The following is a 257,072-nucleotide window of genomic DNA, read 5'->3' as shown; positions in this document are numbered from 1 at the left end:
TTGGAAGCCCATTTTCCCCAATTCTTAAAATAACCAGCTGCCAAATTCAGATTGATTTTAGGAGTTTTCCAAAACTCTGCATAGGGTTAAATTTTAAGACAATGGTTTTAAGACCATAGAAATTTCCTGCCCAAATGAGGTATTTAAGATCAACAGCAAACAACAACAACTTGCATTTATATAGCGCCCCTCACGAAGGGTAGCATCACAGAGCAACATTTTTACGGGAGTACGTAGATGACTGTTTTTCTTCCTCAATAGCTAAAAGAACATTACTTTCCATTTTAGTTCTCTGTATATTTGGGAACAGGTGACATAGGTACAGCAAGCGAGGGGTCTTTGTATTGATGATAAACATATGACAGTTATTGATGGTTCTTAAGTGAAGTCTTTGTTTGATGTCTGGTTCTCTAATCTATTTGAGTGCAGATTACTTTATGTTTTTATCAGTGGGCTCTGAGTTCTGAGCTGCAATGGCACTTAATGCATTCAAGTTCACAATCAACAAAAGAGGCCGTAACTTAACAAGAAGCATTTTTCCACTCCTTGTCTTGAGCTGTGACATCTTGTTCACAATGCGCGGAAAGAAATGTGGATTTTGGTGCACGTACTCTTTGCAAAATGATTTCCTTTGTTGAGTGACAAATTCCATTAAATCTGCCCTCTTACGCCCTAAGAATTTATGTGAAGAAAATATATGGGTGTGAGTCTGTAATCCAGACACAAAGGTCGGGAAGTGTATGAAACCATAAAATAGAATATTGAGTGAGGTCTGTTGTATATATTGCGTTACTCTGAGTATCAGGGTACTGTAATCGAATCCAACAGTACAGAGTTTCTTTAGCGATATCTGTAATCAGTCAGCATTAAGCATATCTTAACATTGGAGATTTAAACTTTCTGGTTAATATCAACTTGGGCCGGAAGCTGAAGGCTTTTTTTAAAAAAAAATTGTACATTCAAACTGCCCTGACAGCTTAGTTGATGAAACCACTGCACAGTGTCAAACTGAGCCAGACAAACCATTCAGGGCTCAGGTTCCATTCGTGGTGATACTGACACTAAGTTGAGTTTATACCAGAGGTAATAAGAATAATATAGTTGGTGTCAGTGCTCCTGGGCTAGACAAATGAAAGTCAGATTGGGATCCTGGTCCTCATCACTATCCTTGCTGGAAAAGCATGCATGTGTGAATCTTTAGTGGAGACAGGATTGGTCTCGGCTGCGATTGAGTTCAATTCCAGATGTGGGATTTGACTCAGAGGCAAGAACGTTACTCTGACGGGCAATTTCATATGTGTCAACAATTTTTAGACACGTAATATTTGTACTGCTGCAACATCTCTCGGTTATCAAAATTCAACACGATTTCCCAGTAAATGTGAGGCAGGACTGTCACAGTTATTACTCTGGAAGCGCAAATATTGTGCAGTCATGACTTTCATCAGCGGGAGTCGGTGTCTGCACCGACAGCACAGAAATAGAACCCAACCTCGGTAAAAAACATTCCATTAAATTAAAAGCATACATATTAAAATAAGTTACACATTTTCCAAAGTTCCTTCAAGGGTGTAATTTAATCTCAAGCTTCGGGTGACAGTCACAAATGGCTCTCGTGATTTATGGTCTCACCTAAACCTCTCAGTGAGATTACTGGCTAGTAATCACTTCCTTTTATCAATTACTCTGTGCACTCTGCATACAGTCATTGTGCTGTCTGTGTGTATGAGGATTTGAACCCCACCTCCCACCTCTCCCCCGCACAGCATATTCAATTACTCAAAGCCCATTAACAATTACAGTGGTTCAATGAGTAAAGACACATCGCATACCCAAACACGGGTATACACACGCGTGCAGACACGCATGTAAACACATACACGCACATGAATGCTCACACACGCACACTCTTTCTGAATGCTGTTTGTTTTTCTTTGCACTTATATAGTGACTTTCTTGTAGGATGAACATCTCAAGGCACTTTTCAAAGATGATATGAAAACTGAACAGGATATGCAGGAGTAGGCGTTTTTGATTGTTGACCAAAAGGGAGAGATTTTTAAGAGGGCTTTGAGGATGGGGAGAAGACATGAAGACATGAGATGAACGGATGTTGGGAAGGGTTTCGCAGAACAGAGGCACAATGGCTGAAGACTCGCCCACTGGTGGTGGACTCAAAGCGCTACATGTAGTAGGTTACTTTGGAGGGTAGCCACCAGGCAAACACAAACGGTTAATCTGCCCAGCCTTGGCAACATCTAAATGAGTTTCGCTTAGCAATGGAGGAAATACAGATGGAGACACAGGAGGAAGACAGGATGGGGAAAAAAATGTGGGTTGGACTAATAGCATATGAGCTAACGATGTTCAAGTACAGTGAGTACCCTTAATTATGTAATTATCCAATTAACTAATGACATAATTCAACGTATAATTAACACGCTTGAAACCCATGTTTTTTAGCCCACATTTTAGATCCGCCAAGGTGAACATATGAAACAACTAAAAAAGTAAGAGAAGGCAGCTGTTGGTTGAATGTGTGTGAGGCATAACATTCTGAATATTAATAATTTGTGAGCATTTCTCCATTAATTCCAGGTTATAACATTGTTAGTTACTTAGCAAGCAATCATAGGGCTGACTAGCATTATACACATCTGCACACAATTTTTTTTTGGTGTGTCTCGTCTTATTAAATATAATAGATTTCCTGTATTATATATGCAACCTTGCTTGCATAGAATCACATGAGAGCTGTCAGCCATGATTTGTTAGAATAAGCTTCCCACACTGATGCATTTGTCTTTTCTAATGTATTAATGTGTATGAAGAATGATACATACAAATTATATGCCATGTCAGTACTGGTTTAAATAGGACCTAACAAAACACCTACTGCTGACATCACCCATTTGAATGTCTTTGTTTTAAGGAACAGAGGCCTCAAGACGTTCTGAAAAATATAAGTGTGCAGGATTTTGGAAAATTCTTCACTTTAGTCTTAATTTGAAGTCCTGTAGCTCAGTGGTTAGAGCACTCGCCTCTCTGGGTTTGATTCCTGGCAGGGTGAAAGTTTGGGCAAGTTTCCTTACTCTACACGCCTGATAATAATCCCTCAAGAAAACAAAACAATAAATTAGTAACTCAATCCATGACTGTTTGTGGGACACTGCTGTGCGCAATTGGCTGCCGTGTTTCACCCACAAATATACAGTCAATTCACTTTACAGTATATTCTGTGAAGTGCTTTGAGACATCTAGAAGGCATGAAAAGTGCTCTATCAAGTGCAAGGATTATTATTATTAATAATTTGGTTGTAATTCTGCCTTAATCATTTTTAGAATTGTGGAACAACATCTTACATATTGAGACTCAATTTAAGAATTGTTCTATCTGAATTCACTGCTAGCTCCTAATTTCCATTCATTTTTGAACTCCTGCTCAGTGGGACCCACTTTATTAATTCCTTTCATAATGATGAACTTCCTTCAGCAATATGCCCGACTTGTCTTGATCACAGTCTTGTTCTGTGTTTTACTGATAATAGGTTCCAATTCTGGGTCATCGTGAATTGAATTGTAAATCACAAATCTGGCAGAATTTGACCCTGAAACTCAGCTTGGACCCCAATCTTCTGCCAGGCCTAAGGAGCCTACTTTGGCCTTTAGCTGCTCTGTACAGCCTAAATTTAGTGCTGTTCCGAGGGTAATAATCCCATCAAAAATAAAATACAAATAAATAGACTAAATAATGTAGTCACTCAATCACTCAATCCACGACTGTTTGCAGGACACTGCTATGCACAATTGGCTGCTGTGCTTCACCCACAAAATATACAGTCAATTCACTTTACAGCATATTATGTGAAGCGCTTTGAGACATCTCAAAGACTTGTTAAGGTGCTATATCAAATGCAAGTACTATTATTATTATTCTCCTGCCAACAAGATCTACCCCCAGAGCAGAGATCCCATGTTTTATCAGGAATTCTGATGAGATTTCATATTAAGGAATTCTGTTAAGAAATACCAGAAATTAGACCTCACCGTCCCACAGCCCAATAAGCCATGAATAGAGCAGCAAGTCTGCAGATGGGGAACAGTGAGTCTTTAACTATATCCTTGATTGTAGCAGAATTCGCTCCATCCCCTGGGTTAGTGAAGAAATAGTTTGGGAATTCTTGAAGAATTGTCTCAATAGATAAAATGTATGCAGAATTTTTTTTATAGAATCCTTTTAATTAGAACTCGGAGATGATGAAATATTTATAATAAGCTTCTCACAATAATCCACAACTTTTCTGCAGTTCTTGGCCAATGTTTCCAAAGCAGATTTCACTTCCCCTTCCCCCTCCAGCATTCACCGCTTATAAAGCTATCATCTAATGCTAAACTCACTGAACAATGCTGGGATCTAATCAAAGCTAATCAGATTGTGTTCTTTCTCAACCAATTTACTTGCTTTCGAAGGCTGTAATTTTGTAATTTGTTTTTGCACCACTGAGTCCCAGTGTGACATCTCCCATCTGAACACGTACCCTCCTTGCAACATAATTGTGTCCTGACCCACTGCATCTGAGTGCAAATTATTTTCCTCCTTTAATTTCCTCTTTCCGCCATGCAAGTCATCTGTCAAAACAGTTTTAAATGCCAATACGCATAATCCTTTTGTGTGAAATTCATTTTATGTTATGAATAATTTAGCTTCGGGAGTGTTCTTGTTCTAAGACGTTTGTGGATAATTCACTGCCTTTTGTAGGCGATCAGTGCCAGTGTTTGAAATGAACTATAATTAAATCTGAGATGTGCAATATTGTTTTACATACACATCTGGGTTTGTTGATAATGCCCCAAGATACTAAGAGTAAATTTACTCAAAGGCAATGAAAATAAGAATGGAATACAATCAACTAGTCTATTAAAGTGAGGAAGTTGGCAGCCTAGGGCATTAGACTTTTGACCGCTAGTACCTGGGCTTGAATCCAGACTGATGGGCTGAATGTCTCAGTAGTCTATTGGTTGTAAGGGTTTTGTCGGACTTAAGTTTGGGGCATTTCAAGCCAGTTCTTAAATGACACTGACTGAAAAACTGCCCTTAATTACAAATCTCATTGGGATTCGAGTTGAGAAAATGCTACATTTATGCAGTCAGGGGTATCCTTTCATTGGAAGCAAAGGAGTGGAGCAAATTTTACTGTGTCTAGTCTTTGCAGTGGTGGATTCAGACAGTGTAGAGGAAGCTATTCTCTATATCTAGCTGACTGTTGAGTGCAGGGAAGGTGCAGTCTTCAACATTTCAGAATACCAAACCAACTCAACTTGTGATGTTTTGTGCAGGACGTAAGGGGGAGAAACTCCCATCGCATTTCAAATCTACCATCTACCTGAACATGCAGACAGGCCCTCCAACAACATAGCTCTCTCCTACCACAGGACTGCAGTGTCAGCTTAGGATCTCAAGCGCCAGATGTGGAGTTTGAACTTCTGACCCAAAAGTGAATGTAAGTGCTACCAATCGAGCCGAGCTGACACTTTAAACGATCCTGAGTGCTTTGGGTCCCTCTTCCTCCATCCCCCCATCTCGGAGTGTGGGAAGGGGCTATCAATGAATCAGTGGAGAGTGAGGTCAGTGCAAACTGTATTGACTTAATCCTGACTTGTACTACAATGGTTCGCTGCCAATGTACAACACAAATGGAGAGACATCTGGAATATATGGGCAACAGCAGGCAATACTGAGGTCAGTTGTGATGTCTCGATGTGCAGAGTAATGAGGCAATGATTGACAGCCACAGGGCGGAGAAGGATAAAGCTGATAAATGAAAAGCCATCACCTTTATATTTCATCCCGGGAAACTTTCACTTCAATATTGCCCAAACTGAAAGGATCAAAAGACTGGTTGTATCATAGCTGGGGATATGCGCTCAATTACTGCCATTATTAAAACAAGAGTAAGTGAATGTTTTATTCATTTTTTAAAAATAAAACCTGAAATAATAAAAAACATGAACTGTTGGCCTCAAGCCATTAAGTGCAGGGAGGAGAAATTCCACTTGGGTCCAGCCTCACCCTCCCGCTGACCCCCCACCTCCACCTCCCCCCTCACACCCCTTTGGCTGCAGAAGGTTATTTTTTGGTGCTGCTAAAGAAAAGAGCCGGTTGAGTGATATAAGAGTTAGCAACACATTTTAGATGGAGTGTTTTCTAAATTCTCAAGGGTTCAGTGCTCAAGCTGAACATAGTAGGTTTGAAGCCTGGAAATTGTGATAGTGCTGAACCTTGGCAAATTACAATGCCAAGTTCATACTTAAGGCTCCCTGAACGTAGAGTTCTAGTAACTCATTATTTCTGTGAAAAGTAAAATACATCTCTTTCCTTTGCAACTTTTCCCAATTTTATTGGAACCACATTGATTCTTTAAACTTTCCTCTTTTGTGCTCCCAAGCTTCCTTTGTGTTGTCCTAAGCAACCTTTCTCCTCTGTGTTTTGTGAAGCGAAATTCCATTGCACAGCTTCCATTATAAGCTTGTACATTCCCAGGTTCAGAAAGTAATGTTTAGGCAAAGTGTGGGGGGTAGGGGGGGAAGGATTCAAACTCTGTTGTATGTCAAAGTGGCCTTCAGCCACTCTGCCCCCACCTCTGGAACTCTATCCCGCAGTCCTGCTACCTCGCCCCTTCCCTTGACTCCTTCAAGATCCATCTCAAGACCGTCTTTTCGACTGTGCCTTCGATCCCTCCTGCCCTCCACACTGCCCGATCCTAACCCTAGCTGGGGTCCGAAACACTGACTGACGGTCCAAAGCCTTGGGACATCCTCCTGACACGAAAGGCGCTATACAAATATAATTTTGTTATTGTTGTTGTTGAGTGTAGGAGGAAGGGAAGATTGAAGGAGGTGAAGAATGCAGTCTTGAGGTTCTGGGAAGACTGAGTTCCAGGAGAAGTCGTGAGACAAGTTTTCACCCACACATCATCCAATCATCACGAGACTTCACTGTCTCCGTCACCAAATAGATTAGCACCAAAGTCCTCACCCTCATTTATAAATCCCTTCACACTCTAGACCTAACACTTCCCATCTCTGTGATCTATTTCACTCTACCGCTCACCCCTTCTTCTCAGCTAACTGAGGCCATTGGTGGCTGAGCCTTTGGCTACAATTTCCCTAACATTTGAAACGCTTTTACTACCCCTCTGAATCCCTCCTCTCCCTCACCCAGGAGCTCTTCCCGTGAACAGTCAATGATCCTAAGGGATGAACATGAATTATCAGCGAGGATAGAATATCGTAATTACACTTTTATGTGTTTCTAAGGAGTATCATTTAAGGAGCAACAAGCACTTTAAAAGGCAACTTCATTACACTTCAATTTTCTCTCCAGATGCATGTTTAATATTTATAGGAATACTGAGAGAATTGCAAATGCATTAACAGACTATAAAACATATCCCTGGCATTGATTTACATGCATTTGATATCAACACACAGTTACTGACATGACATTGCTCGGGTTTAAAGGGACTCCATTAAGATCAGAGGAAAACACCTGATGGCGGTCGTATAACTGCAGCTAGTTTAAATGATCATTAGACTCGGTGCTTCCATTAAGGGGTCTGATCAGAGTCATACCGATTTACAGGGACAGAGTGCTCCCAAAGAGATATTTGTAGAGTGAAATTGAATGAATGGGAAAGAATGAATCATTTTGGTTTGCAAGCCAAGAATTCCTGAACATCTCCCAAGCACCCCGAGGCTACAGCTTATTAGTGTGTAAGGCTGATTCTCCACAATTTGTTTTGCACCTCAATGGGAAACGCTTAAGAGGACGACAGGAAGCAATGTGTGCCAGCAAAAGTAATTTATTCAGAAAAATGCTGTTAGAATTCAGCAGCACTATATGTGCTCTGCCCGACATCTATCTTAGTGAATTATGGGATGTTGAAATTGTCCGCTGAGATTAACTATTAACAGATTAGTATCTGCTAAAGTCAAATAAGGCTATTTATCTGATGCTTAACGGTGTGCTGTGTGGATAGACTACAAAATGATGCACTTAAATTCAAATTATAAATGGCAAACAGTCTAACTTGCTGTTTATTTTTGTGGCTTGCAGACACTTTATAAAGTCATAAGAAAGCAATGACCTTCGGCCAGTTCACAAGGCCACAGCATGTCCATCGGTTGGTGGAGATCCCCTGGACAGAGCAGAGCAGTCAGGATGGACTAGCATCTCACTCCACCAGAGTCAAAATGTACCTCATTTATCTCACAAAAGTAGTTACAATGAGTCAGTCAGTTACATTGAGAGAGGTTGGAATAGAGGAAGTGGAAATTGTCATATTGGTATATTAAGGGTGTTGTTCCAAGAATGGGGATGGGTGCCATTTGGGAAAGACTAGAAGAAAGCCTTATACTCTATCTACTCCGCTAAGTATCTGACCCGGGAGCATGGCATGGGATAAAGTAGAAGGTTTTTACATACAAAACTTAAGTGTACTGTACGGAACCTGGGAGTGCTAAATGCCAATGCTAGATTAATTGACATTCAGCACTCACAGGTCACATACAGTACACTTAAAATATGGTGTAAAAGATCCCTCTACTCTTCTATTTCCCAGCACTAAAATCTCTCACCTTAATAAGTACAAAATTCTTAAGGATTACATGCCAATTATTCCTGAAATCTCTCCAGCCCCTTGGTATAAAAACTGTGCACTTTCACTCACATTAATGCGGTCTCCTGCTGATCTGAGTTGAAAGTAGTGGGAGGCACTAATAATAATTGGATATTGATGGAACACATTTGCATAGGTTATTGTTAAATGCACTGGAAAAAAAACGGCAAGCATAGCTAATGAATGCTAATGGAGGAGTCTAAACCAAATGGAATTTTTATGACAGCGTATAATTCACCGTCTTTAAAAGTGAAGGAGGGTCTGCAGTGGAGCTGGGGGCGGGAGGGGGAAGAGGAAACAGCGAGATCTCAAGTTTTCATATTCTTAGGCTCACGACCATTGTATGTCTGAAAATGTAAGATTTCAAGAATTTTGGAAAGATTCTTGAACCTGCATCTTATTTTGGAAACCATTTTCCTGCATATCCAGTTAGAAATTGTGGAAATTTGGCTTCCACATTAAAATTAGGGAATTTCCAAAAATCTGCAAAATCTTAATTTTTAAGAGACCATGTGAAATGGAAGCTTTTCGATTGGCAGATCTGTGTTGCACTTGAATTTCCCCTTCGAGGAATTGAGGCTGGAAAATATACACAGCATTCGAGTTACAAAGGCAAAACAAGCCATTAAAGTGCTGATCACTCAAAAAGCAGGCGAGTTCTACTTAATACAGTCGCTTCCAGCAAGGACTTGGTGCTAGATATGACTTTGGGGAGCTCATGTGATAAGGTTCAGTTTAGTCCAACACACATGGTTAAGGACAATTATATGCATGAAAAAGTCAGCTTGGAGAATGCGGTCACTTTTTTTAAAAAGCTATTTATCTTTTGTTTCCCAAATGCAATATTCAAAACAGCGAGGGAGGAGAGGCTCTTTACTCAGACTAGAAGCTTGTGAAGTCAGCAAATAATAGCCACCAATTATAAAACTAGCTTCAAAATTTAAGACCGTATTTAAGAATTTTCCAAATGCTGCACACTCTGACATGCTAAGAAAATATAGTAAATCCAGACCAAGGTGAAATTTTTACCCTCAGCTCTCTTACAATAATAATAATCCTTGCATTTGTTATAGCGCCTTATCACGTCTTTGAGACGTCTCAAAGCACTTCACAGAATTACTGTAAAGTAATTTGACTGTATATTTTATGGGCGAAAAGCGGCAGTCAATTACGCACAGCAGCGTCCCACAAACAGTCGTGGATTGAGTGACCAAATCATTTTCTTAAATTCATATTGAAGGAATTATTACCCCCGGAAATGCGATCCACCAATCGTCTAACAACCAAATTCCTACTTACTGCTAGATAAACAGAGGCATGTGGAGTAAGGAAACTTGCCCCACATTTCATCCTGCTGGGAATCGAACCCAGGCCCTCTCACTTCCGAGGCGAGCGCTCTAATCACTAAACTACAAGACTTATAAGGCCCTCTCTGAGTGAGTTTGCTAATTTAGTAATAAAGGACACCAGGAGAAACTCCCTTTTTTTTCGAACAATGCCATGGGCTTTCTTACAAGCTAAAGTTTGTTGCATTTTACCTCAGGTCACAGAGGTGAAAGGTTGGTGCCAAACCCTCTGTGCCTCCTAGACAATGTTTAGTTGCATGTAATGGAGAACATGCACCCTTGTTCAGGTATCACATTGCAAATTAAATTGAATGTATTGTGCTCAGCTGAAGTTGTATCAACCCCAAAAGGAAGAACATGAACCAGTGCTGCTTTTCATTGTGTTTTTACTGTATTTTATATTTTAAAAGGCCAGCATGTGGTTTTATTTAGAATTTCTGGAAGTTATTAACAGCATTATAAATCAGAACCAAAATACTGACAAAGTGATAATGTGGGGAGAGAAGTTTACGGTGTTTCTTAACAGGATCCCTTATTATTAAAAAATCCAGAGTCGCACAAATGGGGTCCTTTCACCCCCCAACCAGACATATGTCACTCTGAGCTACACAACTACGATCTGTTCCCATTTTAATCAAATCAAGTCAAATCCCACTTATGCAACAACAGGATAAAATTAGTAGTGTTTCTTAACCTGTTTCTTGTTCCTTAGATGAAGGTGGCACAAAGCAATGGTTCAAAAGCAGCCAGGAGATAAACGACTAATTTAACCAAACGATTGTTGGCCAGGGCACCATGAGAATCTCCCTTTACATTTCGAATATTGCCATGGATCTTTAACATCCACCTGAATAGACAGACGGGACCTCAGTTTAACACCTAATTTGAAGGTAGCACCTCCAACATGGCAACTCCCCCCATCCCCAGAACTGCATTGGAGTATCAGCTGTGTGATTTCAAGTCCTGACATGGGGCTTGAACCCACAACCTTCTGACTCAGAGGTGAAGCGTTACGACTGTGCCAGGCTGACACAGGCTTTTGGGACATGATTCATGCCCATTTTTTTCTCTTTCCACCTTGGGACACGAGATTAATGCCAGCAAGGTGGGACTCTTGTATTCTTGGGAGAAGAGTTATCAGAGGGAAGGAACATTATAGGTGTATGCAAGTGAACATAGGTTCAGAGTTACAATGGCCAATTTTAGGACAGACAGCTAGAAGGTTTTTTTCAAATCAGGAACTGGAACAAGTTGTCATGAGCGGTGGTTGATGCCAGGACACTAAAGTCAATTAAAAATCAGGGGAGTGGCTTATCTTCTGTTCTTATAGTTTGATCAGTTCTGCAAAGTCTTTCTTGAATCGCTTCACCATTGTGAAAGATTTGGCCCAAGAAGATTGTGGGTGGAACTATTGCCTCGGTGAGGGTTTTGAGATCTGTGACAAAGCTCTCTCAACCTTTTTGGTTACAACAATGAAATTATTAGAGTCTGGCATAGAATCAGACTGCTTTACAATCACTGGGACAACTCTGACCTCGAGAGTGCTCTCGATCACCACTTCATTCCAAAGGAACACAGGAACCTAAAAACAAGGTCTGGTCGCAATTATGTTCAGGAAGAAATGGAACAAGATAATTTTAAATAGCGGCAGCTACAAGTATCCTAACCCGTTTTCCATTTCAAAGGCACCGTATTTATAACAACACAAATCAAGGGTCAAATCCAGGGGAGAAGTAATTGAGTAGAAGGCAAAAAAAGGAATTATTTTTGTATCAAAGCCTTGAAAACCATTGGCTGATGTAGCCGGGTGACAGCTGGCTATAGAATAGTTATAGGAATAGGAATTCAATAGATGCAGCGAAACTTACAGACACACTGTATCTTTCAGTGACAGTCATTAATTGGCGAGCAAGTTCTCTGCATAAAGAAGTGCAACAGGGTAGTTGTAAACCATGCATAAACTGTGACAGATGAATACTATTCTGTCTGACAGTACATGCGTTTCTGTGCAAGAGATAACGTTTTCCTCCCCAAAGCAATGCCAGAATTGCGCTGATCTGTCAGGCTCTTATTCAACTCATTATTTCCTATGTTGGATACAGAAAAGAGTCCTTGTTAATCTCAAAAAGTGACCACATTGTGTTGGAGAGGAGACCAGCATTGCAAGGCATAAACAAACCTGTATCAATTGTGATCTAGTTTTAAACAAGGCTTAGACACTGGCTTTCATCTCATCCAGGGGAGGGAAGATGGAACAAATGGAACATCAAAATGTCTCAAAGCACTTCAAGTGTAGTGATGGTTTGTCAAACATGCAGCTATTTTGTACACAGCAAAGTCACAAACAACTGTAATAATAAGTCTTTGCATTTGAATTAATAATAACAGTCTTCAAATTAATTTTTTCATTTGAAAGTTGGCAACTAAGACAATTCAGCATTCCCCCAGCATTGCGCTGGTATGTCAGCCTAGAATGTGAGCTCAAACTCCTAAAGTGGAGCTTGAACCAGCAACCTTCTGACTCAAAGGAAACCGTGCTACTAACTAAGCTTGGCTATCACCCCATGAAGAGAATGTCCGTTTATCTTCTAGAGGATAATTGGCCAGGACACTGGAAGAAACTCCCATCCTTTGGGATCTTTAATATCCATCTGAACAAGCAAACAGGAGCTTGGTTTAACATATCATCCAAAGAATAACAATGCAGCATTCCCCAGCACTGCACTGGAATACCAGTCTGAACTATGATCTGATATCCTGATGTGGGGCTTAAACCCTCAACCTTGACTCAGAGGTACTTAGTTACAACATCCCACATCAATTTCAAAATGTGATCATATTGTGTTGGAGAGACCAGTAATAGCTGAGTAACACTCCCTCTATCCTGCCCAAACAATGGTCTCAGTCTCAACCTCAGGAAAATGTGCCACACTTGGTTGTAGGGGTGTTCTTCTGTGGTTGAGGCTGATACCCACTGTTTGGACAGAATAGAGGTAGCTTTGGCCTGTATCTAACTCATGCTGTTATTGAACTGGGTGCTTGAAGCTGACTTCTTGAAATAGGCGAGTTTTCAATTTCCCCTCACCATTATCAGTATAGTTCACAAATAAGGCTGAAAGTAGAGAGTAAGTAAAAGTATCAAAACATTCCCTCAGAAGAACATGCATTTCAGAGCTGATTCTCCAGTGTCCTACAGGTCTTACATAACAGTGGGATTAGTGAGCTCCAAGCGCTCAGAGTACAATGGCTCTTTGCTGCCAGTCAATCCTAATCTATGTATCTATGTTTGGCTTCCTCTACAGCCGCATTAATACTGCCTGAAGGCAGTTTCTATATAATGTATTTTTATCCAAAAGGAATAAATTGTAGAAAAGAGCAAGAACGGTCACAATGTGGCAGTGGAATTGTATCAAGCGTGCTCAAATGTTTAGGGTATTCAGGGATGGATGAATGAGATGATTTGGGCAATTGCTTTTCTTATTGTACCTTGCATTAGTGGAATTGTGTTGGTACTATGCCAGGGAAGCTTCACTGGGTCTCTGCTTATACCAATGACCTCGGGCCACACTGGGGTCTAAATTACAAGATTGGCACGGGATTTATAAATAGCAAATACTGCAGATAACCTGATGTGTCCGAGGATGTTACAGCACAGAAAGAGGCCATTTGGCCCATGATCACAGCCCAATCATCTTGGTTCATTGGCACGACTTGGAAGGCTAGACCAGTCACTGGGGGTAGGGATTCTTCCCACTCAGTTCCCATTAACCCTGCAAACCAAAGCCCAAATGGGTAGGGTGGTCCTAACTGGACAAGCAGCATAAAGCTGCCTAAACAGTACTTTTAATGGCAAGCTATGCAGTTTAGACTCCAGCAATACCCCAATTGGCACGCTGGGGTCCCCAAGCCTTGGTTCTTGCCAACCTGTACCTAATACTGTCCGGAATAAGGTTAGCAGGATGTGTCCTTCCAGGGAGAGTGCGCATTCCATTCAATGTTTAGGTGGGCTGCATGGAACTCTGTTTGGTTTGGATACTCTTTAGTATGGTGATAGGTTTCCGCATGTGCCAGACACCCAGCTGGCCAAAACATAACCACAGCCCTGAGACCCGACAGAAGATTGGTCGCTGAGTAGATTTCCACATTCCCTATTTGTTATTTTGTTGGACTGTGGCCAATGCTTTAATCCTATTTACTCTCCATATTTTAAAACATGAACAGAACATGACTGAACTATTAAAATTCCCAATTTGTGACGAGGTTCTGGAACAAGTCGACGGCAATAATATAGAAAGCAATTGTTACAGTCACAGACTGTAAAGTTACAGTCACAGTCACAGACCTGCAAAGGGATGGAATTGTTTCAGTTCAATGACTTCTTGTCTGTTTCTGATATATTTGCATCTTCAATTAGGGTAGAAAACTTCAAGATGAAAAATGGTCAGGAATGATTTAAATTAAATGGAGAGGAAAGTGGAATTGATTTCAGACTCCGAGTGTATTGATTGCTGGGATGAATAATGAGTTGTGGATTTCAGTCGCATGGTTGCATCAACATTGTAAATGCACAGCATGAGCCTGAAGACAGGAGTCTGTGCGATTTACATTGCTCGGCAGAAAAATAATTAATCCAGAGTAAAAACTTAACAGACAACGTATTGCCCTTCCTCCCCTAAAGGCAATAGTTTGTTACTATAGGTGCTGGGTGCTCTCTGGTATTCCATCTGAATGGTCATTCATCGAATGGTGAACTTGGACACACTGTTGTGCAAAACTGAACCGTTCACATGGCATCCACATACATGTGCACGCTTTCTAGCAGGCTTACAGGATAGTGACCTGGAGAGCTAACCCGAGCTGATTATTGCTCTCTTTCGTTCCTTGGGGTGATGGGAGGGGGGAGATCACGCATCATCTGAGACATCGAGGAACCCAAAAGAGAATCTTTTATACACGGAGCCTGAATTACCAGAATGGGCTACACTGAAGTGAGTCAGTGTCTGAGTACAAGATGAGTGGCTATATAATAGACTTCAGCTCCAAACTCAATTTATTTTGAACAATAGCATTTTACACTCACAATAAGAGACATTTCAGGAGTCGTACAGTATAATATAAACAGTACTACTACAGCCGACTAGATCCACTCACCACTGCACAACTGAGCATTACATAGGTGTGAGCACAAGAACCTCATTGGATATATCTTCTGCCAGCATCTGTAGCCAGTTATATTAATGCACTAGTATCAAACCCTTCGGTTCAATGCTGAACTCTGCATTCAATCGCACCTGTTTTCTTTAGTATGGAAGCAAAACCTCGCAGCTAATGTGCATCAATAACATTGCACAAACTACAACGAGAAGAGATTCCTTTTCATTGGAAATTTTGGTGTGGATTTTGATCATAAAGCAGAGAATATAGACCAGGAAAAATAAAGTTGTGATAACCGATCTTTCCAGTGGATCTATGGATAGATTAGGATTTAGAAAAGATAGAACTAAATGGATTGCATTGTTTAAGTATGCATGCTTTGTACAGACGGCAAATCTGGACGCTTGCATAAAATTACTCCTGTTAATGTACATTGCACCAAAATGAAAGAAATTGGTACTGAAACAAACTGTACACTGACACTATGCAGAAGCTGAAATGTTTATACAGAACATATTTACAGGTTGGTGTGGTTAACTGTGAGCCGTTCACAGCATGAAATATTTTTAGAAAATTGACTGTTGCTTTGAAACATTTCAAAGCACTTTACTGAGTGAATAACTTTCAAGTGACATACATGTCTACCTGAACCATGGAAAAAGATAAATGGGAACGTCTCATCTGAAGGACAGCACCGACTCTGACATTGCTACACTTCTCCGCTACTACACTGGAGTGTCAGTAAAGCACTGATTCTATCATCAAGGGACTGAGTCACTTTCAGCGCTCTGAGGCACTACCCCACATGAATGGCGCTCTATGAATGCAAGTTGTAGTAGTGTTCGTTTACTAGGTTGCATCTGTCTCCAGAGTTGGCTTAGATTAAGTAGTTCATGCATAAAGTCTCTCTCTTCCTCCCTTCCGATCCCATCCTCTTGCCTCCCCAATCCATAAATTCCAAGAGTGTGTCAATATATTCTGTCCAACTGATCTGACCGTCAAATTCTCTGCTTCACACGCACACTGATGCATATAATAATAATAATAATAATAATCCTATTTGGTACCAGCCCCAATATTTGGTACCAGCCCCAGTCTCCACACAGATGGCTAATGTGTTCTTACCAGAGTCCTAGGCAAAACGCCAGCCACTGCCTGTAGTAAATAAAGAGCACAACAGTGAAAATATTTCTGACATGTTATTTCAGCCATAGACATTGGGGAATGGTCCCATTTCAACGCCCAGAAATTCTGCCTGATTATTCTTTTTGTAATATTTTGAAGCGTGCAGAATTTTGCAACTTCTCAAATTCAATCTTGATATTAGAAATAGGCGATTTGGTCCAACTAGTCCATGCCAGTGTTTATACTCCATGCATACCCCTCCTGATCCCCTTCCCTCCACCCTTCTATTCCCTTCTCCCTCCTGTGTGCTTCGAGTTTCCTCTTGATGCTAATCGTAATTTGGGATCTAATTTTCTGTAGTACTTAAAACGGCCTAGATAAAAGTTACAAAGAAAATTGAAAGTTTAAATGTTCAACCACTAAAATCTTAATAATGGAATAAACACGGTGTTAAGTGAGAGATGTTTATTATATGGGGGATTGGAGGAGGTGAAATGTTTACTACAATGACAATCTTTTCTTTGGAGACTTCTGGCAGAAACACCGCAGAACAAATATCTCCTGGTAAAGGAATAAGGAACAAAATGTGGGCTATATTAGTTGCCTCTCAGCTCAGTGGGTTCTATCAGCTTGTTTCTCACGAGCGCTGGTTGGGATGGAACTGGAGACAAGCTGTGGCTGCACTGTCACCCAGTGGTCACAATGAGAGATGCAGGGGACAGTGGGCTGGTTAGGGGTGGAAGCGTGGAAAATTCATCCGACAGCATGCAAGGGGTAAAGTGTGAGGTTGGTGGGTGGGAGAAACATGACAGAGTAATTCTTTCTTTAAGAAACTTGCTAATAGTTGATACATTGGTTATGAAAAAGAAGCAGATCTCAACAGCGTTCACTACCGGCATCTTTCTGGAGCTTGGCAGAACTTACAACAACCAACTTGCATTAATGTAGCACTCTTCACATAGGGCAACATTCAGAGAAGTTTACAAAGATGAGGTCAGTTGTTCAGCGAGAGAGACAGAAGGGGAGAGGGGCGGCGGGGTGGGGAGGGGGGGGAGAGGTGACCAGAGGCGCAGTCAGAGAGGAGTTGGGTTTCATGGCAGGACCTAAAGGCAGATAGAGAAGGCGAGGCAACCTGGATTTATACAGTGACCTTCATGGGGGTAGGGTCTCGCAGACAGAGGCGTCAAGACAGGAAGTTCTGGAGGTCAGGGCCACAGTATCTGAAGACTCGATTACTGATGGTGGTGGGAAGGGCAAAATAGTTGACCAGGACACCGGGAGAAACTCCCTTCTCTTTTCAAATAGTGTCATAGGATCTTTAACGTTCACCTGAACTGACAGATGTGACATTCGTTTAATGTCTCATCTGAAGGAAGGCAACTCAGATATTGCAGCCCACTCCCAGCACCGAACTGGATTGTCAGCCAAGACTATGAGCTCATGATCAATTGGAAGAGTAAATAAGGAGGTTAGAAGACTTTTTCTCGCAGAGGATTTTTTGTGTCATTACAACTGAGTTATTAGAGCTCAAACTCTTACTTTGTGATACAAGCAAAGGAACTGGATTAAAATCAATTGCAGACAATCAATACACAAGGGCGTGGGGAAGAGTAGGGAACTGGGATTGGAGGAGATAGCTGGAGGGAGCATAGGCTAGATGGGCTGAATGGCTGCTTCATGTGCTGTCATTCTTTTGATTCTTTCAATGGTTTGTACAAGGATTTTAGAGTATCAATAACTGACTGCAGCCTCCAGGTGGCTTTTCCCCAGACATACACTAGCTGCGTTAGCTCCTGTATTTAATGTGCCTTTACCATTTTTTTCCACATGATGGCACTAAAATCTAGAGTTCACAGCTTGGTATAATGTACACACAACATCAGTCCCAAATCACAAACTCTCTTTTCAATTGTATTTTTACAAGACACATCAGGCTTTGGAATTTAAGAGAAGGGAGTGTCTCCCAGTCTCCTGGCCAGAAATCCCCTGAATAAAGTTGGTCATTGACTCCATGGTCGTTTGTATGACATTGCTTTGCATAAATTTGCTGTCAAGTTTGCACAAAAAACGCATAGTCACTGCACTTTACAGTATATCCTCCCTACGTGAAAGGCGCTATATCAAATGTAAGGATTGTTATTATTAACTTGCATCTTCTTCAATTTGTTACAGATTTGTAATGCGGTTTAATACATTTGTAACACGGTGCAATGCGTTTACAATGCAGTTGTTACAATTTATTTGCAATGTGGTGCAATGCCAGGATCAGCATCGGACTATTTGATTTAATTCTAACCATTCTGCAAAGGGTGGAATTAGCTCGGGCTCATAATTTACATCCTGCTGCATAAAAACAAATGGTGGGGGAGGAATGTGATGAATTGAGCCTTCACATTTAGAAAATTGGAAATGAACTGTGGCAGCAGAAGCAGTGAGGCCTGTCTGATTGCGCCTGAGCCAGTGACAAGGTGAAAAATAGAGGCAAACGCCGGTTTATGTACCACGGTGACAGGTTTGACCCACAAAGTTTTTCACCAAACAGCATTTCCACTGCTGATTTTACTTTGGCAGCTGCCAATCTCCAATCCTAATCAGATGATGCTCTCTGCCCCATGTTGGCAGAATTCAGGTTTCTTGTATCAAATGCTAACGATAAAATATGTCCATATTATTTTCTTCTTGAATCAACTGCAAATTCTCGGTTCATATAAAGTGCCAGTGATTGTTGCAATAACTATACATTCGTTCTCCTTCTGACAATGAAGCCAAGACTCAACACACCATCTCCTCCTCCAACTTGTTAATTTGCAGCAACTCAAACTCTGGGATTGCCAACCTCATTCTCCCTTTCCTCCTACAATCTGCAAATTTTTACAGTTCAATCTAATGCATTGCCTAAAAACCATTTCTCTCCTACTCTTTTCAAGTTCAATGCTGTCCTATACTTGTGAACTTATCCCCTCAGCTGGATTTCTCAATCAAACCTTGATCAACAATGGTCAACCCTTCATCCTTCACCATAGCTTGGGGGCTCCCCAAAGGTCTATTGCAAAAGAAACACCAACCCACTAGTGGAGTCTTATGTTACAATGTTTCTCAACAGGATTCCTTAGCAAAGATTCTGACTTGTGCAAAAAGGGAGTTTTTCCAGTAACCAGATGTACACTACACCAATCAATAGGAACTCTGCTCCAACACTATCTCCCTCTGGGGCAGAAGTCCCCAGGGTCAATTGCAACTCCAGTTAAGAAACACGGCAGATTAGACCCAGAATNAAAAATAGTCCCGTAATTTTCAGGTACCTCGAATAGGGGGAAAGAACATCCCAGCACTAACATCCCACAACCCAACAACAACAACTTGCACTTATATAGCGCCGTCCATGCAGGCTAATGTCTCAGAGCACTTAACAGTGGCGGAGCCTGACTCTGAGCCGGCGAGAGGGGGTAGATGGCGATAAGCACGGTCGTAGAGGAGCATAAACTTCACCCGAGCCCAAAAAAATGTGATGTATGGCATTTGAATATATTCCCTCTATAAAATGTGCAGACGTGTTTATTCAGTCACAAGATGCAGCACTTTTGTAGGAGCACGTACAGTATGAGATGCAGGAGCAGCAAATCACTGCCCTGTGCATCCATTTCATTATTGTATAAAGGATCCCTTGTCTCTTCGCTGTAATTTACAGGAGCAGGCTAAGGCTAGAGGCACTGTTTCTTTCTTCATTTATCAGGGAGTGTTTTATTTTCTGATAGTGGTTCCCTCAAACTGTATTGTTTACAGCAGGGCATACGCTGAACTGGGGCCAGATAGATTTGACCATATTTCCTGTTATTTCCTCAGACTTGTGCTAATTTGCGCTCTCAGAAACAAAACTTGATCAAACTTTAGCTATATATATATTTCAATGTAAAACTTCACCAAAAGTTGACTAGAATAATCTCCGCATTATGTATGCGTGTGACTTTGATGGTGAGCAAGACTGCAAGGACAAATGCGGATATTACTATGTTCATTTCATCACGAAACAAAATTGAGTATGTGTCTTTAGCAGTGTGCAGAGCTCCAGGCGATGAACACCTGCTCCACAGATGATGGTAATAGCTTAATATGCTGCAATAAAAGTGGTTAGTATTCTGCTGAAGTGCAGTACCCTAAATTACCAGTGGAAATGAGCAGGAACTAATCTTCTCTGCTGCCAATAGTATCAGACTACAGACTGTTTACAAAGAAGCTTTGCCAACTCAGTGTAACAGGCATGTCACCTCTTAAATCAGCTTACCACCACTCTTGCCTTTGGGTTAGGAGCTTATGGGTTCAAGCCCCATGTCACAACCTGGACTCACATTCCAAGCAGGACAGTACTGGGGAGCTGTCTGTGATGATGTAATGTTTGCCACCATCTCAAATGGGTGTTACTGATCATGTGATACTATTTGAAAAAAGGAGAGAGTTTTGCTGGCAGTCCTGTCCAACAATCCGCCAGATAAATTAGTCATTTGCTTCACAGATCCCTGTAGGAACCTGTGCAGCTTAAATAATTGGACCTCACATGAAACCTGTGTAATTAATGCAAATACAACGCATGTCTGCAATCTCTCCTATTAATAATACAATTTACATTGATACAGCAGATAGAGCAGGAGACATGAAGCAGCCCAATACTTGCAGGGCGAAGAGTTTGACTATGGGGGCGGGACTGGGGGTGTACAGGGAAACTTAGTTGATACTGCAGTTTTGGCTATAATGTGGGCACATTGTGGACCCACAGTGTACAGAGGTACTCCACACATCTAGCGCTGAGTGGCTGACGTCTTGCACGTGGCAGCACTGAACCAAAATATCAACCTGGATTGTGGGCTCCAAACGCCAGTGACTCTAAAGGTAGAATTTAAGGATAGAACAATGCTAAGGATTTGGCTGAAACACCTCAGGAAGGTTTTGTACCTTCTGAATTCTGCATTAAACCATTAAAAAGTTTTGGACACATAGATTTATCAAGTGTCTAATGAAATTGAGAAGGATTTTATTTACATAACTCATAATTGTGTGAGCTGTCTAGTTTATGTGATACCACAGCAGGCGTTCTTGGGTTAAAAGCTGCTCTCTAATCCGTGCTATAATGCACGGCTGCTCTGCATTGTAATGACAAGAACAGACCATGTTCTCCCCCTTGGTTCTCTCCGCTGTTAATTGATGGGATTTATTGGACACTGATGTTTGTACACAGCGAGTCACTCTCATCGAGTCCCCTCAGGAACAGCTGGGGAAGATAAACATTTTTTTTAAACTACTTCTTCCTGCTCCGCCAATGCTATAGCAGAAAAAAGAGAGCATGAGTGAAACAAAAGAGGTAGGGAGAAAAAGAGAAAGTGAAAGACAGAAAAGGGGAGAGAAAAAGAGCGATAAGTTAAAAGACAAAAGAGAAAAATGCTCAAAAGGCACATGGCAGAGTTTATAAAGTTAATATCCTGATAATAATAATAATCCTCGCATTTGATATAGTGCCTTATCACGTCTTTGAGGCGTCTCTTAGCTCTTCTTGTCGGAAACTGAGGTTAAAGCACAAAACATCAAAGTACTTAAGAGGAAACTTGTTGCATACTTGAAGAGGGAAAAGGAAGGAAATGGAGAGGTATTGGAGAGGGGAAAAGGGTGACCATATTTTATAAACCAAATCCTGGAACACACATATAAAAAATGTACTCATCACAATTCCTGATGATGGCAGTGCCAGAGGAACTTATTGGATTAATGGCTGCATTTCTCTGATGAGTGTATGAATTGTGTTGTTCTTGCTCAGTTTGTTGCTGAACTCAAGACAGGGCAAATTTGGCCAGGGACACAATACCTCATCTAGGGACTGTCCCTGGAAATTGGGGAAGTATGGTCACCCTAGGTAGGAAGAATGGAGGCTCATCTGGAGAAAAAACACCAGCACAGACTAGTTGGGCAGAATGACTTGTTTCTGTGCTGTATGATTCTCTGTAATTTTATGCACACAGTGCATACCCATGAGGAGCTTTGAGATGTTTTGAGCTACAGTGGATGCAAGGTTTATTACATGCATTGATATAAAATGAAACAGTCAAGGTCGGTAAGAAGTATGCAGGGATGATCGATCACTGGTGAAATGTACAAATTCAGACCTTGTTGCATTGCTGAGGACTTTGCACCCCTGAAAAGCTGAAAAACATTCTTTGCTCCTACTAATTGTCCATGTTCTAAATTTTGCCAGGAATATCGCAGTCTCAGCCTCAACAAACTTTTACTTTCTAAACTACACAGTGTGCATCTGAGAACACAAAGTATGCAACATGAAGAGACCATTTGATAGATCATACTGGTTCCTTCCACACATACCCATCATGGACTCCACCTACCCACTCTACATCTTGTTTGTGTTTGAAGGGGGTAACTGAGTTATCAACAACTGCTTAGTTGAGAGTTGGTTCCACTGACCGAATCCTCTGTTGGGAATATGGAAGAATTTCTTCAAACATCAAAGTATTGCGGTTCGATCAGCACAACACAGAGAAAGTTGCACCAATATCGACCTCCACATAGAAAGATTGAGAAAAGAAACACACACATGAGCTCCAATTTACGTTTTAATTTATAATTGGTGAGGGAGGTGGGCGAGGATTAAACCTGTTTTAGGATTGTTGCCGAAAAGAGACATGCTAGTATATTCTGAAGCTTTGCACATCAGCAATCCATCTGATTTCTGCTGAAATGCTTACAATTTTAAGCTGATCGCAAGACAATATCTTAAATTAACATTGAATATATGGCTTCATACAGGCACTTAATCACAAGCACTGGGAAGCAGTTATCAGGCATGTGATTATGTGGGACACTGAATTACAGAGGTTGATAAATGCATGAGTCTGTTTTGAAAATGTTAAAATTTGATAGAAAAAAAATCAATCGATCAATCAATCAAAGCCCCAGAAATATTCACAAAAGTGTCAGTATATCACAGCTTTCAGCTACTAAACCTCCCTTTCCCTGGAACTCCCACCCACATTCCTGTCATCTTGCAACTCTATCCCAGTCCTCAAATCTTCTTTTGATTACTTTTTCTCTCCAAATATTTATCCAATTTATTTTTAAACATGCAAGGTCTCAACCTCGATAGCCATTTGCAGCAAAGCTCTAATAATCCCCTGCACAAAGATTCCCCCACCCACTACATTAACGCTCTCCATTAAAATCCTGATCTTATGCCCTTATTACTGATTAGCCAACCAGTTAGAACAATCTGTCACTATTTATCCTCTCAAAACGTTTCAGAATATTGAGGGCCTGTATTATGGCATCAGTAATGCAGTGTCTGAAACAAAGAATGCAGATGTCCAGAGTTTAGCGAGGCTCCGGATTGCTTTAGTTGAATTATAAATAATTACAAGAAGAAAATGGCTTAGAGCCCGACAATGTTCTGGTTTGCTCGTCTGTGCAGATTCTCTTCCTCAATAGATGTTTTTTCCTCCTCCTCTAAACAGAACGCTTGTTTTTCTACAAATGTCATAGTCCCAGGCTTTAACAATTATACTATCTAAACAGACTAAATACACTTTATGAAAATTGGAGCTTTTTTTTAATATGGTGCTAGAGGACATTAAGACAGGAAAGAATAGAGAGTTTTAATGTACTGAATAGGCCTGACAGGGGAGGGCGGCAAAAACTATTTCCTTTGGTTGAGGAAATAGAGACAAGAGCAAACAGCCTCATGATTGTTGGCAGAAAAATTAGGGGAGTGAGTAGAATTTTTTTTCATTCATTGGGTTGGTGGAGTTTGAAATTCATTACCACAAGTGGCTATTGAGGGCAGATCAATGGAATCATTCAAAAGATAAATGGATATACGCACCAAGACAGCATTAGTGGATATGGGGAAAGATGGAAAATGGGATTAATAATAAAAAAGGCAATTTCGGAAACCAGGAAGATGTGATAGACTGAATAAGCTCATTCTGTACAGGAAATTGATAGGTTTCTAAAATGTCTTTTTTGTTATGAAAATCAAAACTTGCTTTTTTTAACCTAATGAAAAAATGACCTTCAGCACAAAATCCCTTGCCATTGCTTGCCTACCCTCTGCCTTTACTGTTACATGGGCCTCACCCAAACATTCTGCTGCACACCACTTCACTTAGCTGATTTAATAAAAGCCAATCCCTTTCTGAAACCCTTGAGGGCTCGGGTAAAACCTGGAGCCAAAGTCATTACATCACTAGTTCATTTCTATCATTGGTGAACCAATTCGATGAAGTTTTCTCGAAAACTGTATCAGTCAGTGAGCTGTGGCTGTCTGTTTGTTAGTCAGTGCGAATTCACCATTGATTTAGTATTTAGCAGTTCAATAACAAATTGGACGTGTTAACGTACCTCTTTAGCAGCAAAAAGCATAATTGAACTCCATCAAATATAATCAGTAGGCAGAGCACTCTGCCTCTGAGACTGTCAATTTGAAGAGATTTGTGAGCTATAGTGCCATTACTATAGTTATTCCCTAGTGGATGCTTCAAGATCCCTTCATCCCTTTAATTATTAACTAGATAGAGGTGGATCATTAGTTCTGTTTCCAAGACTTAAGAGAGCCTTTCAGTTCAGTCCCTGGGCTCCATACAGCTGAGATAATGCTCTGAGTCAAGCTACACTGCACTCCAATGATGAACGCTTAGAATCTGTGCAGAAAAATTACATTCTCAGAGACTAAATGTCAAACAAGATGGACAATCCAGAAGCAACTATTTTATGTGTAATTTATACTTGAAATTTATCGCAACCCAACCCTCTCCTGCTGAAAGGTGGATGTTGAATGAGGACAGGATTGGGTTTGGCTATGATGTCCCCTCACTGCACTCGCTCCCATGGTTAAATAGCCTGCGACGCTCACCAGCTCTGCTCATAAATGAACAATGCTCACACTGGTGAGGTGGCAGAGGCCTTTAGGATACTACTGAAGGGGAACAGGAGCCAAGAGAAGAGGAGGGCAAGGAAATGGTAAAAAAAAAACACAGGTTTCTCCCATTTTCCAACACTGATTCTACGTAAAAGGCCTTGTTCAGTGTTCAATACAACAATAAAATTATATTTCTTTAGCGCCTTTCACTTCAGGAGGACATCCCAAGGCGCTGGACGGACAGAATTTCGGACCCGAGTTGGGGGACATCAGTTTTTGGATAACACTTTTAGGCCTTTTTGACAAATCCTAGTGAGTTCTATCCATCCAGAGGGATTTTGCAAATGGAATGGAATGCAAAAGTAGATGGCCTTAATGAAATCTATTCACATCAACCTTAAGCAACAAAACTGCAAAGTGATCATTTCAAAAATTCAAGGCGGAAAGTAATATTACTTGAGTTTTCACAGAAATTTTGAAGGAATTAATGTACTTGACGACTCTCTACAGTGCTCTTTTGAAAGAATGATAGAATGAGACATAAAATACATCATTGCAATATTAAAAAAAATCTGCCATGTCTGTTGACAATGTCTAAATTCATTACATTTCTGATATATCCATTAGCTATGGGTTTGATTGTGTGAGGATATACCCCATGTTGCTTCTCTCAGGCTATTCCTATAATGGATCTGAAGACAAGTCTTCCCCGAGTTTCATATTAATGGCACATTAGCAAATAATGATCTTAGCATAAGCATAATTTGATGGAATTGTATATCCAAGCATTAGCAGCATAAATATATCATTTGAAATACTGTATTTCAGCATGCGTTTAGCTCATTTGATAGCATTCCTACCTCTGCAGGGATTATAGATTCAATCTTTTGCTGATTATCCAGGCTCATTATCAATCTTCTCGATGTGCTGCAGATCAGGATGAACCTGTTTGCTGTGTAATCATTCAAAGCCTAGATCAGTGGGATGAAAAATGTCACAAGTTCATTACCATGAAGTAACAACCCAATCCAATACCTGTAATCCCGCTAATTCCTGCTTGCTACTTTCGACCTACAGGGAGGTCAGGTTTGCTGTCAGAAATGTAATGAGATTTACATGCATGACTATTGAATAGCCCCAGGGTATGTATGGCCTTTTGTAAGCCCTGATGGTTCCCTAAATCTTATTAGCGGCCATAAGCCTCCAGCTAACCTTTCCATACCTTGAAGTTTATTTCTGAATTTACAGTGCTGACAGCCAGCCTGATGGTGGTCCCTTATTTTGTTACCCATTATCCTGGTGATATATTGCTGGAAGAAAAAGTTATTTCAGGATCATAATGCAACATGTTTGCTGTGTAATCATTCAAAGTCTAAATCAGTGGGGTGAAAATGTGGCATTTCATGACTGATTTAATGTGATAATTGTCTGCACCCTAATATTTCTTCACTGTGTCCACTGTAAATTAAAACTGGGGGCTGTTTGATTTAGGGGTGGGAGGAAGGAGAAAGCGTTGAACACTGAGAGTTTGGGCACAGGATTGATTGTAATAGAGACCAGACTTATGATGAGGCACTGGTGCAATAGAGGAGATGTGATCTGGTGTTGCTGCAGGCAGAAATATATTGTTTGTGCAGAGCAGAACAGAGGGAGCTTTAATTTGCATCTCAATGTCCCATGCTTGACGTGCCATCAATTGATGATTTCACTATGCATTTGAAACAGGGAAGTATCTTGTTGAGCATAACATTCAGGAGAGGATAAAGGGAGACAGAGCAAATGCGCGACAAGATTCGTATCTTCATACATCTTGGACTTATATAAGCAATTTTAACATAAGTGGAATATCTCAAACAAACAAAGATGGGGATCTCTGGGGGTAGGAGGACAAGTAGTAGGCTTAATAACATAAGATACAGTATATAGTTTGGGACGTGACATGTGCATGCGATTGCAAGGATGGTGGAAAGCTAACAGAATGGTCTTCTTTCATCTTTAGCTTTTTTATAGAGTTCTGAGCTCAGTGGTTACCTCACTCGGCTCGCAAGTGAGAGACCTGGGTTTGATTCCTGGCAGGGCGAAAAGTTGGGCAAGTTTCCTTACTCCGCACACCTCTGTTTACCTAGTATTAAGGAACCTGATGGTTAGTTGATTGGCAGATCACTTTTCCGGGGGTAATAATTCCTTCCAAAAAAAATTATAATAATAAATTGGTTATTCAATCCACAAATGTTTGAGGAACGCTGCTATGCACAACTGGCTGCCGCGTTTCGCCCACAAATATACAGTCAATTCACTTTACAGTCTATTCTGTGAAGCGCTTTGAGAAGTCTAGAAGACATGAAAAGCGCTATGTCAAATGCAAGGATTATTATTATTATTATGTAGTCCCAAGAAAATAATGTTGTCAGACTGGAATCTGTAAAACTCTGCTTGTCAGTTCACTCCAGGAGACTAATGTCTTCATCAGCAAGTGAACACACCTGCTTATCATAACACTAATAATAACCATAGAACAAATCAACAACAAATTACATTTGTTTACAGCCTTTCAACTCGGGAGGGCATCCCAAGGCATTGGATAATAGTGCTCCGATTGACTATCAGTGCCAGCACCTGGTGTTGAAACTGTATTTCGGGTACAGCAGCTTTCTGAGAATTGCACGTTTCTGTACAGACCAAACTCTCTTAATGGAAGACTGACATTTCATTCACATCAAATGCCACAATCAATTGCTTTAACATTAGCAAAAAATTATTTGTTCAGATAGAAATGGGAATCCAATAAAAGATTAAAATAGCTCAATAGTGAGCTTTCTTCTGGAGAGATAAAAAGAACAGCGCAGCCTCAGGAGAAAATATCACTTGAGGACACCATAGCTGTTCTGTTGCGATAGGCACCACATACCATAGGTTTGCTCTTTTGAACTGAATTATTGGCTGCCGCGTTTTGCCCATAAAACATAGTCAATCCACTTTACTGCATATCCTGTGAAGCACTTTGAGATGTCTTGACAATATGATAAGGCGCTACATCAAATGCAAATGCAATTATCTCTGCTATAACTTTAAAATGTTTTCATGCGAATTGAATTAACAAACTTCACAAGCATCAACCTTTCCTAGGATTTCACCACTGTAGAACCTCCTTCAGTCTTCCCTTCATTCTGCAGCATAGTATTGGCACAACAGAATAACTCAGAACATCTTCCTCCCTGCATTATGTTTCCCCAAAATAGGTTCTATTTGCTGTTTATTGAGCAAAACAACCCAGATATCAAACAACCACCTCATTTCTCCTTGAACTTTAGGAGTGCAAGTTTTTTTATTGTTAAAGAGACATTGAAGGCTTTTTTGAGAACAATTTTAACTGTAGATTAAATCATATTACAGTTTGGAATTGTACAAGATTTCTTCTTAGTAAAGTAAATTTGGCTGCTTCAGATAAATAGTAGAATTATGTCATTCTGTTATTCGGGATGTATATCTTGACTTCAGAGTAGTGGATGATTGAAAAGACTGAAAGGAGGGGAGAATCCAAATATTGGTTGGTAAAAGTGCAATTCTAGAACTTTAATTCTGGCTAAACCCTGGGTGGATGGAGTGTAATTCTATAAATCCTAGTATAGGAGCATCAATGGAAATGTGCGCCTTCAATATGCTTGCATATACACTACCTGAAACTAAAAGCAGCAGCAGGCAGGTTCATCCTTTGGGCAAATTTAAGATTATTCAGAAAATGTTTGATAGGCTTTGAGGTGATAATTGCACTGCGCGACTTGGTAACAGAAACCTTTCAAGATTAATTAGAGATTTCATCCTGAACCCACGAACTGCAGATAAGCAAGTCTATCTACTGAGCATAAAAAATGTTCCTGTTGAAATTTAATTAACCACATTGATCGCAGAAACTGGAGGCAGATGGAGCCAGCGTGAGGACTGTGCTGAATCCCAGCCCCTGGTATTAATCAGCAATACAGTCAGAGGCTCCAACAGTAAAGGAATTAAATTGACTGTGAATTTCATTTCTGGATCCTCACTGCATTTTATTGATCTGGTTTTTGAAAACAGCTTACTATAAAAAACACCGTGGAGCATCAGGATATTTTCTTTAAACCCAAATCCCATCTGTATGTTTTTCAGGTCGATGTGAAAGATTCCGATTCATAAAGAAAAGGGAGTTTCTTGCAGTATCCCAACCAACAACCCTCCAAACAAATCGGTCATGTATCTCATAACTCTTTGTCGGACATTTGCGGAATGCAAAAGACAGTCAATACAGTAGGCAGTAAATTACCTGTGATGAACTTTGAGATGATTTGAGAAATTCGAATTTAAGGATTGCCCATCTTCGGAGAAGAGATTGTTGAAGATTGCGGCATACCTACATTTTAATCAAAATGTTGTGGAAGCAAAAGGAAAAGATTTCTACTGGTTGTAGAACAATGAGGCCCATTTGATTCAAGTGCTCCGGGTTGCTGCTCCGTGTGAAGGACGCTATATATATATATATATTTACACACATAAGTTGCTGTTGTTGTTGTACATGTGTGTGCTGCAGCTGGGGGAGGAGAGGTTAGGATCAGCCCTGTACACTCGCGTGTTCTGCTGACACTCACTGCCCCTGTAGATGCTCACACATGAACAATGGTCAATTAGGTGGGGTATCAGAAGCCAACCAGAACCTGTGGATCCACATCCCAATAAGACGAGACCAAACCAGGAGCAGGGAGGCAGAAAATTAGAACAAAATAATTGAACACCCTAAATTTTATGGAAGTAAAGACAATACAGTTCAAGTTCTTCAGTCTTCTCCCAGAACTGCCATTGAAGATGCCAAAAATAAAACTGCTGCTTGTGATCATTCTGATTCCATTATATATATAATTATTTTAATTTGTATATTTTTTGTGCATTTCGATCGCAAAATATAGTCAATTCACTTTACAGTTTATTCTGTAAAGCGCTTTGAGACGTCTCAACTACGTGAGAAGGTGCTGTATCAAATGCCAGCATTATCATTAGTACCTTGTTTTACACTAGAATTTCTCAAAGCCTCCCTCCTATAAAGTGTGGACACAATTCCTTTGGAAAATATGTCAGCGAAGGAAATAATTTATTCCATCTTTCTGGATTCAGTAAGTTCTTATCAATATGGTTTCCCCCCCGCTTAGGTTCAATAAACAAAGGAGTTACGATTGACTTGTCAAAATATGAACCACTGTATGAATAATCATTGACTTATTGTTAAAATTATATGAAGCAATGTGGGGTTTTGGAAGGATTTGTTAAGATGGATGTGATAGATTAATATGCTAAACACTCTACCATACCCGGAAATAGAAAATATTTTATGCAGCAAAAATAGATTTGCGTTCCCATCGTGGAACAATGATGCCCATGTGGCTCTCCTAGCATGTTTCACTTCCAGTATTCTGGAAAGATGTTTAGCCCCAGAGGAATTCAGCTACAGAATGAAATTATCGAAAGATGTCTAACATCAGGTAGAAATCATTGCTGAGCAGCATGACACAGAAGTACATTCACTGAGGGTTCGCAAATTCAGTTACAATGATACAATTTGAGCAGAAAGGGAACAAATGAGCTGTAAGTGGTCTGAATAAGGTTACGAATGGTCGACCTTCAGAATGAAACGTCTAAAACTAAAAACTAATTTAAAAAAAGGAACCAGGTTGTTAAGGATGTTTCTGAAATGATAGCCCAGAACTAAGAAACACAGTAAATGCCTGCAATATTAATTTCCTTCAGTGGGCGGTATAAACAACAACACAATAAAATTACGTGTATAGCGCCTTTCTGGTCAGGAGGACGTCCCAAGGCGCTGGACAGTCAGTGTTTTGGATCCAAGCTGGGGGTCGGGATTGGGGAGGGTGGAGGGCAGAGGGGGAAGCTGGATGTTCGAAAGCACGGTCGAAGAGGAGGATCTTGAGATGGATCTTGAAGGAGGCAAGGGAGGGAGCGAGGTGGCGGGATTGCGGAATGGAGTTCCAGAGGGTGGAGGTGGAGTAGCAGAAGGCCTGCCCGCCAATGGTGGGGTGGGCGAGATGGGGGACGTGAAGCAGGCTGGAGCCCGCTGAGCGGAGGGAGCGAGCAGGATAGTAGGGGGTTAGGAGGTCGCAGAGGTAGGGAGAAGCAAGACCATAATAATAATAATAATCCTTGCATTTGATATAGCGCTTTTTACGTCGGGAGGACGTCCCAAAGCGCTTCACAGAACACACTGTAAAGTGAATTGACTGTAGATTTCTAGGCGAACGCGGTAGCCAATTGCGCACAGCAATGTCCCACAAACAGTTGTGGATTGAAAATGACCAATTTATTATTATTTTGTTTTTTTGGAGGGATTATTATTAGGATGGGGTTGATAAGATCACGGAGCCTAGTGCGGGAGAGGACGTGGGCTGCTATGGAGGGCATGAGTTCTGGATGATCTGCAGCCTATGGAGGTAGGAGTTGGGGAGGCCGACAAGCAGGAGTTTGCATAGTCAAGTCTCGATGTTATGAAAGAATGTATGAAGGTTTCGTTGGCCTGTGGTGTGAGACAATGGCAGAGCCGGGCGATGTTGCAGAGGGGGGGAAGGCAAAGTGGGTCATGGCCTGGATGTGGGGTAGAAAGGATAGTTGAGGGTCAAACAATACGCCAAGGTTCTGGACTGGCTTAGTAAGGTGGAATGTGCAACCATGGATGATGATGCTGTCAGCACCTGAGGTGTGGAGGTGCTGATAGGAACCAATCAGGAGAGCCTCGGTCTTATTGACATTCAACTGAAGAAAGTTAGTACAGCAACTTTATACAACTTGAAAGAAAGTATAGCAATAAAGACCCAGATTACAGACTATTGCTAGTTGTGAACTGCCAATACTTGTATAGTTTTCACTTGTGAGCTCATGCTGTCAAAGTCAGTACATTTCCAATCTATAAAATGTTTTTCAAACTGTGGTCTCACTTGAGCCATTATTTGAATCCCACGCTTACCAGTTCTCCCTTACTTTCTGAGCCAAATAGAGCTCTGGCAATAAAATTATTTATACCTCATTATTTTGTTACTAAGAAACACAATTGTTTCCCGCCTAGTGGAGCTAGTTCAGCATGTCTCTCAACAGAATTTAGATTCTGTGGAGAGTCCCAAAACGCGCCAATATGGAAAGTGAGCTCAGTTTTCTTGAACAGCCAATGCCAATAATACTAATGAAGAATTTTATTACAATACAAAGCCAAGTTACTGCATCGCTATTCACTGGTCAGAAAGCAGTAACCTTCACTATCGATGAAAGTCAATCCTAGCTTTCAAACCATTAGTTCAAAATAAATGTAATACAGATGTGTCTAGCTAACCACAAATTGTCATAATTGTTTTATTATTGAACATCTCTCGACAGTCTTAGTATTTTCTTTTGGTAATTTTTTTACAATATTACTTCTCATGTAAATAATTTTTTTTAACTTATCTTGGCTGTCGGTATTCTCACCCAATATGTGGACAACCACAATGACCTCACACAACAATAATAATAATAATGGTAATAATACTTGCATGGCAATACAATGGACGGCAAGTTCTGATGGCATGGTCGTTGATGTAAATTTCAGCATCATCTTAGCCTCAGTTGAGATCACTCTCAACTCTGGGTAAGAAGGTGGTGGGCTCAAGCCTCATGTTGCGAATGATATCCAGGCTGACACTCTCTATCGCCAATACTGGAGGCGTGTTTATTTGGTTGCTGTGTTTGTTTACAAATACACAAGTAATACACTCGATAACAATTATCTGTGAAACACTTTGATGTTATATGCGATTTATATAAAATCCCAGGATTATTATTAATAGATGACCCAGTTCCATTGCCTTTAAGAAAATATTATTCTGGAAGTAAGATTAAGCAGAGCCAATACCATGGTGAGGTTAACTATCAATAACAATGCAAATTCAATCTCAACTAAATGAATAGAAAACATTGAGAAATGAAAGAGATAAGATACATTCTACTACATTTTGGAAATACACCTCTAGCTTTGAATTATTGCAGCTCTGAACAAACTACTACAATTTATAATTTACAACATCATAAATTTCCTATTCTTTCCTAACCCCATCATTTTAAAATCTCAGGGTAAAATAAATGCCACTCATTACAGAGGCACACTATAACTATGAGGGATTACTCTGGCACTTCTAATAGGATATAGGCTGACTATAAAACTAATAGACTAAGTTTCATTTAACTGAAGTGTTATGTACCTTTCTGGCCAGATTCCTGTTTCCTGACAATCTCAAGGTAATACTCTCATTCCAGAAAATACAATCCCCATTAAAATGAGATCCTCACTCAACACTTTGGATCTCTTGAAATCACTGAATGGAGAACGTCCACTACAACTTATAGGCTTATGTGATACATAGCAACTGAGCAGGGTTGAATTTCATGGGCTTGAGATGAATCACATATCTAATTAAGCACAGTATACAGTCACATCTGATTGAGTCATATTATATATCTTTAATACACAATCTTGTATTCCAATTAATTCTCTACAAACACCTCAACACTGGAAGTCTTCAGCTTCTTCCCTTCGGCCTTCACTTCCTCCTAACATGTTACAAGTGGTAAAATTCCAAGCTTGGTCTTGCCAAACCAATACTTTACAAAAAATGTACAGCATGGAAACAAGCCACTCACCCAACCAATCCATGCTGTGGACCTCTGACTTTTACGTATTTATGGTGTCATTTTTCAGATATTCATTTTATCCTCAGCAGTACCTGAACTATGAACCCTCACCCTTCACTTTGGCTCTCAATTCTGTTTTGTTTTGGAAAAAAACACCCACCCAGCAAGATTTTTGATCAAGAAAAAATTTCAAGCAAGAATCAGACTTGTATTTGATGGGAGTGATTAATTTAAGTACAACCCAATTGTTTTAGTGCAATTCTACAAGTTGGTGCTGGTTAGTTGATTGTTTGTTACTACAGTCTTTGCAATGAGGGTATTCATATCCACAAATTTCTGCTGAAATCATGTACAGATTTTCAATCCCACTTAAACTCTAATGTAGTCATGGCATTTCTCCAATGATCTACCTTCTACAATTGTTTTTCTGCCCTGTTGTCACTGTATTTTTTCAAAGCAGCATTTTTAATAGACTAGTTGGGTAAGGATTAACAACATTATGAATCCAGTACTAACAACCTTTCACATAAATTTTGTGTTGCTGAATGTACAACTAGCAAAGTATTCCTCAAACTGATTTGCAAGTGCCATCCCAAGTATTCAGATTATAAGACTGTATGTTTTCTGTACCTTGTTTTCGTAATTGTCTGTAGGAAATGAACCATTTTAAGGGCTTGACTGTGGTAATTTCACTCAGCCCAAAACAAGGTTCACGTGTCCCTTAATGGACATGTAGCCAATACATTAGACTGTATTAGTTCATTGCTATTGCTGACGCCAAGTGCAACAATTCATTTAAAAGTCCAATTTGGTCCATTAGCACTTACCAAATGCGATCGCTTCTCTTGTTAATGCCATGAATTTCCCATTGACAGGTTTCCGAGTGCTGCAGACAGTCATTTGAAAAGGCAGAGAAAAACAGAATTTAAAAGAAACACAAGGCAACAACAAATTACATTTGTATAGTGCCTTTCAACAAGGGAAACTGAGAGAGAAGAACAAGAGGGAGAGGAAAAGAAAGAAAATGAACTTGCACTTTTGGTGCTTCTCAATGTTAAAATGTCTCAAAGTAATTTTTGTCAAGTGTAGTGACAAGGCTTTGTAGGCAAATGCAACAGCCAATTTGTGCACAGCAGAGTCCCGCAAACATCGATGAGGTGAATGATCAACTCATCCTGACGATTGTTGGCCAGGACATGGGGAGAAACTCCCTTCTCTTTTCCAATAGTGTCAAAGGATCTTTAACATCCACCCGAGGACAGGCAAACAGGACTTTAGTTTCAGCCTAGAGCTAAAGTTAAGAAGTTAGAGAGTTAATAGCAGATCCTATTAAAAGATGCTGCAAACAGGAATTGTCAAGTCTGTTGTCCATATGCCTGGAATTGGTGCTGTATATTGCTTTTGACAGGATCTTGCAAATGTAATTATTGCAATAATAATGGGCTCATAGAGCTCCAGAAACAGCTTGTCTTTGCTTCACATAAAGTATAATTATTTTCTACAAATGCGTATATTGTATGTAAAATGTAGCAAAGACTTGGTCTCACATCATTGTGAAAATAATATTTAGTCAGGTCAGTGCATGACGATTTGAAATTGACAATATGTATATAGAAATGGTTTGGGTAGGAAATTAATTTTGTGAATATCATAAAAAAAACATATTTTGATAAGGTTACGGTTAACATACTTAGTATGCATTTAGGCAAGAGAAGACCAATGGTCTATCTAGCTAGCTAGTCAACTTCTCCAAAAGAGCCTTTGACACATCTAGCTCATTATACAACCCTGAATTCCTTTATATTTGTAGCAACTTGTCTAGTTCCTTTTTGATACTCTTTATAGTTTTTTTTCCCACCACCTGTGCTGGTAGTGTTTCATTAATTATCAAAAATAAATTGTCTTGCAATTGTTAAAAGTCAGATCAACTAAGATGTGATCCATTATGTCCTTTGTACAGTTAAAACCCATCCAGGTTATGGTATCCTCAAATTTAGTCACTGCACTGGATCACTGATGTGATAAGTGCTATAAAATTGTATCTTATTTTTGGTGTGAGGCTCTCCTCCAATAGAACTTTGGCTGCGTCAATGATCCACCTTCATCCATCCATATATCGAGCAAAGGCTTCGGTATTAGGCATTAGAACTACAGGCTTCACCATGTCAATAGGAAGCACAACAGAAGGGCAAGATGTTCTCATTGATTATTTTGTACCTCAATCACATTGGATACAATCTTTCTGTTCATCAGTTTATCATCTATAATGTAATAATGGATTTGCGGGAAAGCTTCTTTTCTGCTTATTACTCCACTGATTCTTAATGAAATCTGCACTTGTACAAGGAGATTGAAGTTACAATCCCACAGCCTGCAGGTTAGTACAGCACAAAAATACAACACTTCAAAACAGGTTCCACGTAATAAATATGAATGTTAAAGATCCCATGGCACTGTTCAAAAAGAGAAGGGAGTTTGTCCCGGTGTCCTGGCCAGCAAATACCCAAATAGAAATGGCTGTTTGTTGTGAGTAACTGGCTGCAGCGAAATGCAGAGTCAATCAGCTTTACAGTGTTCCTGTGAAGAGCTTTGGGTGTCTTGACGGCGTGAAAGGCGCTATATCAAATGCAAGAACTATTATTGTTCTCACTACTCATGCTACCCGGCATCCTGTTGGAGGGGCTTACATGGGAATGATGGCCTGCATCTCGTGAGTTTGCAGTGGGCCTGACCTGGCCATGTGTCCAGGCCACAGGCTTCCTTTGTTCATTTTGGGCCTTCACCCATGGCTACAGACACTGTTCTCGTCTCACGGAAAGAAAGAGCTCAATCAATCCTCTGTTCTGCGTGGCTTAGTACTACACTTTGCACACAACACAATTGGGAAATAATCAAAACTTTTCCTAAACAAAAAGTATTATGTGGCATGGCTCTATGAGTAATCTGAGAGATAAGAAGAATTGTACTGTGCTGTGCTCATTTATACAGAGTCATCATTCTATTGCAGCAAAATGTATTAATTGGCAACAAAGGCAATGGCATACAAGATTAGACCAGTTTAACATGACCAGCAGCCAATGATACAATTGTACAATGAACAGATGCTGCAGGAATTCATTCATTTGTAAAGAAACAAAGAGCACAATCTAATGAGAGTGCTACAGGCTGGGGTCTTTCTAATTACTGGTGAAACTTGAAGACATTTCAGCTCCAGCTCACACCATTAATAAATGTCAACACCCTGTCTTCAAGACAATGGCTCAAAACAGAAAGTAAACTTTCAGCATTACCATAAATAGCAGTAAAAGTAAGGTGAGAATTGATTGGGAAAACAGAGTAACATAATGTGGGTCCTCTGCACAACAGCATTGTTGGTGCTGATTGTGCAATCTCGCTGCTTGGGTTGAAAGGTAAATACAGGAAGCTTAGAGCTTCAAAAGTGCATTTGCTGTCTTGCATTAAACATATTGATCAGCAAAGTGTCAGCACAAAAAAACTCTACTTATATATGCATATATGTGTATATATATGTACAGCGCCTTGGGACGTCCTCCCGATGTGAAAGGCGCTCTATAAATGGAATCTTGCTGTTGTTGTATGTTTATAGAAAAATAAATAAAAATTCAGAAGATTATCAAAATACTGTTCCATTCTAAAATCCTACAAGCCTTTACCAATGTGTTTGATATTACTTAATTGCTGTTTCTATTTGCATCAATCTTTTTGGGAAGGAAGTTTTTATTCCATTTCGCTTTCCAGTTTGTGTTTTCTCATGGAATTAAAAAAATGATCCATCCAATTAAATAATTTATACACAGCTACAATACACAATTAGTTCAGTGGCTGATGACAGGAAACTTAAATCCAATAACAATTCCACTGATAATTGAGAGGTGACATGTGTCTTCAGATTGTTTAATGTTCATGAACATATGGTACATTAGTTAAGATATATAGATATATACTATTATTATATATATAGAGAAACTACTGCTTAACACCACAGATCAGACTTTGGGTCCTTTCTCATGGACAATTATCAATTACTGAGCAACAATGGGGTCTAGTTTGCAGTTTTTTAAAAAAAAACAGATTTCTTAATGTGAAATCTAACAGGAATGCTCCTCCAGAAAAATGTATGTGTCAGTAATTATGTTGTTTCAGGTCAGCATAACAGCATAACATATTAGATCTCATTACTTGGATACTTTATTAAGAAATACCCCAATGAGTTTATTCTGTTTACAATTAATGCAATGAATTCAATGCTGTGGGCCTTGTTATTGTACTGCAGTTTTGCAAATTTGACCCTGCATGCTTTAGACATTTGCAAAACTAACCAAACAGAGCAGACAAGTGCTTAGCCACTGCAATACAAGTACACATACAGTGCACAAAGTGTAACCCCATTTATTCTGCTCTGATTACTCTGGGTAGTGAATTTAGACTCACCGTTGTTCTGCTCTATTCAGCTAGTTTCACAAATTTGGCTCCAAAAGAAGACACCTGGGATAGCCAGGCTACTCCACAGTAATCCAAAACCGGTGTGGATCAACATAAATCTTGGAGATGAGCCAGAGCCCTGACTTAGGGTGGTCCCAGTGGGGCAAGTACCATGCTGTATAGCTGCAATTTATTTTTCTCCTTACAAACGAATGTAATGCAATTATATATTTTGTATTCATGATGTAATGTTATTTCCAATTTAAAATTGCATTAGTTGTTTCTAAAGGCACAGGACTAACTCTCAAAATCTACTGCACAGAAAATAAGCTTCCAACGTGATCTGTCCATAAAGAACAGAATGTAATATCCCTCTCTCCCATGAGATCTTCAAGAATTATGAAGGCGTATCGTATGGTAAATAGTAATATATCATTTTTACGGATAAATTAATATGAGAGGCACGCATTTATGTAAATCAAAAATAATTCAAGGAAGGATCGAAAAAATATTTACACAAGGGCAGTAGAAATGTAAAATCCAGTGGAAATGTAAAATGCACTTTGGGAGTTTTTGGAGAAGATTTTAATTGTAGGTTAATGCATTTACACTTCTTATAGTTTCAAAATTAGGAAATGAATTCATACTAAACGTGTTGATACATAATTGCACTTGCAAACATGCATAATATTTATATCTGCAAACACACATACATATAGATGCCCCACCCCCCACAAGCACAGTATGTCTTTTTTTTAAAAAAATGCATATCTACCCCCCTCACTTAAGTACAAAATACACATCTTACTAATACCGAGTATTGGGGTGCAATGACTTGAATTACTTTGTTAACCTCGAGAAGTCTTGTTAAAGTTTTAATGTGGGTTACGTATGTGAGTTAGTAGCCTAAGAGTTTTTGGCCAAAGGATGGGGTTTTGAGATGGCTCAGCCTTGGGGAGCAGATCCATTAAGAATTTCATGTCTGCACTGAGTGGATGTATACACATTTCCTGGATGTAAATGAATACCTGACCGCAGTGTGTTTGGGGGGTGGGGATGGGGGGGGGGATGTGTGTGGGGGTTTGGACAACACATGAAACAAAGTCAGTCAAGTGACGCGTTTCTCATTCACTTTCTTCTGAGGTCCATCAATTCAGGACCAAGGAGAGCAGCTTCAACCATCCCCACCTCAAGGCTTTCATCTCCTACCCCTCCTTCCATCCTACCAATTCCTTTCATTTACACCACCCCCACCCCCACCCCCACCCCAACCCACTCCCCCCAACTCAGTTTAGACCATCCATTTCGATATCGTTAAGGACTTTATTGGTTCCCACATAAAACCCTCATGAAACCTCCTGCAAAGGACGACTCCGGGAAAAGATCCGCAACAGAGATGGATGTGGTGCTGCTCTTGTGCTTCCTCACAATTATTAAAAGTAAGTGCATCTTTCTTTATCTTTTTTTTTGGTGGGGGGGGGGGGTTATTTACAGTCGGGTTTACGGTCGCGCTGTTATTTCCAACCGACCTCTCTGCTGCTGCAACTGCGCGACTCCGACTCGCACTGAAAGGCTTGTGATGGGGTTTTTAACCCTCAGTCCAGTACAGTACAGGGTTCTATTGTAAAAAAATCTCTCTCTCTCTCTCGCTGTCTCTATCTCTCTGTGTCTGTCTGTCTGTCTGTCTGCCTGTCTGTGTCTGTCTGTCTCTTCCCCTCGTTCTCTGATCGGTCGTGAGCCGAAGCTTGAAGACAGACAGACAACAGACAGAGAGACAGACAGACAGACAGACAGACAGACAGACAGACAGACAGACAGACAGACAGACAGACAGACAGACAGACAGACAGACACACAGAGAGAGAGAGACAGACAGACACACACACACACACAGAGAGACAGACAGACACACACACTGAGAGACAGGCAGACACAGAGAGAGAGAGAGAGAGAGAGAGAGAGAGAGACAGACACACAGAGAGAGAGAGAGACAGACAGACAGACACAGAGAGAGAGAGACAGACAGACAGACACAGAGAGAGAGAGAGAGAAATAGGGAATTAGGAGATGTCACATTGCAACAACACAGAAAGCGGCATTTTGAAAACACGAGTTAAAAGGAAAGACTTTCATTTCTTTACGATCTTCGTTGATGACGATCGTGGACTGTGTTAAATCCACACCGAGAACTGGAGGCTTCGCTCAAACGCATTGGAGTCCAACATCGAACCGACTTACTCTGATGTCTCAAAAATTCGATGTCATTCCAACTATTCCATTTCATTACGATCCGATGCCACGATCCCCAAACAGTCCACAGTCACAGTAAAGTAAATCACAACAATGTGGAGTTAGAATCCAACTAACTGGTCCCAGAGACTTTCTGTGACTGTATTTCTCAGCTACTTGATGGATAAACCCTGAACAGTGACCGTGGTGGTGGGAGGGGGTAGGGATTTAAGAAAAAATAATAACCAAAGGAACTTGCATCCTGCCTTCAGAATTAAGTGATACAGTAAGAAGAAGCAGGCAAGGGGCTACTGTGTTGATTGACCCCCCCAAGGTAATAATAATAATAATCCTTGCATTTGATATAGCGCTTTTCACATCAGGAGGATGTCCCAAAGCACTTCACAGAACACACTGTAAAGTGAATTGACTGTATATTTATGGGCGAACGTGGCAGCCAATTGCGCACAGCAATGTCCCACAAACAGTCGTAGATTGAAAATGACCAATTTATTATTGTTTTTGGAGGGATTATTATTAGGCGTGTGGAGTAAGGAAACTTGCCCAAGGTTTCGCCCTCTGCCTGGAATTGAACTCAGGTCTCTCACTTGCAAAGCGAGTGCTCTAACCTCTGAGCTACAGGACTCCACAGTCCTGTACACAGGCAGACATGGAGAAATACACTGAAGTACTCTTGGAGGAGTCACAAATTACTCATGACCTCAGTGCATGTTCTAGTCAACTTGAGAGAGAGATGCGCCAGCACAGGAAAAAGGGTTGTGATCCGTCTTTCCCACGTGCAATTGACGAGAGATAGGACACCATCGGGAAAAGTTGCAGGATAACTAGGAATATTAGTTATTGGCAACTTAATACCGTTTACATTTAGGAATGCTCACAAAACAATTGCCTCTCCCACCCCCATCCCACCACTCCACATGATGGTTTGGAGTTTATCCAGAAAGTAGCTGAGAAATACAGACATAGAAGGTCTCTGGGCCAGTAACTAGATTCTAACTCCAAATCCATTGTTTTGTCATTTACTTTAGTCCAAAAACAATCGATTACTTATAGCAGGTAGTATCAGTGTCTGTTATTTATTGCACCCAAGATAACTTCTGAAATAAAAAAAATTATTTGAGAAAATCTTTCGCATTTAAAGACATCTGCAGTTTGTACATTAAAAACTTAGGGGAGCTAAATTAATTATTTCGAAAGTAATTTACGATGGTAGTCCCTGCATTTTAGTGTAGCTGTACAGTCAGTGTTTTATGTATACGGGAGACAGACTCAATCTGAGATACAGCTATGTTTAGAAAAGTGGGTGGATATCAAACGATTTCCTTTGCTGGTTCTATGGAGCGTTTGTCCAAACGAGGTGGAGTCAAATGGAAACCCTAAGGGTGTTGAGTATAGCTGTGTAAAATTGATGTGTATATTGCCGCATATACATGAGTTTTCTCCTCCTTCATACTTCGATCCCTGAGGTGATATACCATGATATATAATAATAATAATCCTTACATTTGATATAGCATCTTATCATGTCGTTGAGATGTCTCAAAGCGCTTCACAGAATATACTGTAAAGTGAATTGACACTGTGCCAATTTCATTCACACAGCATTAATCTGAATTGCAAAGGATACTTTAACACTCATTATTGTTTATTTTAATCTGGGATTTTTTTGGGGGGATCATAATAGGATTCCTGACCTTTTTACTAATTCCTTCATCTCAAAATTGAGGGACGTGGCTCCTCCCTCCATCTCACAATCTCTCTCTCATGGGATTTGGTTTACTGAGCAGCCTGGCAAGGAGATGGCACCTGGTATCGTCCGCGAAGCTTCTGTTTTTCCTTCTGAGGGTTTAGGAGCCAAAATAAATACCCTTCCATTGTTATAGTGTCTTATAACATGAAATAGTTTCACAGGTAATTATTGTCAAGTACATTGATTATATTTCTCGGCAAAGGAGCTGTTGTTTGTACTAATAAGGTCCAACAAAACAACCATCAATTAATCAGGCGGGATGTTGTCCTGGATCCTGGAAGAAACTACTTTCTTTTTCACAATTAATCTTAATTTTAGCAATTTTATGAAGGATAGTACCTACAACAATGCAATGTGCTGCAATGGAGTGCTGTGTCACTGCACAGTGTCCCACAGTGTCACTGTGAGATCAAGTCCTGGCCTGGGGCAAAAGTACTACTACCAGCAAATTTTCTGGTCTGAAGTAAGGTTTCCTGTTTTACAGGTGGTGGTGGTGCAGAAACTGAGGAGAAACTAATGAAGTATCTCCTAAACGAAGAGAGATACAATAGGTTAATTCGACCAGCCATCAATAACTCAGAGATTGTGAAAATAGTGCTTCAGGTCTCCCTGGCACAGCTTATCAATGTGGTGAGTATTCTGCCCCCTACAAACCAGGGATGCCTCCCACTCTTCGAGGACATTTAGTAAAACCTAGGTAAAAGATGGGTAGGACTGAACTTCAAAGAGGATGCAGGACCCATGAATGGATAAAAGGTGTACGAAAAGAGATTATTGTTAGCATATAGTGACACATTTATCCATGAAAGGTAGACATCAGAAATGTCATTCAATGGATATGTAAGAAAGATGTTGTGGGGGATCTGGAGGCCACTGAAATGGGGGAGGATGGGATGCGAAACCATTACATTTGTGTTATATAGTGATGGAATAGATAGATGGGTCCAAAACACTGACTGTCCAGCGCCTTGGGATGTCCTTCTGACATGTAAGGCGCTATACAAATGTCATTTTGTTGTTCTTGAATATTCTGAGAAACATTTGAGAATCAGAGAAGATCTCTTGAAGGTGAAATTGGTCCAGAAGTATCCATGACATGGTTGATACTGTCTGTGATAGGAATGGGCTTGATTGACTAAAATACCTTTTCTAATTTGGTGCTTCCTTGGAATCAAGACTTTATGACCTGGAAAACAAAACAAAAACAAAACAACTTGCACCCTTCATGGTATCCATAACTAAATGACATGTTGGAATGAATTAGGCATCAAGTGGGTTCAGTTTGTCTTCTCTCCTCCCACACATTCTTAACTGTTTATGTTCTTTTCTTAGAATGAACGTGAACAAATCATGACAACAAATGTCTGGCTGAAGCAGGTCAGTATATCCATAACTCTTAACCCATTTGAGAATCGGGAAAACATCCGGGATTGTCTGCTTTTGATGTTGAAAATGGATAGTCTCTACTTTGCATCTATTTTATGCCAGGAATGGTTCGATTACCGGTTGTCCTGGGACCCTGCTGACTATGACGGAATTTGCAAAGTAAGGGTACATTCCAAACTCATTTGGCTCCCTGATGTTGTGCTTTACAACAAGTAAGTTCGATGGCCATAGTCATTTGACAATCTCTCTTTCTCTCTCTCTTGTATACAGTAAACCTCACATAAGTCGTATCAGTCGTTTCCATACATTTAATAATAATAAATGTAGCATTTTAATATAACGCTTTATCACGTCTTCTAGACGTCTCAAAGCGCTTCATAGAATATACTGTTAAGTGAATTGACTGTATATCTGTGGGCAAAACACAGGAGCTCATTGTGCATAGCAGTGTCCCACAAACAGTCGCTACTAATATGATTTATGCAACGTATGAGTTATGTCAAATGTGCATAGAATGTAAATTCTTGAATGGGACTTGGGCCAACGTAGGACTTAAGCAATTATACAGATCAAACGTATGTGAGTTTTACTGTATAATGTTTTACTTTATCAAAAATGCCAAATAATGCAGCTTCTCTACCCTCAAAACAACTGTCATTCCCAAACTCAGAACTGAGCTCACTCTTGCTTTGAAAACACAAGGGGTCCAATTTGGACGAATTTCTCAACAGGATTCTTGAACCATTCTAAATAAAAAAACAGTGCCAGGCAAACGGGGACTCCTTTCAATAAGCAGAAGCTGGGTCACATCAAACCAAAAAATACAGTCAATTCACTTTACAGTATATCCTGTGAAGCGCTTTGAGACACCTCAACAAAGTGATAAGGTGCTATATCAAATGCAAAGATTATTATTATAATAACTCCACTCCAACATTATTTACTCAATGTCAGTAGAGTTCTCATGGGCCCAATGAATCTTAAGAGGATTGCTTGTTGAGTAGTAGCACAAATTAGACCCAGTGATACCCATTGACAGAAACTTCTACATACCCCAAAATCTAAGTCATTTTTGCACCTTTATATTGAAGCTGATACATTTTAGACATCAGTTGACTTACACCTCACATTGCCAACTGTATTCCCAGCTGCTGCCTCCACTGAGTTCAATTAACTCAGGACAAATTAGAATGCAAAGCCAGAGCTTCACAATATCTATGGCACAGATATTCACTCACTGCATACACTCACTGAACCATCAGAGGATTGATAGTACTTTCAACTGGTTTGTATTTGTTCAATCCCCTCTTCAATCTATTCAATATTGTATGTCATGTTGTTCTTAAGTCTTCCGGCTTTTAGTTTGCTTTATTTTTGTAATAATTCATCTCTCTTTCTAATTCCTTAAGTGAATTTAAAATATGTATCGCATCCTGTCTAATACACCCCGAAACTCTGGAACACTCTGCCTCTATTCCTCTGCCTTGACACCTCCTTCCCCATCTTCATGTCGCACCTGAAGACCTTCCTGCTCAACTAGTAACCTCCCACTGGTTCGGGGTCATGTTCCACCACTGTTACCCATTGTCAATCGCTCTGGGACAATACCCTGTGTGAGGGTCACTATATAAATGCAAATTGTTTATATGTTGCTTTAACTCACTTATACAGCCTCCTTCCCATCACTTGCATGCATCCTCCTTCCCTTGTGTTTCTGTCTCTCCTTTATCATTCCCTCTTTGATGGCGGCCCATCTCTCTCTAGTGCCGATGGGACATACGAGGTCTCTGTGTACACCAATGTCATCATCACCTACAATGGGAGCATTTACTGGCTGCCCCCGGCCATCTACAAGAGCTCCTGCAAGATTGAAGTCAAGCACTTCCCGTTCGACCAGCAAAACTGCACTTTAAAATTTAGATCCTGGACTTATGACTACACGGAAATTGACCTGGTGCTGAAAACTGACACAGCAAGTATCGATGATTTCACTCCGAGTGGAGAGTGGGACATCATCTCACTTCCAGGACGAAGGAACGTGAATCCATTTGATGCAACGTATGTGGATGTGACGTATGACTTTATCATTAAAAGAAAACCTCTCTTTTATACCATCAACCTCCTGATCCCTTGCATGCTCATCACATTGTTGGCTGTTCTAGTCTTTTACCTCCCATCCGACTGCGGTGAGAAGATAACTCTGTGTATTTCAGTCCTGCTCGCCCTGACTGTGTTCCTGCTGTTGATCGCTAAGATTGTCCCTCCCACCTCTTTTGATGTCCCGCTGATAGGCAAATACCTCATGTTTGCTATGGTCCTGGTGACATTTTCCATTGTCACCAGCGTTGGTGTGCTAAACGTTCATCATCGATCTCCCAGTACTCATGATATGCCGCCGTGGGTGAAGACTGTATTCTTGGAGAAGCTGCCTGCCCTCTTATTCATAAAGAGACCCCAGACCAGTTCTTTGGAGCAAAGGTTGCACCAGAGTCAAAACAGCAGTGCTGCTGTGAGCCTCGAAGACAGATACAATACTCTCTTTGTGAACCCAGCTTCCACCAGAAACTGCGACCTGAGTGTTCTAGACTCGCCCGAGGGGTTTGCCTGTCACCGAGACTTGAGGCTGAGGAACTCAATGAAATATTCGCCAGAGGTGCAGCAGGCAATCGATGGTGTGAAATTCATAGCGGATAACATGAAGAACGAGGATGAGAATGAAAGCGTAAGTGAGAGTTCGTCATTAAAATAATAAGGCCATGATGTGGGCTAGGCTTGGACACAATGCTCTCTCTAACCTATGATTTGAGGTAGTGTTTATTTTCAGTAGTTTGTGTATTACCTCTCTCTCTCTCACACACATCTAAGTGCACTTGTTACCTGTACTAGTAGGTATCTCCATTAAGGCTGATTCTTAGAAGGTTCACAGGTTACCTACACACCAAGTCTCACTGATGAGTCTGACGGCATCAAAGACGACTTGAATCAAAGCAGATGTACCCAGTATTGTGAGATGCATCTTCGCTGGACAAATCTTTTCTAGACAAATTGCTAGTTCACTCACAGAAAGACACAGATCACCTCCTCATTCTCCCCACAGAATTATGTTTAAAGATAGCACCCATTTCACTTGAAGGGTAAGAGTTGAATCCGGAATCTAGGGTTTCAGATCTAGTGCTCAGCACCTGTAGTATCAGGATGTCAAACCACAAGGAAGTATTTTTCATTTCATGGCTATTTGTGGTTAAGAATTGGGCCAACAGAAATTAACACAAGTGGAGAAATTAAAGCTAGCAGGAGAGGCTAGCACTAACAAACACACCACCGGTTGAGCATTACAATTCCACATGGATGCAGCCAAGGACATATGGAAGTAGTTTGATACAGAAGCCTGCTTTTCATTAAAAAAACAATGTGGTGTTTTTTTTTTTCAGGTGACTGAAGATTGGAAGTACGTAGCCATGGTGGTGGATCGCTTGTTTCTCTGGATCTTTGTGGTCGTTTGCGTTGTGGGGACAATTGGACTGTTTCTGCAACCAATTGTTTACAATCACCCCTATCCTTGACATGTCTCAGCCTTGGCAACAAGAACTTTCACAGCCTTTCATTTGTTCAGAAACTTTTTACCGCATTCTTTTGCACAAGAAACATGAACTCTTTGCTTCATAGTTTCTTGGAGTCTCCAAAAAGCTTTCTCTATATCAAGAGTCATTATATAAGATATACCATAGCGTACATAAATTTGTCTTAATAATCAATTTATGTTAAACAAATAGAGTTTCAGTGTAATAAAAAAAGTGACTTTTTTCAATTTTTGTGACAGTTGGAATGCTCTAAATAAACTGTTAAATGACAAACTTTGTTCAAGTATATCTATCAAAAAGTCTACACTTTATGTACATAAAGACCCAGAAAGACCTCTTCAATTGCACAATGTCCTTACCTGTTTAAGCAACAGGAACTTTATGAAAATAAATCCTCCTCTTTTCAATTCTCTACGGAAGGTGTTGCTTCATCCTGGGGTAGAGTTCCACTTGTGTTTGTTGCTTTCTGGTGCCTCATCCCCCAAGTGACTATTCTTTATTTAGCACTCAGGAGGCTGTGTCTATGAAATCACCTAATCCTAACCTCACCGGATATCGATGTGCACACAGAAATAAAATAGTACACATATTTACATTATAGCCCCTATAACCCTGAAACATCTCAAAGAAGACTGACCACCAATCAAGAGGGAACTGGACAAGTCTGGTTGTCATCAATTAGTGATGTCATGTCAACACCTGAATGCTATTTCTCACTTGCAGACAATAGAGTCTAACTATCCAGTGACTGTTATACCCAAACAATGCTCTCCTTCATAGAATCATAAAATTCTACAGCACAGAACAACAACAACAATAAAATTGCATTTGTAGAGCGCCTTTCACGTCGGGAGGACATCCCAAGGCACTGGACAATCAGTGTTTCGGACCCAGGCTAGGGGTTAGGATTGGGGAAGGTAGAGGGCATGGGGTGTAAGGAGGGTGATCAAATGTACAGTCGAAGAGGAGGGTCTTGAGATGGGTCTTGAAGGAGGCAAGGAGGGGGCGAGGCGGATGGATTGCAGAATGAAGTTCCAGAGGGTTGGGGCAGAATGGCTGAAGGCTGGTGGGGCAAGCGAGGCGGGGGACGTGAAGCAGGCAGGAGCCCGCTGAGTGAAGGCAACATGCAGGTTGAGCAAGGCCATGGAGGGCTTTGAAATTGAGGACCAGGTCCTTGAACTGTATTCTCTGTGTGATAGGAAGCCAATGGAATCAGGCGAGGATGGGATGGCAGAAGGAGCCCATACGACCCATTGGGTCTGTGCCAGGTCTTTGAAAGAGCTACCAACTAGTCCCATTCCCCTGCTCCTACCACACAGCCCTGCAATTCCTTTCTTTTCAAGTATGGAATAAAGGGTTTGTGGATGAGGGCGAGAATGGGGTTTAAGTGGCATTGAAAGTGAGGTGAACGTGGAGGCAAGCAATGTGGTGGAGTGAAGAAAAGCATCAGTCAGAGATTGGATGTGGGGGAGAAAGGAGCTGAGGAGCAAACTGAATGCCAAGGTTGTTCACTGAGCATAGTTTTGGATGTCATGTGCATACATGCAGGAGTTAAACCTGTATCTCCAGATGACTTCGCCAAGAGGGAGCATGCAGACGAGGACGAGGGGCGGTGGGGGGCGAGGGCAGAAGCTGCTCAGGACAATCCTCCGTCCCCTCCTACACCCTTAAAAGTTCGATAGCTTTAGCTTTATCTTAAGAGAGATGAATTTATCTTAAAACAATTATAGGCCACCATCAATGCTAGCACGTGACACTCGTTGCACCACCGTCCATCTCAATTTCACTGGTTGAGCATTCAAAATAAATTGCTTCTCCCAGAAATCTGCAGCCCTGGCAACTGCCTAGTTTGCCTGTACAGTAACCAAAGCTGCTCCTGTCTCCAGGACTGTGAGACTAAAACACAATCTCACCTTTATATTCAGTGTACACTATTAGATGCTCCCTCACTAAAAACAAACCGAAATATATATTGGTTCAAAATTCTGCCCAGAATGTACATCACATATTTTTTAAAAAAACTCTCTAATAGGTGAAGACACAAGGCCACGGCATTGGCTTTTAAATATTGAATCATTTCTCTTGTTTACAAACCTACTCAAAGCAAAATACTACTAATATTAATCCTTGCATTTGATATAGTGCGATATCAGGCTGTTCAGACATCTCAACCCGCTTCACAGAACATACTATAAAGTGAGTTGACTGTATAATTTGCGGGAGAGAACTGACTGTCAACATTAAATCATTGAAATAGCGGATCATGTTTTTATGACCTGCGATGGTTTGACCTGAATGAATAAGTGGACGCTTAATTACAGTGCAGTATGAGGCAGTCAGACTGCAGTAAAGCAGGTCGAGGTGTGAACAGTGATGGCGATGGAAACGTTACACCACATGCAATTAAACACTGGGAGTTCATGAAGATGTATTAAAGGTTAAGCATGGGACGATGAGCTAAGCTGTCTCAGCCTCAGACCAGCGGCTAAGGGCAGGGGATCGTCCCACTCAGAAGACATCTAAACCCCTGAGTTTACAGCAAATCATCATTCAATTGTTTTGCAGATTTAACGACCATTTAGTCAGGGATACCGGTCAATGGGCACACATGAGGGGCTCCCAGCGTTTTGTTTTTCAATTTACAATAATATATTTAATGTTAGTACAAGGAGTGTTCGAGTGTTTTTAAAGGATATTATAAACTGTGAGATTACTCTTTCGGGCGGTGCTTGGTTTAATGAGATCTCCTGTCTGGTTGAAACCTATGCGACATAGATATACAATACTATACCTTAGTACAGTACAAATAGACATGTTCTGTGACACAAGTCTTACTGAGACACACTTTCAAATACAGTCATAGCTATTTGAGATTCTATGGAAACTGTACTTCGACCTAAAAATAAAATAAATGCAGTATGAATACGTTTCTGTCAAAGAGGGAAAAGGAGGATTGCTTTAAACTGGATCCCCGTTTAGGTGTATATTTAAGAATAAGTTTAGTAACAGGATCGCATTAAACGTACAAGTGTCTAACAGTGGATTTACGAGGAAGAAATAAATTCCAGTTGTAATATTTACAGAGGAGCGCTTTCTCGCTTTACGTATTTCCATCCTCCAACAACTCGCCTCGACAAGACAGAAATGATATGCATTGCCTTTCCTAAACCTGGAAATGTTCCATCCTGGTGGCAGTTAATCCCCTTTCCTCCTTCTGCTCCTCACTCCGGGTCCTCAGCTGCTCACTAACGTGTCGGATGCTGACTGGTACCTCCCCACTGATCCTGGGTTTGATGCCTCGTCCGTCTGCGAATTGTGCCACAGCGGATTCTAGGCATTCTCACCACAGACGTACGCAAAAGAAGCATTTGACCATCTTTCCGGTTTCTGAGGTACTAATTGCATGAGCAATCATTTTTTTTTCGGATTTCTGTGCGTCTGTGTTTATGTGTGAGACGCAATGGGAAGTGAAGACGGTTATGTGTATGTAAGTGTGAGTGAGTGAGTGAGTGAGTGTATGTGTGTGTTGGGGGTGGGTTCTGTCTGGTCTGTGAGGGGCTCGGTCCTTGTTGTTGTTGTTGTTGTTTTAATGCTCTGTTGGTACAGTAACATTCTGTGATTCTATGATTCTATGATAAGTATTCCCATTGCTCAGCTCTGCCTCGCCGCCCTGCGATTCCTGTTCCCTTCCCTCAAGGTGCAACCGAGGAGCTCAATGAAGAACGTATCCCAGCCTCTGCTCCTGTCCTCTACTCTTTTCCTGTTGCTTATCGGAGGTGAGAAACTTTATACTGAAAAGCATTGTTTGCTGTACATTACTTGAGCCGAGTCTCGTTTTCCATTCCTCAGGTACATCCCCTCTTATGTATGTGCGCTCTGAATCCCATCGGGTACAAACCTAACCCTAGAATACATTGCCATTTGCAAGGAGGGAGGGTGGGGTGGTGGGGGGGGAGTTGTATTTTTATCCTGTGCTATTATTCAACCCAACAATATGAAGTAACTCTCTATCTGCTTGCTACACTGTATCATCTATTTGTTTTTCGTGCCAGACAATTTATACCTGGATCACCCTTTCCTCACATGGCATTGTAGATAAAAGACAATTAACATTGATACAGTGCCTTTCACGTTCGGAGGATGTCTCAAAGTGCTTCAAGGTGCTGGACGGGCACCCGAACTGAGGGTGGGAAACCAGCCATCTATTGTGGAGGTCATGGCGCATTCTATTGAGGATGCCACACAAATCATTGAGAGTCTCACACATGTATGTATGTTGGCCCACAAAATATACAGTCAATTCACTTTACAGTGTATTCTGTGACGTGCTCTTGAAGACATGATAAGGCGCTATATAAAATAGAAAGATAGGTGTCTCCCGCTGAGAGAGTTCACACTCCTCACTAGACAAATAATGCTCATAATCCTTGGGTTTCCAGATAAGTTAGATGGAGGGGGTGAGGGGGCAGGACAGAATGGTCCAGTGAGGGGTATCACTAGGATTTAACCAGCAATTGAGTGACCTTTTTGGTCAGCCGGATGTCTGACATATGCGGAAACCTATCACCACACTTAAGAGTATCCAAACCAAACTGAGAATTCCATGCATTCCCACCTACACATGGAAAACCCAGAGATAGATTATGGGAATGGCATGTGCACTCTCTCCCTAGAGGGTGTCATTCTGCTTACCTCATTCCAGCAAGTATTAGGGACAGGTTGGCAAGAGCCAAGGCTTGGGGAATGTTTGTTGGGGTACTGCTGAAGTCTAACCAGCTAAAACCGCATAGGCTGTCATTGAGAACATTGCCTGGTAAGCTATCCATACAAAGCATTGGGAAATGTCACCCCGTGTATTTCTGACCTGTACAATCATTACCTTTATTCCTTGTTCAGATCTTGATATATATATATAGGGTATCGCACGTGAATGCCAATGCTTAAAATTGTAGCATTATGGCTAGGAAATTCACTTTGTTGTGTTTTTTCTCCTTTCCAAAAGGGGTTGTGACATCAGAGGCCGAGCAAAGATTACTCACAAAACTCTTTGAGAACTACAGTCGATATACCCGGCCAGTGGAGAATGTGTCTGAAGCTGTCACCGTTTATTTTGAGGTGTCCATGTCTCAGCTGGTTAAAGTGGTAAAATAGCTCATCACCTTTACTCACTGTACTCACTCCACTTTCTGTCTGTGCTGTGCTGACTGTCTGCTCACTCCTTCAATTTCCAGGATGAAGTCAATCAGATCATGGAAACCAACCTGTGGTTAAAACATGTGAGTTTCAAGCGTTATGAAAGCGAGCAATGATCAGCTGGGTAAATAAATAGCCCCCACTGCTTCTGCAGTTGGTGCTAAAGAGCACATTGACAAGTATTGAAATATTAATGTTTGGAATGAGCTCCATTTGAAAGAGCTAACATCTAGTGACAAGACAAGAGTCACATCCTAAACACCAGCAGGAGGGGAGAGGGCAGTTTGCAGAAAGTTTACTTCAATAACCGGGAGAGGGAGACTTAACAGACTGAAATCCACACAATGAAAACGATAAAAAAAAGAGCAATATGCCAGAAAAAGCAAGCAAATATGCAAAGGCGATTTATCAATTTATCTTCCTGAAATTCACTCCCTTTTTCCAGTAAAAGAGTATCTGATCCTAATGAAAATGTAATAAATCCCTTCATATTTCAGAAGTGTAAACTCCTGGGACACGTTGGGGGTGTCATTTATGACCCAAATCGAGTGATACTCTGTTTGCAGACCCACTGGAACCTGTGCTTCTGTTCAGAGTGAGCTGTAGAAAATTGATTACGTTTTTAAACTGGGATTCATATCTACAAATCTGTATCTGCGGACCCCTTGTGCACATTGTGGAAAAGCTCACCCTATAGGGTTGCATGTTGTTGTTACATACCTTAACCTTTACCTGGTGGGAAACCTTTTTAAAGGTCCAAGATGACTTTGTGCAAGAGTATCAAAAACTTGACGGTTTTTTACCAGAGTCCAAGGTGACGTGGATTGAATGGAACATGCCAAGTTAATACAGTACATCCAATATTTCTGGGAGACATCCCTTCCACCAGTTTGTACAGTATCTGTAGGATCCACTACAGCCTATTACATGCCATTCAATGACCACACATACCTCCCCCGCCCACCTCCACACCTCTATTTTCCTCATCGTGTCTCTCAGAGCTCCCTCGCTTGCAAGTGCAAGTCCCGAGTTCCTATTCATTTGGTCTCAATTTCGACCCTTCTTCCATTTGTTTCAACATCTTCCTCACAACTAATCATAATCGTACCTCCTCAACGTGGTCTCATCTCCTCCACCCATCTCTCCATGTATCTTGGTCAATCTCGCTTCAGCTTTAATGGCTCAACAAAAAAAACACACACACACACAGGGTGCAGTAGTCCACTCTGTTTGATTCACGCATGTTTTAAAGAAAAAGAACCACTGGCGAGAGAGAATTTGGAAAAGCAATGTGTTGACAGTTTGTACTGGTTGCTCTGCGATCTCAGGGAGGTTTGCATTTGCTTGCTGGCTCCGTGCAGTGGCACAGTCTAACCTTTTCAATCGTTGTGTTTCTTTTCAGATCTGGGACGATTACAAATTGAGATGGGATCCAGCTGAATTCGGAGGCGTCGAGTCCATCAGAGTCCCCTGTGGAAAAATCTGGAAACCAGACATCGTCTTGTACAACAAGTAAGAGATAGACGTTCAACTAACTGAACATCCATTCCGAGTAGTTGGTGTCCTTAAGGCCATTGGGGGAAGAGGGTGAAATTGTACTGGTCGTTAATAATGGCTTATAGTGAGGGAAATCCTAATTTCTGACCTCTCTCAATAAGGAGGGGATCCCATCAAAACCACAAACTGCCAAGGTCGGTAAAGTGGAATTTCACGCAGGTGTTAATGTTGCCACCATTTGGCTAAACTGTCTCAGTACATATCGGAGATGCGTAATCCAAGCAAAGCTAAATGATAGGAGGGGCGACTGGCTCTGAGATGAAACGAGTCTTGCACTGTAAAGATGATTATGATGTGGTGTTTGGAGTCGTTTTGTATTCACTTGAGGATGAGTTGTTCTTTGGTAATTTAAGTTGGTCCGGCAATGTTCCATCATATTAGAGTGCCTCGCGATAAATTGTGTGCGTTTTGCTATTCGATGTATCTATTACATGCCTGAAAGCGACTGCAGGAAATTCTTCCAGTTGAAGCATGATGAAATTTATGGCGGCATCAATTCAAATAAAAATCGATATATTTTTCAGTGGAAGTGGCGCATTTAATCAGATTGACTGTGCACCAGTTTATATGATTTAAACAAATACTCTAAGTCTTTCATATTGATTTTGCTTTCTTCCCTGGGGCTCAGTGGGGGCTGTGGAGTTGAGCAAACTTGTGGTTTCTGCATAATTTGTTTTCTTATATGTTTTGGATTCATAGTAAGAAATATCGAAGTAACAGATTTATATAATTAAGAGGTTCCGGAGCTTTAATGTGCGGTTGAGTCGTGATGTATAAATAAGAGGAGATAATCGTTTGAAATTGGTCTGTACACATTTAAACAAACTGGTTGTCTCGGTTGTATAAAGGGACGGGGACCTTATGGGTGGGAAGAAATATCAGAGGGAAAATGAGAGATCTTATGAGGGGGGAAGAGTTGTGATTTGGAGGGTGAGATGTCACGGAGAGGGTGGTGGGTGGGGGAGACCGCATTGAGAGTCACTACACTGAATAAGGTTGCTTTCTGAGCCGTGTACATTCAAGGCGCTGCTGTTGATTTTGCTTACTCTGGGATTGTGTTCCAGTGCAGTTGGTGATTTTCAGGTGGAAGACAAGACGAGAGCTCTGCTCAAGTTTAACGGCACAGTGACCTGGAAACCGCCGGCTATATTCAAAAGCTCCTGCAGGATGGATGTCACCTATTTCCCATTTGACTATCAGAATTGCAGCATTAAGTTTGGCTCCTGGACCTATGACAAAGCCAAAATTGACCTCGCCCTGATCGGATCCACCATCAACCTGGACAACCTGTGGGAAAACGGCGAGTGGGTCATCATGGATGCGTCAGGATTCAAGCATGACATTAAGTACAACTGCTGCGAAGAAGTCTACGCAGACATCACCTACTCGCTCTATATCAGGCGGTTGCCTCTGTTCTACACCGTCAACATGATCATCCCTTGTCTGTTGATCTCCTTTCTGACAGTCTTGGTTTTCTACCTTCCGTCTGATTGCGGGGAGAAGGTAACTCTTTGCATCTCGGTCTTACTGTCTCTCACTGTCTTTCTTCTTGTTATCACGGAAATTATACCTTCCACCTCACTCGTCATCCCTCTGATTGGGGAGTACCTTCTGTTCACGATGATCTTTATAATCCTATCTATTGTTATCACAGTGTTTGTGCTCAACGTGCATTATAGGACACCCAAAACCCACACCATGCCATCGTGGGTAAGGACAATCTTTGTAGAATTGCTGCCGAGAGTAATGTTCATGGTCAGGCCCACCAAGGACTGGGAGGCCGAGAAACCTCAACAAATCAGGTACCCTGACTGCACAGAGCTCTTCAACCTCAACAGCCTCAGCTCCAGCTCAGAAGCAAAGTGCTCCAAAGTGAGTTCCCTCGGCCAGGATTCCCGATGCAATTGTTACAGGCGCCACATGGCGAGGAACCCAGATGCTGGAGGCAGTGTGATCTCCGCTTGCAGTCCAGATTTCTTGGACTCCCTTCTCGCCATCTCGGTCTGCCCTGAAATCCAGCAAACCATCGAGAACGTCAAGTACGTGGCCGAGAACATCAAGCTGCAGAACCAATGCAACGAGGTGAGGAAGCTATTTTGTTTGCAAGGTTAGCAAGTCAATGCATAAAACAGCGAGAATGTTTACTAATAGATTGAAGGCTGAGCAACAACCTTATGTAATCACATACAATGTCCACTGTACTGAGACTGTGTCCTTGATCGAACTGCTTTATTCGGATCCACTATGATGGATCCGAGGAGAGCTGGCATCTAATTATGTCCCTTCTACTCATTATATCACATGCTGAGTGAATGCATTAATGTGCAATCGTAATTTGATCCAATGCAACATGTGGGACTCTAGTTCAGGACCAGCCGAGACAACATCGCAGCCATCAACTTGGTTCAAGATAATGCATCAGGGTAATAGAAAAAAAAAATCGTTATTGACTTCGTAGAAGATTAAAACTCCAGGATTGATTTTCACCGTTGCAAAGACCAGATTCCAAATAAGCCAATCTAGTAATCTATTTTAATTGTGCAATGGCAAGTGTTTCCATAATTGAAGAGGCGGTTCGATTTATAAACTACAATACATCCTGCCCATCAAACCTATTCTGGTGTTTGATACTCCACTGGAACTATTTACTCTAATCCCAATTACCTGCACCCTTTTATATTCATCCTCTTCAAATATTTATTAATTCCCATTTTATGTATTAATGTTCTTACTTTAATAATACTTCCTTGTGGCAAAGTGTTCCAGATTTAATAATAATCTTTTTTAACAACCCTCCGAGTGAAAATGTTCCTTTTAACTCTTCCCCCTTTAACTCTTCAGTGACACACCGAGTTTTGCCCAAGTTAAATAAAAAAAATAGGGTTGTTCCTGCTAATGCAGGCAGTAAAGAGTAAACGCTTAATTAAAGTAACAGATTTGATAGGTCATATTATCTTTCTTCTATTTTACGGTGCATTCCCATTCTTTTTATTGCATTTTTTCACACTTCTACATATGCGGATCACGAATATTTAGGAATGTAGCTGCTTCCTGATGCCAGTAATTCAAATGCTTTGCTAAAGCGTCCTCTAGTGGGTGGATAATTATTGTGCACTTTCAGCTCCGTATCTCAAGATTTTATATATACTGTATTTTGGATGATCGGTTTTCTTGAATTCAAAAGTTTTTACGCAATGTCGTATAATTTTTTGAAGCAACTTACATTTTGAAACAACATATTGTTATAGCATATCCTCCTGAAAAGTGGCTCATCGGGTTACTAAAAGGAATTTAATTTGGCCACAAACCAACTGGTCAGTTTACTATTTCAACTCCATCTGTGTCTCTGGTGCCAGAATCACTTGCTTCAGATCTAGGTTTGAGTCAGCAAAAATGACTATCAATAATGTAAAACATGAGTTGTATGGATAGCTGGAGAGTTACAAGATCTACTAGTCCTGATGGAAAATGTTACCTTGCTGTTTATGTTGCAAAGTGCAAATTATAATAATAATCCTTGCATTTGATATAGCGCCTTATCACCTCGTTGATATGTCTCAATGCGCTTCACAGAATATACTGTAAAGTGAATTGACTGTATATTTTGTTGGCAAAATTTAATAGAATGTTGCACAGAATTCAGGTAACTAACAGCGAAGTAGGAGGTCAGATTCAGCCAGGCCATCTGAAAGCCCAGCTCCATCCCTTCGCTGATTTGCTGCATATATGCGATTTCACGTGGGACATACCTGATCACAGGCAGGTTGTGAGGAGACCCATGCATTTTTCATGGAAACAATGACAGGGTTGACTCAGTTGGTAGCACTCTTGCCTCTGGATTAAAAGTTTGTGGGTGTAAGCCTCATGTCAGGACTTTGAGCTCATTTGTTGCTGGAGGCAACCTCTTTGGGTCAGACTGTTAACCAAGATCATATTTCCCTGTTCAGATTGACATTAACATCCCTTGACACAATTTGAGTAAAGGGAGTTTTCACTGGTGACTGAGCTACCAATCCACCAAGTCACTTGGTGATTCACCTTAAATGCTGTTCTTGGGATATTTACTGTCTGCAAATTGACAGTTGTGCTTGTCAATAAATGCATAGCAAATGCTCTTTAATACAATTCTACGTGAAGCACTTTGAACCATTTTGATGTTATGGCTGCTGTATCAAATGCAAGGGCTGAGCACATGTCTGGACAGAATCTGCTAGTGGATTACCCCTTCAAATCCTCCAGGGTATAAGTAGAAGTTGTAAACGAAGGGCAGCAAAATAACTGGAATAAATGGTACATTAAAAAAATGAATACAAACCAAAATGATCTTGCTCTAATCTTTCTATCATGCTGCTTGTTTCAGGTTGAGGATGATTGGAAGTACGTTGCCATGGTAATCGATAGGATTTGCCTCTGGCTCTTCATCCTGGTGTGCGTTTCGGGCACTGTAGGTTTGTTCCTGCAGCCACTGATGCTGGGAGCTGAAAATACGATTGCTGAGACCAGCGGAGGCTGATATGAACACAGGACCACCCCCCCACCATCATTCACCCCCGCGTGCGCACACATACATAACCAGGAGTAAAGTAGGTGGGAAAATGTAGCTTCAATTGTTAGGAAGAGACCTGTAACAAAACGTGCTTCTATATACATTTATATAGCACCCTTCACTTAGGATAATGTGTTGGGAGCATTCTGCAGTGGCTGGATTGTGAATACATACACAGCGTAAACAATATATTGCAATTATTTGCCAGTACAAAATGGAAGAAAATGAGGAAGATAATGTCTCGGGGTTGGAAGAAGACTGGACAGGGTCACAATGGAAATGACTAATGTTTAGTTTAGTTCTAACTGCTGTAGATCTGACCTGGGAAATTTAAATGCATATTTGTGCTGTGGGGACTGGATTAAGATATTTATACCAAGATATGGGATTATACATGGGACTACTTGTCTTTATAGCGCTGCAATACATTGGTTAAACATGCTGAATCGTTTGAGGAAAGGGAAGACTTTGGAATCTTTTATGTTTGTTTTCATTAATAAAATTATCTCAAATTTGGATGTCAAAAAGTGTTGTATTTACACACAAAGTACAGTATTCTGAAACATGAAACAAATTGTTTGTTCTTAAAGCACATGCATAACTCAAATAGAGTTCAACATTCCAGCTTTTAAACTTTATTGTACAATACTCCCATTGTTCTCGAAAGAATCTGGCAAATATTTTGAGATTTCAGCTGTTAACCCTCATAGTAATAACAGGCTCATTGTTCCTTGATCTGGGCCAATGGATGGCTGCTCAAGACGCCCATTTTGCTTATAGCATTTGCTACTCAGGCAAGCGACTTAATAGTTGAGCAAATTATGCTAAATTCTTGCTGAGATTTCAGAAACAACTAGTCTCTAATAACCGTAACACTGTATATTAGGTAAAAACTGATAAAAGTGTTTGTTTCCTCCCCCCAAAAAAATCAATGGATCTTTTGCCTCCTATCAGTGGCATGTATATTAAATATTTGCTTGTGCAAGTGTAGATTTTAAAGAGGAACACAAATGCCAAGTGCTTGATCCACAGATGAATTTCAGGAACCGGTTTTGTTTTAATATATTAAAATATTCCTATTTACAAGGATCCTCTGCAGAGCTCAATGTAACGATGTTGGCTGCTAAACTCTTATACAATGGAGTATCAAGGCTCTCTGAACTTTTATTGTTTCCGAACATATAAGAGAAACACACACTGCATCTTTCCAGTTTATAACAGCTCATATACTGGAACCAAGTTAGTGGAAGTCCTTTACCTGTTGTTAAGCCCAGTAAACGTGAATACCTATAATGCTGAATTGTTTTTAACAATCATCTTGCGGGAAGCATAGCATATTACATTGCTCGCACAAAGCACCACATCAGATCAAACCACTCTGCTGTGCATAATGTGAAACGTGAGATACGCATTTGCTAAAGAAGGGTTTTCCTTGTGTGATAGGATTACTGTGCTCCACCAGCAAATATGAGCTCGAGGGCAGCCTGGATGTCGCCTCCAGTTGCCTGCAATGCCCTCAGGCTCAGTTCGTCATCCTGGATGCCCATGTCCCTCAGTTGCTGAAGCTGTGGCTGCCACTGATTCTGAAAGAGATGAGCCATAGACAATGTGTCCGCCACAGACATAACCCTACCACTTCCCCCGAGAAGGGTTCATAATCTCAAGATTAGTACAAGGTTAGAAGGAAGGTTGTCCCCACAAAGATGTAGAAAACATTACCATTAAGTGGTGAGTCAATTAGGAGATTTAAAAAAATTAATACACCTTTTGTGTACAAAAAAATTACTAAACGAATATAAAGGAAAGTTAGCAAACAAGGACTTTACACACAGGGTGGTAATAACAGAGTATATAAACTCCTAAGGAACTTGTGGTCACTGGTTGCTGAGGTACTGACCTGAAGTGCTGAGATACTGGATGCTTGGAGAGCCTGTTGGAGAGCCTGGCTGAAGATGTCATGACTGATTGGAGTGGCTGAGGGCAGTCCGGAGCCGAGTACAGGTGACAAGCTGGACGAGGTACCCTGTGAAGTGAGCCAAGCGAGACAACTTACAGCACAGTAGTTAATGACCTAAAGCAGGGCAGCCCATAGTTGGACTGAGTAACTGAGTCAGTACCTGTGTTCCAGGGGTTGGTGTAGCAGCGCTGCTCTCAGGGGTACTGGCCAGTGCCAGGGCGGTAGCGAGCTCGCTTTGCGTAATGGGTCGTGGCCCAACAGAGCCGCTGTAGCCCAAAGTGGCGGGACGGGAGCCAGACACGTTGCTGGAGGAAGGGCCGGACCTTGTGTTCTGTAGTGGCAACCAAAAGTATGTTTCAAGTACACAGTAATAGTGACGATCAGAAAAGAAGGCACCTTCGGAGGCAGCAAACATTTACCCCCAAAGTAATTACAGTAATATTAGGAAATATTAATCAAAGCAGCCATTGCTTTTAAAGTTTGGGTTTAAAGACACGTAATTACTTTAACATTTTCTCCAGGTTAAATGAAATGTACAAAAGCAAAAGGATAAGGAATGTCTGTGGAGATATATTTCCCTGAACCCCTGTATTATGATGTACAAACAAACATCTCTTCAGCCTGCCAGAAAATGTTATTACAGGGAGGGGGGAGGGAAGTGGAGGAAAGAAACTCACTGCAATTGAGGTAGGGACTGCTGTGAACCTTACAAACTGATGTGATACACAAAATCAAGTAATGGGATAGACAGAGTCAAACAGAACAATTATCTCACAAATATAAATACAGATAGTTCATTGCATTCTAATATTTTATAACAGTTTATCTTGCAATTTTAGGATAAGAGTAAAACCTTGATCTGAGAAGGTTATTTCCTTTTCAAGAATAGGTTTTGGGTGAAGATTCAAAGCAACCTATAGCGAAATACCAGCTGCACAGTGTCACTAAAGGCACCTTTACCTGCTGAAACTCATCTTCATCATCAGAGAGACCCTCAAAGAGAAATCCACCTGAAATATGATCAAATTGTGAACATTAAAACAACATTGTTTATTGTTAAATAAGACTACAATGCAGATTACAGATATCACGTACACAGTTGAGATCAATGAAATAGATGGAAAGCTGATAAGTCACACAACCGTGTTATAGCTTTATTTCCCCTGGTTGTGTAGCTGTTTCTCACAACCCAAACTCGTCCCTTACCCGGCATGTCACTGTAGGAGCTGGATGGTAAGTTGCGAGAGTTACTGGCAGAAGACGGAGGGGGTGCAGCTCCAGCCACAGAGTGTAACACTAACACCATTGCGTTGACCAGTGCAGGGTGCGAGGAAATCAAACTGTGGAGAGACACAGATCCAATGTAAATATATAATATAAAATTATAATAATCCTTGCATTTGATAAAGTGCTTTTCACATCTTCTCAACGTCTCAAAGTGCTTCACAGAATATTCTATTCTGCCTGCAGAATACCTCTGCTCAATGGAAAACAAGACTTCAATATCCATGACAACAGACTGCTGATGTGATTTTATCACCTGAAACAAGTTGCAGCAAAAGAATTAGATGTGATCATTGCTGTAACTAAGCTAGACTGACACAAGATGAGGTCAGCACTTACGTATCTAGCAGGCTTGGGTCAGTGAAGAGGACAAACAAATCCTTGTCTTGCAGCACACCTGGTTCAAACAGAAAAAAAAAGGTTCTTAGAAAAAATCTGGAAAAAAGCAAAACACTTGATTTCTCCATCGACAATGAAGTGAGTAGCTTCAAATGTCACCAAATGTTACATACATGCAGTACTTTGAAGGATTTTTCTGTGCTGTGTTAGTTCATCTCAAACAGAGGTATAATGAAAGGAAAATAAAAGTAAACCACAATATGTGATCCAAGTTTAGAAAAGTAAAAGTCAAGGTCAGCCAGGATTTCCATTCCTGATCATATCCAGCGACCCTCAGTAGAAAGTGAGTATGTGGCTGCCCGATGAGGACAGGAACTGGCTTAGTGGTGATGCACCACACAGTTGAATAGCTTGTTGACATTTACAGACAAAGAATGTCAAATTGGTTGAAGTAGGAGTGAAGTTAGGGATACCATCTCCAACGATGCAGCCCTCCCCAGAATTGCACTGGATCGTGGCCTACGTTATCATATAAATCAGTCACAGTGAGATTACAGCCACTTAAATCCATTGTGCCAACTACACTGAAATTGTAAAATACAAGGAGACCTGCTCTGTATTTTCTGAGCAATCATCATCAGTGCCAACAACCAAAAGAAATTACCTTCTCTCCAAACAACTCACCTAAAGCGATAGGATCACTGGAAAGTCCTGGTGTAGCCACAATAATCTGGTCAAGTGATTCCTTGTTCCCCAGCATTTTGAAGACCTATAATTAATTCAATAAAGGTAGGCAACCTGGTTTAATAGAATTCACTGCAACACCCTGCACATACTGTTTTAAATAGCTTGGTTTGAATTTCTCTACAATATACTTTTAGCTTTGAAGCATTACTTGCAGATATTGTGAAGCATCAGGACAAGAGATGTGAAGGATAAATTTTGATAAACAATAGGGTGTATGGAATTACACAGAGGGTAAGGCAGAGCGAGGGCTACTTATACCATGTTGGAGGAATGTTGTCAGGGTGGGTAAATCAATCCAGATTGGAGCAGTTGGGTTCATCTGAACAGAATGGTTCAAGTCTCTGTAAGCATTAAACAAGCACACAGCTTGATCTGAAGGGTGACACTTACTGCATCTCTGTATCCTGGGCTGGCGTGCAGGGCTGTCTGGAGCACACGGAATTCCCGAGCTGCTGCAGCCCGGTCCACCGGCTCTGAAAAGGGGGAAGATATCAACAACACATGAAACTTGCAGCTTGGACAAAAAAGCCATAGGTTTTGTTTAAGTCTACACAACGTTTAAACATAGAAAAAAGAGCATAATTTGCCCTTCACACCCATATAAAACACATTTAGTCAATTGCAGCACAAGACAGACATTGCAGAAAATTCTCTTGAATTAAACTAGAAACAAAGCTCCCTCTCAATACTACAAAACAAGGACCCACTGTTAGCAATGTTGCTGACTGTAATAGCCATTTTTAAAAATGGAGGAAGTGAGTTAAAGAGATGTGTTGGTGAGGGAAAGTGCAAATGAGAACTGTAAAGCAGTGAGTAGATATGCCTGGTGAAGATAACCAGATTTGCAGTAATTCAAGAACCAGAATCAGAGGATTCAACTGTAAGCAGAAATGAGACTCTCCTCCCTCCTTTCATTCCCTGCCACAAACATTTTCATTTTAGCCCTGATTTAGTTTTCCATACCGGTCTTTTCATCAGGTTCGGGCCAGGATTTCTTTAACACGTGTATTGTGGATCCACCCTGAATTCCGTAAAAATCCAAGGTTTGCTCATCCTTCAGCTTCCGTCCACAGTAAACAAGGTCTGAAAAACAAATCAAGAGATGTTTTTAATCTCAATCAGGAAAAGAACAGAAAGCCTATCCCTGTAACCGAGAGAATGCAGAAGTTCACTGGTCCAGTGTATCAACTTCCAAGACCTTCATTATCTGATTCATATTACTTAATTACGAATTGCTGTCCTTGTCATCACAGAACCATCTTATATGTTGCCTTTGACAGTTTACGTCATACTAAATAAATCAAAATCTGTAACATAAAGATGCCACTTTAAAATGCTGAATCTCTATTTTTCACCCTCAGTACAATGTTGTGCTCGAGTCTGTAGGTAGGTAGGGAGGTAGGTCACGTTCTTCCCTCCTGCTCTAAGAATAACTGGCAGAGAAGTTCATCAAGTTCTATCTTAAATTATCATGGTCCCCTCAGAACTCATCGTAGCATTCCCCTGGCTTCTTGCCCTAATGTCTCTTTACTTGCTTGAAGTCGTTTCCCCACTCTCCCACTGGATATGATGTATCATTCCCTCCTCTAACTCCCATCCTCATACTCCGTCCCACACCCCTCTCATTGTTTGTCATCTAAGGTTGTCAACAGTCTCGCCTCCAAGTCAGGTTATGGATTCAAACCCACTTTGGGACTTGAACTGGTATAAAATAAGCTGACGCTCCTACACACTGCGCATGGGGGAGGGTGTTGCATTGTCCGTTGGATGAGATGTTAAACCCAGATCCCATCTGCCTGTTCGTTAATGATCAACAACAACAACCACTTGTATTAATAGCAATCCCAGGGTACTGTTCGAGAAGTAGGTGAAGGGAGTTTTTTTTCCTGGTTTCCTGGCCAACAGTCGCCCAAAAGTCACTGGTTTCATGGCTGTTTATGGGGGACATCGCTGTGCGCCATTGTGTTGCCAAGTTCGCCGATGAAAACACAAGTCACCGCAGCTCACAATAAATCCTGCGCTTTGAGATGTCCTGGCGATGTGACCGGCACCATAACAAGTGCAAGGTTTATTTTTATTATTATTATTCCCAGGCTCTGTCCCATTTCTCCCTCTCTCTCCCTCCCTCTTCTTCCCTCACTCTCTCTCTCTCTCTCTCCCTCCCCCCCCCACTCTCTCCCCCCCTCTCTCTCCCCACCTCTCTCACCCACCCCTCTCTCCCTCCCCCCCTCCCCCCCCGCCCCCTCTCTCTCCCTCCCCCCTCTCACTCTCCCCCCCCGCCCCCTCTCTCTCCCTCCCCCTTCTCACTCCCCCCCCCCCCTCTCACTCTCCCCCCCTCTCTCTCCCTCCCCCCGTCACTCTCCCCCCCCGCCCCTCTCACTCTCCCCCCCCCTCTCTCCCTCCCCCCCCCCCCTCTCCAGCCACCTTACCGATCAGCTCCGGGGCGGCGGCTGATCCGGGCAGTTTTTGAGCGATCAGCTCTTTGAGCGCTGAGATACGGACTCCGCCCCCGGGTCCCTGCTGCAGCTCCTCGGGTAAAGCCAGCGACACCTTGGGGGCCAACGGCTGATCGGCCACTTTGACGGCGATCCTTCCCAGCGCCATCTTCAGCTCCCATGGAGACCGCGCCGGAAGCCTCCACTTTTTTCCGCCGGAAGGTCGCTCTACCGGATATCCGGTTGCTCGGGCTTCTGGGAGTTGTAGTCGGTGCTCAGTGACAGGGCAGGACTGGGGAGGGGGGGGGCACCAGAAACTCACTTGATTTACATTTCGTTTGTGCCCTCTAATGGATAAGAAGTACTCGACTGAGAGGCTCTGTGGACTTCTGGAGCTTGTGGAAGGTCAACTCAGGAAGGGGGGGAGTGAGGCAGCGATTCCGGTCAAAGCGGTTTGAGACGTCTGGAAGGCGCGATATCGAATGCAAGGATTATTATTATTATTTATTATCCTTACAGCCATCGAGGCAGATTAGCCGGATGTGTGACGCCCTCTGCCTCGGGTTGTCTGCGAGAGAGAGGATTCGGCAACGACGTTTCCTACCCCTACCCGGGGAGGAGGCGCTGCCAGCTGTCGCACAAAGGCAACGAGGGGTGAGAGAGCGGCGGGACCGGCACACACTCCCCCCCCCCCCCACCACCCCCCTCCCGGAGACCAGAGGGAAACAGTGCCTGGGCGTTTGTGGGGCTGGAAGCCAAGAACTCTGGGCATATAATAATAATAATCCTCGCATTTGGTATCGAGCCTCATCACATCGTTGAGACGTCTCAAAGCGCTTCACAGAATATATTGTAAAGAGACTGTGTTTTGTGGGCGAAACGCGGCAGCCGATTACGCAAGCAGTCGTGGACTGAGTAACCAATATTTTTTTTTGAGGGATTATTAAAACCAGAAAACGATCCGCCAATCGACTAACAACCAGGTCCCTACTTACCGCTAGGTAAACAGAGGCGCGTGGAGTAAGGAAACTTGCCAATGATTCCGCCCTGCCCGGGTCCTATCGCTTACATATCCACATATCAACTGCCTGCTCCCAGCACTTCTCAAAGCAGCTTGCTGACCTATGGGAACCTGGTGCCGGGCTTGGATGTGATGGACATACCAGGCACAATGGAGAAGTTGGGGCAGAAAGTGGACAGATCAGGGTGTCACAAGAAGGTTCCTGAACGAGAAAGTGGCTGCTGGGTTAAACGCCTGTTTTTTCTGACCCTTGTAACTATGAACAAAATGTTAATTATCAGAGTTGGTGGAGCTATTTTTTAGTGTGGAACAGATTATATTCACATTATGGCACATTATGAGTAAGACGCAGAGCAAATGCTGGGCATTTGCAACGAGAAGTGCCCGGTGGCCTGGGTTATAATAGCAAATATGTTTTTTGTCAATACAAATTGAAGATATTTTATAAAGTAAATAAATGGCATAAACTATCAATTAAACCAAGGTCCTGTTTGCCTGTTCAGGTGGACATTAAAGATCCCATGGAACTACTCGGAGAAGGGAGCGAGTCCTGGTGACTTGGTGATTCACGAACCAGGCCAACAAACCACCCAAATAAAATTGGCCATTCACTGCAAAATTTGTGGGAGAATGTGAAAATGGGCTGCCATATTAATTTACAAATATTAACTACTACACAGTAAAATTCTGTGAAGTGCTTTGACACAATGTCTTGAAGTGAAAGGCACTATACTAAATATGAGTGTTAGTATTGTCTGGCTACAAATTGCCAACAGATTCCATTTCTGCAAATATCAATGTTCAGCCACATTGATGGTCCAAGTTACCAGAAAGGGAGGTAAAGGCCACTGCATTATGGAAGATCTTGATGCCAATGGGAAGCCTGTATATTCTCAAATGGGCCAAAGGGCCTTCCTCATTTCAGCCCTTGAAGAAAAATTGCATTTTTAAAGATTTGTTTATGTATATCCATGGAAGATCAGTATTTTCATTCTCTTCTGATGGGATCCAGTGCAGAAAGGGCTTTGAATTTTGGGAAAATGTGGGTATATGTACTATTTGTCTGCTAATGCAATATTTATAAATTTTACAATACATTTTGTATCTTTTCCTTCATAGGGGCAATGGGGTCATTCATCATTTCCTGCCAATCTAAGTATATGCTGTAGAAAATGTCCAGTGTGTCTGAGCTTCAACAGTTCTAACCTCTCAGGTTGTGTAATACTGTACAAGCAGAGATTGCTGAAGTTGAATGTGCTGCTTTAACTAAAATGATCATTTCACATGTGGTACAAATATAAATCTTTTTTGATGATTGCTTTGATATCATTAGCATTAACACTGCAAATAGATGGAGTAGTTTCTAAGAGATATAATTGAATGGTATAGTGTCGGGTAATATGCCTAGGTTTTTGGCCTCAATTAATCCTGTAGCTCAGTGGTTAGAGCACTCGCTTTGCAAGCGAGAGACCTGAGTTCAATTCCAGGCAGAGGGCGAAACCTTGGGCAAGTTTCCTTACTCCACACGCCTAATAATAATCCCTCCAAAACAAAAACAATAATAAATTGGTCATCTTCAATCTACGACTGTTTGTGGGATATTGCTGTGCGCAATTGGCTGCCGCGTTCGCCCACAAATATACAGTCAATTCACTTTACAGTGTGTTCTGTGAAGCGCTTTGGGACGTTCTCCCGACGTGAAAAGCGCTATATCAAATGCAAGGATTATTATTATTATTATGGGGAAAATTGACCAGGATTATCAGAATATGTATCAATCTGCCAGTTCCTAAATAAGTGAGCTGTGGTCTCCCAGACGGAAAGAGTACCTTTTGGTAGTGATCACCAATTTCATTGAGAGACAGACTGACTTTGGGAAACAGTACACATTGATACAGCAGAAATAATTCTTAAGACTGGAAGTTAATATTGTTGGAGACAGCATGTCAACCAAAGTTGCAAGTGGGTATCAATTTAGATATATCTTTCAATAGTATCCAAGGTAGATAAAAATAACCTTTGCATTTGATGTAGCACTTTCATTTCAGTCTCACTGGATTTTCCCGTAAAGGATCGTGACTATTTACACTCAGATGTAAAACTTCTGCTCTGCCTGCCATAAATATTAATCCCCCACCCCACTCCATTCAAAGATGAAACCAATCATTGTGCCATTTCCAGGCTATGTTCAGCAAGAAAACAATATAGAAAAGGCAAATGAATCTAGTAATAATCAAATGAAGTCGGAGTCTGCAAGTCTGCAATTTGATTGGAACAAACATTTTTAGTTGAATTTGGAATCTGAGCTACAAAATGCAAAATATTCTATAATCTGCAAGTAAATTCAAAAGCTCTTCATTACCAATGTTTAATGTACCAAAATCCATTTTGTGAAAATTGGATATTTCTTTACTTCTTTCCAGACTATGGGGTGGCAAAGGTTTCATAGGACACCCTCAATTTGTACAATTGAAATAAATCTAAGTGAACAGCACTTACTTTTGCAACTGAATTAACTCCCCGAAAAATGGAAATGATATAATTTCTCTCCTGATCTTGCTCACATTTAATCATTTTAAACAAAAATCACAATCACCTTCAGTAATTAGACTGTTGAGCACGCTCCTTAGTGGATGCCAGAAGCATTGCAGTATGTGATACTGGTGACAGATGTTCTCTTCATTCTTTACATTGAAGAGGTTTTTAAAATCCTATCCTGAATGGAACACTCGATTCTGGTAAAAGCTTGTAGCAATTGTTTGATTCAAGTTTCCACTATATTCATCGGCCTTGGTTGAAATAAAATGCCGGGCAATTAAGTGTTTTTAATAAAACCATTTACATGATTGTTACACAACAGAATGATTACAAGAATCACACCGCAATAGGTTTTTCTCTCATTTTGATGTACTGCAATTCACGTACACGTCAGATAACCACTCGAAGCACCAGAATTACAAGCTCTGGAGTGAGTAAAGTACTGCAGAATAAGTACATTGAATAGATAAACAGTAGGTTGAAAACTAAGTTATATTTATCAGAAATAGATGGTGAGAATCTGGATTTTCACAGCGAAATAGGCCTTTTTTCAGCAGTACAGAATATGTAAAGCAATGTGCAATCATTGGGTCAGTTCCATAAAAGGTTGATTGTTTACCAGGGTAAGATGGCTATAATCTACACTGTTTTCAAACCCTCTTCCTTTTCCTAAAACAGAATAAGTTACAGTATTTGACAAAAATAATTCTTCAGCTTCTCTCACAAGAATGTATTATTCTTGAATTTAAGTGGGAATTCTCTGGGACGCAGCTACCAATCACCTATTCCAGTAAGAGATCTTGTTCTTTCATGTACAGCCATATTAGTGTAAAATTGTACCATTCCTGTCCTACACAATAAAATCATATTGTTACCACCTAATTTTAGTACCAGTTAAGCTATCTTAATTGATTTGAAGCTCACACCATACAGTTGCAGATTGTAAACCACACTGAGGGGGATGGGGGAGGGAGGCACATTCAAGTAGGTCTTTCAGCATTATGTAACTAGTATTTTAAAAGGAGGTAGAAAACTAAAACATCTTAAGTTCAAGTAAACTAATTTGGCCAGTTTTATCAAATGTGGATATTTACCATCTGGCATTTGATTATACCNAAAAAAAAGCTATTTTATGAGTTACGCTAGGTGCAATTTCTCATCCAATATTGTCATCTAAACTATAATTGTACATATTCTCTGATCCTCACCATTTCGTGGCATGTAAGATTGTCCATGGATTACACTCCCCTCCCCCCCCCCACACACATACACACACACATTTTGTTTACAGGATGCATTCTACAATTTCATGTATTTTTCAACAGCTTATCTACAAAATACTGATAATTCTCTTTACATATATTTTATAATATTTTATCATTGTATCATTTCAACCTAATATCCTTGTGTTTATCCTTCTATTCTAATTTCCTAATGCAAGTAGAATATCTATATTCATTTCTTCAGGTGTAATTATGTTGATGGTGGGGGGGGGGGTGGAGAGAAAAGAGATGGCTTTCCTCTCTGATCCACAGATACATTTCCATTTGAGGAGTTGCACACATTCTAAAAATCTGAAAAGTAGTAATTAGTATCTGAAAGTCACATTACTTCATTTGGTTGAAGCTTTTAAAGTGACAGTACAAAACCCAATTTTTTGTTGGATAGTCACATGGTGTATAAATGCATATAGTGTTTGTAACCATAATTCTTTCTTTGCACTATTAGACTTGAGAGGATTAGGGCAGAGGATTTATTAATGTTTCTTTTCTGAATTTAAGCACATTCTGATAAAATGCAACAATTTTTAAAAATATATTTAATTTTATAAATCACAATATGAAAGATGCTTAACCTATCAACTGTGGGTCATCTGAAATCTAATTTGAATAAAAATAATCATCTAGTAGGTGACCGCATCCACACCCAAGTTGCAGTGTCTCCAGCACATAACTTGTTGCACAAAAGGAAACTTAGTGTCAATTAGTCTCACAAATAAAATACTATCCTGATTTTCAACATAAGTTCATCCTGTAATTTAAAAAACATTAAAATTGGGTAAGAATAATCTCCCTATCTGTACATAAACTCTTCATAATACAGGAATATTTGGGACAAAATAGAAAGCTAATTTGCTACCAAGCAGCTTTGCAGAAGATAAATAGTCCATAGATCAATCATCCATGGAACTCACATTCAGGGCAATAAGCTCTTGCGACTAAAAGCTTCAGGGAGCTCAACCCATTAATGAAGACTGGATTTATAATAATAGATGTAGGCAACATCTCGGTTGATATTCTGACACAATCATTTCCCTTGTAAATCTTGCCCGGTGCTATACAAACCTATAGCAAATTTAGCATATTGAAGCATTCATTTGGGAAAATGCACGTCCTGGAAAGAAATAAAGAAATAGCCAATTTCACCAATTCCACCAATCAGGAGTCCCTCAAGTAGGATCCTTAATGGAACACATATCAGCCCAAACAATGAGGGAATTTGCAAACAACCAGATATGCTTGCCTACTGATATCATTTATATCACTTTGGGGCTATGAAGTCTTCACTATTGCTGAAGATTAAAATACTTTGCAGAGTAAATAATACAGGAGTTGCAGGATTTAATACTGAAGACAGACATATATTCCTTATAAAATGTGTTCAAAGGCGTATGGTGTTACACTGAAGCAACTCATATTACATCATGTCTTAGAATTGATTTGAGTAGGTTTCCAAGTGAGGAAATCGCAGTTGCCATGTAATCAGGGCAAAACTTTGTCCATGTGTAATATGCGATTCTCACCAACACAGGATTCCAATTTTCCTTTCCTTTTTCCCTCCTTCCCATGTCCTAAACACCTTCCTCTAACTGGTTGTACAACACAATTTGGGTGATAAACTTCTCAATAACTACCATCAGCACTACCCTGAGGTGAACCAGCCCAAGAGCCAAATCAAATCAGAGGTCAGTCAACATTTCAGTTTTTCTCTTCCACTTGATTTCCATCCAGCACCTGGCCAAGATCCAATGGATTGTATTGGATTTATTTATCAACCTGTTTTCGTGCAACTGACCCACTGATGCAAGGTTAGCAAAGTGGCTGTAGTTTTTCAAGGCATGACATAGTAAACATATAAATTGTCATAGCTTCAACAACAAACATCCATTTTAAGAGCATGTTGCAGCTTGCGTATTATGTGCCTAGGAGGAAAATAATTGTTGCTTATAGTAGACATCACGTCCCAAAACGTAGAAATCTAATACATACACTTTAAATACTGCCATTTACAAAGTGTGAACATATACAAAATAATTGCACATTAATCCAATAAGGAACAAAAAGAAAGCAAGCAGCAATCACACAGGTTACTGCAGTTGTAGAAGCTTCACAATACGACCGAGGGATTCTACTGAGGCGAAGGCCAGGTACTGGCAGCAAAGCCAATCCTCGAGGCTAACGTTGCATTCAGTGTCTAGAGCTTTCTCTGCAAATTTGATCATAAGTAGCGTTCGCTTTAAGTCCAACCAGTTCTGCAGCACAGCATCTCTCTGAGCAATGTTAGCGCACGAGTTGAAGGTATGGAGTAGATCGTCACGTGGTCCCCACAGGAGGCATTGCAGATAGACTTTGGCGTCTGAAATTAGGATGCGCTCCGACGGGTTAGGGTGTAGGAGAAGCCCTGCCAGCTGCTGAAGGCCTTGAGAATAGATGGAGCGCTTTGGTATGGCTGGGAGGTCCACCCGGGTGTATTCTTTCTCTTTCAGTTCTGGATTTTCCTCAAATGGATTGGGCAAGTGTAACATCTCGTATATAAGGATCCCCGTTTGGAATTCATCGCACTTTTTATACTGGGTGATGGTGATGATTTCAGGCGCTAGTCTGGACTGATCCCGTAAAATCTCTGGATCTACTACTTGGCTTTTTTGCTTTGCCTGCGAGAAGTTACTGACGATCAGTCTAGCCAAGTGTGAGGGTGAGCTTGTGGGATCAGATTCACAGCCTCCTTGTCGACAGCGCACCAAGAGCAGATTTTCTAACCTCAAGTCACAGTGTGTCACATGATGTGGCTTTAAATGATCCAGACCAGCACACAGTTGAAGCAGCAGTAAGCATACTTGACGCTCATAGATATCTGGACTTTTATCATGCCGAGGTGCAGATTGCTGTACATAGTCAGCGACAGTCTGGTATGGAACCTCTCGGGTAATGACGACCACCCGGCTTCGCAGTTTGCTCGATGTTGATCTGCTGCCGCAGGTGTCCTTCTTAGGGGCATTTGGATCACCCAAGCTTTCTCCAGATTCCTCTTCTAATCCAGGGGCACTGGGATCCTCCCAGGGCAGCATGCGGACAGGGACTTCTGCTAGGAAGTGCCCACAGTCCTGCTGGATATTGAAGTGCAGAGTTAGGCTTTGCCTTACAGCGAGACTGTGGTAATACTGTTGCTGTGATTCCTTTGCTTGGCTTTTACAAATCTGGAAAAAATGAAGAATAAAGTTACAATCATTTGTTACTATAGAAAGATACAGAAACATTGGAAAAAATACTTAAAACGGTACAGTTATAAGAAAATATGTATATTCCGCCACATTGGGGTAGGGGAGGGAGGAGAAGGGAGACTGGGGATATCTTATGTCCTGGCTGAAAAGCGTGTTGTGTGGCTCATGGGTAATACCAGGATTGAAATTCACTCTAATTCTAACCCAATTTAGCAACATTAGCCTTAGAATTCTTAAGGAAAATTCATACTTGAAGCTTTGGGTGGACTTAAGATTAGATAGGATTTTGCATTAGAGATAAAGAACATTTGCCAGTTTCAATTGCAAAACTCATCAGGTGAGATTCAATTGCACTACAATACTACTGAAAGGCAAGGACAGGATTTGCACATGAACGGGTATAAACACGTTTAGCAAAAATGCTGAAACAAACGATCTTTCAAAGGGTACAAGCCTTGAGGGATTCCATGATTCCTTCTACTATTCATCCATATTTAGAAATATCAGAGCTACAGTCACAACTCCAAACTGCGCTCCTGTAGGCCTGGGAGCACCTTGCTTTCTTTCTTAGTCAAGGGCTCATAAGAGAGGTTCAGAAGAAGAAGGCCATTCAGCCTATTTGATCTCATCGTTACAATATATCCACCCTACCATTTTTGATACACAATGTCTAGAGTCTTCAACCAGCAGGACTTCAACCAGCTTTCTTGGAAGTCCTGCCCACCCTCTTTGTAAAAATATTCATAAGAAGTTTGTAAAAGGCTCATTTTAAAAAAAAAATTGCTCTCTATGTGAGCTATTTTCCAAAATTGAAGATCAATTAGATTGGAAGACTTTACCTTGTGTCTTCCAATCCATTTTCTTCAATTTGGGAAGACGTGATACATACATTTTACTTAAATAAATGCACTGTAGTAAGTTTGAAAGATAACTGACAACAATATTTAATAACAAAAGTCTTGGGTGGATCAACAAGGTTTTCACAGAAACTCTCAATCTGCTATTGGTCACATAGCGTGTAACAAGGCAATAAAGCTGTAAGGCAACTAACTGAGGTGTCAGTAAAGAATGATTTGAGTAGGTTTCCAAGTAATGAAGTTCTTTACTGTAAATAACCTCAGGAATATCAGAGTTCAGGCAGTCCACAGAAAAACCTAACAAAGACCTCAAACATTTGCACTTGTAATCCATCAATGTCAGGGTGGAGAAAAAAAGCTCTACTTGAAAGGTATAAAAATAAAGTACAGAAATGAAAGCTTTGCCAGATGTAGGGTCTGACAAATTCCTTCTCTCTTCTTAAAGATAGCAAAATAAATGACTAGTTAACAGAATTATGACAATACTGTATTACTAAAGCTAGGAGCAACAGCCTCTTAAAAGCTTTTTGTTTATTGAAGTCAAAGTTTCTGTATATTCTGAACTCTGACATTAACTGCAGCTTCCCACAGATGAATCCCATCATACAGTGAGAGGTATGCTGATCAAACATATCATTTTAGTTCAGCAATGTTTTACAATACATTGGCTAGATCCTGGTTATGTAGAAAGGAACATAATAAATAATAAGGTTTTCAGATACATTTAAACTTTTTCACACGTGTTTTACAAACCTTGTATTGTTTGAGAAGGAAGAGGTGTACCGTTTTTAATCACACTACATTCCACAGGTGGTGATGCAATTTGTTGCGATTTGTGTATCACATTACATGACTAGAGAATTATTTCTCGAAAGATCTAAGGCTGGATTAAATCCAGCTCGATAATTTGTAGTGAGTAATTATTTAGAGTGAAATGGGTTAGAACATTGTATATGTGATGCGAGAGGGCATGACAACTTTTTCTCATTTCATTGTTTGTGTAGCCAAATAGTCGTGGTTAGATGATGCCAAGCTTGAGTGTTTGAAGCTCATAAATTGTACGAGAAAGGGAGGTTTGAGTTAGGTGAGAATTGTTACACACTTAAGGCATGTGCAAAGAATGAAAGTAAGAAGTGTGTTTAAATTTCAACACAGTGAGGTTGATAAGGAGGATGTGAATGTGCAGGATAGGATTTTGCATGATAAAATAAAGACAGGAATGGTTATTGAAAGTAAGAGAGTGAAAGATGGATCACCTATCAAATTTCTAAGGAATGATACATTTAAAATATATTATTTACAACAACAACAACAACAGCAAGATTCTATTTATAGAGCGCATTTCACGTCGGGACAGTTGGGTCAGGACCCGAACAGGGGAGAAATGGTCAGGGTGAGGCGAGGGAAGGGAGGGAGCAAGGAAGGGGTAGAGAGTCGAGAGGGGAGCTGAAGGCACGGTCAAAGAGAAAGGTCTTGAGACTGGCCTTGAAGGAGGAAAGGGAGGAAGCGGCGAAGGCACTGGGGGATAGAGTTCCAGAGCCCAGGGGCTGAGAGGCTGAAGGCCCGGCCACCGATGGTAGGACGGTTGGGGCAGGGGATGTGGAGCAGACCGGAGCCAGAGGAATGGAGGGTACGGGCGGGTAGGTAGGGGGATAGTAGGTCGGAGAGGTAGGAGGGAGCAAGGCCGTGAATGGCCTTGTAGGTGAGGATGAGGATCTTGAATTTAATGTGTTGTGTAAGGTTTCTGAATTCCTTGTCTTAGTGACTGAGCAGAGGAAGACGGGAGAAAATTGGCCAAAAAAATCTTCGGAAATATAGTTTGGAAACCACAATCTTGTTTATATATTAACAAAGACGTGATGTGATTGCCATGTGAATATTTGCAGACATGATGTTATTTCAATCTTCAAGTGACCAAAAAATGCTGAAATACTATCAATTTAACCGCGTAATAATAAATGAGAAACTCACCATTAAGACCACCCTACGCAATGGGGTTTTCTTAAGTCTCACTGATGAGCCAGTCTCGTGAGTAGTAAACCATCCACAATAATGCAGGCACTACTTACCTCCTCCTCTCTCCACAGCAAATACTTTCTTTGACAACATTAGCAAACAGAGCAGAGAAAGTATTTTGACTGACATGTGATCATATAATTCTAGCTCTAAAAATTTGCATTAGATATAGCACCTAAAAAACTTCATAGCACTTAAACCATTTCTGTAAAGTGTAGTGACAATGTATTTATAGGTGAACTCGGTAATCAATTTGCACACAACTGTGTCCTAGCTGCGATGAAGTGAGTTACTAATTTTATCTGGAAGATTGTTGGCCAGGACTTATATACTTTTGGCAGGCTATCACATCTAATGGGCAGATAGCCTTCCCGGCTCTGAACAACAGTGTAATTCTATACAAGACGAGATGTTCTTTTGTTGGAGTTCATCCATCAAGCTTTGTACTTGAGTAAAAAGTTAATAAGCCAAAGAAGCACAGTAATACAGAGCTGATCCAATCAAATTAAACTTTCATAACCGGAAAGACAGCTTTCAATTCAAGTACTGTAGTAATTTAAATATGGTTACAGGATCGAGTATGGCAAAGAGAGGCAAGGATAAACGAATTGGAATACTGAAAATAATTGTCTCATACATAAATGGGGTTTAATTTGCAGCATTTCTTCATAGGATTTGCAAATACGGAATCTTGCCAGTAATTGAAAATGGGTCATGGTGACCTGCAGGTAACTGGAAGTAGATCAGGAGCACTGCATGATTCACCCTAAGACTCAAAGTTGTAAAGAAATTCCATGAACACTGAAAATTCTATATGAGTGTTAAACATTTCAAAGCACTAACAGTATTTTTTACGTGTAGTGACTTTTTTGTAGGGAAATGAGGCTCCTATTTTTGATGTTGCAGAGTGTCACAAACAGCCACGAGATGATTGACCAATCAGTCTGGAGGTTTGTTGACCAAGCCCCTCTCTTTTTAAATAGAGTCAAGGAATCTTGCAGCATACATCTGAATAGGCAAATGAGAACCTTGTGCTGGAAAATATAAGGGGTTTAAAAATACAGGAAAGTACTAGAGATATTCTATACATTACATACATGCTCAGAACGCAATTGCTGAATTAGGTTCTTTCTTGCAATAATGTAGACTTTTTAGGAATAGAGATTTGTCCTGTATGGCTTTGTTTAAGACCTCCTTATAAATGCTCCCTTTTGCAGACAAACAATCACTGAGCTCTTTGAAAGTGGGGTTTCTTTTGTCGTGAACTTGCTTTGTGATTTATTACTGAAGTTCTGTCTCTGCCTTCTCTCTCCTGAAGGCTCTGCCTAATGCTGCGGTAAAGGTCATAGAGCCTCAGGCATCCTCCAATACCAGTGCATTGATCATATGTGCCTAGACAGTCAGTCAAGACTTTTGAACCCAGAGAGAACCCAGAGAACCAGTCCTTGACTGATGTCCTCCTTCCCCCACCAGGGGTCACTAGACTCTGATCAGGAGTGAAAACGCTGGCTGATTTTTTTCCTTCCCAATACTCCATCACTGAAGCCAATTCATGTCAACTCAGTTCAGCCTAGCTACAAGCTAGTATTCCACTCAAATCACATCTGTGCGGTAAGAGCTTGTTGATTATATGACAAAATATAAATAAAAAAATGTAAAAAATTATATGATAAAAAGAACAATAATAAATTGGTCATTTTCAATCCACGACTGTTTGTGGGACACTGCTGTGTGCATTTGGCTGCCGCGTTTAGCCCACAAATATAGTCAATTCACTTTACAACATATTCTGTGAAGCGCTTTCAGTCGTCTAGAAGACGTGAAAAGCACTACATCAAATGCAAGGATTATTATTATTAAAAGACTACTTCAATACACACTATCTCACTGATTACTTAGTTCTCACATAGAGATATAATACTCAAACGGTGATTTGGCTTAATAAAATTAGTATCTTGACATGTTAAAGGAAGGCTAGAATTTTACTTAGACCTTACCTTGATTGCGTATTGGTTATGGAGATCCTTGGCATAGGATGCTGTGTAGTAAACTGCATCGCCAGCCTCACAGCAAGGTCTATCACTCGTCAGCCTGAAGTCTGACCAGTTGTCTAGCCCGAAGCGCAGCTGATTCTTTTGACCCTGCATGAACCTGTCCTCACATTTAGCAGTCAGTTTCTGTAGAGAGTCAGTATGAAGATTTCGAATCTTCATTACCACTTCCTCTTTGTTCTCAATCCCTTTGTATAGTGTCTGCCTCTGTGGCTTTTGTATGCTTTTACCAGATCTCTGAGGAAAGCGGTGCCTTCCAGATAGTGAATCCAAGCTATGCGAACTTCTTTCCTTACTGCTGTTCATGGTCATACTTGAAGCACTATTGACTGTTGATGTTCTAATCTTTGCTGCTGACCTGCCCACTGCTCTGTCCAGTGAATCTCCTGATTCATTGTCGAATATTCTGGCATCTGAACTAATTGAGGAACAGACACTTGAAGCATCCCAGTTTGCGTCTCCAAGACCCTCAACATCATACAGAGGGTTTGCCAGACTTAAGTTGTTTGCAGTAACTTTCTTATTTGTTTTTGGGCTGTAATCCTTTGATGCTGGGTCTGTATTTGCACGGATGATGGTCTTTTTCGGAAGAGGTGGTGGCGTTGGTTGGCTCTCAGACATGGTTTCCAATTCTGCAGATCCTCCAAATGTTATGGCATCATCTGAAGCTCCCTTCACTTGTCTGGGTTGCTTCAAGGGTATCATGTTAGCCCGCGACTGGCCTGTGTAAATCACATAAAGCAGATTATTCAAAATATATTCTTTTAAAAGTATGGCTTTACATCACAAATACTGTTTTGCACATGCTTCCAAAGGATGACTACATTTTTTTCTTATTGTTCAATGTTTGAATTTTACACATCAATTCAGTTACCCCACTTTTCAGCCACAAAGTGAGTTAAAAATGATAATCTTCAACAACATGCACCATGGACAGAATTGTTATGACAGGAATGTATGAAATCTTCCAGCAATGAATGAATAGTGGTAGTGACAATCTGTATATTAGCACATTGCTTCAAAAATTCAGTTTTTGTATTAAGACACCACTATAGTCATTTTCAGTGTGATTTATCTCCCAATATTCTCCCTTCCTTGGTAACTAACTTATACCAGATTTTCTTATGCACTTGTATATTCTTATAACTTATGCACAGTTTTCTGGGCAGGAGCAGCTCTCCAGTGTATCACTAGAATTTGTTTGGGTCAGCCGGGTATCTGACACATCACCATGTTCAAGAGTATCCAGACCAGATAGAATTACACATATCTGTGTCACCTACACATAGACAATTTCCTGTGTCTGGAATACAATGTGTATCCTCTCCCTGGAGGGATACATCCTGATTACCTAATGCTGAAGTATTAGGTGCAGATGGCGAGAGCCACTGCTTGAGGACCCCAGTGTATGTACTGATGTACTCCTAGAGTTTAATCAGCTAAAACGGCATGGCTTGCCATTTTAAGACAAACTCCCTCTGCTTATCTGGTTAGGACTATCATATCCATTAGGCTTTGGCTTGTAGGGTTAACAGGAGTTGAGTGGGAAGAATCCTTCCTCGCACCTCTTGAAGTCCTGTTGATGAGCCATGCAGGCAGGTTAGTCATCAGGAGTGTCCTGGAGTATTGTACACCTGCCTGGCTCAGGAATTGGACTATGAGGCCATTGGGGTTGACTAGATTCCAACATACCTTTGCCAAGCAGGGCACATTGAAGGCGGCTTCACTGCAAAGAAACACCATTTAAATCTCCTCCCAAAAAGAACAGTCTCACTAGAATTACAATGCTACAGAACAAAAAATGGGCTATTTGGCCATCAAGCCTGTATTAGTATTTTTCTTCACCTAAGCTATTTGGTCTAATTCCATTCTCCTGCTCTCCCTTTAGAATAGGGGCCACTACAGTCACACTCAAACTTGTCCGCACTTGCCATTTTCACACATTTCAATAGGCGTCACTGAATTAAAATAAATTGTAAAACCTATGGCTGAATTTCACCTAGGGGCACTGGATTTTTCTTTCAATTCTTCCACACCCAACCTCCACCCACAAGGATGAAAGTTGGAATCTTCCTCAAATGTAGCTCAGCACCCGGTATTCAATGTATTTATCCACGGAGGTATGTGAAGCACTTCTTATTTAAAAAATTGCTTTGAATATTGTACAACTATGAAGAGCGTTTAAGGTTGTCCATGTTTGCAGGAGGGAGAGTGAGAGCGCAACATGGAGAATGCATTAAGAGGAAGGAATGCAATTACTTTAGCAATTCTGTAGCTTTATTTATCAATTATTACCTCATTGTGGAGATATATATATTCAAAGAATATAGAATAAAGTACCATTAAAAAAAAACTCATAAGTAAAAGTTCCCCTTTAAATGAGTTACTAGTTACCAGACTGCTTGTGCCATTAGGTAAGGTGCTAAACAGAGACCAGCAATTTGTAAAGGGAGCAAGGAATTGGAGAATCTGTCACCTCAGGCTTACATTCCCAACCGACCAATTGAATTTAGGCACGTCTGGAAGTTAGTTGCCTGCACATGTTATTTTGGGGGGAGGATGAAAGAAGAGTAGAAACCAAATGCATTCATAAAAATCTGGTTACCGGAATTTGAATACAAAATATTTAAAGTTTCCAATTTTCATGGACCCTAGTCTGTCATATTCAGTTTTATGCAAATATTTCAGATTGTGTTAGTAGGAGGTTAGTTTTACCCAGTAAAATTAATAGATGCAAGTGTTAAGGATGTCATGAGAAACATTAAAGAGATGGGAAGAATCAAATTTATTCATAGTTGTGGTCATAGAATACAAGGTTATTTGATTCCAGACCCAGCCGTGGAACAGAAACAGATTATACAGCAAATTAACAAGCGTGTTATGTATTAACAACAGTTTGGTATGAAGCTGGCATCACTCGGTGTAAAAGGATTATCCAATGTTTTGAGAAGAGGAAAAAAGGAGGGTGGTAAAGTCAAGGTTTAAGGAATTTAAACTTCAGCAAAGATGGGAACAAATGATGATTTATGAACCTGCAAATGCTCAGTTTTGAACATACTTTTAAAAAAATGATATGTTTCAATTGAAAAGCTTTCCAGAAATCTCCCCAAAGCTATTTATGTAATACAGAGTAAGATAATCCATGGACCTTTCAATTTCAGAGTTACACAGTAAGTAATTTGCATAAAATTGATCCCTAACTAAAAAGAACAGCTGCACTGTGCTTCATGTGTAAAAATGATAAGTACTATATTTTGTGTAGTTGAACATAAGTTTAAAATGAATGGACTTTCCTCTGCACTATACTTACTATATTATATTTGGTCTGACAAGAGAGGACTGTAATGAAGCCAGGCATTCATTTGCCTCTAGTTCAAAACTGATAATAGAAATAAAAAATTCTCAACATCATATGGACATTGTCCTCAAACTCTATCTGCACAAAAGTTTTTCCTATGAGCAAACATTTACAAACAGGCACATTCCAGGAGCAGTCACTAGGTGCAGATCAGGAATACATTTCCCCTCCCTGTCCCAGGCATTTTGAAGTTAACTATAGGGATCCTAGTCCTGGTTGAACAGACATTAGTTAACTCAGGACTGCGAGTGAATCTGGATCTTCCTGGTTCAGTTCCACACTGGGCAGTGGAATTACCAGTTGAGCTAATGGGAAAGCTACCTTAACCATTTTTTAAATTGTGACCCAAACTATGACAGAATACTGATGACAGCAATGAATAAATATTGTGTTTGAGCGAAGTGACTTTCCCTTTTTCATAAAATGGGGAGAGGCAGTCATGCAATGCAATATCATATTTGGACAAACAGGACAGTATGATCATGAACATTTTCAACATAAAACTTATACTTGTAGAAGAAGATGCATCTAACGATGACATGATACCACATTTAAAGAAAAATGTGAATACTCACAACAATCTCTCCAGGAGAATTGTTGGCAGAGAGCTGTAGGGATATTCAAAAAGCAGTGAAAATTGCATGAACACGGTACAGATCAGGAATAAAAACCTAAATATTAACTAAATGGACTTTTAAAATGTTGAGCTGCAACATACATTTTTCAGACTAGATCATTTTTAAACATGCATTTTGGGTGAAGATTCAGCGTAACACGTTAGCTTTCAGAAATTAAAACAAAAGTAATCCAGCATGCAAAGATAGCACACTGTAAAACTTAGAGGACAACATGTTTTGAAGATCAGCAGACTAAAATATATATGCCTCTAGTGGGTTTACCTGATAACCATTACAATTTCACACAGGTGCTGTGAATAACACATAACACTGTCATATTCCCCAATTTTCGATGCATTGTTATATTATGAAGTTAGTTCATGTTGGAATAATCGAAATCCATACTTCATTTTTTGACCTCCCCCCACTAAGCTAGTTCTTTGTTTCCTTGCTTGCTAATATCATCAACGCAGTCCCCCTTTCAAAACTGCCGTTACCGCCCCCTTTCTCAAACAACTATTTACATTTATATAGTGCCTTTCATGTCATAAAGATGTCTGAAACGCTTGAAACAGCTGTCTGTGAGCTCAAGCTGGGGATGGGGTTGTGGGGTGTGGTGATAGGTCTTAAGGTGGATTTTCAATGCGGGAGGGAGGAGGCAAGGCAGAAGGACTCTGGGACGGGCTTCCAGGGAAGTGGTAGATTGGTTGAAAGCCTACCCACCCTCTCTATCGCCCCATCTCAAACTTGTCCTTCCTCTCCAAGATACTGGAACATGCTGTGGCCTTCCAGTGACACTTCTGCCTCTCCACTAATCCATCAATCTGTTCCATATGTTTCAGTCCTATCCACAGTAACAACTGAGCCCTGGTCAAAGTCACAAATGGTATTCTCTGTCTGCAATCAGGGATTCTTGTTCCTCCTTTACTTCTCTGTCGTCTTTGACACTGTCAAGCACTCCATCCAATTTCACCATCATTCTTCCCTGCTCTATCTTTGCAACACACCTTCCTGATTTCACTCCTATCTGTACCAACATTTTCCATAGACCTATAAACATTTACAGTATAAAAGATAGCTCACAATGCCTGTGTTGGCTCTCTGAAAGAGCTATCCATTTTAGTCCCATTCCCTGCCATTTTCCTTCACCCTTTCATATTTCTCCTTTTCAGAAATGTATTTAATTCCCTCTTAAAACTGATATGGATTCTTTCTCAACCTTAACCACCCTCTGTGTAAACAAAATCTCCTAACCTCGCCCTTTGTTCCTTTGATAATTACCTTCAATCTAAGCCTTTTAGCTTCTTACTCATCGACCAGTGAAAATAATTTCTCCCCATTTACCCTATCAAAACCGCTTATACAGTCATTTTAAAGTCGTCTATCAGGTCTCCATTCAACCTTCTTGGTTGCAATGAAAATAGGCTCAGTTTATCTTGTTTCTGCTCATAGGTCAAACCATTCATCCCCGGTATCATCCTAGTAAGTCTCCTCTGCATCCTCTCTATGGACCTGACATTTTTCCTAAAGTGAAGTGACCAAAGCTGGACACTATCCATGCTGCAACATTTCCACTAATACCTTCATTTTTTCAGTAAGCCTTCTATGCAGCACCTGGCTACATGGGGCCCAATCTCCATTAGTTTTTTATTCCACAGTGGATTAACTTCAAGATCCTCATTCTGACCAGCAAATGTCTCCCTAAATTTGCCCTTCTGTACCTCTGATTTTTTTAAATTACAGCTTTAGAATCCATTTGTAACATGTAGAATTCCACAGCAGTTCCATGCTTTCAGACTCATCATCACTGATAAGCATTAATACAATTTTAAAGTTCACTTAAAGTCCAAATACATGTTTCTATGTTTATTACACTAGTTAGTGAAAGTGAAACAAGATGTCTCCTCATCACTTTCCAGTCACGCACAGGATAAGGGGGAAAAAAACTATTTGACAACACTTTGGGCATTCCTGTTCATCGGCTCTTCAATTAAATTGAAGCCCAGAATTCATCTGAAAAAGAGGCCACGTTGCCAATTGGATACAGGCCACTCAGACCCATTCTGAAAACTACAGTGGTGAGTTTCTGTTCTAGCAGTCAAAGTGTTAAAAATGGTACATTCCTGTCATACCACCTTCACCATTCTTCCCTCTATCTCTTCAGGCTGGCTTGTTGAAACAGTATTGAACAACATTGCACAAAGTTAAACTTTAAAGTCCTTCCTTCATTTAAACAGCAATCACGTTGGGTGAGGGGATTGCGAGGCCTGCTGACTTGCTCTTCTCTTTCACACAGACAGAGTTTGTCTGGCCAGTATGGTTTTAATCTTGTAACCACTTCCTGCTCAATCTATCTGAACAGAAGCTACCTACGTTACATCTGTATTCTTCACTTTATAGCCAGAATGCTCATCGGCAGTCAGCAGTGATACTAAAGGAGCAAAAATTCTATGAAGGCTGGACAACAAGATATAAACAGATCGTAAGTCATAAGACAGGAAGCACAAGGTAAGGCAAAAGCATTTCTCCCTGGCCATTTTTCTTTCTTACCCAAATTACTGTAGGTAGCGCTGCTGATGCTGTCGTCAGCAGACTCGCTGCTCGTGTCTTTCTCCTCCTGAGATATCGTTTTGCCTAGCATCATAGACCCTCCACCAGGTGGCTCTTGGTTTGAAGATGCTGACTTTTGAACTTCAGTTACTTGTGGTGGCATGTCCTCAATGGTCACTTCATCTGGAAGGTTGCTGTAAAGAAAAGTATTTTCTTCCTTAGTTAATTGTTTAATAAACGATTTTTAAAGAAACAAAAATCCAGGTCTCATGAAGATGAGGCAGTTGAAATGAATACTAGTCTTCAAAATATTCCTTTCATTTACATCAACAATCAAATATTTTTAAAAAGAACACAGTCAGTGACAAGATATAGAATGCAATCTAAATTTTTGAATTTTTGAGAAAAGGCTTGCAAGTACTTGTTAGTTCAGAAATCCCTGGACGACTTTAGCTTCATTTAACACAGAAATGCATTCACGTTGCAAGAGAAGTTCTGGTAAAACAGGTTTTTTCTTGTTCACGTACCTTGTACAGTACTAGGTAAAGAAACTATCAATTTGCAGTCTATATTAATCTACAACTGTTTCTACTTATGTGCTTAACTAGGGTGGGACTCAACTGATAATGCAAAAGGCATTCAAACTGCCAAGCAGTATCTACAACACTGTAAGTAAATGGCAGGTGTTTTTGCATGTATTTAAGAAAAATATGACATTTATCACATTACACATTCTTGTTTTCCTTTCAGTGTCTCATTTTAGAATTTATTAATTTTTTCGATATATATTGGAAAAGTATTATAATCCATCTTCAAGTAGCAAATGCTGCATATTACACCCAGAGTCAAGATTACACACGTTTGTTACCTTACAATGCACCATTCAGCATAACTGGGAGTGTTTTAAGGCCTTGAAACAGATTGAAACAGTAAATTTCAACAGTTCACTTACCGACTGAAGTCACTTACACAGCTCCCCATTGAAATTAATACTTCAAATAAGCTCCTCAACTTCATAAACATGTTTTGAAAGCAGCTGATCAATTTGAAGAGCTCCCGTAACCCGCAACTACACACAGTGATATCAGGCTGAAGTTCCTACCTGCGGCTTAGTTTCTGGAACTATGCCAGCTTTCTGTACCTATAGTATTTCGAGGTTACTGGTCACAGAGATTTTCATTAACACTTAAAATGCTGTTACACTCATCTTATTCTCAATAATTTACATGTAGGATATCTCTAATTTTTATAAAACAGGTTATAATTAAGTGAGAATAATTTATGAAATATATCATTAATGTGATTTATTAACATTAAATTGTATGCATTCCCCTACAAATAAACAATCATTACACTTTACAATGAATTCTATGAAGCACTTTAGCATGTATCCCCGATGTAACACAGTGATATATACAAGGATTATGATTATTTAATTTTTACATTAATTAACTACTAGCAAATCTACAGCTAGTGCAAAACAGAAATGGTGCAACACTGCCTCCTGAAGTTTGTCTAATTGGGCAATTACATTGAGACGTGTGTATCAATTCAACAATGCTTCCATTTGATTGAGCAATGTATGTTGAAACATCTCTCAGTGCATCACACATTTAATTACTGTGAATTACAGTAACTGAAACAAGCAAATGCCAGTATATTTGCATATCCTGGAAACAAAAAAAAGAATAAACCATTTGATCATCAGTTGTGATTTTCTTTCTTGGATAAAGAAAGATTATTGGCCATGATATAGGGAGAAAATCCTGGTCTTTGGAAAAGTGCCACGAGATCTTTACCAACCACCAAAACAGATGGGATGTTAAAGATCCCAGGTTTAATATCAATTTGTTTACGATCTAATCTGGAAGTCCAACAAATGCGAACCTTATCTTTAACAGGAGTAAACTGTTTAATAATACATGTGGCATCAACAATTGTGACTAACAAACAAATTTCTGATAAAATGCATATCTGTCAATGCACACTTATGCAACACATTTAAAAATGGAATCTGAAGCTTTTTAAGGTGCCCACTGATAAAATAAAAATGGCACTGATAATCATCAAGTGTTTACTGAAGATTACAGCAACCAAAATACAGTATTCATTATACCGGAACATCACCAGACTACGGCATTACCTCACCCCTCACGCTGCTGAAACCCTGGTCTTTGTCACCTCAAGGCTGGACTACGGGAACTCTCTCCTCGCCGGCCTTCCCGCCACCTCCCTCCACAAGCTGCAGGTCATTCAGAACTCTGCAGCTCATGTACTGTCCCGCACCAGGCTTCGCGACCACATCACTCCCACCCTCGCTCGCCTCCACTGGCTCCCCATCCCCCAGAGGATTGATTTCAAGATCCTCATCCTCACCTACAAGGCCATTCACGGCCTTGCTCCCTCCTACCTCTCCAACCTACTATCCCCCTACCTACCTGCCCGTACCCTCCGTTCCTCTGGCTCCGGTCTGCTCCACGTCCCCCGCCCCAACCGCCCTACCATCGGTGGTCGGGCCTTCAGCCTCTCAGCCCCCAGGCTCTGGAACTCCATCCCCCAGTGCCTTCGCCTTGCTTCCTCCCTTTCCTCCTTCAAGGCCGGTCTCAAAACCTTTCTCTTTGACCGTGCCTTCAGCTCCCCTCTCGACTCTCTTCCCCCTCCTCGCTCCCTCCCTTCCCTCCCCTCACCCTGACCATTTCCCCCTCCTTGCTCCCTTCCTTCCCTCCCCTCACCCTGACCATTTCCCCCCTCCTCGCTCCCTCCCTTCCCTCCCCTCACCCTGACCATTTCCCCCCTGCTCGGGTCATGACCCAACTGTGCAGCGCCTTGGGACGTCCTCCTGACGTGAAAGGCGCTTTATAAATGGAATCTTGTTGTTGTTGTTGTTGTACTCAAATACATCCATTTATAGTTTATAAATACCAATTCTTGAATAAATTTCGCTCTAAATGAGACAAGTATATGAACAACACATTATTCATCACCGTCCAAACTGAAAGTATCATTTGCAAGTACAGTATTTCACAACACACACACTAGACTCATATTTAAAGTGCCTTACACCAGCAAAGGTAAATTCACAGACAGTAAATAATCTGGGGTGGGGAGCGGGACTACAACTCATTGATTTGTTGCAAAATTTCATCCCTCTTCCCCCACATCGCTCACTGACACCCAATATTGAACCTCCTACATTAAATCTCTTGGCTCAAAATGTCTGCCTTCAGAGGAAATAGAGGAAAGCCTCACTGATTAATTCAGCAGTGAAAGTAATTCTCTGATCAGGCAAAAGCATACAGTAGTTACATCAGGGTAAAACATATACATAAAATATTGTAATTAGTTAGTTAGCCCACTGGGATCTGTAGAAAGAAAACATCCTCCATCTAAGGCAAGAGGATTGTTGTTATAAAAATCATTGCAAATTTTGCCAATATCCAATAAAATTGAATTTTCATTGTTGCTTCTGGTGGGTCTGTTCTGCAAGAATACTGAAGAACACAAAGTCCAAATGAATGTGCCCCGTCTAAAATGTTTGAAATGATCTAGAGAAATCTTAGCCATTGTGTAATATGCAATAAGATTAATTAGTTCAGAATATTGGGAAGTATTTGGATCACACACTTTGGTATCATATACCTGTTTTGCTGTGAGCGACAGGCAATCCTGGAACTTGAGCCTCTAGCCACCTGGCTGAACCGCCACGGACAGAACTGCTAACTGATATATCCTGTATCACCTTACCTTGTCAATGGAAAGCCTCCTGTTTAGATTTAAATCTCAATTTGATAACTGAGGTTTTGATTGGGTTAAATTGAATATGGTCAGATGACAAGCTTTTCTCATAACTACTGCCAGAGCGTACGTTTCTATAATGTGTGAAATACACTACTGAATTGCTGCACCACTGGTTTATCATTCTACTTCTGACATTTTTACACACTGCAAATAATCCACATGGTGGTGCATGTTAGATAATTGATCCAAGGCCAAATACCGGCAAAATATTGTAGGCTGGGTCGCTCATTCCATATCATCTGATCTCAGTTTGATTTATATACTTCGCATTTATAATTGAGAAATTAAAAAAACACTAATCCTAACATGAACATCGTGTTCTGTTTAATTATTAAAATATGAAAGAAGTGATTTGAGATATACGTTTTACATGAAAGGTGCTATATAAACCCAAGTTATTATTAGTTTGAGCAATCAATAATATACCATGAAAATGAGGTTAATTTTTGCCTCCTCCATATCTACCAACACTGCATCTTCCTGCCCATTTACCATCAAATACATCCATCTCCTTGGCAATTCACATTGTTCCAATGGTTGGAAAGGAGAGAAAGTGGAATGGGGACAATGCCCAATCAAATCAAGCAGTTTACGAAGCCCTACATTTACTGGCAGAATCCTGCCTTGTGCTGACCAAGGGGGAATTTGAGCCCAGCTCATAACAGCAATAGTTCAGTAGTACAGCTTTAACACTGCCTCATATGTTACAGAACTACAAACCTTCAGGTATACATCCAGTGCAAATGCTGGCAGAGGCACACTGAGCAGAATACTCCAGGTTACCAACCTACCATTATCTATCCTGAACTGCTGCATTCCACAGATACCACCATTGGAGGCTCAGCCTTCATCCACTCTGCCCTTGCTCTTTGAAACTCGCTTGAAAAGTTTTTATCTCCTTCCCAAACACTCGCCCCATTTTCAAAACCCATCTAAACCTTACCTCTTTTGGTCTGGTCAGATTTCTACACCATCTGTGAAGTACTTTGAGATGTTATCCAATGTGAAATGCACTATAAAGTGCGTATTTTTACTGTATATATAATTCATCACAAGTTTAATAAATTATCAACTTTAATATAAAATACAATACCTGTAATGATTTGAAAAAAATGTATATGACACAGTTCACCTCTAAAGAAATGATTTCACAATGTTTAAGAAGGGTGAAGCTCACCACAAACTATTGGTTTTCAGGCTGTTTCTAACCAGCATCTCTAAAGCAATGAACAGGGTGCTCAGTCATTGAAAGGTTTATAGGTATTTCCTTTTAGATCATTTAGGGTGCTCGGACAGGGCCATTCAGGAGAATATATTTCCCTTTTTAATAAAAAAAAATTCATAACCTCAATCCATCTATAATTCTGCATAGTCTCCTGAGGACACTGACCCAAACAGACTGAGATTATATGGTTGACATCTGCCCTCCAGTACCTCGACCAAGTGGCCATTATTTATGTATGAACCTTGAACCATTGAGCATCAACAGGCTATACCACACATAGGGCATATAAGCCCGAGATATTCATGTACACACTTTCTAGTGGGAGTAACTGACTGGCAGATACAATTGAGAACCCCCCAATCTTGGTGATTTTTTCCACCTCCCTAACCCAGGGGCATAGAGGTCAATTATAATGCTTCTGCTGTAACCATTTGAGATTAGCTAACTCAGCACAGATTTATATTATACTCTCACATTGCAGAGACTATATATTACCAAGACATCATGACAGCTGTTCAAATATCTTCCTATAAAAAGATGCTCTGGAGTACACCCATAACCATTGCAATGGCTTTAGTTAGGGTGTTTTAAAACCCAGATTTATTGCATCTAGCCTTCTTACTTATTTAAAATATTGCTTCTGTGTTGTATTTTATGAATGATGTAGGCATGAGAAATATGTAATTCAATAGTCTTTAAATAGATGATGCAATTCAACACTATAGTTTAAAGATAGCAAACAAAGAACATGGATACGAAAGTGATATTAATTATACCCACAGTTTCTGTGAGAGACATGATGAGTAAAAAATACGATTCGTTCTGCTTAATCGAAATAACAAAATCCTAGGGTAATTATCGAGCATTAATTCTAGAGGATCACATCATTTTAGTTTTCATCTGAGTTCTTTAAGCTCATCCCTGTTTAATTACTGACAATTTCCAAACATTCTCATGGAATACTATTAATTGCAAAACAAAACCCACTTAGGATCTCTACCTAAACACCAGGAAACTTTTTTAAAATTTCGTTTGAAAAATAAAACTGAATGGCTTCTGCACATTGTCCAAAGATACATTTTCAATATCTGTTCAACTAAAGGACTTACAAAAATGGAATTAATCTTTCAACAATTTCACTATCGTTCAACTTAGATTGACGTTTGTACAATCTGCCAGCAGAATCATACACTCAGTTCAAATTCTCAATTTACTGCACAGTAAATTGCAATTATTCTAAACTATGACAGGATTGCACCCTTCTATAAATATCAGGATTTCGTTTTTTGATAGACATGGGTACTGTAATTAAACCCTTGTGATATAGTTAACAAGGGGTAGATGTTACAGTCGTGTAATTAACTAACTAATGAGATTGGAGGCTTCTACAGAACAATGACACTACAGGGATTATTACTTTTTGAACTGTCAGAATATATCATGTAAAAACAACAGGTTCTAGGAAGGAAGTTACACTGCAAATTAGTCTTAGAATTAGTCTTGAATTTACATTCAAAAACCCTTCAGCTGAATTATAACCTCAACACTCCTCCATCAGTATTATTCTTTAATTATAGATCACATTAAATATGCAGTTAGTCGTCCCACTGCATATTTGATGTGATGATTCACATAATTCACCAAGCTGATTTTTATTTAACTCTTGTGAGCTACTTCTGATCATAGAGATGCTCAACTACCATGACAAAGGTTCATACAATTGGAAGGTGATTGCTGATTCTATTTTGTCTGCTTATTGCTGCTAAAGTATTTTGTATCATAAACTGTGCCAAGTTATTTCATTGTCTCTTTTATGCGCTACGGAAATGACCTATCCGTGTTCTGCTTTCCTCAAAGAAAAACTGTCAAAACGTTAGCGAGAAAAATATTAAAATATTCAATAAATTCAGACTTGGAAAATCTAATTTCGCTATTTCAAAAAGCTGCAAGGATATGGGTGATTTTTCATCCATTAAAATATCTTCTTTTGGTTGGACAAAATACTTTTCAAATAATATTATGCATGTCATTTGCTCTACCACGCACCCCCACCCACCTCCCATCCCACATACGTAAATTCTACATCAACCATACTGTCACATCTTCTTCATCGTTTAAAATGAGGGAAGAAAAATACTGCAATAGACTTGGGTCTGCTCAATGTTAATATAGCACACTCTCTCTGAAAACTCAAGGGTTGCTCACAACATTGAGGTTGTCTTTGATGCGGTGGTGACCAGAACTGTATGCTGTACCCTGGATATGGTCAGAGTGCTGTTGAGTTTGAGCACGACTCCTGGGTTTCTAAACTCAACTGAATTGGTAATATATAGCCCAGCATCCTGTGTGCCTATGTATGAACAAATCCAACATTAGCAGTTAAATTTTGAGCACTATGCCACATGAGAAACACATATCCTCACACTTCGAACGGAGTGTCTCTCCAAAATCTATCAAATTAAATAAAAAACATAAAAAGAAACAAAGACTTACTTGTTAAGTTTTTTTGGTGGGGGAGGTGGAGGGTTTGGACTCTCTGGGCTGGCAGGTTCGTTTTCACTCACATGAGCACTCATCACAAGTTTTTCATCACTTTTCAATTCACAGACTTTGACTGGTGTTTTAATAGGAGTTGAATGGACATCTATGCCTGTTGCAGCAGCATCTGGTTTTCCAACTTCAAACTTTATATCGCCCTGCGAAAGCTCTGGTTTGCAAGTCAGTATTTCGGTCAGCTTCTCTGAGGGTTCCAGTATCTTTTGCTCACTGCACAGGTGGTGACGCTGAATAGGTGGGGGTGGCAACATGTGTATTACTCGGCCATTTAGTCCAATCAATTTGTCTTTGTCTTTTTCCTTATCTTTCTCCTCCTCCTCTTCAGTTTTACGGCGACGGAAGAAGCTTTTAAAGGAGATCCATCGTTTTGGTTTAGCCTCCTGTGAACGTTGTCGAACATCTGAATGGAACAATGGTGACTCTGTCTCGGTTGCTCGTACAGGGCTTGTTGGCTTCCCCCAGTTACTGAAATGCTTATGTAGAATGTTGCTGGCGTGGTATGGTGAGGATGTCGAGCGAGGTGGTGGGAAAGGAGGCAGTGGTTCAGATTTAGGACTGAGACTACCTCCTCCTGGAGACTGTGCTGCACCTGGTTTTGATATGGGGACAGTGACCTGCTTTGTGAGAATACTTTCTTTTGGCCCCTTTGTAATATTGCTATCCAATGCTTTGGATACCTCAGTTCTGCTGTTTCCTTGTGGCGAAAACAATGACTTTGGGCGAGTGAGAATTTCTCTGCTGTCTTCTGAGTTGGCGGGCTGGGAGTACAGCTCTTCAACACTGCTAGCTTTTGATTGTGCTTGTGAATTTTCGGGTGGCACCTGTGGAGGCTGAATAGATGCAACTATTTGGGAAAGCACGGTGCTTGCATTTTCCCTACCAACTCCTGATACCTGCCTCTCCTGGATTTCGTCCCTTCTGGCTGGGGACTCTGGTTTTGATTTCTGAGCTCTGGAAGGAGAGTTTTGATTAGATCCAAAGGCTTTGTGAGGTGAACCCTGCAGGAGGCTATGTGCTTTGTTCTGTACATTGTTGAATTCCTGCACTTTTTGTGCCACAGAACCAAGCACTTTTCGTTCTGTAATACTAGAGGTTCCCTTTGCCTGGGCTAATTCTACAGATCTGTTTTCTGATGAACCGATTTCCTCGTATGTATGGCCAACTGCATTTTCTGAAGTTTCTTTTTTCTTATGAGATCCACTAGGACCCAAGAAACTTTTATAAATGGCCAAGTTATCATAAGCATTTGGATTAATTACAATTGGTACTTTTACAACTTTATGCTTTGAACTCTGGGCATAGGTTGGTTCATCGTGTATAATGATAGGAAAAGGAGGCATCCCAGCATTGTTGTAGCTATTAAATTTGATTTCAGACAGATTTGGAGATTTCACGGGAATGGTTTTTGAAATATTTGTAGCAGTAGGTGAAGTTGGGGCAGACTTATGACTGCTCTGACGTGGAGGTGGCATAGGGCCAGAGCTACTAGATATTAATGCAACTTTGGGCATTTTTTGCCGTGGGCTCGTGCTTGAAGTCCATACCTCTTGGTATCTGGTGATACTGGATTTTTTCTGGTCGATGACCTGACCTGACAATGGTCCAGGTGAACTTACTATTGCTGAGGATACTGCTTTGCCTTTAACCAATTCAGTTGGGCCTTCAGAATTTTTATTATTCATTGCTGCAGATACATCAACTATCGTATAGGGCTTGCACATCCCTGGTGGTTCTAAATCCACAACTCTGTAGGGTTTTGCTTGCTCTTCCTTGGGAACAAAGTTAATAGTCACAATTTTCCCTAGATTTTCTGTGGCATTTGTGGTAAATTCAGTTTTCTCACTTTGTAAGGCTATTTTCCCATCCTTCTCTTCTAACCTCAATGCCAGAACTGCTTTATGAGTTTCAAGAGATTTTACTGCTGTGCCTCTTGCTGGTTTAAATGGAGCTGGTTTCACTTGGGCGATCTGTTCATTCTGACATATACTTTGATAATCTGGCTCAATATGTTTGGTTTCTTTGCAGGTACTTGGAGTAAGGTCTCCATTGAAAAGTGTGTTTTTTGTTGACCCAGTTTGAGATCCCTCAGTCATAGAAGAATCAGGGGTTGTGGAATCTGAAGACAATATACTTGGCATACTGTCTTGGCCGTATGGGATCAAAGCTTCATTGACATATCCATTTAGAATTTCATCGTAGCTGTCATCATAATCAACAGCACAAATTCTCTGGAGTGACTGCTTCCGCAAAGGAACTGTGTTCCATTTTTTTTCAGTGCAGAATCTCACAGGAGATAGTGTGTTGGCTCGGAAGTTAGCAAAACGTGGCTGACCGCGCATTCGTATTTCCATTGCCAGCAGCTCTTCATCACTTTCATCCCAACTCTCTCGCTCCTCTTGGGCATTCTCACTCGACTCATTGTCTTCTCTGTCATCACTGCTGTAGGAGCAATCAGGGAAGCAGAAGAGCCCTCCCTCATTGCTGATAACTTCTGAGCTACTGCTGAGCAAAACATGCTTGCCCGCATTCTCTTTCATACCAGCCATTATGCAGCTTGGAGGAAGCTTTCTTTCCAGTGAACGCTGGTAACATTTGTTGATCCTTCCAAGAAATGAATCTTTGTCTTCCGCTTTACCTATTAACTGTGGTTCCGAGTCAAGCCCAACAATTTCCTTCAACACATCGGTTAATCCATTATTATTGTTATTTGGGATCCTATTATTAACAACTTGGTCTGGAGGACATGACCTCTGAGCAATACTGTAGCCACTGTTTTCTTCGTTGTTGTTATTGTTCACTGGTTTTCTACTGATAAGAACACCATTTTTATTCCATCCTATAAACACATGCTTATTTTCACAGTTTTCTAAAACTTCCATTTCTCCACTTAAAGTCCGCCCATCTGTGACCATCATGGTGGGTTTCACAGCGATTGTTGGCTTCTTAGCAACAGGAGGTCTGAAGTTTCCAGCGCCTGACCTACCCCGGAGGTTGTTACTATGGTTAGCATTAGTTTTTAAGTTGTTACATGAAAGAGAAGGTGTTTCGGAGGCAGTAGTCAAACAATGCAAACTTTTGGGCTTAAAACAGTTCTTACATTCACCAGGCTTCCACACGTGTTCAGTGAAGGCGTTGCAGGCGGACATTTTTCACAGAGCTTCTCACGAAATGGTCCTCGATTACTGCATTGTAATACATTCATTGATAAGTCTTACTTCCTATTGGTCACCACAGTTCTAATGTAGACCACGATTTCGATGCTGGTATCTCATACCTGAAAAAAACACAGAACACTTAATAAAGCTTGTTTGCATTGAAAAAAAAGCTGGATTTCAGGTCTTGTCAGGAATATAGTAATGGTTACCAAATGCTTACGATTTCAAATACTGGGCTATCATCTCCGCTAACTCAAATTAACAATATCACGCATTGGAAACTTAGAAGTAATTTGATCATTCTATAATCTATCTTTATATCCTTCATTCATGAGTGCACCCAAAATATTAGTGCTCCCTAAATATCAGTGAACATTGGTTTCTAAAGCTAATTTGATCATCCTTTTGGAAATTCAGCTCATTTAAGATCCAAAATGAATGACTGCAACTCTTGAATGTAATTTATTATTTCCACATGATTTACAACAGCTTCAAAACACAGGAAAATGAGTGTTGGAAAATGAAATGGTAATAACACAGTCTCATCAGTAGAGGGCATAAAGTCACATTTCATTTGAGACACCAATATAATTTATATAGCACCGTTTCCATCATAATAATATAATAATATAACATTGCATTTGACGCAACCTTGCATTCTTCAAGATGTCTCAAAGTGCTTCACAGAATGTACTGTAAAGTGTAGTGACTTTATAATTTGTGGGCGAACTATACAGTCACTACAACAACAAGATTATATTTGTATAGCGCCTTTCACGTTGGGAGGATGTCCGAAGGCGCGGAACAGAGTACAGCATTTCAGACCCGAGCTGGGGTTGGGGGGTAAGGGAAGGGAGGAAAGGGGGGTGGCCGATGGCATGGTTGAAGAGGAGGGTCTTGAGGCGGGACTTGAAGGAGGCTAAGGAGGTGGCGAGGCGGAGTGACTGGGGGATGGAATTCCGGAGATTGGGGGCAGAGTGGCTGAAGGCTCTCCTGCCAATGGTGGGGCGGGTGGGTCGGGGACGTGGAGCAGGCCAGAGCCGGCTGAGTATACTTTAATGTGAATTGACCGTATATTTGTGGGCGAAACACGGCAGCCAATTGCACACAGCAGTGTCCCACAAACAGTTGTGGATTGATTATGACCAATTTATTATTGTTTTTTTTGGAGGAATTATTTCAGAGGAACTATGAACTATGAATTATGAACTACACATCATAAGGATATCTCAAAATGATTGACACCATTGTATGAAGCTAGAAACTCAAGCAATCACAGAACAAAAAAAAACTATTCAAATTATTTTTAAAAAGCAAGATGAGCAAACATTTTTATTAGTTTCTTTGAAGAATCACTACTCTGTAGCACTACAGGCTCAATGGGCTGAATGGCTTACTACAGTTCTTATATTCATCTGTCAGTTATTTCTTGCTATCTATTCTTCCATGGGGAGGCATGATTGTTCCTATATCTCCTATTCTCTTCTAGATTATATCATTTATTTTACGAGAACCAGTAGCAGCTCCTGCCTTTAATAAGGGGGAGGCAAAATCAAAATCCTGTCTAATGTCCCAATCCATTCTGAGGCTTGCCTCTACTATTCTTCCCTCTCCTTCTCTGGGAAAGACAGCAGTTGAAGCTGGCTTCTAAAGGGATTGGGATTCTTGTGCAATATCCAATAAAAACAGAGTGAAACAGAACCTGACTGTTTCTACTGGCTATTGTGATGGAATTCCAGCTCTGTTTCTGTCTTTTCTCTCATTCTGATTCTCTCTAATGTCTCTCTTTTTCTATCTCTATTTAAACTCTTCATTTGACAAACCATACATTGTACAGAAATATCAACACTTACCTTCACCACCTGAAAAACAAAATTATTCACATGTGCAAAATTACCTACATGCTAGGTTACTAGAAACACAAAATTATTTGTGACTGTGCTTCTATGATGCCGCTAGATTACTTACTAGAGGTACAAGCAAATTGTGTCCCTAGTAGGACCACAGAATTGTTGTGAAGATTGTTGAAGAGGCAACAACCAATGCTTCAGTCATTGTGATAAAGTCCATTATGTAGATTAATTTCTACAAAGTAATTTTTCAAGAAAATGAAATTGAACACATTCTAGAATTAAAACATTCAACTTTACAACCCCAGGGAGTGAACTTTTCAGATATGCAGCAAGTCGGAAATAGCTAAGGACATGTCTCAAAAGAATTTTAAATTGGATACTGCTGTCTGCTTGGTTTCATATCTCTTTCTGTAAATTGTTTAATCTGTCTACAAATGCAAATTGCAGAAACAGCTCTCGATAAGCTTAACAAGAGCAATGCAATTAAACAAAAAGTAACAGATATCTGGAATGATTTAATTTCAATTTAAACCACAGGTTCGAAAATATCTAAATGAAAGCAAAAAGCAGAAAGAAAGGTTTGCAACTCAAAACCCTCAAATATTGAATATTTTTGAAACTTCTTTTAAATATGGTAAAGCAAATTCTAACATTTAAGCATGGTGTATTAAATGCATCAAAAACATTTTGCCCAATTGCTTGCATACGTCACAATGAGTCCATATACGTGGTTGGTCTCAACTTTATCAATGTTTTTCTAGGGTACTTACGTGGGAGCAATGTAAGGGTTTGTTCCGAGTTTTGCTGCTGGCTCTCCACCAACCATACTAGGCAAAAAGGTGCACTTTGCATTCCTAATTACACATGTAACGTTCTGCTCACTAACATCTGAATGTCAGTGAGGTTTTGAAAGTCAATAAAGTCAGACCTCCTATGAATGTTTTACTGGTTGCAGTTGAAACCTTGCTTCGGTTAAATTAAATTGATTAAAGATAGAATGTGTAAAACTGCAGGTAATACTGTAGATTTTTCATGAATTAACTTCATATCAAATATACAACCTTGCAGTGCTCCATCAACCAACACTCAGAAGATCTGAAATGTGTGACCCAAATGTTAGCAAATTATCAGTCGTCTTTACTATGAAGTAGAAAATAATTGAAAAATGGAGGAAGATTGTAACTTTTGCTACTACTGTTTGCCTAATTGAACGTGGAGTAACATTATGATGTTTATGCTAACATAATAATATAATTTTTTGGGACATAAATTAATGTATTAAACCACCCATATCTTCATCAATGAGGGCAAGCTGAAATCTGACGCCACTGAATGAAATGTTAGGAGTGACATTTACCATCAGCAAGAGTGACAGATTTAAACATGCAGAGCTGTGCTTTATTTTTAACATTGACACATTGTACAACAAAAGGGGTTCCATTTTTCAACCAAAAAGAATGATTGGCACTTCTGATGAATGACACTTGATAGATTTGTCTGCTGATGAGCAGTTTGGTTGACCTGCAAGATACTTGGATCAGCTGTTCACACGACAACTCAAACCCACCACCTGCTCCCTCGATCCCATCCCCATCTCTCTCCTCGTCTCCCAGCTCCACCTTCTGGCCCCCCTCCTGTCCGACGTCATCAACCTCTCCCTGTCCACTGGTTCAGTTCCCACCCCCCTAAAAACAACCGTCATCACCTCCATCTTGAAAAAAACCTTCCCTGGATCTATCCCTCCTCTCCAGCTACCGCCCCATCTCTAACCTCCAATTCTTCTCCAAGGTCCTGGAACGAGTCGTCTGCTCCTTTCTCTCTTGCCATTCCCTCTTTGAACCCCTCTAATCCGGCTTCCGCGCTGCCCACAGCACGGAAACAGCCCTGATCAAAGTCACTAATGACATTCTGAACATCTGTGATCAGGGCTACCTCTGCCTCCTTGTCCTCCTCGACCTCTCTGCTGCCTTTGACACTGTCGACCACTCCATCCTCATACACCGCTTCTCCACTTTACTTAATCTTCACGGATCTGCCCTTGCCTGGTTCGATTCCTCTCAGCGTCTCCACTTCGTTGCCTCTAACAATTTCTCCTCCAGCCCCTGCACTGTCACATTTGGTGTCCCTCAGGGCTCTGTCCTTGGCCCTCTCCTCTTTAATATCAACATGCTCCCCCTTGGTGACATCCTCCGCAGACATGGGGTCAACTTCCATATGTATGCTGATGACACCCAATTCTATCTTTCTGCCTCCCCCTCAACTCCAGGACCACTGCTCTCCTGACAGTCCTGGATGAGGGCAAATTTCCTTCAGTTGAATGTGAACAAGACTGAGGCCCTCCTGATTGGCTCACACCAGCGCCTCAACACCTCAGGCTCTGGCAACATCAACCCCATGGTTGCACACTACAACTCACCAAGCCAGTCAGGAACCTCGGTGTCTTGTTCGAACCTCAACTGTCCTTTCTCCCACCACATTCAAGCCATGACCCGCTTTGCCTTCCCTCACCTCCGTAACATCGCCCAACTCCGCCACTACCTCACCCCTCAGGCCGCTGAAACTCTTGTTCATGCCTTCATCACCTCCAGGCTCGACTATGCAAATGCCCTGCTTGTTGGCCTTTCCAACTCCTCCCTCCACAGGTTGCAGATAATCCAGAACACTGCAGCCCGTGTCCTCTCCCGCACCAAACTCCGTGACCCCATCCCCCCCTACTCTCGCCGACTCTACTGGCTCCCTATCCTTCAGAGGATCCAGTTCAAGATCCTGGTTCTCATATACAAAGCCCTCCATGGTCTCACCCCACCCTACCTCTGTGACCTCCTACCCCCTACCAACCCGTCCGCTCAGCTGGCTCCGGCCTGCTCCAGATCCCCCGACCCACCCGCCCCACTATTGGTGGGAGAGCCTTCAGCCACTCCTCCACCAACCTCTGGAATTCTATCCCTCAGTCACTCCGCCTCGCCAGCTCCTTAGACTCCTTCAAGTCCCGCCTCAAGACCCTCCTCTTCGACCATGCCATCGGCCACCCCCCTGCCCCTCTCCTCCCTTACCCCCCAACCCCAGCTCGGGTCTGAAATGCTGTTCTCTGTCCAGCGCCTTGGGATGTCCTCCCGACATGAAAGGCGCTATACAAATGTAATCTTGTTGTTGTTGTTGACACAGCCACTCACCTGCATGAATGTTCCCTGCTCCTAAATGCCTTGAATACATATTCAATGAAGGATTTCATGCGAGTGTCAATCCATACAAAATTGAAATAAAATCTCAGAGTGAGTGAGTGTGTGGTGCTAAAGGTTATAGATCTTTGGTCTATTTGTGCAATTGTTCACCAGTAGTCTTTAGATATAGAATTAAAGAAAATATTTTAGCTTATGCCGCCAGTTTTGTTTGGGGATATGGCAACATTTGACTTGCATAATATATCAAAAAAAGACTGCACAAAGCAAATTTCACATAAAATTCTCGCTTTAGTGATTTTAATAAGGGATTTCTTTAGTAAAATGAATATATGGCGGTGTTAAGGAATAAACATCACATTACCATATGAAATGGATCGACCTGTTGCCAGGCAGTCACTACCCTGCAGGCCCCTCTCACTGACCAAGTTTAGAAACACATCAAGGACCACCTGTTGTCAAGATACCATCATTCACTCCAGTGATGCGAGAGTAAAAATAGAGTAAAAATAATGTAACACTTTAACCCCTTGACACAGATACTGTTATTTATTTGCAAGCAGAGCAGTCCATGCATGGGATTGCAAAATGCACAATGCAGCTCCAATGGAACGCCATAATCATTGGATGAAAATAGGTCAAATCAGTCACCTATTTTTACAGCTGATTTTTGTTACAAAAATGGCAAAGATTTTTTTGCCTTCCATGTAACAATGCTATATTTAGAAGAGATTAAAATGGGTACAAAGGAGTGACTTATTTTCTGAATTTCACAAACAAAAAGTGGACAAATTTGCTAGTGGTTTGACTGGAGTGTTTTGTGGATTTGTTATTGCTGGACACTGCTGGACATCACTAACTAGAGAACTGGACACCACTAAAAAGTAGGTCTTGCAGTAGACCTATGTTTCACATCCAGTAATGTGATTTATGAATATGTCAAACACCTCATAATGTGGATAAATTTAATCATTAAAAATAATTTATGGGTAAACATAGCGATCTGTAATAAATATAATGTGGTTGAACAGAAACGATTACCCAAGTTTCATTCACTTGTTCAGTTTGAATCAGCATGGATTTTAGAATGGGTATATAGTTTAACTGTTCTTTTAGCCCTTTTATTGTTACAGCAATTGAATTCACAATTCAAGACCAAATCCAAGTGTACCCTATTTCAATTTATGCCATTATTTGATGATCAGCTTAATAAGGGACTGATTCCCTTTTTAAGAAGAAATTCATACTGTGTATCAGAAAACATTGATAGGAATCACCTAATTTAAAAGGACAAGAATAGGCAAAGTTGGGAGTCACTTATACTAAACTACCTATTACATGCAGTGGATAACTGTACCAGTGTCACATATAAAACCATCTGCTCTGATGTTGTTGAAAAATTGTAGTAAATAATCCACAATGTAAACAGATATCAAATCACAGCATGTGGGGGAGGTGGGGGGTGGGGGTGATAAGAAAGAGAGGGGGGAGGAGATAGGCAATTCTTACAAAATCTCAAAATTGAGTCCTACTGTCAGAAATCCATTTTAACTTGTAGACACAAAAGTGAAAGCAGCAGTGCTTCAGGCTGACTTCTGGTTATTCCACTCAGATGCCAATCTCATTCAACTTCTGTGAAGCCAGACTGCAGCCAAAGAAGCCCCCAGTCTCCCAGCAGGAAATCAATGTCCAAACAGAGTTCTGGATGGTTGGTGTGAGACACATCCAGGAACCTACAGCATTTGTTTCTTGAAACTGTTGCAGATTAGACCACAGAAGAGTATAGACCCCAGACCCCAAGGGTTGGAGAATAGCTCATAATACAGAGACTTTGGGAAGAAGAAATAATTAATCATTTAAAATAAAGTTCTAATATTTGCTGCATGTGTTGTAATGAAAATATTTTCACAGAATATCTATGATAGTTTTATTTTAATCTTGAAAGGAACAAGATTTCAGCAGCTATTGTAAAGTTTAATTAAACTATCGGAAATTATCTATTTAGATCAATTAAGATAAAATTGAATGAAACAAAACTTTCTTTTGAATTAAAATCTCATAGTAAAAAGAAAATTGGTTTCTCATTAAAAAGACCAAGTCAAATCCACATCCCACATTAAGTGGATTGAAACAGTTTGAGTGGTGGCTAGTTTAAGATCAAAGAATCCCAGAAAAAACACAGGAAAACCAGCACACTTTAAAAGTGCTTCACCCAGTTCAACTTACTTTATTTGACATAGAATTCACTTTGTAAATTAAAGAATTTATTGCAGATTTTACTAAACCTAATAGCTTCTAACCTATATTTTTAAAAAATGTGTTGTGTTAAGTGAAACGACTCATTATTCATAAATATTCATTTGTGCTTTGATCTTCTAACCAGAAGAATGGGTGTGCAGTTTACAACATCCTTCATTGTCTTCAGTGCCAACAAAATTTGAAGTACAGTTGGCAGAAAACATACTGAGGGACAGTCCACAACCCTATTCTGGGTAGGTGCCCCATCAATAAGGTAATATGGCAAAGGTGCAGTGTTGCTATCTGCTATCACAGCAACATTAAAGATAGAACAGTACAAGTTTTCTTCAAGACTAACAAAATAGTGCATTGCCATTAGCATTAACAGTAGAAAATGAGAGAGATTTGGTTTGGCTAGCTGGGTGTATGACACGTGTAGAAACCCATCACCATGCTTGGAAATGTTCCTGTGTCTGGAATGGAATCCACACTCTCTCCCTAGAGTGACACTTCTTGCTTACTTCTTACCTAATTCGTATTAGGCAAGATTGGCAAGTGAAGGCTTGAGGTACTGCTCAATTTGACCAGCTAAAACCACATACCTTGCCATTAAGAAAAAGAGAGAGACAAAGAGGGGCAGAGAGAGAGAGAGAGAGAGAGAGGGAGAAAGAATGGCAGAGAAAGAACAGCTTGCAAGATGTGGTACTATAGCAACAGGAGAGGATGCAGCATAAATGTGTCACAAGACACAATACTGATCACCAAAATGTTCTTCATTTTTGAAGTGCAGAAAGACGTCCGATAGTGAGTCGTATTCCAGTGCTCCATTCAGATTTCCCATTTTTAGAATTAATCATTCAGAAGTTCATCATCCCAGATGCAAATTTCAAAATCTGCCCTTGCACTAACTAAGATAGGATCAATTGTACAAATTTCAGCTTTAGCATATTCACAAGCCATCTAATTTGAACAGCTCAAGACTTCTCTGAAGTTAAATTATCACAAATTATCATATCCCCTTAGAATGGATGGATATTAAGATAGATCCAATACTTGTGGATATGTAAATCTAAAACCTGAAGTGGAACATTTCATCCCTTACCACACTCCTTAATGTAAAGACATTCAGGGTCACATTGATGACATTGAAATATATAAACTTGCAGAAGCATACAGCATTCTCCTTGGATGTTTTCACTGTTCACCTCATTAAGTGAGCAGCAAATTAGAACATTATTCAATCCATTAACAAACTAATGTCTTCATAAATTATTTAAAAACAAAGGTCTTAATTCACATCAATTTACAATAAGTAATTCTATTGGCTAAGGTATCAAGTATTATAAATCATACATTACAGCAAGTTAGGCTGGCAGTACTTTTCCAAACACTATGCAAATCTATCAAGCAATTATCTTGAGTTTTACTATTGACAGACCTCAACTCATTTACGTCTGTTGCTGGTGAGTTTACAGGATGCATCTAACAATTGAATGCAAGTTAATATTTCAACAATTACAACTTTAAAATTAGTTGGTTATTCTATTTCCTGCAACCAGGAAACCTAGTTTGTGTGGCTTATATAAATGATTGGATCTGGGGAAAAGTAATATGGAAAAAATGTAGTGTAAAAGAATTCTACAATTGATACCATAGCAACACAGTAAAATATTAGGGTCATGTGCTTGAGACCAAAGCAACCACAAGCAAAAACTTCAAGAGACATCTTACATTGTAAACTCAATAATTCTTCACTTCAACCGTATGCCAGCTGTTTCCTACCATATTCATTTCCAATTTCAGACAGCAATAAGTCATTCTATTGTCATCATTTTAATCTTTTACATGTGGTTTACCTGAAACATAAAAGATGTATCCAACCTATTACATTTTTTAACCAACCTCTAGATATGGTCTCATTGTTCATACCACAACAGGGAGCATTAAACCAGGTTCAATTATCAGTTTAACTATTTAACTGAAGTACAAGTTTTTCAGACTGCCTGGAAAATGATACAAATTCCACTGTACATGATAAAAAAATCATTTAAATTTTAACAGCAATACCACATCCACATGCATATATAATGGTACAGAAATAAACAAGTTCCAGTCCCAAATGAGATTATTAAAGCACAAAAGCAGAGTGCTTTCATTAGCTCCCAGTCCTTCATATACACTAATTTAGATTATTTACAGTGATAGACATCAGCCCAGCCATTTCACATCTTAGCTTCTCAAGGGATATTTTCCCACACTACAGGCAGTATTTGTTTTAACTAGATTATACATATTCAAGATCAAATGCAGTGTTCTTTCAACAAACTTGACAATGCAGTTAAACACTAAATTCATGCACTGTGATTTGCCCCGCACCTTTCAGGTTTGCCTCAAGCCCTCCCATGTTTTTGCCAAATAAATAAGGATATTTGTGCTTGAGTTGAATACATTAGAAGGTGGAATAAAAATCAAACTTATTTCACTTGAAACTCGAATCATCATCAGAGAAAAGGCTGATCTGAATAACATGGGAATGTGCAAACTGAAAACTACCATTTTATTTTACCTGGCTGATCTCATTTTCAACTCTCTCCTGCAAAAACACATGCTTATTATCATCAAAATGTATCCACTTTGTACTATCCACTTCCCTTAGTAAACATTTAACCACCATTCAATACAAATAGTCNAAAAAAACTATATCTAAACTGTCTATTTTACCTTTCTTCTTCTGAGTTTCAGACCATGACCCATTGTTGTGGATGTCTGAGACCATGTGTTAAATAAGCTTTTACCTTCACCATTTAGAATTTATAGTTCAGGTCAGAACCCATAGAAAATTCTCATCCATTGTACTTACTATCAAGTTAATTTTCATAGATTTTCTATCAGTGGATTTAAGTTTTATGTTTGAGTTAGTGCAGAGATCCAATTTCTGCATCCAAAGAATAAAACAAACTGGAGTGCCACACAGGTTATTCAATCTATCAAAATAGCTCCCTCTGTGAATGTTTCCAGGCAGCTGCAAACAGGACAGTAAAAGTATGCTGCACATACACTTCAAGGTTAATTCGAACTCTATTTTTTAAAATTAAAATGATCTAGAATTCAAACTTGAGCTCTGTTTCCATTCGCTTAAAATTTCATCTCATTACATTCATATAAAGCTTGAATAGTATAAATAGCTGCACAAAGCTTATACATTCAAGTTGGCATTACAGCTCATTAGCAAGTCCCTTAAACCCACACTATTTAGAAAACTGCAGAACACAAACCCTGAACGTGCAGAAATATAAACCTTACTGAATGGTATTCTGATCTGTTAAGCTTAGGTTGGGTTCAATGCCTTAATACACAATGGTGGATACTTTGGTAAAGAAATTAAACTCTGTGAATTATTGTGATTGAATTTAAAAAGTCCTCTTTTCCTACAAATCAGAGACAAAGAGGTAGTAGCCACAAATGCATTTTTACTTCTCAATATGGTTCCCTGAATTATGTTATAAAAGGCACAAATACTGTGTACTGAACTGTAAAACAAGCATGCCTCCCACATCTACAATCTATCCAACAGTTTGCTCTTCTGTGCCAGTAAAATGATGAAGGTCACATTCCAAAGCGAGGGTTATTTAAATGTCAGATACACCAATGTTTGTACAGACTGACTCATTTGTTGCAGCTCTAATCCAAACCAGATTCAAAACCTCCTCTTTCCATGAAAAGAAGATGAATTTGCCAAGCACAGACATACCAGCACATCAGAATTTTCTGCAGAATGATTAGTTCTTAACAGCACCATGCGATGTGTTTACACATCTGGATGCTGGGGAGGAAGTCTTGGAACCCACCAACATGCTTACACGTTTATGCCTCCCTTTTCTCTACTAGAGTGCAACAGCATCACAAAGTATATTTAATAATGATAATTCATAGACTGTTCAACCATTTTACTACTAAATTACCTTTGCAGCATTAAAGAAAGCATTTTAAAATATTTTCTACACAAAATAATGACGTATATAAACAAACTGAAGGCAAATCTATTAGATCATATAATCAGTTTCATCATTTTAATTCAAGGGATACAAATTAGTTTGATTCTAGAGGCTACTTGACAAAAAAGAAAAAAGTGAAAAGCAAAGTAGACAAGGATGGCAATGCTGAAAATGTTAGGGATAGGTTTCTATGATTTCCAATGAGACATAAGTAACTTTTTGGTTACATCCCATGCTGCACAAAAGTTCATTCTCACGCTTTAATGTAATTCAACAACAACAACTTGGATTTATCCTTCACGTGTGGTAAAGTCTCGAACGCTTGCTGAATCTGAATTTCATGTTGAATCTATTGTGCACCAATGCCCCCCCCTCCCCACGCCTCAAAAAAATACATATACACATGCTTGATCTTCTGCCGTTGCAAGTCCGGACAGTCTTGTAAATAATTTTTTTATAAAAATAATTTTTCAACTGTTATACCATCTGCCAGTTACCTTTTAGCTGATTCGACAATACATAACAATCCGTAACTGTACTATGTCTCACTGGAACAACGTAATCCAGTCCTCAAATGTAGCCTTTAAATTCCTCCAAAGGATCATTTTCATTCAAGTCAGAGTATGATTCAAGTGCATCAAATGGCTTTTCTATGGTTGCACCAGCCACACTAACTCTTTGTGATGTTGAAGCTAAGATAACCAGGCACTGTTATGCTTCTTTTGGGTGGTTTTCATTCTGTGTCCTGTGATAAAGCTATAAAACCTTCAGATTTCCCAAAACTTTTTGATTTTAATGGTTCATTAACTATTACATCATCTCATATTCAGATTATCAATACACTGGTATCAATGTATCAGCAGGTGGTGTGTTTGTCCCCCAGTTTGCTTACGGTCACCTACTCCTTCCCCCTGGCTCAGTGTCAGCCTCCACACTGTTAAGTGTTTTGAGACACTGTCCCCGCATGAAGGTTGTTACATAAGTGCAAGTTATTATTGTTGTTTGTGTGTTTACAATAAATCCAGTACTAAGAGTGCTTGGGGATTACACCCTTCTTGTACAGGCACCTGACTCATCATGAACTCCAGGATTAGGTTTCTTATCATTCAACCTTTTATCATGTACTCAACAATGAAACTGAGAGTAAACTTTTCAAAGGTAGAGCCTTTATTTTAAATTATTCCTGGGTTTCAAGTTACTGTCCTGGGTGATATCCGCCAGCATGACAGAAAGGTAAAGATTTCCTCTTTGTATACACCAGACACAGAAGGAGATGGATAACTGCTGGGAGTATATTTCCACAGATGCCAGCTGACATTCAGCTCCTTCCCAGTGTGGTTATTTTTCACGCAAGCCCAGATAATGATTTAATCAACCTGGAGGCCTCCCAATTTAACCCTAACCTGGTACCCACATGTGCATTTGCAGCAGCAGCGACTGCTATTCCAGTTGAGATTTGCATCTGTAGCACAATCAGGTCTGTACAGCCCAGTAACACCCAAAGTAGTTGAATTTTTACTGTTTAATTCTCTTTTCTTTGCGCTGGTCATGAGCACCTAGTCTAAATGCACAACTGGCACATAGAGGAAAAAGTTACTCATGCTGCTGCTCTGTTCCTCCACCCTTAGTAGCATATCCTTTAAGGCAACAGCATAACTCCTTCTCTAGGTAATTTAAAACTAAATCAGATTTGACAGCGAATCTGTATCAGATTTGCATCACACAAGGTGTCAGACTCTTCAATCTCATTTCACAACTTCAAAGTGTGTTATCAAGAGGAAACCTTGATGGTTGATTACTTGCTAATTTGCTAATACTCTACTGACCATGCAATCTCAAAGGTATCTTCATCTGTCTGAAAGTAGTGTTAATGTCATTATACTCCACAGCAGATATTTAAAACTGGCTTATTTTATGGAAATACAGTTGCAGTGATGCCACCACAATCATTAATCATTGGATATTAACACCATCATAAATCAGTGAAACTACTGATAACAGCACAATACAAAACTACACTATTTGTTTTAAAAATAAGATATCAGGGAGATATTTCAAGTCCATAAACAAGCTTGGATTCAGGCATCTGTTATAAACTGCTATAACTCTTTAGGGGACAGAACATCACCATATGCTTTTGTTACAATTAGATCATCCTCTTAAATAAAAGATCAGTTCCACTGGCTGATGAGTCAGTAATATGAGTGCACAAGTCACAAAGAAAATTAAAGGGGAGATTAAAAAAAATTATACAGAGGGCTACTGAAATGTGGAAATGCCTACCACAAACCATTCTTGAAACAGAGTTCATACATTCTTGTAAAAAGGAATTAAGGTGCTTCAAAAGGAGGAATATTAAAGGGATTACAGAGATGGTTCACGTGGAAAAAATCACCACAGTAAAACTGATAGTCTGCATGACCTGCTTCTGGGCTTCAACATTCTATGATCCTGATCACCCTTTTGTGTCAATTTGCTGTGTATTGATATAATAGTTGCAATTTATAAAACTCTTACCCCAAACCCTTGGAAGGTGGCTATAGGCGCATTCAAAGAGGTAGGAATTGCAATGGGACTTAGACAAACGGAGTTGGAGCAGTAGAGGGAGGGAATTCCCCAAATTAAGGACCTAGAAACTGAAGGCTTGGCCACCGATGATGGCACAGAGAGAGCGGGGGAAGTTGCAAACCCGAGTTAGCTGAGTGGAGGTGAGCATAAAGAATTTAAACAAATGTATGCAAAAATCATTTGACCATGCATTAAAAATGCCCTCATTTGCCATTCCTAATGATTTTTAAATTACCTTACAATGCTATTAAAATTTTCATTTCTTCATCACTAATGTGCTCTTGTTTATGAGTACCACTGAGCACTTAAGATGCATTAAGATAAAGGCTTCACTTACAAGTCTGTACAGTCAGATCTCATTCATTACAGTTTCAAAAACCAGAAAAAGCTTTCATCTGCTTCAGTAAATTCTGACTGAGGTGCCAACGATGTCAGTCCCGCAGGATCACTTCTCTGCTCACAACAATACTTTATTGGGGCTAAAAAACAAAAAATACTAACTTAAGATATCCACAATCAGCGCATTTGATTGAATATTGATGGCTGATGTTAAAAAAATTCACTGTACAGGATTTCTTGCACATTCACTGCAAATTAACTGTAACCCCCATTCTTGCAGCTATGCGTGTGGTCTCTCGTCTATTGAAATAGTAGGTTTCCTGAATCCTTTCCTTTCAATCCTGAAACAAAATTGTAGCAAATTAATTTTGCTGTATGGGTTTGCAATGCTTTGAAATTCTATACCAAAAAATGAAAGCAGTCTCAGCAAAGCACAGTAAATTATAAAATTTTACCAATATAATTTGCCTCATCAATCTCCCCTGCTTATTTTTAAACAAATGTATTGTTACTGCACAACAATCAAAAATATTACTTCTTAATAATACACAGAAGAGGGAGAACATTTTCTCAATTAAACTGTCAACAGTTGCTGATGAGCAGTGATGAACACCTCCAGAGGCAGTGAGACTGACACCATAAGGTCCAATCACCGCAATTATGTCAAGTAATGATCCTTAAAATAGTTGAGTTTTCATCCAGAAAACAAATTCTGTAATTAAGTCCTATTGAATGATACCGTGCTTCTGAATATATTTTGGTAATCTGGAGACGAGTTACTCTTCACCGAACAGATCTTTGTTAGACAGTTTCCTGGTATTATTGAAAATTAGAGCTGTACTGAAAGCTATTTTGGTTTGCTATAATATATTTCTATAAGAGCTGTATGCACTCCAACACACTGCCCTGCGTGAAAGGCGCTATATAAATGCAAGTTGGTGTTATTGTGTAACTACAGGCAAACTATGTCAAAGTACAGTTACAAGCACGATTGCACATTTTGTTTGAAATAGATGAAATTTTCATTTAGGTGAAGTATTCTGAGATTTGCAGCTACCACAATCAAATTGTTCCAATAATAAAGGTTTTGGGAGCCATGATAAAAACTGTACAGAAAAGTAAGTGTTACATAGAGAGGAGATACATGTCGTTCCCTAATTAAAAAAAGAGCTGCGAAAAAAATACTTTTCTATGCTCAAACAATGGGCTGAAATCAGGTCATCAGAACAGTTCTGTCCTTTGCTTATGAGATTGAATTTTACAGCAGAACATCCAGCACCTGAAATTAATCATACTGCCTTACAACATACATTATGGGCACATTTTGGAAACGACCATTTAATACTGTAGTTAACACTGAAGTCTCAATTAAATTCTGTCAGTCTCAATCCAGTTTGCATGCAAACTAATATTCTGTTCTGCTTTAATTGAAAAAGAAATGAACTTCCAAATTTTGCAACTTATTTTAGAAACTTTGATCTGAAATATCTTAAGGCAATAATGGAGAAATGGTGGCAGAGCAGTCCATCAACATGCTGAGATACAGTGGAGGGTTGTTGGCTCACGCTTGTACTAAAACCCAGCCAGGCCATCTGGAAAATAATTTTTATTTTTACAGTGCCTTATCACGTCAAAATATCTCAAAGCTCCTCCCAGTAATTACTGTCAAATGCATTGGCTGATCTTAATTGACAAATGTGATTGCCATTTAGTCATTTTCATGAAACGTTCTTGCTCTGAACCCTCAACTCAAAATCCACTTCCTTAGGGACTGGGTAAATTTGTGCCACAGTAGGCATCATTATTCCTGCAGCACAAACCTTCAAAAGAATATTCAAGGCACACGCTTTGCTTGTAAAACAGGGGAATGCGTATTAAAAGATTCATTTATTTAGTTCAGTGTTCTTGAAAAACAATTTCACTTTGATTATTAAATATGACTGCATTCTTCCATTTGGGGTAATGCTGGAATTTAACCAGCTAAAACCACACAGTTTGCCAATGAAAACACCGTCCGGCAAGCTTCCCACTGCTTGTCCAGCTAGGACCACCCAACCCAACAGGATGGCTTGTGGGTTACTGGAGCTGAGTGGGAAGAATCCCTGCTCCCAGTGGCTGGTCTGCTTTTCCAAGTCCAACCGATGAGCTAGGGCTGACTGAACTTTGACCATCAGAGCCCCAGAGTATTGCAGACTCCAGCCTGGCTCAGGAACCAGACAACTTAGACAGCCAGAGAGGGAGGACTGACTCAATTCTGATGTTCAGTTGCCAAGCATTGAACCCTGGAGCAGCTCAGCTCCAAGGGGACCCCGCTTACATTATATTCAATTCCAGAAGTGAAAGACAGAAGCCCTTATACTCCAACTCAATATTAGAACAGAAGCTGGTAGTCAGTCAATAGTCAGTCAGTTGCGACAATACACATGAAAATTGGTTGCAATTATATTACATAAAAGCTTTGGACTAGGACATTGCACCTCAGGAACTACATTACAGGACTCACTTCACATGAAAGCAATTTTGTTATATTTCCTCATTTATATGAAATCATTACAATATGATCAATACCTTCAAAACTATTTGAAATAAAACTACTAAACTGCAGTTTGCATTTCAACTTTAAGTGCCTTGCTAACGCTTGATTGCTGGTTCAGATTTAAAGCATCTTGATTGACAAATTAACACAGCGCTGACAAATTATTGCAGCCTGTAAACAATGGGCACATTACACAAATAGTAGACTACACAGGATAAAACTCTCTGAAAGTAAAATAAATAAATCACGATTGCTGCCAAGTAACACAATAGTCCGTCATTTGTTTGATGAGCAAGCTATTTTCTAACCACATTTTCCAAATAAACAAATCTGTTGTTATACTTACACTGATAGCGTTGCAATGCCATATGTGGTAGTAACATTCTCATTGTTACAACACCGTTACAATGAAACCACACTGTATTATCACATTTGGATGTGTTCAATCTCCACCATGCCTACTCCCTCAAAAAAAACAGAACGAAAGATTACCAATACTGTACATGCACGGTAAGAAAGTGGCCACAAACGATTCAACATCATTCAGATTATTAAAACACTCATTTGGGAACTAAAGCATGCCTTCAATCATTTTCCTATTGTGTTTTAGCGATTTCCCAATATAAATTCGAGCAATGTTTTTGTTTGGTAATCCCCAATTGTACCAGAGAAGCCCATCAATTCTGAAGCTGCATAGCCCTGGGATGATTTATTGCCCCCATTCAATAATCTGATACCAGTAGTAAAGCAATTGGACTCCAGCTGACCAGGGATTTGCTGCCAGCGCAAAACCAAAGTCTGCATAAAGAGGAGCTATTCACAATTACAAAAAAAACTGTACTTGTACTAATAACCAGTATGAATGTTTTGTTATTATACTGCTGCTCCAACATTAAAATGAAATAAAATCTCTGTTTCAATAATACAAAGCTGCACATATTGATTTGATTCTGAAACTATCTTCAGCATTTTCTTAAATAGATGGCCAAATACTGGCTTGATACAGAAATATCCTATGTGTGAGTTGACCTACTTCGCACATAACATTGTGAATATTTAACAAATCCATGTGATATTCTCTCCGTATTCATGAAGCAATAATTGCTACTCTTAGTTAGGTTAGAGATTATTCATTAACTGGATGAATTAGTTCTTCATTTGATATAATGACAGACCACCAATGAACACACATCCCATGCAAATCTGAACGTAATCAAAAGCCTGATCAAATGGCTGCACTTTCCAAACCTGCACAGAATATATTTGTGAAATATATTTAGAGAACAAGGCAGCACTTTGTTGGTTGCTTTTATTTAAGGATATCTCACTAGCTTAGCAAACCACACAATTCCTACAAGGAAGAGAAGAAACAAAACAATGTTATTCTTCACCTTGCTTCTAGGATGGCTGCAATAGTTATGAAGTGGTTACTTTCTCTTCAGGTTTCATCTCAAAATCAAATTTCCGTAAAAAGAGAAATCAAGCATTGGTTTGGACATATTAGAATAACATTACCTCTGAAATCTGGATCATTAGAATAGCTGGATATAAACCAGACTTGAATACAAAGACTATTTACAGTATGTAGGAAGCAAAAATGATTTGAATTCTACAAAACAATAAGTTGAATGCTGAATACTTTGCATTCGTACACAGGAATGACATTTACACTGCAATACATGATTATATGTATAATTAGTTAGGGATCAAGTATAAATTAAAGCTGTTTTAATTCAAGTTGCGCTCCATTTTATATCAATTGTTTTGCAGTTCACTCATTAATTATATAAAAGTTTGTCAAGATAATTTAAAGTTAATTTGCATACACAAGGTTACTTCAAACAATCCCTGTACATCAAGAATAAGGTAAAATTTCTGAAAATTAAACACAAGAAGTTTTCTTTCAATTCCTATACTGAAATATTCCATGTTCCCTTTCATTGTTTTCATCTCAAATATCTCCATTATAAATAGTCTGCCATTTCATTTTGCACATAAAAAAACTAAATAGCAATTGTCTTCACCTGCAAACAATGCAACACATCTGTGACTCTGAAGGAAAATTAGCAAAAAAATTGATAAGTAATAAAAGGATCAAAATGGGACAAATTATAACAGCTTGTTAAAAAATATATTTAACTGCAATGGAGGCTTATATTCACTCTCAATACAATAGGCATAGGAAAGCTGCTACAAATGCTTTCACAAGTCCATTACCAATGTTTGTACCAAACAAAGTCTGCAACACCGTGATTTCAAACAACCTACTTATTCTGGAAGTATGTCACACAAGCCAAAGACAACTCCCTATATCACAATTTTTGAAGCAGAGTTGACTTGTTTCTGAAAATTGTATTTGTAGTTATCGGAAGGAACCCCAACTCAGATTCTTTAATTAACAAATTGAAATTGCTGTGTTTTTGATCACAGTGTGTAACAAATTGAAGTAATTTGTAAATTTAAAATATCTAAAATCTAGGAAAGGTGATAGCGTCAAACCCACTGCAGAATAAACAGTTGATATTTACTCTTATCTAACTAAACCCTTTGAGAGTGAAAAATATTCAACACTGGTCTTGTGCTTGTCGGGGAATTTGTCATGGATTTAAAGACTTCACATAGGCACAGTAAAAACTTCAGTTGGTATAATTTACATATTTATCTGTTGACTGGTTCTATGACAAATTGCCTGAATGTCACCAGAAAAGAAATGGTAGAGTTGTTGAAAATTAATTTTTTAAAACTTACTTTAAGAGCAATCAGGTCTTCAGTTGGTGCATCCAACTTCCATTTTAAGGCATAAAAGTGAATAATAACTATAGTCAAGGCATCGCATGAAGTTATTTCAGCCACTTACCGCACAATGCTTTATGGTGGCTATGATGAGCAGGTGGGTTCCTTTCTAAACATAAATAATTCACCACCCATTATCGTCACGCAATAGGCTTGAAAAAAGTAATCCTCCAAGTCCCATGTGAAGATATCAGCTTCCTAATGGAACAATAGACTGCATTTATTGGGCTAATGTGTAGCTTTCACTCATTTCAGACTGCCATCATCCCTCAACATCTTCAATGGATATAGACTTGCTATGCTGGAGCACAAGACCGACAAACATTAAATCCCTTTGAATAGAAATATATTTCGGCATACAAATTTGCTCACCGCAGCAGGATTTAGTGAAAGTGTAGGAAAGTAAATGTGTATCTTTGTATCTGCATTCAGTCATTGAGAAGATTGCTAATGGGTATAACCTAGAATATTAAAGCAGCTCTCTGTCAAGTGCAAACCACCAGATTGCTAACATTTTCATCTGGCAAGCAAAGTTGAAACACACAAAGAGGTTGAAGCACCCTACCCAACTTTGTTTTCCACAACAAATGAGAACAGTACTGCCAATAGCATCCCTTCTCAGCAGCAAAGATTCTACCTGATAATAATATTTAATCGCTGTCTTTGAAGGTAATATAATGCAGGCAACACGGGGCTCAATGAATAAAATACTAGGTTTTTCTAACAAAGTAAACACAGTACTTTAAATTCCTTCTACACAGAAGAGTTTTTATCTGTTAGATTATAATGTATGGCATTAGACTGGAGGGTTGCAGGGTCAATTCTCTGTGCATGCTGTTCTTGTACAGGGAAAGTTGCATCAGTGAAATAAATAGCCTAAGTGCTTCTAGGCTTGGGAGGAGAGAAATTGATCAAGGTCAAACAGTAGTGACACACTTCAGCAAGGCTCCCACATTGAATGACCTCATAAAATCCTATCTATCCCTAGTAAAAATATTACCACAAAAATCTGAATGAGAGAGCAGTTAAAATAAAAACAAAAATATTTTTAAAACGTAATTCTACAAATAATACCAATTTGAAAGTAAAATGATTGTCTGCACATTACTTGCATGGGCATTTATTTTTTTATTTAGTGTTATTTTCCAAACCTATGTGCCTTTACAAAGCTTCTTCATGGAGTCCTGTAAATTCTTATTTTGTAGAGGAAAGAGTGAAATGGAGTGAAGCACATGGGGTACATAAGGAAGCACTTCTTCCCTGTTGAGACTTAAGTTACATAACACTGGAAGCAAAGCAATCTGTCTACATTGCTTCCAGTCTCTGCTGAATACTTACATTTTACAAAGGCTTGGAGGAGGGCAGTTCGGGAGAGGTAAAGAAAAAGGATAATGCACACCAAAAGCATTCTGTGATGCTACTGATACCATCTTATTGAGCGGTTATCCTCCAAGGAGATACCTCTTACCTCATATCAACCAGTGAATCCATCCCATGAAGGTCCTGCCAATAAGAGTTTTAACCCTTAAAGTGCTGCAGACATATACAGTGAAGTAAGTGAATCTCTGAATTCTGAATACTATACAATAATAACTAACGGGAGAGGTAAAACTGACAACTGCTGCAGGTACTCTATCACAATGAATTTTTACTTGCCCTAGCTCAGCCACAGGTAGATAGTGGGGGGGAGAGAAAAGAACAGGCTAATTCCAGCACTCTTGCTACCACCTAAATGAGACAGCTAACTCAGTATAAACTGGGGATCAAACCAAGGATCAGTCTGTAAGACTTTCACTCTAGGCGGTGAATGTTCCAACTAAACCATTGATTGAATTGAATTTATATTTGAAAAAGACACAGAAGTTATCTCTCATTAGCAAAAACCAGCTAATCGTGCTTCAGCAGATAAGTAAAAATGTCTCACAGGCACAGTATCTAAATTCAAGAACAGTGTAACTAGCATTCCCCCATCATCTCAAACGCAGTAGCTTCAGCTCTATTATTTGACCACAGCACTGCAGAATTGTATGCCATCAACACATACCACAAATACTTTAAAATAAGAGTTTGGGGATGCTCTACAACGTTTGCCATTAAAGTTGCAAAAAAACTTTGCCCCATCAAAACTTTGCTACAACACTTCTACAATCTTGTTTACATAACTGCAAGCCTTTTTTTTCTTTGTATCTGTTGAGAAATAATAATAAATAAAAAAACTGATTTGGAGCAACAAGCATTCAGCATCAAATTGCTTCTGTCTAGACAGGCAAAAATGTGCTTACTGCTGCTTGTGATTTGCATGTAAAACTAAACTGACTGGCTGGACCAGTGCCAATCCATCCCAATGCCTGTTTCCAGGTTGATAGCAGTGACAGTTTTGTGGCTGTGCCTGTGATATCAGGTATTAATTCTTCTTCATTGTTACAATGCCCTCATCATTCCCTCTCTGTAACATCACATTGAAAGATTGTAGGCGGAATGGAGCGGGACATAAACAGCATTCCATTCCCCCAAATCACCTTTACATTCACCTTTTTCTTGTTACGCTTCCAAGCAACAGTCGATTAACTCTAGTGTAAAACCAGATAGGTATTTTGTTTTAAATTGTTGATCTAGGGCCAGGACAGCATCTGTGGCAGCATGAACCACTGAAGTGTATTTCAGGTTTGGGGCTTGAATGTACACTTGTGGCTATGTTTCTCATGTAAAGACAGGCTCAACATAATTCTGTTGTAATGTACTTCTAACCAGTTCAGAGACAGGTGTATGGTAAATCCTTTTCAAGCAGCCACTTATGAGGGCAGAACTTGGTTGACAGGCTACTACAATGTACACTTGTGTCTTGAATTTCAATACGGCTCCTGCTGCTTTCCCAGTTAGATTCAAACCATCTGGAAAACATTTCATTTATTATCTAAATCTGGCAACTCTGGAATCCATTTTTTTTCGATCCATTTTAAGGAAAAATAACAACCTAAGTCTTTTTAAAAACCTGTTTTTAGAGTGGAGGAGAAGCATGGAGAGAATAGTAGCTAACTAGAAACTAGTTTTCCAGAAGAATTTTACAGTTGGAATTTTATTTTCAAATTTTAATCAAATTATTTGCAATAACATTGCATGATAACATATAAGGTATGCAATTTATGCCCTTTTATTAAAAAAGGCATGTAGTACAGGGGAAGGGTATGAAAATATATTTTGCCTTTAATTTACATACAATTAATTTTTTTTTACTCAGGATTAAAATTAATAATGTAGAAATGTAAGTTATTTTAAAAAAATTCCACCAATACCTGGTGGATAGAGGCACAAAAACCTCATGATCTCCTGTTTAATTCTTGGTAGTTGCAGAATTATTTAGCTCCTCCACTTGTGGGTAGAAAAGAGGACACAAAAGGTCTCAGCCTTGAATTGCTCATGTGTAAACTCAGATAATTATGGACCTCTGTTTCCCTTTGGCTAGGAAGGGGAAACAAAGCTATTATTCCACCTCTTAATTGCAATCTGGGAACACCTGCCCGAGAATGCAAGTATGTGGATATTGAGAACATTATCAGAAGGCTCAGCTGTGATGTTTTACTATCGAGTAGCCTGATGACATTGACTGTGAAAATTGGGTACTGAAACTGGGTAATGTAGAGCACCAATAGCCTATGGAAACATACTCCAGGAGTCATTATGAGGAGAGAAAAGGAAGAAAGTGGCAAAAACATTGGTAATACCAATGGTAATATTCAGACTTCTTTTTAAATGAACAAAATCAATATGCCTTGTTTATGTGAAACCACTTTTCAATGAAATCATATCTTTTAGGAGCATTTCTCCATTATTGCAATGCAATTCTATAGAGGATGATGCATTTCCTGTTTCATTGGTTTAAGAGGGTAATGAGGGGCCATATATTATTGCCCTCAACTGTGAGTAAGTACTCCATGAATCAATGGTGGAATTTTCAGGAAATTAATATGTATTTAATTGGCGAGAATGGATATGATGATGATTATGATGGGATGTACCTTTTTGGGATTCGAAAGAACTCAGCATAGAATCTTCATGCTGAAAACACCAGTTAAACCTTTCTGATAACACATAATTGAAGCAAAGTCCAATGTTATTGTGGCTTTGGTGTGTGCATGAAAAGGTTCTATACTGGTGCATAGAACCCTGAAATAATCAAACAAAACAGAACTGAAACAAACTATCAGCCCAGAAAAATGAGGGTGGACTGCGGAGTGCTTAGTATATGGAATCTGTACTTCTGCAATGTACCTAGGTCACTAAGCTAGATTATTCAATTTCCACACATAATAAGAACATGTTAAAGTAGTGCAGAAATAGGAAGTCTGAATGATGTATATTCATGCCAACATTAAGCACTCAAAGCGCTTCACAGGACTTTTTGTAAGGCGTTAACTTGGGAAGTATTTCACACAGAAAGGATTTCTCGCTCCCATTCCGTTGCAAAAAAAAACAATCAATTGAAAATAAATGTGCTGATATTTAATATGGTTTCAGTTTAATCAGTTTAATCGTGGCATCAGCCATGAAAAAGCATCTGCTCTGTTCCACCCTGCCTTTCTTAATAGTCTCCATGTGGAGGCCTGTAGCTCAGTGTTTATAGAGTACTTGCCTCGCAAGCGAGAGACTTGGGTTCAATTCCCGGCAAGTTTCCTTACTCCATACGCCTGATAACAATCCCTCAAGNAAAAAAACAATAATAAATTGGTCACTTCAATCCACGACTGTTTGTGGGACGTTACTGTACGCAATTAGCTGCTGCATCTCGCCCACAAATATACAGTCAATTCACTTTACCCTATATTCTGTAAATTGCTTTGAGACGTCTAGAAACGTGAAAAGCGCTATAACAAATGCAAGGATTATCATTTTTTATTTTTTATTATGAGAAGCGGAAATGACAATGAACTAATGACTGCAAACACAAATACTAGCAAACTTCCCTAAATATATCCATCATACGCACAATCCAGTGTAGCTTTTTGCCTTCTTGGTGGGCTTGTCCAATATATAGTCCAGAAAGATGCAAGCTATCTGACACTCTTTTCCAACACTTCGAATGGACCAAATTTTGTAGTTTGTCGTCAGGACAGCCCGAAATGAAAGAAAAGTTGGAATTGGCAACAGCTGTGAACAAGAATGTAATCGATGTCTTGTTCTGTCTTCCCTGCTGAAAGATTGGATAAACAGTTGGTTTTAATCGCAAAGCATATTCAATGCAAAAGTTTAAATATTGACAATGTCTCATGTAAAAAGTCCTTCCACACGTACATTACATTGCAGCCAAGCTTGGCAGCTTTTATTGTTCGCCTGCCCTTCACCAATCAATGTCTTGCATTCAAAGATGTAATTCATCTGACAACCCATAATAGAATGTCAGTTTGCAATATGCTGCCCCAGACACTAGTCAATTGTCAAAAACCATTTCGCAATTGTGTGCATTTGGCTGCCACGATTCGCCCACAAAATACATAGTCAATCCACTTTACAGTGTATTCTATGAAGCGCTTTGAGACGTCTCAATGACATGATAAGGCACTATATCAACTGCAAGGATTAGTATTATTTCAGCTGGCTCCCGAAATGTTTTAAAGATTGTTTAATCTTGTTCAACTTCATAATCATTTCTATAGCCAAAATTCCCATAGGTTCTATCAATATTAATCAACATGAATCACTAAAGATATAAATGACTTTTCTTGTGGAATATTAATAAAATTATCTCACAAACATCCTCCAAAGAAGAAATACTGAATTCCAGAGGCTGTAAAACAGGTTTAGAAATAATGTGACACCAAGTTGAGAAGTTTAGAATGGTTAAATAGATTAAATAGAGTTCATCTCATGACTGAAATTTACCATGCTGAGTGAGGTAAGGGCTCCGAGACAGTGCCACTTGAGAAGGGCGCTATATAAATGCAAGTTGTTGTTGATGTACTACAATCATTATTTAAAAGCAGTCTAGGAAACTGCAAATTGTAAAATGTGAAAAAATAATTGTTCAAATCACTTATTAATAGAAATGAAAAACTATAATGCATTTGTTGAGTACTCTAACTGGCCTGATCTGTTTGAGAACAAGGGTCTTGCACTGTATTTGAACCTGTGAGACACCACTTCATAATGTCACTCCTTAGCCTCCCCTCCATGCTATTTAGTTACCTTACATCAAACAGTTCATGAAATGGAGAACCTTAATACAGGCTGTGAGAAAGGAGCACATAATCCAGTCATAAACAGGGCTTCATTATACTGCTGCTTACAAACTCCTTCCTGGACTGTTCAATTACAATCAGCTGCAAATTATAGAAGTGAAGCAGCGTTTTCAGCACCTCGAAAATAGACCACTGGGTTGTTCAAAAGGATAACAATCACAAACATCAGAGAAAAGATTTTGTAAGATACTGCATTCTGCTGCTTAAAAAAACCTTTCAATGCAATTTTTCAGATACAGGTGAACATGTATACAGTTATACTTCAAGCAATTTAGAATCCATATAACCCATTCACAAATACAGAATTAAAATTAAAATCCCTTGCAATTGGTTTTAAGGTAGAAAACAATTAAGGTATTCATCAGTGATCATATCCTATGTATCCACAACACCACTGTATTTATGATTTGAGCCTAAGATTGCATTACAAATATAACATATATTGCAACAAATGCAAGACACACTAGTCTCTTAATTTTAAGTTGGAACAGCAGAGAACCTGATAGAGAAATTGATGACAAATGGAAAATCACTGTAAAGGGAGCAAATGTTGGCAGCACGCTGAGCAGAAGACTGTGGTAGTGCGACTGCTTGTCACTGCAATGCGAAGTCTTCACTGAAGTAGTGTTACATAATCTTATATTGACAGTACAGCATTACTTTGTTTTGTAATTTCATAAGAAAGTATCCAGAATCTTACAAACGTTATTTCTTTCAGAAATATTGTGTCAGCAGTCAGCTAAAATCTGTTCCACTGATATTTACGATCATTTCCAACAGAACATGAATTTTTTATATAACAATACCTCCCTGCCCCATATTTTCTCAAGTGCATACTCATCCAGCCACAACATGATGTGAAACTACAGCAACAGCCAGCGAGATGCTGCAGTTTTCTCATTTTCCTTGACAGATAGGGTCTCTTCTGTTTCCTCCCTTCCCTAACATAGATTCACGGGAGACCAAGTTTTAATTCTGATGGCCCTCTCAGCCATCTATCATTTAAAGATTAATAAAACTGTACGATATGTAAAATCTATCGGCGGGGGGGTGGGGGGCGAACATGAGCAGGGTTTCTTTGGGGTTGAACTGGCACTGATGAAACATGCCTAGAAAAGCCAGGCAGCTGTGCAGTCATTCAGGTTAATGTGGACTAACCCATCTAGCTCATCCCTGAAGCTTAGAGATATAGACATGCTCTCAATCCTGAGTCAAAGCTCTAAAGGTTAGGCCAGTCTTAGCTGGACAAGCGCTTTAGGATTACCATTCTTTTTTATTCCGTATCACACTCTGGTTCACTCATTCATCTTTTCAGTCACTCAGTTATGATCCAATATCTTGATCTTCACTCAGTAATTATCATCGAATCAATAATTTAATTCAGAAGCTCAGGCTTGATGCAATTACTGCAGGCAAATGCTAATGGCATAGAAGAAAATACATGAAGTGATTTTTTTTAACAATCAAGCATTTGTTCTTTACATTTGTGGTGCAATTGAAATGCACTGTAATAGCAAAAGGTAACTTTCCAAATTCAGTATCATTTCACAACCACAAGTTTCCAAAAGTACTAACTTTTGGAACTTAAATCGGTGACCTTTAACTTACCTATTAAACAGAAACACCCCATTGACAATACACTGTTACAAAGGGGCTGAAACAGTAGGTCGTAAAATTAAGGCAAGTGCCAGATCAGCCGCTGGTTAAACATTACAAAATGCAGCTTCTTCCAATGCTTGAATGGTATATATTATTCTTGCATGTATAAATCACAAGCAATATTATTGCCTTATTTCTGCATGAAAATATTATACCAAGTGCATCACAAACATGATCTATGGTTAAGGCAACACTGCTCACCAGGAAGCTCACAGGATCCTGATACTTTCCATCCAACTCATGAGGATCAAACTTGTTGGATGTCAAATAAGCAACTCGTAACTATCCTCCTGGGGATGGTGGGGTGGGTGGGGGGGGGCGGGAAGGGGTGACATCACCCAGTCTGGTTCAGACAGTCATTGGTGGCAGCAGTTCTTCCCACTCAGATCCTGTTAATCCTGTTAAACCCTAATCCGGAGGGAAGTTTGCAGTCTATGCTTTCAATGGTATGTGGATTTAGACGGTTAAATTAAGCAGGAGCCCAATATACATCCTGTGCCAAGGCTTGCTCTTACCAATCTATGTCTAATACTCTCCAGAATTAGATATGAGGATGCACCCCTTCGGGGAGAGATTGGGCATTCCATTCCAGACACTGGAGTTTCCACGGGTAGGTAGCATGCATGGAGCTTTCAGCCTGGTTTGGTTACTCTTAAGCAAGGTACTGAGTTTCTGCACGAGTCAGACATCTGGGTGACCAAAAAAAGTTTTATCTCTCAGTAAATTTAATGTACTTAGTCTGGAATTCTTTGGAATGCACAACGTTCACAATGAAAAATTTCAATCTGTGGAATCAAAATATACTCTCAGTAAATAAGAAATTGCACAATTCACATTTTACTAAAATCCTGTTAACCATCTCGCTCTGAAACTTAGCAAAACATTCCAGTTAGATTTACTTGGTACAGATAAAGCTCACTTCACCGAATATTTTCTGTTTCCACTGCATTTTTAAAAAAATAACCTATTTTAAGATGTGCACAGAGCTAAGCGCAAGGAAGAGGAAAATATTGCATGGGCAATTAAGTTACTCAGAAACAATGTAGCTTACATTTGCCATTTACTTTTTCACATCAATTGGAATTGCTCAACATATTCTGACTTTTTTTAATTTAAAGTCTGTTTTTAAGTGAAGTAGCAGCAGATATCAGCCCACCAACCTATTGCAGGAAATACAAGTACACAAGAAAAGGTACAATGCATTCTTACTGCTAGAACAGTGTAAAAATTGATTCAAACATATTTGTGACTACACATTAAAGTTACTTAAACAAAAAGCAAATTAACACAAAATATGTTTTTCAAATTTCAATCACAGATAGCCCAATTATTTCTCTTTTGCTCAGATGATCGAAACAGATGACAAAACCCATGGCTTTACTATTTTAAGATTAAAGGATCATAAATACTGTGCATGGATTAGAAATTCTAACTAGACGGATTGGATCAGCAGTGATTCACACCACTAATCTGCAGGATTTCCTCTAATAACACAACACTCACACAGAAAGCAGGAAACAGTTAAATGGAGCCAGGCAGCCTGATGCAGATGACTCATGTCTCTTTGTATTGTTCACAATGCTCATCCCATTGTGTTGCACACATGCATGGATAGTCATATATCCAGTTCCATCTTTCAGCACAGAAAAAAACCCAGGCTATAAGAAACAAATGTCTCCTTTGAAAAAAAGATGCAAAGCCCTATTGTCTTAACTAAAAAATAACCTATAATACAGTACAAATTGATATTTATAAAGCACTCTTCACATTAGGAGGATGTCCAAAGGCAATGAACGGTTCAGGGTTTGCATCTGAGCTGGACTGGAGGTGGGAGCTGGGAAGGGGATGGAGGTGAGGGGTAGGGGGATGAGGGAAAGATGACTGAAAGCGCAAAGAGGAAGGTCTTGAGGTGGACGTTGAATGAGGCTAGGGAAACCAAATAGCAAAAAGCAGCTCAACTCTACAGCACAGGAAGGTTAAATTAATCAGTTATAATCCAATTACTGCTCCAGCAGAATCTGAGTTCATAAATAGGAATGTCCATCAAAGATAAAATAAACTACAGTAGAATTGAATTTTACAAGGTGTTAATTTACCAAGTAAAATAAAAATCTGTATTATAGTAAACAATCATTCTCTTCAACTCAACACGTGCCAACTTTTCAATCCCCCCCCACTTATCCCTCTTCATCTGAATGCAGTAATTTGGGCTGGGAAATAGCTCTGTGGATGGCAGTGGCCTTCCAAGTACCTATTCATAATGTGTTAAAGGCTATTTTGACCAAGGAGACCGCAAAAGCTGAGGTAAATTTTTGACTGACGTTCACACAAAACCACTTCTAACATAGTCAGTGGACAGTGTTATCGTTATTTTCTGCCACCTCCTCCCTAGCCTGAGAATATAGAAGCCAAATGTTGTGCCCATTGGTAGATGACCTGAGATTGATTAACTCAACACAGAACAGGAATTGAACAGTGATATTTTCCAATCAGTAACAATAATAGTTATATTTGATATAATGCCTTTCAAGTCAGGAGGAAAGTCTCAAAGTGCTCCACATGATACATTGTAAAGTATAATGACTAATTTGTAGGTAAACAAGGACCATGTCATGTAGAAACAGGAGTCACCAGCTACAACCAGCTATATTTGCCACTGTCAGCACCATCAAATGCAGAAAAGTCCTTAAAAAAATTCACTCTTTCATAAGCAGTACTGCTTTCTTCATATTACGATGCTGCCACTGAAGTTGAAACTGCCTTTGGCAGCAGCACTGTAATCTATGTGGGTATAAGTTCTTGGAAAAATAATAATAGTCTGCTCTCAACACCATGTTGTTCAATACATTTATTTCACATTTCTGTTTACAGCTTGGTAAAATTACATGCAATGCAACCACAAACTATACGTGGGGAAGTGGTTAGAACCCATTTTTTTCTAATTCAAGTTATAAAATTGTTTTTATTTTCTGTCCATTCTACAGAATTCTGTGAATCCAGCCTTTTTTTCAAATTCTTCAGCATACTATTCTTCGTGCAACACTCAAACTTTAAACCTACTTTAAAGTACAGTATTTTTCCTGTTAAATGAACTACTTTTGAAGAAAGTATTATTGCACTGTTTGAGAAGAGAGAGCTTGCAAATAATCCAAGAAAGAATGTAGTGGTGCAGGATAACCATAAATCTCCACGTTTATGTTTACATGAATATTAAATTCTGGATCAAAGACATCTATGAATTTATATTTCTCATTAGTTTCTCAAAAACTAGTTCAGTCTGGTTTTGAAGTTTCTGATGAATTTAAATTACACAGTGGGTAAAGTCTGGAGGTACAGTATCTTGGTACGTCAATCTGCAAGTAAAGAACAAAACCATATAGAATTTATGTTTATATTAACCCAATGACAGACACGGGTATACGCTGTAGGCTAGTTGCTCAACAATCCTAATTATTTCAGTTATTCTACTAGCCTTCGAGATGCAAATGAAAAATAAGAGACAAATGAACCATTTAATTGCATTATTTCTTGCACTTTTCTACGTTTAACCTTTCCCCACAGTATTAGAAATGTAAATATGCTATACTACCATACAAAAATGAAACTCCGGGCAAGATGGTTTGATAGCTCACATGACCCTAAAAGAAACACAATAGAGTAGTTTAAGTAGGATTGTAAATCCTATCCAATTACATATGTTTACATTTGGAGATAATTTGTATGAGTATAACCATTGGATTGAAGTGTTTACATAGGTTAACAATAGATTCAGGTGAAGACAAGTCACTTCAAGTTTGATCATATTATATTCTTGGATTCACTCCAACTCAAGGATTATGCATTTCTTAATGGTTAAAGCATTTACACACTTTGTAGTTGTGGAGATTGTAGAAGCAGTAATGAAGGTAGACATTACATGTAATATGCCAGAATAGTATGACAGTATTACTAATACAATACACAAGACAAAGTTAATGTTTCTTTCCTAGTTACAATACAGTACAAAAGTGACATTTTAATTTCATGGTACATCAAAAAAGCCTATATCAGGACAATATCAAGAATGTTTTCTTTTCCAGGCTGTGTTGTTTGATTAGATCCAGATGGAAAGTAGTTTTAAGACCATTACAAATAAAGAAACACACCATCTGGCCTTCCACAAGTTCTGCAGGTAATCCATCTTGTACCAGTATACTTTCCCCTTGGATCAACTGTAAGACCAAGATTAGAAGCAATATATATTGACTTTCTAGCCAATCTTCTATGAAATATTGGATTCGGAAACTCACTCTTGCACTTATTCAATTAATTGGCCAGTAGATATCAACTCTGTTGACACTTTCAATCCTGTAGTCTGCATTGATCATAAGCACCAAAATATGATGTTGTGTAGCTTTCAAAGCAGTGAAACTATTTGGGCAGATCTATTTACTATATTCATCAAACTTATTATTACTACTCCAGAATCAATAATTAAAGAAAGAAACTTACGATCTGTATGCAAGATATTTCATTCTAAGAAGATTCACCAGTGCAGTTGTGATACATCACTGAACTCAATGTCTTTGCTTATGACAAGGTAACAAATTTGGGCACAAACATGATAAAAGTTGCCTTCTTGTGTGCCGTGGATTTATATGAACACTAGACCAGACTGCAGCATAAATATATTATGTTTGCTGGAGATAATAGTTTATTCTTATAAGATTTGGATTTGGCTTGCGAAGAAATAAAGACATTTATAATCTGGATATTTGGCTGTGAATCTTGGATATCTCCACTTATGCATTATTCAAATTGTTCAGTGATTATATCACTGCCAAGTAAATCAAGCTGCCCACAGAGTAACTTTAAACTGAGCAAGTTACAAGCAGGTGGATTCCACATTTGTTCTGGTGCAGAGAATTACGTGTTTTAATAAGAACATGGTTCCCCCTCCCTCATTGAGCTGCCGCAATGAACTCTTTCTTTTCAAAATTTCCAAGCACCAATCCTTATAATCTGCAATTTGAGTGCTCAACTACAGTAGCATGCATCTGCTTCTAATATCTAGCCATGCTACAATCATGTTAGTTTTAAACCTACCATTGTAGTCCTACTCACATTTATCTCAATTATGTCTCATTTTTTAAAACATTTTGGATCTTTTGCCCTTTCATTCTTTTAATGAAAAGAAGTTCTGATCTGGTTGTTTTTTTCACTGGAAGGACATGAAATGAGCCTTGTTTCACTTTTCTGAACTTTTTGTAATATCTGTTTAAGGACAAGAATCACAAAGGTGCACATATTGGGATCTCATTTGCAACATTCACAAAACAGATTTAATAATAATAATAATCCTTGCATTTGATATAGCGCTTTTCACGTTTTCTAGACATCCCAAAGCGCTTCACAGAATATACTGTATTCGTTGTTTGATTGCAACTATGCAGAATTTGTGGATATTTTTACCTGTCCTGCAGGGAAAACAGAAAGTTCAGGAAGAGCACTCTCAACCAGTTTCTGGAAAAAGTTCACAGCAGAAATGCAGTTGTGCTCTTGCCTTCTTGACTAGTTTGTGTGAGGTTTAAGAATAACAAGAAACAAATAAGCTTTTTTGAATGTGTCTTACAGTTGTTCACCACTATTCTTTTATTATTACATAAATTCATATTGATTTAGAAACTACCAAGCACTTTGAAAAAGTGGTGATTTTCATTTAAAATTATCTAATCACATCTTCATTTTTTTACTTACTCTTTTTCACAATTCGGTTTTCTGCATTTCTTCATGATCTCTCAATTTCATCCTACTACAGCAGATTGCCGAGTACTGTATTGCAAGAAAAGTTCAGAACGGAACTTTAAATAAAGCATGTAACAGAGATGGGTTCCTCTGCAAGTCACATGCCTGTCTAGCCTTAAATGTCTTTTTTTAAAAATGACCTCAGCATTTTGCATTTCTCCTGTTCAGTTCAACTCTACATTTTTTTTTAAACTGTCTTATTTTTATTGGTATTTTCCATGGTTAGATTTATCTTCACAAAGGAGCTATGTTTATTTAGTATGTTATTGTTCTTCAGTCTACTTATCATTCATTAATCAACATCTAAATACCTCATCAAAACCTTTTTCAGTTGACATTCTTGCCCTCCTTCATCTCTCCATAATGCTCAGAAGAAAGCAATTTGAAACTATTCATGCACAGACTTCAAAGTGTGCATGAAGGGACTTTTAAAAGCATTACCATGAACCTCCTGACTAAAGTCATTACCGTACAAATAAGTTGAGTAGATTCCATGAAATAATTAAAAAATCACAAACTTAGGTCAAAGAATTGTGAAAAACGTATTTTATTATGTTCTACACTTAGAAAACCCAAAACCTACTTTCAAACACAGAAACTAGTTTATAAAGAACATTGGATTTGAGGGAATACATGCACACTGACACTCCAAACAGATTTGAGACCGAATCATAATTTTAATGTTGTGTCTTTGGCCTGCAGGAGGATAAAGAAAAAGTGAGGGTGAGACATCAAGATGCTCTCAAGTGTGCGATATCAATAAAGAATTTTTTTGAGTGAGCCAGTGAGTGAGTGAATGAGTGAGTGAGTGAGAGCAAGACAAAGATCAAAAGAGAAACCAAGTGCACACAAGTGATAGAGAGAAAGCAAGTGAGAGCTAGATTAAAGGGAAAAAAATCTCTGCAGAATGTTTTGATCTTGGACAGTTTTGGAATTCGCTTCAAATATGGAAGAAAAAAGGCTGGGTTCCTTTCCAAAGCTATACTATCCAATCCGATAGTCAACACTTTTGTGAAGGACAGATTGGGTCTTCCTGTCTCGTTGAATAAAATGTAAAATCAATACAATTGCCTTTTGGATGGAAGAAGGGAGAGAATATTCAATAAGTCAAAGACCCTAGAAAAATTTCAAATTAGCTAGACCCAGGAGACTAAACTAAAATTGTTCACGACTAGCTTTGTCACTAGAGGGAGTTAAAAACACAAGACAGGAACTGGAGAGGATCATTCAGCCAGTTCTACAATTTCTCCAAATCCAACTCCTCTTGATTTGGAATATTAAACATGGGAAGCAGAGTTTTCTTAAGGCACTCATAGGACACATACAAGAGTCCTCTTTAAAAATAAGTTAGGAAAAACTCTAATTTTATTCTTATGATTTAGCCAATAACCAGGAAGGATTTTTACTCATGCTCGTGTGAAATTAGCAATACTTTGATGTTTCAGTCGTGTTGGTAGATATCAGAGCAGCTGTAGAACCACAAGATTGAGCAGGTCTGTTACAATATAGAGGAGGGTATACGAGTAACATAATTTAATAGCTTCTCCTTGATCATTATTTGTCAAGAGAGAACACTGCTTGGCAGGTGTATTATCCAGGAATGTTCAATAATTCTCCCTATCTAAATCTAGGTCCTCCACTAACCTGGAGCTCAATTTCACTCTGCACTTGTAAAAAATCAAGCATAAACATTCTTGTGTTATGAAATTTCTCGTGATAACATTCCGGTGAATTCAATGAATCATAATATGCACTGCTACGTTAAGAGTAAGCTACACGCTTCAGAACATTGTACAGAATCATTATCATTTCAATAATAGGTGTCATGGATATCAACCACTTGGAAATAATCCATGATATTTGACAATAGCTCTTGAAACTGAAACCTACTGTTGACCGGATGGTGAAGACAAGCATCATAACCAATTTGCTCAAGACAGACTTTAGTAGATTGATTGTGAACTGCAACAAAATGTTCTACAGTACTAGCTATTAGCAACTCAGTACAATAATTGAAAATGGAATCCTTTACGTATAAAAGTACACCAATTACCTTAAATATGAAACAATTTCTAAATTGTGTTAAAATTAGTGCTCCCTAAAAAAATACACGTTCAGAGCCATGGGAGTAATTTGCCTTTCATTATGGGCAACATGGGTAACCTAAATTAGAATTGTACACAGTACACTTCCAAAACCTTCATAACTTCTTTTGTATCTGTAAATTGCAAAAAGAATCTATTTAATTCATGAATTTCAAATGAAATATACCTTTGTATATAAAAACAAAACTTTACTGAAAGTACTATAGATACTGACCTAAGATGCAGTACACTTGTACCAACGCTAGATAGCTCTAGTTCCCTTTATACATGACACCTAGTGACAACAATGCAAAAACTACAGTACCTCTTTGAAAACATATAGGATAATATGATGGAAAGAGGGAGAAAAACTAAAATCTGCAAAACACTATAGATAAGAATTTTCATTGCTGAAACAAATAATAAGAATCCTTACATTAGATATAGTGCATTGTCACGTATTTGAGGCGTCTCAAACAATTAAATTTTCCTTTATTGGACTGAAGTGAATCCAACAAGAACTCTAAAATATTTCAAAAACAAACTACAGCAAATAAAAATTACAACCCTCACGAAGTCCAGTTACATGTTGACTGAATCCTTTAGCTTAGCTAATTGAGTCAACCAAATGACATCCAAGAGAATATCTACATCCAGACTTGTATCTAAACTTCAGTTTATGTGAAGAAGGTATTTGATAAAGGAAAAGTACTTTAGGGCCACAGCTTTATAAATCGCAAATACAACAACAAGATTACATTTGTATAGTGCCTTTCACGTCGGGAGGACGTCCCAAGGTACAGTGATAATGTAAGTACATTAACTGTTTGGTACCATGGTTTCCAAGTGTATTTGGCAACACTAGACTTGTGTTCGATGTAGCAAATGGAACATTTTTATCCTTCGCTGCAATGATATAATTGTTTTTTCATATCCCAACAGTAATTACCTCAGTTACGTTGATTTCTGGGGCAGGAAATCTTGATTGTTTTAGTTCACAACTTGTTAAATCAGAAGTATAAATGTTTCAAATTGGGTCAGCGCTACTGACCTGCAATATTAAAGAGTATTGCCTTGCAACCTTAAATTAAACAAAAATTTAATTTGCAACACAATAACAGGATTCTGCAGTTGCCTTTTTAAAGCTTTTATAATCATTTTACTTGATTTGTGACAAAACAAGTCGACATCATGATACATTCCTGACATCATGATTAGAAATTGGAGCCTCAAAGGAGAATGAGAAGTTCCACACAAAATGTTTGTTCTGGCTGCCTCTAGCCAGCAATTCCAAAGCATAAAACACAATCAAGGGTAACAGAGGCAAATTCTTCCTTTGTTACATTTAAGATAATGGGCAATTCAGTGGCAATGTACTGCTTGTAAAGTCTGCAAGATATGGTATCCCATTTAACAGCATAAGCTTACAACAGGAGCAACATTTTCACTGAGAAATATTATTTTGAAGCATTTGTTATCCTGGCAGGTCTAAACAAGTTGCAATCTTGATTCCCGGGTCATAAATACTCAGCATACTTTTTGGAGCCCTCAGGAAACTGGAGACCCAAAGAAACTATTACAACTCCAGAAGCTGCCTTGTCTTAATGTGCACCTTCGGAACCTCAGTCAGCAACATTAATTACACAAATTAGTAATCTGGAATGCCGACTAGGGCCAATTCAACAAAAAAAATTAATTATTATACAAGCTCCCATATTTTATATACATGATATAGTGGCTACAATTCTCAGATACTGTAATTCCCTTTATCCCTCTCCGCAGAAAATATTTCCTCCATCTTTGTCAGAATTCTTTAGGAGTGTTACAGACCTCTTCAGGTCCTATTTTTCAAACTAATTTAGTCAGTTTTTGGCTACAGTACATGGACTCAATTTTCAAATTTGACACAACTGAATGCCAATTGTACAGTGTATTCCAAAACTACACTAATATGAATGGTTTTACAGAATATTCATCCATGAGGTTTTTTAAAAAATTATTCAGTGTAACGAATATCATTTTATAAATGTAAAATTGCAGGTAGAAAATTGTTTTAAAGCGTCTGAACCTCTACAATGATTATATGAATTGTAGAATGCCAAGTGACATAATTCAAGGCAGACAATTATCATTTCCTTCCCACACCAAAAAGGTCAAGGTCAGACGGATGTTAATTCACAATCTTTGCTACTATTCTTGAGCAATGCAGGTGTGGAGATCTACAATGAGTGCGTCATTCTCCCAGTAGTGCATTCACAGGAAAGAAAAAACATGGAAGTGTTAACACTTTCAGTGAGTACATTAGGTGCAGGAAGGCACTGGTTAGGAAGGGGTCACACAAAACACTTCAACGCTAATTTAAATTTTAACACAATATGAACTGTGAACAGTTTAGCCATGCTAAAAGAATTATTGGGATAACAGTATTGCAAACAGTTTTCTCATCTGTATAAACAGATGTTTACAGCTGTCATTAAGTAAAGTACCAACAATTTTACTAGAATGAAAATTGAGAACAGTATCGTAATACTCCCAAGTGAATTTTGCTATGAACTTCAGTCAGCAATATTAATTACACAAATTGGTAATCTGGAATGCCAACTAGGGCCAGTTCAACAAAAAAAATCAATTATTATACAAGCTCCCATAATTTATATTCTGCAAATGTTTTAGGGTTGAATAGCCAGCCTTAAGATCTGCAAATAAATAGTCAATGAACCATTAACTAATCTTGTTTTAATCGTACACCACATTACTATAATACAATTTCTAAAATATAAATGTATTAGATTCTGGATTATGGATTATTATTATATTCAAGCAAGTGGAAATGCCTTAGATAACTCTATCTGGAAGGATACGAGAACCGAAACCCTCTGAAAACACGGTTCTTATGAACAAAGTTTGAAAGCAACTATATCTCTGTAACAATAAAGGGAAATCAGATTCTAGAATATTGAATACACAGTTCACTTCTTCTGAGATAAACTTGAAGGCAGGAAGCGAAGGTTTAAAGCAAAGATTTTGATATGAGGGACTAGTAGCTGAAGATTCAATGGAAAAGATGCTTACGTGAACTAAGTAGAGAAAATAAAAAAGCTATAAATATTTTATTCTATCTAAACTGAAGAAACTTAACAGTCATGAGCCACTGTTTCAAAGGCATCAGTCAGCACTGACACATGGCTTTAACTTAAAGATGACTCATTGCCAGTTAGTGCTGACTGCACCAGTGATAAAACGTCAGCAGTAATGATCTACAAGTGCTTGTCCCGCTTTTGTATGGAGGATGCCAAACAATTCTAATAAACGCTAATGGAGATGCCCAAGCCAAAGCATTTGTTAGAGAAGCTACCGAGCAACATGACAGCATAGTCCAGGCTTGCTATTGAATCTGCACCATCTATCCCAATTACTACAGAATGATATCCACTTCACATTTCATTAATAATTACTTACTTTTCTTCACCTTTACCAGAAGAAATTCCTCCAAAACCTGGAGGCAGCCTTGCCTTGTGTTGGTCCAGTATTCATTGTGTTGTCCAAGGCAAGCCTTGCCATTATTATAGATATAATAAGTTGCCATGTAACAGGTACTTGAGGAACTGGCAATGCCAATCAGATGGCATTAATACTTCTTAGCTCCTTTATGAAAGGCAATTTCTTTGATTTTTTTTTCCAAAAAATACCCCCCCCCCAAAAAAAAAAAAAAGATTTAAGGCAAAGATTTTGATATGAGGCCATAGAGGCTGAAGATGCAATGGTAAATAAAGATGTTTATGTTGAACTAAGTACAGTATTTCAGAAAAAGCTACATCAAGATGCATTGCAGTAGCACAACAGAAGACTTGAGCAATTCCGTGGGAAAAGTGGAAACCAGAACTATTCAAATGATAAAACTCTGGGGATGAATAAATGATCCAAAACAAACTAAAGCTTTGATTTCCTCATGTAGTTCAAAACAATAGATTTTTTTGTAGAAAGAAAACACAAGTACAAATCAGCAGAAAACTGCCTTTTCCTGTTGACATCAGCCGTTTTATTCTGTGACATCAGAAATTGATAAATTAGTAAAAAAAACACATGTTCCATAAACACAATAAAATCAACCTGAATTTCAACTCATCTACATTCAATTGCTTCAGAATTAGTTCAATGTGTTATTCTAAAGCATAAAGTTATTGCTACACCATTTTGTGACATGAAATTTACAGGTTGTTTTGCTAATTGTATCTGGGCTGACTCTTTGAAAGAATAATCCATTCACTTACCTGCCTCTCCCTAAACCCCTGAATATTATTCCTCTTTAGATATATATCCAGTTATTTTTTGAAAGCGAATATGCCTTGACCACTGCACCAAGGATATTCAAAATCCTAGCAGCTCTTCAGAAGAAAAAATCTCATCTCCTCCCTTGCTCCTTTGTAAACTACCCTAAATTGATAGGCTCTTTAGCTCACTGACCAGTGAAAATAATTTATCTCCATCTATCAAAACTCCTCAATTTTAAAGATCTCTATCAGATCTCCCCTCAACCTTCACTGTTCCAATGAAAATAGGCTCAGTTCCTCTCATCTCACAACTTATAATAGATTGTGACTTGTAAAGGGTAAAAGAGAAATAGTCCTCAACAATCATTTTGTCTGTTGGCTTCTGTAACCTCCTTAGTGGAGTAATAATATCCATTCTATGGGGTGCACTTAATTTGGAAATTATGCACTCCAAATAGGATGCAAATAAGAGTTAAAAGCAATAACTACTAAACAGCTTTACAAGTTCCAACCAACCACCCAGTACCATCATTCAGAAGGGTTAATACTTGTTGCGTGAAATTCTTGGCATGAACTTGGATGTCAGTACTTATAACATTTCTACTTGCTGGGGCACTGGCTCAATAGGAAAGGAGGTTGAAAGTGGGATGGTAGTTAAAGAACAGAGATGGGTCAAGGGAAGTATTTTTTAGATTTTTGCAGAATGGAGAATGAGAGAAGGCCACTCTTACTATCAAGTCAAATGAGTTTGTTGCCAGGACCAACCTCCCAGCAGACCTCCTTCTCTTCATAGCATAATTGGAGTGAAAAGTAAATACATTTCACAGATCAAATGAGAATTTTGCTGAACCAAAATTGAGCCACACTGAGCACAAAATTTTCAAAGCAGAACTAATCAGATTTCTACTGATAGCATTTTCTCTCTAGCGTATTCAAATAATAACTGATAGAGAATCCCACCGTGGACATTAGGGAATACAATTCTACAGCTGTTCTATCCAAAATCGCAGACAATGTCATTATTCAAGTGTCATCTATTTTCTGAATTTAGCAGATGTACGAACATCTGCATAATGTGCTGGAATATGGACTTCTGCCAACAAGGTATTGCAAGTCAGTTTTGTTAGTTCTTAAAAACTCCCAGTTTTGCTTCCCTCTGCAGCTCAGATACCTCATGCCAAATGAGTAAGCTCAGCAAGGGAGAAAAAGCCAGCCAAATCATGGAGGTAGGCAGGAAGCTGGTTAGGGGAATTTCTTACGCATGGTTTTTAATTGATGTTTCAGGCTTCTACACGAGAAGTCACCACTTTTGTAAACTTCTTGACTGCAAAGTCAGACTCTATACTTGACAGTAATTATTGTGAGACAAACATTTTGATCTGATAAGGCACTGTAAAATGTAAGCATTTCTTGCAATTCAGCTGAGTTATAAAAAAAATTCCTCCAGATAAACATAGCAGCTTCACTTGACAAATGTTTGGGAGCAATATGGATAAAATTAAATAAGCAGTTTAAATTGAATTCATTGCTTAAAAATAGTTTGATCTAATGATCTTTTGTTGAGCGCCTATGTGGATTACTTAAACGGTGATCTTGTTCCATTTACCATATTGATAATTTATTACATTAGTATAAGGCTTTTTATTCTTTTTCAACAGTATTCTGGTGGTGACTGTTCTTCTGCTAGCTCAGCTCCCATCATAGTTTTAAAGTGAAAAAAACACAAAATACAGTCTCAGAACTTCACAGTAAATTCTGTGAAGTGCTTTGAGAAGTCCTGACATGAAAGGTGCAAAATCAAATTCAAGGATCATTTTTATTATTCCAATAGTCATAAACTACCAGTAGTGGGTGTCCCCAAGCACTGTATTATGATGCTGCATGGTTCAAGAGGTAACCTTACAGATATCAATTGGAAGATGACAAAGGTCAACTGTCTCAATTGTTAATTCATAAATAAAAGCTTTTGGGTAAAAGATGGAGGAACAGGACCAAATGGGTACCCAGTACATGCCTGATGGGCCAAATGACTTGTTTCTGTTTTGCACATTTCTATAGTTCTACGTTAGCATGTGGGGTTATGGAAGATGCAAAGTTTTGCTTGCTCATTGCCCTTCAGGATCATTCTAAGAAAGACTCATCCAGTTTTGGCTTTCTCCAGCTTGATATTTGACAAGCAGTCTGTTGGTATAGAAATGGTCTTGGAGTCAGGAATGGTGACAGAAAGGTAAGGGTTTACATCTAGATTTAAATTTGTATTGTAGAGTTGGGTATTATCTGCATATATGGTTCAGTAACCCAAAAATGCTGAGACAGATGAAGATGTTGAGTACTTTAACAGTTAACACTACCAAAGGTCATTTTGCCTCAGTTTGAAATAGCTTTTGCCAACCATTGTCACAAAAGAAAATAAGAGTATGTGTTTGGAGAGGTGGGCATTCAGAGCCAGGAAGGAAATCAAGCCCTACGTTTTAATTCTAGGATATACAAGCTGGCTTCATGCCTAAAAACAGTTCACATTTATGTATCACATCTTGTATCTCAACAAGAAGTTCTAAAACAGGAATTCAAAATAACTATAGCTCATCCTGATAGGACTGTGCAGCAGTATTCTGAGAGTTTTGCATATACACCAAATTTTACTTTAAAGAAAAGAAATGTGTGAGCACTCGATCAATTGTCCAGTGAGCAGGCGTAATGTCATTAATAATAACAATAATCCTTGCATTTGATATAGCGCCTTATCATGCCTTCAAGACTTTTCAAAGCAGCTCACATTACTAGGCCAACCAGTCAGAAACTTGCAAGTTTAAATTCCATTCTGGGTGAATAAGTCAATCTCTACCAGGGCAGCATTTGGGGCACTGTAGTTGGCCTCAGCGTTCTCGGGCAATGGAAAAATGAAGATATTTAGTCAGTGTTCCCACTTTTGATCTTCTTGCAGAGACCTCTCTTGAAAAGTGCATTTGAGGATCCACTGGGCTTAACTGTGATACCCCTTCATGATCAAATAGCCTGAATTATCCACTGTCAAGACTTCGACAATGAACACCTACTCAATAAGCCAGCAGTGAAAAAGATTCAAATCCAAGATGTCCTTGGAGTATTCTCAGCAAATACTCTGAAAATAAACTGAACAAGCACAGGCATAGCAATAGCTGCAGCTGCTATGACAATGTGCACACCAGATAAGACTGAAAAGCCAATTGCAGTCATTATCAGTCACAGAAGCAGTAGATTTATGCACAGAGGCAGTAGATTTATACCAAAGTAGAAACTCTGATCAGGCCTGTCTAATGGCCCATTTATATTAAAGAACTGCTTCCATTACAGAGAAGCGATCATCCCACTTTCCTAATCCCATATTTATAGTGAAATGTCCGAAATACAAATGCAGCAACAGTGCTGCCTCCAGAGCCACTGCCTTTCACTCGATGATTAAGAGTAATATGGGAATGAGGGAGTTTTTATGATGGTTCAGCAAATTGATCAATGCTATCAATGGTCTCAACACCCCAGTTGAAGAGGGGGAACAAGTGCTAGGGTTTCCATTACTAATAACTTTCTAGTATTAGGAATTGATCAGTAATTTCTACTGGAACTTCCATTGCATGAGGTTTTTGAATGAACTTGATCAGTCTTGATTGAAATGGCAACTGTGTCAACTCGCTTGCCAACATTCATTGCCAAGGGTCACCCTCAATAATGGATACTTGAGTAATGTAGTAGATTGTACATGAAACCCACAGAACTATACAGCTGATGGAAGAATGGAATCAAAACGTCAATCTAGGAGGGTAGAAGGTTGACTGTTTGATTCCATTCTTAGGGATGGGGAACCTAGAGGGATAAAACAGGGAGAGGAGTCAGAAAGACGTATATTTCCTGACTTAGGTTAATATTTAGATACCTTTTGTGACAGCACAGGTGAACTTTGTCAAACCTTCATCACTACCTTTCGGACAATCCCTCTCTCTTCCCAATCATTCCTTGCCAGATCAACACACAATCGATTAAAACTTTGAAAACACTTTCTAAACACAAAAATAATGTGTTAGAAGCAACTTTTGTTTGTTTTTGTTAAGAGCACTTACCAGCCCTATTATGAAATGCCAGCAGCTAACATTTCTTCCAGCAATGAGAGCAAAAGCAAGTAGGAAAGTCACTTGATATTCAGATGCAGCTCCCTGTCTCCAATACTGTTATTTCAGTACTGGTCAACTGATAGTGTCAAATTTTCCTCACATGTGTTATACATATGTAATTAGGGGGAAAAAATAGGATTTTAAAACAAGACTGTCAGCGCTGTCACTTAAACATTACGGAATACCAGATAGAACACAGTATAAATTGTTTCGTTACCTAACACTGAGAAAAATAGGGAAAAATGGAAGGTTCAATCTTTCTTATGTCACAAGATCACAACAGAGATTCAGATGAAGAAGGTCCTTTGTAGAAGGTCCTCACCCTTCTAGTTTATGTACCCTCCCATCCTTCAATTTGAAACTCATAAAATATTCTGTTACAGCCACCTTAGTTTTAGTTTAATCTTGGAAAACCCTTAACATGCTTTTTAGAATTTCAAATTCAATAGATATGTTATGCCAATAGTAATTTTCAAACCAAACTAAATATTTGAAACAAAAGCATTTTCATAGCCACAGTTGTATTAAACCTTTTTCAGATAAAAATAATCTTACATTTTTCAACTCTTCTCCCATTTTAAAGGTATCAGTGCAACATCAATTCCAATAAAGTGATTTATATACCAATAAATTGAGCAACTTATCTGATTTTCATTGTACAACTTGGAACTTGAATATAATGCATGGGTGGCATTGTCGGGCAGTGCAACAGCAACTTGCATTTCATGTTGAAATCCATCCCCAAACAATAAGTTTCCTCTCCACTATCTAAAAGGATCCAATCTTTAAGGTTTAGGTAGCATCAACCCATCAGGTTCTGGCTGTAGGACCACAGCAAAAAGGCATTCAAAACAAACAACTTGGTAGTCACTACTCACAAAAGCCATAAGGACAACTGGTTCTGTAAGTGAAAAAAATCACACTAGTTCAGAAAGAGATTTTTCTCTGAGGTTAAACAAGATAAAAGGTTGTGAGGTGTGTGGTGGAGGGAGGGGGGAGAGATTAAGAGATTACATTCATTATAAGAGTATTTAGCCAGTACTAACATTTTCCTGTATCAGATATTTCTAATTAGCATTCAAACTAGTCTGAAGCACTGACTTCTGTGTAAATGGGAATTGCTTTTTTTAAATTAAAATAAAATCCCTGTAATACATCTAAAGTGCAAAAATATTTGATTCCCCCAGTGGTGACACTCCTCACCTTGAGTACAAAATTCACAACAAAAAATCATGGGAAGAAAGTCAATTGATGCACTGAAATTCAGTGGGTGTACAGGTTTTTCAACAGTTTAATACCTGTGCAGAATAACAATCAAGCAAGTCTTGCCCTATGCTGAAGATCAGATGACGACTGCACAGGTGAATGTTTGTACTTCACAGACGTACATAGAATACACAGATCAACGGTATTTGATCACTTGCTATGAACTAATACACTGGCCTATTATGGCACAGTATGACACAGCCTCTTCCTGAACTGTTGTTCAAGTTAGGAAGACATCAAATGTTCATTAAGTATGCAATCCTTTCAGTACAGTTGAACAAATAATCTGTACATAATACTAAGAATCCTGTAGCTCAGTGGTTAGAGCACTCGCTTTGAAAGCGAGAGACCTGAGTTCAATTCCAGGCAGGGCGAAACCTTGGGCAAGTTTCCTTACTCCACACAGAGCCTAATAATAATCCCTCCAAAACCAAAAACAATAATAAATTGGTCATTTTCAATCTACCACTGTTTGTGGGACATTGCTGTGCGCAATTGGCTGTCGCGTTCGCCCACAAATATACAGTCAATTCACTTTACAGTGTATTCTGTGAAGCGCTTTGGGACGTCTTCCTGACGTGAAAAGCGCTATATCAAATGCAAGGATTATTATTATTATTATTAAGGCTCCTTCAATGATTTAGTTGGCAATTGAACCACATGGTTCAATGTGTGTCACACAACCCAGGAAGTTTCAATTCTTGATCTATCATTGACTTCATCAGGCAGTGAGTGCACCATTACAGCCTCAGAATTGGGCCCCTCATCCCTAAGGTAGCAACAACAACTTTCGTTTATAACAGCCTTCACGTGGGATAGCGTCCCGGAGCACTTAACAGTGGTGGAGTCTGACCCTAACCCCAGAGTCTAAGCACGATCAAAAAGGTCTTTAGGCGGGATTTGAAAGTGGAAAGGCGGAAGGATTGGGGGAGAGAGTTCCAGAACTTCGGGGAGAAGTGACTGCCGAAGGTGGAGCAGCGGGGGAGAGGGCGAACAGAAGGCCGGAGCTGGTCGAGTGGAGGCAGCAGGTGGTGGAGTGGGGGGTGAGCAAGGGGGTGCGAGGGCATGAAGAGATTTGAAAACGACCTGATACGACCTAGCTTCCACGTCAAGAATGGATCCTTAGATGAGCAACCAAAGACCTACTGACTTCAATAAAGAATTATAATTTGTATTAAATTGTGGATTGTTTTGTGCTGTCAGTCATATGGAGTCATAATCTAACATTTCATCAACTTCAAGAGAGGAAATATTTCTCCTACCCTCCCCTATTTTTTCCCTGAAGAGCTCATTGCCACCTCTCTAATACTGCTTTTACATTAGGTTTTCCCTACTGCCAAGATTCAACTAGTAGTCAGATCAGCTGTTCCCATCTGAAGCACAATCTGAAAGGCAAAAGGCCACTCTGGAGGCAAAAGGCTGATTGTTTGTATCCCTTCAGACTGAAGTCTTTGAAGAAATTACTTTAGAAAACGATAAAAGTCAAGAATCTTCAAAATGTAGAGGCGGTGCATCCTGGATATCTGGATCACTAAAGATGAAAAATGTGTTTTAACTCAGGTATTGAACTTGGGACCTTGCTCATCCCCATATAATCCAGTAACACATCTCATTGTGCACTTATTCAAAGATTTAGAACTCTATATTTGTTCAATTGGTTATCTGATCAAATTAACGCAATTTACACACACAGTGTGGGATCTTGGTGTTGCATACATTTTGCATGGTATCACATTATGCAAATACTAGTCATTTGATGCAAACAATAATACAATTCCTGCCACTTTTATCATAAAACATGATCTTGAATCTTTTTAACAAGTGACCGCAAAGCCTCAAATAATTTTACTGTAGGAAAGAACGGGGGTGGGGGGAACTTACTGCAACAAAATTACAGTTCATTGTAACTACATAGACCACAAAGTCTACCACGCCAATGAATTATCTTTATAATACAGATGTGAGAATATCTTGCCATTTTGAATCCAGAATTATAACCTTTTTTGTAAGTAAGGGTTACATTTCAAAAACTACAAGCACATGACTAGATCAAATAATTTTCAAGGTTGCTGTACAGATACATGGTAATAACAAGATTTTATGAAATAATAGGGAAATGTCACCATTTTTATAATATGGATAAGCTATGAATGGAACAGCATCTAGCTTGCAATCAGGGAAATAAGCCAACAGCAGTTTGTATCAACATAATAAAGGCAGTCAAGAACAGTCAGATGCCACTGACAAAATTCCAAACCAACAACATACCTTTAAAATAACAATGAAGATGGGTCGGATAACTGGGAAAGAAATGTATTGGCAGGGGTTTGGGGAGCTCAAGAGGGGAAAAAAGTTCTCATGGGTTATACTATATTACACATTTTTCAAAAATATAATGATTACACATTTGGCTTTATACTAAAGAGTCTGCAAATCAACAGTACTTAATTAATTATTATTAGTTATTAATTAATAATAATTAATAATTAATTATTATTGGACTCATGTTCAACAGATGATTTATTCTATTCCTCAATCAACCTATTCAATGGCACTGTTTTAAAAAAATTTCAACAGATTATTATTCTGTTAATATACCAAAAAACAAAACAATTGTAACTCAAAACCCACTTGTAGCTGTCACACATCTGTATGTACTTTTAGATCGAAAGATCACTGTAATTCTCAATGAATACAATTTTTGAAGAGATCAGAGTGTCAATTCAAGAAAATGTCACATAATTTGATTCACTTCTAATATTAGCTTATTTGATTTACAGAAGACATGATGGATGGGTAGCAATGGGTTATTGTGTTAGATCACTCATGGAATATCCCACAGCTCTTCATTATCCATGTATCCCCGATTTGTGCTTATTGTTAGCAGCCTGCTCTGTTTTTACAACTAATTATCACAGCATGATAAACGCATTAAATAAATTCTCTGGAGACTTCTAAGATTGGACTGAGATGTGCTATTGGAATTGTTACTGTAAAAGCATCAGTTGTAAAATTTTTGTAGTACAACCAGCTTTAGTTATCTGGTCGGAAAGTTGCATTTTATCGAATCTAAATATTTTCAAGCTACACCTAGTGCCAAACTTGGACCTCACGAAAGAATCCCCCCAAGTACGAAAATATACACAAGTAAGTCACTCCACTTTACAGTATCAACAAGTGTGAAGCACTTTAAGATGTTCTTCCAGTGTAATAAGGTGCTAAAGCAAATGCGAGGATTATTATTATTAATTATTATTATTAATATAATACTCACTTTTGAGAAAAGCATTACCCTGAGAGGTAAGTCACATATACAGTAGGAACACAATATCATGCTCTAGTGAAATTGCTTTGATGGGCAACCTTAGAAAACTTTACAATTTTTTTTGTAAAAGTTCTGATTTCGAGAGAAGAAATGAACATAGCAAATTTCTAACAGTGCACCCCAACTTATTTTTTGTAAAGAAAAACAATTGGCCACGAAGGTGCCTTGTTACTCCAAGTCTGTAATCCTTGGGGGGGCAATAAAGTCAAATGTTAATTTAAATTGTTTGAATCGGGCCAGACAGAGGCGGAGGAACTTCACTCTCGTCTTGGGGACAAACTCGTCGATTTACTCCTTGGAAACCAACTTTTAACTTAGCTTTAAAATGTGCAATTCACAACACGTCTCGTCTTTTTTTTAAAAAAAAATATGCTTTTAAGAATTCGATCTTGCTGAAGGGCAGCTTGAATATTTAATTCAATGACACGAAGAAAAATTAAAACTTATTTATCGTGTGCCAGCCTAATCCAAGAGGCTCTCTTGGTACAGATTCCCCCCCCCCCTCCCCCCCCACACACACACACACACAGTGAACGGATGGCTTAAGTGTTCTCGCAGGAAATTATGGTAATGAAAAAACACGCAGCATCAGAATTAAAGACCGTCTGCTCAAAGTGCTGTGAAAAGTTTGTCAGAAATCCCTCTCAACTTTGTGTGCGTGTGTGTGTGTGTGTGTGCGGATTGGGGTGGGGGGGGGGGGGGGGGGAGAGAGAGAGAAAACTCCACTGAAGCAACCCGGAGATGCCAGTTTTTTGACAATCGCAAAAGCTGGTGGCGAAGCAGCTATGGGGAACGTTTTTAAAGAGAGAATTCGCGTCTGCAATTTCCACGGGTTTCGTGCACATTCCCGGCGTTCTCAGGACGAGCTCCGCCAGACAGACTGCAGCGGCGGCTCCTGCTCTGCTCTGCTCTGCTCTGCTCCTCGCCGCTCGCCCGCTTCACTGTTATCACAAACCGGCTCGAAACTTTACAACTAAAGCGTCGTTTTCTCAGAGCGGTTTACGGGGGTGGGGGGGAGGGGGGGGGGCGGGAAGGTCTTACCGGATTAAATAAGGCAAATATCCTCTTCTGTAGCCGTCACGGTGTACTTTTCCTCTCTTTTTTTGTGGGGGGGGGGGGGGGGTTGTGTCCCTCTGCCCTGTCACTGAGACGCTCGAGCTGCCAACTGCCGCCGCCGCCGCTGCTGCTTCAACTGACAACATCCAGGCGAGCGCTCGCTCTGCGATCCTCCGAGCCCCAGCTCGCTCCCGTCGGGCCCGCAATGCGCCTGCGCCCCGCCTCCCCAAAGCGCTCGCGCACCGCCCCCCCCACCCAGGTCCTTTTCAAAAAAAACCGAAGAGCTCGAGCTTCTGACCCAAGACAAACCGTCGTCAGCGAGGAGAACTACATGTCCCGGCATGCAGCACTCGCGCGTCTCGGCGGCTCCGACTGTCGAGTGAACGCTGGGTGGTGTAGTTCTGAACCGACAAAACTTGAAGACGCATCTTTTACTTCACCCAATATTCATCTTTCCCCCAACTCTTAATGAAGGAAAAAAAAACAGAGACCGGGTGGAGTTAAAGTGCCGTGCCGTTAAGTGGATGTGCTTTGGGAGGGAGACATTTTTCCCCAGGTCAGATCATTGGATTACTAAATGAGATTTTATGTGGAAAGGTAATAGTTAACGGATTTTTTTTATAAAAAATAATCGGTCATATTGAAGTTAATTTGCTTAAAATTAAAAACACAGAGCAAAGTGCGCAGACGTTTACTGAAGACGTTTAGTCTGGACTACGTTTTTCCTCCACCCCCCCCCCCCCACAAAAAAAATCTTTCAAAATACTAAATACAGAACAAAATACAATTGTATAAAGTTCAGGTTGCGCTGTCCAAACTTAGTCTGGTGATCCACTTGACAAGATCTTAGAAGTATTGCCACCTCACCCCCCCCCCCCCCCCCCCCCCCAGTGCCCCTTGAACAAATCTTTTCAAGGAGGGCTACAAAAATCAGTGGAAAAATGGAAACGAGAGCCATATACCTTTGAAACAAAATCCAGAGAAGTTGATGTAATATGTATGTCTTGGTGTAAACGTATTTGACAAACGTCATGTTTGGGGTGAGAGAAATGAGCCATAAATCGGTTGCCTTCATTCCAAAAATCATTCGTTTCAGCACTGGTCGCGCCAACTGCACTTCAGAGGTGAATAAATTACAGGGGGCTTATGTAATTTTTATTTCCCTTTAAGATGTTTCAACGTCATGACATCCCTCCTCCTTTTCTCTATGAGCGATGCATGGTTTATCCTGCAAAAACTGTACCTCTGTAGCCCTATCATCCTCGACGCTGTAACCTGTATGGTTCTATAAATCATTGTGTACTTTGAATCGGTTGACATGCTCGGCCCCTAATTCTCTCTGTGAACGCCGAGTTCCTTCCCATCCACCGAGTGAGGGCTTAAACCTGCACTTGTCAGATGTCTAATGATCAACTGGTGACTTACCTCCTGGAAGGGAGTGGGGGGGAGGAATGTATATGTGTGATCTTGACTCCGAAGTGAAGTGCTTGGCATTGGAATGTCAGATTCGAGTCAATCCTCGGTGGCAGTCTTCTTGGTCTGATCCCCTGAGCCATGTGAATCCCCCCACCCCAGCACTCCAGGGCACCGGCCAGCAGAATTTGGAGGGGCATACTGGGGGCAGGGATGCTTTCCACTCAGCTTCGGTTGACCCTGCAAGGGAAAGCCCAACAGGTCGGGTGGCCCAAGCTGGACAAACAGTGGGAAGCTTCCTAGACAGTGATTTCAGTAGTGTTTGAATAGCTTTCAATAGCTTCCTTTGGATGAGACATTAAACCAATGTCTGGCCTGTCTGTTCAGGTGGATGTTAAAGATCTGATGGCATGTTTCAAAAAAAGAAAGGTTTTTTTTCCCAGTGTCCTGGCCAACAACCTCCTCCTCCCCAACCCCCCAAAAAACTGATTTGAATTCAGTTGCTGAAATGCAGCCTGTTCACAACTGCATCTGGAGTAACCAAATCAACTTTCTATAATTTTCTGTTTTCCCCAACATTCCTGAAGGAAGTGACTCATGTACTCTGTATATGCCCTCTCTTTTTCCATGAATTTCCCTTTCCTCAATCACTTCACCCTTGGAATTTCACAATGGAAAATATATTTCAGATGATTCCATGGGTATTTGTTCTACATGACAAGCGGGTTCCTACTTACTGCTAGGTAAACAGAGGTGTGTGGAGAAAGGAGACTTGCCCAACATTTCGTCTTGCCTGGCAATCAAACCAGCATCTGTTGCAAGGATCATTACCATCATAGTATTGTACAGTGGAAATAATTTAATGAAAATTTCTTTTTAGAATGAATCAGTGTGCTGTTTCTAAAGAAATGTGCTTTTTGATTCAGGAAACAGAAAGACTGCTATTCTTCAAATAAATAATCCAGTTCAGATGGTTTGGTGATTCAACTAAATTAAAGAAAAATGACTCGTTACAAAAGCTTTCTACCAAAAGGGAAATTAAAATGAAAACAAAAGTCCTATGATAATTTAAGAAAGAACAACCAAATTGCCACTGCAGTGTCATTAACATTCTAATTACATGTCTGGAATCTAATAGCTGAATAAACAGTTCGCTGACAAGCAGCATAGATGTAAAGCATTCCTTCACATTCATGTGAATATAGAAAATTAGCACATTAGAGTGTTCTATTGTTTAAGTTCAGCACATTTTATGGGAAAACCAGCATTTGTTTGGTTTTGATGCTGTATTTTTAACCCAACATGTCAATGCAATAGATTTTTGGGGGGATTGTGATTTTCTATTTTGTTATCGGTGTTAAGTATACAGCAGTAGCAAATACTGTTGCAAGAAATTAGTTCAAGCATTAAGGAGCAGCTGGTAAAATCCCTGTGACTTGCTGGTAATTTGCTTACTGAAATAAAATGTTACCAGGAATATTTATAGTTGCAAACATTTTAAATGATAAATTTTACAGAAAATGTACTTTTATTTGTTGGCAAGTGAGGAGAAGGTCACAAACACACTGAAAAGATACTGGAGAGAATTCAAGGAATTTCTTTAACAATATAAGTACTGTATTTAGACAGACATAAATAGCCATACAAGGAAATCCATAATGAAGGCACATTTGATCATTTTCATCATTATAACAATGTGTTCAAGAATTGTCAAACATGTATACATACAGATAAACAGGAAAACTAATGTGTGTGATAATAAAAATAACAAAAAAAAACCATCAATCACTAACTTGATGGTTAAATGCACATCATGGTGCAACACTCAGCTAAACAGGCCAAAAATGTTCCAGGTACTTAGTCGCCTGATCTCAGCCAAGGTAGCAGTAGGACTGTTAGATTTGTGAGCTTGGCTTACTTGGTAGCACTAACACTCTCGGGTCAAAAGTTGAGTTCAAGCCCTTTGTTCTTGAAGTCTAGATTGCTACTGTGGAACATTGCATTTTTGGAGGTACCATCTTTCAGATGAATTGTCAACAAAGACCCTGTCTGCCTGTTCAGCTAGACTTCAAAGATCCAATAACAATATTCAAAAAGAGAAGTTTCTCAGCTTTAAAGCCCTTCATGGTCATGCTCCTCCCTACCTGTTACCTATTAAAACTTCACCAACCTGATTTCAAGACAATTCCATTATAATATGCCTTGGTATAGCACAGATCTGCTTCTAGCATAGGACACCAAAAATACGGTACTCTTCTGGTTTCCAGCGCTGACTACATACTTCAAACTCAATGACACCTTGAAGACCCAGAAGCACCTTAATTATCCAGGCACTCTCACCGGCAGTCATTTTTATAGCATGCCTAATTATAACACATGGTCTGGCTTTAAGAACCCAAGCCACCTTGTAATAATGGGGTCAGCCTATCATGAGCTATGCAGAAAATGGTTGCAGCATTTGTCAACAAAATAAGTTATGACATGGGAATGTGTGAAACACAGAGGCATTTCAATGTGAATGTAAATCAAATACAAATATTATTAAAGGTTGGACTTGGCATTCCTCGACTCAGGAAGGGAACAATTGGCCAAGGTTCCCATTTGTAATTGGTATCCAAAGTACACATATATAGACATTGGGCAAGGACAAAATCAAGATTGCTTGTGATAGCCAACTGACAAGTTAACCTGCCAACACTCACTATCTAGTTTATACATAAGAATCACTATCTGGGCGATATACCAGAGAGCTGTCATTATCCATTGAACCACTCAACAACATTCCCTCGGAGCAGCACCTCCATAATACTGTAAAAGTAGACTCTTTGGGTGGGGGAAGGGGAAAAGATACACCTCTATTTTTTCCCTTCTCCCTGTAGCATACACCTGTTTGCTGCAGGGATCTCTTCCAACTCAACAGGAATTATATCCCATTCTGTCCTTCCTCAACAGATACAACTTTCCAATAGAGTGTCTGATCAGACATAATTCCCTATCACCTTTGGCCACAAGAGTATTTCATGTATCGTACATACCTCCTTGGCTGTGAAATGTTGATTTCACGTTAATAACACTTTTGACAAGTGAAGAACAAATTACACGAACATTGACTGAAATATGCAATTTATTTCCTTCTCTCAAGTGGCAAAATAACAGTAAATGAACCGTTGCACTGAATATTAATCCATGTAGCGCAGGAAGAACTTCACTGAATCAGCTGATTTTGAGGATAGCAGTTGGTAAACCTCAGCTGGGTGGAAAACGGCAAAAAAAAATTGAGCCATGATCCTAACTACTGATGCAACTTGAAATATAGGCTTTTGTCAAAAAAGATAAATTGAAATAATTACAGATTTAGCTTTAGCTCTAGAAATATTAACTAACTGTATCGGTTATTTAATCTATTATGGACTAAAACAACCTGGGTAGCTTCAAACCCCTTCCCCCATCCCCACTGCACTGCAGTAAAATCTTCTCAAAAGGCGAATACAATTCGAACGGTTCTCGCTACTTAAATTCATACGACCCAAATACTTAAAATATTTAGGATTAAAAAAAATACAATTCAGCAATAGAACCGCGTCAATATTTAGCACTTTTTGTGTTTACGAACTTGGGCTAACTTTAATACATTAAAAACCCGCACACTTGCTCCGTGCATCCCTTTCCTTCTCGTCGTTGGAATCAATTTAGAACTCGCGCAGCACTCTGGAAGTGTAGTTTTCGGCGCTCCATTGGGCGCTTTGAAATGAAGCTGAAGCGTGTCCTGAACTTCAACTCCCGACGTGCGCTGCGACACAATCGAGAAAACCCTGTGGTGCCTTCCGCAAATACAAAATAGGTCAACGGCGCCTTTAAAGTGCAACATTGGTTTTCAATAAAAAATTACAATTTTCAATGAAAACATAAAATTCTTCGTATTTGAATTCCCCTCATTGTAATAGCTTACTTCCTTTACACGAGATTTAAGGTAGTCCCTGTGGTTGGCGGACTGATTGGTCTGTCGCGACGCTGGTAAAGTGGTGTCAGAGGGATTCTCGCCATTTTGTTCATTTGTGGAACCCCCCCTATAAGGAGCAGGGTGCAGCCAATAGTTGGAGCTGGGCTGTATTCAGGTCAGTGTGAGTGTGGGTATAACAGGCAGGGGAGTGGGCTGTTTGTTATAGCCATGTTGATTTGATCATTTTGTCATCTTTGCTTCAAAATCCATCATGTGAATCGCAACATTCAGGTGCAGGTTTTGAAACAAATGAACTATTTGATCATTTTCCCCTGAAGAAATGATATTTGAGTAAAACTTGCTTAAGTTGTGTTCCAGACAGGCACATACTATAATCCTATAATTTACAGTATTCTGTCACACTACTGCCTGTCACTTGAATCTGCCAGCTCTATTCCTTCAATTTAGCATCCCTGTTGGTAAATACAATGCCTATTGGTAGTGAAATCTCTTGGATTATATATTCTGTCAGAGTTAAGGTTACTGTTGGTGCTCACTGAGTGCAGAAGTCCCCATGTCTTCTGTAGTTTAATTTTTTTTAAAGAAAGACTCCTGTTATATTAAGCAACTGTTTTACTTTGTTATGGTCTTCTAGGTTGATGTGGATTTAATTGGAATTAATTTAATTCAATCATGATCATGCTTTGTTATTTTCCAGGTGTGAACTTTTCAAGGGATAACTAGATTGGCAGTCGGCCCAGGTACAGCAAAATATGCAAACTCTCATTTGGGGTAACGCCCCATTTATACTGTGTTTGATGACAATCTGTATAAATTGGATTCACGCCATATAGTGTGAAATTAATTTGTCTTTTCAGAGGACTTTCATGAGGCAATTTAGAACAGCAATTTGCTTTACTAGAGTATAAATGCAAATAGTATCAACCATTTCCTAACTTTTGTTGCCAATTTTACAGTAATGGCCTTGAATCTTTTAACAAAGTTACTATCTTCCAAATATGCCCTTGGATTTCGTAATTTATTTTGGAAGTATTCTGTGATTGTATGGATCGCAGATCTGGTATGCAACATCACGGTGCTATGTAACTGGATTTGCACCTATGTGGAATTACATTACACCATGATGCAGTTCATAACTGGGTTTGGACCTGTCCATTTGCATTAATATCCTCTGTTCCAGCATTATACGTAGGCCTCAACAGCAGCACTCTGCAGCTCGTGTACTGTCCCGCACCAGGCTGCGTGACCACATCACTCCCACCCTCGCTCGCCTCCACTGGCTCCCCATCCCCCAGAGGATTGAATTCAAGATCCTCATCTACAAGGCCATTCACGGCCTCGCTCCCTCCTACCTCTCTGACCTACTATCCCCCTACCTACCTGCCCGTACCCTCCGTTCCTCTGGCTCCAGTCTGCTCCACATCCCCCGCCCCAACCGCCCTACCATCGGTGGCCGGGCCTTCAGCCTCTCAGCCCCGAAGCTCTGGAACTCTATCCCCCAGTGCCTTCGCCTTGCTTCCTCCCTTTCCTCCTTCAAGGCCGGTCTCAAGACCTTTCTCTTTGACCGTGCCTTCAGCTCCCCTCTCGACTCTCTACCCCCTCCTCGCTCCCTCCCTTCCCTCCCCCTGATCATTTCCCCCCTGCTCGGGTCCTGACCCTACTGTACAGCGCCTTGGGACGTCCTCCCGACGTGAAAGGCGCTCTATAAATGGAATCTTGTTGTTGTATTGAGACAAAAGGATATGAGTGGTTCAGCCACTCATATCTATCTCTGTCTATCAATCTTCTCAGCTGGTCACTCCAGCTCATGGAGCTAGTGGTGTGGCTGAACCTAAATGTATCAATGATTTAAGAGTAAACATATTACATACATGAGGGAGAAAGGAATAAGAGAGTGGAGGCTCAGGTGGAGTATAAACATCACTGAATGTGCCATATATGCTTATGTGCCACATCAATCTATGTAGTAAATTATTTGGATTATATATTTGTTGAGCTCGGACACATATAAACGACAGGCACAGCTTTTCACTTTTTTTATGCTTTTTCTCAGTGGCTTGTTGAGTAAATGCTCTGTGTAGCAAGGTACATAGACATTCAGAATGGGAAGGTACCAAGTTTGGTTTCTGGTTTGTGCTGAGTTCAGAAAAGGAAGGTTTGTGAGGAAAGCTGTGTTTTGTGAATCTGATGCACCTATTGCATCTGTTTTATAATCAGAGCTGTTGAGATGACTGTATCTCACCTGACAGGCAATCACCATTCTATCTAAAGCAGCAATGAAACAAATCCACTCTCATCTTGCATGTATCACTTTCAGATCCAAAGCTTAAACAGAATTCTTAAACCTGTAAGAATTCTGAGTTCAATTTGTACTCACCAAGCCAGTCAGGAATCTAGGTGTCTTGTTCGACCTTCAACTGTCTTTTCTTCCCCACATCCAATCCATGACACTCTCTGCCTTCCCTCATCTCCGTAACATTGCCTGACTCCGCCACTACCTCACCCCTCAGGCCGCTGAAACTTTTGTTCATTCCTTCATCACCTCCAGACTATGCAAATGCCCTGCTTGTCGGCCTTCCCAACTCCACCCTCCACAGGCTGCAGATAATCCAGAACTCTGCAGCCCGTGTCCTCTTCCGCACCAAACTGCATGACCCCATATCCCCCATTCTCGCCCGACTCCATTGGCTCCCTATCCTTCAGAGGATCCAGTTCAAGATCCTGGTACTCACCTACAAAGCCCTCCATGGCCTTGCCCCACCCTATCTCTGTGACCTCCTACCCCCTACCAACCCATCCGCTCAGCCGGCTCCGGCCTGCTCCAGATCCCCCGGCCCACCCGCAAGTCTCACCTCAAAACCCTCCTCTTCGACCATGCCATCGGTCACCCCCCTTCCCCCCCGCCAACCCCAACTCGGGTCCGAAATGCTCTACACTGTCCACTGCCTTGGGACATCCTCCTGACGTGAAAGGCGCTATGCAAATGTAATCTTGTTGTTGTATACCGTTGAAAATGCAGAAGTAAGAATGAAGGGGAAAAAGGACAGATCTGAAACTGCAGATCTTTCTACCTGCTATTTATCCATTATGTGTTGTTATTATTTGCAATTAACATGGGAACGTTGTGTTGCTCATGGTGGAAATAATAACATTCCAGGAAAATCCACAAATTCTGTTGTCTTTAAGTAGATGGATAATTTTGTGCCTCAGGCTCCCAGCATTTTCTGTGTATACCCTTTAAAATTGAAATTTTATGTTTGTTTGAGGTGGGTCATTTACATGTTATGTCGGATCCTGTAGTTCAGTGGTTAGAGCACTCGCCTCGCAAGTGAGAGACCTGGGTTCAATTATACAAAAATAATAATCCTTGCATTTGATATAGCACTTTTCATGTCTTCGAGACGTCTCAAAGCACTTCACAGAATATACTGTAAAGTGAACTGACCTTATATTTGTGGGTGAAACACAGAAGCCAATTGCGCACAGCAATGTGCCACAAACAGTCATGGATTGAAGTGGCTAATTTATTATTGTTCTTTTTTCTTGAGGGTTTATTATCAGCCTTATGGAGTAAGGAAACTTGCCAGGTTTTGACCTGCCGGGAATCGAACGCAGGTCTCTCTCTTGCGAGGCAAGTGTTCTAACCACTGAACTACAGGACTTGGCAGGGCAGGCCAATGCTGTTACTTGCATCTTGATCATGACCTTATATTTAATGTGTTTTGCTGTTGAACTTAATGAACTTGGAGGGGCTGGGGCGTGGTGGGAGTTTACTTTCTCACAGTACCTTTCGGTCCTGTTCAATGTTTCCCCGTCTTCCTCTGAAGGAGATGAGCTACTCAGAACAAGCTTCATTTTACCTCGTTCATGGTTTACACAGACTAAGTAATCAATGCTAATATAGCATTCCTGAAGTGAAAAAGTTTGCCATTTCTCACTACTGATATTTCTCCCCCAAGCAAACTACAAAAGTTGCATTGATCAAAAATGTGATGCATTTTAAAGAACAGCTCACCTATTCTGTGCTGACATCCAAGGTCATTACAACTTACCCAATTCATTTGTTAATTCAACAGTTTATTGATTATTATACACGGTTGGGTGAATGTGATGATCCATTAAAATGATCCAGGGTTTTGGCTTGACGCCGGTTCATTGTTTTGATGTGTTGACATCCTATTGAATGAACAGCAGCTCATTCGGATTACATTTCTGAGCAATGAGGGCATGAAATACCCTGCTAATGAACAACAGATCAAAACCGCATTGTACTATTCCAGTTATGATAGAGAATGTCTAATTTTCTGGTGGGTCAAGTTCCGCAGAATCCTTTTCTGTGGTTGAAGCACTGTGTGATAGTAACAAGATATTTTGAAACTCTTTGGCTTGTGTGTTTGGAATTTTGCAGCAGTTTACAGGAAGAGTAAATTTCTTCAAAACTCTACTTCAAACAGTTGTGAACATTTCGTATACTCTACCTGAGTGAAACTTTGTAGAATGTAATATTAAATTTAGTAACCTGGAAATTTTTTGCTGAATGATTTTGTATATTTTCATGGAGTAAAGGATTCTGAATTGTCACTTTCTTAAACTTATGGGACAGTTTTAGGCAGTGCCGATTAATCAGTCAATGAACTTGATTGGCCAAATTTAATTTTTCAGTACTTTGTCATTACTGTCAGTTATGTAACCATGTCTCAGATTGGAAAACCCACTTTCTGAGCTGTGACATAGAATATACTTGGTTGTGCAAAGGTATTGGATCTGGGTCAAAGTCCTTGCTACCTCTAGTCTCTTGCTACCCTCAATTTTTTATGTTACCTTTAAGAAATGCCACACTAATAGGGTGGCAGCCAATTTCTCAGAGTTTTTGAACTGCCTGGGTGAGATCCAAAGATTATTATTATTATTATTATCTTCGTTGTTGTTAGTTATTATTGTACATCTCATATAAAATGTGGCATTCTCGCAATGGGTTGAAAATTGTACTGCTTTGCAGCCATTTGTTTGTCTGGAGATTTATCTTCCAACCTTTTGGATTTCTGCCAGTTGAGATTTTAAAGACCATCATATCATGTACACTGTTTCCAGTATTTTTCATGTCAAATTATCAAGACAGTATACAGAGCCTTCTCTATTGCTAAATTCATGCAGCCGCTGCCTAGTGTGGTCCTGAACCTTTCCGATACTGAAAGATGGAATTTTTATCTCTGTGTTATGTACAATTACCTTGTGCTCCTGAAATGGAAGGAGACAAACATCGAGATCACCGTTCCTGATTGCCAACGCAAGTCACTGCTTTCAGTAAAGGAGGGAGGATATTTGATAGTGGTTCTATGGAAAGGTGGGAATTGCAGGTTTTATCTTGTTCCTTGGTGGTCTAGGGCTAAAGTGTATGATCTGGTGTAGCACGAAGACACAGTCACCATAAGGTAAGAGATGCAATACCCAGTCTAGGCTGTACAAGCTGGCTTCAACCGGCTATTGAGCAATTGCTGTGCTACATTTGATCTTAGGAAAGGAAGGGGTTTGTGTGTGTGGGTATGCACATGTGCCAAGTTCATTTAGCTATGGAATAACCTATTGTCTCCTAAATATAGGATTCATTTCTGGAGTTTTTTTTAAAAAAGTCTCCCTTCCTCCTCTTTTGACCCCGTTTGACTCCTTTTTCCTTCTAGGGAGTGCTGTTGTTTTTGGCATTTTTCATGCTACAAAATTGATTTTAAAATTTGAAACTGATTTTACGATTTTAAAATGGGATTTTAATAATAATAACATATCTCAATTGCTATTATTAATTATTATTTTGCTATCATTGAAGCAAGACTAAAACGACCAGATTGTTTTCATCCCTTTTCATCACACTTCCTTGATGGATGGTGTTTTCTTTCCCGCCCCACCCAATATTCCTATCACATTGTCTTAACAAATGGCCTATTCAAGATGGTGAGCATGGTGAATAAGATCCTCCAGTGAGCCCATCAAATCATATCATTTGCAAACAGAAGTGCCTCAATTTTACTGGAATTGCTTTTATTGTGTGGAACAGAAGCTTTTGATCCCCAAAAATATGTATTTCACTCTGCTCATCAACAGGAATTAGATATTGATTGTAATCTGTTAACAGAAATCCTGTTTAGAAAATAGTTAGGTTAGCATATCCTAAACACAGTGTTTCCCAGGTAACTTCATAGTGTTTCAAGGTCAAGTACAGCAACACAGATTGTTTCTTGCCCCTGTACTAGGTCAGAACATAGGTGGCAAGGAATTCTCAGCTACACATTCCTCATTCAAGGCCATCGTGTTTCACTCTTGAATCATTAATATTAAAAGAAATCTTACATTAGCTTGAGTGTTGTGATCACCTCTTGCATAACACTCGATTAATAATTCTGTAACACTGGATGGGATTCAATTCATAAGGGAAGATTTCATGCAAACCCCAGAGCAATAGTTGGAAGTTTTGCTGTACTAGACTCGATATTTTCTCCTTATATCAGAAATATAACATTAATTATCTGAGACAACAGCTGACTGTCAGAACACATTGAAATCCCTTGTTGGTCGGAAATCCTTTTGGTTTATATACATTTAAATGATGTCAAACCTCACTGATGTAGCAGAAAATTAATGTTAACTCTAGAAATTAAAAACAGTGATTTTGAAACGGTAATTATAAGGGCCAGATCAAGAGAATATATTTCATTCATAACTGTGGCATATCTAGCGCCTTGGGGCATCCTCACTGTATATAGATTGGGAGTAGGAAACGTGACTCACTGTACCCCTTGACTAGAAGCACTGATTCCAGTTGTGATTTCCCGACTGCTGTCCTTCCTGATCAGTTGACAGAGACTGGTTAGGACATTTCTCATTTGGGCATTTCCGGGTCAGGATTCAAGTTTTTCAATTGCACTCTACCTGTATTGGGACCAGTGAATTTTTTCCATGCAAATATGCTGACAGACTGAAGATTAAATGATTCAACTTGCTGTAATTTTGCAGTAAAATCTTTAATAACTGTGGGACGTTTAAGCACAACCATCCAATTAGCACAAATGTAATGATCTGTGCTTTTAAAATCTGAAATTGCAGCACAGAATAAAGCCATTTGATTACCTTCGATAATGTTTCTTCCAAAACGCCTATTTTTAATCTTCATGTGTTTATCTAATTCCACTTTAAACTACATAATTTACTGTACATCAACTTTCCACATCCTAATAACTCTGTGTTAAAACAAATCCTTTGATGAGTCCCCAATTCCGACAAGCATAGATAAAATACATATCAAGGTGAAGAATAAGTGACAGGTAATTCCATTTAGTCGGTTTTATTTATTATAGTTAGTAGTGCACTGCTGTTATTCTCGGGCAGGCCAGAGTCAGAATTCAACTCTGTAGTGGGCTTAGTGTATCATAATAGTTGCATCATGTCGTCGAGATGCGTCAAAGCGCTTCACATTGTATTGTAAAGTGAATTGACTGTGTATTTTGTGGTTTGTCCCCACACTGTACAGGCTGCAGATATATTGTTTTACTTAGTAGTGGGACCACCTCCGCAAAATGTCCTGCTGTCAGAATTTGCTTAGCAACAGACTTGTTCTGTGCATTTGTCATAACTAAACACTTTGCACCATATATGGTGCCCATTCTAACTGCAGTAGTTCAGCATTTTTTTGAAAGAGCGTGGTTAGATTACTGATATCGATTTTGTTTTCATACTAGTAATTTGTATTACAATGAAAACATTATGAAATTACATATATTTAATGGTTTATGTGTGTTGTGTCCCTAAGATTGAATTACAGCACAAGTCATAATTACACTTGTACTGGGATCTACATGGCTTCAAAAAAACATGAGCAACAATTGTTTTTTCTATTGTGGAAATGTAGCAATATCAATCCATTTAAAAGCTGATCTAATAAGGCACTCCCTGCATGCAGAGCTACTGAACAACATGCCTCTTTGTTACCATGACAACACAAACCAGTGCTTCTGATGTTCGAAAATTGCTAACTAAAACAATGTTGAATTTGTGTGTGATTTGAAGGCCCCCAGAAATTTGTGTAGGGAGGAGGGGGTCTCCTAAAAGCATGTCCAGCAAAAATATTTTTTTTTGACTTTTTTGTTGTCAATCGTACATTTAATGCATCACAACAAATGCTTTTTGTGTTATCCATGGTAGCAGCTTACATATGCTAATTTGTAGAGGAGAAGGACATGCTGAAGGACTCGATGCCCCCTGAGGTATTTTTTAAATTGTATTTCTGAATTGCACTGTTACTTCATTGACCCAGACAAACATGAATGTCCTGCCCCTTTAGTCAACTGACTATAACCACTGAAACGTGAATCATTGTAAGATTCCTCAACATTGAAACAAATGAGGGACTACCACTCCATAATTAATGTAGACTGAGATTAAATATGGGTGCACGATATCCAATAAAATACATTTGATGCTTCTTCCATTATCCTGGTACATAAAACTTTCAACTTGAGGTATTGTAGATCCAAAAGTATATCCAGAAAAAAGTTTCTGAAACAAAATACATTTATTTTTAAATGTTCAAAAACAGAATATTAAGGTGTTACTATGATCACAGAACTGGTGTCAAAGAGTAGGGGAGAAAGTTGGATCAAAATAATCACGTTTTAATTATTTGTATTAACAAAATGAAGAAATGGGGAGACAATTGGCAAAAGAACAACTTTTTTTTAATATGCCCATGGGTTATGGCAGAGAGCCATGGAGGGATGCAGGTTCATTTTACCTCACTTTGCTAATTACTACTCCAAGATTACCAAGCGTAAACCAGGTGCCTCCCTGTTGAGCCAGGAAATACGCTATCTCTATCAGATGGCCATCTGGGATCTGTCCAAGAGTATCATTGGCAGCAGCTTGGGAACAAGAAGCAACAAATGTCAGATATGGGAAAGAGACTCCTCGGAAGGAAATATCAAATGCAAGGATTATTATTAATAAATAAGGCTGCTGTGTTCCGATGATTGAGGTGTGCAAGCAACCACAGAATTAGCTTCAGCATATCTAATTCCTGTTTGATTCAATTTGCATTCTAAATCAGGACCGGTTGGATGCAAGATCCCCGTATTCTATGTTCTCAGACTGATTCAGCCTGTTTTAGGAATGGAATGCAAGAGTGGTAATAATAAATAAAAATAATCCTTGCATTTGATGAAGCTCTTTATCACGTCTTTGAATCTCAATGTGCTTCACATGATACCTTGTAAAGTGTAGTGACTGTATATTTTGTTGGCAAAAATATACAATCACTACACTTTGAAAATGACTGTGAGATTAACCTGCATTGCATTTCTTTTACATACCCGTTACCAGGTAGTTGTAGTAACTGGTAACCTGCTCTCAAAGACCAGGGAAGTGGAGAAACTTCAAAATAATTAGCAAAAAAAGTCAGCTGTTCAAATACACATAATGTACTATTCCGGACCCACAGGCAGAAAACACAGCTCAATCGCACAGCAGTTAAAATTGTGTGGCTCCATAGCATTTAAGTTCAATCCGTGGGTGGTTTGGTTGCTGCCTGCCATGATACCTACTTCCAGCAATGAAACTGCTTGTAGAAAATGAAATAAAATTGGTTCCTGTGTACATTACCCAGCACATCAGTAAAAGTGAGCTTCGAGAACATATTGTACCTCTGAATGTTTGTCCATGTTCATGAATTACTCAAGCATTCACTCATGATTTGAGAAACAGCATTAAAACCCCTCTGTGTTACTTTCTTATAATACTCCTGTCTCCGTGTTATCCTATATATTGTTTGTTGCAATATTGGGATCTCAATATTTGCCACAGATTCACAAAGGATTTCTAAATATTGATTCCTATTCACTAGATTTGTATCCCTCTGATCTGTGGGAACTCAATTCTGATGCAGTTTACCAGTGGTGGCTCACATCCCATTACAGGTGAAATTTGACACTTACAAATCCATTTTTATTATTATTATTTGGAACATCACGTTTTAGTCCCCACTATAAAATGTTTTGCCACTATTTTGTTTTCTCAACAGAAACGCAATGTTGCCAAACACAGAGAACTTTATTATCCACTTTCTGTTAATCTGTTGCCATTTTGATTTTGTGGGTGTGATCATCATAATTGTCATTCAGCATATGGTTTGATTATCCTTTTACTGTGTGGTGTGAGAAATATAACATCTCAAACATCTACTAAGCCTACAGATAGACCATCTTAGATCGGTTTCTTGCCGAGAGCTCTGGAGTCATTTGCACACTTAACCAACAAGGTCTTTCCACCCTTTTCTAGATTAGTGTGATAGTGAATTCCCATAATAGAACACCTGCTCACTGTGTGGCTTGTCCATTGGTAAATATTTAAAAGTCATAAATAGAGCACAGTGCATTCCAGTGATATGAGCAAGCAGAATTGGCTCATTCTTTCCTATCCTTGTTGAAAGTGCTCTTGCTCAGTCTGTCTTTGTGGTGATCCATTGGGACAAAACATCCATTGTTTTTAAATAATGGGTATAAGTTGTTAAGGCATTTCAACTTTTAATTTGTTGGGCAATTAGAATTAGCAAGTGTTAAGATAAGGGACAATGAGATTCTTCTTACTCGGAAATATTTATTATATCACAGAATAAACTGTCGTAGATGCAATTCAAAATCTGAGAAGAATGCTCAAGTGATTTCCTATGTGAATCCTGAGATATAATTACTGGTTTATAATGTCATCGGAAGGAATGGGATTTACTGTCTTGAACTCTTTCTCACCTGATTTTCAGAATTAGGAGCAGAGTTTCTCAATATCCCTAGTCAGAGTAAAACTGTTCTAATCGTAATCCTTATGGGTGAGATAAATTTCTGCAGAATTAGCCAGTCTCAGCTGCAGAAAATGGACACTTCAGTTGGCATAATAATTCTTAAGCTAGGGGAGAATCTCAACTGAATTTCCAATTTTCATCTGATGATCCAGTAGACGTGTGGAGAACAGGATTTTGTTTCACTGTGATGCTCTTATTCATAATATGCTTTAAATATATTGTCTACACTCATACCCACATGAAGAGTTACCACTGAGGCGAGGGAATGGACCCATAGCTTAGTGTGAGTCACTGCCTGTAGGAGTCATAAGGGAAAACAACAGTTGGGTCATGTACTGACCAGGTAGGAGTGATAGTTATCCCCACCTTATCAAATGTTTTTCCAGCAATCAACACATGCATCTGAACAGCATCCGAGAGATGTATATTGTTATGAAAGGAATACCTTCTGCGAATGAAGCCTGTGTGTTCACAATAAAGCAAAACTAGTTTTTATTTGGGGGTTGTTGGGTAGTTTTTAAATAAATCTGCTTACATTATTTTTGTCTGCAGTATCTTTTGGTGAGCCATTCGGTCAGAGTAGTTGTTATGCAGGACTTTTAACAATAGTTACATATTCACAGGTTATCATGTGCTCATGGTTTTTCTCACTTCAAGTCCAAAAGAGACATTTTTTAAGAGTAAAAAAACTTTTATTAATAGATTAATTAAAGCTGCCAGCCAACACAATTGCAAGAAGGGAGCCATAGCATAAGATTTGAGCTTCAATAACCTTATTTAGTAAAACCCCCCCAATGATGACTCTATCATTTGGGTATGTCTGTCTTAAATCATTGAATTTATCTGGCACCACACTTAATTCTTTCCATCCATATTTTCTGTGGAATTTGTTCCTTCCAGAAATGTGTTTATTAGCCCAAACAGAGAACATTCTTTTGTTTAATAGTTCTGTTTTTTTTATTAAATTGTAGTTGAAGTAAGTACTTCATAACAATGTAGTATCATTAAATTCCCAGGGAATTCAATTGGTTGAGGATTAGATTTGGGGCAAGAATCTTCAAGGTTTGAATCTCAGTGGGTCCATTCAGCCCTTCAACCTTTTGAGCTCTTTAAAATGAATGCCAGACCCAGAAAAAAAACCTCATTAGAGTTAGGCACTGAGCATGGGACTCCCTGGGTGAACTGGCTTTAAGCAGACATTCCTGAATAGGTATGTAGTGATTTGTTTTATTGTTGGTTGTTCACCACATTGTCTCTCTTTCATGAACCTTACCCTGCAAACTGGAAAGGTGGTCCTAGTTTGTCAAATACAATGCTACACAGTTACTTTTATTTATTACTGGATCAAGCACAATAGGGAACTTTCTATGCTAATAAAATGAATGTCAGCAGAACTTGAAAATCCATCCCTGTGGAAATAGTGACTAATAAACCTGAATAACTGCAGTAACAATGCAGAACTCAATTTGATGCATTAGTTATATTTTGCAGGTATTGGAAAGGGAGAAAGAGCAGAACTGACGATTGAAAATTGCAAAAACAAACATGTGGGATTTTATTGACTTGCAATCCCTCAAATACAGTTTGTCAAACTTAAGTGGCTCTCAGCATTCATTTGAAAAAACCTTACATTGGTTGATCTACAGATATTGCATAAAATACAGTTCTAAATACACAGGACCAAACTCATTGTATGTCGGTGGTAGGATTAGAGCCTTTTCTGTTGAATTTAAAGGCAAGTTGTGCGCATGAAAACCTACTTTATGAACTGGGCGGGGACAGTTTCTGATCTCAGTCATGCTTACCTTGCTGCACTGGGGAGATGCTATCTTGCTGGTAGAGGCACATTTTTAAACCAACATTCAATTCTGTACAAATTCTGAATTTCTTTCTCTGCTTTCCTTCTGGTCTGCATATTGTTCAGATCATGGATGAATGGAGGGATAAACAAAGTAGTGAGTAGCCAGTTTCTACTGTCCATTTCACCAGAATGCTATACAAGTCTTATCTCATGATTCAGCAGCACAAATTATTCAACTGAAAAGCATCAAAAGTCTTTCCTGTTTAGAATTACTGAGTCTAGCTGGAACACTTTGCAGGATTAGCATTCTTGCTCCTCAACACACAAAGAATGAAGGTATGTGGGATGTAACGGAGGGTGACATCCCTATGAAACCAGGTGTCTGTACGAGTTCCCTCCCTCAGGAGGAGGAGAGAAAATGGGAGGGATGGAAAGGCAGAATATGAATGATGGGTTAATGAGTGTTGGATACAGAAAAATACACTGAGCTTTTCCACTGCAATGTGCCATAAAGTCGTGTAATGTAGGTCATAAGTAATAAGCTTGCATAATATGCTTCTGATCTTAGTTGCACTGTCAGGAACACACAGAGCTGACAGCAGATGATTTCCCACAGGAAAGAAAACAAAATTTGGAGGAAAGCCAACAGTGGTTTCTTTTAAATACCATCTGACCGCTGTCTCGAGAACCATATTGGCCAGAGGCCTGGGTGCAGGTCATCTGCCTGCCCCTTCTGTTGAAAATAGTATGTTAGACACAGCTGAAGTAAAAAGAACATTTCAATTGTAAGGAAGTTAGAATTTGCATTGTTTTAAGGATTTTATACAATGAAAAATTCTCAAAGTGCTTTCCAGTAATTACTTTCCAGTAATTAAGTGATAATTACTTTAAAGCATTTAAAGCATTTGGAGGCTTTGTTAAGAAGGACACATTAAGCAAATCCAGAAGACTCTCCTTATTTCTTTTTTTTAATTTTGTGGTGACATCAGATTCCAGATCTGCCTAGTCTTTCCGCTCCCACACAGACCCTTAAAACAAAAAGAACAAATGTTTGTGGGTTGTGTGAATAAAGGGAATGTGTTCCATATGTGATTCTGCAAATGTTAACTTCCCCTTCCTTCTTGTCTTAAACACAGTAAAAGCCATAATAGGAATGTTTAAGAAAAGGACCAGACTAACAAGATTGCTTAGTTTATTTAGGCAGCCATGCAGCAAGTATTTCATGGCCTTTTATTTAGGTTTATTGTTTTATTACAATCTCCCCCCACCCACCACCCGAGCACTTCCTCCGCAACTTGTGTTGCCTGTGTGCATCAGTAATGTCAGCAAGCCAGATGTTGATGCTGTGTGGGAACTGAATCAGGCTCAGTATGACACGTGAGAACTGCTCTTTTAGACTACTAATTCGATACAATCCTTTAAAAATTGCACTATTTTTTCCCGTTTGATTTAATTAATAGCTGTTAAAAAGCTGACTCATTTATTGTGTGGTTTGATTTCTTGTTTCCTTCTCTATATATAGTTGGAATACATTAACCTCTTTGCTGTTGCAAACTTTAGGGTGCCACAGTCCTCTTGGTTGTGCTTCATTGATCTGTACATTGATCTGTAATTTTGCATCAAGTAGTCACATGGAGCACTCTCTGCTGATAGTTTCACTGGGGATAAAACTCATTCAACTTCATCAAAATATCTTAGATGGTGTTCATTTCAATACAATTTCTATGTACAAGTAATAGTTAATTCCACCGCCCACAGTTTATCAGCGTGGTGCAACTTATGAACTCTTTCCCATGGTCTGCTTTCATAGTTGTGAACACTACAGATATTTAATGAGATAATAATTTCTCATATCTTATATCCCATACCTCAGAAATATACCATTCTGAGTTTCTTTGCATGAATGAATCCAGATGTGTGTTCCTTCAGGCCCGCATGTTAGAATGTAAATTGTGATCTGTAAGAACCAGATTTAACAGCTGACATTTTTTCCCCATCCTTATCTCCCCTCCTGAAAGGATTTTGACTTTTATTCTCCTTTTTTGAGCAGAAAGTTCAAAGTGCATTGGGTGTCCTCTGGTACTTTGCCAAGTGGTCATTGCTCGTGAGTCTTGGTACTGAGTTTCAGTGAACTATTCCAGGGCAGGGCAGAAATTGCTGCCAAACCAAATGTAGCGCCCCAAATTGTCATCAAGACTGTAAACCAGCCTGTTGCTAAACTAACTGATTTGGCATGGTTACAGGACTTTACACATTTAATCCACTCTTTCAGATCCTTTTCAATAGACGAATGCTGACAATCAGACAGTGTTGTGATAACAACAAAAATGCTGAAATGTAACTTTGGTCTTTCATTGATTCTGGTCAGTTAGGTTGTCCAGTGCATGGAGAGAAATACCAATCAAACTGGATTGGATTATTTGTACTATTTTTATGATGATGTAAAAGAATCTTGAATTGTTTAAAAAAAATTAGATTTTTAGTCTATAAATCAGTTGATTCTGTCGCTGTGCACTCTTTAATGGGACTTGACTTTTTTTAAAAAATCTTCTTCAGAATGATGGATGGACTCATGTCACACACAGCATTGCCTCCCCTTTTTGCTGATGATGATGTATCGAAGGAGAGCGCCGATTTGACAGTCGAAGCAGGGTATGTTTATATACTTTTGCCCAAAGGTCACTGATTTCATTATTGCACTGTAATTAATTCATTCACACCTAAGTGAACACAAGCATCTGGAAGTTAATTGGGTAAAATGTCTCCTCCATTTTCAATCTGGCATCATTACGATACCTTTTAATGCAATACCATATAAATTACACAGTTCATCAAGGATGTCCTTTCCTTTCAGAGGACAGCAAAGATACCCACTGTTTAAAAATGCTATTCACTTCAGAAAAGTTTAAAATAAATTGAAGATGCAGTAAAAATTGCTAAATCACATGGTATGTATTGGTGTACCAAACTGAGAATGAGTGATTCACTTGCATATCATAGTGACTTTAAGGTCAGGTGTTGCAAAGCACTTCATAGCATTTATTGGTGCATTTTTGGTAGTAAACACAATAATAAATTTATGCCTAGCAACGTCCCACACACTGTCATGATGTAAATGACCAATTAAAGAATTATTGGCAAGGAAAGTGCATTAAAAGTGCCTGACTCGATTTGTTTCTTCCCAAATGGCTCAGTGAATATTGGCACCATATATGAACTGAACTATACAAATAGTTTGGAGTGGGAGCTTTCTTACAGTTTCTGTTATGTATGTGCCCACAGTGAAAGCTACCTTAACTTCTACCACTCTCATACTTGTCATTGGAACAAATGAACTATTTTTTAGTTAGGCAGCATAATGGCACAAAGCTCCAGAACTTCACATGTGCTGATATGTATTTAATCACCACATGGCTGAGTTCCAGTTTTCATGGACAAAGAACTCAGCCATAACAATCCTCCTGGGTAGTCTCCTTGGAGTTGAATTTGTTCCACAGTACTCCAAGGCATTGCTGCTTGCCTTGTTCATCAATAAGTCTTAGCAGTGTAGACATGTCCTCAATCCTACACGTCAAAGGTAGGAAAGTCTAACTGGTCCAGTGTCATGAAAGGTACCATTGCTTGGTAATGGTAAACTGCATAGTTATTACTAAATGTGCCACAGAAATCACATTACAGTCATGTTAACGTCTGATTTATTTTGATGCAGAAAAATAACCTGAAAGATATAATCTTACTGTAAAATGTTTACACCTGTGGAACAATAATTTATTATTAGCTGCAGTTGTTGCCAGCAGTGGCTGGATGTGTAGATGATATTTGTTACAAGATATTCATTGTGGTCGTAATCCTGCAGGACTCAGTAAAAAAAATATACAGGCCTCTGTCTGTTAACGTGTCTGTTATATGCAAGTGCTAAGCTTAGATCATTTTTGGACAAAGAGCTTTTAAAAACTTTTTTTCTTTTGATACAGCTTTTCGGGCCCAGAAGGCTCATACAGTTCTGGGGTCTCCCAATCCCTGAACAATCCTGAGTTTGTGGAGGATCTGTCCCAGGTGCAGCTACTGCAGAATGAATTGCCTCAGGCAGCAGATAGTAATGAGCAAAGAAGTGAGGAGGAGGTGAGTGGTAGCCATCTGCATACATCCCTCGCAGTCACATGGACAGTCCAGGCAGTGTTCTTTCTCCCAGGCACAAACTACCATATGTTTCTCATGTAGAATTCCAATATTTAATAGGCTCATTTTGCTGTTTTTCAGTTGATTAATCAGGACTAAATAAAGTTGATCCTTTTGTGAAACCAAGGGTGAGTGTGTAACATATTGGGAAGGGGTAAATGTAAATTACAAAGAAACGATTCAATCGTTATGAGGAGGCAGGATAAAAACATGTGAATAAAAAGGGTTGGAGAGCAGGTGGAACATTAAAAGATGAACTGGGTGTTTCAGATGAACCACGTGCCAGTAAGGATCAGAAAAGGTTTTCTCTGTGCTTATTTCTGCAAAGTGTTTTTTTAATTATTTGTAAATATTTTGCCTTCAATTTTCTGCGAAGTTCTTTTTGTGCCACCGTTCCCCTTCTTTCCTGAAGGCATTTGACTCCCTTTTTCCTTCAAAGTGGGAAGTATTTCACTGACTTTGTAATCCCTCTTGTATCTCACTATCTTTCTATTGCTGATAGTAGGGTATTTTACCACGGGCAACATCACAGCTGAGCTCGACATTTACACATCCACTTTCTGTCAGGGTTAATTCACCACAGATCGGGATTAAACCTGCAAATTTCTATCAGGCTATGAGAGGAGCTGAGCATATCAAGCACTGTCTTGCACTAAATATTTAATTGAAGGTTTCTTTGTAAGTGTTAGAGCAATCCAACTAGCCTGACATCTCAGTTCCAATAGGGGATTTTTCAGTTTTATAGTGTTACCTGAATTGATTTTGTTAAATAACAAACGGTTACTGTCCATGGACGCTCACATTCCCAAGAGCTACTGTCAAGTCAAGAGTTAATGGTTAATTCTAATTGCTTGGATATTATAACATGGTAATCATTACAAGTACAAGGGCTTTCTGTACTGACAGAGATTGACCAGGTGCAGTGTTCTACTCTGAGGAGTTCTGCATCCTTAGCTACAGCTGTAACTACATAAATCTTGGCATGCTACAAGCAGTGCAGGACATGATAGTGACTATACATCTGATAGAGACCGATTTAGAGCCGGACACAGCAATACAATGCCTCCCTGCGGAGGCTTGAGAGCAACTAAAGGAGATCACTGCCACAGTGTAAAGTCAACTCTATTGCCACTTTGAAAAGGGTTGGATTAAAGGGGTGGAGATATGGGTGGTGCAGTGAGACAGAACACTGTTCTTTCATCTTCTGATGTGAGTTTGAATGCAATACAAACTGATGAGATTAAAGTCTTCTCTCGGTAACACCATGAATGAAACAATCACTCCCTAACCACATCCTAATGACCGTAGTTTCATGGCACAAAACTGTCCCCAGCTGTGGTTAAAGCAAGTGCAAGGGATTGTGCAGGGAGTTATGGAAATCCCATTATAAGGACCTAATGTTATGTTTAAACGTTAATTAGTATGTTTAGCAATAAACGCAAGTTAAACCCTAATGGATTCTATAAGAGAACAAGCACTTCTTAGCATGAACACCCCTCACTGTAATACATATAATGTATATTATAATTATTCTTGCATTTGATATAAGGCAGTATCACATTAACGCTTCAAAGACCTTCAGAGTTTTTTGTAGTGTATTTATAGGCAAACACAGAAGCCAATTGTCCGCAGCAGTGTCCCAGAAACAGCCTTCAAATGAGTGAATAATTTCATCTGGAGGTTTATTGGCCAGGTGACAGGGAGAAACTCCCTCCTCTATGTACTGTATAATGTCAATTCCCACACGTATTAGTGTTATAAAATGTGGCTATCCTGAATATTAAAGCAAAGTATAAAATATCCATCAATCACACCACATAATATCCTTTGTGTTTCACCAAGGTGCTGAAAAAATGCTGGGAGGTTGACCAATAGGTTGGTGATTGTGTGCTCAGCAGGCCACCCACATGCTCAAAGAATGGAAGTGCTTCCAATTTAAAAAAAACTCCTAGTCTCCAGGTGGTCTCTACACATGTAGTTCTTTACGACTTGCTCCCAGGACCATTTGGAAAAACCATATGTCTAACTTTGTGATGTAGGGATCCTTAAGGTCCTTGTCAATGTAATCCTCACAGGGTTACATTTATATTTTCTTTTGCTTTGATCACAAAGAAATCTTCAGCAATGTCTTGGAAACACTAATGAGATAATCAATCAACAACAGCAAATTACATTTGTATAGCACCTTTCACGTCAGGAGGATGTCCCAAGATACTGGACAGTCAGCGATTTGGACCTGATCTGGAGGGTAGGGGTAGGAAGGTGACTGAGACTGCAATCGAATAGGAGGGTCTTGAGACATGCCTTGAAGGAGACAAGGGAGGGATCAAGGCAAAGGGACTGTGGGATGTCAATTAATTAGAATTTGGTGGTGAATTCGGTCGAGAGAATCCACAATGGAATCCCTTTGTATTCCCTGGCTTCTGAAAATGATGCTCCCAAATCTATTTGGAACCCTTTTTTTTTGGAATATTGTCTCCTTCGTGGTCATTTGAAGATTGCCAGCTGGCTTAGTTGATACTAGGGTGATCACTGCTGAGGGAGCCAGTCTGATATGTGATCTTAATGGGTTCTGTGTAGAGTCTCCACAGCAGGAAGGAGCAGTGCTGCACATTTGTGACAATGTGCAATGTAAGCATTTTGTTTGTTATCGCATAAGGCACCCCTTTGTGTTAACATGGACAGCATGTTCATTTCTCTTCCTGGCTATCGCTAACGTCTGGGGGATAATTTTTTTTGCTGCAGGCTTAAAATATCCATTGCTGTGCATGACGTGAAACTTGTCTCTGGTGTTGTATTCCGATGTAGTTCATGTGTTGTGTAAGAGAAAAATTTAAAAACTCTACCCGACATAGATACAATAGTGAATCCTAAATGGATGTACAGTGAACTCTTGATAATCTGACTCTGGCTTAACTTGTTACCACCACTTAAGTCATAATGCTATCAGTCTCCCGGATTGAGAGATTTATTATATGTCTAAATCGCAATTCCTGGTAACTTGTCACTGAGCCCTTTTCCCTTAAAGTGACTAGTTATCAGGAGTTTAGAGTATATAAAAAGATTATTGGGATCTAAAAATCTTCTTTAAATTACTTGTGTTTATTACTATTTTTGTCCCTCAGCAATTTTCTCCTATCCACCTCTCCCCTAAAGCCATTAAATATTTGTTTTGTACTGTGATACAGTTCCACAAGATCTGGGGACTCTCCATAAGCCGCGGCAGTTGAGGAGTGTAACTAAGCCAGATTCTGTACTCCCAAGTCTCCACGCATGCTCAATTCCTGTAATACCTGCTAGGTAGCAATGAGAAGGGAGAAACCTTTATTTTGTTCCCCAAAACCTGGGATGCTGAGGTCCTTAGTGTTAAACTGTGGAGTCCTGTAGCTCAGTGGTTAGAGCACTCGCCTCACAAACGAGAAACCTGGGTTTGATTCCCGGCAGGATGAAACCTTGAGCAAGTTTCCTTACTCCACACGCCTGATAATAATCCGTCAAGAAAAAAAACCAATAATAAATTGGTTACTTCAATCCACGACTGTTTGTGGGACACTGCTGTGCGCAATTGGCTGCTGCGTTTCGCCCACAGATATACAGTCAATTCACTTTACAGTATATTCTGTGAAGCACTTTGAGACATGTAGAAGATGTGAAAAGCGCTATATCAAAATGCAAAGATTATTATTAAACTGAAAAAGAAGATTCTTCAACTGTCAAATGTTCAAATATCAATGTCTGAAAACACAGGTAACAGCTTCCAACTTTTTGTCTATAAAACTTCTTTTCGTTTCCAGATTCTATTAGCAAAAACCATATCTACCTCTGAAATGGATCTCACTCCAGAGCTCATTTTGCTCTCATAATTCCAACTGAATATATAAAACAAAGGCTTAGTACTACTGCTTAGTAGCAGTGCGGCAGCTGCAATAAACCTCTCATAAGGATTTGAATGTTTATGGCAGTGGCTCTCAATGCAAAAAAAGCTATCTAACACTGGTCTCTGCATAAAACTGACTCGTTCGTATAGATCAGGTCCCAGGTTCAATATCTATTCAGTGCTGAGTTAACTGAATTCCACAGTGGCAGCAGTAAGGGGGAGGTAGGTAGTACAATTGGCCCTGGGCTAGGGAGGGTAGAATCTGAGCCAGGATTCCAGTTTCTGATCATATACCCAGTGAACCCTACCAGAAAGTGCATGTATATGTATGGCTGTTGGCTGGGGTCAAGATCATACTGTTCTATTGCTCTTTGTGGTGTGACATCGGAGTTATAAATAAATTAACTGGAAGTGAAGATTTTCTGCTGCGCTCTGTGTTTAACGTGATGAATTTTTTTTTCATGTAATTAATTAGAAAATTGGTAAGAAAGGGGGCTGGCCCAAAGGACGGAAAAGAAAAAAAATTGCCAAGGACAGTAATGCACCAAAAGCTCCACTCACAGGTTACGTGAGGTTTCTGAACGAACGGCGGGAACAGCTTCGAGCACAGCGCCCTGATGTCTCGTTCTCTGAGATCACCAGAATGTTAGGAAACGAGTGGAGCAAACTCCCGGCAAACAATAAGCAGGTATGAGAATTGGGGGATGTGTACCAGGTCAATAATATCCTCGCTTCAGAATCACCCTCACAAGCACAGGTGCTAGAAGTGGCTTCAACACTTTACCCTGAAATAATTGTGTACAGTTGGTGCTTTTGTTGTTTAGATCACATCTGACACAACCTTCTTTGCGCAGATCAGTTCCTTTGGGATCAAGAAGAAATGCTATCAACTCAAAGAGAGATTTGGTTGTGGACCTTTTGTTTTTATTTTACCCTTCCAGAATGCCAACCTCCTGCTTCCCATTAAATATCCAGCTGTTCTTTAATATTTCCTTATCCTGGTTTCTACCACCATTCCTGGTAACTAATTCTAGCCGCTGATTACTCTTTGTTTTAAAAAAAACTTCCTGATGCCTGTCCTAATCATGCCTTTCACAGTCCTGAATCTGTGCCCTCTCATCCTGTATCTGAAAGTATTGTTAGGAACATAAGAATTAGGAGCAGGAATAGGCCATTCGGCCCCTCGAGCCTGGCCTGCCATTCAATAAGATCGGGCAGATCTTAATAATAATAATAATCCTTGCATTTGATATAGCGCTTTTCACGTCGGGAGGACGTCCCAAAGTGCTTCACAGAACACACTGTAAAGTGAATTGACTGTATATTTGTGGGCGAACGCGGCAGCCAATTGCGCACAGCAGTGTCCCACAAACAGTCGTAGATTGAAAATGACCAATTTATTATTGTTTTTGGTTTTGGAGGGATTATTATTAGGCTCTGTGTGGAGTAAGGAAACTTGCCCAAGGTTTCGCCCTGCCTGGAATTGAACTCAGGTCTCTCGCTTGCAAAGCGAGTGGTCTAACCACTGAGCTACAGGACTCGACCTAACCTAACTCCATCTGCCCAGCTTGTCCCCATATCCCTTAATCCCTCTATCCTTTAGAAATCTATCAGTCTCAGTCTTGAATATGTTCGAGGACTGAGCATCTACAGCCTTCTGTAAATTCCATAAATCCACTACTCTTTGAGTGAAGAAGTGTTTCCCCAACTCTGTTCAAAAGGGCTGACTCTTCATCTTAAGACTGTGACCCCTAGTTATAGATTCTCCTACCAGAGGAAACAGTCTCACACTGTCTACTCTGTCAAGCCCCATAAGAATCTTATGTTTCTATAAGATCACCCCTAATTCTTCTATATTCGAGAGAATATAGGCCTAGTTTACTCAACCTATCCTCATAGGTCAACCCCCTCATCCCAGGAACTAACCTGGTGAATCTACGCTGCACCCCCTCTAAGGCAAGTATGTCCTTTCTTAAATAAGGAAACCAAAACTGCATATAATATTCTAGGTGTGGTCTCACCAGGGCCTCGTACAGTTTCAGTAAGACTTCCCTACTCTTGTATTCTAACCCTTTTGCAATAAATGTCAAAATGCCATTAGCCTTCCTAGTTGCTTGCTGTACCTGTTGTTACCTGTTGTTCTGCATTTACTTTATCTATCCAATATTAAGCTTCTTGCATATTTCTGTAAATTTCCCTCTGACACGTCTGTTTTCCAGGGTAATAACTAGCCTTATTTTATAACCCTCTAACATTGCGACTCTCTGTACTGCCTCTAGGATTTTAATCTGTAATGTGTTTTTATTTCAGCAATAAGTGTGGACCAAATTTCAGACTGTTGCCAGTGCCTTATTAGTCAATGTTCCTGGTACCCAGCACCACCCTACAGATTTGTAATCAGTCAATAACCCTTTGAAATTTTCATTCATCTGCACTTACTTGTCCCCCAGTGAATAACTAATTGAGCTGAATCCCTATAAATAACTAATCCATTTGTACGTCTCCATGCTTTTTGTCTTCCAATGCATACTTGATCTTTCAGCATTATCCCCATAGCTGTGTGAATTCGTAATCAGTTTGTTTTATCTGCCCAGCATTATTTAGATGAGGCAGAGCGAGACAAAGAACGTTACATGAAAGAGTTGGAACAATACCAACAAACTGAGGCCTACAAACTCTTTAACCAGAAAGCAGAGGACAAACAGCATGTGAAAGACCTCATCCACACCCAAGGTAAATAACAATGGGACTGATATTTAACTCATCAAATGGTTTTTGAGATTCATCACTCGGGTAAAATTAACTCAGCAATATTTTTCCTGTAAAATCAAAATTCAGCATTTTGCCCTCTTTCCTTCTTTAGCTCAGTTTCCCAGATGAGGCACTTCACTCAGGTGGTGAAATACTTGGCTTCTAATTGGCATTCCATAAATAACCACTCTGAGTTGCTGGAGAGGAGTCTTAAGTTAATTCTTCCTTTGGTTTGTTTCCTTGTTTATGTGAAGGTACATTTCCTTCACTTGATTTTCCCCTTTGTCAGTACAGCTGAACTGGGCCTCACTGTACAGAAACAAATAATAGTAATGGTAATAATCATCACATTTTATATAGTGCCTTTCACATCAGAACGTTTCAAAGTGTAATGACCGTATTTTGTAGGCAAACATCCCACTGCTCTATGCACAAAACAAAAAATTCCACTAAGTGTAAAAATGTCACAATTTGCATATGCAAGAAGAATACCCCCATTAGAAAGGCACTTCGTCAAAGTCCCTGCACTCATTATGCGCTGTTTTAAAACTCAAGTCCATGATTGTGCACATCTTAATACATCTCCCAATTGGAAATGTTTTTTTATAAATAATGTGCTCTCGAGAACTGACTGCTCAATTGTTACATAAAGTAATTTCACCCACATATTTCACTGTTTAATAACTGTATTACTTCCCTTCCCATGTGTTCAACTAGTTCATTGCCACACATTAATTGTAATTTTGTAACTACTGTATTCTCCTGTTTAAACTTGTGTTAGGGAGCATGGTTCAGCAGGTGGGGGCACCTCTTCATGTTAGATTAATCAGTTTTAACCACTGGTTAGCACCAGGTCCATGATGCCAGTCTCTATCGATGAGCATATTTTGCTTGACTGTAGTGTCCCAAAGAATCGGCAAGGAATCTCCCTTCTGATCTAAATCTAGCACTTTTGGAATGTGTGTTGAGGGAGAAAGGGAGAAAACAAGATCAGACTTTATTTGATTGAAAGAAGGGTTCAGAAATGACACCCCACCCTCCCCTTTCCACTCCGCTGTCCAATATCAGGCCTGAAGAATAGATACCTAAGTGAGTAAGCAGAGATTTCTATGCTTCTTGATTCAGATGTAAACTTATATTTAGTTGTCTGATTGAGCAATTGTGTTTTACAATATTGAGAGCTGGCTTGTGATTGATTTCCCCACATGGGAAGCTCACTGGACTGCAAGTTTCCAGACCTCCTAACATCCAGTTAAGAGGTCTGAAGGAGGAAGAGGTCTCGGAGCAGATTCCCTGTCTGTTTGCTTAGCTCAAGAACAATGTGTTGAGCAAGAAAATCGCTAAAGAAAAGTGTATAAAATGGTTTTAAATTCCCACTCGTAAAGCACTCTGATGTCCTGTTCATTTGCAGTGCTTCTCTTAATACGTAAAGCAGGCAACATACTTCTTATATCCTCCAACTTCCTGCAAGTTGTGCATAAGATCTGATGTCATCATAGGATATGACAATACCAATATTAATTATAGAGCAGAAATTTGAACCAACAAATCCAGATGCTTGCATCAGCAGCTTTGCTGCCAGGTTAACATTCCACAGGATAGCTGAACTAGTCTTTCAGAGCCTATTAATACAGGAGATGGAGTGTGTGTGGGTGGGTGGGTGGGCATGGGGGGATGAGGGGTGTGGTGAGGATGGAGATTGTTCAGTTATTCAGACCACTGGTAGCCATTTTATAGATTCTCCCTGACATGACAGTGAACTGTACTATGTAAGCACAGATGGCAGTGAGAACTTTGCTGACATTCCAAAATAATTAATATTAATCTGCTTTATGTACTCCTGGTAATGGTTTTGCTAATGAGAGTAACTGCTTTGCTTTCCATATTTTACGTTTGGAAGAATTATTGCAATTTTAACTTGCATTTTTAATTTAAAATTGAGTTATCTGTATAAAATTGGATAACATTTATTTTGAAAGCACAGAGACCGATTTGCAAAATTTAATGAATGCATGATGATTCGGGCTTGTGCTTTGTGGTCCTGTGTGTTGTATGTGAATCAGTTGTTCCCACTACTAATGCTTGCAGTCACTTCTGTTTCCCTTACAGATGAAGGGTATGAGTCTGCTAACATTCCTGGAACTGAGGTAAAACCCTGTTTCTTAGTAAGGGCCTTTCAGTCCTATACTAATGTAAAATATCTACTCTTCCACTTTTACAAAGTGAAAACTGTTCCAGCTAAATGCATGTTTTGTCTAGGTTACTTTAGGTGTTGATCACATATCCCATTTATCTCTCCTCATCCAGAAGTGGATTCAGGCTTTGATGTTTTCTGATCAATACTACAAGAGCTACCTGTCAAAGTGCCACATAAATAAATTCACAAATGAATGAGAATTCCTCAATGATTTCTCAGTTTTGTTGGAACAGTGTTCAGTGGCAGGGAAGGGCTATTTTCCCACCCATTACCTTCGCTCCTCCTTCAGATGTTGCTTCCTGCTGAGGGCTGGTTTCATGAGGACCAGCTACCCTCTTAGTACCTCTCCCAAATAGTCATTCTGCTCGTGTGAGGCTGGACCATTACAGTATACAGCAAGATATGCATCCACAGAGGGCATCACAGCTGCACCCCAATCCTGTTCACACGCAGGCACTTTCAAGCGGTGGTGTAGTTCCAGATAATCATAAGCAAGGAAACCTGCCCACACCCCCACCCCCCCTCACCTTCCTTAGTCACACATACGTGTGTGAGAAATGGAAAACCTGCTTAACCTATTATTTGAAAACAACTAGACAATTTTTTATTCTCCTTTCCCATCTTCCTGAAATTGGTGATTCATGTATACAGTTCAAAGGTTACTCTTCCAGTATTCTTACTTCATCCAAGTAGGCTGTTCTCATTGTGTGAACCCAGGCAGTGAGTGTGGATTGCTCTCATCGCATATAATCCGAGGTCTGATCATTCTCTTTGCAGAAACAAGCTGAACTGAAGGATAATGCTGTTCTGGACATACCCATTTTCTCAGAGGAGTTCTTGGACCACAGCAAAGGTAAGAAGAGCAACTATGAAAGCCTGTACAACCTACTCCTTTGCTTTGCCAGTAAGAAATTACAGTCACAAATTGTGCATTATTATCACATCTGCATATTTCCAGCTATGTGTTATCTGCCTCATTAGTGGGCTACAGAGATTTGGGGAAAGAGCAAGTAAATTAGACTGAAAGGATTTCCTTTTAAAATAGCCAGCACAAACATCAGTATGAAGTCCCAGAGGTTTTTTGTACTTGTATGACTCGAGAGCTTTTATTGTTGGGGTTTCTTACCAGTTTTGAGGCTAGATTTTATCTGATTTTTTTTTAAAAAAAGTTTGCCCTTTTTCTGCTGTCCTCTCATGCTGGGGTAAACTTAAAATATGTTCAGCTGCCTTCCACAAAACCTTGTTCCAGTTTCTGATCTCAGTCCTGACAAATACAACCTCGGGTAATATAAATTAATTCATAACAGAGCAGGGATCAGAGCTGAGACCTTCCTGATCTGTTTGGATTAGTAGGAAATCGTGTGGTGCATTTTTCACTGAGACATAAGATATTTTCACTTTTACAATTCAGGACACCAGAAGATATGAGAAAATAAACAATACTTGAGTGTTCAAGAGATTAATCTCCAGTCTTGTGATTCAGTGTAATGTGCAGGGGATTCACTGCAGAAAACTGTCTCTAGATCTTTTTCTGGCAGATATGCTGTTCAAGCACTTATTCAACTCCATTGACGCTGGGATTAACAACTGGCCTGAATAGTTTTGTAGTGTGACAATCCTACACACATGCACACACTCACTCAGAAAGCTGACCTGGCACAATACTATTTTTGAACACCTTTCTTACACATCCAACCAATCATACATTTTAATAATTTTCCACAGCCCGAGAACAAGAACTGCGCCAGCTGCGAAAATCTAACATCGAATATGAAGAGAGAAATGCAGCTTTGCAGAAACATGTGGAGAGCATGAAGATGGCGGTGGAGAAGCTAGAGACTGATGTGATACAGGAGCGGAACCTCAAAGGGGTCCTTCAACAGCACCTTGAAGCCCTGCGGCAGGCACTGACATCCACGTTTGCCACTGTACCGTTGCCAGGTATGTGAGATCCTGACACTTGTGGGGTGGTGGGGGGAGAGGAGACTATTTCTCATAGTAGGCGCCTTCATATCATTTTGGGTCATATTTAAAATTATGCAGTATTTTGAAATCTTCTTAAATTCAGGTTTAATTTGCAAGTCTTTAAGAACTGCAGAAAATTGGTTTCCAAATTATAATTCAATTTAAGAATTTTCTGAAATTTGGCATGATCTTACATTTTCAGACAATGGTGTTAGCATAAGACCGTGAGGATTATCAGGCTTCTCATGTCCTTTCATTGGCTCAGTGAACAACATAGTATTGAGCTGGACCGCTCAGGAATATCCCTGGTTCGTGCTGGGTTACCTTGTGCGGTGGTGAGGGATACTTGAAGAAACATTCTTTGTGCTTAGAGACCCATATTTCAGCATGAAACAGTGCATTCAAGGCAACAAGGAATACAGAAGGGAAGAATATAAACTGAACAAGATTTAATAGATTGTTAGTATGCAGGCATGATGTGCTAATTGTGCACAACCACCACATACTTTCAGAAAAATATGCCAAGTGATCTTCAAAGAATATTTTTCCTATTTATTATGTACAGATTTTAATAGAACTGGGAAAACATCTTCAAATTAACATATGCCCTCATGGCACATTTTTTTTATATAGGGAGTGGTGAGACTCCTACGCTGGACACCATTGATTCCTACATGAGGAAACTGCACAGTGTTATTCTGTCTAGCCCCCACGACAATGAGAATCTCATTGCTACAGTGCGCGATTTGGTGAGCCGACTTGACAGGTACGCAAGCAGCTTCCGAATATCTGTTGCATCCACTTAGTTAACTCCACTTCATTCCCTTCTCTGCACCCTGTGAAATCATTGACAAGAAGTGGGAAAGTCTGTAGTATTATTTAATAGTCAAATCAGATCTATTCGTGGAGTCCTGTAGCTCAGTGGTTAGAGCACTCGCCTTGCAAGTGAGAGACCTGCGTTTGATTCCCGGCAGGGCAAGTCTTCTTACTCCACATGCCTCTGCTTACCTAGCAGTAAGTAGGAACCCGGTTGTTAGTCGATTGGCAGATCGCTTTTCCGGGGATAATAATCCCTCGAAAAAAAATAATAATTTAGTCACTCAATCTAAGACTATTTGTGGGACACTGCTGTGCGCAATTAGCTGCTGCGTTTCGCCCACAGATATACAGTCAATTCACTTTACAGTATATTTTGTGAAGTGCTTTGAGATGTCTGGAAGACATGAAAAGCGCTATATTAAATGCAAGGGTTATTATTCAGTCAATTGATTTGACTAGATATTTGTTCAATGTAGTTATAGAGCAAGAAAATAAACGCTTCATGGAACATTCTGAGAAATACCCAAAAATAGTTTTTCAAGACTAGAAGACTTGAAAACTATATGATTACAGAAATACATTCACATTGGGAGACGCAAGACTAGGTTAAGCCAAAATAACTCTGGTGCATTAGTTTAGAAGTTTGTGGATAAAACCTCCAGTTTAAAAAATGAAAAATGGCTGAGTAACTTGAGTTAATTCTATTCTATTTCTTACCTAGTTAACCATAAGGTGATTACCATTTAAAATATTTATCTGCTTGTGAGCATTCAAAAATCAGGTTCATTTCTGTAATATTATTTGATTATGGACTCTCTTGAGTTTTGTTTTTATTTAGCTTACAATACCATTCTAGACAAGTACAGAGGATTGAACTTTGATAGTTCTGTTCTGTTATTTTGCAATATCCAACCAAATTGATCTCTCTTGCTTTAAAATGGTTTTATTCTTAACAGAAATATTAGAAATATTTGCATGTTTTCATCTGGTTTCTTTTCAAAACATAGCCAAAAAAGCATTGCTCAGAATGGACTTTTTGACCGATGACATAGAAAGGATATAAAATCTAAACATTTCCATGCTGCTTGAAGCATTAAAAACTGTGCAGTAGAATTCTTTGTAGATTGATGAAGCAACCTTTTGAATGTGCTTTCTCCTCTTTCTTACCCTCCACTGTCAGGTGCAGTTGAATCAGTCCTTTTATCAGGGATATTGACACCAGGTCAAACGGCTGATACATTGCAAGCTAGAGGACCCTGCCTAGATTTGCAACGGGAATGAAAGAAATATCAGCTACTGCTTGAGGCCTTGGAGTTGGGCCTGAGAAGAACTTTATAAACCACATATCCCACCTAGTCCTGCTGGACTGAAAGCTTGTTGTTCTGCAGGGGGATTCCTGCGTCTTATTATCCAGAAGAATGGACATCTTCTAATTCTACAATTTGACTGAAGTCAAATGTTTCTGTACTACTATGTGATCTTGTAATATTGGAGGCCTTGATTGCTTATCACCAAAATCATCCACTCACTTAATAGCTTTTTTTTTTTACCTTCCTCATTAATGATTTGAAAGCAGCTTCTGAGTGAAGCTGGTTAGGACTTTTGAATAGGGGGCTTTTGGAAAGTAGTGTAGTGCAAATGGAAAGCTCATGTGAAAGTGACCATTCTTGCACTATTAGAAAATGTCCTGGCCCCAAAACAAACCCATGGGAAAACAAAAGATATTGCAGAGTATCTAAGCTATGAGTCACAGGCAGCCTGAGGGAATATATTCATCTGCCAGTCACAGCATTAACATGTGAAACACCATAAATCTTTAGCTTCAGGGAATCTATTTTCAGTTCCGTCACTCTGTTATTTAAATGACGTGTGTTTAATATTTTGGGGTGAGAAAGGGATAAAGAGAAGTGGCTGGATACCTCAGTTGTACTGAGACTTGACACTATAATTAGTTTGTGAAAAGATACAGTGGAGCCTTTAAATTGTACTTGGGTGTTCTCAGTGGACAGTTGAAGTCTAACCAAGAAGGCTCATTACCAGGCTCCAAGTGTGGTTTCCACTGCCATTTGTAGTTGCTGTTTGGTTACACTGTGCATCAGATTGCCACCGCTTTTGCGGCCAATTCTAAGTGATGCATAATATAACCAGTGTTTATTTGATGTGCTTAAAACACCAGTCACCATCCCAGCAGCTCTCTGTATTTAACCCTTTCAGAACCTAAACCATTCATAAAATTCTGCAAATATAATTCGCTACCAGTTTCCAATCTTGAATATTATGAAACAGAATTTGAATGCTTTACAGAGTTGTTGAGAACTCCTTAATTCATGCTTTTGGCCTGGAGGCCAAAAACAATCCACTGTCCATCACGTCCTTTGTGCACCCCTTCAAGCTTCCTCTATCCTCACATCAAACATCAAGTGCAAAGAGGTCCTAGACTCCCTGCTGGCCAACATGGTCAACCACTATTCCACTCCCACTTAAAACCGCTGTTATCACACCGCTCCTCAAAACCCCCACCCTCGATCCCTCTAACCTCTCACACTACTGTCCCATTTCCAACGTGCCCTTCCTTGCCAAAGTCCTGGAATACGTTGTTGCAGGTCAACATTGGTCACACCTCTCCCTTCTCGAGCTCCTGCAGTCTGGTTTTCACCCTGCCCGCAGCACAGAGACAGCGCTTGTCAAAATCACAAACAATGTTCTTTCTATCTGTTACCAAGGTTCCCTCTGCCTCCTTGTCCTGGATCTCTCTGCTGTGTTCAGCACAGTCGACCATGCCATCCTCCTCCACCACCTCTCGTCCCTCATCTACCTTAGTGGGACCGCACTCGCATGATTCGAGTCCTACTTTAACCAACCACCTCCACTTCATCTCAGCAAATGGTTTCTCCTTCCGCCCCACCCAGGCACTTGTGGGGTAAGCCAGGGCTCCATTCCTGGCCCCCTTCTTTTCCTCATCTACATGTCCCCCGTTGGGATGTCATTCGCAGACAGGGAGTAAACATCCACAGGTATGCTGATGACGCACAAATCTACTTTTTCCTCCTCCAGCTGCAATTCCATGTCTGCCGATGTTCTATCAGCTTAGCTGGTAGACATCAGGGCCTGGATGAATGCAAGCTTCCTACAGTTGAATGTGGACAAGATGGAAGCTATACTCCTTGGCTCCCATCAATGTCTTCTCACCTGTGGATCTGACCTCCTAATCCTCCCCAGCCTCTCCCTCAGACTCACCGAACCAGTGCGCAATCTCAGCGTCTGGATCAACCCCTAGCTGTCCTTCCTTCCCCACGTCCAATCCCTTACCAGGAAGCCTTCCTCCACCTCCGCCATATTGCCCGCCTCTGACTGCACCTTACCTCAAATGGAGCCAAAACCTTCGTGCATGCGTTTGTCACCTCCGCCCTGGATTACTCAAACACAACCTAGCTGCACTATTCAAAAAATCCAGCTCATTCAGAACTCTGCTACCTGGATCAAATTCTGTACCCTACCTCACTAGTTCTGGCCAGGCTCCACTAGTTCCCCATTACCGAACTGATCGACTTCAAGATCCTTGCACTTGTTTTCAAATCCCTTCCCTCTCTGGCACCTCCCTACCTCTCCGACCTCCTCACTCCCCAATCCACTACCTGGCACCTCCGCTCGACTGACACCGGCCTCCTGCTTGTCCCTCGCGCCCTCCGTTCCATCATTCGAGGTCCCGTATTCAGTCACGAAGTCTTAAAACTTTGGAACACTCTCTCTCAATCCCTTGGCCTTGCCCCTCCCCTTTTTCAAGTCCTGCCTGACTGCCTGAAAACCTTCCTTTTCAACCATGCTTACAGTCACCCCCACTCACCCCTACCCTACCACCCCCCCAGCTCGAATTCAGGCTCCGCCACTATTAAGCGCTCTGAGATGCTACCCTGGGTGGAGGGCGTATATAAGTGCAAGTTGTTGTATTCTAGAACAAGCCTATTCATCAGTAATTGCTATTTGCGAATATCTGTGGTGCTGCAGAACTGCTGCTGCTCTTAAGTGGAAGGCATTGAGACAAACATATACTACTGGCAGCATTAACCAGATTAGTGAACTGAAACCAACTGAGCCACAAAAGACTTTCACATAAAACGCTGATCAGTGGGCGCTGTCTGATCAGCTCTGCTGCAGTGAACCTTCTGTCACAGGGAGGCCTGGCACAAGGTACAAGATGGGAAAGAAAGTATAAAATGTCACTCCAATAACTGAGCTGGATAGACCAGGAAGATGCTTTGGTCTGTGGTGAATCAGTTAATTTCTGACTCCGTATTTGGGGCTACAAATGCACATCAGTGCCTGCCTGATGTATTAGGGAGGGGGAAATCAGCTAGGGTTGATCACAACTAGTTGACCTTCACTGCTGGAAGGTGCATACAGGTGCTGAAAGCATATTTAATAATATTCCTTGCATTTGATATAGCACCTTATCATGTCTTCTACATGTCTCAAAGCGCTTGGTGAAGTTAGGATCAGGGGTTGACTGTAAAGCCCCATCATCAAACAGCTTGCTAACACTCGTATTCAAGGCTGACACATGAAGAATAGCTGCTTGGATGCATTACTGATAAACACTTGTGTAACTGTTTCCAAGAAAAGAAGGGAAAGTTAGAGAGAAAGGAAATAAAACATGACTCCTTGGTACGAGAGCTTGAGTTTCTGATGTACAGTATACATGGTGAGGAAAGGAATAGGAATAGCTAGGAAATAATAATAATACTGTAAATCTAATATATTTGAATCTTCAAATTTCACTCACATGGCCTGTACCACCAACTCTGTAACTATTATTCCTATTTAGTGAATGATATGTTTCAGAACAGATTTGACCTATTTATCCAACTTGTGTTGGGAATGCACATTGGAATATTACATATGTGCACGTGTTGCACAAAAGCTGTTAGAGCTGTGCTGAATAGTTCACTTACAGAAAGAGCAAGGAATGGGTGTATAAGGCAATGGTTTTGTCTGTAACTGGTGCAAATGATGAATAAACTACATGATTTGGGTAGATTTGCTAAACACTGGGATTGAATTACAGGTTTTCACTCCCTCCTTCACATGTAATTTTCAAAATTCTTCCCTGTGAAGGCTGAATGAGAAATGCTATATGTCATTTCACACTGAGACAAACAGATCAAGGCAGTCCTAGATTTGATTCCAAGTACGTGTTTCAATGGGGAGTGTCTCGAGGCTGGGAAAGGAGAAAATCAGCCACAATTCCTACTGTTTGGCAATCCCTGTTGGAACTACATGCTTAGTGAGCACAGGAATTGCCTTAGGTCCGAAGCCTCAGGGCAGACAAATAGCCATGAAATGTGAAGAATGACCACACACTTAAGTGACCAAAATGCCTACTGCCACAGTGCATCAATCCTGCATGAGTCGCTGCTTTCAAGAGACGAAGGTTAAAGGGACCAGATTGGACTTGCTGCTAAGGACATACCCCAAATAGTTTTCCATGTAATTTTCATCCTTCAGAAGTACAAATCATTTTCCATTTCCATAAAACTGTCCTCACTTCCACATTCACTTGAAGGCTTTATTTCAGAGGATGAAAAGAATGGATATTTAAGTCTCACAATTCTCTTATCAATGACTGATCATTGTACACCTTTCTTGTGGCAAGACTTGGTCTCTGATTCAGCTGTCTTAAGTGTGTTCAGAATACTAATGGGAATCTTCAAAGGACAAAATATGGATGTTGCTTTGAAAACTTATTCCTTTATATCCTGAAAAACTGCATCTCTGAGATTTGTTTTCCAAAACAAAACAATAATAAATTGGTCATTTTTAATCTACGCCTGTCTGTGGGACATTGCTGTGCGCAATTGGCTGCCGCATTCGCCCACAAATGTACAGTCAATTCACTTCACAGTGTGTTCTGTGAAGCGCTTTGGGACATCCTCCCGACGTGAAAAGCGCTATATCAAATGCAAGGATTATTATTATTATTATTATTATTATTAGACATACAAACTGTTGCTGAGGAAACCTCATGCTTTTCATAAATTGTCCTAAAATTTGTTACAAAATGCAGCAGGCTCATAACATTGTCAGTAGATTGGATGCAGATTAGATGATATTCTGGAATGTTTTTTGCTGCATCAGCACAGAATATCTATTACGCAGTGCAGTGATAGAATAAGTTCATGTGTTAAAAACAGAAGTTCAATAAAATATTTATGAAAGCTAACGCCTCTAATATTTTTGATAATCTGTCTCACTCTAAGGAAATGTGGTCAGAAAAAAGCCTGTACAAAACCAGTTTGGGTTCCCTCAGGATTCTTGCTAATTTTTATATTCCTCCCCGCCAGAGAGGGCTGATGAGAGTCGCATTTATCCATGGAAGTAACGAGAGGATAATTGAAAATCGCTCCAAGGATTTTTACTCAATTTTGTGGCCAAGGACCACAGAGAATCAACTGGTTTGGTTTTGAAGTTCTGTTTCATTGGATTCTTTTTAACAAAAATGCTGGCATTGCTATTTAGAGTTTGAATCAGACGACTTTATGGAAGATGAAAACTTCTGCTGGATGTCATTACCTCAAACCCAGGGTTTTCAATCAGAATCGTAACTTAGTTCCTAAGACCATGAAATCTTCATCTGAACCCATAGTTCATACAGTGACGACCATCACTGCTTTCAATTTGATTATTTGTTAAAATGTAGAGTGATTCCTGGTCTGTGCTGATAAAGCTGATTATAACCAGAACAGCAGTTGGGGCTACACCTGTGCTAGTGAAGGCTACAGCTGCTGTAAAAATATTCTTTCTGGTGTCTGCCCTAAATTTGTCCTTCACACCCTGATTCCGTGATTGCTTGATAGCTGCTCATTGCAGCCCATCAGAGATGGAGACGACTGATAATGGGCTTTGTTAAATATTTTGTAACCTTTTAAATCTAAATCTGGTTGTAAGTATACTAATGATGCTTGTATAAACACTGTCACAAGGTCCTGACTGTGGGTCTTGTTGCCAAGCCTGTACATATAAAGCGTTATTGATGCATTTTGAAATGTTTTTTTGTCTTCAGTGACAATCAAACCAGTGGCTGTATTTATAAAAAGAAACTATTTCTTTGCACAAGTACTGCATTCACAGTGTTGCCTGGACATTTCTGTAATGTTAGTCACTGTGCCTCCAACACTGAAGTCCTGTGATTACCATGTGAGAGAAGCACCATCAAGTTTGTACTTCTTTTGATCTTCTTTCAAATGGGATCTTAAGGGAACAGTGGCTATTTTAACTCCACTCCAAAACAATATTCTGAAAGTAAATTCTCTTTACATACACAAATTTCTTTACCTGTGTCTTTTTTTCACTAAACATAGTGTTGAAATTTGTGGTGATTTGTAATGTGTTGGATGTGATAACTATCACATGATGCATTATGAAACTGCACTAACATCTTTTAATGCTGCATTCACATTACACCACATCTCCATCCTGCTTGCTGAGATCACAGGAGACTGCGCCATGAGAATTTTAGAATGGGCATTCCCTGGGAAGCTACCTTTGTGCCAAGGTCATGGTTGTGGCGGTGGTGGTGGGGAGTAAGGAGTGAGAAGAGAAGATTGGCAGCTGAAAATCAAAATAGCAGCTACAGCCTGCCAACTAGGATTGAGACAGAGCTGTGATCCAATGTGATTGCAACTTGGCAAAACTTACTGAAAGAACAGGAAGAAACTAGTGATATTTCGTAATGCAAACAGCCATTTGGCTCAAGTGAGCATCTGGTTTTCTCTGCCTGAGCCACCTAAGCTAATCACACTGTCCTGTTGCTCCCATAAATACAATAATTTATAATGTTTCCTTTTCAAGCATCTGTTGAATTCACTTTTAAAAAGAAATTATGGACTCTTGCCACAACAATGGTGTGTGACTGAGATTTCACATTCCAACCACCCTCTGTGTAAAGAAGTACCCAATCCTCTTTCTATAGTGACTTGGCATGTTTTCCTTCTCTAATCATTCTCAATTTGTGATGAGTTCTTGAATGCCAGTTCCCCCATCGTAATCTGGGAGCTCGCTGATTTTTTGAAAGTGAACATTAATATTGTGCTACCTGGTGAAACAACCATGTTAAAGATTTAAAAGTTGAGGAATTTATCATTATCTGTTTACCAGCTGTTCATTATACAGTTACAAAACCATGTGAAACTGCAGTATATGGGCCAGAGGATTGCTGGAAAAGAAGACCACGTTCTTTCATTTGTCCTTCCCAATCTCTGGATTCAATTCTTAAATCAAAACACTAAAGTTGATTTTGAAATCTTGTTTTTTTTTAAAAAAAGTAAATAACACTCCATTCGGGAATGATTTGATTAAATGGAATTGTATTCTTATGTTATTGATGCTTGTTACCTGTGCTTTCCAATATAATAATTTATAATTGCCTGTACACTGTTTAAGGACTTGGGTTGTAAAATAATGGCAGTACTCTGTTTTCCTCAACTTGATGACTTGAGGTTAAGTTGCACATAAAAGATGCAAAACTACTTGACCAGTAGCCAGTTATTTTAATCAAAATCTTCTTAATTTAGTAGCACCAGCCTCTTGCTTGAAAGACCCCTCATGGACCACAATTGATAAAAAAGTGGTTGAGCACATGAACTGCGACCTGTCTTCTAACCAGGCTTCATTCAATCAAGTTAAGAAAAGGCATAGACTGCTACAGCACAAAAACATGTCTGGTGTTTTTCTCAACGTGAGCCATCCTATCTAATCACATTCTCTTGCTTACAAACCTTTAATGTTCTTCCACTTCAAGCAACTAACTAATTCCTTTTTTAAAATAATTTATGGATTCTGCCCCAACTACATTTTACACCAGACGGTTCCACATTCTTACCACCCTCTGCATCAAGATTTTTTTTCTAACCTCCCCTCCTTTCTGAGATTATCTTAAATGTGTGCCCTTTTATGACTGACTCACCAACCATTAAATATAATTATTATTATTGCCTCTATTACGCTTATCCTAAACCTTCACAATCTCGAAAACCTCTATCAGGCCACCGCTTAGTCTTGTCAGCTCTAGTTAGAGCAGCTCTAATTTCTCAAGTCTCTCTTCCTACTTAGTGAATCTATGCTGCATCTTTTCTACTGTTTTTCAAACACCTTAGGATCTCGTATGAGCAATTCTGTTTCCCTGCCAATCCTACATAAGAGACTACTAAATTAAACTACTGGTAACTAACTTCTACTTGAATAGAGATTATTTAATTTTGTGGAGTCCTGTAGCTCAGTGGTTAGAGCACTTGCTTTGCAAGTGAGAGACCTGAGTTCAATTCCAGGCAGGGCGAAACCTTGGACAAGTTTCCTTACTCCACACGCCTAATAATAATCCCTCCAAAAACAATAATTAAATTGGTTATTTTCAATCTACGACTGTTTGTGGGACATTGCTGTGCACAATTGGCTGCCGCGTTCGCCCACAAATATACAGTCAATTCACTTTACAGTGTGTTCTGTGAAGCGCTTTGGGACGTTCTCCCGACGTGAAAAGCGCCTCATCAAATGCAAGGATTATTATTATTATTAAGAGGGGCAAACATATAACAACAACAAGTTGCCTTTCCCACGGGGTATTCATCTCGGAGCCTATATCTCTAACAGGATTGTTCCTCATGTGTGCTGCAAGGATTAGAGAAAGAATCATAATAAATCTCCGTTTTCTTTTCTGTTTTAGTTGTGCTCATCAACAGAAAGAATATTGAGGCTGAGGAATTGGAATTTTTTTATTTTTGCTTCCTGTGTCAGTGTCACTCATTTCCAGGTAGGAATATGGGTTGGATGGAGGGTACATTTTATGTTTTGTTGTAATATGGACAATTTAATCCCCCAAAGTGTTTGACTTGTGTTACATTTGTTTGATTTGTGAGAATTGTAGGGTATTCTTAATTGGCTGATGGACAATTTGTCTGAAGTTGTTACTAAAACATGAATAAAGAATCCTCTACAGCCAATGGGATAACCTTGTCAGCTATCACCTGGGCCAATAGAAAAGTGCGGCAGCATTTTTTTCTTGCGGAATCCGCTAAAAACAGCACCTTCCCTTGTAAACCCGCTAAAAATATAGTTTCTGCTCCGCGCTGCTGCAGGGAGGCTAGAGCAATGCAGAGTAACGGACCTGCGAGAGACCAGGCACCAATACTAACAACGAGAGACAATCCCAACATAACTGCGTGCAAAGTGGCTCTGCAAATTTTTCACATTTCCCTGCAATTTTTGACAAATATTTCCGCACTTTTCTATTAGCCCAGGCTATCACTGTGCTCCCTCTAAGTGAGGCAGCCAAGACAGCACTGGGATTATAAAGCAGGTTTATGCTTCATAGGATATTAGAGTCAGAGGGGATCTCAGAGATACAAAACTGTCTTTGGAAGGGGAGGGAATACAGGAGATATAGAGGAAAATATTGCGATCTAGGTTGATTGAGATTAATTGTTCTTTTCTAGTTCAACATTAAAGAGAGACAAAACCTTAAGGGGATTATTAAAAAGAAGTTGTGAATAAAAGAACTCTTGGCAACTCCTAATGAGATAAATCCGAAGGAAATACACAAGGAGAAGGATGCTTGTGTTACATCTGACAGATGCATTAGTTAGGGCATTGATGTATTGAACCTATTGATTCTGGGGCCCGGAATCCTTCATGTTCTCAGCCTTAATATTTAAAATTGTACAGAATTGTGAAATATTAAATTCAAATTTAATTGGGAAACCGATTTTCTACTGTAGATAGTGAAAAGCCAGGTCCTATTAATATTGAGTTACGAATTTCTTGAAATCTTGCATGGTCTTTAAATAAGACCTATTCTGGTTGTTTTGTGAATACTGAAACCACAATAAAATTAAACATATGAATAGTATCAATTGCTGAAAGATAATGTTTTTCAATCTTTTCTTTTTACCCTTTTCTCTTGGGTCCCTCCGAAAGGATTGGATAGGTATCTAGTTGAAAACAGCATTGAAGGTTATTGGGTTAGGTGCAGACTGAGTTGAACAAAAATTAAGAATTTTTAAGTGGAATTCAGTTTTTTCATATGTGTGTATGTGTTTGTATGTATGTATATGTGTGTATATGTATGTATGTATGTGTGTGTGTATGTATGTAAGTAGATGTGTGTATGTATGTGTATGTAAGTATGTAATGTGGAGTCCTGTAGCTCAGTGGTTAGAGCACTCGCTTTGCAAGCGAGAGACCTGAGTTCAATTCCAGGCAGAGGGCGAAACCTTGAGCAAGTTTCCTTACTCCACACAGAGCCTAATAATAATCCTCCAAAACCAAAAACAATAATAAATTGGTCATTTTCAATCTACGACTGTTTGTGGGACATTGCTGTGCGCAATTGGCTGCCGCGTTCGCCCACAAATTTACAGTCAATTCACTTTACAGTGTGTTCTGTGAAGCGCTTTGGGACGTCCTCCTGACGTGAAAAGCGCTATATCAAATGCAAGGATTATTATTATTATTATTAATGTATTTATATAATGCCTCCACCCTTGACTCCAGGACCACTGCTGTCCTGACAGAATGTCTGTGAGACATCAAGTCCTGGATGAGAGTTAATTTTCTTCAGTTGAACATCAACAAGACCAAAGCTCTACTGATTGGTTCCCGTCAGTGCCTCTACACCTCAGGCGCTGACAGCATCACTATCCATTGTTGCACACTCCACCTTACTGAGCCAGTCCAGAACCTTGGCGTCTTGTTTGACCCTCAACTATTTTTCTACCCCACATCTGCGCCATGACCCATTCCGCCTTATCCCACCTCCACAACATCGCCTGGCTCCACCACTGCCTCACACCTCTGGCTGCCGAAATCCTCATACATGTTTCATTACATCGAGGCTTGACTATGCAAACTCATTGCTTCTAGTCCTCCCCAACTCCTTCCTCCATAGGCTGCAGGTCATTCAGAACTCTGAAGCTCACGTCCTCTCCCGCACCAGGCTCCATGGCCCTATTACCCCTATCCTCACCCAACTCCACTGGCTCCCCATCACACAGAAGATACAGTTCAAGATCCTGGTCCTCACCTTCAAAGCCTCCATGGTCCTGCTCCCTCCTACCTCTGCAACCTCCTAACCCCCTACCATCCTGCTCGCTCCCTCCACTCAGCAGGCTCCGACCTGCTTCACGACCCCGCCTCGCTTGCCCCACTATTGGTGGGCAGGCCTTCTGCCACTCTGCACCCACTCTCTGGAACTCCATCCCGCAGTCCCTCCGCCTCACCCCCTCCCTTGCCTCTTTCAAGACCCATCTCAAGACCCTCCTCTTTGACCGTGCTTTCAATCTTCCTGCTTCTCCCACTACCATCCATACTCCCCAACCCTGACCACCAGCTCGGGTCCGAACCTCTGTCTGTTGAGCACCTTGGGATATTCTCCCAACATGAAAGGTGCTCTACAAATGTAATTTTGTTGTTGCATGTGTGCATGCATGCATACATACTTACATGCATGCATGTATGTGGAGACCACATGACCATATTTTATGTCATTTTATGTCCGAAACTCACCAATGAGTGTGAGTAGGGAACACAATCCAGTAATGAACCTGTCCTCACCAGGCAGTTGGACTTTCCAGCATGGAATGGCTGGAATTGTATAGTTACAACCCAATTGAGATTAGCTAATTCAGCATAGTCAACACAGTTTCCTTATATGGGTGGGACAGTTTCACACAAGCCATTGGTTTACCCACAGAACCATCAGGAGAAGCCTAATGTATTTTTGAAACTACATCTGCACAGCTGCATTGAGCCTGATGTTAGTTCCTGCCTTTCTGTACCAGCAATATTTCACATTCCAAACATACAAATAGCTTAATACCACCAGTGGGAAATTGAGAAATTTAAATGGGTTGTTGCCAGGAACAGTGCTGGAGACATCTCAAAACTATGCTTTGTCTCGCTCATCAATCGTACAAATGCCACGTTTTGTTCAACTCACCTTGCCTCTGTTTGGTGCAATGAGCACAGCTCAGGATATTTTCGAACCCAACAAACAGAACATGGTTTACTGAGAGGAAGGAACGCAACACATGAGACTGACAGCTAATTCCAATTTTGCATTAAATGGAAGCAAAATATGCGGATATGCTCAGTAAACTCTGCCTTTTCCTTGCTGTAAATCCAAGACTTGTTTCACTTATGAATTGGGAGATTATATTTGCACATCCTCTAAGAGTTCAATGTCAAAAAACAGCTTTAAAATGAACAAGGAATGCAGCATTTGGAATTTGTAGTTTTCTATGTCGACATTTTTTATCTTTCCTTATACGTGTGGGACTACATTTATTAGCTTACTTGTGAAGTGCACTGTCCAAAGTGAACTGAACCCTACAGATCAAGAAAGCCCCTGATTGGGGTTCCTGATATTTGTTGAGTTAGGTGATCTCGCAGCAGTGCCTCACATCCCTGGGTAAGGAGGAGGGAAATCAGTAAGTGTCCCTCTTCCTGATTGCTATCCAAAACCCTTGCTGCAACCTATATGTCATGAGTACAGGATCAGGCAGGGAGGCAGACTGTTCACATGCACTACTCCTGAAGAACAACTATTGGGTTTTGTGGAATTGTCCCCAGATGAGCTAGGACCTTCAGGGGACGAAAAGGGAAGAATATTGGCAAAAAAAATTCAGATAGGACTTGAGTTTTGAACAGCGGACATAGTGACCCTGAACATCTTGGAGCCTGTGTAAGTAATTGCCCGCACCCAGTTCCTGTCCTTGTGCTCTGCTTTCCTGCATTTCTGTTGAACTGAGATTTTTACTGTTACATTTTCCTTCTCCAGGAAGCTGTTTAACCAGAGAGATGAAAAGGCAAAACTGCAGGAAACCTCACAGGACCCATGTATCACAGGCTTGACACTGCCTCGCAGCACATGAGGATGTTTAAGTCATTCCAGGCGGACGTGCCCTGTCGATTTTAAACCGACTCAGTTTCCGTTGGCAAAAATAACCCTGTTCGTTCAGCCCGAATCACTTCTGTTCTGTGCCTGACTCAGAATCCTGTGAGCTACACCTCATGGAACTGTTCTTCCAAGGACACAGTTTAACCCGTGGAAAGCCCCTTGTGATATTCTGCTATCAGTTGGTCTGAAAGGACGAATGGTTCGTTCTTATTCAAACTGTTGGGGAAAGGCATGTTTCACCCTGGCTTAATAGGTAAATACATTGTCGTATTGTCAGCCTCTTGGGATCAGAAGGAGGGGGAAGCAACCCATGTTCCCTCCCAATGACTCTGCAGTGAGCCCTGTGAAGTGACAGTGCTGGGTGAGGACAGGATCAGGCTTACTGTGTTGCTTACTGTCAAGGCTCCCACATGAATAAATGTACCACAGGACATCCAGCTCCTGTGGAACTGTAAAAAGAAAAGAAAGTCAACATGCCTACAGAAGAAGGGGAGAAAATTTGTCATGAGTGAAAAATGAAGGGATAAAAACCTTTTTTGGGTGGTGGAGTGAGTTATGAAGCTGACCTTTCACCTCCAAGGGTTCAAGCCAGATAGATAGATAACCAAAGCCTTTTCTCTGATAGGGCCTGGGTGGTGCAATGCATCAGAAGATTGTATTTCACCTCTGGGATCCTGGAATCTGGCCCAGACAGAGGAGATAAAATTCTTCTCTCGGTGATATAGGACTGGATCTTGTCGTGCGTCAGTCAACTGATCTTTGACCTCCAGTCCCTGAGCTGGAATCCAGCCCAGACCAAAGAGATGAAAGTTTCCTTTCTATGATGAGTGGTAAGTTCCAATGCAAATATAGTCCAAGCGCAATCTCAACCCTGTTTCTTGTCGATGTGAATCAAGAGCGCAAAGTACCTTGTAGTTTGACAATAAGTGAGCAATCTCACTCATGCCTAATGTCCATTATAAAGCCTCTTCAGCAAAGGGTATGTGCTTGAGTTCCAGGTGCAATAGACTACAACCTGCTTGCATGCGTGATTGATTGGGAATGTCAAATGGTGGCTTTCAGTTCCAGCCTTTGAATTTACTCATTATCTGGTCAATCTATGTATAGTTATAACTTATTTATCAAATACCCTTGAAATATTTCCTAGTACTGTACACAGAGTAGCTCAGTGGTTAGAGCACTCACCTTGCAAGCGAGACACCTGGGTTCAATTCCAGGAAAGGCGAAACCTTGGGCAAGGTTTCCTTACTCCACACGACTAATAATAATCTCTCCAAAACAAATCAATACTAAATTGGTCATTTTCAATCCACTACTGTTTGTGGGACGCTGATGTGCACAATTGGCTGCCGCGTTTCGCCCACAAATATACAGTCAATTTGCTTCACAGCATATTCGGTGATGCGCTTTGAGACGTCGAGAAGATGTGAAAAGCACTATATCAAATGCAGGGATTATTATTTTATTATATGCAGGTGGAAATCCCATTGGTGGACTCCATGGCTTTGATCAGACATTAGCCATAAAAGAGTGGTGGTACTGTGGATGTCAGTGTCTATATTTACCACCAGATAGTGCTGCTGGCTCTAGTTACCTCTAGCACTGTTGCTACAGTTATTGCTGCAGTTAGAGGCAGTGCTGTAAGGGAAAGAGGTGTAAGGAGATTCCCTAAAGGTGGATGAAGTGAAACTGAAATGATACTGGTATGTGGTATGGCCATTCTTCTGAAGTAGAGATTTTGAGGCACATTATTTGATCAGATTTATACTGCATCTGGCTCAGTGATGGACTTTTCACCACCCTGTTACCTCCCCATCTATCCTAAAAGTGCTCATATTCAGAGAGTGTTCCTTCCCCAAAAGGGCATTATCTTATGTAAACCCAGACATTGAGTATCAGCAGAAGTATTTGACCTTGGAGAGCATTACAGTAGGCCCAATTGTAGCCTTACCAGACTTACACACACATCTTCCAGTAGGAGGTTGCTACAAAGCGATCAGGACCAACAACCACAAATTAGATTTGTGTAATGGCTTTCACATCGGGAGGACGTTCCAAGATGCTGGACAATCAGGGCTTTGGAACTCTGTTTGACTTTCCCCCTTCATAGCCCATAGGACCATTGTCAGCACCGCAGCCTCAGCTGAAATCAACTGGCTTAGCACAGACTGTGAGTCAGACCTGCAAGCTTCTGTTCTGTATGGTACATGAGTCAGTGCCATTTCCCACCAGGACATCAAGGAAAAGCCCAAGCCTTATTTTCCACTGAGTTTAAGATTCTTTCAGGGTTTAGTGGGCGTTTTCTTGAAGCTCAGCCCAGTTCCAAATGAAAATAGTTTGAATACGGGCTGGATAAATGGAGGAAGTGCACTGACCCAGAGATCACGCAGTTGCCAGAATGAATTGTTGTATTGTTTTGAAAGGGAAAACATAAAAATGGGTGAGTGATCATATGTCATTAAGTAACATTTTCTCAACTATCTTATTATTCAGCCCAAGCACAATCCCAGTACTGTAAAATCAATCCTGTATCATTGCTAGCTGACATGCCCCACCCAAACACTGTATTTACACACTGAGCCGCTGAAAGAATTTGATAGCTGAGAATTTTATCTTGATTTTTTTTCAAAAAAACAGCTAAACTGATTTTAAAGGAATTAAAAAAAGTTTAAGAATTCGGGGGAAAACCACAAAAATGCTGACTGTTACACAGAGCAGTATTGTATAATAAAAGTAATGCACAGTCCCTCCATGGCAGCCACAGCTGCTCAGCGCTCTGAGCAACATATTCCGTTTTCAGTTCAATTGGGGTGAACTCTACTTGTAATAAAATTCTTATCTTGAAACACTAAATTGTTTAGACTGAAAGTCACGGGTTTGATTTCCCTGAATATGCATCATTAGCTAATCTCAGCCAATGTGGCACTGCGCGGCTTCAGTTAGCCTCTGTATTTCTACACCTGAAAAATTCAACTTAGTCTCTGCCTTAAAATTGTCACACTGCTCATCGTAGTCCACAGAGAGGAGAGTGCTCCCACTGAACCAGTCAGAATTATGACAAGCTGAAAATATGGTTGTGTTTTGATGAACTAAACTGAGTCCAGTTCCATTCTTTCCCAGAGAAAGGTCTGGCAGTGTGGGCTGAGTATGTACCCAGCCCCATCCCTCTCAAAGTGGGTTAACAGGCACTGTCGAGGTCAACAGACTGAAATACTCAGCCCCAATCCTGGGAAAAAAATTCTCAACCGAATTATTCAATTGGCTATAAAAACAGCAGAGTTTTAGAACGTAAAAACAACAGTTTTAGAACATAAGTCTGTGGAATTTTCTCCCTGTTGACTTAGGATGGGGTGAGGGTTAAGAGGGCTAGAAATTAGAAAGGGCCAACATTCAACAGAGAGAAATATATCCATTAATCAGTTAACCAACTGATGCCCCGACTGAGATCAGTTAACAACACAGACCAAGGATGATTCCTCATGCTCACATGTAAAGAAATAGCCACTTGAACGACTCAGCTGTGAAGGTATTGTTTGAGTCAGTGAGCATCTATTATGTGATAATCGCTAACACCCGTGATCATTTTGTTGTACGTGCATATTGGTATTTCGCAGTTAAAGCAGGTATTGAAAAGATCACAAGTTCTAGTATCTTCATAAGTGGAGGAGAGAAAATTGAAGTGGGTGGGGGGAAGGTCCACAAATAATATGAACATAGTTCTTTGTTCTGGGTTTAAAGACAGCAAAAGGCTAATAATCCCATTTTTTTACAAGAATGTTTCCTTTGAGCACAACTTCCTGAGCTGTGTGAAACACCACTGAAAAGTATGTGTATTCAATTAGACTCAAAAGAGAGATCATCCGATCAGGAAATGGGAAAATAACATTCCATCCAGAAATAAACATTCATTGCAATCTGATTCCCCCAAGACTGACTTTGTAGTTAATCTGTTTGGAGTGAATATCAGGACATTGAAAATCACTAGCTGCAAAAACGGTTCTTGGGAACAGTTCTTGTTTTGCCAATAAAGCAGCAGGATAGCACCTTCTGGGAAATCAACCAAAAAACACTTGGGATTGTTTAGTTGGAAAAATGAGCAAAAATAAGTTTTGGAAATGCAGAAGTGAAACATGTCATGCGTGATAATATCACTTCACATATTGCATTTTTCATCCCACAATTTAAAGAGATACTTGCTTGTTAGAGGCGTTTGAAATGACGAAGGTCTCTTGACTGCCATGTTTACCTACAGATACACAGTCACTACACTTGACCAAGTAATTACCTGAGTATTTTGAGACGTTCTAATCTGTAGGCACCAGTGAGCAGAACTGGGGTGTGGGGTGTGGAGCGTGGCATCCCCTCTAAGGATTATTATTATTATTATTATTATAATGTTGAGAGGACAAGTATATTTACACCCCTCCCAACATATTAAGAGGATTCAAGGTTATTAAATGATGAGATAAATGTATGGAAGAAATAGTTTGGGAAATTGAATAAGTAGCTACTACTACCAACATAAAACTGTTGCTATTTATTTGTCACTAAGCTAACTCAGCAAAGATCTGAAATTTAATCTGTGACCTTCTTGTTGTCATGTTATGCAAGATGGTTACTTTACCCTCTCAGCCATCAAGGAAACTTTTCAAAGATCTGTACCAGAGACCTGATATTCCACCGAGTCTCATCTTGTAAAACATTTTGTCTTAAAATTTAAAATCATACGAAAGCTGTGGATTATTCAGTTTGAATTTGGAAGCTGGTTTTTCGCAGTTGTTAAAAAGGCCATCTCTGAAATAAGGCTAAATTTAAGAATATCCCACAATTCTGAGTCATCTTCAATTAAGACAAAGTGATATTACAGGCTAAGACTTGGTGAAATTTCAGGCGTCTGCTTTCAGGATAAAGAAAGTTCTGGGGTTCTGAGGTTAAAAAGGGCATGAGAATAAATAGGAATTGCAGCTCACATACTCTCTGAGGTATTGGAAGGGGTGCTGCGCACTGTAAACTCTGAGCTGGAAATGCTCTAAACTCTCTGTGAAGAAATTGACAGGTTAGATAGAATGATTCTTCTCTTGTGTAAAGGGATCCAATCCATCGGGAGATTGTCTTAAATTCAGAACCAAGACAGTTAGAGCTGAGGTCAGGATTCATTTCTTCACACACAGGATTTTCAAGCTGAGGAATGCTTCGCCCAGAAAGCTGTAGAGGGACAGGGATGTTTAAAAGAGTAACAGACAGATACCTGGATAGTAGAGCTGTTAAGGAGTATTGCAAAAGGCTTTGGAGGTTTGGGAATAAAAGATCAGCCAAGATCTCCATGGCCTGAACGGACTTCTCCTCTTCGTGTTTTCCTATGTGCTTATATTCCTAAAGAGAAAGAACATGTTCTGATACCCAGCACTTTTTGCTCTAAAACAGACCTGAATTGCAAAGAAAAACAGAGAACAAATGCAATGTCCAGAGACCCAAACTGCCTCATGGTGTGAGTCTAGGACCATTGTCTTAAAATTTAAGGATGTGCAGGATAATGGTCAATCCTTAAATTCAGTCTTAATTTGAAAAAATGTTTTCCATAGAACCGACTTCCAATTTAAGACTGTTTTTTTTAAAAATCCAGAATTCGGTAAACTTTAGGACAATTTCAGGCTTGATATAGCTGTTTTTGCAATTCCATACCGTGATTGACTGGAACCAGCGACTGTCCCAGAGCACGACGCACTGATAATTACAATGCTGCAAATCTTCAGCTCCATTTAAAGACCATTTTCAAAGCAATTTAGTGTCAATGGAGCTTATCCATTCTGTCCAAAGTGGAGAAAAATGTATCCTGTAATTAAACTTCCCAGGCTGGTTTCGGGCTTCGGGCTTCACGTCAGCACAAGATCAAAATTGCATTAGAAATTCAAAGCTTTTAATTCCCGTTCATGTGTAATCCTTTTCTCACAGAGTGACCGGAGTCCAACCAAGTTAGTGTGATGTACTGTGAGACATTTTAACATGATAAGGCACCGCATCAAGTGCAACTATTATTAAGTCCAAAGGTTGGCAATTACTGAAACAAACTGGGATAGGTTAGGTGCATCTTTTTAGCTCCTGAATCAGATGGTTGATGGGGGAGGAACTTTCAGAGCTCACTAATCTGTGCTTGAGGTCACAAACTGAATAACTGCACAGCCTAGATCTTAAAATGCACAATCATGCCAGTAAATGAGTATCCTTAGGTCTTTCCCTTCAAGCTTGATGTGCACACCCTTCCAGTTTTCTCCTTCTCCACAAGATCCTGTCACACCGATGTATTGACAGAAATGCACCCAGACCCAATAGCCTTCCCTTCCTACCCACCCCTTCACACCACTACTACACACAGGGATGAAAGATACAGTCCAAGATTTACAAGGAGTGCTACCACTCTATGCGCACGTACCTTGGATTTTTCTAATGCAGCTTTAGCTGGTTAAAGTCCAGCAGTACCAACAACAACAACAAGATTACATTTGTATAGCGCCTTTCACATCGGGAGGACGTCCCAAGGCGCTGGACAGTGTACAGCATTTCAGACTCGAGCAGGGGTCAGGGGAGGGGAAGGGGGGTGACCAATGGCATGGTCGAAGAGGAGGGTTTTGAGGCAGGACTTGAAGGAGGCTAAGGATGGGGTGAGGCGGCGTAATTGGGGGATGGAGTTCCAGAGGTTGAGGGCAGAGTGGCTGAAGGTTCTCCCGCTAATGGTGGGTGGGGCCGGTGGGTCGGGGGACGTGTAGCAGGCCGCAGCCGGCTGAGTGGAGCAAGCGGGTGGGTGGGTTGGTAGGGGATTAGGAGGTCACTGAGATAGGGTGGGACGAGGCCATTGTGGGCTCTGTAGGTGAGGACCAGGATTTTGAACTGGATCCTCTGAAGGATAGGGAGCCAATGGAGTCGAGCAAGAATGGGGGAGATGGGATCATGGAGTTTGGTGCAGGAGAGGACACGGGCTGTAGAGTTCTGGATTATCTGCAGCCTGTGGAGGGAGGAGTTGGGAAGGCCGACAAGTAGGGTATTTGCACAGTCGAGCCTGGAGGTGACGAAGGCATGAACAAGAGTTTCAGCAGCCTGAGGGGTGAGGTAGTGGCGGAGTCGGGCAATGTTACGGAGGTGAGGGTAGGCAGAGCAGGTCATGGCTTGGATGTGGGGAAGAAAAGACAGTTGAGGGTCGAACAAGACACCCAGGTTCCTGACTGGCTTGGTGAGTTGAAGTGTGCAACTATGGAGGTTGATGCGGCCAGAGCCTGAGGTGCAGAGGCACAACATACCACAACACACACTCAGGGGTTCCCCAAGCCTTGGCTCTCACCACATTGTGTATAATACAGTCTAGAACTAGATAAGCAAACTATATCCCTTTGAGGAGAGAGTGCACATTCAATTTGCAACACAGAATTTCGATGTGTGGGTGGCATGTATGTAGTGTGGTTTGGACATTCTTCAGCAGAGTGATGGGTTTCCACATGTGTCAGGCCGACCAAAAATATTTTGTAAAATACAATTTTACTCTTCAAGAAGTTTCTGCTGCTACTAGAATCAATATCTTGGACTCGATACTGACACAAAGTGAATCAACACCACAGTTCATCGAAAACCACAACTTGTACAGTGCAAAGGCAAAGGCTGAGTGCCAAAGGCCACCACTGGGAGTATTCACAGGCAGTCAGTTACAAGATTACAATCATCCTTTTCTCTCTGTTAACTCAATTTTGGGTCAGGCTCACAACATGGAAGTGCAGAAAGATATTAAGCTGCAGTGTGGGAAACCCTCATGGGATCACAAGGTCTTGTAATTGTGAACAATGCTGATGCAGTGTGGAATTTCATCAGTCAGAGTGGTTTAGGCAGTGAATTCACTCATTATTTTCTGCCACTCTCAAGTTGCAAACAAAATAAACATCAAGCAGTGAGAGTGAGTCTGAAACTGAGATATTCATTAAGTTGAGGGGTGTCAATGGAACATTTATACACTATTTGGGTTCAGTGTCTGCGTCCTGCAATCTCAGTCAAGTATAATGGATCTGATGCACAGAATGTTTTCTCTGCACTGCTCCAGGCAGTGAGTTGTCAGCAAGTTCACGCTGCACGGAACCCAAATGAGCATGTGTCCTTTTCGAACAGGCATCAAAAGTAGGAGATGATCATTTCTTTAACACAAGGGCATTAAGACCATTTGTTGTGCCCCTCCCCACCCCATATTATTTATTAGCCTCTACTAAATAGTGGATTTCCTTTGCCTCTTTCATCTGCTTTACAGCAAACAGTGTACGACCAATGGCTCACAAGACCGACTAAAGTACTTCTGTCATCACCTGCAGGTCTTAAATGGACAGAATGTTATCCCCTTTCAGTAGGACCACAGGGATGCGATTGAGTCTCCATTAGCTGAACTGTGAGAGGGGAGGGGAAGCATCTGTTCTCTTGCTTGTTGCAAACGCACCACCAGGAAGCCAGTTGGTTTTGTTACAATAGTCTGTAATAAGCTTCTAATTGCAATGTCGCAGTTGCTCAGGATGTTTGTGGCAGCACTTAAGGTTATTGCTATGGTAACTTCAGTTTTCCAGCAGTGTGGAGCTGAATGCCCTATTTACATTGCAGAACTGCTTCACTTTTTATTTAAATTTGACCCCCACCCCTCCCACACACACACGCTTCACAGAAAGTTGTTGGTTAGCACTGGATAAGGATCAAGAGCAGAATCTCCACTGATTTTTCTGCACTCTCTCTGCTTATTCACATGTGTAGAAGCCAAATGTAGCACATCTATGCCCCACTGCTGTCCTGACAGAGATCAAGCATAGTAACTCAGCATAGACAAGACACAACCTGAATCATATTGAGCCAACAACTGAGCTGACCGAACAACCTTCTCATCTGATGCTGAGAGATTATTTGAAAAGGAAATTAGATGTTTGAAAAAGGAAGGTTAACCATAATGGGGAGTGAGCAGGAGATTAGAGGCAAAGAATGTGGAGAAAAACACCAGTGCCACTGACACGATGGACTGAACAGGCCATTTAATTGCTGTAATATTCTAGGTTCCACGGTGTCAATCCTGCGGCCTGATATTATCGCATCTACTTAAACTGCAGTCAGTGGGGTCAAAATCAATCAGTGGATATCACTAGGCGAGTGGAAGGCGAAATCACTCTCTTGGGCCAGTGATTTTAAGAAGATGTAATAATATGATAATATCATATATCGCAATATTGCCCCCAAGTGATCCCATAAATCATTTTGGTATTCACTTCTTTTTGTTTGGTGATTGTCACGTAGAGAACAAGCAGAAGAGACGGCAATTCATTTTGATATCAAAGTCATTTTGTTCAGCTTTATTAATGGGTGCAATGGGTTTCACCCTCACAGAGAGACAATCGGTTGCCCACGTTTGAGTTTCTGGGCCATTAATTGTCTCTCTGCAAGGGTGAAACCCAGTGCGAAGTGGGCCGGCACCAATGGCTTGCTTGAAAGCCTCACTCTGAAAGGTTGAGTTAGGCGTTAATGAAACCTATCAGCTCTGCTCTAATCTGCACTTACATAACAAGTAATTGCTGCTTCCTATTAACTCTCTGAAAATGTCCAAGTGGGCGTCTGGATCACGCTGAGCTGCTCTTCACCTCCTACTGTATTTCTCTGTCAGAAAATCAAGCTCATCCAACATGGGAGGAGTTGGATTTGGAATGATACTTATTTAACCCTGTAAGTGCTGGGGTATATTTTTCAGTTCCTGTTGTGTAATAACAGCCAACTCTCTCTGCATTTTCAATCATAAAATAGTAAAAAGCTAATTTAGAGAAACCGTGGAAATTAAATTCAAGGTTCAATTCCTAATCAATTTAGATTGACCGCAATTTAGATGAACCCAATCAAAACTCTCTTGCTTTATTTCTTTTTATATGTTTTGTTTCTCTCCAATTGGGTTTCCTCCTATCTTGCAGATTCTAACTCAAATTGGGTTAATGTTCCAGACACCCACTTTTATCTTTTCTAAGCGGGTAGTATTTATGTGCAAGTCTAGGCACTGGGTGTCAGCAGGTTATGCGTTAGTGGAGGGAGACACGTTAGCTGATCTGAAATCTTTCCTCACAAGATGTTCACACGCACCTTTCCAGTAGAGGTCACCGGAGAGTGAGTTCTGCTTAAGTGACAGCCGAGCTCAGTTGTTAACACTGAGGCAGAAGGTTATTGGGTTCATAGCCCCACATCTGGGCTTTGAGTTCACAGTCCAGGTTGACACTCCACTGCAGTGCTGGACACTCCGTCCTCCTCCTGGGACAGTAAATCGAGGTCCAGTCTGCCTGTTCAGGAGGAAGTTAATAATCCCATGGTAATATTCAAAAAGAGAAGACAGTTACTCCTAATATGGCCAAGAATAAAATTGGTCTCCCAGATAAAACTGGCCATTCGCTTCATTGCTGGCGCATAAAACTAGTTATCGAGTTCATTTACAAATACAGCCACTAATTTTTACAATAAAATCCTTTGAAGTGCTTTGAAACGCTTTGACAACTTGATAAGGTGTTATACAAAAGGCAAAAATCTTCTTCTTCCAAAGGCGTTGAGGCCAAATGTAGATTCCCTCCTGCTGCTCCTGCAGAGATCAGCTAACACAATAAAGTTTGAATCCCTGCTGTGTGCATGAGTTAGCTGATCTCATCAGTCAAAGCTAAACTGGCTTCAGTGTCCTGAGATAGGAAGTGGGAAATTCAGCCAGAGTTCCTGCTTGTGATCACTATCCAGGTGCCCCTGCTGAAGGATGTGCCTGTGTGATTGCATGGTGAGGACAGGATCAGGCTTGCTCAGATATACCGTTGACTACCTTGCCAATGCCCACAGTTGAGTAATGACCACCTGGACAAATGCCAAAGTGTGATCAACACCCGAGGGAACCATTGCCCAGCACAACAACAACAACTTGCATTTATATAGCACCCTTCACACAAATTGATGCTTCATGGAGAGGAGAGATAATATACAGCAAGGACATTTTTAGAAATTAAATCTAAGAATAAAAGGTGCATCTGTGAAACGCCAGTTCATTTTGTTAAAAATTATAATAATAATAATTTGGTCCTTTATCCATGACTGTTTGTGGGACACTGCTGTGCGTAATTGGCTGCCGTGTTTAGCCCACAAAATATACAGTTGATTCACTTTTGAGTATATTCTGCAAAACGCTTTGAGATGTGTGGTAGACATAATAAGCTGCTATTTCAAATGTAAGGATTATTATTATATTAGAAAATCTATTACTTGCTAAAGCAGAAAAGTGCAATTCAAGCAATTGAGATTATAAAACTTTGTAAACCATTTTCAATGTCAATGTTTGACTGGAGGCTATATAGAGTACAATATTTTGAAGCCCATTCAGGATATTTAGTTACTTAGATGTAAGTAAGAGAACATTTAACAGGGTGGCTGAGAATTGCAACCCTGGAGACTGATTCTTGCTGAGATGCAATTAAGATAAAGCAAGATATTTCACCAGAGACCTTGATGTCTCTGTCAATTAAACGCCTAACACCACTTGTTAGAGTCTCAGAATCAAATACAGTGCTCATTATTATTTCAAGGAAACCCTCACTGTTTCAAAATTAGCTTTCATTAGTCCTTTAATTCTGTTTGGTGTCAATCCATGAGTATAAAATTACACTCAATTTACCAATGGTTCTTTCAGTGGTTTCTTTCAATGTCTTGCAATCTTCTCCATTAAAGTTGGGCTTAATCTTCTCTTTGTCTTATTGCTGAGTTTAAATCAGTGAGGGTTCCTACTTCTGCTTATTAAACAATGATTGCCTCCCTGCTAATAAATGAGACACAGCGGGTTATTGAACCTTAAAAGTCAGAAGAGAGTGGAGTGGAGCCCATTCCTTCCTCTCCTGACACCCATCCACGCACACTTTCCAGCAGGCAGCACTGAATTTATGCCCCCTGCAGCCCATGGTCACTGAGCCCGATTGTAAAACCATTGCCATTAGCCAGTTTGAGACAACAAATTCAGCACAGGCTAAAAGTTGAACCTGGGACCTTCATGATTCTGTACTGGACTGCACCAAATGAGCTATCGTAGGATGACTGTAAAGTGCCCAAAGGATTAAACTCAGCCTTTGTCCACTTCTGAATTCCCTGCAGGAATGTAAAAAAGATAGAACACTCACAGCCCGATGTTCAAAGGTCAGCCGAAGTTCAGTGGTACATGGCTCTGGCTGGAAGTTCCCACCACTTTTCTCTATTAGACATTTTCCTGCCGTTGCCTGTAGCAACACATTCTTACTGTGGGGGCCTGCTGCTCCCAGGCCTCAGATTGAATTCCTCCAGCCCGCCAAATTGTTTACTGAAATGTCTTTGGGGATTTGGCAGTTCAGTCGGCTGGAAGTCTGCTCGGGGAAATCGAGAGCTGCTTCGTTTAATTTGCCTGAAATTATTATGGGAAAAGGTTGGAGGTCAGTGTTTGGAATGGGAATGTTGGATGCATTGGTGAAGGCAGCAATAATTCAATTAGCTCTCTTATTTTTTCTCAAGACTACGATTCCACTTCATAGGTGCATGAATTAAATGGTTCACAGATTGTTAAAGGTTCACAGGTTATGTGGTTAACTCTGCAATCTTAACAGGACAGAGAATTTTGCCCGAGAATGAGCCCTAAAAGGCCTTTCTGGGTTTTTTTATTAATAAAAGGGACAAGAGTCTCAGAAATAGATAGATTCAAGAGGCTTAAATGGGCCCAACATTTGAATCTGAATGTTGTGTCAGTCAGCATTAGAAGCTTTCATAAATGGCATGAAAACAAATAAGCCGATAGATAGTTGCCAGCCTGGATAATTGTTAAATACTTGTGAGTTGGGAGGATTTTAGAGTGATTAACCCCATGAGGATCAACATCAAAGAGATCAGGAATATTCTGGTTTTGATTCTCAGTCTGTGCTGAGTTCGCTGATCTCATAGATCAGGTTTAACATCCCGTATAGTCCTGGTGGAGTGCTGTATTGTTGGAGGTATTATCCTTCAGATGAGATGTTAAATTGAGGTCCTGTGTGCCTGATCTCCAGGTAGATAATAAGCAACAACAATAAACAAGATCGCATGACACAATTTGAAAAAAGAAGGGAGTACCTCTCAGTGTGCTAGCTAAAAAAAATTATCATTCACCTCATGGCTATTTGTAGGTTGTTTTGTGTATCTACACAAAGCAGTCACTATACAACAATAATTATCAGTGAAGCACTTTGAGACATTTAGCATTATAAGCACTGTAAAAAATAAAGTTCATTCTTTGTAAGCCATTGGTGGTTAGGCACTACAATTGACCTCAGTGCTCTGGCTTATGAGGGGAAACTTCACATGAAAAATTGGGAGCACAGTGTGGTGGCTTTCAGATATCACCAGATTGTGAAACACCACCATAATTATTTAAATTACTCACAGATATTAATTATTCTTTTTAATTCTGCCTTATTAATCTAGCAAGCACTTGTGGAGCACTATGTTAATGACAGTGAGATCCAAATAATTCAGTATCTTTCTTGACCCAGTGATAGATTATTTATCTAATTGATGGGTTAGAACACATTATCTCTGAATATATTATGTACTATCTTTAAAATAATTAGTTATCTAGCTGAACTGGCAAGCCTGTGTATAATCTACCCTGTCATTGGCTCCACTCCACCTACTCTAGTCCATCTTGCCTCAGATGAGCTGTTAAAAACCAAGATTCTTTTTGCCTGTCCAGTTGGACGTCAAAGATCCTATTTAAAAAGAGAAGAAACTTTCTCCCAATGTCCAGGAAACAAGTCCTGAGATCCTATTTCCAAAAGGTAAATTGCAAACTTCTAGAAAATTGTTATCCATTACCTCTGTTAAACCCTCTTATTCCTGCATCAGGCAACATTGAGTTTCCCCCCTGCCTCAGCAGCACAGACTGAGCTACCTTTGACGTTAAAACATGGAATAGATTCTCAGTGGAACCTCAGAAATTGGGTCCAAGAATTTCCAGCTTGCAAGCCAACAATTCTTTCCAATGTTGCCCTTCAGCAGGTAACAACTCCAGTCTGTATATCAAGTTGAAATCATGCAGAATGCATTAGTAGAGATGATTAATCCAGTACCATTATTGCAGCTACCAATGATCGATTTAAAATATTGTTATAATTGCATTGTCAGCATTTCTAGTTCCATTTTTATAGTTGCAATTTTTCAAAGCAATTGTAATGATAGTCTGAGTCTAGGCCAATATGATGATTTCAGAATATTTCTTAGGGACAGATGCTTGGAAGACAGATATAGCTTCTGCCCACAAATATTCTCCATTCTCCATTGTGGAATTATGTGCAGTGAACAGTTGCAACTTATTATTGGAGCTATAGACCAAATCACACCATGTGGTTCTCCCAATAGCTCACTTGATAAAGCCATAGCTTGTTGTCAAATGTAGCCTCAGCAAATTGGATGATCCCAAGTTCAAATCCCTTCAACGCTGCATTTGTTGAATTTAGTCAGTGTGACACCAAGGAGTGCTTAATTAGTCTCAGCACATTAGGGCTGAGAATATTTGCTGTGGTTCCAACTCCTGCAAAAATAACGAGGTGAACAATCAATCTAATAACTTTTTTCATGAATTTGGATGAGGGGGAAAATATTAGTCAGGAGACTGTGGGAAATTTCTGTTCTTCTTTCCAATAGTACCTTTATTTAACACCCACCTAAACTACCAGATGCAATCATAGTAATCATAGTCTGATTCATAGGACAACACGTGCATCCAATAATGCAGCTAGAGAACCCCAGTTGGAGATTCGGATTCAGATTAATTAAAGGGATTCTGATTTCAAAGGGGGGTGGGGGGGACGCACACTGATTGCTTGAAATCTGAAATAAAAACAAAACTCTGGAATTCCACAGAAGGTCAATTAGCATCTGAAAGAGAAAAATAGGTCAACTCTTCAGACTTCTATCTTCATCCGACTTGAATTAACACATTTGAATGCCGTACCTGTAAACAAAACAGGAAATAGCCAGGGATTCTGTGAAGCTTGCATGCAACCCCTTAAGATACTCAACTTATTTGATTTTGAATCCTTTACTGCCTGCCTAAGATCCTTGCGCTTACTCTTTTCTTCCACCCTTTTGCCCTTTGATTTATTAAAATCTTATTCAAATTCATGCTTCTAGCCGCTCACTTGTTAAATCCCCTTATGCAGAATACTAATCCCAGACTAAGAGGCCAATAGGGAACCTGCTCTTAGGCTTCTGTTAATTCTGTTATTGCTTGAACGATGATGTGCCTAACTCCTAACCTTGCCATCTGATAGGACAAGCACAATCACATTGGATGGCAATTTCCTGTGAAGCGCTTTTTAACATTTCAACGTTATGGCCTAAATCAAGCGCGGGGATTATTATTATTCAAGAGCAAGAGCTTGAGCTTTAACAATTTTGTACAAATGCAGGATCGATAAATAGTATTCATGGCGATATACTGTCATTTGGTTTAACCTTTCTGTGTGTGTGTACACTCCTCATGTGTTCTGTTGTACTCACTGCTGGACTTTACTGTGAGAGTAAGGTCATATGGGGACCTCTTGTGGTGAGTGGTAGAATTACCACTACTGAGCTCATAGATTTGTTTGGATGGTACCTACAGATGGATAGAAATACAGTGCAAAACTTGCCTAAGTTGTATCAGTCGGGACTGTAGCTTCCCAACCTGAGATCAGGTAAGCAATCAAACCAATGCCATTCCTTGCCATTAAGGCGCTATATCAAATGCAAGGATTATTATTATTAAGGGTTCTGAGGCACTATTCTGAGTGAAAGATGCTACATAAATGCAAGTTGTTGCATAGATATGCATATACACAGAGGCAACAAGGAGCAAATAGATCTAGACTTTAAAAGTAATTTTTCTGCCAATTTTCTCATCTCACCTGAAGACATTTGACTTCATTTTTGCTTCTACTTTCAGACCAACAATTCTCCTGACAAATTAGTCATCACTTATTTTTCTGTTGATTAGTTGGGTGTCTGACACATGCAGAAATCGATCAAGGTTTTTTCAAGGATCCAAACCATACTGAGTGCTCCATATATGCATGCCACCTATTCGTAGAAATTTCCCCAAAATTGTCTGGAGAAGAGTGTGCACCATCTCTCTGGAGGAATGCACCCAGCTTATCTTATTCCAGAAAGTATTAAGTGTTTTTTGACAAACCCCAAACTTTGAAATCCCAGAGTGTACATTATTATTGCTGGAGTTAACCAGATAATACTGCATAGAGTAGATGATACTGCTATTGCTCACACTGTCAAGCTTCCCACTGTCTGTCCATCTACAAACACCCAACTCACCTTCTTTTGCAGGGTTAACAGTAGCTGAGTTAAGAAAATCCCTGATCTCAGTGGCTAGTCTGCCTCTCCAAGACCTGCTGGTGAGCCTTGGATTATTGAGGAGCCATTTGGCTCAAGATCCAGGCTACCAAGACCTCCACAGAGAAATAACTTAATTAAGTACAGATTTGAGCCCTCACTAAGTAGACAAAAAAACTACTTGCAAGCCTTTATCCAGCTGGTGACCTTTGGGATCTCTGGTGGATTTCTCTCCTCCCCAACCTGCTGAAGGCCTGCTTCCCTAACTGAAATCAGAGAATCTGGTGAGAGAACAAGAATCAAAACTGGGACATTATTGACTAGTGTGGCAATTGACTGGGTCATTATCGGGTCGTGCCTTTACTGACCAGGCCATCGGAATAAACTTCAACACTCGTTATTACCTGGATCAGTCTGATGTTGGTAAGGGTGTAAATCTTTGGGAAAACACTTTAGATCTCTATCCTGATATTCCTCCCCTGGATGAAGATAAAAAGAAAATGAAGCAGATGGCTGACTTGAAACAAAATTGCAGTGTTAGGTTTGGCAGCAGCACCAGAGGGGGAGTGTGTTAGTCAAACAGCTGAGGCTTTTACAGGAAGGAAAAATCTGTCACGAAAGAAGATCTCCAGCCATTGCTTTGATCTTTGTAGGTTTGCAACAATTGGGCATTCTCCCAGTAATGCTCTGCCACATGAGCTGTAGAAACAACATTTTGCCTTTTATGGTAACTGTAGCTGAAATCAGACAGGATGACTTTAGGCGACAAACTTTCCAGGAAAATGATGAATGAATGTAGTTATTGTGTATTTTTTCATTGAGTGGAGTCAGATGTGACATCATCCTGTGCCTCTCATATACACCCTCATTTAATGATTCTGAGTGACATATTCTGGTCGAGGTTCAAAAGGATTTACCTTCAGCTTGCTTGACATGGCCACAAACTAAGAAAGAATTTACCCTATCATTTTAAAACATTTCAAATTGCTTTGCAGTAATTATTGTCGAGAAATAGTGACAGCTTTGAAGACAAATGCAACAGGCATTTTGCACATAGCAAGGCCCACAAAGAACCATGGAGTGAAGGAGATGTGTTGACGAAGAGATTGGGAGAAACTACCCCCTCTTTTTGAACTAGGGTTGTGGGAACTGTAATATCCATCAGAAGAATGGGCAGATGGGGGTCTTAGTTTAATGTCTTATCAGTGCCAGGTAGACACTCCAGAGACCTTTTACTTAGATTTACCCAGTTTTGGGTTATCAGGTTTCCTGAGTTAATCCACCAGGCTCCTCATTCTTTTTTGTCCTATGTGAGTCAAGCTTTTCAGCATCAGCTGCAATCAAAACTAAGTATTGCTCCTGTCTTTCAATGGAAAATAACTCACGTCTCTACCTTTCTACACCGCAACCCTGAATTCTGCTACTTTGTACAGGAATCGGAAACGAGCTCACGCCTTCCACTGATAAAGTAGGATTGATGGATATCATACTGACATAATCTATAATTGTTTGTGTTACGATTTCCTAAAATGTTTGTGCAGGTTCATTTTAACAGCTTCCATTTGTACTTTTTTTTTTGAACAGAACCACAATAGTACTTTTATTAAATAAACTTGGTATTTTGACCCTCATACTCTTATAACTATATTGATCAAAGCCCTTCTACTTTATTACTGGTATTCTTGCAAAGCATTGGACTTTCAGTTCTTTGTGCTGTCTTAGTAAGCTATACGGGGGAAGTGCGATTGTTTTTTTTCTTAGCTTAGGAAGGTCCATTATGACAAAAGTTTGACGCTTGAGCAAAATTGGTCAATCACTTCGTGGTTGTTTGTGGGACACCGCTACGTGCAAAAAATTGGACTCGCTCCACTTTACAGTAAATTGCGTGAAGCGCTGGGGAGCATTTCGACAGACGGGTTAACAGGTGCTGCATCCAGATCCAAGGATTAACTTATTCACACTTAAAAGTTGACGTTCGCCTGTGTGAAACGCTATGGCTGAGTTCACGCGATGAAAAAAAAAGGACCGCGGAGACCCTGCGAAAAATTTTTTTAAAAAAATAATTATTATTTTAATTATTTTATATTATTATGATTATTTTTTTTTACAAATATTTCTTCCCAATGCCCCCCCCCCCCCACCCCTCGGTGTGTTGCCGCTGCCCGTGTCTCTTGCCCCCCCTGGTGGGCTGTGCGGATGGGTCACTCGAGCGAGCGAGCGAGCCAGCGCTGGAGAGATCACGTGCTCACGCAGGCGCTCGAGGTCGATCACGTGGGTCCGCGCCCGCTGACGGGGAGGGGATGCGCGCGCAGACTCTCAGCGCTCATCCGTCACCGGCGGACAGAGGTGGTGAAGGCTGCGGGAGGGCGGCGCCGCTGGAGGAGTCGGAGGACCGGACCGGGGGCGGGTGGGGGGGCGAAACGGCCGAAACCTCCACTCGAAATCAATCGCATTTGAACGATGGGGCAGTGCGGAATAACGTCCTCTAAAACCGTCTTGGTCTTTCTGAACCTGATATTCTGGGTAAGTGGGTCGCCAGTTGCCCCGCCGTCGCCATGGCGCCCCCCCCCCCCCCACCCCGCCGAGCGCAACCAAACGTGTAAACCGGAAAGGACCGGCGGCTGATTGACGGGGGCTCTTGCCCTCCCGATTGGCCGCCGGCCGGGCTGCGACCAATCAGCGGAGGGAAGGGGCGGGAGGGGCAGCGCAGGTTTGGTTGCCGCAGCACAAGGTTGTGAGATGTCGTTGCCGCTGTGACCGACCGCTTGTGAGTGAGGCGGCGCAGCAACTGAAGAGCATTCGGGCCCCGAGAAAGTCGTATACATTATTGTGCAGCAGCAGTCTGTCTGTCTCTCTCTTTTTTTGTACACACACACACAGTTGTATGTTGTAAGAACCTCTTTTGTTTAGATCTCCGCGAGTTTTGACTGACCTTGTGCGGGGCCTCTTTTGTGTTCAGTCGAAACGACTGCCACTCGCTGACAGGAATAAAGATCTATATGGTTTTGTATTTAGAGCTCGTTTTAATCTCGCGTGTAGGGACGATTTTGTTCTGTTTATTCTGGTTTAAAAGCCCTCTCTTCTCCCCCCCGACCCCCCACCAAAAAAAACCCAATCCTGTGAAATGCCTTGAGACATCCTTGATAATGTGATAAGACGCTCTATCAGAATCAAGAGTTATTATTAGCTTTTACAGAATGTGTGTTTTCTTATGGAAACTTAAGACATTCCTACCACAGGATGGTAGTGGAGGGAGGGAAGGAGGGAGGGAGAGGGAAGGAGAGGATGGAAGTGAACTGGAGTCACATTACTATTGTGTCTGCATTTTAAATGCAGTAATTGAAATGGCAAGTTTGATGCATTGACTGCAATTCTATAGTCCACGACTGGTATTCAATACTTGCTTTTGGATCGAATATAGCATTGACCGGTCAGATCCTAGGAGGTTAGATTTCAAACTACATTATTTATGAACTACTTCATTTTCTAGATTGATTATCGTTATCCTGAATGTTTTAAGTTTATAGCATTACTCTTTTTAGATTTTTCTTGTGCATTCTCAAATTATAAATTAGGTAACAATATTATAGTTTGGGCAATAGTACACCATATCGACCTGTCCGAATCCTCCGCTCAGCAGGCATTGGCCTGCTCCTTGTCCCCCACCCAGCCTGCTTTCAGGTTCTCTGCCCCCAGCCTTTGTAACTCCATTCCACAGTCCCTTCTTCAAGGCATGTCTTAAGACCCTCCTCTTCCACCGTACCTTTGGTCACCCTCCTGTATTTAACAGCAAATGCTGAAAGAATTGGATGCAGAGTTAGTTTTGTAGCCATAGCTTTGTTTATCTCTTATGAAGACCAGGGCATTAGCTGCTTAAAAAGTGCAGCACTTTGAAGTTATTGAATGTTCTAGAAATCTTCATATTCTGCAGTTTGAATGCTGCACAGTTGTACTTTATTTAGAGGCTCTTTGTTGAAAGCTACTAGGAGCCATTATTGTGAACCAATCCAGATTGAATCTGGAAAGATTGGATATGATCTCAAAAGTAAAGATCACATAATACACTTCCTTCCCCCATGCAACTCTGATTTTTGTAAGATTGATGTCTTGCCTTTTAGAGGGGAAAACAGTCATTAATTTCAATATACACTGTAGAAAGATAAATCTTGTACATTTTGTCTTCACAATGACACATGCACCATTTTCACAGCTGCTCCAGGCACTCTTCACCCCGAAAGCAAATGTGGATGTTTAATGTACAGAAGCTTGACTGAAAGTCAGAGTATTGCAAGCTTTGGGAGAGATTTTGTTTAAAATCTTTCTTGTGCATGGACTAGCAGCAGCCATTCTTGCAATGTCCACATAAGACTTTGAATTACAAAGTTTCTTAAGTTTTGCTAGTAAATTCTGTTCTACACTATTGAGTGAATTAAGCTGCAAAACTTCAATTTTTATTTAATGCCCCCAACTGACTGAGGAGAATTCAGTATGTGTTCCACCATTCCAATTCAACCAGTTGGTATGACGATAATAGTCAAAAATAAATTGACTATTTGAGGAAATGTTATGTCTAAGACAGTTCTATTCAAAGAAGATTTAAATCTAAGTTCTTAGCTGGGGATAATTGCAGTCAAAGAGATAGAATTTTTTTTGAAAAAAAAGGGTTTGAAGGTGTGAGAGAGAGAGACAGGTGAGCTGAAGAGAATTTGGAAAAGCCAGAGTGCAGGGACATAGTGGTTGAAAGCTCCGTTGCCAATACTGGAACAGAGCAGTGGATAGAGTGCGAGACTGGAGGAGTTTGCATTTTAGAATGAGTTATGGGTGAGGAGGAATTTGAAAGTTTGAACAAGAATCTTAAAATTGATCCACTGGAGAATTGGGATCTAGTAGATCCTCGAGAGGATGGCGGTTTGGTGGGGGGTGGGTGGGCAAGCAAGGGAAAGTAAATGCTCCAATTTGGTGCACACAGCTGTAGTTGATTTTCTGGTTCGGTACCCACTTTCAATTCACTGTAAACAAGAGGCCCAGCACTGAACTTTAGGGCATCTTTGCCAGTGACTACTTCTATTCAGTTCATACTCCTGAACCAATAGTCTTTGTTTTCTTTGATGTGGTCATTTCTATGGGTTACAATGTAATTCTTAACAGCCTCTTTGTAAAGCATTTCACAAAGAACAAGGCAACTTGCAACAATGCCTAGAGATGTCTAAATTGCTAGAGTTAAAAATGTGGTCACAGTTTGCTCCCTGATGTACAGCACTAAGACATACGGTTCGAGACTTTGTTCTGTGTACTGCTCATTTGGCTAATTGTGAATTTTCAGCAGATTTACTCTTTGCCCTATTGATGAACACGTTTTTGGCTATTATGTTTAGTGTGTAAATCTCTTGTGGAGTAGGGAGATGTTCAATGGTTCTTCTGTGGATGGTGGAAACTACTTTTGTAACCTTCATTGGTCTGAGATAGTTATCTGTGATTGTAGTACTTCTTGTGTTGAAATTGATTGCATTGGGAGGAATAGAACACATGTTTTGTGTTTCATATTGCATTTAATTTAGATCTAAGGCAAATCAATGCAGAATTGAAACTTTGAGGGTGGTTTGGTGCTCCTGCTGATGTTCTATTACAGATCAAGTCCTAATGGTACCTTTTCCTCTGGGAGCTTTGAAGGGTATATTCTTTACTTTGCAATCATTTTAGTGGATCTATTTATTCTCATCATTTGAATGTATTTGTCTTGCAAATTTTGTGTTGGAGATGGTTTATTTAAATAAAGAATTGTTTGTAAATTAAGTTGGATAACACACTTGTACAGCCCTTCCCACCTCTCCCCCCTTGAAATAATCTAAACCATGAAACATATTACCATTTGGTAACATTATTTTGTTTTGAAACTTCAGACTTGTGGACTGGAGTGTCGCAGGTAACTAAATGTTGTATTTTTGTTTACACACAGGCGGCGGCAGGGATCCTGTGTTACGTGGGAGCTTATGTCTTCATCACGTATGATGACTATGACCACTTCTTTGAAGATGTGTACACACTGATTCCAGCAGTCGTCATCATTGGTGTTGGAACACTCTTATTTATCATCGGCTTAATTGGTTGCTGTGCCACCATCCGGGAAAGCCGCTGTGGTCTGGCGATTGTAAGTTAGAAACAGAGCACAATATCTGAATAGCTGAAAACGTATAATAATAATCCTTGCATTTGATATAGCGCTTTTCACGTCGGGAGGACGTCCCAAAGCACTTCACAGAACACACTGTAAAGTGAATTGACTGTATATTTGTGGGCGAACGCGGCAGCCAATTGCGCACAGCAATGTCCCACAAACAGTTGTAGATTGAAAATGACCAATTTATTATTGTTTTTGGTTTTTTGGAGGGATTATTATTAGGCTCTGTGTGGAGTAAGGAAACTTGCCCAAGGTTTCGCCCTCTGCCTGGAATTGAACTCAGGTCTCTCACTTGCAAAGCGAGTGCTCTAACCACTGAGCTACAGGACTCCACGAGTATGTTATTGTAAGGCATGCTAATCCTTTAAATTGTTGAGCTGTAGATGGTTCATGTCATTAAGATCATTATATATTTATACGTAGTGGGTTATTTTCCCTTTTGGTTCAATTGTTATGTGTCATTATTGTTCTCTGTGTTCTTATGCTTGGATCAGACATGCAGGAATTAAATACTTAAAATGTAGTTGTTTTACATTTTGCACAAAGAAGGAAGAAAATTATTTTTTCTCTGGAAAATAGAGGTCAGTTGGTTGAGGGAAAACTGACACACCTGGCTTAAAGCTGAAAATTGTGCATGTGATGTACTACTTTTGTATTCGAACAACAACAACTTGGATTTACATAGTGCCCTCCACACTGGATGGCGTCTCAAAGCGCTTCACAGTGACGGATCCTGGGGCCGAGTCGGGGGTGGTGGAAGAAGGTGACCAAAGGCACAGTCGAAAAGAAAGGTCTTCAGCCGAGACCTGAAATTAGGAAGAGTGGGGGGCGAGGCGAAGGGAGTGAGGAAGGGAGTTCCAGAGCTTGGGGCAGAGTGGCTGAAGGCACGGCCGCCGATGGTGGAGCGGAGGAATCAGGGGACAAAGAGGAGGCCAGATCTGGTGGAGCGAAGGCAACGGGTACTGTTGTGAGGAGAGAGATCAGAGAGGTAGAGGGGTGCAGAGGAATGGAGGGATTTGAAGACAAGAGTGAGGATCTTGATGTTGATTCTCTATTGGACAGGCAGCCAGTGCAGTCTGGCAAGGACTGGGGTAATTCATATGCTCATGAAGCAAAATCATAATCTTGTGACTATATGTAGCCCCTTCTAAACATTTTGACACTTTAGTATTTAAAGTTAATGTAGTGAGGACACTAAACAGTCAAAATATTGGTACTGGGAGATGTTAAATCAATTATGCATTTCAATTGTCTGAAGTCACCCTCCCCCTCTGCCTTCCCTCACCCCTACCCCACCTCTCCCCCATGCTCAGGTCCTGACCGCTGACTGTCCAGCACCTTGGGACGTCCTCCCGACGTGAAAGGCGCTCTATAAATGTAATTTTGTTGTTGCTGTTGAAGGAGAGTCTGATGCTTCAGCTGATGAGGAATATCCTAAAACAGTTGAAATGCAATAATAGTTTTATATAAATGGTATTGATAAACTTTGGCCAACTGAGAGATTCCAGAGTAAGAAAAGTAAATTTAAATGTTTAAAAATTTGTTATCAAGTGGCTATTTGGTTAGTTGACTTGTTAATGTTTATAATCCACTTTTGTTTTACCCCCCACCCCTTCCACTAGTTTGTGCTGATCCTGCTGTTAGTTTTCATCACGGAAGTAGTGGTTGTGGTGCTTGGCTACATCTTCAGAGCGAAGGTAAAATTAAAATCTCTACATATTGTACAATTCATATATTAAAAAATTCCTTTACTAGAGATGGTGCTTATTCTCGCTCATTAATTTCTCCACCTAAAATCTGTTCCTTCTGGTCCAAGTGAACTGTAACCCCAGCAGAAGATCAGCTGTTTTCAGAAGAGAAAATCTGTGCCATGGGGAGAAACTCACGTACCAAGAAAAAGGCACAATATAGCCCTTGTGTTCTTTTTTGGGGAGGATACGCAATACAAAGGAATCTCATTGCTTACTATATTGTTTTGTACAGGTGGAGGATGAGGTTGATAACAGTATTCAGAAAGTCTACAATGAATACAATGGAACGTACCCGGATGCAGCCAGCCGTGCAATTGATTATATACAGAGACAGGTGAGAATGAACTGCAGACAGGATGGTCTAAGCCTGTTTCACAGCAAGTCCTTCAGTAAATTGCTTCATTGGTAATGGTGCAAATTCTACCCTTTGATATTTTTGTGGCCATTAAGCTTCTGTTGGGAATCTATGCCATTTGTTGGTGGGATTCTCACTTTACACTCTTAGTGCCCATTCAGTTCTTTACGGTGATGTGAGGGAACCTGACCGTTGTTTGGTGTATGGGTTTGAAATCTTCAGTGAGTGAAGCCTCTAATTGTTCTGTTCCAATGATTTTATACTGCACTTAGTGGTTAATGTTTGATCACAATCCACATTTTTCAGATTCAGTTTCAAGTTTTTTAGATAATTGAGACACTTTTTATTCAGGTTTCTGTATCTGAGTTGGGAATACTGAAAGTGGATATTTAGAATTTGGTATTGTGGTATTTTAAATATTATGCCACTAGAAGCTGTGTTTGGGTTTATTCCTGTTGGGTTCCTTAAAGAGAATAATCTAAAGTCGAAGATAATTTAGGCAATTGCATTTCTGGGCAAATACAATGTTCTGTTGAACTTGAACTGGTTTTAATGCAGCATAAAACTGGTTTTGCAACTCTGGAGAAGGTTATGTAATTGCACATTAAATAGAAGAGGAACAGGGCTACGTGGGGCTAATGATTGTCTTGTTCTTGCTCTGAGAGCTGTTGAGATTCCACAGCACTGATCTGGTGAATGTTTTTTCTGGATCCCACTAATATCTCACTCTCATCTCTCCAAATTCATCAAATCTCTCCTTCTTCTATTCCCCTCCCTCCACAATTAATTGGCCATTAATCAGATACTGGGTATAGAATATTGCTGACACAGATTAATGACAACATTTGCTTATATGACTAATCACTCAACTTTGAAATAATTCACTATTTGAAGCACTTTTGAGATATTTTGGTTTGATAAGGCATTTATAAACGCATGAAGGGTATTACTTTTTACAGTTTCTTCACCTGAGAAATTGACAGATCTCTTTACAAATCTTTGTTCTTCATTTTGTCATTTTTTAATAAATGTTGAATGAACATGAGACCACATGATGTTTTTTTTTTCTCTCTTGCAGTTGCGTTGCTGTGGGATCAATAATTATTCCGATTGGGAAAATACGCAATGGTTCAAACAAGCTAAGAACAACAGTGTCCCGATAAGTTGCTGCAAAGCAAATCTCAGCAATTGCACAGGCACCATGAGCCACCCTTTAGATCTATATGCAGAGGTGAGCGCTTCCAAAAAATTATTCTGCCAACTATTAAAAAATTATTCTGGTATTGAAGAAGCAGGTATGAACAGCAACCTGTTCTGTTATAACACACTCTGTTATGACTTGGGTTCACTTGGAACATGATTGGGGTGTGGACTGTGGCACTTGCTTAGCAAATAATCAAAAATGAATGCAGAAAGCGGCCAGTTCACTTCAAAGCTGCAGCCGACTTCTTGCGTGCTTAGAAATGTACCAATTTCTGTGTTGTCAGGTTGCTGCTGACATCACTTTATTTTGAATTTGCAGTGCATAGGAAGTATTGGTGATCAATCTAATTGATTCAGAAGTCAGCATGGGTATCTGGCTGACATGGCTTTGTGTGCACTACAGTGAATATGATCACACCCTATTATAATGTTGGTTGAGATTTTATGACCCCACAATCTCCATATACCATTGTCTCATGGGACTACTGTATTCAGAGACTTTTTTTAGCAACTTTAAATATCTACTTTGTGGAAGAGGTAGCCTTAATCAAACAAAAAGGATAGTTTCAATGATATTTTTGAAATATTCAGCTTTTTGCAGTTTGGGCTTGAGTCCAGTGTGTTGCAACTGCTGTTCTGTTTTACATGTTAAAATGTAAAATGTGTTTTAATATTTTCAGCTGCGATCTTAAATTTATTTTAAACAAAATTCTCTCTGCTGCTTGAAAATTGATCCAAATGTTTTCTTCCGCTGTTGGGCAGCTGATTGGCAATGTGCTCAAGTGGCTGTTATTCATGTGAACTTTGAGTCTTGAGTATGGAGATCAGTTTATCACAAAGACCTTCAAAGCCGATTCCTTATTTCAATATCCACATATAAGCACTTTGCAACAGATTCTGTTTATACTCTCCCCCCCACACACCTCAGATCAATGCGTTCTATTGTTTGGAAAAGCTCCAGTGCTACAGAGGTTTCCTGTTCGTCATAGCTTGGCTTCAGAGCCCTGTAATAGGTTGAATAGGTAGAATGAGACCATTTAACAATGATTCTTAGATGTGCTGAAATCACAAACTGATCTGTGTGTGTGTATCATTTTAATTTCTTTACTCTCGTCTCCTACCCAACGCAGGGATGCAAGGTTCTGGTAGTAAAGAAACTTCAGGAAATTATGATGTATGTTATTACGGCAGCATTGGCATTTGCTGCTATTCAGGTAAGTGTGTGCCTGTTTTATAATCCATTTGTAATCTGTAACACAAGATACCAGGTCCTGGAAAGCGCTAAGTACTGTAGGGGAAACAATCCATTCATTTATTTATCAACTAGGCTATCAATTAGCACTCCTATGAGTGTCCCTGCAGCACCACGAGCATTGTTAATATTATTGTTCGAGACCTCCACAGCACAATTATATTTTTAGCTTATTTATAAATAGTAATTTGTGTATATTGTGTGCTTTCAGTTAATATTAATTCCATTTTGGTTACTTTCCTTTTTCTGAGGACTTGATCATACATTTTCTGTGAATTTTGCTTACACCCTAATAACTATATAGTACCCATTATTCATCACATATTGGATGTAAGCTATAGTGTATTATGTGATGATAAATGTTTCATGCTAAGCGGTGTGTCAGAAGTTGCTAAGTGCTAGATATTTAATTGGATGTCACAAATGGTCTATTGTACACATCTAGAAAGATTCAACCCTGGGCTGTCTTGCACAGACAAGTTAATGACTCAAGAATCTGCTGTTTTCATGTAATCCATTAGTGAGTTCATATTAGCAACATCTTGGATATGTCAATGTGATCTTGGACTAATGTATTTAGATATGATTGTTACAAGTTATTTAACTGAAAGTGAAGGACCTTTTTAATGTGTAGACTGCTGCGGCAAATAATTCTTGCCTGCAAATATTGCATCGTGATGTGGATTTATCACCCCCTTTTTTTGGATTGCAAGAATGCAATGAAACTCTGAATCCATTAGTTGGTATCCATCTTTTATTCTCACTAATAGACTAATAGGCTTCTGATTTTGTGATGAAATATTATGAACTGCAAAACTGTCCTGAACATCAACTGCATTATTTTCAGAAAAATCTTAAAATCTAGTCCAAATGCAGAATGTACAAATTAACTTCTATCTCATGATCAAGGTTAATGGCTGGCTGTTCTTAAACCTGATCTACAAATGTTTTGTTAAAAACTGAGTTCTGTATTTTCAATCTCAGGCTGTTAAGCATTGAAATTGCTTGTCATCAGACCGCAGACTATCTAGCTATAGGATTAGTCTGATTAACTCTATGCACTCAATTATATATTTGTGGAGTCCTGTAGCTCAGTGGTTAGAGCACTCACTTTCCAAGTGAGAGACCTGAGTTCAATTCCAGGCAGGTCAGGGCGAAACCTTGGGCAAGTTTCCTTACTCCACATGCCTAATAATAATCCCTCCAAAAAAACAAAACAATAATAAATTGGTCATTTTCAATCCATGACTGTTTGTGGGGCATTGCTGTGCGCAATTGGCTGCCGCGTTTGCCCACAAATATACAGTCAATTCACTTTACAGTATAATCTGTGAAGCGCTTTGGGACGTCTAGAAGACGTGAAAAGCGCTATATCAAATGCAAGGATTATTATTTAATATTTGAGAGGTCATTATTGTTCATTATGAAAGTATAGATGGGAGTGTCCCATAGTCTTCCAGGACACTTGCATGATTTTTTTTTACCCATTTATATACCTTTATTTTCTCTTCTTCCTCGCCCTCCACCCTTTATTCCTAACCTGAGGAGACATGCAGCATGCATTTTGTCAGGCTTCCATGACAACACTTGATATCCAATTGCTTTGTGCACACAAGTTCTTTTGTTCCACCTTTGTCCAGTCCCCATTTGTATAATGCTCATTAACATAAAGGAAGAGATGGCAGAAAGTTCTACATGGAGGGAGTGTAAGAGGTGGTTTGTCCTGGAATGTGTGGTTAATAAATAATCTTTGGTCATCGGTGCCTTGTATTTACATGGGAAAACCTCCAGTTGCTATAGCCTTACATGAAGCGTGTTTATTTCCACATAGTGGATCTATATTTCATGCAGCAAGTAACTAACGAGTTTGATTCCTCCTCGGGGCTGAATGTCAATGACGCATTGGGTCATACTGACCTTGTCATAGTGCAGCATGATTTCAGGAGGGCAGAGAAGAAACCCAAAAAATTATCGTAAGAGCTTTGTTTGGTCTGCATATTTTTCCACTTAATAGCAATAGGACCACATTTTGTTCTTTGCCATTCAGACTTTGTGTGCTACCACTAAACCCCAATTGTTGTCACTTGATATTATTGAAGACCAAAACATTTCTTCCCTGTAAGCAAGCTAAATCGTTAAAGCAGCAAAATGCTATATTTAACTTCATACATGGTAAGTAGAGCAGCAGTAATGCCAAATGTAGAGATTTTTATATAGCAAGCCTTTGAGCATGTACACTGACCCCATTGTGTCATGTCTAAACAGTGCATTGTATCTTGTGGAGCAGATAGAAACAGAATTATATTGGCTTAGATGGATAAAATTGATGCTTGTACCTCTAGTCTTCCTTGATTCAAATACTGTAACTTTATTGTAAACTGAATGACTAGAATCTTAAGTTGAGTTGCATGTTTCTAGGAGAATCGTAGGCAATTCTTGAATGTCTTCTGTCTAAACACCAAGTAACAAAAGAACAAAATTGTCAGCTATACAAGTATATCGTAGCCTCTGCCACTATTATTCTGGTATCTGACAGACATGATTACCATATGTTTCACAGAATATATGGTGTCATCACAAAATATGCATAAATTGTCATTGAGTGCTTGTAAATGGAAGTAAAACACTACTCTGGAGTATCATCGCTCTTTTGTCCAGCAGGCAGCATAACCAGACCCAGCATTAATTACCACAAGCTTACCATAGTAATATTTTGTCTTTTCTTTCTAGTTGCTGGGCATGTTGTGCGCCTTGGTTGTACTTTGCAGGAGGAGTGGGGATCCTGCCTATGAGCCCCTCATCACTGGAGGAACCTATGCATAATTGCTTCCTGGGTTTGCCCTCTTTTTCTTGAAGTTGATTTATCAATATTGTCACTACTGGAGAGCTCAGAGGCCCCATTGGGGTCAGACACTTGAAGTAGCTCCTTTTGTAACATAAATAAGCTAAAGCACACCTTTACACAATTCAGAACTGCTGGAATAGCTGTGTTTAACTACACATACAATGGGCGAAACTGAGGCCCTTTATAACTAGTAGATAAATTGTACAAACTGACAACTAATACTTTAGTAATCAAGGTAATCTAATTGGTGGTAGCCTGATCTTCCAAGATTTAAACATGAATTGTACTGTCCTGAATCTATAAACGTTTTATTTGTATTGTGTGCACTATTTTCTGTATTTAGATATTTTACATTGTATAGTTTTTCTGTTACTGTCTGTGTAGTGCGTAAATTCTAATACCTTTTAATTTGTTTCTTGGAATAATGGAGCATTGTAACAGAAGGATAAGTGTGTGAAACTGAACTGATTTAACAAATATAAATAAATGATTGAAACTGAAGCTCACACTTAGTTTTGTAAGCTTGCGATACACAGAAATTGAATGAAGCAGGAATAAATGCTTGTGCTTATCCTGACTTTGTAAATGTCCACCCCATTTTCAGATGCTGCCATTTGCAAGTTATGACTAAATTGCCATTTGATCTGGCCAATATCATTGCCATTGACTGAATAATGCTTCTATACTCTACCATCACAACTCAAGATGGACACATTCTTTGGCGTGCAAAAAAGTTAGAGTAAATTGGGATGTTATTTCAATTGATAGGGCAGTCAGTAACAAGAAGACATAGTCACTTAAAGGATAGCAACAAAAATATTGAAAGGAGATCTTAGAAGGAATTTTTTTTCACTCAGTGAATAGCTGGAATGCGGAACACCCTGTTGGGCAGGGAGGTGGATTGCTCCATGTCTCCCACCCTACCATCAGTGGCCAGGCTTTTAGTCTCTCTGCCCCCACATCTTGGAACTCCATCCCACGGTCTCTTCCTCCCATGCCTCCTTCAAGGCCGGTCTCAAGACGCTTCTCTTCGTTCGTGCTTTTGGTCGCCCTCCCATCTCTCTGCCTTACCTCACTCCTACACCACCCCTCCCCCATGCTCGGGCCCCGACACCTGACTGTTCAGCGCTTTGGGACGTCCTCACGAAGTAAAAGGCGCTCTATAAATGTAATTTTATTGTGATCTGCATTGTCGCTTTCAAGAGGGAACTGGACAGGCATGTGAGAGAGTGGCTTGAAGGGGTATAGGGATAAGGTGGGCATTGAAGCAATCTCCTTGTTCTGAGCCAGGGCAGGTTTGATAGGCTGAATGGGGGCCTTTTGTATTGTAGATTTCCATGTTTACATTCATTTTCTTATGATCGACATTAAAAATGAAATGAGAAATGTGGGGTGACTGATGTCTGTGGAACTTACTTTTTGTTTAAAAGAATCCTGAACAAGGAAGTAAACGGGTGCTATTTTTGTCAAATTCAAATTAGATTGTTTTAGGAATTTGGCACAGTTTCAAAATAATTGATACCAGGATGGGGATACTCATTCCTTTGCTGAGGATGGAAGGTTTAATGTACTCTTGCCTATTCAAAAGACTGGCAAAGGAGTCTCCTGTCAGATATCCTGTACAGAGAAGGAAAGGAAGGAGGTTACTGCATAGGCCAGTGGCAGACTTTCAGCACTCGTAGGAAGGTCTGAACAGTGGGAACTCTATGGTAATTATTCTAATTAGTTGACCTTGGAGAAAAGGATCATTGTCCTCCTATAACCCCGAGAGGTTAATGTTCGTGAGATTCTCAAGGGCAGGCCTGTGGAACAAGGTTTTGTGTTGATGGTCATGAAAATTCATATTGGACAAAGCGTTGTGTCTCCAGAAGAGTTCACCATAGCAATTCTCATTATTAACTGCTCACAATGGATTAACAATGTTCGCATGCTTGGTTAGTTTTTACTGACTAACAGAAATGCCCTTTTTTCCAAAAAAATTATAATGTTGAATTTATTGAAATATTTGCTCTGAGTTTGGAGTGCCCTCTTTAGTACACCATCCAGTGCCATTATAAACAGCTATCAGTGGGGAAATAGGTTCCTTTTAAATGTATATTTTTTTAGATTCTTCTTCCCTCCCCCCACAAAATTCTGTGCTTACTCCAGTGGCTTAGGCATCACCAACTTATAAATATACTAATCTTGCTCAGTTGGATAAGATTTTATAATACAAATTTATATTTATTTATAGCGCCTTTCATATCGAGGAAGATTGATATATTTATATGTATATTGGTCAGTCTAAGGTTTACATTTTTGATGTTTGCACATTTCATTTTACTTGCCCTGAAATTGCTCAGGGCTGATGGCACACATCACAAATAATTTAAGCAGTAGTTTTAGTCATTTTTTGTTTAAAATGGGGGCAGGAGGAAAACAATTGGAGCTATTTGGTTCCTGATGCAGCCACTTGTACACTCTGCTCCCAAATTTTCCCTTCACTCTGTTTGAGTTCCTACAGTCCAGCTTTCACCTGCTCAGAACATTGTCCCTAACTACGTTCTCTGCAATCAGGATTCCCTCATCAGTTAGGACTAGATTTGAACCCTGGCATCAGAAGTGAAGGACTAATGAGCTTGCCCACTGTCACTGGCTGATATTTTCCATATAAGTGATTGTAAAGATTGATCACTAAGTTAAAATCATAAAAATAATTGAAACTGGTTTAAAAAGCACATTTACTTGGAATCTTGATTTAAACAAGGTTAGTTCGTTTTTTAAAAAAAAGTTTGTTATTGACTTGGCTATAGATTAGTAATATCATTTAGAAGTACAGTAATACATTAAAGTAGTAGAAATATATAAACAGAAGATTCTAAGACCCTTGGTTAAACTGTACCTATATACAACAGCTGAAATTTTTAGAACTTATCAAATCTATACAAGAGAAAAATGTAAATATTGAGTTGCTCAAAACTGCTTAAAATTCTAGAGTTCTGTAAAAAAGACCTTTGAGTACTATGGGCTATTTTTAATAATGTAATTTTTTGAACTTATTTTGAAGAGGTTTGCTGCAACGTGGCGTGGTACAGCAAGCTCCAGCAGATAGTATGTCATGGTAGTATGTGCTGTTACAAATGCATTTGATCCACAGCCAACTTTTTAAATCAGTGGGGAGAAAACAAAAGCATTAAATTCACAAATTAAGTGATTCACGAAGGTAACCTAATTTTATCTTATATTCACAAAATGTATTTAGTTTGAAAATCAAATAACCTCCTGTTAGCACCATGGAAGAAATGTATAAATGAGGATTGCAGCAGAAATGAATAGAAGTTTTATTAAATTTTTGTCTCAAGTGACTGTTTTCACCTGCAGTGGTTTTCATCTGCACACACTTGAGCTGAGAGCAATCTTGGAAACCATTTACAACACTACCTGGCTCTGTAAACTGTGATTTGGAGGCTGCAGGATTTGCCTGAGGAGGTGCTATACAGCTGTCTTGTTAAAGGTACCACAGCCCATTCCTCAAAAGAGCACTATGGGTACAGACACTGCTGTTGTGAAACAGCTATACAAAGCAATTTAAATAGCATGCTAACATTGTCAAGGCTTGAACACAAATAAATGGTCACTTGGCTGAAGTTTCCACTAAACATTTCCCAGCTGAATGATTTCTTTACAAAGAGCTCACTACTGTACAGTGAAGGGGCAGAGAGAAACGCCTCTTTTGTAAAGATGCTTTGAATTGACTTCATTGAAGTTTTAAACATTATGAATGGGAATTGGCAGAGCCAATGTAGTCAAATTGTTCATTCATAGCAAAGCTTTGAAAGTCCAGATTAATGTGAAACATCAGGAAGTTAGGAAGGAATATTTTTTATACAAAGGAATGATCTTGGGAAGAGCTTTGAAGCAGACCAGATGATTTTGTTCCAGAGGCGAATGGAATGTAGGTATTTCTGGAAAGAGGCCAATACTTCCGGGAGATATGAGGAGATGAACATAGTAGCTTTACAATAGCATTTTTGTAAAAAAAAATTAACAAAAATAGACTTATCAAACCACGTATATTACCACCACCACCACACAGTTCAAAGTCACCAGTTCGAGGAACATTACCAGTCAGGAATGTGCAAATGGAGATGCTACAACAGCAACTCCAGAGTAAGCCTGAGTGTCAGTATGTTTTGTTCTTAAGCTTTCTCCAGATAGGTGCTGGGTACTAGTCCACTCTGTCCATTCCTCTCTGCTGTCCACCAGCCATCCTCATTCTCATCTGTGATGTGGACAATGTCTCCAGCCATTATTTCCAGCTCATCTACATTCTGTCAGTAGGAAAGAATAATTTAATAAAATAATTTTAACTTTCATTCTCCATTGGTTGATACGTGATTGTGTGGGTAAGAGGGATATTTAGCAGAAGGAAGAGATTATTTGGATAGTGTCTCTGCTTCTGGTCTCAATCTCATTTCCAGAAAGTGCACGTGTGTGGGGACATTACAGGAGAAAAATTTAGGTTGAGAAGAACACTGGCTCAAATCCTCACAATATTCACTGATTTTGTTCATACATGGAGAAAGGCCACTTGGGTGAGATTGTTACATCTGGTATCATACACCAGAATAGCTTAGCATCTTCAGGTAATATAATTGCAGCCTGTGTCCTTTCCTGTACCAGGCTCTGCGAACTTAACACACCGATCCTTGTCCATCTCCTCAGCGGGTGGGTTTTAGCCTTATCTGCCTGCTCCCATTCTTTGGAACTCCATCCCGAAGTCTCTCCGACTCGCTCCCTTCCTCACCTCGTTCAAGGACTGTATCAAGACCTATATCTTTGACGATGCTTTTATTAATCTGTCTCCTCCCCATCCCTTTCTGCTGTCACCCACAGCTTGGGTTCCAAGCCATTATTATTAAACAGCTTGGAATGCCCTTTTGTGAAAGGCACGATATAAATGTAAATTTCTATTTAATTTTTTTAAAAAAAACACCAAATCCAGTCAGCAGATGACCTTTGCTGGGCATTCCTTACCTGTGCTACATAGTCGTACAGCACTCTGTAGGTGTTCTGATTCTCCTGTGCTACAGGATTAATACTTGCGTACACCACTTCAGCTAAAAAACAGAGAGCAAGAGAAAGAAGTAGAATCATAGAATGTTTTCAGCAATGAAAGAGGCATTTGGCTTAATTTTGCTTCCCCCCACTGTTTCCATCTACTCTAATCTTTGACCAATATCCTTTTAAATAATTAATCTTCATGTGATTTTCTAATTCCCTGTAACTGGTGTAATTAACTGCTTCCACAGTCACATTTGATAATGTATTACAGTACAACATACTAAAACATCTAGTGGCACAGCAAGGAACTAGCAAAATGTGCCTATCAAGGACACCCAAAGACTAATGATAACCCTTCCATTTGATATAACAAATTATCACATTAATGAAACATCTTGGAGTGCTTCACAAGATTCTACTGTAAGGTGTAGTGAATAAATTTGAGGGTGAATTCATCCAACCTCATGCTCTCTTAGCACCAGGCAAACCCTACGAACTAGCCTGCCTGCTCAAAAAATTAGGCCTACTTCACCCAGAACAATTCTAGTTGTGTCAACTTTCAAATAAGTAGCATTATAAAAGCCCATAGAAAAGAACAACTTCTGGAACTCGGGCAAATTACACCCTGTCCCCATATCGTCCGAACGACATGAGCTAGCTCAGCACAGAAGTGGAGGCTTAGAAACACTCTTTTGTATGGTATAGTGAAAAGTGGATTTACGCACTGTCCAAGGGAGATTTGAGTTTAACCTTTAAGTATCTGGAATCCTTGAAGCAATTGTTCTTACCTGGAGGTGGCGCAGTAGGCCTGCTTCCGCTCTGTTTGGAAGTGTTGCCCGGCAGTAGATTACTAAATCTGGAGGGTAGAGTAATGGAGACTTGTCAATGAACTAGCCCTTGGGTCGTTCTCTACCTGGATTCTGACGGGGTGATATGGTAGCACTACATAAGCACAACCTGGATTCTGAAGGGTGCTATGGTAGCACTACTTAAGCATTCCCGGATGCTACCCCGTGTGAGGGGCAAGTTGTTGTCATAGATAAGGTTCCATCACATAAATTTCAGATCACACGCAATTTTGTCAAATCTTTACAGGCCAAAGCTAGGTGGAACTTCAGACCTCAGAAAGAAACATTATTCCTGTCCATTATACCTGCACCTCATTTCTTGCCCAGATGATCATAATTGATGTACCAGCCATAATATTGAGTATTGATGGGCTCCTTGACAATAGATCAGCTAGCAGCCTCACAGCCTTGCCTGATCCTGTCCTTATCCAGCTAAGTACACTGTCCGTCAAGGGGTGTTAGATACTGCTCAGGAGTGGGAATCCTGATCATCGAGTTATTTGTATAAAGGTTGGAATTCCAGACCTTCATTCAGAAGCCCTTTGTAGTAAAACACCAGAAATTCGAGGGACATGTATAATGGGTAGGAATAATAACTGTGCTCATTCTGAGGCATGAAATTCAACCTAGCCTTAGTGAGTGAGGCCATACAAGTGAGATCATACAATGCTACATTTCAGAAAGCTGATTTTGTGCATTTTTTTTAAAAAAGAACCAGCTCCAACATTTAGACCAAATTCAAGAATTTTCAACTTCTGCCTGAAACTAAGGCTAAGACTGATGGAATTTCGAGCCTCCGGTGTGAGAACATGCAAAAATACACACCATATTTTCTACCTTTGCACACTTTTCAACATGTCCCTGAATACTTCAGGGTACCCACTGAAAGCTTCAGGTTAAAGAAGAAGGTAGCAATATAATACGGCTGTGAAAACATTGTGCAATGTTGTCCTGATGGTGTTAGTGTTAGCCAGCCAGAGCAAAGCAGGAACCATTTATAGGTGAGTTAGTGGGCGTTGTTAAGATTGCATTAGGTGCATGCTGATTGCTGTACTGTTGCACGCAGATTAAGGCATCAGCAAAGTGATTGTACCTGTTAGGTAAATATGAATAGGGAAAAAACCTGGAATACAAGAACGTGAACATAGGAGTTAATGACAATTACTACAGGAAGCAAGGGTTCCCATCACTTGAAGAGAATAGGGAGCCCTCAACCAGGCATTGAGGTCCACTAAGTATTGATCGCTAACATTAGTTATCTTTTAGTTACATGTTTTAGTAATGTGATTGGTCTAAAATTTTCTTTCTGCTACAATATGGGCCCAAGTGACTGTTCTTCATGCACGAGTGCATCTGAATGGCAGCTGTTCCTGCTCAGCATCCAACTTCACACAACTCTACGGACTCCAGTGTGAAGACACAGCCCGAGAAACACACACCATTCCCATCAGCAAACTCTGGGAAACCGGGCTTTGGTAAGTCTATAAATAAATCGACAGTCATCACTCTTGGACCTTACCTTTTCTTGACACCTCCATTGCTGGAAGTGGCCACAGCGCTGTTGTCCATGCCAGGGAACTTGTTGTAATAATTCTCGTATTCTATGCGAGCTGTGAACAGACATATGGATTGCTTTACTGCACATGGTTCTTGGATGGCCCAAACCTCATGCCATATCACTCTTGAATTCTCTTAAACCTTTTACCAGCCCACTTAGCTGCTGCAGGATCCCAGAAGGCTTTTTTCTAAAATTGCCTAAACGTCTCTCCTAGCTTTCATCATGGTGCTTCTGTGGTCCACTTATTTTGTAACCAATAATGATTGCCCCATCATCGGCCCCCAGTTCAGACAATATAACCGAGGCACATCAACACGCCCACCCGCGATAAAAAACCTACTGTCCCCAATCAAACCACCTCCAGTGGCAACTGAACAAAGTATTTTTTGTCAGATTACATGGGTCTCAGATGATAGCTTGCCCAAGTGATTCTTCACAGAGGCACCAAATACTGATCGTGTCCTCATCCAGCAGCGAGACACTTGGAATGTCCAGCAGGGGGCGTTGAACAGCATTAAGATTGACTTTCCATTCTCTGAACCACGTGAGGGCAATTGTAATCTCAACTGGTGATCTCGCTGAATTACTTGTGATCTGTTTTGTCTCAGTAAACTGAAGCCTGAAGATTGTTGATCCTTTTCATCCCAGACATGCAATCAAGCCTTAAATTGGCAAAATAGTGCACACGTATATGCATGCACATTTCCAATAAAATACTGAATGAATATTTGGGTAATGTTCTATCCAAATCAAGTTCACAAATATGATCCCCTTCTGATCAGAAAATTCAAAGTAGTACTTTGAATATTGCTAGAATTCAAATTTGGACCAGTATTCAAAGTACTGTACTTCATTCTAATCTTGCAGTGAACTCTCAGAATACAGTGTGTTACACATTGATCTCTAACATGACTGATCTATTGATTTTGCACAACACAATTTCTATTACGTGCACATAACATGAAGTTTGCTGGTTTTCAATTGTTAGGTTACCATTATGAAAAACTACAGTGTTAGTATCCTGAGGTCATTGCTGTTATCAGATTGGAAGGTTTTGAGGCTGCAGTACACCTCAGAGACATGTGGTTTAGTCTCTCAATTTGAACCGCTTGTATAGTTTACAGACTTGTGGTCCCTCTTCAGGATGTGAATGCTCTTAATGGAACTCCGAGTTGCCGTCCGGCGTGAAGGCAGCTATATAACTTGTTGTAATGTGCTTGGGCAGATTGGAAACACAAAGGAGCACAGTGTTACCAGGGGCAGTTGTTCCAGTCATTTTTTTCTGGATAAAGCAGTCTATATCTGCATCAATGTCACACACCTCCAGCACCTTCCGAGTCTCCTCGTATAGCTGTCCGAAGATTGAAAAAAATTGTCTGTACAGCAACAACATATTTATACAGTGTCTTTTACGTAAAAGAAATGCCGCGAAGCTCCTTACAGAAACAAAATTTATTGAAACAAAGTGAACTTTGTTATAGAGGCAAATATTGCAGTTAATTAGCATCAGCAATGTCTTATAATGAGCAGCCAATTAATTCATTTGAATTTTGGGGTAAATTTGGATGAGGAGGGAATACAAGCCTGAATAATTAGAAGGAATTTTTTCTTTGAAACCGAGACGGATGGATGGACAGTGGTGGGGAGGGGGGGGAGATGAGGGTCAAAGCCTTCCCTTCAGTGCAAAATATCATAAGGCAGACATCACCTAAATTACTGACAAAGGCTGATGATCTACAATAGCTAGTATTTAATACGTTATTATAGGTAAACATAGCAGCCATTCTACGCCAGGAATATGCCAGAAACAACAATGAGATGAGCAGGAAAATTAATTGCATTTTTGGGGGGTAACATATCCTGTATGCATTTACTCAGGATTCAGCTGCTTATATAGTTTGTGTCATACATCCTAGAGATCCCATCAGCCTAAATTTATTGGTAATAATTGTGTGTTCTTTCCTGGATGTCAAGGTGCCTGCTGGACTACGGTTCCGTGGATGCCAGATGTCCTCTAAAACCTTGCACAAATGACCATTCCTGGGAAACTGGTTTATTCCTCCTCTCTAACCCAGGACTATGAGACCAATTGTTGCCCTGACGGCTACAATCAAACCTGGGCTAAGTTACCATTTATGTTTTGACGAAAGGTTACCACCCGAAAGTTAGCCTTTTCTCTTTCAAATGTTGAATGATCTGTGTATTGTATGTTTCTAGCAATTCCTGTCTTAAATTTCAGATTTCTTTCCCAATCCTAGAATTAGTTGCTTTTCCTATGAGTTGTGTTTGCTCCACTTACCTCATCGTCTTTCACACACTGCAGTGAGAGCTGGTTGCAGTGCACCCACATGGAGTTCCTCTGGTTGTTGATTCGGTCACATTCCTGCTGCTCAAAAATCTAAACCCAAGAGGAAGTCCCAAATTACTGACACCGAATGTGGCGCTGACATCAGATTGATCCGACATAAAAAAGATCAACACAGTGGAATCTCGTAAATCCTAATGGGATAGGATGACATTTCTCAAGATTTAAATGCTGTCAGGACCATAGCTATAGATCCTACTTTCCAAACGGGGCTGTTTCTGGATCATCCGGAACTGTAGAATACCATATTGTAGTGGTGGTGATACCAACATTGAAACATCCCATTCAGGCCCAATAATCCTGTTTTGCATTTTTATTAGGAATAGCAGATCTTTTAATCGCATTTCTTCACCTTTCCTCACCATCCCTTAGTATTCTTGATTCCCAAGTGTCTACCCAGCAGGATTACTGTATGGTGATCTCTATTTGAAATCCTGGTTGATTTTTCTCCTTCCTGGCCCATGGCACTAATACCAATTGTAGTAATAATAATAATCCTTGCATTTGATATAGTACCTTATCGCATCTCAAAACGCTTCATAGAATATACAGTCAAGTGAATTGAGTGTATATTTTGTGAGTCAAATGTGGCAGCCAATTGCCCACAGACAGTCATGGATTGAAGTGACCAAATTATTATTATATTTTTATTTTTTTGAAGGAATTATTAACCCCGAAAAGCGATCCGCCAATCAACTAACAACCGTGTTCCTACTTACTGCTTAGTATACAGAGACGTGTGGAGTAAAGCAACTTGCCCAACGTTTCGCCCTGCCTCTGGATTATCTCAGAGGGACAGCGGTTTGGTAGTATCCCTCAGAGATAATCCAACTCAACATAGATTGGGTTGTACAGCTTTGTGGTTAACTGGACTTTAATTTACCCACTTGGCTATTGGTGAAGCTCTGAGACTCCACTGTTAGAAAAGAACACCAAGGGCAAGACTCCCTCTTTAAAAGGGAGATTGATGGTGTGAGTCCTTTAAAAGAACACAGTGGATCTTGATAGCTAAATACTACTTGATAATTAAAGCTTCGATGTGAATTGGTGTACTGTACCTCACAGGTATTAGAATACTCCTGTTCCCATTCTTCCCGAAGTTTATCGAGCTGTTCCACATTGGACTTATAAGACTTCTCTGAAAAGCAAAATGTCTCTTGTTACCATGAGAATCTGTGAGACATCATGTCCCTATCTCTCTGTGTCTCTTAACTCTACCAGAACCAGAATGCTGAATATGTTCGCTAATACCTGTTGCCTAGGGTTCACAATCATACGCTGTGGTTAAGACGCATACACAAGAGCCTTGCGCGCTTGCACGCAATTACATTTTTTATGTCCACATCACCTCTTTTGCATTGAGTGGACACGTTTGGACACACATCGTTCTACTGTCAAGTGATTTTGGTATTTTCAGTTAGTTGAAACTATTTATATTTGCTTCTACTTTAGTTACCAAGTTCTATATCATTCAAGAACATGTCCCCCTCAAAGGGAGATGGTCACATGATGGCAAGTAATGTAAAATGGTATAAAACCTTAGTTTAAACTTCTGTGGCCTTTCCCTTGATAAAATATAATGTATAGATCTGAAAATAACTAATAATAAAATAAAAAAAGAAGCTGGTTTTAGGATAAATGCCAGTCTGGCTTTCTCTCTGGATGTACAATATATTGCATTTACATAGGTGTTAAGGTGCAAATTCGAATGCAATAATAACTCAAAGCATTATTATTGTCAGAGGTATGAAGAGTGTAGCTTGTTGAGTTGGAATATAGAGATTGTGTTTCCTGTTGCTGCGCGTGGGCGGATCATACCAAACTCAGACAGCACAGCCTGCATTGCAGAGATAGATAACCTCAACATTTGAAGGAACTATAACTGAAGTCAGTAATACCCTTAGTTATTTGAAATCCACCCAACTCAAACAATACAGTTCAAAACCTTTTACAGATCTGATCTCTCCCTAATATTCCCGGGATTTTTAATTTGGAATTGGAGAACCAAAATTCTGCCTGGTTTTAGTCCACTGTTTTGCAAGCGAAGATCATGAAAATTTTAAGCCAGTTTTCTGTAGTTCTTAGAGAAATAACAAATGCCCATCAAATAAGTTACCCTTGCCTCTGAGTCAGAAAGTTATGGGTTCAAGCCCACATATGGAACTTGTATAGTCTAAGCCAATGTAGTGCATTGTTGGAGGTGCCGTCCTTTGGATGAGCTATTAAACCAAGGGCCTATCTGCCTGTTCAGGTGAACGTTAAAGATCCCATGGTACTATTTGAAAAGAGGAGGAAGATTCTCCCAGTGTCCTAGCCAATAATCCACCAAATAAAATTAGTCATTCACTCCATAGCTGTTTGTAGGACATTGTTGTGCACAAATCCTCCCTCTAACTTTAGATGTGAGAAGGAGGATTATCCTCATTGCTCTTTTGTATTACTTCACGAGGCTGGGTTTAGGATGTTTGGTATGATGGGTGGGAGTTACATACCTGCATCGTTCGCTACCTCCCGGCACTGTTTTGCCTTGTTCTGACACTGTGAAGCACAAACATAAACATCACTTTAATGCTGCTCTTTTTGTAAATCTTACAGAAGGGTTAGCGAGCTTTGTCCAGCTTACCAGCTGAATGCAGAACATCCCTGCTGATCCTGTGTGCCCGAAGTGAAGTGCCACAGGGACATATTGTGAGAAAAAGTGCATTAAACTAGGGGCCGGATTTTTGCTCTCCTCCAACTTTCTCTGATCACCATCAGGTCCTTTGCCCATGGCTACCACTGATTCTTAACGTAAGTGTCTGAGAGTGAATGCCTGCATACCAATATGATCATAGAGGGGATCACAGCCAAGCCTGATCATGTTCTCGCACTTGCATTTCCCAGAAGCTGTGTGTCAAGGGGAGCAACGTTTACCAATCAAGAGCAGCATGAGAATAACAAAATGTTTAATTTTGCAGCCATGCTTCACTCAGACAGATGTATTTGTTACTGAGCAAATACATTGATCATTAACATGTACAGATAGCATCTCATCTTTAACTCTCAGGTGATTCATACCTTTTCAATCTGTTTCTGGGTTCCTATAGAGTTTATCCGCTCAAAATTCTGCTCCGCCTCGTCTGCCTCCTTACACTTCTGCTCGTAGGTTTTCTTCAACTAAGAAATGGCACAACACAAACCAATGCTTTCAGGGACAATGCTTTCAGAACACTACGAAACATTGCAAAATATCATCTCCAATTTAGACTGATGCAACTGGATAATTTGCAACTTGCTCATACAAGAGCAGAGGCAGGTGGAGAAAGGTCAATGGGTCAGAACAGACGTCATGAGAACCTTGGAACCCAAATAATGGAATTCTGCAGATATTTCCATGGACATTCCCAATGGTTGGAATGAATTTGCTCGCCACTTTTCCCTCCTCCCCCAAATCGGTCTTGTTATTTTTTCACCTCTCCTGGAAAGAGTTAGTCACTGACAACAGGTGAGACGAGTAGTTACAGTGTTGGGTGGGATGTAGAATGGGTTGTGGTGATGTACTCAATAAGCCTCTCAGCTTATAGTTCCCCCCCACTCTCCTTTCTATAAATCTATGAAGGTGGCTCAGGTGGAGAAAAACAACTTATATTAAACTGATTAGTCTGTTTGTGTGCTTTAGGAATGGATTCTTACTAACAACATTTATTTATGGGTAGTTGATGAAAGAAGGGTTCAATTGGCTGTGCAGTCTACTGGCTGAGCCGCTACCATAATGCCGATGTTCTCACAATACCCAACTCACCTCTAGAGTTTTCTTGTATAAAGCCACTTTGTTCTTCTGAATCCGCTCTATGGCAATTTCATACTGGGAAGAATGCATCAGAATGAGTAGAGTATTTACTAAAATAAAACCTGTGGACATCTCTGTACATTCATATAAGATACAATCTATGTTTGCCTCTCTTTTTCTCCCAAACTTTCCTGACTTCTAGTAAGGTTGGTGATTTATTTTTACGGCCTGTCTGGGTCAGTACCTTGTTGGGAGGTGCACTTCCCCAATGACCATCTGGGACTCTACCCTGTGTGATGGATGCTATGTAAATGCAAGTTATTGACCTGCTGGAGCAGCGGAATATTTTCTACATCACAAAACCAATTCATGGAATTTGTCTGAAATGTAGAGAGGTTGTAGTATACGCTGACCACAGCCAGCTCTGCTCTGGGAAGTCTAGTTTACGAGCTGTCCAAAGCACTTGATTATTTTTAGGACAGAGGTTTTTTACTTTGTGTCGTTCTGTTCATGTCACATGCATCTCATTGTCAACCTTAAAAGGAACCAAAGTGGCGACAAACTAGGAAGCTCGCCGAAAGCTTCTCAAAAGAAAACAAAATACGTGGGGTTTCTAAAAAAAAAAGTGTTCTGAAACAAAAATAAGTTTCAAGTTTGCTTTGTGGATCTAGGTAACGAAAATAGATGACCCTTTCAAAGCCAACAGATGGTAGCAAATACATTCTGGATAATGTGGACTAGCTCATTGACTCTTATTGTAACAACACATCTTCAATTGCATCAATTACTCCCAACAGCAAATACAGCCCAAGTATAGCTTTATACTCAAATCAACTAGACTGACAACTTTCTTTCTTTCTTCCTCCTTTTTGGAAGGCGTTTGACTCATTTTACTTTCTATATTATTGGGGTATGTTTCTATGGGAACCTATCACTATCTCACTCATGCCTGGCCAAGGGTCTTGGACCCGAAACTTTGACTCACTTTCCTTTCTCCATAGATGCTGCCCGACCTGCTGAGTGTTCCCAGCGATTTCTGGTTTTGTTTTAAAAGGGAAATGCATTCATATTTTATTTATAATGATTGGCCCAGAGACTTTGTGCTTAATTGCATTGTTTCAGGATGATGGCCTATCAATCACTGTCTTGATTGACACTTGGGACGTTATGAATCTGAGCTACCATCTCCTCTTCCTTACCTTCTTCCTCGTCTCCTTCTGTCTCTCCCTGAATTCCTCCATACGTTTAACCTCGTCCTTCAGCATGCCCGCAAGCTGAATGTGTAGATTTCCTATGTTTTCCATTTCTGAAACAAATACAGATGCCCAATCTCATCTATTCAACTGATTCTACTCCAGTAATCCTATGTCTAAAATGGGGTGAAAACTGCAACCTGTGAACTAAAATGTGTCTGGTTGAGGTTTTATTTATTGACAGTTTTCCAGATGTACTCAGTTACAATGACTGTGTTGGCTTGTGCCACATGTTGATCACAGCATTGGAGTGCTAGTTTGATTGCATTAAGCTCCTGTCGCACTAAACAACACTCCATTGCTGACTGGCTTTTGGTAAAGCCATTGTGACAGAGTGGGGAGGGAGGGAGAAATCATATTAGACCAGTAAACAATGAGATATCAAATCATTATGCTTTTTAACAGTGTGTTATTCAAAGTGACAGGTCACAATTTTCACCCCAATCTATTTACTCAAATCAAAATACTGTATTCAATAAAATATACAATATCCAGCTCTATTCTTAAAGTGCTGAAAGTGGACCAGGTGCATAGTTATACAGTATAAAGGTTTCCCAATGTTGCCTTTTGGTTGATACAGCTGCCTTTCAGCACTAAGTCAATTATCTGAGTATTATCACTGGGTTAGAAGAAATTGTTTTACACAGAGCGTTAGAATATGGAATGCCTTTCCATAAGTGGTCACACTAACTAGAGATTGAATGACGACTGTGACTGCAGAGGATAGCACACTTGTTTGTCCCTTCACCTTCAGGACTTGAGATTGAACCTGGTCCAGACTGATGGGATGAAAGCCTCCTCTAACTGAATGTTATGAGTTTAGTAATTTATTAACTAGTTGGCAAGAAGTTAAACTTTATGTACTATTTACAGTCCAAACTGAAAATGTATATCTCATTTTGGGGGAGAAAGTCAGAATATAGCATAGACACTAATCCAATCTATTGTTCCCTACTCTCCAGAAGGAGAATGATACTTACGTTGTTTTAGACTATCGAAAGATATTCGTAGCGTGCTGAAAGGAAAACCAAAATAGACATTAATGAATGTATTTAAGAGGTTTATCATTTAATTGCGTCTATCTGATTTCTACTGAGAAAAATGTTCCTTATACAGGTATAGTATGCCTCCTAGTTAGAACAAGGCCACAAAGGGGCCCTTTCATTTGTGGGACAGATGTGGCTTTGGGAGATAGCAGATACTTGAAAAGGGGGTTGAGAGTGAGATGCAGAGTGGAATGAGATGAAGTGGCTCATGTGGAGAAAAACACCAATACTCATTCGACAGGCCAAATGGCCTGTTTTTGTATTGTAACATTCTATAATTTAATTGAAATTAGTCTGAATAATTGGAAAACAGTATGGCCATACGTCCAGTACACTAAACATAGATATTGGCAGACATTTGCAGCTTCCCTTATAAGTAGTTACAGGGAAATGGATGTCGCTGGTGTAGCAGGAGCTGCACTTTTCAAGCTGGAGTGAAGGCTCAGTGTCGGGGTAAATGTGAAAAGCCTCCGAACTTTCATCTTAACCTCTGTACTGCAATTACCCACTCTGCAGTGTATTGTAGGCTGCTAACATTGATACAAAACTTGGCAGAGTGTCCCATTCTCCATAGTTGACGACCATCATGTTTACTAACATACAAAAATCACAAATCGCGTTCTATTTGCTCACACATCGCACAGCAAAGTGTTCTTCAGAAACTGAGTTACGTACATTGTGAGGTTAAGTTTGTGTTATTCCTTAACTATTGCCGGCTTTGACTGTCACCGACTAGATGGCAGTACATCTCCTCAGGTAGGTGGTTTCTTCTGTTTCAAATCGCAGCTCCACCTTTTTTTAAAAAATCTGAGGCGAATATTTTTGGTTTCTCAAATTTTTAAACCCTGAGGTTTTATTTATCGAATATTTATTTTTCAGATTTATTCCTGCTGAGGAGGGGCTGAAATTTACACTCTCCCCGATCACAGAAATGTTTTATGAATGGGGTGCTAGGCTCTCTCAACCATTAACAAGCAGCATATTATGTTTTCTGGTTGAGAATATAACAAGGTTATTCACTATCTCATATGCACGACTGTTTGTGGGACACTGCTGTGCACAATTGGCTGCCGCATTTCACCCACAAAATATACAGTCAATTCACTTTACAGTATATTCTGTGAAGCACTTTGAGTCATCTCGAAGATGTGATAAGGCGCTATATCAAATGCAAGAATTATTATTATTCATACTTGAAGCTCGTGGGGTCTCCGGATCAGGAGCAAGAACTCTGATTTTTTTCCTCACTGGACAAGGGTCACTGTGACCAATTGTTGAATGGTCACAATGTTGAAGATAAGATCAGATAATTCAACACAACACAAACCCCGATTAACAAGGTAATCTTTTAACATCGAAAAAGATTTTGATGAGGTGAAAGGAAAATGTAAAACCTTTGCTTAGAACTGAGATATTCTGTTTTATTACCCCTTCATGTATCCCTTCTCAAATGCATCTGATGGAAATATTATTCTGATCGAGTCTGTCTTTTAAATGACTGCTTCGGTTTGTTTGTGGTATTTAAATATAATGTAGATCCTTTCTCCAATACACACGCAGGCGAGTGATCAGCTCTATATGCTCACACCAATGGACGTGGTGAAAACCGAGCATAATTCTTCGTGGAAGTTTCTTCTCTCTCCCCTTCCCGATATTCACAGTAATTTCTGTCGGGGTCACGTAACTGATTTGTCACTATGAGATGAATGTTAATTCTCCTTCATTTGGTTATTTTACAACTCAAGTGGACTGTCTTCAATAATAATAATAATCCTTATAAACAAAAACAGAAGTGTAAATTGTTAGTTTCTCAGAAATTACAAGCTGTAAACTCATGTCCGTCCACCTTGGAGAATTGCGTTCGAGTCTGTGCCATCAAGTTTCACTTAAAACCACTACGGGTTGCCAGAAGTTCAGGGCTGGTCTGGATGCCAAAGTGGCTGTTGTGTTTCCCCTCTGGCTCCCACTCTTTCCCAGTGCTTTCTGCTTGACTGCCTGGTGCAGCTAAAACCAGGTGGGCAATTTATTTCCTTGCTGTTTGTCAAGAATGCTCATTGCCTTTCCCACTTGTGGCACGTGGATTGCCACACATCGCACCTAACTCAGTAACCATTCAAGCATTTTGAATCTTATTGGATCCACAACTTCAAGAAAGCTTTCTCGTTGATGATGACTCGTGAGGTTCCATGTGTGCCTACAACTTAGCTTTGAAGACTATCTGTAATAATGGTGAATGTTGTTTTAAACAACATGAGTTAGTGTACACTCTATTGTTGAAGTATTTCTCTTTTTCTAATGATCAAAATAGTTGTCTACTAACAGTGTGTTTGGCTTGGTGATTTAACAGCAGATAGAAAGTAATTTTTTTTTTAAAAAATTAAAAAATAATAATCCTTGTGTTTGATTAGCGTCTTATCACGTCTTCAAGTTGTCTCAAAGCGCTTCACAGTGTTTACTGTAAAGTGAATTCACTGTATATTTTGTGGGCAAAACAATGCCATCTTATTTGTGTTATAAAGTTGTTTTAGAATTATTTATAAGCACCTGGGACAAATAGAGTAAATTGATACTTGATACCAATTAGGAGCAGGAAACCTGACTGATTTTCCCCTCCCTAACCCAGAGTTATTGATGCATGTTTTAATCCCCTTCCCCCAACTTACTGCACACTGGTTAAGATCAGATAACTCAGTCTAGTTAGTCCAGCACTGAACTTGGGACTTTCTTGGTCAGTGTGGCTTAACCATTCACTTTCTGATCTTCTGAATAAGCTGCTGTTCTGTAGAGCGGGTAGGGGATTGTTTGGGATTGATCTTTCCATGTTATTACTTGATAACCAGCAGTTTCTTCCCCAAAAGAAAGGACAACAGTGTTTCAGTATGATTCACCGCTTTTACAGAGAAGATTGGAAGGAAAGATAAAAGTACAAATTTAAGTAAGTACTGATTTTTTTTTAAAAAATCACAATTGTTCTTCCATGAAGTTGATAGCAAGAAGTTTCAAATTTTTTTTTATTAATGGATTACCAGGAATGGTATTGGAGGAAAGAGGGTATGAGGAAAGGGAAAGGAATAGTGATGAGGATGGAATGATTTTTGTTATGCAAAAGCCTAGAGAGCAGCATTGTAATGCAACTATCTGATGCTGTTATGTGATGAATTAACAGTCCCAATGCTCACAGCCATCAATTAAAAGATCCACATTTTCTACCCTTTAAAGTGTCTAATTCTCTTATTCTGAATCAAATGCAACCTGTATTATTGAGGGAAATGTTTTACTCAAATCCATTATTCTCCCCCCGCCCCCCCCCTCCTGATTTTCAGTGTTTTTGAACTGTTGGAACAGAATGCAAATTAAAATTTATTTTTGTGAGAAATGTGCAAATGAATGCAAATAGTAAGCTGCAAATGAATGAGAATGTAATACAATCTGGCTCTTCGTGTGTGGGTGTTGCTTTATATTTTTATAATATATAACGTAGACCCTTGTTTTGTTTTTCACCCACAAAATACACAGTCACTAAACTTTACAGTATATTCTGTGAAGCGCTTTGAGACTTCTTGACGTGATAAGGCGCTATATCAAATGTAAGGATTATTATTATTATTCATACTATTATTATTCAGACATTTAATATACAAAGGGGAGATATAATCGAAAAATGTTTTGCCTGATAATAATCCCTCCAAAACAAAACAATAATAAATTGGTTATTTTCAATCCACAACTGTTTGTGGGCCACTGCTGTGCGCAATTGGCTGCCATGTTTCGCCCACAAATATACGGTCAATTCATTTTACAGTCTATTCTGTGAAGCTCTTTGAGATGTCGAGAAGATGTGAAAATAGCTATGTCAAATGCAAGGATTATTATTTATTATAGAGGATAAAAACCCTGGTCCAGATGGATTGCATCCGCGTATATTAAAAGAATCGAGGGAAGAGATAGCAGAGGCACTATTGCACATATATAATAACTCATTAGAAAAGGGAGTAGTGCCAGAGGACTGGAGGATAGCTAATGTTATATCTATATTTAAAAAGGGAGATAGAACAAGCCCAGGGAACTATAGACCTGCCAGCTTAACAGCAGTGGTAGGAAAGATAATGGAATCCTTACTGAAGGAAGTAATAGAAAAACATCTGGAAATGGAAAACGTAATAAAGAATACTCAGCACGGATTTCAAAAAGGAACGTCATGCTTGACCAACCTTATAGAATTCTTTGAAGGGGTAACAGAAAGAGTAGACAAGGCTAATGCGGTAGATGTAATATATTTAGATTTCCAAAAAGCATTCGATAAGGTACCACATAATAGACTAGTGAAAAATAGCAGAATGGATAGCAAGCTGTCTGCAAAACAGAAAACAGAGAATAGCGGTAAAGGGTAGCTACTCAGACTGACAGAGGGTGGATCGGTATTGGGACCACTGTTGTTCACAATATACATTGATGATTTGGATTCGGGAATCAGCAGTACAATTTCAAAATTTGCGGACGACACCAAATTGGGGGGAGGAGTTAATACAGAGGAGGACTGCAACAAATTACAGCAAAACATAAATAAACTTGCTGAGTGGGCATTTAAATGGCAAAAGCATTGCAATGTAGAAAAGTTTGAGGTGGTACATTTTGGAAGAAGGAAGTCACATACATACCTGGAAAATAAAAACCTAAATGGGGTAGAGGAGCAAAGGGACCTATGGGTACACATACACAATTCACTAAAAGTAGCAATGCAGGTTAATAAGGCCTAGAAATGAAAATCAGGGAATACATGAAGGAGAAAGGAATAGAAGGTTATGCTTGAAGGCTTAATTGAGGAAGGGCAGAAGGAGATCATGTAGAGCATAAACACCATCAGACCAGCTGGGCTGAATGGGCTGTTTCTGTGCTGTATATTTTAATGTATTCTAATGTGCAGTGCAGGCAGCTCTGGGACTGAGTTTTGCTGCTCTGTATATTGGTTAGCTCTAGCTGAGGTGAATATAGAGTGTGGGGTGGATGGGAGGAGCTACTTATAGATCCAACAAGGTAGGAAGTCCCTTTCTCATAGTCGACTAGAAACCTGTTGGTGACTTCACTTGTTTCTAGTTTAAGAGACAAGAGCTCCCTCACTGCTACGTCATTCAGAGAGAGACAACTTACAAAGATTTCAAAGTGCTCCATAATTATTTTCACCTAAGTATTGTCAGCCTCAGGAACTGCTTTCTGTAAGCAAACAAAACAGCTATTTTGCAGACACAAAGCTGCCACAAACAGCCATAAGTCATGCCATGACCAATTTATTTGGAGGTCTGTTGGCCAGGACACCAAGAGAAACTCCCTTCTGTTTTCCAATAGTGTCAAAGGATCATTAATGTCCACATGATCAGACAGACGATACCTTGGGTTTTAATGTCTCATCTGAAGGACAGAACCTTTGGCCGTGCCGGCCCGAAAGTGATGCTCTAGACCTAGCTTCATTTTCAATTTGACTCAATAATGATGCAGTTCTATCGCTCCTTCCTCATATGTTTTTGATCAAGTGCGAGAGCAACAGCTCACAGCGATCGACTGGTTGGAGACCCTGGTCTTGACTGTGAGCTCAAGTCGTAATGTGTGAATCCACAGTCTAATGACCCAGAGGAAGGAGTGATATCAACGAACAGGTCGGGGGGTTTCATATAAGTCAATCTTTGAAGGTGGCAGGACAGATGGATAAAGCTGTTAAAAAGGCATACAGGATACTAGGCTTTATAAATAGGGGCTTAGAATACAAAAGGAAGTTATGATGAAACTTTATAAAACACTGGTTAGGCCTCAGCTAGAGTACAGCATTCAGTTCTGGGCACCACACTTTAGGAAGGATGTCAAGGCATTGGAGAGGTTGCAGGATGGTACAAAGAATGAGGGACTTCAGTTTTCAACAACAACAACTCGGATTTATATAGTGCCCTCCGCGCCGAATGGCATCTCAGAGCGCTTCACAGTAACGGATCCCGGGACTGAGCCAGGGGGAGGGGGAGGAAGGTGACCAAAGGTGCAGTCGAAAAGAAAGGTCTTCAACAGAGACCTGAAAATAGGAAGGGAGGGAGCGAGATGAAGGACGTGAGGAAGGGAGTTCCAGAGCCTCGGGGCATAGTGGCTGAAGGCACAGCCGCTGAGGGTGGAGCGAACGACTCGGGGGATGAGGAGGAGGCCAGACCCGGAGGAATGAAGACAACGGGTACTGTTTTGAGGAGAGAGGTCAAAGAGGTAGGGGCTGCAGAGGCATGCAGGGACTTGGAGAGGCTAGAGAAGCTAGGATTATTCTCCTTGGAGCAGAGAAGGTTAAGAGGAGACTTAATAGAAGTTGTGAGGGGATTCAATAGGGTGAACAAGGAGAAACTATTTCCATTGGCGGGTGGGTTGGTAACCCAAGGACACTGATTTAAAAATATTTTATTAAACGAAATAGAGGGGAGCTGAGGAGAATTTTTTTTACACAGCGAGTTGTTCGGATCTGGAATGCATTGCCTGAAAGGGCGGTGGAAGCCGATTCGATAACAGCTTTTAAGAGAGAAGTAGATAATTATTTGGGGAGGACAAGTTTGCAGGGCTATGGGGAAAGAGTGGGGTGTGGGATTGAATTGGATAGCTCTTTTCAAAGAGCCGGCATGGACACGATGGCCGAACGGCCTCCTTCCGTGCTGTATAATTCTATGTTTGTATGATCTGCAGTTCATAGGTTCACACGTTTGTTCTCAGCTTTCCTGTCACGCGTACCCTGCTGCAGAAGTAACCACAAGCTGTTTTAACAGTTCCCTGTATAGCACATGAGCCAGGAAGTGAGCACATATCAAGTTTCAGAGATGTGTTTTGCCAAGTGAGTCAACTTTGAACAATTAACAAGGGTCGTGATGGTGGGAGAGGGGATCGACGCTCCTTAATACACAGGTTTTGGCTGGACCAATTTGTTTTTGTGTATTCTGAACAGTTCATTGCCAATATACTTTAGTGGACCTTGATGTGGCTTGCAGATCCATGTGCAATGCTTTACAAACGTCTGTCTACATTTGGCTTGCTCTATATGTCAGAAGTTTGTAACACATTCTGGAACACATCATCTTGGGAGCTTTGCAGTGCAACTGACTCACTGCTTGACTTATCGTACACTGATCAAAGCCCAGGTGCTTTATGTGAAAACTGCAAGTTGGCATGGCAGGATGCAACTCAACTAGTTGTGCAATGCTGCAATACTGTGAGGTGAAGTGGGAACTATTCTGTAGTTACTGTGCTCTGGACTTTCCAAACAGTGTGCACAGTTGATGTGTCCAGTGTTCTGTGCAAGAAGCATTTGCAGAGATTGGCTATTTTAAGATTGAGTAAAGACAAATCTATCCACACAACTATTTTCATGCTGACCTTTCTTTTCTCCTCTGTTTTTGCGTACAAATTGCAAACTATCGTTTTCCCAAGTACACTATAAATTCCCCATTGGTCTCTCCTCTGTTGCACTTGATGGAATTTCCACAGGCACTGGCTGATCTGTGATGCATTGTTTAAGTAAACGTTCTTCATCTATGACTTTCAACAATGTATGTCAGCAGGCTAATCAATTGTCAGGGTATCACAATCAAATCCTATAGTGGAAACTGCATCAAGGAAAACCACTCACACAATAAAGTATTTAGCTGGCTGGTTAATATCAGAGTCTCACAATTCCACCTAGTCTTAGCCTGTGAGCTTTTTGTATTAAAATGTAAGATTGTACTGAATCTTTCATTATAACTAAATATTGTGTGACGAGTGAAATGGAGCCTGATCCTGTAAAAAAAAAAAAACAACATTTGGGATCCGTCTGATAGACTGCAATGTCCTCATAGTTCCATACAGAACTTACTTGATCTCAGTCTGGCCACCAGCTTTGCGTGCAATCTGCACCAGCTCTTTCCCATATTTCTCTTCTGCCTGTGCTCTGTGTAGGAAAATAAATGGATAATCACTCTTAGTGTATATTTCCAGGTGACTTTCACAATTTTCACTTCTATACACCAAAACCTTTCACATCAATTAAACGGCTCAACGGGCTTTACGGAAGAAGATTAGAAATGATTTGAATGTCTATGCAAGCAAACATGGAAACAAATTTAATAATAATCCTTGCATTTGATACAGCGCTTTATTACGTTCTTGAGATGTCTGTCTCAAGGCGTTTCACAGAATATATTGTAAAGTGGATTGAAGGATAGGAATGACTTCCCTACTTTTATGGAATTTACTATTAAATATTTTTGCTTATGTAAACTTATTCTTAACTTGCTGTTTAGCAAATCAACAGCAACAACAAATTATATTTGTATAGCACCTTTCACTTTGGGAGGATGTCCCAAGATGCTGGACAGTCAGGGATTTGGATCTGAGCAGGGTTTGGGATCTGGAGGGCTGAGAGGGTAGGGGTAGGAGGGTGATTCCTGGAAGGAGTCAAGGGAGGGAACAAGGCAAAGGACTGTGGAAAGGAGTTCCAAATGGTCCAAAATCCACTGCTGTATGATTATCAACAGCCAATGTAATTTGATGTTTATATCTTAATTTTTTTCTTAATCTAATTTTGGTTAGCATTAGAAAATTTAACTACTGCTATTTTTAAGCACACATAATGATGATAAACAAAGCAGAATAGTCCTGCACGCATCAACAAATTCAGTCCATTTACTAAAACAAGAATGCAATTTCTTCGTGTTTAAAAGAACAGATTATGTTTAGCACTGATTGCATTTTTTTGTATAGTGTCTTTCACATGAGCGCATAAAATATGAATGAAATTTATATAGCGCCAACCGTAAAAGGCGTTATATAAATGAGAAAATATTCTCACTGATGAGAATGGACGGTGGAGAGAACAAGGATAAGGATGGTAATACAGGACAGCAATGTATCAAAGTAGAAATTAAAATCATAAATTGAATGTAGAGTCATATAGCAAACTTCCTTGTAGATAGTAAAATGGGAAACAAAAGTCTACACTTAACTATGTGCATTACACATAGGAAAATGCCTCAAAGCACAGAATGGGAGATAGGAGGTTGTGGTCAAAGCCGCAGTCAAAGAGGAAGGTTTTTGAAAACGGAGGAGAGTGTGAGGTGGAGAAATTTGGGAAGAGAGTTCCAGAGTTGAAAGCTCACCCAGCTTATGGTGAAGCAAAAGCGACGGGTAATGTGAAACAGGTCTGAGTCATTAGGGTGGAAGGGATGGGTCAGGGGAGGGGGAACCACAAAGATGGTGTAGCGGAAGGCTGGGAAGGCATCTGAAAGTTAGATCGAGAAAACATGAACACTCAGTTTCTCCACTTCTCACCTGCTGATTTATAAATTTCCACACAATGACAATTCTCTAAAAAAAACAGTGGCATCCGATTGAATCTTACCTTAGTTTTAGTAGTTCTTCCATGTCTTTGCACATTTTCCGACCTTCATGAAGTCGTTCCAGTATTACTTCATACCCAACTTGGCTGGTAAACTCTGGACACTGAAAACAACCGAGGAAAGAGCGGTTACAATAAACCCAACAGTTCCTTTTCTCTGTTTTCTCCATCAGAATTGGCCAATACCCACACTATCCCCACACACAATTGACAATAATTAGCTACGACACTCATGGAGACTTTTGATATCATCGACACTATATCAAATACAATGATTATAGTTGTAATTTGGTGTAGCAAATTTCAGGAAATTTTCCATTAATCACTGAAATTAATTTCTATCACAGTGTATATATATATATTTTACTGTGATGTTGAAATTGCATCAGAAGAAGCTCATTTGTGCATTTGGTAACTGTTACTCAGGAACTCCTCGGCTTTGGTGGGGTAGGGAAGTTGTTGAAGGACATTAAATCATCAGTAGTTTTTGTAATTTTAATTCTTAGCAAATAGTCTTTATTTCAAAAAAAAGAAATCAAAGTGCATTTGAGATCTCAGCCATCAGTTTGGGAACCAGGAGTAAGTGGAGACTAATACAGTTACAAGCATATTTAGCAAATGGGTTACATCACCACTATTCCCATTGCACTGGGCAATGTTCTTGTTGCTAGAGGAAATGTGCTCTAAAAAGATCCTGTCTTCATAGATCTGCTAGTTGTCTGTCACTTACTTAATTGTCAAAAGTGGGATATTTCAGTTTCCTATTTTCTGGTAAGTGAAAAAATGTCAGACATTAATTCCTGTCTTTTTCTGTATTACCATTTTTCAGTCACGGACACCAAGGATTCCAAAGATGCCTGCACACAGAGCACCAACCCTACTGGTAGGGTATTGTTACTCTGTAACTTTGTGTGACAGAGTTTAGGGGTTCCTAGTGCACCTGCGCAGGAAGTGAGGGAAACAATGTAGGACATTGTGTGGTAGGCACCACTGTGTGAACTGAATTGTGCTGCTAACCATGTGGCTCACAAGGAGAACTTGGCACCTAGCAAAGGCTCAAACCTGCGATTCCCAACTAGTGATTACCCTCCTTGGGGGAAGATAAGCAGGGGTTCTGGAGCTGAGTTTGCTCCAAGGTGAAACCCCTGACAATGGAATACTGGAAACAGGTTGAATGTCTATGGCAAGACAACAACAACAATTTGCATTTATATAGCACCCCTCATGCTGGCTAGTATCCCAGTAACAGTGGACAGGTTCCTAGATTGGGCATCTCTGCAGTACTCTTTAGGGCACTATTGATGTTGGCCCAGCCAACCTGGGTTGCTAATACGACCCCGAGGAGTAGACCAGTAAGTGGGGGCTGGGGTTCTTCCTACGTGGCTCCTTCCAACCCCTGCAAGTCAAAGACCTAACCATTAGGGTAGTTCTAGCTGGACAAGCAACAGGAGGCCTTACACAATATTCACAGTGACAAAAGCATTGTGGTGGGTTTTCATGGATGGCTGACCAAAGCACCACCTGGCTGGCACTAACAGCAGGAACATTTCTTTTAACAGCACTGATGTCCTGCACGAAGAATAACGTCAGGAAATTCAACTTAAATTTGGGCAGTCCAATGGACATTTCTGTCAAAACCAAAGAATAACAGGATTTGAAATTAAAGACCACAGAGAAATACAGGAACAATATGCAACATGATCTTCCTTATATGGTTAATTTGGTTTGTTTGAGGTTAGCTGACTGAATCATGTTCACAAACTTGAGGGAACATTAGTACAATAGTGTGCGGACAATAGTTTGAACTCGTAAAATAAAAACTTGTATTATCAGCTGGTCACTCATGTCAAGGTACCTACATGAACTCAGTGGAAAGAGATGCTGCCCTCTGCAAACATTGGCTTCTGTGTATTAACCCAGAATACTAGTCTGGGATTGAGTGGAGGCACAAATAACTTGACTTCATTGGAACTGATGCACAATATTACATTTCAAGATGGCTTGGGCTATGTTCATCCATACATGATAGATGCAATATATGTTGTATGTTAGATGTGATCTGGGTTAATCCACGACAAAGTCCGTAATTCAGCATTAAATTGGTAACCTAATCTGAGACCAAGGACATTTGTTATGGGAAATGCCACAGCAGTGTAGTACAGGGTATTTTTCTGAAGCTTGGATGAAGTTGTGTTGGAGTAGACTATGGGAGAGGTTTTCTCTTGTAAGTAATCAGCTGTAGGTGACTTAGGAATGGATGATACTCACAGTGGGGGCAAGTTACCATTCAGTTCCCCAAACTTGACACTTACAAGAACTCCAATTAAAGCACTGTGTCGTTTCCTGAAATAGTTAGTCCAGTGTGAATTTCTGGGTATTTTTGCAAATTAGCTGCTGTCTTAGTCTATAAAATACAGTCACTACACTTTACAGGAAAGTCCTGTGAAGTGCTTTGAGATGATTTGATGATGTGATGCAATGGCATATAAAAATAAGTATTGTGTTATTAAACAGATGAGGGAGGATCATACCACATTGTAAAGATTGCACAAATAACCACATTAAGAATGAAATCGACCATTGTTCCTTTTGTGGAGTTTCAACTTTGTTAGGACCAGTGAGTCAATCCTTCAAATTACGTCATATCTCCCAAATGTGTCGTTTATCATTGCTTAATTGAGTCTTGTGACTTTTAGTCAATTTTTAACATTCACGTACGGTTTGGGAGTTGAGACCTGATCCATTTTTTTTTCTTGGTCCTCATAGTACTGCTGGGTTTAGCTTACCAAAGTTGTGAAGAGATAGATTGGTTCTGCCACAAGAGAGGAGAGACTCGTAATAGAGCAGTGCATCTGGACTATGGGTTGACAAAAGGTGGATAATGGTGGTAGTGGTGAAGGGGGATTAGTGGGTAACAGTAGGAAGAGGCTATAGGAAGGGAATGGAGAAAAAGATATGTTAAATAGGCTTCCGATGTTGGGTAAGATAATTGATGTTACAGAATTAATGTTTCAGGAAGGAGGTAGAACTGTTTGAGGAAGAAACAACCAAGTTGTGGTGCGTGACTGCAATGAAAAGTAACGATAGTAGGCAGTTCAGTGGCATATTTTCACAGCATATTCTGTTAAAGCAACCAATATGAAAAGTGAGGATTTACCAGCCAGGTCAAATATTATGATTGTCACTTTCATTTTCTCCACTAACTATCCCTGTGGGTTCCAATATGGGTTTTGTGCAGTAAGCTTACACCCACTAACAATTGAGGTTGAACAATTTAGGCTCAAGCCAAACGGGGCACTTGTGGCAACACAGTCAGCACATAGACATTTTTACCACTTTACATAATAATAATAATCCTTGCAATGGATTATCATGTCTTCTCGACGTCTCAAAGCACTTCACAGAATATACTGTAAAATGAATTGACTGTAAATTTTGTGGGCAAAACGTCATGGATTGATTGACCAAATTATTATTTTTTTAAGGAATTATTACCCCTGGAAAAACGATCCACCAATCGACCTACAACCGGGTTCCTTCTTACTGCTAGTTCCTACTACCTACTGACTTATATGTTAAAGTCTTCACAATAATTAACTTTATGAGGCATATTCAGCAGCTACTTTGTATACAAGATCTCTGAAATAGGTGAATTTCTGACCAATCTAGAGAGTTGTGGGCCAGGACCCTAGTAAGCAACTCCATTCTGTTTTCCAATAGTGTTTTATGATCTTTAACATCTACCTGGGGATGGAGCTATTGACTGGAGGTTATTCTCAGGTCCCGGAAGTGAAAGTACAAAAACCTTTGTTCCTGATGGTTCAAAGTGTTCCAGCAATTGCAAATGTACCTCAAAAGGTAAAAACGTTAACTCTTTTATTAATGGTCCTGTCTACGATTTGTGGTTATCTGTTAACTATGTCTCCTAGTTATTGTTTCCCCTATCAATGGAAATAACCTCTTTATTAACACTAACACAACCCTCATGATTTTGTATATCTTAATCAGGTCCCTCCTCGATCTTCTCTGCTCATATGAAAACAGGTCCAGCCTCTCCAATTATCAATAACTGTAGTCCTTCATTCCCGGATCATTCTTGTTAACCTCCTCTGCACTGCCTCCAAGGCCCTAGCATCGTTCCTAAGCAATTGGAAATCAACTCGGGTCAGGATTCAGAAGCCCCAAATTCCACCAAAGCTTGTATGCTAATTTTGTCCTGAAATTTGTTTCAAAGTACGTCCATTTTGTGAAGCCAAGATGCAACATGCAAATCAGCCCCAATGAAGGAGTGACTGTTGAGTCGTATGTCCAGTGGAAAATAACAGACAAAAAAGAGAGTGCGGAGTATGCATTTCAGTGTCTGGGTTAGATGATGTGAGTTCTGAGGCAACTGAGTGGTCAGACAGGTTCTCTCCAGAAGCCTTGCGGAAACGTGCAAAATTCTTAAACACATTCTTAATTTGAAAGTCAGTGTTTGGCAGTTCTTAAAAATACTTCCACAATTCTGTGCAATTTTAATCACTCAAGATAAGACGAGGTTGAATTTTCAGGTCACTGATGTCAGCCAGACAGGTAAACACTTTGTCACATAATCTTTCTTTATGCAGTTTGCACTGTGTGTCAACTCCCTCTGAATAAGTGGTTGTAACGATTTCCTGCTGTGAATGACTATAATGCAGCACCATGTTTCAAAAACAATTCAGTACTATCAGAATTGTTAAAAAAATCAAATGGCACCATGTTAGACTCATTGTCCATGAAATTTGCCATAACTATAGAGAAACTGAGTTTGGGGAAATAACTTTAGGATTGGAGTTTCATGTTCATGATTAGTTTGCACAAGTTGTATGTTGACTTCATGGACTGTAAGTGTTTTTTTTAAAAAAAGGGTCTGGCACAGTGCGTGATCAGTGAGTAACAACCTGTTCCTTGTACATGTTCTACTTCATCTACTTCATTTTCAATCCGCGACTGTTTGTGGGACACTGCTGTGCGCAATTGGCTGCCGCATTTCGCCCACAAATATATGCTCAATTCACTTCACAGTATATTCTGTGAAGCGCTTTGAGACGTCTAGAAGACGTGAAAAGCGCTATATCAAATGAAAGGATTATTATTATTATTATTCATCTGACTTATTTTGACAGCATCATACTTATCTCCAGCTCCAGAGCATGAACACACTCAATTGCCTCAGGGCTCACTCTGTCTAACCAAGACTCTGAAATGCAATCTCTGCGCTCTCTCTCTCTCTCTGTCTGTCTGTCATCTTCCACTGAGTCATTCTCCAATTGTGGATATGATCTCTGACAAGCGAGAATAACATATTTTCTGTTGAACTGTAAATTTACTCAACTTTGTGGAATTTTTACACAATGACCTTAGCTTAGCTTTGATGCCTTTGAGTTTAATGGTTATTGATCCTCCAGGAATCTTATTCGAAAAGTTGAAATATACGTTAATTATGTGCATAGTCATTTGTTATTTTAACTCCCTCCCCTCCAAAGATATTAATATTTTACAATGTCCTGACCATCAAATCCCCCGAATAAAATTGGTCAGTTACTCCACGGCTGTTTGTGGGACCTTGCTCTGCACAAATGGCTGCCACGTTTGGCTCACAAAATACTCAATCAATCCACTTTATAGTATATCCTCTGAAGTGCTTTGAGACATCTCGCTGATGTGATAAGGCTCTGTATCAAATGCAAGTATTATTATTATGCATTTTTATACCAAAAAATTATGGTTAGTACAAAAATGTGAATGTGTACTGCCAATGGAAATATAGACCAGGTTTTCTGTGGTTATAGTTTTGACTATTTTTTACTCATACCTATTTAGTTCAGTGATTGGAAACATAGGCAAAATAATCCATTGCTGTGTAGCTATGTCCAAAGTAGATCTACGGTACATAAGTAGTCACCATTTTCCCCTGTCATATGCCCTTAATTCAGGGTATTCAGAATTCTAGGCCGAAGGTTAGCCTCATGGTCTAGAACACCAGAAAAGATGAAAAGCAAATGAGAGAAGGCAAAATAAATTAAGAGGTTAACTGATACCAAGTTTGGGTTGTAAAAGCCTACAGTCTGTAAGGTGCAGTGCGGCTATGAAATGCTGACTATATACTATACATCATGACTATACACTCCATTACTGCAAATGTAGTTCTCTTTGACCGTGCCTTCAGCTCCCCTCTCGACTCTCTTCCCCCTCCTCGCTCCCTCCCTTCCCCTCACCCTGACCATTTCCCCCCTCCTCGCTCCCTCCCTTCCCTCCCCTCACCCTGACCATTTCCCCCCTGCTCGGGTCATGACCCAACTGTGCAGCGCCTTGGGACGTCCTCCTGACGTGAAAGGCGCTTTATAAATGGAATCTTGTTGTTGTTGTTGTTGTTGTAGTCAACTGCAGATCATAACGTAGAATATTCATGCAGCAAAGTTCATTAGTTTTTCAACAAGTACACTATTGGGTGTCAACTTGGCTCAGTCAAGAGAACTCTCACCCTGGATTAGAAGGTTGTGGCTAATTTAAGACCAGTATCAGAACTGAGCTCAAAGTACAGGTTAGCACTCCAGTGCAGCGCTGGAGGAGAGCTACATCTTTCAGATGAAATGTTAAAGATTCCATGATGCTATTCAAAAAGAGAGGGTAGTGTCTTAGTGCCTTGGCCTCCAGATAAATGACTGCCATAAAAACAGTCACTAAACCTGTCAGTAATTGATGGCAGCGCTTTGAGATGTTTGACTGTATAGTCTGTATAAAGGTACAAATTCTACTTAGTATCTCAATGCCACAGCAGTTGTTAAGCAGGAAGCTGGACTGTAGAGAGTTTAACCAAATCAACTGCATGTGATATTTAAAGACACTTAACCTGTTCCCAGGCTCTGCCTTTGTGGATTACAATGTCATTTGAATCATTTCATCGGATTACTGCTTTAAAATGACTCCGAGATATCCATTACTCCTGGTATATGGAGAGGGGAGAGTGTGCTTTTAATATTAATAGAAAGAAACGCAAGTCTGGAAGCCAATTTTTAAATAAAGTACAGCACATTTGAACAGACACCATTGGAGCTGAGAGTATAGCTATATATCTCATCTTTATTTACATTATCTTCTCTGTTTGCAGACCTCCTTTACAGTTTTTTTTTAAACATACCGAGTGTTATATTTTTGTAAATACTACACTTCCACTCTGGTACAGATTCGAATCTTGTGGATTAATCCTGACAATGATGGTTTCAAAGGACACAGGCTTTCACTGAATTATCAGTGACACATTCATTTATTGTAGAGTCGAGTCAAGTGCAAAATGCACATAATTCAAATTGAAGGTGACACGAAATTCAAGACCCAGAAAGAGTGTGAGGTTCTGTGGGACTGGGAAACACAGTGAAAACAGTTGTCAAAAAATATTAGAGGAAATTCTACGTCCAGATTGTCAACTGTCTGCCAATCCCAGTCTTAAAATAATCCTGATCTATGTATCTTGTAAAAGGTTAAAATAAAACGAAGTCAAGACTAAATCCCCAGAGAGAGGATTCTGAGAATACAGAATACAGAAGTGCAGCATTCTACATAAATGCAGAAATACTAACTACAGGTGAAATAATTGTCAAAACTAACTCCTGGAGTCCTGGGAGAAATGAAATGAAAAGAAATCGCTTTCTGCACCCTCGGCATTGTGACAATTTCTGATGTGTTATTATTCAGACTATCATTTATTTGGATTTAAAAATATAAACCAAGGTGTTGTCGCTCTGACTCTTTAGCAGTTTCTCGTTTTTGATAACGCTGTATTTTTCAGAGATTCAGAAACGTTATTATTCTGGGTTATCTAACTTCCTCCCTCCCCACCCTGATGGTACCAGTAACCTCGTTTCAAAAGCTTGAGTTTAACGGATGGGTTGGGCAGCAGTCTAGATAGATTAACTGCTCAGTAGTCCAGGAATGCAAAATCTTATGGTCACAACGCCGACTAAAGCAGTTTAAAAAACAACGAGAAGGTAAAACGCTCAGAGACGATGGTTACTAATCACATTATTAATGCAGAGAGAACCTTACTCTGATCAAAATGCATTTACAGCAGCAACAGATCCCTGTACAGAACAACCAGGAAATGCATAAAGGCGTTAGCACCAAGTATTCACATTCATCTGGTGTTATAGAACATCTTCTCTTGCCAACCCCCCCCCAAAAAAAATACACTTGTTCTTAGACTTCGGGTAAACGACAAGACTTTCTGAAACGGGCTCGAGTATTGTTATATTTCTAGAAGCGAGAGATCTTTACTTCATAAGGTGCAGCTTTTGGTTGTCGTGAAGATCAAGTCAAAGCCAAAGCCAAACAGGAATAGACAGACGCATATGATTGGAATAGCAGTACAGAGAGTACTGGACTCTCTGGGGACACAATCCTTTTTGCCCCTATTTCAAGCAGCATTCAAGTTGGTGCATCACCAACACCATCACTATCGCAGGGAACCAAGAGCCACAGGTGTTTAATGCAATTCAGCCGAAACCCTGGCACTTACCCAAAAGTTGTCCTTAAACCGGCGGCGGGTCATTGTGATGGGGGTGAGAATCCACTCGCTGTAACGCTGACTTAAAACACAATGTTACAAATCCTGGCTGCAATGTTATCTGAGGTCTGAGCTCTTTCACTGCGATGTGATGGGAGAAGAGTTGCTGCAGGATTTGGATGATAATCCAGTTGCAAAAAGATTTTCGGTTTGCACAGGTTTTCTGGAAATGCTGCAGAGGAATGACTTAGTGCCTCTAATTCTTTGAAACGCTTTACTGTTCTGCGTTACCAGCAACCAACTAGAAAAAAGAGGAAGGAAGTTTTTGTACAGTCAAAAATGATGTCAGAAATGGCCACAATTAACACGTGGTTTTCTTGAATACTGAAGTCGCTGTAATCTGATATTTTTGACTGGAAAAATCTACCTTGGTGAACTTATCTAAACAATCAGGGTGATTTTTTTTATTTGTGTTGAACAGATTGATTAAAGATGAAAGCACATTTATTCTATGAAAAAGGCTAATGTTTTTTTTAAAAAATGTTTTCCTCGAGAGTTTTATTCCTTGAATTGCATTACATTTGTGACCTCCACCCTACTATGCACTCTGTTTTGAAAGTGCCAAAGAT

General features: G+C 39.9%; 7 protein-coding genes and 1 non-coding gene across 11 annotated transcripts; 4 read left to right on the top strand and 4 right to left on the bottom strand.

Annotated features, from left to right (window-relative positions):
• Nucleotides 1-10,024: 10,024 nt before the first annotated feature.
• On the bottom strand, nucleotides 10,025-10,097 carry trnap-cgg. Its single transcript has one exon. It is a non-coding gene; the product is annotated as a tRNA-Pro (tRNA).
• Nucleotides 10,098-39,667: 29,570 nt separating this feature from the next.
• LOC103188367 (neuronal acetylcholine receptor subunit beta-4) lies at nucleotides 39,668-47,318 on the top strand. Its single transcript, XM_007908343.2, has 6 exons — nucleotides 39,668-39,784; nucleotides 42,830-42,975; nucleotides 43,678-43,722; nucleotides 43,834-43,943; nucleotides 45,496-46,453; nucleotides 47,163-47,318. The coding sequence occupies exons 1-6, from the start codon at nucleotides 39,694-39,696 to the stop codon at nucleotides 47,292-47,294; spliced, it is 1,482 nt and encodes a 493-aa protein (XP_007906534.2). The 5' UTR covers nucleotides 39,668-39,693; the 3' UTR covers nucleotides 47,295-47,318.
• A 5,056-nt stretch (nucleotides 47,319-52,374) lies between these two features.
• On the top strand, nucleotides 52,375-59,236 carry LOC103189465 (neuronal acetylcholine receptor subunit alpha-3-like). Its single transcript, XM_007909881.2, has 5 exons — nucleotides 52,375-52,454; nucleotides 52,544-52,588; nucleotides 53,908-54,017; nucleotides 55,127-56,144; nucleotides 58,423-59,236. The coding sequence occupies exons 1-5, from the start codon at nucleotides 52,434-52,436 to the stop codon at nucleotides 58,573-58,575; spliced, it is 1,347 nt and encodes a 448-aa protein (XP_007908072.2). The 5' UTR covers nucleotides 52,375-52,433; the 3' UTR covers nucleotides 58,576-59,236.
• A 405-nt stretch (nucleotides 59,237-59,641) lies between these two features.
• ubl7a (ubiquitin-like 7a (bone marrow stromal cell-derived)) lies at nucleotides 59,642-65,594 on the bottom strand. Its single transcript, XM_007908333.2, has 10 exons — nucleotides 65,365-65,594; nucleotides 63,899-64,018; nucleotides 63,326-63,408; nucleotides 62,873-62,957; nucleotides 62,189-62,246; nucleotides 61,772-61,905; nucleotides 61,526-61,575; nucleotides 60,726-60,896; nucleotides 60,506-60,631; nucleotides 59,642-60,191 (listed from the first exon to the last, which is right to left on the bottom strand). The coding sequence occupies exons 1-10, from the start codon at nucleotides 65,537-65,539 to the stop codon at nucleotides 60,054-60,056; spliced, it is 1,140 nt and encodes a 379-aa protein (XP_007906524.1). The 5' UTR covers nucleotides 65,540-65,594; the 3' UTR covers nucleotides 59,642-60,053.
• Nucleotides 65,595-69,185: 3,591 nt separating this feature from the next.
• peak1 (pseudopodium-enriched atypical kinase 1) lies at nucleotides 69,186-145,136 on the bottom strand. 3 transcript variants are annotated; one of them, XM_007908313.2, is made up of 6 exons: nucleotides 144,923-145,136; nucleotides 92,396-95,732; nucleotides 84,880-85,073; nucleotides 82,288-82,320; nucleotides 78,301-79,076; nucleotides 69,186-73,406 (listed from the first exon to the last, which is right to left on the bottom strand). In XM_007908313.2, exons 2-6 carry the CDS (start codon nucleotides 95,602-95,604, stop codon nucleotides 72,297-72,299), a joined length of 5,322 nt encoding a protein of 1,773 aa, XP_007906504.2. In that variant the 5' UTR covers nucleotides 95,605-95,732; nucleotides 144,923-145,136; the 3' UTR covers nucleotides 69,186-72,296. The 3 variants fall into 3 exon arrangements, with proteins under 3 accessions (XP_007906504.2, XP_042198881.1, XP_007906519.2); XM_042342947.1 differs by lacking the exon at nucleotides 144,923-145,136 and adding an exon at nucleotides 128,743-129,019; XM_007908328.2 differs by lacking the exon at nucleotides 82,288-82,320.
• Nucleotides 145,137-145,452: 316 nt separating this feature from the next.
• Nucleotides 145,453-188,632, top strand: hmg20a (high mobility group 20A). The gene is made up of 11 exons (XM_042343007.1): nucleotides 145,453-145,493; nucleotides 165,503-165,598; nucleotides 166,921-167,068; nucleotides 169,706-169,756; nucleotides 171,478-171,690; nucleotides 173,597-173,735; nucleotides 175,863-175,900; nucleotides 176,728-176,803; nucleotides 177,676-177,891; nucleotides 178,549-178,681; nucleotides 188,450-188,632. The coding sequence occupies exons 1-11, from the start codon at nucleotides 145,462-145,464 to the stop codon at nucleotides 188,475-188,477; spliced, it is 1,170 nt and encodes a 389-aa protein (XP_042198941.1). The 5' UTR covers nucleotides 145,453-145,461; the 3' UTR covers nucleotides 188,478-188,632.
• A 22,783-nt stretch (nucleotides 188,633-211,415) lies between these two features.
• On the top strand, nucleotides 211,416-223,153 carry tspan3a (tetraspanin 3a). Its single transcript, XM_007908274.2, has 7 exons — nucleotides 211,416-211,591; nucleotides 215,025-215,216; nucleotides 216,869-216,943; nucleotides 217,230-217,331; nucleotides 218,431-218,583; nucleotides 219,686-219,769; nucleotides 222,538-223,153. Exons 1-7 carry the CDS (start codon nucleotides 211,529-211,531, stop codon nucleotides 222,628-222,630), a joined length of 762 nt encoding a protein of 253 aa, XP_007906465.1. The 5' UTR covers nucleotides 211,416-211,528; the 3' UTR covers nucleotides 222,631-223,153.
• A 2,202-nt stretch (nucleotides 223,154-225,355) lies between these two features.
• On the bottom strand, nucleotides 225,356-256,752 carry pstpip1a (proline-serine-threonine phosphatase interacting protein 1a). 2 transcript variants are annotated; one of them, XM_007908259.2, is made up of 16 exons: nucleotides 256,456-256,752; nucleotides 247,923-248,023; nucleotides 246,399-246,473; nucleotides 238,469-238,503; nucleotides 237,435-237,541; nucleotides 236,248-236,310; nucleotides 235,524-235,622; nucleotides 234,959-235,004; nucleotides 233,525-233,604; nucleotides 232,401-232,499; nucleotides 231,356-231,452; nucleotides 230,063-230,153; nucleotides 229,637-229,666; nucleotides 228,484-228,551; nucleotides 227,669-227,751; nucleotides 225,356-226,962 (listed from the first exon to the last, which is right to left on the bottom strand). In XM_007908259.2, exons 1-16 carry the CDS (start codon nucleotides 256,486-256,488, stop codon nucleotides 226,831-226,833), a joined length of 1,239 nt encoding a protein of 412 aa, XP_007906450.1. In that variant the 5' UTR covers nucleotides 256,489-256,752; the 3' UTR covers nucleotides 225,356-226,830. The 2 variants fall into 2 exon arrangements, with proteins under 2 accessions (XP_007906450.1, XP_007906453.1); XM_007908262.2 differs by lacking the exon at nucleotides 229,637-229,666.
• Nucleotides 256,753-257,072: the final 320 nt, after the last annotated feature.

Source organism: Callorhinchus milii, unplaced genomic scaffold, assembly GCF_018977255.1.
Source record: "Callorhinchus milii isolate IMCB2004 unplaced genomic scaffold, IMCB_Cmil_1.0 Scaffold22, whole genome shotgun sequence".
Classification (NCBI taxonomy): Eukaryota; Metazoa; Chordata; class Chondrichthyes; order Chimaeriformes; family Callorhinchidae; genus Callorhinchus; species Callorhinchus milii.
Note: the sequence above shows the minus strand (reverse complement) of the source record. Positions and strands in the feature narration are given on the sequence as shown.

Excerpts from the sequence above, each read along its gene's own strand:
- LOC103188367 (XM_007908343.2), top strand. The coding sequence starts at position 39,694 with ATGAAACCTCCTGCAAAGGACGACTCCGGGAAAAGATCCGCAACAGAG. Across the intron at positions 43,723-43,833 it reads CAAATGTCTGGCTGAAGCAG|GAATGGTTCGATTACCGGTT; the intron begins GTCAGTATATCC and ends ATTTTATGCCAG. Across the intron at positions 46,454-47,162 it reads ACGAGGATGAGAATGAAAGC|GTGACTGAAGATTGGAAGTA; the intron begins GTAAGTGAGAGT and ends TTTTTTTTTCAG.
- LOC103189465 (XM_007909881.2), top strand. The coding sequence starts at position 52,434 with ATGTCTCAGCTGGTTAAAGTG. Across the intron at positions 54,018-55,126 it reads GACATCGTCTTGTACAACAA|TGCAGTTGGTGATTTTCAGG; the intron begins GTAAGAGATAGA and ends ATTGTGTTCCAG. Across the intron at positions 56,145-58,422 it reads TGCAGAACCAATGCAACGAG|GTTGAGGATGATTGGAAGTA; the intron begins GTGAGGAAGCTA and ends TGCTTGTTTCAG.
- ubl7a (XM_007908333.2), bottom strand. The coding sequence starts at position 65,539 with ATGGCGCTGGGAAGGATCGCCGTCAAAGTGGCCGATCAGCCGTTGGCC. Across the intron at positions 64,019-65,364 it reads CGCCGCCCCGGAGCTGATCG|ACCTTGTTTACTGTGGACGG; the intron begins GTAAGGTGGCTG and ends TTTGTTTTTCAG. Across the intron at positions 61,576-61,771 it reads CTCCTACAGTGACATGCCGG|GTGGATTTCTCTTTGAGGGT; the intron begins GTAAGGGACGAG and ends ATCATATTTCAG.
- peak1 (XM_007908313.2), bottom strand. The coding sequence starts at position 95,604 with ATGTCCGCCTGCAACGCCTTCACTGAACACGTGTGGAAGCCTGGTGAA. Across the intron at positions 85,074-92,395 it reads CCACCAAAAAAACTTAACAA|CAACCTTCCAGATGAAGTGA; the intron begins GTAAGTCTTTGT and ends TTTTCTTTACAG. Across the intron at positions 73,407-78,300 it reads ATAACCAATACGCAATCAAG|ATTTGTAAAAGCCAAGCAAA; the intron begins GTAAGGTCTAAG and ends CATTTTTTCCAG.
- hmg20a (XM_042343007.1), top strand. The coding sequence starts at position 145,462 with ATGTGCTTTGGGAGGGAGACATTTTTCCCCAG. Across the intron at positions 171,691-173,596 it reads TCCCGGCAAACAATAAGCAG|CATTATTTAGATGAGGCAGA; the intron begins GTATGAGAATTG and ends TTATCTGCCCAG. Across the intron at positions 176,804-177,675 it reads GTTCTTGGACCACAGCAAAG|CCCGAGAACAAGAACTGCGC; the intron begins GTAAGAAGAGCA and ends AATTTTCCACAG.
- tspan3a (XM_007908274.2), top strand. The coding sequence starts at position 211,529 with ATGGGGCAGTGCGGAATAACGTCCTCTAAAACCGTCTTGGTCTTTCTG. Across the intron at positions 217,332-218,430 it reads TTGATTATATACAGAGACAG|TTGCGTTGCTGTGGGATCAA; the intron begins GTGAGAATGAAC and ends TCTCTCTTGCAG. Across the intron at positions 218,584-219,685 it reads CTTTAGATCTATATGCAGAG|GGATGCAAGGTTCTGGTAGT; the intron begins GTGAGCGCTTCC and ends TACCCAACGCAG.
- pstpip1a (XM_007908259.2), bottom strand. The coding sequence starts at position 256,488 with ATGACCCGCCGCCGGTTTAAGGACAACTTTTGG. Across the intron at positions 248,024-256,455 it reads GGTTTAAGGACAACTTTTGG|TGTCCAGAGTTTACCAGCCA; the intron begins GTAAGTGCCAGG and ends GGTTGTTTTCAG. Across the intron at positions 231,453-232,400 it reads AGTGTGTGAAAGACGATGAG|CTATACGAGGAGACTCGGAA; the intron begins GTAAGTGGAGCA and ends ATCTTCGGACAG.